We start from the raw sequence: 219,285 nt of genomic DNA on the forward strand, positions 1-219,285 counted from the left end.
GTAGGAAGTGACAGAACATCACTGCTGCAGAGTTCCAGAAACCAGCATTTACTGGCTTTAATGCTCATTCGCGTCTCCTATTAAAAGGATTACTAACGTATTACTGTGGATTGGGGTGGGGTGGTAGGTATGACGTCTCTGCTTCCTCATTAGAGCTGCCCTTTTATTAGTAGAGCAGCTACAGCAGATCCTCAGCTGGTACAAGATGCACATCGGCTTAAGAGGGCTGAAGAGCATGAGAGGATTTTCTCTCCTTTTGGGGTGGCAGAGGGTAGCTGCCAGGCAATGCAGCAGCTGCACTTGAGGGTGGGCCCTGGGCAGTGCTGGAAGCCAGCAACGAATGCTAGAGCTGGGGCTGATGGTTGCAAAGATTTTTAACAGTGAGTGCAGGACAGAAGTGCAACACAGCACAGTCATTTGGTGTATATGACCTGAACTGGGAACTTCAGAGCAGCTCAAGGTGGGATCAGCTAAAAGACACTGTAACCCATCCCTTCTCAGTGAGAGATTCTCCACTGCATTAAAAAAAACCCTCAAATGATCCAGCCTGCACCCTGCTCTTACCATAGATCCTTGTACGTGTGCTCCCAAATGCATCTTCAAACACCCAATCACTCTGGAGGAAAATATCAAAATCTTTATTAAAATACAAGCAAGCACTTACAGGGTGGTTTCGTCTTTCTGAGGGCCATACAAATACTCGTGAAAGCCTCACAACATCCCTGTGAGGTAGGTTTGTCTTATGTAATTATGTGACTGTTTCATAAATAAAAAGATGATGCTGTTTAATTAATCAATGCTTATTTGAAGATGGTGACTTTTGATTTCCCTGGTTATGCATAAAATGTGTTGGTTTTCACCATGTGCTTCCAGCTTATCCAAGAAGACAGAAGGGCATATAAAAGTAAAGGGAACAATCAGATGTAACTGAAAACCAGCAGAGAATCAGTTAAAGTGCAGTTCTAACCTGAACACTTGCAGCACAGAAAACAGCATCAGGGGCTTCTAAGGCTGTAAGACGTCAGAGGCCCCTGGTCAGATCCTACCCAACTGAAAAGTGACAAATGCTGTTTCAATGGTCAACTTCGCACATGAATGTGTGACAAACCAAGGGGTCCTCCTGGCTTCTGGGACTCTTAACACCACTGACCCACCCATCTCAGCAGTGCTTTTAAGAGGAGAAAGTGGAGACAATGAGGGATCTCGCAGCTTCTGGCTGTCTTCAGGCTTATCGGGAAGGACAGTATCCGAAAAGATACTGCACGAAGGCCAAAAAGTGGTCTGGGCTGCAGAGCAAGCAACTAGGCCAATGCAGAGACACAGAGGCCCCAGATCCCCTTCTACCATGAATCACAGAGCAGAAGCTGGAAGGAGAGCAGGGAAGTGCGGAGTTTGATTCTGTCTGAAGCAGAAGATATTTCTTTGTTCAGCGGGTTCCAGCCTGCTCCCATAGCATGCGAGGTCAGGACAGGTTTCTTTCAAAGGGTATGGCAGAAATATCTTTATACGCTGTATTTCAGCATGGGTCTATATTAAAGCAATGGTGACTTACATTTGCTTTCTTTTCACTGCTGTAGTTGCACAGGAACAAAAGCTTCCCTACAGAGCAGTGACATCAAGGGCTTATTCATGCTCTCTGAAAAGTACATGCTGCAAGTGGCAGAGGGGAATAAAATCAATGTCTCAAGTTTTTCTCTCAGAGTCTTCAGGAACTGCATCCCTCCCGTGTCAAAGCACATCGTGGCTCTATTTCATGCAAATGCCGCGACGTGTTTTCCATGGGCACATCTATCCATGCACAGGGAACTTCGTGTGAACCACTGAGACTCTGCATCAAAGAACACCATAGCTTACTGCAAATGCTGCCCAGGGTCAGAGCTGGGGGTCTCACTTCCTTGAAGAATTCCCAGCTAGCGAGGATGTCTTGGAGGAGGTCATGCTTGTGTGGCTCTTTTGGGAGCCTGCTGGCTGGCAGGGTGGTTTCTTTTTCATCACTGGAGTTTTGTTCTTGCTTTTAAATACCTTATTGGGGTCCAGCTTGTTCACAAAGGAATCAGCTTCTTCAGAGAGCAGAGCTGTGTTGATGGTTATGGGTTTATACATGTTAAACCATTGCTGAAAGGCAGGATGGTGGGGAAGGAAGAGGTTAAAATCAAACTGTGATTACATTTCCATCCTGTTCCTCCTCACCCCTGAGACCTGATTTTAATCATATACCACTTATCAGTTTTGTAGTTTACAGGACTTTGCAGAATACCTTGTGATAAGGATACGCAAGGCACAACTACAGCTACAGTCCTGGAACTGCCCCACATTCCAGACAGGGAAGAGGAGAACCAGACACAAACCTAACACCACCTTTCCTGCAGTGTAACCCCTATCAGGAGCAACTCCTAGTTTAAACCACAGGAGGAAAAGTAAAGGGAGGGGATAAAACTAAATCACATTTATTTAGATTCAGAGAAGCAGAAAAGATTAAAAAACCTTGGAATTTATAAGTGCTTATAAATTTGAACCAAACTAGTTGAACTTCTCAAAATGTAGCCTCCCTCCCTCTCTTCACACATACAATATGCACATTTTTTAACTCTTTACACAAAGAATTTTGTGTTTGTTTCTCTTTGGCCTGATTTTACATCTAGAAGTGACCACAACGATTTTTTTTTTTTGGTTCCCAGATGTCACCATAATATTATGCCCTGCAGTTCTCATCTTTCAGTGTTTTTCCTATCAGCTTTCCATTGACGAAGTCAGGAAGTAAAACTGTAGGGGTTATGGTATTACAAATCCCACTGAAACCATCAGCAAAGCATTGAACAAGATAGATAGACAAAAGATCGATACCAAAATGTAGATGGCAATCTATTCATGTACTGCTTAACAGAAAACAGATTCAATATACCACCCCTGAAGACCTTGAAAAATGATAATGGTTAACATACTAGGAGGATTTTAACTAACAGGGTCTGCAAATGATTAGGGAATACATGAATGATTTCACTAAGCTTTGTGAATATAGTGAACACAATAAAATATTCTAGCAGGAAAGTTACAGAAAGACAGAGCACAGGCATATGCTAGTGTACATGGTACACTAGCTGACAAAGTACAGTACAGTGTCACAGGGAAGACACCAGAAATACAAAGAGCCAAATTCTACAGCCATTGGCAGATGGGAAGTCAGCAGTGATCTTTGTGAGTAGTTCTGATGCACGTACAGGGCTGAGGCAGGACCAAGGAATGTCATGCTGGTAGGACAGCTGCCATGTCTGGGTGAAGGGCAGGACATTCACTGAGACCTGCCAGGCCTTGCCAACATGCACAGACATCACACAGGCTTATATGCTGTGTTTGGTACTATTGTCTGCTCCATTCCCTGACCTCTCACAATGTGGAAGCAGGGTTAGGGCTGAAGGCCCAGTCAAGCACCAAGGAATGTCAGGAGCCTCTAATAGCAGGGTTCTGGTAGAGCAGAATAGCAATTTTAATAATGATAAAGGGGCTGGAATGGTCATGAGGCTATACCTGCAGCTCTCCTATAACTACTTCTAGGACTGCTGCCATTTAAATTGTCCCTTTTTGGGCATCATTTTTATCAAGGCATCCCTTCATGACTGAGGAAGATGCAAAAGAAATAATATTCTTGGCAAGGTTCAAGCTCAAAGCCTTCCTCTGGGTTTCTGTCTAATCTGTAACTGGACTTTCCACCCTGAAAGCAGTAGGCTCTTGTTTGGTGCTATGCCTAGAAAACTGATCTAGACAAATCTTACATATCTGTAGTGATGAAAGGTTTTACATCTCCTCACTTGCCAGCAGTCATGGAAGTGGAGGTTTGCTTCAGAGCCAAGAAAGTAAAGGAATAATTAGGTTTCCACCACCTGCTATTAAAGGTCAAATGCACAGCCTAACTCGGGTGAGTAAAGCAGGGTTAACATGACGCTAGTGAATTCACTAACAGAAACAAATGACTGTTAACCTGCTACAGGGGGAAGACTCGCAGCCCCTTCCATGGCTCACTAGGGACGCCCACTTGAGCCTACAGACCACTTGTCAAAAGGTGGGAAGCTATGTTTTTCCAGTCTATACTTATGCAAAATACTGATAAGCTGGATCCTGCTGTCCTACCTTGGCCTGGGGGCTGACCCCATAGCTGGTGAAGGTGTATTGCCACTGTGGGAGACCGAGGTGGGTAATGAGCAGGCGGTAGTAGGCTGTGAAGGTTTTGGTAAGGAAATGCCAATACAGAGCTCTGTCCAGGAACCATATCTCTGTGTCTGGGGAGACAACTAGGACAAAACAAACACAAATTACACTGTCACTTTGCAATGATAAGATCAACCCCTGGACATTGCCAAGCGGGAGACACAATCAGAAAGGCTGCAGCTTCCAAAACGCAGCATCCCTGACTAACATAAATGATTATCCAGAGACAATGTAGTTTAATGGCTAGAGCACAGGGCCTGAAAAGGACTCTGTTCTGCTCCCAGCCTTACTAAAAACGCTTGTGCAATAGCCATTATAGTCACTTTCCCCACTGTAAATGGATGCAGTGCTATTCCTTCCCAAGCTGGGACTGATGCGCTACATGGAACATGCTTGGACATCAGCAACTTTGTAGTGTAAGTTCAAAGTACAAACATGGCAAACATTTATCTGCCCCACAAAGTAAAAAGCAACTAACTCAGTTGTCAGTCACCTCGATTAGTGAATAAAGTCCAGAGTCTGGAAGTCGTGGGAGTGTGTGCTGCCAACAAAAACCCATTTTGCAAAATCTTGCCACAGCAATCAAATATTTCTCTGGTGACAACAACCTTTGTAGCATAAAAAGAAATTATTTTACTTGGCAAATAGATGCTGGACATTGTTAACTAAACACACTGCCCTGTGTTGACACCCACACCTGTAAACAATGCTTCCTGCCCTTGCCCAGGGCTGCTTGTGCTGAAATCACTAACACTGGAAGGCAACAGGACAAGTAAGCAGTTCCTGCCTCAGGAGCTGTAGTCATATCCAATGGAAGACACAAGATAACAATGAAAGGGTTTTATTAAGATCAGGTATATCACAATTGCACACCCCCACACAGTAAACATACACGTATACACATACACCTAGCGACCTGTGCACTGTGTCAGATGACTACTTTACAGGTGACTCAGGCGTTTCACTACTCACTGACTGATAACAGTTTTCTGTGTATCTGTCACAAGAAACAGATCAGCTCACATCTTTCACTCTCCTGCCAAATTATGACCTAGTTAGCATCTGGAGGCTCTGCATCCATGCACAATAGGGAAAAACCAGTCAAAGTCTGTCTCAATCAGCCAAGGACCTGTCTTACCATCTACCATTTGCTTCTACAAAGAGTTACAGCCTTTCTCATCAAAACTGTTCTGAGACATGCAAGTAACCAGAGATATATTAGTGGCTGAGCTCTACCTCTCTGTATTATTCCAACATGATTGTCTGCAGGTCATATGTGAATGCTTTCTTGTTTCTACGCATGCAGAAATCACAAGTTCTAACTCAGACACCAACATTAAAAAGAGCAAAAATGTTAGCTCTAGTTAAGTCTCTGTAAGGTTTAGCCCGGGACTTCAGTGGAGACAGGACATCTCAGTAAATGTTCATCTACAAATTGCAAAGAAGATCATAAATGTTAAGACGATTCTACACGCATGGCCTCCAGATACAAGTCACAAGAAGAGATGGGTAACTTTGCTCTTTTCAGCCTTACCTGGCTTAGTGTGCTTATAAACAAGACAAACTTTCCCATTCCCGTTACATGGGTCTAATTCAAAGATAAGACTACGAGAATCAAAGTGTGGCTTCTCTGGTTTGTCTCCATTACCTGAAAACAGAAAAAAATCTTCATGAAACACGCTTGGAAAACTGACTGACTCAGCTCCACAGAGTCAATCTACTTGATAACTATTAACAAATCAGCTGAGGGAGAACTAAGTCAAACTACTATATCTATACTTCTTGGAAAGGACTAAGTTCTGTAGCCTTAAAAAAAAAAAAAAAAAAAGAAAAATTTTAATGTCCAGTAGGAAAACAAATTAGAGGCAAAACCAGACGGCTGAAAAGACATCAGGCTGTCCTGTAACCCTTCCCTGCCATAAAGCAAGGTCACCTTTACAGATGTCACTCCTTAGAGGTGTTTGTCTGATATTTGCTTAAAGTTCTCCAGCGCTGGAGATGCATAGTTTCCGGGCAGTCAACCCAAAGCCACTGTTATTACTTAGAAGTTTTCCTTGTGTGAAACCTGAACCTTCCTTGCTGCAACTGAAGCCCATCACTTCTGTTCCAACTGTCATCCCTTTTTTGCCATACTTTCTTTTTTTCAAAGGAGGACAGGAAGAACAGTTTATTCCTTTTCTCTTTGCAGAAGACTTTGATGAACTTGGAGACATATATGTTTCTTCACATATTCCACTGTGACATCAGTGTTCTTCTCAGCAGCCACACGGTCTGACTCATATTCAATGTGTGACCCACAACCATAACAGAGCATTTCTACAGGACCGTTTTGGGATCATGTAGCTGCAAGTTCTTGCAGAATATCATTTTGAATTCTAAAGCTGCTGGGGAAGAAGGGAGACATAAGAGCTGTACTCTTCAGAATAATTTTCCATGAAAGTCAGGACAAGAACTCTTGTGAGGATGTAACTTTTTCTCAGTCTACGTCATAGATGCATCAGTGAAGGTGTGAGTGGCTAAATGGAAGCAGATATTGGCCCATTTCATTACAGTGGCTAGCAGATCAGGACTGCAGCCAAGCTTGAATGTGCAAAAAGAAACTTTCAGCCATACTTAGAAGCTACAAGACCTATAGAGATTCATATGTAAGACTGAAATCAAATAGCAATTTTTTAAGGAATCAGCATAACACCTGGCTCTGTTCTGACCTTCTTAATTCTTTCAGTCTTGTTAGACTGTAAGAGCCCTCAGAAAAGGAGTAAACTCTTTTCCCTATTTTTCTCTCCAAACTGCAGGATGCCCAGCATTTTTAGGCGGTCTGGAAACACGTATTTTCCAGGGCCACCTCACACTTATTTATTTATGTATTTACCAGAGCTACTTTTCCAGTTCCAAAAAGCATATCCAGTTGTCCTTTCACTACCAAGACAAAAACTGTTATCTTCTGTTCATGTAACACCACAAGCATACAGAGTTTTTAGACACTGAATCACTGGAGGAAGCCTCAATTAAAAATTAAAATACAGAAAAGGCAGAACAAGAGGTCTGCCAGGCTGTTAAAAGAGGATGGAAGTAATACGAGCAACTGGCAGCATTAACAATCCCCAAGAGATTCACAGCATACAGATCTACCTGTCAAGGCTGTAGGGGACGAATGGTTCCAGCCCAGCAGACAGAAAAACCCCCTCTACTTGGAGTGACCTTTTCTGCTGTTATATCCACGTGCTATACCCCAACATTACCCTAAAAGAGCAAAAGAGATGAGACAGGGCACATTTTCTAGCCTGTTAACAGGACCTTACCTTCCTCGTCTGTGTCATCTTCCAGGTCAGCGAGAGTTGGTGCATTAGGCAGAGTGTACATAGAGGAACCCCCAAGCCGACATAGCTTCGAGACACTATTAATCACCATGGAGCCCAGGGGCATTGGGGTATCTGCAATAAGACTGATCATTAACCACGTCTGGTGCCAGGAAAGCATAGGAGGTATTTCTTGTCCTCCACACATCAGCTCAACCTCTTCTAAAACACACAGGAGGAAAAGAGATTGGTATACCCAGCAGGCCTGGACACTTAACCAAGTCAGCCTCCACAGGAGCTACAAAATGGCTTTTCCAAACACAAAATCACAGGTGATGTGACACCATCTCAGAGCTGTGCAGCTATGAGAATTACACTGCTGGCTAAGCCCACACTGCAGCTGTTAGCCCTGTTCTGTGAAACTGGCTATTAAAAATCCTGGCAGGCTACAGTCATATTCTCAAAACTCTTCCCTGCTGCTGTCTTTCCTACCAGAAACCACCCCACCCTTTCACAGCTTATTGGGCAGCTTGTCCCCTTCCACCTCATGTACCTCCTCAGAAGGCACCCTCTTGGTTCCCGCTCCAACATAGGATTTTATCAGTGTGTCAACATGTGAGTGTTCCTGAATGAACACCTGAGTCTCTCCTGCTGAGGACTAGTAATGTTACCAGACATCAAGTCAACGAGCACCCTGTTCAGCCATGCGCCAGTGTGAAGTGCCTCAGAAAGTACTACTGGGTGCTTGCTCAACCAAGAGAGTTTTGTGACCTGCCTTGGTCTCTGTGCACTTGTGCGCCCTGAAAACAAGACTCTTCAGAGGTCACAAAACACTAAATCCCACTTGAAACATGATGGGACTCAGTGCAGGTGCTAGAGCCCTGATGTCAACCATCTCTGAAATGAAATCCCACTTCCTGAGGAAAACCTTGTATTTGACACTCATCTCCAGAAGCGAGCAGTGTCCATAGCCCAATCTGACAACCTCACTTGAAGGCAATGAGAGCCAGGATAATAGTGGCAGGGCTCCACGGCAGAGTGAACGAACCGCCTGATTCCTGCCAAACAAAGATGGACAATAAAGCTTAATTCTGTTCTCACTTCCACCACTGACTCCAGACATAACTCCAGTGAATGGACTTTAGCTCCTGGAAAGCAGAATCAGGCTCTGGTACACACACATACTTCTTTTGAATAAGAAAGAGGCATTTTCAGAGAGTGACTCTTCCTGCTGCTTTATGATAGCATAATGGCTAGAGCTGCTTCTCAGTCTCTGAACTACAGAAGGAGTTGAGGTACGAGATTTAAAATACTTACCTAAATCTGAGTGTCAACAGATGGCCAGTGTATTACAGAACGGTATTTATGTCAGGAAGACTTGTTTGGTTTCTAGCCAGCGTTCAGTGCACATGTCTATTCTGTGGAAGTCCAGCACATGCAGGCAACAGGCTTTGCCCTGTTGCATCAGGATGGGGCCTCTGATGCATAGTCGTATTTTTTTTCCTCACCAGGACATAGAGTCTACAATCTCATGCAGAACTGCACTCACTTATTAATTCAGAGGTCAGTTTTCTGTAGCTGCTGATCAAGCTGCCTAGCAGAAACAAAGTACTCAATTTTTGTGTGAGTTAAGGAATGGTGTTAATTTTTCATTCAAAATGACTTGGTGCATGTGCTTTTGCTCAGACTAATGCCGGATGATGACAGATGTGTATTGACTGCGCCAAAAGTAAGTTTGAAATTAGAGATTCTGCAGAAGAAAGACTAGCTGCAATGAAATGAGGGTATTGGTGGAGAGAAGTACATGGACTCACCATCAGTCTTCACACTCCAGGTCATCTGGAAGCCATCGGTCATCAGATAGAAGTTCTTTAAATCCTCTGGCAATATGCAGGAGTTTTTCTGCAAATCACAATTGAAGAGTTATGGGAAAACGCAGAATGTGCCTCAAACCCAAAGAACTACTGAATATTAGTACAGAAATATTTGCTACTAAATGTTTTACTCAACTCCAAGATGACTCATATGAGCTCTAATATCTCATCCTAAAACCTTGAGAGAAAACTGCATATTTCTTGGGTCTGTGCTACTGTACTAACAAAGACGACTTGGGAAAATTTCACAATGAGCAGTCAGTCATCACAAGGTTATTATACAACTGTTCCCCAACTAAGATGACATATCCTTTGACACCAACAGCCACTCCAAGATCACATATATAAGAACAGATTTTTTCAAATATACAGCTTAAAAGAGTAGAGTTTTGTTTCAAGTGAAATCAGACTAAACCTACCTGTTCATTAAAGCATGTACACTATTAGCACAAGGACTCTGTTCTTCTGAGGCATTTCAGCTCCAAGTAGGTGGAAGAAGCATAGACTCAAGAGTTGCACGTAATCAAGCAGGTTTCACATTTCACTTAAACAGTATGTGTGCAAACACATACAGAGCCAGTCTCACAAACCTGCTGGTCTGGCTCCATCCCACCAAACTTCAGTGCTTGGCTGGAGCTCCTAAGCCTGCTTCCTTCTGAGCCAACAGCGAAAGAAGCAACTCCAGGGAACTGCTGAGGGTGCTTCTAAGAACCAGGACCCCTCTCCTATACCCATCTCAGTTATGGAAGGAGCCTTTCTTAACTTAAGACTCTTCAGCTAAGCAACAAATACGAGGAAGGAAGGATAAAAGCCTAATCCACAGAACATGAAGAAGCCCAAAGAACTATAGGCAATTGCAGGCAATGCTCCTGGTGACAGGACTGGCTGCAGACCACTGACCTACCGTTTCTGTTGATGTGTCATGAACACAAAACTAAACAGTACAGAAGCCTGTCAGTTTTAAGAAGACAAGCAACATGTATGACTAAAGGAGTTATCTGTTGTTTTGTTTGTAATTGTTTACAGAAAAAAAACAGATTGACAAAGATTGAAGTGAGTTAGCATTTAAAGTATCATCAAACTCAAGACACCATAAGAATCAGACTCCCAAACTCAGGATAGTCTCTGATGATGCAGGTTCCACAATCTCTGTGTTGGCTTGTCCAAGGGCTGCAACACCCTCCTTGTGAAACCGTTTCCTTAATTGCAGTCTGAACCTCCAAGCTGCAACTTGTGGTCCTTCTCCCTTTTCAGTCCCATGTACTTTTAAATCTGCTCAGGAACAAAAGCAAAAATAAGCCCCCTGAGGGTCAAGTTTTGTCACTAACTCAAGAGAACAGACAATTTTTTTAAAATGTTGATCTGAAATCTGTTTATAATCACAGGACTCCAGGAGCTACATTTTACAGGGAAAATGGACAAATAATGTGAGATTTGCAACTTAGCATGTCTGATAATTCAAGTATTTTTACAACAGGCTTTTCACCCTTTTCTACAAAAGGTGTATTTCTTTCATTCAGCCAGTTTCAAAAACATGCTGCTGGTTATGGGCTGCTCTGTGTGAAGTAAGATTGACACAAAGCAAGAAAAGATAGAATTATAAACTTTAAGAACATTTACAGGCCAGTAGTGCTGACCCTCATACAGGCTCACCCTGACACAGACCAAGATGTTGTTCAGGTAGGTATTCACAGCCTGGCCTCAGAGGCCTGGGTAGATTTTGGAGCGGTTACAGTATTGCTTTGGAGAAAGCAGAGGAGTCAGATGTTAATAGCTTTCCAACACTGTGCCTCTGCTGCGACTATTTCCCTACAGCTACTAGAAAATGTAACTGTCAAAATCTCATAAAATAACAGAAGAATATTCTGATAACTAGTAGCTAAGGAAAAGAAACATGCACATGTAGTTCTTGTAGCTCCACTTCACTTGGGGCATGAGTTTGTAACATCTCAAGAGATGCTGATCAGATTCTTCCCCATGTCTGTGAGTAGTGCACATCCAGTTACCTGCCCTGATACTGCCTCAATGCACCTATTCAGCAGGAGCTACCTGTCAGCTGTGCATACAGTTGTGATGGTGGCCTCTGGTCATTAATGACTGGCATAAACAAGGGGAGGCGCTGGCCTCCTCCTGTCCACACTCCCTCCCTCCCCTAGGATCAGGGCAGCCCTTCTGCCTTTTAAAGCCTTATTCACAATCATGTTGATTTGTTACAGTCCCTGACCCCTAAACTGTGATGTATATGCTGTGTCACCCACAACCTTCACTCCTGTGTGTTCACTTACTTTCTAAGCATGTCCATCCATGCTGACAGACTGCTGCTGAGTCCTAGATGCTAATGGCTCTGCAGTTTGCAATAGGCCAGGTCACTGTACTTGCCCTGTCAGCAGCCCCGTTGCCAGCATCGTGCTTTCCTAACCCAGGTAGGGAAAACCTTCAGAGGCAACAGGTATGAAAGCAGAGAATCTGATACTGTAGAAACTTTGTTTTGACAAGAATTTATTGTCCTTTGATAAGAGCCTGCTGATGGCTGAGGCCCTGGTCGTAAGTTTCAGGAGATTACTAAACCACATGGACATAGCTGAAGTTGTTCAAATGCCTTTAATAAACACACCTTCTTCTGTGGGTTCTTCTCAGTCCTAAATATTTATAATTTCATACTGCCCTTTCACCACTTCCAATTTCAAGCTGTAGCTGTAAGGACAGTGACTAGGTTTAAAACTATGAAGAAAGAAAATATGACAAGCTGCCACAACGCCTCAGAGGAGTACAAATGTTTACACAACACTTCCAGTCCATTTCAAACCCCTCAATTTTAACTAATCTACCCAGCAGTAAAAACACGTATGCGAACAGCTCTCTTGACTTCAGTGGGTGTTCTCCTTTAAGCAGGAGAAGCAGATTCATTGGAATGACAAAACCAAAGATTTTAAAACTTCCACCACAGTATCCAGTTAAATACTACTCCTCACAGTGCGCACCCCAAATTAACAAGCATAGTTGATTAAGACAAGGAAAAAAATCACATTCGGATAGGCCTTCTGCTCTGAACCCTCCGTTTCTGGATAGAAAGCTTAACATGTGCATGTTTCTCCAAACGGCTGCCCTCCTCACTTTATTTTAGGATTCTCCTAACCATGTCCCTTTGCATAACTTTCCACATGATGATGCAAAACACGTAAGTGCAAAATGCTGTACCAGAGCAAATCTGGGGTCTGCAAGAAAAAACCTCTACTCATAAAGCTTCACTAAAATCCATCTGTCCTATCTGATGGAAAGTATTGATTGATCTGTCATGTTATGCTCAGCCACACAACCCTATGACATCAAAACAGTGGTCTTCTAACAAGACAGTCAGAGAAACAAGCCACTACTATATATTAAAAATGGCTTCTCAAGCTCTGTACTACTCCTGCTCAATTGGTAGTTTCCAGGGTTGTGATCTCCAGCCCCATAAAATACGATATTCCTAATAATGGTGCCAGAAGTGGTTTAACCACAGCCCTGGCAAGCAGCTGTTTTCACTCCAGTCATCTGGTTACACTCATCAGCTCATAAAACAAAATATCCCAAGTGCCCAATATAGTGTGTGAGGTCTATTTCTTTTGTTTATTATCCATAATATCCCCAAATAGTCTCCCAAGAAAGCACAGTCTATTGAGAATAGAGAAGCATATTGGAACCAGGGTAGTTTTGCTGCCAAGTCCTGATCAGTGCTGGATCCAGAGCTAAAACACTGACATACGACAATTCACTTAATGCGCTGTTGAAACAATGCCTCCCAAGCAAATATCCTAAGGAAATGGACAGCAACCAAAACATATAGCTCTAGAGAGACTTCTCTAAAAAAACTGAGTAAGTTTTATCCAACTTCTGGGGAGAGAAGGAAGGGATTTATGTCACTTCTCAGGGCTTCCAAGTAGCAGAGCACATCAGCAGCCGCCTTCCTCTCTCCCTAATGTCATGCTGTTCCATGACTGGTCTGCTCCAGCTGCCAGTGAATGCAGATGTTAATTTATGTAACATCCTGAGACATTCTTGTTGCACCTTTTATATATCTGGGGGGTCGGGGGGGCCTTGCTTGGATTACCAGCCCTGAAAGGCATGGGGCTGGGGCAGACCCAATCCCCCACTGCTGAGAACAGGATTTGGCAATTCTCTTGCAGATGGTGTTGTGTAGTCAGTTTTTTACTCAGAATACCGTAAGGCCCTACAGGAGGGGAACACTACCTCCCAAAAGTCCTCCAGCCTCTCCCCCATTATGCACCTTGAAGAAACACACCTCTCCATGCACTGGTTCTGCTGGATCCACTTCCCCACCTCTCCCATGGTAGGGGCCACAAGGCAGGTTCAAGATGGGCTGATCCTGTGCTCCTGGGGACCAGGGACGGCAGGCTCGCCTAATGCTGAGGGAGGACATTACAAGGAGGATGGCAAGAAGGACCCTCGTGGATTTGCATGCCTGCACATATACTTTGGAGTCAAAAAGAGATATGGTAGAAGCAACGAAGAAGACTTCAAGAACCGCCACCACAGTTCCCACTGAGATTTACATGCAGAGAGTTTATAAATTATCTGGCAGCCTAACGTAGTCCACAACAGGAAAGCACCAGACCGCTTGAGGGCTTTGTTATGGTTTTATTACAGCAAAATAAATCTTTGTAGAGAAAGTGCATAAGGAGCAACAACAAATTTCCCATGCAGTTGTAGAATATCAAAGCTCCAGGAACGTGATGGGCAGTGATTGCTTACAGCCAGCCAGGGGCAGTTCAGACACTGTTAACAAGCCAATTAGAGGAACAGGCAAAACAACACCCTTCATTTTGTTTGGCCTGCGGTGGTGCCGAGGTCCAAGACCTCCAGATTCCCCTCACAGAATGCAATTTTCTATTTTTTGAAAACCAAAACCATGATGTGAGTGACTTACCACTTTTCTGAGGCAAGGCTGAGGCAAAAAGAAAATGTGGTTCAGCCTTTGTCACTGCAGATACTGGAGTGACTCCTAGCAATATTTTGATATAACACCTACTTTTAAAAACTGCAAGTGGAGAGGAGCAGGGCAGTTGCCAGCCTAATTTTAGAAGTGGAAACAGGTTCGAAGGATGATAAACGGTTATCAGCACTGGTGTTCCAGTTACGTGGTAACTCTCTCTCTACTCCCCCTTTTATTGCTTGTCTAACTTTCTTGAGGAAAAGATGATATCTTGGTAGGTCTAAATATCAAGAAAGGGGAAAAAATTATGTGTGATTATTAAAATATTATGAACCACTTGAAAGTTTTTGGGAAGTGATGCTACGCACGTAAAGACTTGACAATCATCTACGTTAAATATTTTTGCAAGTGTGCTGATTTCCAACAAAGTATTTGGGATTGATTTCATGTTTAATTTCCTGAAGTGTAAGACTCTACTGCTCTTTCTGCCTCTACTGGAAGCCTTGGAAAAAATCTCTTCTGCTCTCCTACTGTCTTACTGCACTGTCTCCTGTCATGAAGCCCACCTTCCCCTGCAAAGCCTCACAGCAGCTAATGGACATTCAACCAGCTAATCTAAGATTTTGAAACTTCCATTGTAGTATCCAGCGAAATACTAACACAAACCCAATTTAACAAACACAGCTCATGGAGACAAAAAAAAATTCATGCATCTTGCCAGCATTATTAGAATATAAATTTAATCATTCATAATTTAAAAAGGTTGATTTTCATAGAAATCATAGAATGGTTTGGGTTGGAAAGGACCTTAAAGATTGTCCAGTTCCAACTCCTTGATCCCTTCCACGAGACCAGGTTGCTCAAAGCCCCGTTCAACCTGGCCTCGAACACTTCCAGGGAGAGGGCAGCCACAGCTTCTCTGGGCAACCTGTTCCAGTGCCTCACCACCCTCAGACTAAAGAATTTCTTTCTTATATCTAGTCTGAATCTACCCTCTTTTAGTGTAAAGCTATTACCCTTTGTCCTGTTGCAACAGGCCCTGCTAAAAAGTCTGTCCTCTCTGTTTTTGTCAGCCTCCTTTAAGTACCAGAAGGCCACAATAACGTCTGCCCAGAGCCTTCTCTTCTCCAGGCTGAACAGCCCCAACTCTCTCAGCCTTTCCTCACAGCAGAGGGGTTCCAGCCTTCTAATCATTTTTGTGGCCTCCTCTGGCCCCGCTCCAACAGGTCCACGTCAGTCCTGTACTGAGGGCTTCAGGGCTGGATGCAGGACTCTTGGTGGGGTCTCACAAGAGCAGAGCAGAGGGGCAGAATCCCCTCTGCAGCCATGCTGCTGGGTATGCAGCCCAGGGTATGGCTGGCCTTCTGGGCTGCGAGCCCACACTGCCGGGTCAAGATGAGTTTCTTATCAACCAACACCCTCAAGTCCTTCTCCTCAGGGCTGCTGCTCTCAATGCATTCTCCACCCAGCCTGTATTTGTGTTTGAGGCTGCCCTGACCCACGTGCAGGACCTTGCACCTGGCCTTGGTAAACTTCATGCGGTTCACGCAGGCCCACCTCTCAAGCCTGTCAAGGTCCCTCTGGAGGGCATCCTTTCCCTCCAGCATGTCAACTACACCACACGGCTTGGTGTCGTCGGCAAACTTGCTGAGGGTGCACTCAATCCCACTGTCCATGTTGCCAACAAATATGTCAAACAGCGCCAGTCCCAGTACCAGCCCCTGAGGAATGCCACTCATTACTGGTCTCCACTTGGACATTGAGCCATTGACCACAACTCTTTAAGTGCAACCATCCAGCCAATTCCTTATCCCCCAACTGGTCCATCTGTGAAATCCATGTCTCTCAAGTTTAGAGAGAAGGATGTCATGCAGGACATTTTCTTTTAAGGGCTTCTGAATACCACAGAATTTCTCTCAGCGGAAATACCTTTCCATTGCAAAACTGAAATAGAAAAAAACACTTGAAATAGGAAATGAATATATACAATACATATTATATATATATAGAATGAATATATATGAACACATTTGAATATATAATATAGAATATAGAAAGAAATAGATTTTTTTCTTTTTTCTACAAAAAAATGCAAAAGAATATCTTAAAAATAGAGCTTCTGTTTAGTAAGTCTCAATGAAAATAGAGGTTTTTTTGGGGAAAAAAAAAGGGTAATTTTTGGAATAGTGTGACCAATTTTCCCTACATCACACAAAAAGCCCGCAAATACTTTCATAACCAAAGACATAGAGGGGAGTTAAAAATGTAGACTGTGACAAAATCTTGTTAAAATCTCAACTATGGAGAAATTATTCTATGCGCAAGTATTGCTTGCCACCTAGTGGCTACGAAAAAAAAACAACCAGTGATGAAAGCTAACATTGGGTACACATAAACTTGTATTCAAATTCAAGCAGGATGAGTTTGAGGAAAAGTGAGGTACAAGCTCACCCTGGAAGGGCCTTGTGAGGTGCTGAGTGCACTAAGTCACCACTGCAGGACATACTGCAAGTGTGTAGACTGTGTTAGATATCAGACCACCCCCCCAAATCTCAAGATAAAAAGGAAAAAGAAAATAATTATTTTTTAATTCAAAAAGAAGACTTAAGGGTTTATCCATGCAAGTAGAACCAAAAGCAAAGAAAAAGATAGCGAACTCCTTCACCATTAGCAGTCCAACTCAACAGTATCTACTTAATTTTCACCATTTACTTCCACAATTAACTTAGTCCATCGCTGGCAGGGGCAGGGTTGAGCTGAAGTTTTGTTTTGATATCTTTGGAATGAAGTGTTTTGGCTACAGCATTTCAAAGTCTGGCTTTACAAGAACAGCTCAATCTTGAAACAAACCCGATTTAGCTCGGAGGAGCAGCAGCACCTGAAATGAGAGCAATCCCACGTTCAGAATGAGAGAATGTCACTCTGCTGCTCCCAAGAACTGAGCTGGCTCACAGTCAGGGTGCCTCAGACTTTCCAGCCCAGCTAATCCAACAACTGAACAACAGCTAGAGGAAATGAGGAATCAGTACACACGAACCTGAAAAACCGGACATTTCTGCCTGACCACAGTTGCTAGCTATTGTATAAGTTTCAGTAAATAACACCAGTTTACATCACATACATTCCAACCTGGATTCATAAATTCTTGATAAATATCACTACCTGGGATCGGGTGTTACCAAAACTAGTGCAAGATTTTTCCTTACTGTTTAGGAAAAACTGTAAATGACAAGGCGTCATCAAAGGGGAAGATATTTTATGTAGTGGTAACATGTGCAGTCTCCAGGAGTATGGGTGTTAGGGAATAGCCAGGGTTAGAGCAGAGGGAAGATGATTCACTCTACTCCATCCTCTGCATGCTCCTGTCCAAAGGTTAGTGAGCTTCTACTGTCCCTTCCTGACATATGAGTGAAACCTAGAAAGTAGTTATTCCCCTGCGGTCATGGGATTGATAAAAACATGTATATTCAAAAAGGGGACCAAAAATGCCACCTCTGCCCACTGGAGCCACACATTTGTGTTCAGGAGCCCTCTGCTCATGCAGTCTGATGCAGTGAGGTCATCTAATGTCAAGGTAGCATGTGTCCTTCATAGTCATCCAGAACAGGCAGTGGGACATAACTTGGCCAAGAGATTGTGGAGGCAGAAGGAGGGGCTATGACAAATGGAAATGAATAGCTGAGACTGAAAAGAGAAATAGATAACTGGAAAGAACCAGGTGGCTCAGCGGTATTTTCCAGTTTGAGGCCTTTACCTATAATGGCCATAAATAATAAAGAGCTTCTTCATTTTGTTTGAAAGGGAGTTGGAAAATGGTTTCAGACCTAAGTCAGAGCAATATTCGTTCTCCACTGAGTCACCACTGTTGCTGCCTACTAGTCATGTGATTTCTTCTTAGAGTTGTCATTCTGAATGTACCCACACTGATGAAGTTTCTCTAACAGATCAGGTGCACTTGATAGCCTAAAAGACAGCATAATACCCAATTAAAAAAAAATCCTAAAGATCTGTTCAGGCTCCACTGTGCATCAAACTTGGTAACAGGCTGTCTCACAAACACACACAAGGTAGCCATCGCGTTTGAGATTCTTCGTGGGCTGCTGTGCTTTCAGACTGACCTCACAGCAGTATTATTACGAAAATACTCACTTGCTCCCATGAAATGATTGTGTGGCGTTCAGCTGGCTCCTTTTCCACAAATGACACCTCAGCAACTCCTGGAGAAGTTTCTAAAAGGAAAAGAGGAGCATGTTTGCAGCTGGCATGGGTGACACCAGCACTGTGAGCCAGACAATTTTGCAAGTTAACCTGACTGACAGCTGGGGAAAAGGCATTAATGACTGCAACCATTGTGCTGGTGACTGAGCTGTCGTTTTCTTTTGTCTGCAACTGTACTTAGCCTGTCTTGGCATGAGGATGCCTAGTGCTGCCCAAGATGCTATCCTTTGATGGTTTTTATAGATACATATACACACACATACACATTTTGTATTCAAGGTGTGATCTTTTGCAGAGGATTCATAGAAAAACCAGCCATGGGTTCCCAGGCAAGCTCTAAAAGAGAGATGAATCTTTCTTCACAAGCATGCCCCATGGTTTCAGTTGGGCAGGATATTCTCAGCTTGACACATGATGTTGTGCAGTGTTGCTGTGAATTGCTAACAACCATATTCCACAAAGACGGGCACACTTCAGTGCTGGATTCAGTGGCTTTGAGCAGATGCAGAATCTGATCCTACCAAAGGGATTTGTGCAAACAAACACCAGTTCTCTGGAATCCTAGCTGGACACATGCAAATTTGTTATAAGCACTGAGCTCACAATATACAAAAATCATCTGAACGTTTTATGGGAAAGAATGCTATATAAATGCAACATACTAATCTACATGGTGTTATCCTTGCAGGTGTGTGATGGCAGAACAGTCTCCCTGGCACTTTTTATTTTACAATGCTTTACTTCATCTACAGCCAACTGAAACAGTTCCCACTGACTTCATTCACTTTGGATCAGGTCCAGAAAGACTACTAACTTGTTGTTGTGGGAACTGAAAGCCCAGCACACAGGGCCATGGAGTAGAAGTGCTCACTATGCAGGGCTTTCAAGACCAGCTCTGCTGTGAAAGCACTGGCTCCCAAAGCAGTCACACACAGTATAATTGCTTTCTGGTAAAACATACACAGTCCACTAGACAGGAACGGAAGGCACTAGAGAGCTTTGGTCTGGTTTTTCTCGCCAGCGCTGGTCTTCGAAATCTAGTAGCGTTGTCCTTGTCTGCTCTGCTGGTGGAAGTGTAGCACTTAGTTTCACAAGTCTAAACTTCACCTGAACTGGAGGTATTGATTGGTACATCATTGGATAATTTAAAAGACAAAACGTAGCACCAGAAAAACAAACTCCAAGTTAAAGACAGAAAACAATAAAAAAATAAAATCATAGTAGGTCACCTAGGTAATCTGTCTGGCCAAGGGCTCGGGGGGAGACAACACACAGAAGACTGATGTTTCCCCAAGTTTCACTTCAAATAAGTAGGTGCAAGGCAGCGTGATCTGTCTCTTCTTCAAACATAAGCCGGTCATACATATTCTGCTTCTAAAGAAGTGTGTAGAATCAATGATATAACCAGTCTTTTTCCATCTAAGCTATGGAAACCTCATGACATGTTAATAGTTTATAATAACACAGTAATTGTTATTTCTGTGATCAAAGAAAACAGTAGGGATGTTTAATTCATCATGCACAATGGCTCGGCTGGGATGAGCGAAGATTAAATATCATATCAGTCACAGGAGATGTCTAAGAACGAGAGAACTGCAACTTCTAAAGAGGTCTGAACCAAAATCAAGACCAAAAGAAAGAGAAACTCCATCTTAAAAGACTGAATGTTACATTAAAAATATCCTGTGGTTAAACTGAAGACCACATTCAACAGAAGTGTGTAGGTATGGGCCGGAGCTTCCTTAAACATTAATGAAGAAGTCTGCCACGGGTTGCTTTTTCCTCCAGATGGAAGAAATAAAGAAGCCACCTAGGTTAGACAAAAGATACAGGACAAAGCCTAACTGGTTCAGGTGATGCCTTCCTATTAACCACTGTGAATCAAGATCACAATAAACACTGTGCTATTTTTAGGACTTTCCATCCAGAAGCTTTCAAAAATGCTTTGCAGTACTAGTCAGAAAGAGTCAATGTAATCGAGTGATACAAAGCTGAAGCAGGAAATCACAACATTCTCAGTCCTTATGGTACTGCCAGTACTGCCTATAAGTTGGATAAACTCTCAGCATTTTTTTGAAAATGTCTCAATAACTGCATTCTTATCTAATAATGCAAACAGTATGGTCCTGCTCTGGGCAGTCTGGAACAGCTAACATCTCCCATTCACATTTAGTTGTGAGCAATCAACCTTTCTGCAATTTGTTATTAGTCATAGAACTTCAGCAAAATGAATCAGACTGGCAATGGGAAATATGTCTCTCATTTTCCTCAAATTATAACCTCCATAATGCTTGTGAGAAGTCTCTCACCTTGCAGGAACTTCCACAAAGACTAAAAGTTAAAAAAACCCAAAACAACCCCCTCATCCCCAGCCTCATATATAGAATTTCTTTAAAGGAGGGTTTTTGAAATGGTGCCACGAACATTTGTTCACAAAGGTATCGGAAAATTGGGCCTCCAACTCCCATGTACTGTACGTGAAAAATTTTCTTGCTTAAAAGGAGTGTGTTGAGTTTCATTTCACGATCATTTCTATCTCCTGAAAAAAAATGTTTCACAAACTCAACAGAGTTAAAAGCCTATTACTGTTTTTTTTGTTATGGTAAGCAGAAAAGCATCTACCAGCTTCATGAGACTTCCCAAAACAAGATTTAAAATAAGTTAGTTTCTAGTGCTGCAAACTACTGAGTAAGGCATCTTTCTGAATGAGATACCCTTTGTTATTTGAAAGAAACAAACACTGAACAGATTGGTAATGTTTCCCAATTAGTTCAGCAATTCTAATTAATATAGTGGCACAACTTACATGCTTTGGACTACTTCACTTGGAAAATATGCAGAAAATTCCCAGGAGTGGAGAGACAGAGAAAAGAACCAGAGTGAAACATCACTGCAATAGACTGGGGTGCGCATTGCTACACTGCACAGTAGTAAATAATCAGAGATACAGACAGAAAAAAAACCCAAACACAAATCAGGTAACACCTTTCATGTGAAAAGGATGCTATGGGACTTTCAGAGCCAAACCTGCATTGCCATGTCTCGCTGATGTAAATAACACACACACTCAAAACAATTTAGATGGCAACATTGCTTTTGCACATAGTCATCCTACAGATCTCATACATCTGAGCCTGGGCAGTGAAAATGTGGGCAGGGCTACTAATTTTTTAAAAAGAGCTACTTCAAAGAAGCATTTGCCATGATAGCTGATCATCAGTAGTTCCACCTTTGTAATGCTCTCAGAGTAGAATGATAATGTTATCCTGACCTCACAGCTAGAAAACAAAAAAAACCCAAAAAACCCCACAGAAAGTCCAATAATAAGTCATTAAGAGAATGCTGAACAGAGCTGGGGGATGAAATCCTGTCCTCAATGAAGCCCACAGCAAGGATTTTGCCCTGATCTTTTAATCTTGTCTGTCTGAGCAGCTACCTGAAAACACGTGCGACTAGCGATACACTTAGTTTACCAGACGAAGCTCACCGTCCTGCAGTGCAGCGGCTGGGGGAGGTAATTACAGCAGACACTTCTGGCTTTAAAATTCATAGGATGAAGTTCTGGAACTGCAATTTGTAATATTGTACGCAAGGCTTGGGATAGATATATCGCCTTCCAGCCATACAAACGTGACAGTTCTGTACTCCAAGCTGCTGACAGATGAAAGGTCTGATGCTAAAACCCCTTACGCCTGCACATATTCTCACCAATTCTTACGATTCTACTGCCACGAGTAAAATTTTGTCTGAGAAGCCTTACTGTCAGATACTGGCTGCCTCGTACTTCTGCTGGACTTCAAAGAGAACTGCAGGGATGCAAGAAGGCTCAAGATCTGAGCAGAAAACACAGATAGCAAGCAGGGCATGTTGTGGAAAAAGCCCCACTGTATGGGAATAAACTGCAGGGTAACTATTTCTGGGGGGCTGATCCTGAGCAGATACACAGATTAGCCTTCTGCCAGACCAGCGCAGCACACTGGGCACGCTACCTGCTGACCCTACATAACAACAAAGACTAAAAATTACACACGATTTTGAACAAAACACCATTTTCTCTTTTCTTTGGCTTTTTTTTTCTCCGAAGTCGAGAGACTCAGGACTTCTGCCGCTGATTCAAACGTCAGAAACCGGGCTTTTGTGTCTGTCCGTGCGTATGATAAGCAGCGCAGCCATGCGACGCCGGGGCAGGGGCCTTACCAAGACCGGCAGACACAGTGCGACCGGGGCTCAGACAGCAGCACAGCGGCTCCCGGCGCGGCAGGGTCCCGGGCCTCGCACCCCAGGGCTGCCACGGCCCGGCCCGGCCCCAGCGGCGCCTGCAGGCGCCTCAGGGCGGAGGCCTCGGGGCCGGGGCCTGCAGGGCCGCCCCGGGACCCCCGCCCCGGGAGGTTTCCACGACAACCGAGTGACACCTCCCTTTCCCCCCCCCCACCCCAGGCCCGAGGGGCTCCCCCGCACAGCCGCTCACCCAATATCCGTGTGACCCCCAGGGTGAGCTTGTCCAGGTAGGGCTTGATGCTGGCGGAGGGCTTCTCCTCCATCCTCCCCAGGACCACGCCCGGCTCCCCTCACCGCAACGTCCCCGTCTAGAGGCGAAATAACCCCTTTTGTCCGCCCTCCCGCCCCGTAGCCGCAGCGGCGCCGCGGGGCTCGCTGGGAGCGGTAGTCCTCCTGCCGGCCCCCGGGCCGGCCTACCGGGCGAGGAGGACTACACCTCCCAGCATGCCCCTCAAATGCCAGGCCGCTGCGCCCCGCGGCGCCCAGCAGCAGCGGCGCGAGGCCGGCGCGGGCAGCCAATGGGCGGCGAGCTCCGGGGGGGTGGCGGGGGGCACTCTGGGAGTGGCGGTTGTTTCAAGATGGCGGAGGTGGCTGCCGGGCCGGGCGGAGGCGTTTACTGGAGCCGGGGCAGTATCCTTCCGCGGGGCGAGGGCCGCCGCCCCGGGGCTGTGGCGCGGCGAGGGGGGGAGCCGGGGCCCGGTGGGCGGTGTTGGGGGGGAGCAGGGCTGGAGGGCGCTGGCGTGGTAGGCTGTGAGCTGTGGGGAGGCGGCGCGGTGGGGAAGCTGGGGCGGGGGCTCGGCCTGTCAGGGCAGGCGACGGGGCGTCTGCGCTGGGGTTTTGGTGTGGAGAAGGGCTGAGCCGACGCGGGGCCGTGGGACGGGTGGGGTTTTGCGGCCGTGGGACAGGAGGTCTGGGGGCTCCGCTCGCGAGTGCGGGGCAGCTCGGCCTGGGGGGGAGGTTGGGCGTGTGACTGTGTGCACGGAGGACGAGAGAGTCTCCTGGCCTCTAAAAGCAAAGGTGGCCTGCAGGAGAAGCGAGGGTTGGGTGTCCACCTTCGGCGTCACCTGGCTGTGAAGTCCCAGGGGAGGTGAATACGTAGGAAGTGGGGGAATGGGATTCAGGTTATGGAAACTTGCAAGGGAATCAGCAGAGAGAAACTCAGGCTGGAAGTTCAGGCAGCAAGAAAAAGACGTGTCTTTTGTGGCTGGCGTCTAAGCTTGACTACACGCGTAACATTTAGGGTGAGCCTGTGGGTGACCTGGAGGCTGGAGGGCTTTATCTGTGAGGAACAAGTAGGAGACTGTGGTGGCTTTGTCTGCAGAAGACGTGCAAGCTCCAGTTGTGGGAGACTGTGTGGGGCTGGACGTGTAGATGGAGTAGGTGGTGGCTGTGACGTTGGGGGTTCAGTCTGTGGAAGCCTGGCTAGAGAGAGATGCGCTTGCATGGTTCAGAGAACCAGAAGGAGTTGGCAATGACGTTTGGGCTCACGTGGCTGAGTTAGAGGCTCAGCTACTTGAAGACGTTAGGGTGGAACTGGCAGTCCGGCATGGCGAAAACGTGTGAGCCAACAATTTAGCTGTAGGTATGAGGGACTTGAGGCATTGCTGTTGCTCACAATGAGAGTGGGATTCCGGCATCAGCTAGAAGTGATTGAAAAGAAGAGTGTATGTGTGTGCTCTTGTATTTGTGTTTGATTGCACACCCACTGGAAAACAGTACACAAATGAAATGGGGCAACCATCCAATGGACTGTTCAGGGAGCACATTGTTATGATTTCCCATTAAAAAAATTGCCTACAACTTTCTCTGTGATGTGATAGGGTGAAGGTTGGTAGTCACATCAGATTTGTTGCCACACTGTCACATCTCTTTTCAGTTGTGTTAATGTTGATGTGTTGATGCAGTTATAATGACAGTGTATTTTTATCAATTAACTACTGGGGTGATAGGTTGTTTCCCATGACTACATATGGTTTCTTGAGCCCAGCAGTGGACTCATGCAATGTGATATTCCAAGGAATGAGGGTGTTCCTGACCCGTGTCCGTTTTACATGGTTTTGCAAGTATGTAGTGTTGCCCCAGATCTTGGAAAGTTTAAATATGCCTAATGCATATGGCACAAGAGCAAGTTGTAGGAGATGCTTTCCAAAAAGGGGAGTGGGAAATTTGGGACATTTGGTAATGTTGGTTTAATAGCTTTGGAAAACAGAGCTTCTCTCTATAACTGTTGAATAGGTACGCTGTAACAAGGCAGGTGCACTGTTGCTTGCCGTAGGGGAGCTGTGCAGTATCATAAGATACTCAGTTTCTCTGATGCCTGTGATGACTGTCTCTGCTGTTGCCTTGAACATGAGCTGTGGAGGTACAAGGTTTGTATTTATAGTGTGTATGGTCACCTTATTGGGAGACTTTAGAGGTACGTGACAGTGGATTAATGTCAAATGATAAATTCTGGCACTGTCCCTAGTCTTCCGCTCTGAGACAAGGACATTGGACCTGTTCATGAATCAGCTCCTGAGTCACTGCAATTTTCAGTGCAGCTGATTAAGGGTAACCAGATCTGGCTTTGGTTTGTTCTAAGACTAGGCTGCGAGCCTTCACCAGAGAGTGGTCCAGGTAGCTGACGGGGAGTAACAGCAGACTAATTTTTTCATCCTGCACAGCAGTGCCAGTACTGCAGGCAAACTTCAAAAGCTGAAAGTTGTTCATACAAATCTGTTTTATTTGCTATAGCCATGTGATGATGCACAGATTAACCCTATGTCAGCTGAGAAAGCAATTGCATGTGCTGAAGCTTGTTGTTTCTGTAGTAGTATGAGTTGAGGATACTCTCCTCAGTGTCTTGCAGATTGATGTTGTAGTTGTGCTCACACAGCTCTTTGGGCTGGGCTGCGATCAAGACTTGGACTTTTGATCTACCTTGTTGCTTTGGGAGAGGGGGAACACAGTGCTTTACTTTCAGCGTTTATTCAGCTTCCTCACCTGGTTCATGACATGACCCCACAGTGTGTTGTGACAGCTAGAGATAGCAGGCTGCAGCTTACAGGTGAGAACAGAAGTGCTTCCAGCATTTGCAGAGAGAGGTGACTTTGACATTAGCACTAAGTGAACATATTCCCAAACTGGTGTGAGACTGAGGAGTGATAATTGTTTACAAGTGATAAAGTGGATCAACAAGATCACAAGTGAGCCTGTGATCAAGCCCTTCCAATGAGCCAAGTACCATTTGTGTGATGATAGTGGGTTTTGTTTGAATTTGAAGGTGCTAGCCCCAGGGGAAGCTTGTGGGCTGTTCCTAATTTTCTCCACCATGTGGTAATTTGTTAAATTAAGTTTTTGAGATGGTACTATCAAACTCAAATTTTAGTTAAGGTGAGAGTTTGTATAGGTTAATTGAAATATTTTCACAATTTGACTTTATTGTATGAAGACAACTGCAAAACCCTAAATGCATTTATCTATAAACAGTACAGAGATTAGGTGATGGAGTTAATTGGACAATCTTAGAAGGCTGAGGAAAATAAAGGTAGTGGAGAGAATTTATGAAAAAAAAGATAGTGGAGCAGAATTTTGTGCCCTGTGCTTTTGTTTTTCACTTTAGTATAATGTTAGTTACTTATGTGGGAATAAAAAATCTGTATGTTCAGCTAAATGAAACTGTCGCTTTAAGGAAAACACTATAGTTTACCTTAAAGCGACAGTTTTTTATAGTTTACCTTACACCCTTCCCTGAATTGTGCTAAGTCCTATTTTTAGTGACTTCTAGGAGGTGAGGATTCAAATTCAGTGACTGCTAACTTAGCACAAATACTATAATGCCTGGTACTTTGTCATTCTTAAGTGTTTTCTGCAGACACATAATTTAATAGTTAAAGCCCTGGGTTATTTTAAAGTTCTGGAAATACCTTTTTTTTTGAAACTACTTCAGAACAAATCTTGATCTTCTTTAAGAAAAACCAGTCCTCAGGCTTTCATCTGTTACTCATCATGTGATGATCAGATGAGAATGACCAACTTCCTTTGAAACCTTTTTCATTTATCCTCATTTACGTTTCTTAGAATATATTGTACAAAATGTATTTCATCGCACTATGAATATACACTATTTTGGAATTTGCCCTCCCTACATATCAAGGAGTTCTTTATGTAAAGATTACATGCTCCAATTTAAATAAATATTATTAATTCATGATCTTAGTAAGTGTACTTGAAACGGGGGCTGGTCGCTGGGATGTTTTGTGAAGGTGACCTGTAAGATAGTCTTTACAGTCTTGAAAGTTAATGCACAGTGAAGAAGGAGTACTGTTTTTTGTTTTAGCAACCTGTGCATTGTTTGGTTTTTTTAGTCAAGTTTTTCTTGCTTTTCCTGCTCCCCCGACATGTTCCCAGTCTGTTTTATTATGAGCAATCTTTTAAAATCAAGAGCCAAAATACTTATTTTTCTAGTTCTGTTTAAAGGGCCAAGCTTGTTCCCTTTTTGTTTATTGCCTTTAACAAAGCCACATGCAGTTTCTGATGAAGAACAGCCAGTGGTGTCTGTTTCAGGTATGACCTAGTAGCTGTAAACAAAGTTTTTTCCTGTGAATGCTAAGTTTTGCAATGTCTTTTCAGGTACGTGGTTTGTGTACTTAAGTATGTAAGGTACAGAGTCATTACAAGTATTAATGGGACATACAGGATTATAGCAGAGGATTTATGCTCTGCTGCTTAGATAAACACACAGCACAAGATGAGCAGTTTCAGGGGACTTGCTTCTATTGCAGGTACAGCATAGTTTTATCCAATCTGTAACGTAAGCTGCATTTTTAATGTGGTCTCCAAAGAATGTTGAAGCATTAGAGATGTTCAGGTCTTTTGTAAATCTTGAAGAGAACAATTAAAGTGAAGATTCATTGTGTAAAGAAAAATATGGGGTTTTTTTTCAAGTAGCTCTCTTGATCTTGATTTACTGAGTGCATGCTTGTGTATGTCCCTGGGGAAGAGATGGGTGTTCTTAGTGCCCGTTCAGAATTTGCTAACTGTTTTCAAGCACAACGTTTACAGTGACACCAGGTCCTGAAAATACATCTGGGGATGATTAGTAAAATTGTGTATATGTCCAGAGTATGTCCAGCATTTACACATTTTGAGGAATCCTACTCTTTAAGTTTGGAGTAGCATGGTCAGCCTTCAAAAATACTGGCCAAACAGCTCTAATAAAAATCTCAGCTTGTATTTTTTAGCTAGCACAGTTCAAGCCAGGTAATGTCAGGTCACTGTTCTCTGTGCCCTGGAAAGAAAGCAGTGATCCTAAACGATGGAAATGGATTCACTCTGGGAAATATTTTTCTACTTCCATGGAAGAGAATTTAGAAACATTGTTCTCCCTTCTGTACAAGCATGGAGAAATTACAGCTTAGAATTTAGTTCTTTCAGTTGAATTGATGGCACACTTCTGAAATTCATTACTCAAAAGTAATCTGTCTGCTAGTATAAACTCAGTATTTTTTCTTCAAAACTTTTTGCACTCCTGAACAGTCAAAACTCAAACCTTGAAGCAGTACCAAGAAGCTCTTGGCTTTCACCTGGCCCTGAGCAGTTTTAGTCTGAGTGTCAGTGTTGGCACTTTATAATTGCAACACCGGGATTTTCAGTGCTTTAATGCTGTTACTGTTGGTAGGGGTGAACTAATTCTAATTATGTCAGGAAGCTTTTTACAGATGTTCTGTGGCGTGTGCACTGTGGTGTTAGCTTACTTATATACCTGGTCCTGAAAGGAACAAACAGTTAGCGTGAGCAATCAGTAGGTTAGCTGTATAACAGAAAAAAGTAATTTTTTATTACATGAGTGATACTTTTAACAGTATTCCTGCTGCTTCGTTTCTCGGTGTATTTGAGTGTCAAAGCAGAAGCCCAATTTTATACTTTTGAATCTCAAACACAGGTTTTCGCATTGAACTAGTTAGAAGACAACATGTGCGTTTCAGAATTTACTTTGGTTTTTATTGTGGCTGGGTGCACTTCAGTACCAAGCACATCTTTTTCTGCTGATATGTTCATCTTAGTGAAATTTTGTATGGAGTGAGAGGTGGGGGGGAACTGCGAACATGTACCTGAAATGGCCATTCTTTTCAAAAAGAGCTGCTAAGGTAAGGATGCCGTTGTGCAAGTCCTGTTGTAGGAAGCAAGAGAAGGGTCCCTTTTGACTTTATAAAAGTGTGTGTTCTTCTTGTCTTTCATCTACAGGAGTGTCTACAAAAGGAAATGAAAGAACAAGGTATTTGCCAAAGTATCAAAAAAGTGAAGCTGAGCTGAAGGTGCCTGTAGCAGCTGCTTCTCTTTCCATGGATCCTGTTAGAAGCACAGGAGATCTAACAGGGCAGCAGGTCAGTAAAGGCAAATTTTTCTTGCTTTGAAGAGTGCACATAGTAGAAGAATGGCAGAAAATAGTTAGACTGAAAACTTTTTAACAGTTTTAGAGTATTATTGTTTTTGCAATCTCTTACGCTTTTTGCCCACTGACATGGTGTCTTGCTGGCAAAAATTACTCTTCCACTGAGATTGCTTGCCCACCTAAAGAGAACAAAGGCTGAATGTGCAAATTTATGTAAGTGGTATGTAACTCGTATGTAAAACAGATTATATATATCTCTATGCGTATATGTGTATAGAGACTGTGAGTGTAGCTTTGAGTAGCCCCTAATATGTGCGTTGCTAGCCAAATACAGAAGAAGTTATGTTTCGGCCTGTTCAGTTTCATAGCACTTAGAAGCAAGACTTGTGAAGTTCTTTTTAGAGAACTTTTTGTTGTGGCTGCTCATGTTACTAGGGTAAAATAACTTTCTAGTTTTGATAGTAAAAGTTAGTTAGTTAGTTAGTTTTGATAGTTAAAGCTGGCGGATGTCATTGCTGAGCCACTCTCCATCATCTTTGAGAGGTCCTGGAGGACAGGAGAGGTGCCCGAGGACTGGAGAAAGGCCAATGTCACTCCAATCTTCAAAAAGGGCAAGAAGGAGGACCCAGGGAACCACAGGTCAGTCAGCCTCACCTCCATCCCGGGAAAGGGGATGGAGCAGCTTATCCTGGAGGCCATCATGAAGCAAGTGGAAGAAAAGAAGGTTATCAGGAGTAGTCGGCATGGATTCACCAAGGGGAAATCATGCCTGACCAATCTGATAGCTTTCTGTGATGACATGACTGGCTGAGTAGACGAAGGGAGAGCCGTGGATGTTGTCCACTTTGACTTCAGCAAGGCTTTCGACAGTCCCATGATATCCTCGTAGGGAAGCTCAAGAAGTGTGGGCTGGATGAGTGGTCGGTGAAGTGGATAGAGAACTGGCTGAATGTCAGAACTCAGAGGGTTGTCATCAGTGGTGCTGAGTCTAGTTGGAGGCTGGTAACGTGGTGTCCCCCAGGGGTCAGTACTGGGCCCAGTCTTGTTTAACTTCTTCATCAACGACCTGGATGAAGAGTTAGAATGTACCCTCAGCAAGTTTGCTGATGACACCAAACTGGGAGGTGTGGTAGACACACCAGAAGGCTGTGCTGCCATTCAGCGTGATCTGGACAGGCTGGAAAGCTGGACAGAGAGGAACCTGATGAGGTTCAACAAAGGCAACTGCAGGGTCCTGCACCTGGGGAGGAACAACCCCATGCACCAGTACAGGCTTGGGGTGGACCTGCTGGAGAGCAGCTCTGCGGAGAGGGACCTGGGTGTCCTGGTGGACAACAGGTTAACCATGAGCCAGCAGTGTGCCCTGGCTGCCAAGAAAGCCAATGGGATCCTGGGGTGCATTAGAAGGAGTGTGGCCAGCAGGACGAGGGAGGTTCTCCTTCCCCTCTACACTGCCCTGGTGAGGCCTCATCTGGAGTACTGTGTCCAGTTCTGGGCTCCCCAGTTCAAGAAAGATGAGGAGCTACTGGAGAGAGTCCAGCTGAGGGCTACGAGGATGATGAGGGGACTGGAACATCTCCCCTACGGGGAGAGGCTGAGGGAGCTGGGCTTGTTCAGCCTGAAGAAGAGAAGGCTGCGAGGGGACCTAATAAATGCCTATAAATATCTGAAGGGTGGGTGTCAGGAGGATGGGGCCAAGCTCTTTTCAGTGGTGCCCAGCAACAGGAGAAGGGGCAATGAGCGCAAACTGAAGCATAGGAAGTTCCATCTGAACATGAGGAAGAACTTCTTCCCTCTGAGGGTGACGGAGCACTGGAACAGGCTGCCCAGGGAGGTTGTGGAGTCTCCTTCTCTGGAGATATTCAAGACCCGCCTGGACAAGGTCCTGTGCAGCCTGCTGTAGGTTATCCTGCTTTGGCGGGTGGGTTGGACTAGATGACCCACAGAGGTCCCTTCCAACCCCTACTATTCTGTGATTCTGTGATCTGAGTAGTGAGAGTAGCTTTGTCAGTTGACGTTATCGTTGACTATGCTTTGAATTGTCTGGTCTACTCCTGTGACAATAGATGACACTTTTCCTACAGTTTACTGCATTAGAAATTTTGAAGCAGTGGGGTTTCCTTTGGAAGGTTATTCTGTGTTCTGATAGGTATTTTGATACTCAGAAATCTGTTGAGAGATGCCGTGTTTCTGACGTGGTTCGTGTAGTACAGTGATGTGAAGTCATTTGAGTACAGTTAAGTCTCTTGCCTAGTAATTGTCTCAGGCAAGTCTGTAAGTCACTACAGTTTGGTATCCTCCCACTTACAGGCAAGATCTAAAACTTCTGACTGCTTCTGAATCACTGTTGTGTTATCACGCAGTTAAATCTTGTTGTTCATCTGGACTAAGATGTCCTTCTCATGTGTCTTCTGTGTGCTGAGTAAACGCTGTGTGCCTCACATGTACATTCAAAACACTGATGTGAAGACAAATCACTCAATTCTCATTGCTGTGACAGTTTTCATTGCCCTTCTAATCCCTCACCCTGACACTCAAATAACTGTTATTTTTTTTTTAGGGCCCCTTCTGGACTTCTCCCTTTCCTTTTCTCTGTGTATCAGTGCTTGCTTTTAGTAGGGTGGTACATACCTCCACTTCGCAAATGATGCTGCTAAGTGACATGCAGAGAAATTTCACAAAGAACCCCCATTATGCAGAAACTTTATGTAGAAGCATCTCCTCATAAGTATCTACAAGCTGGCTGCCTCCTAGATGCCTTCATATATCACATTAAAATCTGTTTTTTTTCTGTTGTATGTTGTTCGCATTACTTGTTGATCAGAGGATTTTTACTCCTTTTGCCCTGTGAGAATTGTTGGGGCAGAAACGCTCTTTGGTTTTTTTCATATAAAGCCTAATACGCAAAATTTTGATTTAAGACTCAAATGTGTTTTTAGAATATTGACAATAGAATGTATTCAAAGCTTTTTCTCTTTTGTCTTTTTTAACTTTCTGTTCTTCTCTTACCTTGCCAAATCCTCATGGAAACTTTGTATTCTAACTTTGAAGATAAGCTCTGAATTACTTGAAACAAGTAGAGCAAATACATTTTACTCGTTATTGAAGAGGAGGGTTTCACAAGGTTTTTTTGCAAGGACTTTTCATTACCAACACAACTCATTTTCTTCAAGGTGTTGCGTGTGTGTCTAGGGAGCGCTGTTCACTTTAACATGCTTTTCACACTGTTGTACTGGTAGATAGCTTGCCATTCTGATTCACTAGAATCCTCTTTTGGGTTGGAAGGGACATTATACATCATCTCGTTCCAGCCCCTCTGCCATGGGCAGGGACACCTTGCCCTAGACCAGGTTGCTCAAAGCCCCGTCCAACCTGACCTTGAAACTTCCATGGAGAATGGAAGTGTGTTGAAGATTAATGGATTGAGTTTTACTGGACTATGAATCTTGGCAGAACTGATTTACCTTTTCTACATTCAGATAGACTTGAGTACCTCAAAGGAGGATGAGAGTTTTGGAGAAGACTCCAAAAAGGTCTTGTTAGCTGTCAAGCTTTTTCTGGTACTTTTAACAAATCAATGGTTTGCTATATTGATTTTGACCAAAATCTCCCATCTTCCTACTTCCGGTTTGACAGAAGTTGTCTGCTTCCATCACGCCAATTGTCATTTCCCAAGACCTGATTTATAAAGTGAGTTGCTCTATATGTGAGGGAGCAACTGGAATGCATTGAGCTTGGCCTGGGGGCAAATGAGGAACGAGTTGAGAGCTTGTGGGTTAGAATTAAGGGACAGGCTCATAAGGGTTAGGGTGGGTGTGTACTATAGGCCACCTAACCAGGAGGAGGAAGTTGATGAGGCCTTCTGCACGCAGCTGCAAGCAGCCTCACAGCCACAGGCCCTGGTTCTCGTGGAGGACTTCACCCTGACATCAGCTGGGAAGACCGCACAGCCAGGCACATGCAATCCAGGAGGTTCCTACAGAGCACTGATGACAACTTTCTGATGCAAGTGGTGGAGGAACCAACAAGCAAAGGCGCTCTACTGAACCTTGTCTTAACAAACAAGGAGGGACTGGTTGAGGATGTGAAGGTCGGTGGTAGACTCGGCTGCAGTGACCATGAAATGGTCAAGTTCAGGATCCCGCGTGGAGGAAGCAGGGCGATAAGTAGGATCAAAACCTTGGACCTCAGGAGGGCTAACTTTGGCCTTTTCAGGGAGCTACTGGGAGGAATCCCGTGGGCCAGGGCTCTTGAAAGCAGGGGGGTCCAAGAGTGCTGGTTGCTGTTTAAACGTCCCTTCCTCCATGCTCAGGAGCAGTGCATGCCCCTGAGAAAGAAATTGAGCATAGGAGGCAGGAGACCTGCATGGTTGAACAAGGAGCTTCTAGCGGAGATCAGGTGGAAGAGAAGGGTCCATGGAATGTGGAAAGAGGGGCCGGCTACTTCGGAAGAATACAGGAATGTGGTCAGAGCGTGCAGGGATGTGACGAGGAAGGCCAAAGCCCACCTGGAATTAAATCTGGCAAGGGATGTCCAAGACAAGAAGAAGGGCTTCTTCAACTACATCAGCAGCAAAAGAAAGGCTAGGGATAATGTGGGGCCGCTGCTGAACGAGGAGAGTGTCCTGGTGACAGATGATGCAGAGAAGGCAGAGCTACTGAATGCCGCAACTGCTTCAGTCCTCAGTGCCAAGCCTGGCCCTCAGGAATCCCAGGCCCTGCAGCTGAGACAGGAAGCCTGCAGAAAGGAGCACTCTCCCTTGGTCGAGGAGGACTGCGTGAGGGAGCACTCAAGCAATCTGGATGCCTACAAATCCATGGCCCCGATGGAATGCACCCACCAGTGCTGAGAGTCGTTGCAGACGTCGTTGCTGAGCCACTCTTCATCATCTTTGGAAGGTGCTGGAGGACACGACAGGTGCTCGAGGACTGGAGAAAGGCCAATGTCACTCCAATCTTCAAAAAGGGCAAGAAGGAGGACCCAGGGAACTACAGGCCGGTCAGCCTTACCTCCATCCCGGGAAAGGTGATGGAGCAGCTCCTTCTGGATATCTTCATTAAGCGAGAGGAGGAAAAGAAGGTTATCAGGAGTAGTCGGCATGGATTCACCAAGGGGAAATCATGCCTGACCAATCTGATAGCTTTCTAAGACGGCATGACTGGCTGGGTAGATGCGGGAAGAGCTGTGGATGTTGTCTACCTCGACTTCAGCAAGGCTTTCGACACTGTCTCCCGTAACATCCTCGTATGTTGGGCTGGATGAGTGGTCAGTGAGGTGGATTGGGAACTGGCTGGATGGCCGAACTCAGAGGGTTGTCATCAGTGGCAGTGAGTCTAGTTGGAGGCCTGTAACTAGTGGTGTCCCCCAGGGGTCAGTACTGGGCCCAGTCTTGTTTAACTTCTTCATCAACGACCTGGATGAAGAGTTAGAATGTACCCTCAGCAAGTTTGCTGATGACACCAAACTGGGAGGTGTGGTAGATACACCGGAAGGCCATTCGGTGAGAGCTGGACAGGCTGGAAAGTTGGGCGCAGAGGAACCTGATGAGGTTCAACAAAGGCAAGTGCAGGGTCCTGCACCTGGGGAGGAACAACCCCATGCACCAGTACAGGCTTGGGGTGGACCTGCTGGAGAGCAGCTCTGCGGAGAGGGACCTGGGTGTCCTGGTGGACGACAGGTTGACCGTGAGCCAGCAGTGTGCCCTGGCTGCCAAGAAAGCCAATGGGATCCTGGGGTGCATTAGAAGGAGTGTGGCCAGCAGGTGGGGGGAGGTTCTCCTTCCCCTCTACACTGCCCTGGTGAGGCCTCATCTGGAGTACTCTGTTCAGTTCTGGGCTCCCCAGTTCAAGAAAGATGAGGAGCTACTGGAGAGAGTCCAGCGAAGGGCTACAAGGATGGTGAGGGGACTGGAACATCTCCCCTACGGGGAGAGGTTGAGGGAGCTGGGCTTGTTCAGCCTGAAGAAGAGAAGGCTGCGAGGGGACTTTCTAAATGCTTACAAATATCTGAAGGGTGGGTGTCAGGAGGATGGGGTCAAGCTCTTTTCAGTGGTGCCCAGTGACAGGAGAAGGGGCAACGGCCACAAATTGAAGCAGAGGAAGTTCTGTCTGCACCTGAGGAAGAACTTCTTCCCTCTGAGGGTGACGGAGCACTGGAACAGGCTGCCCAGGGAGGTGGTCGAGTCTCCTTCTCTGGAGATATTCAAGACCCGCCTGGACAAGGTCCTGTGCAGCCTGCTGTAGGTGATCCTGCTTCGGCAGGGGAGTTGGACTACATGACCCACAGAGGTCCCTTCCAACTCTGAACATTCTGTGATTAATATGCGATATATGTAGTACATTTCATCCAGAAAATACTGAGGTACGAAACTGTATTCTACCCTGAGGTGTGTAGAAAAGAAAGACAGATGGAAAAAGCAGAGTATAACAGTCTTGGTCTCTATTTTATTTGTCATCTTGTTTTGATGAGGGAGCTGTTGCTGTGCATAATTCCACAGCTTCATTTTGACATGTGTTATGGTACAAGCCTGCCTTTGAGAATTTTTTGTGCGCCATATATCCATACCTGTGGGTGATATAGAAAAGCACAGACTAACTTTTCAGATTTTCCTCTTTATCCTACATGTTTATCTGACAGTATGTGCAAAGGTTTGGGTAATAGTTTGAGGTACTTTCTGTTAAAATCTCCTTTATTAATGCAATCAAGGTTATGCCTCTTTGAGTGAAAAAGTCCTGTAATTTTAGTTTTTCTTAAAGAAATTGTATCATCTATGTGCTTAAAAAAGCACAATGATTTCCAGATGTTTTTAGCATGGGAAATGGAAATCCTTCAGCCATATGTTTAGTTGAAGTTAAATTCAGTGAAGCTGAAGAGATTGTCTCTTCATTTGTGTGACTGTAAATCGCATATGTTTGGTAAGGAAACCATGAAATCAAATGTCCCCTTGAACAGGGCTGAAGCCTGATTTGTCTTGTTAAACTCCATTCCTCCCCCGCCCCGTGAAATACATTGAGGTTGAGAGTGTACTGAGGGCCAGGTGGGTATGAGTCTGTATGAAATCATCACCTCTTCCAAAAGTGACATAGTCCTGTAATTGTTTCCAACTACCGTTGAAGAAGCAGTTAGCTAAGAGTGGAAGGAGGTTCTTTGTCAGTGGTGTGTGTAGGTCAGCTGCCGTTACTGCTGACGAGGGGAGAGGAGCCCAGCGTTTGTGTTGTCTGCTCAGAGGTCGTTCTGTGCTGTACGGTGTTAACATGGCCAAACGGCGAGGCATTTGGTAGTGTTCTTGTGTGTCATGTTAAGCATTGTATGTGCTTGGAGAGGTTTGTAAGATTTGTAGGCTTGTAAAAGCCTGAACTGAAAATAAGTAAGTCAGATTAAGTGGAAATTACTCGAAATGGACAAAATCTTGGACAGCACAGCATGGCTCTTATTGCTGCTTTTGTCTTGGGATTCTTATTTTGTGCTTATTGCTAGCGCTGGAGAACTGAGTCACCGATGACAGAAGTTTTCGACCAGTAAAACCAATTTAGAACTTAGAACTCTTTCCTGCTCGGAAACACCCCGAATCGGTAACGCCAGTAAGTCAGCTCAGCGACAGGAGGGACTGTTGCGAAGAGGGGCTGCGACATGCCCTCTGGTGGGCATTGCGACCAAATGCTGCCGTTCCCGGCGTGGTAATGCATTAAAGGACTGACAGAAGGAGTAGGGAGTACGAAGGCCGCAGATAAGTGATTAAAGACAAACGATAGTGACGTGTGAAAGGGTGTGTACTTTTCTGTGTATTAGAAAAATCCTCTGAAATAAGGACTTACCATCTACTAATGATAATGATTTTTGTATGCTTTGGTCATAAGCGCTAAGGAGGAATGTTTTCTTTCTTGCTCTTTGTTTTTAGGATCCTAGCATAACAAAGTTTGAGCTTGGATTTGCATATCGCTGTGCTAGGTTTCCATGTCATGAGAACCTACTGCCCTTTATCTAGTATGAACCAATGAATAGTGTATGTTTTAAAACTTTACCCAACATGTTTGGTATCGAAGCTAGCTGCTTGCGTTTGAGTTACAAGCCTTTTAAAAGAATTCTCCACAATTTGGTAATTTGTTTAACTGAACTGTACTTGCGTTTTAAAAAATACATATTTTATTTCCAGTTGGAATTTGTCTACTTTCAACATCTAATTATTAGGTCTTGAAATGCTTTAAATATCTTATGAAATATTTATTCTCCTTTAAAGACTGCTTTATAAAATGTTACTTTAAATTTTCAGGTCACTAATGAAGGAGGGATGAAGAGTGCTTCTTTAAAGGATTTGTGTCCTGAGGACAAGAGACGCATTGCAAACTTAATTAAAGAACTTGCCAGGTGAGAATAAGCATCACCTGAAAATGCATTATGTTTAAGGAGAGTCATTCCTCTAATTAACATCAAGTAATGTAGAACTGCGTTATGGAACTGAATATTTGCATAAGGTAATTTTTCTTGCTGGAAGAGGGGTGAACAGTGAAGCAGCCTGATCGGTTTTTCCTTGCTTCCTGACTCAAAATTCCTAAATGTATTGAAAATAAGAGCCAAAGTTTTGTGACCTGCAGTAGTTCATCCATATAAACCTACTCACAGGGCTAGGGTTTTGTTTGCTGCTTGTATCATGTGCTTTACATAAACACAGGTTGTCTTTTCAAAATGACAGACTTTGTTGATATGAAACTTTGTGGTGCTTGTTTATCAGAGGTAATCTTTTACATGGAATGCCACGTGAAAGGTGGATTGGTGATCTTGTGGCTGAAATATGTTCATCAGTATTTACCTGTTTTTGCACATGTAAAGCAATAAAAGAGTCCAGTGTAATTTTAACATATCTAGCCAAACTTTCTTTTGCTTTGATTAATTTCTTTAGGTTCTCCCTATTCTTTGAAAGGAAAGACAGAAATAGTGCAAGTTTCTCAGCTTTAGCAAAACGTTTTTTCTAAGTTTCATTCAAGTGCTAGTTGCATTCACGAAGATAAATGATCTGAAAAACAGGTTGAGTGTGAGTGAGATTTTTCTTTCCCTTCTATATCCCTAACGCTTCAGAATCTCTGGGAATCTGCTTCTTATACAGTGGCTGTAAAATTGAGAAGGACCACATGGGTCCTGGGCAGGCTTTTGCACAACACCAGAGGGGAAAGTCTTGTGAGATGATCTTGGATCCTTTGAGCTGAAAAGTTGGTGTCCACACTAAGAATTTATAAAGGCAAAGTTTTTCCAGAACAAAATGCAAGTTCTCAGGTATTAATGAAATGTTTTTTGCCATAGATGTCTGTGCAGTAGTTGGCAAGCATTACCGTCCTTTTTCTTTTATGTACGAAAATTTGGGTAGAGAAATGAAGTTACTTGCTCAAGGTCATGCAATAAGTCTCTGGTGCAGCTAGGAATATTTTCTCTCTGATTATCCTCATCCAGTGGACCATTTTGCCTGCTAATAATTTGTACCAATATAGGATTTCTTGCTATACAGTATTTTAGTAATTTCTGAGGTTCTTCATGCTTGCAACTCTATTTTATCTTACCTCATGTGTTAGAAAATGTCTAGTTAAGGCTGTCATAAAGAGTAGATTGCTGGGAAGCCTGGTTACAAATTGTAAGATGTTGGAGCTATTCGGACACTGTTGCCACTGTTGATATATAGAGGTATATTCTAATATTAAAAAAAGCCTTTTATTACATTGTTCTTCATAATACACTGCTCCCTAGTGAATAGTAGTACACTAACTCATTTGAGCATGGGATTCTTCTTAAATCTCAGATGCTGTGATTTTTCCCTGAGGACAGTTTGATATTTCTGCCTGACATTTCTTCGAAGAAAAATAGAAGGTGCAGCAACATTAATTTTGAAAAGTAAAATTAGTGGAACACTATTATTTTATACTTTGTTCTCTTTTATTTTTAAACCTAATCATATTTTTATTAGATGTAATTAAAAGTCCTTTGCAGAGTAATAGGGAAGTTGAACTTTAATTCCGCTCACCTTGTCACTTTTTTAAAACTCTCCATAATTTTCGTCTGTAGTTGTTCAATGATGGAAGGTTTTTACATGCAGTAGAACATTCTTTGCTATTTCAGAGAAGAAAAAGAACCAGCAGAATGCTGAAAGTTTTCCAGGAAGACTGTCCTGCCGTAAATACTTGGAATAATAAAGATCTCGTTTAACCCGAGCTATACTTCACTGTTCCTTATTTTGTTGCTACTTATAGATGAAAATGATGATAGCTGGGACTAATTCCTGTGCGTTTATTGCAGGATGGTGGACAGAAGTGGATTGGTCAATAACTGTCTGCTTCAAGGCAGTTGTAAAGTGGTATAATTCTGTCTGCGTGGAAACCAGTAGCAAAATATAATTAACTCCTGGGGCTTGAATTTCAACAAAGTCTTGCCTGAGCAGTTCAGGATATTGGCCTTTCCCCTGACTTCTGCAACTGCTGAAGGAGAGCTAGCGTATTTTTCTTTCTCTTCCTATTTTTCCTTCTCTTACTCCAACTCTCATTCCCAGTGAAGTTTTGAACACTGGGAAGGTGTGTTCCTGTGCTTTAGCTAATATGCTGCAGTATCAGACTTTGTCTTGGAGTGAGTAAATTCTAATGCTACCTGTATTATTATCCTTTCCTTTGAAAAAAGATCAGTTACTGGGCTGCAGTGCTCTGCTGCTGGGGATTCCAGTGGCTGACATTACGTTAGCTGTTAGGGACTTTATGAAATTGAATTTTGAGACAGGGTCGAAGGAAAGGACTTAGCTGTATCCTTTCTAATCTTCCTTTCTAGGCTAAATAATGTTAGTTTTTACTCTGTACTGACAACTGTAAATCTAACCATTATTTTGCCTTTCTTTGAACATATCCAGTCCTGTCTTCCCTCTTAAGGTGAAAAGAGAGACAAACTGGATCCAAAGTTTAAAGACTTGAAAGTTGTAAATTTGAACTTTTAAAATTTGTTTTCATTTTTAAAATTGTTTTAATTTTTAATCTTGTAGGGGAATTTCTGAGTAGAATGAGTCATGCCCATGAATGCCTAAGTGGTTTGTGAGTAAATGGGAAATTTTCAAGTGTGGTCAGCCATTATTTTCAAAAACAACTGGCAAGGCACCCTTGTGTTTTCAGCAAGGTGCTGCTGGCATGGTGGTGAAAGTGGATGCACTGTAAGAGTAAATATTAGCTCTCCCTACAAGCAGAGTCCTTTTAAGAGGCTAAAAAAGACTTTCTCTGAGCTTTGATTGTTGCAGGCTACTCCTGAAGCAGTCATCAGCTTGTGTAATGAAATGAGCAGTGACATAGTGAAGACACCGAAAGGTTCCTGCCCTCGTACTCAGTGCCAATGTCAGGACACGTTAGCCTCTTCCAAGGGGGAGCAGCGCAAGGTCCTCTGGGACCTAGTGAGTTGGCTGTGAGCATTAAGGACTTACTAGACACCTTACAGAGCATGGTTACAGAGTATTCTGGAGTGAAATATTTTAAGTGATATGCAAGATTTTGAGAGCTGCTTTCTGTCTTGGAATTTGGCTCAAGAGAGAGGGTCATAGGTTTCTTTGCCAGAGAGGGTGAGTCTGTGTGTGCTTGCAAGCATTCATCTCACTCACAACTGATACATAGCCATTGTACTGTGACTTTCTGGCTTCCACTGTGATGTGTATGTCATAGATACTTCATCACTGCCTGCACAGCTCATATGTGGGATTTACTTTTGAATGAACAAAGGCATTGACTAAGTGGCATAGAATGGTTCATGAAAGTTTAATTTTTGCTTTTAGTGGTAAGAACTGGTACCTTACTACTTTGTATTCTTTCTTTAGTCAGGTAAGATAAACATAGAGAGCTGGCTCCCTGTTGTCTTTGCAAACAAATCTTCAAAAGCAGTTTAGGTAGAAGGGGATCATAATGCCCTTATCTACCCAAGGGAAGAGGGTGATTGCCCTTTTCAAAGGAGATACAAAATGCTTTTTGCTATCAGATTAGTGTCTTTCTGGCAAAGACCAGTGGCATGCCCAGAAAGACTTGTACCTGGCGGCAAGCAAAACAGCCTTCAGACAGCCCTTTGCCCCTTATTTAGAAAATGCTTCCTCCTTCCCAAGACCTTGGATTCCTAAACTGTTTGCAGGGTGCTTACAGTCTGGGATGCTAGTCTTTTCCACTGGCATTGCTTTACGTAGACTTTTTATACTGGTATGAAGATGAAATTGACCAACTAAAATTGAGATTTTCCAACAAAAATTGAAAATGGGAATCAAAACAGAAGGTTAATTTGATTACAGAACTGGAACCCATTGCAAAGGAGGACAGTAAAACTATTGTAGCGTATAGCTGCTGTTTGTGTTTTTCTTTCAGCACTTAGGACCTTTGAAGGACAACTTGCCTGTGGAAGCCCACATTACATATCTGCAGTGATTGGCCACTTGGATTGCCTTCTCTCCTGGGTTACATGACCTCATGTTTAACCAAATTGTTACTTGGCTTTAACTTCAATGTCAAGATCTTTTCTTGTGGGTTTTTTTGTGTGCTACTCTAGGAGCGATATTGTGCTGCAGTCCTCTTAATTGGTCAGGCAGTGAGACTGTAAATGAGGTATCACTAAGCTTGTTTGGAAATTACTTCTTGTTGATAGGTAAAGCAAGCCTAGGATTATTGTGTCACCAATCACACTTTATGTGCTTAAAAAATCATTTGTAGCTATAAATTCATGCTGTGAGATCTACCTTTGTATTATTTTGCAGGTTGCATATCATAAAATTTATCCATTGTGCAGCAATTTCAATTATGTTTTGGGATCATTGGGGTTTTTGTTATATTTTTTAATTTGTACAAACTGCACATGATACTTGAGTAAAATGTATCTTTTATAAATATGGTAAGTGCCTTCGCCCAGGAAGAGATTTTTTTTTTGTCCCTAGTGTAGTGTTGATGTAAGTATTACAATGGCTTTTTCTTGTGCATGCCAGTTTTTCATTAGACAAATAAGACTTCAAGTGCTGTTGACCTGTTCAGTGCTTCAAAAATTTCACCTGGAGAGCATCAATCCTGCTTACTCAGTGGAATGAGTCAGTGTCATTATCGAACTTATTGATCAATTCCTTATTCAAATCAGGCAGTCAGAGCTACTGTTATCAGCGCTGGACTTGGGAGCACACCATAACTGGAATGCGTGAATTAGGAATTAATTTGAACCCTAAGGCTGATGTGCTAGGAGGGTTTTTGTCAATATGTCTGCATTATGAATTTTTCTTTTCCTGCAGAAGGTCCTGTAAAATAAAATTAAATTATTATTTAAATGCATCTAGAATTACATAAGCTTTGAAGTGTGGAGTTTAAAACAAATCTTGAACAAAATTGCTGTGTATCCTATGACACAAGATAGGTGAATGCAAATTGCACACAAGGAAATACTGCAGACACTGAACAGCAGGAATAGTTCTACTGATGTGTCATCCTTGCTGTCAGTCCTCTGTTTCTTCCTGGAAACAATGATAACAAAGCTGGACACCAGTGTGTTGCCCAACAGAGCACTTGTGCCCTTTGTAGCTGCAGTGCCTTTGTTCTTTCACTGCTTTTTTTCTGACCACGAGTGGATGAAAAGCAAGTCAAAATCCATTTGAGGAGCATTATAAGCCTTGTATTGTTTCTGTTTGGCATCAGTGAAGTCCTTACTAGTTCTGCTAAAAGTCACCCGTTCTTTACTGCCAGAAGGCAAAGAAATAAGTATATTAAAAAATCTCACTGAGCTATCTATAGGATGTGACATAAACCCAGCATAATGTGATGACATTCTTGTATCCTTTTCTCTAACTTTCTTTTGCCACCTCCTGTGAGTAACTGTCTTCTATATCTTGCCTGCCCTTTATGGGCTGTCTCCTCCTTTGTGATACATAAACTCATGCTGCCATGTTTCTTCTAAGATCGCTTACTGTTCTCAGTCATTTACTGCATAAGATATGTGGCACAATGTATTCGTGTGTCTGGGAGTATGACAGCTTGCTGTGATGTGTGTTAAATACAAACACAGCACGTGAATGTGATGCAGACTGACACAAGCACCAAATCACAGAATCCAGAGACGAGTAAAACCAGTTAGGTTTAGTCTAATTTCTGTAGTGCTCTGGTCTTTCTTACCTTATGTTATTTTCTTATACTGTTGTTTGATTTGAATATCTTAGGTGCCAGAATGGCCCAACGTTTCAGTTGTCCCAGACCTTTTTCTAATGCAGCATCACTGCTGCAGTTAGTAAGCAAGCTTTCTGCCTTATATAGTGCCCTGGAGATGATACTGTTCTCTCTCCATTCTGATCTTCCCCACACCTCCGTTCTTGTTTGCTTCCTATCTTTCATCTGCATGGTCATTGCTGTCTCCATTGTCTTTTTCTGTTTGATGGTTTTTATTGTCTATTCTCTACTTCTTTTTTTAACTCTAAGAAACAGGAAGCATTCTTTTACCTTTCACCAATTACATGAAGAAAGGTCATATATGCTGTAGTCACTTCTCTGATTGCTCTAGATACACAGAAAACAAACTAGTTGTGGTCAAATGCAAAAGTCTGGGTCTGCACCCTGTGGCGTTCGTACTGTAGTTGTAACTGCATCAGGGAGCAAGGATATATAGTAGATAATTTTCAAGAGTTTGTTGCCTGCTTACCTAAGGAGTACATAGGTGTTGGGATGGGTCCAGAGTTAATACAGATGGCTCTTTTTCCGTTGTTTACTTTCTGATGTGTGCATACCCCTTTTGACAGCCTTTCAATGGAGGGAAAGGGGCCTAGGAATGAGTTGACAAATGCTGCCAGGGACAGGATTGTAAATGAGACCATGGGCATATGAATAGTGGAAGGTTTTTGTGCTAAATCCAAGTCTTCTTCTGTGTCTTTAGAAACTTTCCAAGTAATAGTTTGTTCCAAGCTTTCAGACCACTCTAATTTACAGATTTGATTATATGCTATATGTTATTTTTCTCCCTCCAGGTCTGTAGAGAAAAGATGTGAGTTTCAGTATTATTAATTATTTCCGACTTCATGCAGTCTGCTCGAGCTGTTGTGGGAAGGGCTGTGGGTTGATCTTAGAGTTTGGGAATACTGCCTGTCTATATTTCACACCAGGGGGGTGACCCAGTTGTGGTACTTATGGCTTTTGCACTGGAATATCAAAACAAATCCGGGCCCTCTTAAGGGAAACATGATGCCAAATGGATGGCTCAGTCCCTGAATGGAATTCTCTGTTAAGAATGTCAGCAAGTCTCATGGGATGACTGGAAGGCTTAGTCCAATGTCTATAGATATATATGTATCTATAGGTATTGGATGTATATATCATTTTTCCCTCCACTCCTTTCCTCTTTCTGTAGGTTTGCTTCCCTTAAAGGAAGTTAAAATTGAAGTTTTCCAAATGTTGTACTGCTTTGGTCTCCTGTCATCCGTGTTGTGGCAGCTGTTTCATCATCATAAAAGACTGAACTTTAAAAGACTGAACTTTAAGAGCCTTCACCAACAGAAATTGCCTAAGTGCAGAGCAATAATACTTATTAGTCTAAGCTCATTACTTGAAACTTTTGTAGAGCTTTTTTAGAACCATGATTTCTAAGCCATGTTTTTAACATAGCTACAGGATCATCTGTGCATAATGGTCTTCTTGCCTACGTGATACCAGAATAATTGTTTTTACAGCCTGTTCTTGAGATGCAGAATAAATAATCATTGTAAACCTTTTTCACATTTTCATCTTTTAATCTTGATCCAATTATTTACAATGAGCAGCAAGATAAGGGGTGCCATGGCCTAGACAGAAAGGAAAATTTACTCCTGCGGCTTGATATTTTAAAATCCCCAGAAGAGGATAAACTGTTTTGTTTGGAGAAAACTAACAAGAAAAATTATTCCTTTCCTGGACTTATATTTGACCAGTAAATGTGAAAAAGGATTAGTTTATAGATGAAGAAACAGAAAAGTTTTTCAGTTCCCTTCCTGTCTCAAGCAGCTAAGCTCTCCCATTTGAGTTGTCTGTCTACATGCCCTAGGCTTGTAAGGATCCCAGTGTGTCTTCATTGTGGCTGCACTGTGGGAATCAGACTGCACAAATCTAATTGTGAGTTCAGGTCCTTACTTTGTTGTTCCATGCAGCCCATTAATGTGCATGTACTCTAGTGAGACCAGTGTCTTTGAAAAACGAATGTATTGCATCAAGTCATATGCATCTTTCAGTGTAATATAGTAAATATTATGAGGAGTTAACCCGTTTAAGGGTGGAGAGGGGGATAACCATTTACCTGGAAAGCGTAGGAGCTGGAAGTCAGGCAGTGTGGTTATGGGCATAAATTTTATTTCTCTCAAATACTTTCCAGGGTAAGTGAAGAAAAGGAGGTGACAGAAGAACGGCTGAAAGCTGAACAGGAGTCGTTTGAGAAGAAGATCAGACAGCTAGAGGAACAGAATGAACTTATCATCAAGGAAAGGGAAGATATCCTTTAAAAATATGTGCAGGGGCTCACTGTCTGAAATAAGAAGTGAACTATAGAGAAATAATTGTTCTAATTTATGACAGAGAATAAATCTGCATGTGCTGCCATTCAAAAGCAATCAGAGAGATGACTTGTCAGCATGTGATGCTGGCTCATTTGAGCTTAAAACTGCCATCCAGCTGTTCCTATGATGTTGTTTTGCTATGAAATAGATATTTGTCAACTAAAAATGACAATAAGGAATTTAAGTGCTAAAATACGGCCATAAATTTTTTTTTTTTACTTAATCCTTTTAGGTTGTTGTAATTGAGGTCTAAAACTTCCATTGTATTCCAGTGCTCTCCATGTCCAGAGAAAAACAACTTACACTGAAAGCATTTTAACTCTATAAAGATACTAGCAGGTTTAGCCAGTTCAGACTTGTTTTTGTTTGTTTGTTTTTTTATATAAAGGTTTCTGATTCTCTTGTCTTCCACGCTGTGACTTCGACTTTTGTTGAGCTGCATAGGCTTAGGCCCAATCCTGGAATACCACATGCAAAGTTGATGTTGCAGGAATTACAGTTTTCCTTCAGTATGGTACTTTACAAAATTCTCTTGTTCATTTCTCTTCTAAATCTTTGATATTGATGCTTTCTCGTTTGATTCCTCAGAAGGCTAATGGTTAACTACAGTGGGAGGTGGGAGAGACAGTGCTGCAATTACAGCAAAGGCAAATAGTATGTAATTCATCAGAAGCTGTATTTCAAGTAGGGAGGATACTAATGTTGTTTTAAAAAGCATTGATAAAATGTGGTATGCAATACTGTTTTCAGTCCCGAGTCATCCCTTGTTCAAGTAAAAAATGAAGCTGTTGACAAAAATGGTGGAGAAGGGCTACTTATGATGGGTGCCTGAAGAAGCAGTTTTCTGAAAGGAGACTAAAGTGTGTGTGCGTATGCTTATGAATAATGACACGCATTGCAGAATGAGGTTGAGATGGTGATAAGGTGAAAAGGGGGACATGCAATTCTGAGACAAAAAGGAACTCTTGAAGCTATAGGCTAGTGTTGGAAGAGAAATAAATGGAGGTAAATAGTCCACAAACTTTAAAGCGAATTTAGAGGGGGGTTCTTCAAAATTCGAGCAATCATACTTCACAGTTTAGCACTGGAGGGCTTAACAAAAAACATGCTTTTTTATGATGAAGTTTGGTTGGCTTAGAAAAGGATTCAGTGATATGTTGTCTCTGTCAGTAGGGAATTGCCCTTGATGACCCAGAAAATCCCTTGTAACATAGTGGCACTTGTATTGATAGAAAGAATTTGGTCTGTTTGTACTAAATAATATACACATCAACAAACTTAGCGGGGCATGGAACAGTTCTTGGAAAATACTAAATCTGATGTATTTAAGAGCCATTAGATACGACTACAACTCTTTTACATTGATTTCTCTCAAGTCAGTGTTTTGTTGTTTATTATGTCTTGTGTATTCAGTCGGCTCATGAATCTGGGTGGGATATATGTTCCTCACTAATATTTTTTCATTTTACGCATATGAAGCTTTCATTAGTTCATCTGAGGTTTATTTGGCTACTAGGAAGTAGGCATGCTTGCTTCGATTTTTTTTGTGTGTGTTTTCTTTTGTTTTTTTTGGGAGTTGTGTGGATTATTTTCCTTTCCTAAAAATAGATTGCTTTAATACTTTTTCAGAAGTCTGGTAGACATGGCAGAAGGTTAATGCATGCAATTTTACACTTCATAAAACTCTGTAAAACCTAGAAATATAAAACAAGGTTATAATTTAAAACAATATAATTTTAACTACTGCAGTACTTGCATATCATACATGAATGATTCAAGATCCTCAACATACCTCTGATCAGTTAATTTTTTATCTTAACGTTTGTTGCAGAGGCAAGAGATGGTAGAAAAGACTTGCCAAAGTTGAATACAGATTCTGGCTGTTTTGAAGTACAGCAGCTTGAAATTCTTTGAGTTCTTCTGAAATGTACAGAGCTCACTTGCAGATAAGATATCAGAGATATACTGCCATAAGAAAAAATGTTCAAGTCTGGTAAAATCAATTTTACTTACCTTTTTTTCCCCTTCCCCTAAAGCTAATTTATTCTCTGTAAAATACTTATCTAGCCCAATATTTAAAATTACCCTACAATAGTAAATTGGTGCTTCTGATATAACTGCAGCTATCCAGTGAGGTATAATTTCAACTTGGTAAAGGTTTAATGTGAATAGCACAGGGAATGTGGTTTTTTTTTCAGCAACGTGTGTTTTGTTGTTTTATTTTGTTCTTACTAAGACTCTTGCAGCAAAGATACGGTTTGTGTGCTTGAAATCCCGATGTTAAAGGCAGATTTTCCTCATTTTGTTGTGGTTAATTTTTAAATTTTTTTTTGAGAAGCTGTGTGGACCCATCTGTTTGCATTCATTGCTGATGAACTATGACAAAAGCTCTGTGGGGTAGGGGAGTAGGTGGTATGCAGTGATCACACTGCAAGACTACGAGTGACTTGCCAGTATTGAAAAAACAGTATCGTTCTGCAGCCGCAGCTTACATTTGCTTTGGAATTGGTCAGTGCTGTCTGCGTAGGGAACACCGACTAAAATTTCATATAAACTTAAAAGTCAATTCTATCCTCCATTGCAGATGAAACTTTGAAATTTTAGTACTTCTTACTAGGGCATCAGTTAATGGAGGACAACCCTAATGAGCACGCTGTGAATCATAAACAGGACAGCCTGTTCTCAGGGTTGCCAAATACTTATTATCACAGAATTAAGGAAAATTAGGGCTTCCAAGTAATCATCTGGTCTGCTCCTTTTCTGTAAAGCAGTATCATTAGACCTGTCATATTATCTTATAATTTGGTCAAAAGTAGATATTTTGGCTTAGTTTTTCGTAGGATGTTCCCACTTGAAACTGTCTTCTTTCAAAATAAACTTTACCTAAAATGTTTCAGCAGGCTCCAAAACCAAAAGAGGGTCAAACCTTTGTTTTGTCTATAATAAACTCTTGTAGCTTGTTTTCTGAAAAGTTGTAGTGCTGCTGTTCGTTGGAGATGTGAGGCTTAGTGGTGTAAGGTGTGTGTGCTGTGGTCACATCTTCGGCTGTTCCTTACTAAAAATCTGCCCAAATGGGCCAAACTGGAAAATACAGTGACAGGTGCTCTGCTTCTTTTGATGCCTTCCACAATGGAAGCATCTTATAGCTATGAGCATGGGAATGTGGCAGAAAAAACTAATCTTCTGAAAGGGAAGATTAAGCAGGAGGTAAAGGGGAAAATGAAGTGGAGGCTGTACTGGGGAAGTGAGAACTAGAACGTGGCTGGAAAGAAAGGCTTGGAAAAAGAGGCTGGGCTGGAGACAGCTGATATGAAGTAAGTAAGGCCTGTGACTGACAAGTTCAAAAGTGTTTGGGATAAGCAGTCAGGGTTAAGGAATAGCCAGGATGGAAGCAGGTGGCTTAGGATCAGTCAGATGACTGTGAGACTACTGATGAAAGTAGGGAAGTGCCTATTCGGCATATTTTGGCACTCTCCAGACTTTGAAACGGAGTTTGAGACTAAGTTTATGTGAGAAGGCTTACCATGTGTAACTTACCTCTGTGTCTTCCTCAGCATCTGCTCTTAGTATTTGTCTTCTTTTTCTTCTGTATTCCCAGATCATGATGGATACATAGTGACTGACTGAATAGTGTTTCTAGTGGCAGTCTAAATTCCGACATTGCCTTTGTAGTCTTTGACTTGCAAGTTAAATGTTCTTATTTTTGTTGTTTCATTTGCATTTTCAGAATAAGGAATAAGTACTGTGCACCATGTCATGCTGTTAGGCTACTTGCGCTGCCCCTTCTTCCACTTCTGCTAGGAGATGTTTAGAGAAAAGCTTCTGACTTTTTTTTTCCTGGCATATTTTCAAGCACTTATTATTATTTTAGGTCCCAAATATGATTTAATTTGAGAAACAGGAAAGTATTTTTTGTACGATGACCTAGTACTGTCATGATAGATGTTTTAGGAAAAAAATGATAGTAATGAGATCATTAAGAAACAAATACTACTGTTATTTCAAAGCCCAAAGAAATTATGTTATGGTCTTTAGCCTTTTCTTGTTATCACCATTAAAGATTCTTTTCATCTAAATTTAATGATGTTGCATAAATGAAGAAGCAAAAACAGCCTTAACGTTTTTGTGAAGATTTATCAACTGGGGAAGAGAAAACGTCTTTAAAAAAAAAAAAATTATTATTGAATTCTAACCTATGCTGAAATTATCATTATGGAGACAAAGAATAGGGAGGTAAATGGAAGAAAAGATTCTGCTTATTACAAAATTTTTTTTTTCTTTTTGTAAATTGAAAATTCATCAGCCCTACTAAACTGCTTTTTTGGTTTATATTTAGAATGTACCTGGATTACTTAAGCTTTTTGTTGGAATTATTTTCTGTCTGAACATACTCTGTTGATTTGAAGATCCAGCCAAGTTCATACAAGAAATCCCATATGATTTACTTGGCTAGTCTTAAAAATGATCACAGACTCTGTTTATATATGTCCTGAATATTGTAACTTAGGTCTACTTAATTACTTGATTTTGCATGCAGTTAACATGAATATTAATTTAACTAAAACAGTTCATTTGCTGATATTGTTAGTGAGACATAGAATATTAATTTTCTGGAAGAATAATGGGCTTCTTGTAAGCATTATCTAGAGTCTTTAATAAAATGCTTTTAGTTTTGCACTAGTACTGTTCATTACATTATTCTTGCATATACTGCTAAATTAGTTCTATTTGTGTATTTTCTCCTTTTCCTGTCTTTCTGTGTTAGTGTAGAATTAGTATCATTTTTTCGAAGAAAAATAGTTGCTGACTCACTTAATGCCAAAGAACAAAACAGTAGAAAAGCAGCTTTTGAAGTACAGAATTTACTTGTTTATTCTGTCATACTTAATTCTCTCTATAATATTGAATTTGCTTTTCTGAAATTGGGGAGAGAAATAGTCATTTCTATATATTTCCTTTCCTTTTTCATTCTGACCCACCAAGCTGTCATCACAGGTGAAGAAACGAAAGGTCTTGCACAGAAAGCCTTTGGCAATGTACTGCTTTGAGTATGTGGTTGTCCTGTCCCGCTTGACAGACAGATGCGTGTGTGTGCCTCCCCAGGGCTGCCGTTTGCAAAAGGACAGTTAGTCTGAACTCACAATGACAACACAGAGTGTGACAGAGAACCGGGGTATGGAAATCAGCAGTGTAGTTAAGCCTGTGTCTATGGAAGTTGGATCCCTGCCTTATTGGCCTCCCTCCTCCAAGAATAAAAGGCAAGAAGAAAATTAGAGAGAAAAATTTGCTGTTTGCAGGAAACTCATGCCTGGTACTTTTGGAAGTCAGGCTATTTATTTAAATCTCAGTAACATATTTAGAATTTACCTTTGGCTAAGTCTAAGGGTGATTTTTGCTTTTGTTATAATTTCTGTAGTACATTTCCTGATAGTATAGTTTCTGACAAGTTACAAACTGAGGGATTCGAATGACCATCATTGTTTTTTTTTATTTCTCAACTTGGCTCCCTCAACTATAATTTAAAACTATAAGTTTTAAATTTTTCCCTTACTATTTTTCATATGTGAATGCATACTATGTATCTTTTAGTGCATCATAACTTGTTTGAAGGCATGTGAGGAGAATGAAAAATTAGTATTTTGTTCCTTTCTTCCATTTTATCCAACTGCTTCACTCTCTGAAGGTGTTTCCCTTACTGTTATTGTAGGTTTCCTACTAGTAAATGGTTCTAAGCAACGATTATGGTCTATTGAATAAAAGCTGAACTTATTAAAAAGTCCCTGAATATTTATATGCTGTTCTGTAAAGGCAGTGTTGGCTAAATAATGTATGTATTTAAGAACTTCTTAAATGTAGAAGAATCAATCAAGGCCTATTGGGTAAATAAGATATTTTGAATTTTTCATGAACTTTTAAACTAAAACAAGGTGAAACATATTGTAATGTTGATTGTTCAAATGGATCAATGACTGGAGATTCGTTTAAAGCTTAGCTTGTGGTGTTTAATCCTAGCTAGTGCCTTAGAGCACAAGCTGGCTACATTGTCCATGTTATGAAATTATCCAGAATCAACAGGCAGCATCTAAACAGTCCACATCAGCCTTTGCAGAATATGAGTTAGACAGGCTTTTTGTCCTAAAACTTCACACTTGGTGGTGCAGGATTGTCTGTGAGATGGTGCTGTCAATGCAGAAGTAGAGCTGTGGGATAAGAGAAGCAAAGTTACTTTGTAATTTATACTGTAAAGTATGGAATGACATTATTCTGTGTGTGGCTGACTGCAGAGGAGAAGACTTTCCCAGCCAGCAGCTCTGGTGCAGAATTTTGGGGGGCCACTGAGGTAAGGGCTGAGGGCTGGTAGCATTCTCGCATCTCCTCTGTTCCATGACATTTTCGTACTGGGGTGATCGGTTCCTCATACTAGAGACTTGATGTTTATGAGCTGCAGTCTTCCCGGCTAAAGAGCCAGAGTTCTTCTCTGCCAGCTTCTTGATAGCCACTAGTAGGTATATGCTTCACAGACAATCTGTTTTATAGCTCTGGAGGATGAATGGTATCTTAAGCACAGATACGATACTATCTGTACTAACTAACTGATGTGGATGTCAGAATTGAGTATGATGATGAGCTGCCCGTGTTTGAACTTCATTGGAGAGACCTGTCCTTAGAAACGCAGCTTCAGCCATGGCAGTCTCATATATCAACATCAATTACCATAATGAAAAAACCTGAACTGGGTCAGGTGGAAGATGTTTCTCTGTAGAAGTCAGGCTGTGTCTCAGGTCAGGGGCAGATCTTGCTTTTTTTCAGGCACTTAAACCGACCAGGCTACTTACTTGACTGAATTTGGCCCCTGCTTTTGTGGCTATTGCTGAAACATTTGACTGTAGGCATGTGAGCTTTCAAAGCGATGTTTTTTTGAGTTAAATTTTCCTTTATGACATTTGGCTCATTCGGAAACAAAGACTGAGATCTCATAAAAGGAGGCACAAATGGGAAAATGAGATCATTAATTGTTGAAGCTGGTACTGTAACAAATTGACTAGAAATGTGGATTCAGGGAAATTGATGTACTTTACCCTTCCAAACTAAATGAATTCTCCATCTGCTTCAGCTTCTCAGCTATAATGAGGACGTTGGGCTGACTCTGCTATTGGTTTCTCTGTCTTCCTGAACTATTTTGGAAAGTTTAAACATTTCTTGCATGATTAAATACACTTTCAATAAATCAATCTCATAATAATTGTTGTTCAGGAGAGTTCATTATTCAGTTTAGTCTTTTAAATTACTGTTCTTCTTTAAAGGATTCTTCTGACGTAATGACTTCTGCTAAATCCATTTGCCATGCTCTAGCTTGTAATTACTTTAGATTTGAAGAATAAAATGAATGGCTTTATTATTAATCAGTAGCAAATTTGTCTTACTGTTTTTAACCTTTGAGTGGCCTTCTCTCATGAAATAGTTTTAATGGTCTAGATAGCAAAACACTTCATACCTCTCTTTCAACAGAGATTTAGTGAAAGCAATCAGATTGTTTCGTGTTTTTTCTTCCACGCAGCCCCTAGCAAATGTTTGTCACAATGACTGTCGTCACGTGGGTGTTTGCTGTTGTACGCTGTTAGCTGCTGGCCCTCTGCAAGGCTAGTTTTGCTGCCTGATTTTAGACTGCAATTTTTTCAGGCTGTGGTAGCCTTTGGTTTTGTCTTACGCTGTGGAGAGTACATTTCACTTAAACATAGCATTAATTTAATATTGGCTATTCTACTGGACATTTGCCTGTGTGGATGTTGTCACTCTACATGCATGATGAAAACTTAAACTATTTCTTTCCTTCTTTCTATTGTTACGGGGTTTTGTAGTTCTTATTGATGATTCTTTTGTAGTCTGATGAGTTGTGAGTCTGTGCTGGGAGTTCAAGTAGCAGAATGCCATCTTGGACTGAATTTTACAGCAGCTGAGGCTGGACAAATGACTGTCCTATATGAATCTTCTCCATTAGGCATCAGTTCTTTGTCCATAGTCTCTTGTAAGGTTGTTCAAACCCATCCTTAATTTTAGACTGCCAGTCAATTCAAATTAATGTAAAAGCATTTTCAGCCTTGCTAACCTAACTGTCTTAGGATCTAGCGATTGTTACGTTAATACCTCATTTTCAGAGACCGCTTAGAAAATGAAGGTGGGTTAGTTGTAGAGTTATAGACATTCAAAAAGTCTTGGCTTTTTAATTTCTGTAAGATTTTATTGCTATAACAGCACTGTATTGGTTTTGTTTCCTCTGTCAATTTTGATGTTTAACCAGAGGTAAGAATTTTTCGGGTAATGCTGAGGAATTGGAGAAAACATACAATGAGGAATGAATAGCACCCTCGAACTCTTAATTCCATGACTCTCCAGGAGGTCGTTAAAAGTGTAAGTGTAAAACTGAATGGAATTTGACCAGATACAAGAACTTCATAGAAAACTTCGATCTGTACCTTTTATCCTTAATTCTATTCGCATTACACCTCCTCGCTCTAGTTTCAGGAAATGTAGTTTTTCATTTCACATCTACATTTTTAGTTCACATACTCGTGTGTAGAAGTTTATTTAAATGCATTTTTAATTGTGAAAATGGAAGATTTTACTGATGGCAGTGTGGTCACTTTTGTGGCGCATATGTCAAGAGTTTTCCATAAAGGTTAGCTCCTTCTTGGGACAAAAAGTACCCCAGGGTTATAGCACAGCGACTACAGTTGTAGTAATAAAGATTATGTTGCTGATAAGTTCCCCTCAAGGCCCCATGATGGTAATACCCCTATATTTTGTCTTTAAAGAAAACTGCTGAGAGGCAATAATTTTTTTTGTATGTGTCCCATTTTCATTAATGCATGGTAATTGATGGAGTTGCAGTGACTTGTAACAGTAATGAGTTCTAAACATAAGAATGCACTCCTTTCTAATAAGTGAGCACTGCTGGGGTTTAAAAGCGTACTAAATCAGTTGCTTTAGTATGAATTTATTAGTTTTTTTCAGCATTAGCTTTAATAGTAGTTATTTACATAAGCGTACATCCCATTAACCGCCATCAGGGCTGGAAAACATGCTGAACTGTTCATATTTTCATATAATTATTGAACATAATGGTTTCATTTGCATTTCTAAACAGTGATGTTTCTGTCAGGCTTGGAAATAGTGTCTTTACGCAGTCCCTATTTCACATCCACTTATTTGACATCGTTAAATTTTATGCTAATGTGCTTCCCTAGAATATCATCAGTAGGACAGATGCTTGCGCTTTAATATACAAATCAGAGATGCTTTTCCCTCCCCCTCCCCTGAACTGCAAAAGAAATAAAAAAGCATATCTGCACTTTTTAGACATAGTTTGTTTCATTCTAAAGAATCTGTGAGAAATGAAACTTAGCTTTCACCCTTACTAGTCGCTTCCAAATGTTGTAACAGATACCTTCTTTATGAAGAATGGGACGCTATCCTCTGCATGAAGGAGGAAGAGTGTTCTAAAATTCAAGGTAATGATGTGTTAAAATAAAGATTGTAACCTTGAGATTGCCTCATGTGTAAGGCATGTGGAGCCTTACATAGCAAGTTGCCTATCTGGGCTGTCGTCCATGGACTGGCTTTCCTGGCAGCAGGCCATCGCTGTAGAGAAGGTTCAGGAATGGAGAAGTTTCAGCTGCTAGACTCGGTGCTTGTCAGCAGAAGTGCATTTGTAATTGTACGTTGCCATTTTTTTATTTTTACATTTAAAATAGACTTTTTTGTTTTGTAATTCGGCAAACAGGCAGAGGTATATGAATTCTCACTTAGTGGGGATGGTGGTTGTTGTATGATCAGTGTTGCTTTGATTCTTCATATGTGTGTAAGAGCTTTGATACCTGTACTGAAGTTAACAGTGGAGGCAGAGCATCAAAAACCTGATAGATTGTGCCAGTAATTGCAGTACTGAATGTGGAAATGATGGAATAAAAATAAATAAATAAAATCAGCACCACTACCAAACCCACACTGCTTTTCTTCCATTGAAAAATGAAATTAGTATGTCGCTAATACATAATATGTATGAAGTTTATCTTAGGGTGACTTGTTTACAGTTGTACGTAGAGTGCCAAAGGTAGAGCAGATGAGTGCAACCGGCAGTATGCAGTTGTAGTCACAGGAAAAAGTAAATATGAAGATGACCCATGTGAATAAGCACGGAAACCCAGCTCAGTTCTCTGCTTTTACTGGCTTAATGTATGTGGCACTGGGCAACTCTGCTGTCTTCTCTCCTACTTAGCTATTTAAAAATTTGGGGTACTGCTTGCTGGCCTTTGTGTGACATGAAAGGTTAAATGAAAAGTTAATTAAAAGTAAGCACATTGTTTACGTACGGCATTTCATGGACACCCTCAGCCTTGAGCAATACAAACACCGTATATCTTTGAAAATATTAAATAAAACCAAAAATGTTAGGGTCAAGCAAAAGACTGAGAGCAGTGTATCACACAGATTTGTCATTTTCATTGTGTTTTAGACACAAAAATAAATGTTAGAAATGCCTCTCTTCTTGGGCATGTCGTAGAAGAAGGTTTGAAGGAGGCACCCAAGTGGAAAAGGGTACTTGGACAGAAATGGAAAGGCGTATTTTATGCATAAATGGCCACATGAGCAAACTGGAGATATACTCTAATGGGTTCTGGGCTTATGGTGTCTTTAATTATAGATGATTAACAATTTGCTAGTTGCTTTGCAGACAAGTATAGAGACAGAAACCCTTGCTGGGAAGTGCTTGCAGTCTAAGACCTCATTCTGGTGGTGTGGATAGAACTATATTTTAAATCACGAGAAGTAGCAACATTAAAACAACAACAAAAAATTTGCTTTGATTATCTCAGAGGGAACCGTTGGCTTTTTGCAGTATTTCTACCCCAATTTTGAGTTTGTGGTAGTGCGTGCTACCAGTTTATGGGAAATTATTTGGAGCAAGGTGCTTTTTGGTAAACCTTTTACCCAGGAGTAAAACAGGGTGCAACAAAGTGGGGTAGCAACTAGTGAGATGTGCTAATGTCAGCTGTGAAGTAGTGGGAAAGAGAGCACGTATGGCACACAGAGCAGACTGCTGTACTGCAGAGATTCTGAGCTGACCTCTTGTCAACATCTCACTTGAATCCTGAGAAGAAGGCTCTAGGTAATTGGCAAGTATCCTTATTTTAATGTGCAGCCATAAAAAGGTAAAGTATGGTGATTTTTAACATCAGAAGATTAACATTTTACCTTTAAATAAAATATGATTAACTGGTACAGAATTAAAAGTAATAGAACTGAAATATTCAAACTATGACTCTGTGGTGTCAGATTATGCATCAAATGTGACAGTTTAAGTACTGAAGTGATTTAAAAATGATCTGGCTGAAGGATGTATATCCCAAGTATCCAGAATAAAATAGAATAAAACAATCGTGGCTGTCAAAACTTTCTCAGACCCTCCTGGCTGAAGGAACTGGGAAATCAAAAAGTAGCATTGTTTACAGTGACTGCGTCTTGCCTGGTTCCAGCGCAGGTGCAGCAAGGGAATAGTCGACATGCTGTAACGGCATCCTAAACTATGATTTTAAGCCTGCCAGATGATGATACTGTTTAAATTTAACTGCCAGGCCAAGACTATGGCTTCTGGATTCATCTACCTCCACCAAGCTTCAAATATGATTAATCTATAAATGCATCTTTTCTTCAGCAGTTTGCAGTCAGTCAGGCTTCTTATTATCCCTGCACAGTTTCATTTCTGGTAGATTGGCACATATTTTAATAAATGAAACCACATATTTACTATCTGAACTACTTAGTCTCACTGTCTGGCAATCTGAAAATGCCATTTTGAAGGTTTGTCATTTGACTTCTGCATATTTCAAGTCTTTGTTAGTAAAAATGATTTTTGTTTTCCCATCTAGTAGTTCTGTAAACTCAACTTGGAATTTGACAGTAAAATGGCACCTTGCTGTCTGCTGACGTCCTGTAAATGAAGTTTTTGAGTGCAATTTGGGCATTTAGTAATCATCTTGTAAATGTTGTTTTCGGCAAGTTTGTGCACATTAAGCTATGACACCTTGAAATTGTTTATGAAGCATCAAGAGGAGTGGAATATGGCTCATGTTCTGAAATGCAAAAATAAAAGAAGTGGTAAATAAAATGTACTGTGGTCACAATAACTGGCAGGTCTAATTTTGTTTACATCCAAGGAACAGGATACTGAAGTAAGAGGGTGTTGCTTTCATGAAGTTCCTTCAGAGAGTAGAACTTTAGTAATTATGTAAAAATGCGAGCAAAGCACTTAGCCTTCATTGTACATCAGCTCTTCCAGTTACACTGCTCAGATGCTTGTGTGGATTTCTTCATATTTCATTATCTTTAGAGAGAACTTTTTGGTTGCTAAAAATATGGTTAGCCACATTGATGAAAGATCCTTAGATGCTTTTAAAGAGGTTACTCATCATCTCTTAACAGTGCAAAAGACGACTCAAGTGAGCACAGCTCTTAACGTCCGGCTGTCACTTCAGGTAATGCGACAAGTCCTGTGAGGCCTAACTTGCTCTGTTTCAATGCAAATAACCATATTTAACTTCCAATGCTCTTTGCTTTAGCTTGCCAATAAATCTGCTGGATAAATTTGTCTTATGAATAGACAGAAAATAAAAATTAGAAATATGTTTCTAATTATCTGCAGAGAAGTTATGGGAGCAAGTAATATAAACTTATCTTCAGGGCAGAGTTTGATTATGGAAAGGAGTGCATGGTATGATCTCTGGTAGCGTGAGGTGAGATTTGGTGACCCTGAAAAGCCTCTTGGTTTCCCCAGAAAGCCATTTTGTTACACTGCCTTAGGTACATCTGCTATGATGTCTGGGGATCTCTGCACAGCCTGTGAATCCTAGTTGATTTTAATCAACTGTTTATATTGAACTTGTCTCATGTTGGCAAGGTTCACATTGTATATTACACTCCTCTTTCTGGAAACAGCCACAGGACAGTCCAAAGGATTTAACAACGATATAATTGGATTGTTCTGATGGAACAGTGACTGCATCGGATGTTCTCCTGGCTCATCTGCTGGGGCCAGATGACCATCGGGAACCCTCTGCCTGTATTGAACAATCCTTATAATATATTTCTGTTCATAAAGCTGTAAATATCTGCCTTGGTTCACTTGTTACTTGTATCTACTGTACCATTTTTTGAAGGACCAGTGTTTTAATAGATTCCCCTAATGTTTTTTTGACACCTTTTAATGTCCAAGCTAGACACAGGCACAGCTAGCTTAAACATGCTTGTTCTTGTGCCAGTCTTTTGCAGGCACATACATGCCAATAATAAAGTAGTCAGAAGTTCGGGATCTTGATCTGCAACAGATCTGTATTTCGTGTAATGCATCTAGTGAGTCGCATATTTACTTTTCACTTTGTGAGTTCTCTTCACTGTGCATGAGGAAATAAACATGTGACTGAAACTATTCTGAAATAAAATACAGGAAAATTGGCTATTGATTCAAAGTTGCTAAATGCTGTCCTAGGGTGTTTAGTTCGACTCAGTCTTTGTCTACATTTATCCCTCTTGGGCATGATTTGCAGCCCTTTTCCATTGGCATGTCTGCTTCTCTTTGCAGACGCTAAACAGATTCTTATCTAATACTTCATAAAAAAAAAAGAAAATTCTGCAATTTATATCTTATTGAAAGAGTCATTCTTTGCTGCTGCTTGAAAATAGATAAAGTATGGGTAACGCTTGCATTGCAGGAGCGTTGCTTTGTAGTTCACAGTTTTGACGTCAAATTATTATGGGCATGCTCAATCAGTGGTATTTTGTGTCCAGTAAATCTTTTAGCCTCAACAACAATCTAAAATGTGTTTGTGAGCTGTAATAAAGGGTAGTTCATTCCCTTCTCTTTTTAAAATACTGCATTTCTTAAGGTGTTCCTTTACTTTCTTTTTCTTTCATTGTCAAGAATTTTATTTTAATAGGACTTGTGAAGGCTGGAGACTTATGAAAGATTAGTAAATCTGCCAGAAGTTTATAACAGTCATGAAGAATATATGAGATTATACATAAAGTTAAACTCTTTGAATCTGCTTACTAGATGATGTGAAACTTCATTCCCTAGGAAAAGGGTTTTCTGTTCAGGAAGACAGAATGGTAGGCACATTCTCTGATTTTTCCTGGAAGGTAATTAGTCTAACTGTCTTTGAAATGTGTTGCCTAATGTGGATCTGTATTTCAGTGCTAGATGTTTGTTCGAAAGGGTTGTGTTGTGTATTTGCTGTGGGTTGATTCAGTAAGGCAAATGGTGTAAATCACTACATCACTTACCTATATTTTGTATGTTTTGGAATTTAACATCTGGTTTATCAAAGTTGGATGCTTGACTTTGGAGTGAAGATGGTTTTAGTCAGGAGAAGTAGGGGTGTAGGAGGGGCCAGGAAGTTTCAAGAAACTTTTCTGAAGCTGCGTAATGGCTTTTCTTGTCACCTTTTTTAGTGAAGCCTTCAGATAGAGTTCTGCGCAAGAATTCCTAGAGTTTCTTTGGCAACTGCATGGATGAAGATAAGCAGTCCTCTCCCTTGCATACTGTAGTTATGCTGTTGTGTCACATGAAGAGAACTAGCATGAAGTCCAACACTCTTGGAGTTTCTGCTCCAGACATTCTGTCAAAATCATGCCTCTGGATGTATGTCTTTGGGACTTTCTGATACCCCTGCTAAACAGTAAAGATAAGTCATGACCCGTTTACTATCTCTGCAGTCTAAGCTGTGCTGAATTAATTGGAGAAATGCATCGGAGCTTGACTTACTCATTCCTCCCCTTTGCCCTTGGTACTGTTTGCCTTGCCCACCTTGATCCCAGCCATGTCCGTGATCCAGCACTATGAATGGGCCTGCAGTCAATGTGTTTGGAGAATGCCTTTTGTGTCTGTAACGTAGAAGTGTCCAGAAGCAGTGTGGTAACAAGTCACAGCACAAATCATGAGTGCAGTACATGGAATCATTTTTCTCTACTTAGGAGATTCACCTATAGATTGATGTGAATACACACAGTATTTCTTTTCTCCTGCTCGTCTCCCACTTTTTGCCAATCATATAGCATTGAACATGCAAAGAATTGAGAAACTATAAGTTAGTACTAGTCTATTAGTATTAGATATTTTCCCCCTAGAATTTTGTTAACGTTTGTTATTCCCCTTTGGGATTTGGGTTCTTGGATCTCAATTTTATGTCAAGCAGAGTGGGGCTTCAAGAGTTTGTTTGGATTTGTGGGTAATGGACAGCAGTTCTTCCATGCTTGCAAACTTTCATAGAATCATAGAATGGTTTGAGTTGGAAGGAACCTTATAGATCATCTCATTCCAAACTCCCTGCCATGGGCAGGGACACCCGCCCCTATACCAGATTGCTCAAAGTCCCATCCAACCTGGCCTTGAGCACTGCTGGGGAGGGGGCAGCCACAGCTTCTCCGGGCAGCCTGTGCCAGGGCCTCACCACCCTCAGACTAAGGAATTTCTTTCTTACATCTAGTCTGAATCTACCCTCTTTTAGTTTCAAGCCATTACTGCTTGTCCTATCCCCACAGACCATTATCAAAAGTTCCACTCCAGCTTTCTTATAAGCCTGCTTCAGGTACTGGAAGGCCACAGTAAGGTCTCCCTGGAACCTTCTCTTCTCAAGGCTGAGCATTCCCAACTCTCTCAGCCTTTCCTCACAGCAGAGGGGTTCCAGCCCTCTGATCGTTTTTGTGGGCTCCTCTGGACCTGTTCCAACAGCTCCATGTCTCCTGTGCCAAGACCTCCAGAGCTGGTTGCAAGACTCCTGGTGGGGTGTTTCATATCAGAACTATTATAATCAAAACATGTTGTGTTTTTTTTTTTTTTTTTAAAGGGCTATGTGCATAGACGTTTCGTGTTTACAAAGCCAATTGGAGAATTAATTGTAATATCAAGCCTAGCGCTGAGATAAGTCTGGGAGAGTAATTCACTCTTGCATATGTTAAGCTGCACTAGATGTGCATTAATAAAACAGATCCGTAGAGGGGATGGTGTCACACTGGAAGATGTTTGTCTGGTTGTTTTCATTGGCCTGACAGAATTCCAGTAAGAAAGGTACAGAGTGTGGACAGACTCTGTAATGAACTTGCATCCTGAATCATCTGTCAGAACCCTAGTCAGCTGGGAAGAGGTTTGCTGACAGACATGAGACTCCTAGTATAACCATGTGGCGGTTTATCTTTTATTTAAAACTCGGTTGGCTCCTTGTTCTGTAAGTTTAATAGAGATGTAGTCTCCATTGCCACAATCTTAATTTTGCTATAGTTTTACCATGTGGAATGTTGAATGCTGTATGCTTTGCTCTGTGAAAAGGATGCATTAGGAGTCTTGGAAAACTCAGCAGTGCTAGAACACAAATTTTGATTGAGATTCATGTACAGAGTGAGTTCCCCACAGTTTTTATGGTCTTGAACCAACAACATTTTGGTGAAATAAACTGTTACATGCAAAAATTACAACAGAATTTATACTGGTTAGACACGTCTTGGTGCAGTGCTAGGATATTGTTGTTAACTGATCCTAACGTTGTATTATGATAGATCTTGAGTAGAATAGAAAGCAACTTCTAATATAGTATGGATTGTATTCTTTGATTTGCAGTTATTTCATAGATCAGGAATAGAAAACTGTTCTGTTAGCTTTTTTGCTTATGTAGTGTTACTTGTTGAGTAGTCAATGAAAATAAAATAAAAGCAAACAACTGTTTTTTCATTTAGAGCTGATCAAAATTTAAAATTTCTATTTTGCAGGGATTGTTAATACTTTGAAATTCAGTTTTGTTTCACTACAGTATATTTCAAACAAATTCAAAGACTCTTTGTGATGCCGTGTTTTGGTTTTGTGTTCTTTGATAATACAGGGAGACATGCGTGCTGTGATCTTGCTATCCTGATGATTGTGCTCTGACGTAATGGAAGTAATCTATTTATTTTTTTAAAAAAGTGTATTAGTCTTATTGCAACATACATGGTGTGTCAATACTGAACGTCAGTCATCCTTTTATACTTTCAGCTGCTGCCATATCATTATGACTTCTTTTATAATGAGCAAAATGTGACCATTTCTGTATGTGATGATATAAAATCTCAGCAAGTAACTGAACACCTGATGCAAAATGAAAATATCCTTCTCTTTGAAATACAGAGGATTTTCTTCAGTTTCAACACGCTTTTTTTTTTTTCTGGTGGAAAAGTGTTTTTTGACAAAGATTTTTTTTTTTTTCCTTTTTCTGGTGGAAAAATGGTTTTGATAAAAGGTCAGTGTTACGTTAGAAGCATACATTAGAAAAACAGACCTGAAGGAGATCTATTAGGCATCCTGTGCTTTCCAAACAGAGGATGAGTCACAGCCTGCCTTTCTCTCTGGCTTCTAGTTCTTTGTCCAGATAACCTGAATTTAAGGTTTAGATTTTCATTCCAATTTGGAGTCTTTGCCATAGCTGTAAGCCTTTCTCTCGGCTAGGAATTTGAATTGTTTCTCACTCAACAAATTAAGCCCTGCACTGTCCACTGCTGATAAGCCTTCCAAACTGTCACAGGATTCCTCTGTCCTCACCTGTGCTTTGTGAAAGGCATTGCAATTTGGGTACCTGTCTCACAGATTTCTGGCAGAGTTCTTAGAAATGGCAAAGTTGAACATATTTCAAAGAGCCATGAGTGTATTGTGGGGAAAGTGGTGGGTAGGCTGAGCAACATGACCTACAATGCCAGTAAACCTTTAACTTAGCTGGCAGTAATGCAGCCTGACTGAAATAGCATTTAGAGTTAATGAAACTAGTTTTAACAGTATCTGCAACGCTTTTTGTGTGTGAACGTGTGACATTTTACAAGTGCATTGCAAAGGCTAAATTTATTCTTAGAAGAATACATTTCTGTAGTCCAGACAAGACCTAATAGATCTTTTTCCTAGATAGCAGACTTAACTTTTTCTTAATTTTCTCTCTTGATTAAAATCCTGAATGGGGTGAGGTTTCTGCTAAATGTCTACTCAAAATAAGCTTAGAGAAAATGGAATGTCAGCCTTAAAAATGTCACTTTAATATGGTTTGACATGATAAGGTCCTAAAAGCCTCCTAACAATGTATGTGCAAGCATGGAGTATATATGCTTGCTGTATTTGGAATCAGTGTGTGCAGGAATGTATATTCACAAAATATTGATGACACCGTGCTGGGGAGAGTGCTTGGAATAAGGAGCACTGGCAAAGAAAAGGAGAACTGCCTGGCAAACACAAGATACAGAGGTAGATGAAAGGCAACTGAATATTCAGTAAAAAAAAAAATGTATCAGACTGCTGGGACAAAAGAGTATATCCCCTATTAAAGGAAGAAAAAACAGATTTCTCATAAACAACTTATTAATATTTAGATTTTGGAAGGGAAATAGTGCAATTTTAAAATATATTTATGTTTTTAGGTGTGAAATGGAAACAATTTCCTGTGTCTCTGTGTATATGCGTTAGCACTTATATTATTCTAACCTTTTTTCGTAGTGCTGACTATGTGTTTAGTACAGAAGATACTCTAGTTTTCTAAGTTGATTTTTGTCTATCCATAAAATTCTGCTGACTTCCCTTTTGTGTCTAAATACTTGACTGATTATTGAATTCTATGCATTTATGAGTACATCAGAAGTCTTATTTAACAATTAGTGTCTGGAAAATCAAGGAAAGGCACGTCATGCATGTGCCGCATATTTAAATCACACTTTAAAAAAGCCATCCGTTCAACACTTCATTTTTAGGGCATTCTTTATTTTACAGAGAAGTGTACCCATTAATAAGGAGAGTTCAAAACCAGCTTGTATACCTATTAGGCATGGTATTAATTTTATTTTGTATATATATGTGTCTGTGTATATATATATGTTGCCAGCTGCCTGCATTTTCAAAACATGAACAATTTAACATAAGCTCCTGGGGGTGACATTTTGCAGCTAGTAAGCAAGTTAGAGTCTGACAAAGGCAATAGAGCTTCACATTGAGCTGTGGACAGTAGCTACTCATAAAACTTAAAATTTTGATTTGTGATTGGTTTTCTGCTCTTATATAATTTGAAATTAGGTAACAGTTCTTTGGAATAACCTGTAACTTCTTATGTGTTTTAATACAAGTTTTTGCAATATTGTCTTACAGTTCTTAAATTTTTTTTTTTTCAGTTCATAGAAGGCACATTAAAGTATACTTTGCTTATCTGAAACAGTAATCTAAAACAAGATTATGGCAACCACTTATTCTGTGTTTAACGTTGGTGAGCAAATTCCCTAGACCATCTAAACTTGTTTAATATCCCCTTACAGTGTTTGGACAATGGACTGATGTTATTAGAAACTATCAATCAAAGTTAAATTGAGGGTATAAATCATATTTAAACCACAGAACAAAACCATGTTCATGTGAAAGTGCAAGTAAGTGAAGGAAACCATAGGATAAAATAGTTGCAGATTGTTGGTTAAAGTAGCTGCAGACTAGTTAAACCTTTCATGATGAGTGTGGGGCTTGCACAGATGATGCCTCCCATCTCTTTCCCCACACTTAAAGGTACCTCTTTTGTATGTGCACTGCATTGACATAGTGAAGCTTGGGCTTGGTGACTCCATTTGCTGAATGCATCTGGTTGGCAGCTTGACAGTTAGCTGAACCAGCGTGTAGGGTCCTCTGCTCTTGCTTCAGAGAGGTAGAGATATTGGGAATGGTCAAGGTACTCCTACCAGCAGCTGAACTCTCTAGATGTGATAGTGCTGTGGCCCCTTCTGCTAGTATATGATCGCTGGTGCTGTCTTTCCTACCAGAAGACACTTGAGAGGATGGCATGGGTAGATTTGTAATGCTTTGTAGGAGAAGCAGTTGCTTCTGTTTGTTAAATCAAGAGGCAAAGAGGTTTTAATAAAATTAAATTTATACTGCCCAGACTTTGGTGAATTTGGTCAGTAGAGTTTAGCTTAGAAGAACAGAAGTAATTCTTCCTCAAGGCTTAGAAATTTCCATATTTGCTTTCTTTCCAAGGTAGAGTAGATGATACAGAAGCATTTTTGAGTAAGCTGAAATTTTGCTGTTCCTGAAACATCCTTTTTGTGTTTCCTGCAGCTGTGTAATATTTTTGTTTTCTGGTGGCTGCTCATAAGTGATGTCTGAGTTCCTGCTCATACTAGACTTTGAGTCTTTATTTTTAGCGTCCCACTGCCTTGTTTGAGACAGTTTTTTGTAAGAGTTGGTTTGAGCCTAGGTAGACTTGAAAATGTGCATGTGTTTGAACACGTACCTGCGCATATTCAAGTACTTAGTTACCAGTCCCAGAGTAGCAGGACATAGGTATCTCTGCTTCCTCTTGGATATATCTGTCTCTGCATCCAATTATGGATGCCCAAAGTAGATGCATGTTGATGTAATGAGGATTTTTCTGAACAGCACAGGCCAGGTCCAGACTTACCAATTTGTTGTATCTGACTGCCACTAAACAGTGTGGGGAATGTTTAATGTAAAATCATGGGAGTCTGCCTGGTAAAATATTAAATCCAAGAAGTGCAAGGAAGAGCAATGAGAAATTTAAGATAAGGATACTAAGTGTAATTCAAAGCCACACATCTCTTAAAACAATAAAACTTTCCTCACACAATATATGTGTTATCAGATTTTGTGATTTCCGGTTGAACTCTTGATGTATGTATGCTGACCTCTGTGCAGAATCTTTTCAGTAATCCATATTGTTATCACTGCGTTGATTTAAAAATCTTAACTCTCTGCACACTCCGAGCAACTGGATGGTAAACAAGCCTTGTTACTTATCTTTACCTTAGACTTTACGTGCAAACTTTAATACCTTATTCATATAAGGTCTGACCTTTTCTACAGCTGCAAACAAGCCTCTAAATAAACCTTGAATTATTCAACTACCCTTTATGTGAATGTAATGCAGTTCTCATACTATTTTATATTTCTCTGGCTTCTATTTGTGTCTTACAGAAAGGCATCTAAATGGCAGATCTGTCCTTCACAAGCAAAGTTACATTATCTTTTCGTAATTAGGCAAAAAACTCCTGTGTCTAAAGCTTTTGTTTGAACAGACTTGAGATCTTATAATAAACATTAAGGTCACAGAAGAAACTTCAAATCTCTTGTTAACAGGCGTATAAAGATCTGATGCAGGTTGTATTACAGGACTACCACTATAATAAACATTGGGGATTGTCTTCTAAAATAGTAATATCAATCTTGTGACAGAAGCTCACGTTCTGGTAACTGTGCTGTTTCTGTTTAATTGTGTGCGTGTGTGAACCAAATATTGTCAGGATGCAGTGCAAGTGTGTTTTTATTTGCATTGTATTAGCAATTCATGATAGTAAGGTGAAACCAGCAGTCATGGGCTGATGATCTCTTATGCCAAGCATAACTTTATCTTTGAAGATATCTGTTCTCTGGGCTGGTAGTCAGCCTCATGAATTCCCAAGCTTGAATTGCTATGGATCACAAATGAGAGTTTGGGTTTTCCAGGGGGAAGGAGAGAAACTGTAGAGATCAGTAAGTGGGAGCGAATATGTAAGGATGGGCACACATATTCTGCTTTAAAAGCTAAACTTGCTGGAGTTCTTTCAAAAAACTTTGGGAAAAAAAGCGCCACATTTCAACTTGTCATTTTAAGTTTGCCTGTAAGTGCCAGCCTGAAGCATATTTGCAACTGTTTCTGTTGAATAGTGCAAAAGTTTGACTTGTGTCTTTTCCAATGGCTTTTGAAAGATTTCTGTGCTGTCTGAAAGCGTGCTGCATTCATTTATGGCAATGGCACATGTACATGGAGATGGCCTTGACTTATAATGCTTCACTGCATGCATCTCCTTGCATAAGTTGAGGTTCCCAGTTTGAGAATTCAGCCAAACCCCTGATTATAAAGGCCTACAGAGTGGCAGAAAAATTGTGGTTAATGTTTCCCAGGTTGCCATGACTTTTATTAGAGGCCATAGGAGTTGAGATGCTCAATTCCTTTTAAGAGAATGTGTAAAAGTTTGGGACAAGATACATGAAGTATGGAGATGTTAACTACAAGGTTAACTAACAAGGTTAACTAATTCACAGAAGTGAAACTGAGCATGAGTGGTTGGTTGTTTACCTTAATATGCAGTAACATGAACCAAAATGCCCCAAATGGAGGGGTTTGTTAGTGAAACCACTCTTGGAATTTTAGACCTGTTTAGAATGGAGGTTTTTTGCAGTGTTAATATGTTTATAGTGTATTTTTGACGTGCCTCCTTTTTCAGTTATACATTAATTTATTGTTTTTAGTGAACTGTATGTTGTAAAACATGCAGAATATATGGCATGATTGGAGTAATGTTTGTACTGAAATCTGAATTTGTGTGTGCTTTGCTGCTTGTTACTTTCCTATTGTGAACCTTAATGGTGGGTTAAATTTTTTTGCATTTATTTTGCCTTAGGTTTTGATGTATTTCAGTGAAGTTGACAACCCATACATTATTGCTGTAAGAGCCACAGAAGAAGTAGTCAATGTCTTGAAAGAGACCACTTTAGTATATCTCACTGAAATGCTTGAGAATATACAAGAATTTATATTCTAAAACTATAATTCTAGGCTTGTCATTATTGCTTATCTAGGCAATAATTCTAGGCTTGTCATCATAGAAAGGCACCTTCACACATCTTTAATTTCTGTAACTAGTTTTAATAATTTCCTTGGGACCATCCTGAAAATAGACCTTTTCTCAGTTATAACCTGGTTATGCAGGTGAAATTGATTTATTTTTTGCTATCACTTTTTTTGTGATCTGGATAAGCATACATAAACATGAAATTGTGGATATTAAACTGTACCTAGCATTTTATGTTCTTTCCCATGCAACTTATTCCTTTTTCAGAGGACAAACCATAAAAACAACCTGATGCATAACTTTACTTTCTGGACATAGCACTATGCAATTTAACTCACGAGTACAGAAACTTTGGTATTTCTAAGAACCGTTCCGCATGTGATAGTGTTGTATAAAACTCTACATGAACTGAGAAATTATTGTATGTGTCGTTAATTGTAAAATTACACTTAATTTTTTGAGGAGGAGGGGTAGTGTTGTTGAGGAGATGGGAAATCTCAGGGGTTTTTTTTAATTTAGGATTGAGGAAAAGGAAACAGTACAAAACTTTGATTTGTAAGCATCATAGTTTTTCCCTTCAGTGATTATAAAATTAGGATGGTGTTGTGTATATGTGTCTCTAAATAAATGTTTCATGATTTAGGAGAACATACAGGATTACTGAATTAAGATAATGTAGTTAAAACTTCATTGAGTGGTCAGCTTCTTTTGAAATGTAATTAGGAAATGTAGTAACTTGTATGTGCAAACAGAAAATGTGTATGGAGCCAGTGGGTATGTATCTATACTAATCTTCGTATACTGTCTTTACTCAACCTTATGACTGTATTTGAATCATCTCCTTCTAATTTCTACTTTCTTGTAACTAATTTACATAATGCTGCTGCTCACTTAAAATCCGCTCATTCTAAGGACTGATATAATGTGTTGTGCTAGTGTAGGTCCTTTCGTTGAAGGAGATCAGAGTGGTTTGCAAATGCTCACGATTCTGTCCTCATCCTGTGAGTTAAACTATATTGCTGCCATCTCATCTTCATAAAAAAAAGAAGAAAATGAAGTAGAAATGTAAGAATATGTTCAACATATTAAAGGAAAGCTGTAGCAGAACTATGTTTAAAACTCAAATATCTTTATTCTGGCACTTGTGTTTTCCTATGTTTTTTGTCTACTTTCTGAGCTTGCACATTAAGGACTCTGGGTGAAAGCTGCCTTCACTGAAGGCAAAAGGACTAGGGCTTCGTTTGAAAACATTGGAAGATGAGTTTTATTACTGATTAGGGCAACCTGCCGTAGTCTGTTAAAAAACAAAAAAAACCACCCCAAAAACAACAAACAACAAACCAAAAACTCCCCAGAAAACCCTTTTGCTTACAAAAAGAGTGAACTTCAGATTCCTCATTCTGTATTTTTTTTTCAAGTCCCTAAGTTCTAAAGATGCTTTGATTGTATTAAACTTGCTCTTGTCAAACCATATCTTTGAGCTGTTTGAAAGAACCTATCTGACAATGGTTCTTGCAAGTTATTGCTGCTTTTGTCTTCCTATATTTTTATTTCAGACTTGTCCTTAATCTGCTTCTGGAACATCTAGGCATATTCTGTTTGTCTGAATATGGACATTAATTTCTTAGACAGCTTTAGGATTTCTAAAAAATCAAATGGTGAAAACTGAAGCAGTGTCTTTTGCTGTTTCCGTGCTAAGTATCTGTTTGGATGTGTGGATGCTTTTATCTTTTTATCTGGTTAATCTTAATTTTGTCTTGAACAACTCTATATTGCAAACTTGATTTGTTATCTAGCAGATACTGTATAGATACTTACGTGTACATAAGTGCAATATGGTATCTGTGACCTTTGGCAACATGGCCTTTCTGAGTGGATATAGGAATTTACATCAGAGAAAATGTCTTGCTACCTGTATGTTGAAACTTTTCCTTACCCAGGACGGAAGTAATTTTAAAGCACAGAGGAAGCTGAGGGACGTCTTTTCTGGTTTCTGTCTGGTCCTTGGTGACTTCCTTTACATTAAGTTATTTCAGAGTGTCCAAGAGCATGTCTGCAAATGTCAGCCTTCTTTTTGTTTCAGTCATTACATTTTTGTTCCCTCTGTTAAGATATGTTTGTGTGTTTTTTATTGATGCAGTCTGCATTATGAAGCTGCATACAAGTTCTGTCCACAGACTTCCTTGGAGTGGTATAGATGTCCTTAAAATTTTGATCAATTAAGAAAAAAAATTAGTTTCTTCTTGTATGGGTTTTTTTTTTGTTGGTGTTGTGTTATTTAAGAAAGATGGTATTCCTAACTCTGTAGGAAAATTATCTATGTAAAATGGTTGGCTTGTTTCTAATGATTATGGCTGCTCCATTGAGTTGCCCTTCCATCTTCCAAATATTTAGGGTATGCTTTTGTAATTTTTCTTTGTATATAAAATTTTGTATTCTTGCAATGATTAAGCAGCATTGCTTCCTTCCCTTCTGCCAAGGGAAGGAAAGAAAAGACTTACATACCAGCAGGGAGGGGTTTATGACCCAGCCTGCTTGGTTGGTGGGAGGTGCACAGATTTCTGTTTGAGCTGTAATTATGTAGTGAGAGAACTGACTAAGTGGATAATGCTAGGGCACTTTTTCTTACTTACTTCTCAGAGGGAAGCTACCATTGGCAGGCAGATTTGGGTGAGATCCAGGCCTAACAGAAGATGTAAATTGTAGGGATCTGGTGGAGCACTTGTAAAATTCAGAAGTCCCCGTTTGGCAGATGAAGAGATGTAGTGGTTTTGGGGTAGGTAGACAGTGAAAGATATGAGAAGTTTGAATTCTCGTGTAAACTTGCAAGTAAATTCTCAGCAGGACTTCCTCACAATATCAAAACTTAAGAATGATTAAGTTGGCATGGCCCTCATGTAAGCAGGGAAACAGCTGTGGAGAAAGAGTGATCTGAACAGTACTCCTCTTTCCTTGACATCAGAAAAGGGCCTTCTTTTCTTCTGGTTGTTAAGAGTTGTCTGTATGGAGAATGCAAATTAATTCCTCTTTGTGTTTGCTTAATCCCATGAGGATGAAATTTCTGGCATGGAATTGGAGCTTTTGGGGATGTTTCAGAGTTCAAATTAAAATATGCCTGAATTCTTTTGTACGTCGTTCATCTGTGCGAATGCTGGAGACAATGACATCCAACAGACTCCTTTGAAGTAATGGCATCCCTCTGTGTTTTAATGCCAAAGCTGTATCTGGCTGCTGAAGACTCTGGAATTGCTAAAGTCGCAACCAATCTTGTTTTGAAAGGGGGAGTGACACCTGAATATCGATAGAGTGAAAATGGTGACAATGAAGGGGTATTTGCAGAACAGTGAGAAGTGCAGGAGCGTAGACAGTCTCTGTGCCCTCAGCCTTTCTGTGGAGGTTATTTGTCTACGAACTGTAAAGCACCAGAAGTGAAAGATTACTTGGGGTGAAAAATGCTTATGTTGGCCTGGTTAAAAGTAGAATTTTTCCCCAAAAGTATCATCTACACTGGTTGAATAAGAATGCTGTGTTGTATGCTAGAGGCAGGATGTTCTGTTCAAAGGAGCTGCCTTTTTTGGTTTTGTTTAAAGTAATCAGTTATGCTCAAATACTAGTTTTGGGGTTAATATGGGAAGATCTAAGCTATCTTGTGGTAGATATTGAGAATAAACGTCATCTGAGAAGTATCTTATCACTCTCAAAAAAGACATTCCATATTTTCCAACCTTGTCTTCCCTTTGCATATGACTGTTAAGAAAATAAGTGAATGTAGGATATTTAATGCTTGTTCCTCCTATAATTTTCAAGATAGTTCTTTACCAGAGGATGTTCTTTATCATTCTTTGTCTAATCATTAAAGTTCAAGATGACAGTTGTAGTTCAGGACCTTCTAGTAAACTCCAGCCTGTCATACTTTCATTTGCACCCATCCTTACTTTGAACCAAATGTCAATTATTTACTGCAGCCTAATTTCCCATATTGTGTGTCCTGATCTCTGAATGTGGCAGATGCTTTTCAGAATGAACAGCTTCAATGGTATTGCTTTAGATGATGATATCTTTGAGAAAAGCAACAAGAAAAAAAAAAAAGCCATTCTTCCTGCCCCAAAGTTGGGTCCTTTGTGTGATTCACTCAAAGATAACTGTCTTCGGAGTTTAGGTTTCTGTTGCAGTAGTCCCAATAAGGATGTGTAAGGCTTTCTTTCATGGGTGTCTTGTCAAGCACACTTAGTTAAGTTTATCCATGTCTTTGTACATGAAATAATACAAACATTACCTCCATGAAGCATTACCTTTATGAAACAGAGTTCCTCTTTTAAGAACCAGAAGAGTTGAAATAGATAATATGGTAGTATTAAATTTGGGAAAACCACAAACTAATACAGTTGAGCAAAATAATTCAAGTTGTATAGTAGGAATGTACTACTGGTATCAGAAGTGTTAGACACTTCAGACTGGTAATAACCCTGAAGGGATTATAATTTAAATAGATACTGGAGATGAAAACTGGGGGCTGAAATGTGGCAAAATACCCCAAACTGGGTAATGATGTTTATGATAGATCTTGTTAGTTCTGAGTCTGAATGAATACCTCTGGTGATGCTTATCTTCCTGGCTAAGTGAAATGTTGCAGGAGTCTTGGGGGAAATCTGTATTTTAGGAGTAACTTGAAATGGGATGACTGTGCTTTAAAAAAAAAAAAAAGTGGGATGTGCTTAACAGAATGTGTGAAGATACCAGTTGAAATGGAGTGCAACTTATAAAGAAGTAACACTGGAATTTGTGGGATACATTAGTCATTTATCCCGGTTACTGACTAAGCTGGTAATGTGCAATGTGTTATTGCAGGAAAGCAGTTTTATGGGACATCCAAGGAAGTACTCTGTGGAGTGAGAAGCTGGTTCTTTCTGTTGCTCTGTGGCAACATCTGGAAAAGGCTGTTCATTTTTATAGCCTGGAAGTTCACATTTGTGATGAACAAACAGATAAAATAAACAAGCGGAGAAAAAGGGTAGAGAGGAGATGGACTGACAAAAACAATAGGACAAGTAGGCATTTTTATCCTGTCAGAATAGCAATTACAGCTCTATGGGCTGTTGTTGGTCTGCAATTTACTGTATGCATTGAGGGAGAAGAGAATTTCTGATCTTTATAATTTAGAATCATGATGGTGATTAGCCACAGAAGAAATCAATACGTTTCATGTTCAAACTCAGTTTACCAACTTGATTATTACACCCCCTACTTGAGATGTATTTTGAAAGCCAATTGGAATATTCTGCTAGAGCACTGCTTGCTGCTTATTGTAGCAATGTGAGCTATATTGAGCATGGCACACTGGAGATCTCTGATCTACTGCCTTGTTTCATCCGAAATTTAATTCAAAGTACTGGCATTTTACTTCTACAGGCTTATGTTTTCTGGTTCAAATGTGACTTGCTTGGAACTGTATTTCTGCTCTTGTGTTAATCATGCATATTTACAGTGTTTTACAAGTACATTTACCATTCAAAGATCTTGCAAGTCAAGATAATTAAAAATGGCAACTTAATAGATGAGATTATAGAGTAACCATTAATGAAGAGGGCAAGATGATGATAATTCCTGTGCAGAATGTCTTTGAAAGCAGATGTACGTTCTCTTTGAAGTCCAAAGAGCAATGAGAGTAAAGGCTGTAAACAATGTGGGTAACAAGGTAAAGAAGCAAAGCACTGAAGTGATGGGAAGAGGTGGAGAAGCCAAGAAGTGACAGCTGAGACACAGACACAATCAAGATTGAGCGTTAGATCGAACTAAGATAATGGATTCCTTTAGATAACTTAATTCAGGATAGGGTTGGGGAATCTTGTTCAGGGAAGATACAAACTTCAGCGGTTGTTTTTATGATCATGATGAGGAGAGAAACAAGGTGGACAGTTTACTGCAAAGCTTACCTTCAAGTGTAAATTATTTGGAGCAATTATGATCATTTTGTGTCTGAATTTCTAAGGTGGTAGTTATTTAGGTGGAGTGATACAGGCAGTGAACAGTGGTAAAGGTTTACTTGAGTCTGGCGCTCTAGAATGGGTAGGCTGGTAGAAATCTGAGTTTAGTGATTGTGACCAAAAAAAAAAAGGTGGTGAAAACAGTTGCATCAAACTGGCAGACCCTATGGAGTAAAACACTCAATAATAAGACAATAGCGCTAGAGGGTCCCCAGGAGCTGCAGAAATGGGAGAACAATTGCTTGTCTTGTGGTTCCAATTAAAAACTTAGAAATTGAAGAGGACATTACAGATTTAAAACAATGGAAAACACAGCAAGCTGAATGTGCTATGGCGACCTGCTGAGGAAAAAGTGATTGGATTTTGATTGTCCTCCTGACTTGTGACATTTTTGGAAACAAAGGGATGCCAGAATGAGGATACAGGGACTGCGTGCTGTATTGAAGGATGCAGTGAGTTCGTAAGGAAATAGTGTTCTGTTTCACTTAAGCAAAGGAAGGATTTTAGTGAACAAGGTCAGCCTATTTTTTGAGAATTAGAAGAAGAAATAACTACATCTGCTTCAATGATACTTGCTAGTCATTAGAAACAGAAATCAGAATTAGAAAGGCCTGTATTGCACCAGTATGGCCTTTCATACCTGCAATATTTAAATTACTTAGAAAAATCTGCATGTGCTTTACAAAGTCCTTCCCTCCATACAGTTAAAGCCTGGCATAAGTCATCTTATTTGTATTTTTTGAGGCTGGAACTAAATCACAGGATCTCAATTTTTATTATATTTATTTATTTATTCAAAGTGCTTCAGGCTTGCCAGACCCTTTCACTTAAAATTGCATTACAGAATAGTTGAAACTTAAAAGTGTTAGTTGCTTGGAGCCAAGTTTCAAAGAGGGTTTGTGACTTCAAAGCTTTGTCATTCCTGACAATCTTTGTGGCACCACCATTGTAATACTGACTGCATCAGTAATTTTTTAAATTTGATACTTCAGCTATGGTATAGTTCTCACGACTTTCTTCTTCTGACTTTTGTTTTAAAGGATTTTTAAGCAACTATCTTAAAACTGTGGTGTATTTGACATGAAAAGGTGCTGTGCAGAAAGTTGGAAGTTGGATCTAAACATCACCTATGTAATAGCCCTGGGATGCTGCTTAGCCGTAACTAAGTCCTTATTTCATATCAAGCCTGCAGTACATTTTCCTAAAACCTTAACAAGCTTTGGGTTTTGTAGGCTTTTGTTTCTCTCTGCCATGAGCCGGAGGGATGTGGATGCTGTGAATCTGGGAGGGTTGCATGCTGGAGTTGTGGAATCGAGAGGAGTTCTCCAGCTTTTCAGACATGCCTCTGCGTGGGGAAGGGGGTCCTGCTGGTGCCTGGGGAGATGCAGTGCGGAGCAAGTATGTTATTCCAGTTAGGAAACAAGAGCATCTGGTGGGAAAGGACACTCATGTGACTAGTTAAATTCCTTTGGGAGGTTGATGAATTACAGGATAGTGTAACGTTAAGTGTGATGTGCCTAAATAATACCTCTGAACCTGCCCTTGAGCTAAGACTGTTCCAAGTAGAAGCTGGGCTATAGGGGTTACTAGCAGATAGAATGGCAGTGTAGGTTGAGAGTTTCTGTGCTTATACTTACAGATTAAAGGCTGGAACCTGGCTCCCTGCTCCTCTTTGGTCTGGTTTTGAAGTGGCACTCTGACGTACACAGCACTCTGTTCTTACTGTACAATTCTTGGTTCTCTCTGTCCCCAAAGAAGTATCTATTTCCCTTGCTTATTTTACTCAGAAAAATTTTTTAAGAGATGAAGCCCCTTCTGTTGATTCAGTTGGTTGTTTCATTTTGCTGAATTTCTTGTGGGTCTGTAGGTGAAGCTTGTGTGTTTGTGATATTACCTATGACTTTGAGGCATTTTTGTTAATTGATATTGAAGCAGGCTCAGTGGCTTTAGTTTGAATTAATTTTAAAATTGCTCTTTATCTGCTGCTTAAAAATCACACGTGCAGCATTTTGTTCTGTTGAATGTGGCTTGCTTTTGTTGTTTTGTTTTGTTTTTTTTTCTTAGTAGAAACAGTTTATTTAAAACACTCTGGTACACATATTTGTGAGGATTGTGGAAAACCATTAATATAAATTGAAAAGGAACGAGAAAGGTTTTGTTTTTTTCAAAATGGTGATCCAAGAGATACTAGTTGTGGAAGAGAACAGTCTGGATAATACTCCTGAAAATCGTTTTTTCAGTCAGAGCTGCATTGCCATTCTATGTAGACAGCAGATGGCAGCATTAGACAACGTGTGCTTTGTCCAGGTAGCCAGAAATCGAATGATTGCTCTTTGGGTTTCTTTTGTTCTACCCCTTTCCATTTTTTCTTTTATTTCTTTGTTATACAAAGTAACCAGGAGCTCCAAATTTGAACAAACTACAGGTTTCATCTTTCTCTGAAAAAATTAATTTGTGAAAGGATCTGTGTTTGTACATAGAGCAAAATGGAGTGAAAACGAAATTTCTTTGCAGGAGGGTGCAGAGTGAGGGGAGACACTGCTGTTTCAGTTGACTCAGGAGGTTCTGTCTCACCCCAAATCACATATATCTGTCCTTCCTCTACCTACTTACAGTACAAAATGTCATCTGGAAGAAAAGAAAAAATTAGTCATAGTGTAGAGGTAAAATTGTTGCCTGGAGAGTGTGCCTGCTGAGAGCCAGACGCAATTTGGAAACAGTAATAAGTTTCCCTTGATATGATTATTTTCACTCTGCTTTAAGGGGGAGAGAGGATGGAGAAGTGTTTGTTCCTAATGGGAATGCCCTTGAAAGAACAAGTAGGCACAATCAAGGGAAAAATATACATATTGTGCAGTTAAGATTGCAGTTCTTCTACAGACTAGAATAGATTCTAGTTAAATTAGAAAAGAGGTGGATTATGTGCCTAAATTCAGTGCAGCAGTACTAGCCCTGCAGCAAATGTCAGCATCTCAGCTGTGATGAGTGGTGTGTGGTGTTTGCAGCATGAGACTATTTTAGGGTGGTTAGTCAACGTCTTCATTAATGTAGTGGTAAATGCAAGACACTTGTACCAAATGTATACTATCCTTAGAATGCATTAAGCACCTTTTTTTTGATACTGCTTCTGATGACTAAGGCCGCGTCTTTTGTTTTGTTTTGTTTTTTTGGGGGAATAAAATGAAAAATGTACCTAAGTAACATTACCTACATTGGATGTTGAAAGTTGTCTTTTGGTTTTACTGTCTCCCCTGGCAGTACCCCATCCCTCCTGCCTTAAAGAAACTGAATAACATACTATTGTCCATTTGTGGTGGTCTATAAATAAGGTTGCTGCAAAATGTGAGAAAATTCTTTTGATGTCCTAAGTTGTGTAGTTATATATTTTTTTTTTAGCATGTAAAGAGTATTTGTGGTAGTTCCTTTAGGACTTTGGAAATGTATCAGGACCCAAGTGGTACAAAGTGGTAGGCTTTGAAAATGATTTAGAAGCTATGAAATACAATTTCTCCCTTCAAAGAAAGTCTGGGTAGATTTGAAGGGGGGTAAAACTGCAGGTGTGAATGGTCCTTCCCCAAGCCAGTGAAAGAAAACAAAAAAGTTCAGATAAATGCAGTGATTTTTAAGTCTTTATTACTTGTTCGCAATGTGAATTTCCAATGCTGTAGCTGTGACACTGTCAGTGTTGTACTGGGCCTGGTGGTAATGAATGTTGTAACATTTATCTTCGCTATTTTGTCACTTATTTTATACCTTTTTTATTTTAAATAATTCCTGATGAGAGAATCCTTGGTAAATCAGGGGTGTGTATTCCAAGTTGGCTATTGCGTTAGTACAAGTCTGATGTATTATTCAAGCAAATTGGTAATAAAAGATTTAAGCCTTTGTTTGTTAGCTGTAATGACTTCTAGCCACATTTCTAACTGTAGTTCACCCAATGATGTGCTGATCTGTCTTGTCCCATCCTCCAATATGTGGAAAGGTTTTCACATAAAAAAGAAGGAGGAGTATCTTCCCTGAGCTGCTAGGAAGGTGGCAGCAGTACAGCTGGAATCCGAAGGGCTTTGTACTGATTATTATAGTCCGAAAGAAAAGCAAGTTGTGGTTTTCAGATTTCTTTGAATTTGTGGCATGAGGCATTAGGTGGTTGTATACGATCCATTCTAGTCTTAATTAGCTGATGTAAGTAAATGTGCTTCTGCTTTGGATACCTGCTGCAAAAGTGCCAGCCTCCATACATCTTCTGTGGCGTGGTAGTGCGGAGTGCCCCATAACTTTCTTCCCACATGCCAGATCAGGACGTGGTGTCAACAGCTGATTCGGATCACACCATGTTTGGGACTGAAGTTGAGAAGTCTGTCCTGGAAAGCATTTATCTGTGTCTGCAGTGCATTTTATTTTAATTGTAGTTTGCCCAACTCTTGTTAGATGTGACTATATTTAGAGTTCTGTCATTGCCTGTATATGTTTCTGCAGGATTTTTGGCATTAGTACATTAAAAACCATGCGAGAACATATTATCAGTGTCAGTGTAATATCAGTGTAAGGCTGACCAAATTAGCACAGGTGCAACTGTGTATTGCCTCTGTATACTGGACTTTAAGAATATGATTTTTTGTTACATTTTCTTTCAATTTCAATACAGGCCACAAGAAACACAGAATAATTTTTAACAACTTTTTCAATGAAAGTAAATCCTTGGAAGTCAAGCTGTTCTTTTATGGGTTTTGTTCTGCATTTATGGCTTTACTGTTTGTGTATCTGTTATGTTGACTCTTACTAGGAAAGAAAAGATTACTGTTAGTCCTGTATTTGGGCTCAGACTCTTCAAAAAATGTGAGCATCTTTTTGCAAGAGTGGGGGATTTATGAAGAACTATGAGGAGAATTTCGTACTTCAGATAGCCAAAAAAATCTTTGTCATTTGAATGAGAATGTATAAATCTTCTGGGTTTGAGCATGATTTGATGAATTTGGCTTCTGGCTTGCGTGTTACATGAGAGAAGCTGCAAGGACTGACATACCATTGACATCAGAAAAGCTAGGCCAATTCATTTTAAAAAAAACCCTAAACCCCCAAATACTAATACTTTCCTGGTGCAGCAGTATACAGACTACCAGTGTCAATGAATATTGTTCTGCTAGTATATTTCTTATTTCATGCTTCATTTTCTCTTCTCCCAGAGCTAGAAGTGTCATAAAGTGTTTTGCATTATAAGTACTAGGGATATTGTGTAGAGACAGTATTTGCCATGTTCTAAGAAATAGAAGGTGCACAGTGAAATCTAAGAAATTGAATAGACAGTTCCACCTCTACCATTTCCCAAAAGAAATCGGCAAGAAGTAAATGTGTGGGTATTGGGAAGAAACTATATCTGTATGTTGATGCCGTTCCTCCCCCCACCCACCGCCCCCCCCTTTCATTTTCCCCATGCAACAAAACTGATAGATACACCTGCTCTAGATAGGTCCGTACATAGGCTTTGGATATTAGTGTTCACAGCAATTAATGATATTTAAGTTCAGCCTAGCTATCAAGAGTCAGGGAAAGGAAAAAATGCAGTGAGGTGGTGGCTCAGCTTCTCTCAAATGGGTTTTAATTGAGCTTTTTGTGATGAAAAGCTAATGCTATCTGTTTCCTAGAGATGACTAATTCTGTGTTCCAATTATAAACTGAGGAGATAGGACTATAGTCAGAGAAGCCTTACAAGAAAATATGGGAGCAGGCATTTTGTTGTTGACTAAATATTTTAAACACATTGAATTATGTTGGGGGGAGTAAACATGCTAACTATTTTTGTTACAGGTTATACACTTAAGGATAACAAATAGGAACACTATGGCTGTGCTAGACAAATATTTTTAACGGGGCTGTTTCCTGCTGTAGTTCTTGGAACAGGAAGTAAACATCTGTATCAGAGAGGATTTGCTATTACCACTGATAATTGCAATGATTCTTTTCTGTGAAAGCTACTTAACTTCAACAACATATTTAACTACATATTTTAACATATTTATATGGCATGCATACAAATAAGGTCTATTTTCAGTAGTATTCTATACATCTTTCCTGCATTGATCAGCTGTAATACATTCTGAGTACTTCTGTATATCATTGAAATGAAAGATTTTACTGCATCTTAAGAATGAATGTTTACGCTTCCAGCTTTTTTCAAGGTTTTTTTGATCTAGATATGGTGAGGTGGAGAAAAAGGATAGCCCCGGAGACCAACAATGTTCAAAATACCAGTGTCTGAAGATGTTGTCTCAGATTGGTAAGCTTATTCAAGCAGAACAAATGAGAACCAAAAATGCAGATTCCATCAATAAGTCTCCACTTCATGTCTCACTGAAGCAGGGAACATTAATAGATCTCATCATGTTACTCTCTCTGATTAGCTATATATGGAAAAAATGAGCCTTTCCTGCTGATGAGTTAGACGTATGTGCTTTAACAGTCACAAAGGAAATGTGAAGAAGTTGGGCAGGGTTTTCTAACCATTCCTATTGTTTATATTCTTATTTGACTACATTTAAGAAGGGTCATAATGTTTATTTGTGAATACCTCGTGCTTAGAGCTGGGGAATTTCTCTTCTCACAAGGGTTTCAGGGTAAGAAATGGTAATATTGGCAATAGTGTTCAATTTATTCTTATCCTCCAACCCGGAAATTTCTTACCTCCTAGAACACCACTTAAAAAGTGCGGGTTTTTTCCACCCTCCATTTTACAACCATGGAAACTGTGGCAAACAGACAGGCTTGAGATGGTCACACGAGAATGGATCTTGCTCAGCGTAGTGTAAATGGAAGCAACTCTGTTTGTGAAAAAGCAAAACACAAGAAAATCTTTGTATCACTTCCTACATGGCTGAGACTGTAGTGAGCTTCAAAGGTTTTGCATCTGAAGAAAGTGATGACATGAAGAAAATATTCAGTGTGGAAGATCATGTAGAGATGAAGAGAATTGGAAACGAAGTCAGCAAAGTAGTATTTCTAAAGAAAGCCTTGTATGAGAAACAAAATAGAAGATAAGTTGGAAACTATGTCTAGTATTAAAGGTTTTAGGAACAGAAGGCATGAAGGTGAGAGCTCAAGGGGGAACCAAAAGGAACTGTTAAGGCCATAAATATGTGATGATGGCTAGCAGGATATGAAGTAAAAGAGAAGCTGGATTTTGTAGGACTAGGGAGCACCTCAGGAATTTCTCCGTGAGGTACTGGGCATCACTGACAAGATGAGCCTATATCTAGCACTTGGGAAGTCAGAGGACATGTATTTATACTGGTGCCACTTCTGCTGTTACATTTAATATTTCTCTTAGGTGTGTGTACAAAGCCTTTTTGATTTGGTGCTGATTTCAGTAGAGGCTGCTTTGCTAAGTGAAACTCAGCATCATCAGTCTTGCTGTAAGAACCAAGCCTCACTAATAGATCTATTTCCAGCTCTTCTAGTTGTGAAGAAGGTAGTCCTTCCTCTCTCAATCAGTATGCTGCTGAGTTGCATGGCCTGTGGCTATGTAGACTGAAAAAATATTGAAGAAGTCTGAATTTCAGCATTCATCTTTGAGAGGTGACTAGGCTTCCTTGCTTCTGTCCATCCATTTCAACACCAGAACTTTCACTGAAAATAAAAACTTGTCTTAAACGTAATTCAGAGCCTAATAATAAAATATGTCATGTGGTTAACCTTTAATACAATGTAACATTTAAGGAATAGTTTGCATCTTTTGCTGGTAAATTACTACATAAATATTTAGATTAGGTGTGAATAGGAAAGTGGCATTATTTATGGATCCATATTTCTCTGGCATTTCAGATGCATGGTTGTTTTGCTCCTTAATAAATGCAGACATTAAAAGAACAAGCACACACAAAGTGCTAATTTTAAAGCTTTTCAGCTCAGGGGAGAAAAATCTCCATGTTTTCTTAGAACTGCTTGTCGTCTCCTGTTGCGCGATAGAGAGGAATCATTTAAAACACTTGCAGTTGCATTAAGCTCCTTTATTTCTGATACTTGTCATGGAGTGACATGTCTCCCCTGCTAGTGCAGATTGGTAGCAGAGCAGCCTGTCAGATCTGAAGATGTTTTGGCGCTGTCTGTTCCTTCTCACTTCAGAGGCAGATGTGTTATGGTACAGTTACTGCTTTAATTTTTGCCCCTATCTTTCTTCAGTTCTCTCTCACCTTAATCCTTGGAAGGGGAAGGCAAGAATGTATGAAACGTCTTGCTGGTGAAAACTGTCAAAAAAGGAATATGCGGGTTCCTTTTTCTTTTTTTTTTCTAGTTTAGCTAGAGATCAGACTGTTAGGGAGACTGACCACAAAGCTACTTTGCCAGTACAGGGCACAAGAGTTCAGAAAATGGTCCTGAAATAATAGCATTGAAGTTGTTGTGGACGTGATCTAAGACATGTGAATTCTCTTACTTGCCCTGCACAGACTTCTGTGAAGTTATGTAAATCACGTACCTTCTCTGTAGCTCCCCTTCCCCTTTATGAAATGTGAATTTCCTTGTAGAGTGAACGTACAAGGATGATGACAGCAAGTCCGTTGATACCTGTGAGCTATGAAGTGATGAAGGTTCCTCACTATTAGCACAGGAGTAAGTTTGCATTTGAGGTGGAAATGGTATGGGTGTTTCCTTGATCTGTTGAAATTAAGGAGAGATACTGAGGAGCTCTGCTGGAGTCTTGACTTCCAAGTTAATCCTGTACTTCGAAAGTTAATCATTTGGAGGCTATCACTCCTCCATGGTCTTCACAATGTTTAGCAATGAGAAGGCCTCACTGCATGTTCATGCTTTTGTGCCTGGGGCTTGGCAGAAGTATCACCAGACAGCTGTAGGGTCTTGTATTTCGGTTCACTGAACTGTTCGCTGAACAGTTTCCTGTCTTGTGTTTTGAACTTCTGTGAGGAAAGTAACTCTATTTATTTATTTATCTATTTATTTATTTTTACGATCTTCTTTTTGAAAGCCAGTCACTTGTAGTCTAGGGCCCTTGCAAAGTGTTCACATGAACTAATTTTCCTCTCCTACTTGTTGGCAAGAAACAGGCATTCCCATATAACTTGGTGTGCAGGTTACTTGATGACCTGATGGTCAGGAAAATACTCCTAATATCTCTGATTTTTATAGACCCCTGTTGTATAAAATCTTTTAATGTTGAATATTTTTCTCCATTTCCTTATCCTGTCTTTGGTTTGACAGCTCAGAAATATATTATAACCATGGGAATGTGTTTTACAAGAAGGCCTTTTCAGTACCTGACTTGACTAAGCTCTTCTAAGCATCCCTGGTGAGCCCTGCATAATCTGCAGACCCACTGGATCACAGATTTTTCTGGTTTTGTTTTTCTATGGAGAGTGACTGTATGCATGGAGGCATCTAACTGTGATTCTGACTGTATTGCATTAAGTAAAGAATTTGCCAAAGAACTATTTGCTTACTCAAATATTAATCCTGTGAGGGGAGGAGATCTGACGGTATAATTTTCTTGCTGCCAGTAACTGTCTTCATACAAACAATCTTTAGCTATTTTTTTTTTCTCATGAGCAGTTTTGAGTTTAGATTTTGGAATTCCTGTCTTCCGGAGTAATGGCCCTCCAGCATCGATATCGCCAAGGCTAACACCTACCAATGTTTCTCTAAGACCAATGGAGAATTATAGTGGGGAGAAAAAAGTCATCGCTATAGAGAAGAGGTTCTCTCTTTTCCCCACCAATACATTACACTTGCTTGGTTTCTACACATCCAGCTGGATATCTTGGCATGTTCCACACAAGAAGCAAAGAAGACCTCCGGAATTCCAGCTATTCTTCTGTAGTAATAAATGTGAGGATATAGGGATGAGATGAGTGTTTTTCTTGCAGGAGATAGCACTTCCAGAGCCTCATGAAACTTATTTTTACCTGAAGGCATGTAAAATTCCAAAAAGACAAAAGTAAATGTGAATGGGTCAGTGACACTCTGGGAATAGGCGTGTCCTGGCAAGACCCTTTTTCTGATGCAAAACTCATCAGCCAGAGTAAGCATCTTTGCCTCCAAGGACAGCAGAAAAATCCCAGGAGCTGTACATTTGGCTCCTGGAAGTTAAGTCTTTGCTATCGGTACTTCCCAGTAGAATCATTCCAGGTCATTTGTTTCCTTTCTCTTCAATAGATATTAACCATTTGATCTGGAAAGCTTTTTGTTGGCATAGGGTAGCTTCAGAAAGTCAAGTGTGAGGGAAGGGGAATTTTGTTAACATGCTTTCTAACAGTTTATGATTGGCAGCAATTCTCTTCAGTTGGTTGGAGAATAGATATCTTTGCTATACTTAGCAAGTTTTAATAAATTTAACTTGTCAGTTGTTGTATGATGAGAACGTAAAATGTCTGTACCGTGTCAAACAACAAAGTTGGCATTTTAATCCTGACACTGGCCACAAGCATGTGGCAAAATATAAGGATAGTATAAGCATGTATAGAATCGCAGAATGATAGGTTGTAAAACACCTCTAAGATCATCAGGTCCAACCGTCCGCCCAACACCACCACACCTGGTTACCATATCCCAAAGTGCCACATCTACACGGTTTTTTTAACACCTCCAGGGATGGTGACTCAACCATCTCCCTGGGCAGCCTGTTCCAATGCTTGATCTCTCTTTCAGTAAAGAAATTTTTCCTAATATACAATCTGAACCTCCCGTGACACAACTTCAGGCCATTGCCTCTTGTCCTATTGCTAGTTACTTGAGAGAGGAGACCAACACCCACCTCACTGCAGCCTCCTTTGAGGTAGTTGTAGAGAGTGATAAGATCTACCCTCAGCCTCCTCTTCCCCAGACTAAACAGCTCCAGCTCCCTCAGGAACTCCTCATAAGACTTGTTCTCCAGACCCCTCACCAGCCTCATTGCCCTTCTCTGGACACGCTCTGGCACCTCAGTGTCCTTCTTGTAGTGAGGGGCCCTAAACTGAAGACATTGCTGGAGGTGTGGCCTCACCAGTGCCGAGTACAGGGGCACGATCACCTCGCTGCTGCTGCTGGCCGCACTATTCCTGGTACAAACCAGAATGCTGTTGGCCTTCTTGGCCAGCTGGGCACACTGCTGGCTCATGTTCAGCCGCTGTCAACCAACACCCCAATACTTGCTCCCCAGATTCTCCCAATCAGGAACCTGATGAGGTTCAGCAAGGGCAAGTGCAGAGTCTTGCACCTGGGGAGGAACAGCCCCATGCATCAGTACAGGCTTGGGGCAGACCTGCTGGAAAGCAGCTCTGTGGAGAGGGACCTGGATGTCCTGGTGGATGACAGGTTGACCATGAGCCAGCAGTGTGCCCTGGCTGCCAAGAAAGCCAATGGGATCCTGGGGTGCATTAGGAGGAGTGTGGCCAGCAGGTCAAGGGAGGTTCTCCATCCCCTCTACACTGCCCTAGTGAGGCCCCATCTGGAGTACTGTGTCCAGTTCTGGGCTCCCCAGTTCAAGAAAGATGAGGAGCTACTGGACAGAATCCAGCGGAGGGCTACAAGGATGATGAGGGGACTGGAGCATCTCTGTTCGGAGGAAAGGCTGAGGGAGCTGGGCTTGTTCAGCCTGAAGAAGAGGAGGCTGAGAGGGGACCTAATAAATGCCTATAAATATCTGAAGGGTGGGTGTCAGGAGGATGGGGCCAGACTCTTTTCAGTAGTGCCCAGCAACAGGAGAAGGGGCAATGGGCACAAACTGAAGCACAGGAAGTTCTGCCTGAACATGAGGAAGAACTTCTTCCCTCTGAGGGTGACGGAGCCCTGGCACAGGCTGCCCAGGGAGGTTGTCGAGTCTCCTTCTCTGGAGATACTCAAACCCTGCCTGGAGAAGGTCCTGTGCAGCCTGCTGTAGGTGACCCTGCTTCGTCAGGGGGTTGGGCTAGATGATCCCCAGAGGTCCCTTCCAACCCCTACCATTCTGTGATTCTGTGAATCTCCAGAAAATTGTAATTAAAAAAACGCAGTCAGAATGTTTTTCTGTGTTTGATAGCATTGGGTGGATTTTTTTGTTGTTATGAATTTGTTTAGCTGAGTCCATGTAAACTTTACACTCTCCTGTGGAGAGGAGTTCTGCAGCTTAGGGGAACTCAGTGAAAAATCTCCTTTCTTTCTTTGTCTGGATCCTGGGGGGTAGGAATACAGAAGAGCTGGTAAAACACCTGAATCTGTTTGTTCAGTTGCTGGACAAATGCATATTCTCTGTCCTGAAATGCTTACAATAGAAACTTTCTGTCTTGCTGAATCCTGTATTTATGTGGCTCATAACAGTTCTCCTGTTTGTGCAAGAATAAGGGCCAACCTGGTCCCTTTGGTCTGCTGATAATGTAAAAATACATATTTTTCCCTATCTGTTTCCCTCCCCTTCGTATAATATTAAGGTACATTGTTCTGGTCTGTCCTGGTGTGTCTACAGACACAAATGTATTCAGTCTGGGAAAGTGTTGTACTGTTTGTACCATACAGCTTCCTTTTCTTCCCTGATGATCCAGATCTGAAGAATTTTAAAATACCTGATAATTTGAGGAGCTGTGATTCACTTTACCTGCTTCTAAATCTCAGATTGTCAGAAGAAATAATTTCATTATTCATTAGTTTGGGAAGGTAGATGTTTGCTATTTTACAATATGGGGATGTGTCACCTTTTGGTCTGGGTGTGAGGGAACCTAAGTCAAGAAATGAAATCCAGAGTGTTGGCAAAACAAATGATTTTTATTTTTAATTTCTCTCAGTTTTAAGAAGCCCTGTTTACTTTACATAGCCGTGTCTTCCATGTTGAGCTGTGAGGCTTCTTTTTGAGTACTGTTAATGCAAAAAGAGCCTACCAGCAGGAAGAGCAGCAGAACACACCCTGTTTCAGACAATACTATTTGAGACCGTAGTGCTGTAAATGATGTAGAAATGTGCATGTATTAATGAGGGGTATAATAGGTTTCAGTGAAAGTGGGAGATAAGTTGTGTTAATCTTGTATATTAAATAGTCCTACAATAATGAACCTTATAATGAGTCTGTTATTAAATCTATTCTTCACTGGCTTTAGTTCAGTGAAACCAGTGCTTTTCAGTTTGTCATGTTTAAGGCCAGTTTTTACAAGAAGGGACCAACTTTCTGAGGCCTTTGAAGTCATTCTGAAATATCTAACTAGAGATGTGTACAGTGTGTGATGGAAAAGATGATCGTTGTGGCACTCTGAGATGGAGTGATTTCTTTTATTGGATTTGGGGACACCTCCTTTAAAGTTAGTATTAGTACGCTTGTATGGAGTTGATTTGACCTCAGCTGCCCTTTAGGAAAACGAGCATTGCATTTCTCTCATCAGCAGCATGCAAACAGATTGTGTTCTAGCAAGGTTAGAACGACTGTCAAAATAGCAATAGTTTTAAAAGAAAAAAATGAATTATCTAGAATAATCTGTGATTTTTACATTCTGTGCTGTTCTAGCTATAACACTGAAGGCAGTTCCATAAGAAGGGCAAGATTTCCTGGCTCACTGGTATTTATTTTTTTGCTATTTTGGTCCAGCAACATTTACGGATTTTCATCTTGCCACTTGCACCATTTGCCGACAGTCAAATTAAAATCTACATGCTGCTGCCTAAGTATGTTCTAGTTTAAAAGCAGGGGGAAATAAAGTTGAAATAGCCAAGCCTGATGCTGTCTGTGCAAGATACAGAGAGGCAACCACGTGAGGAAGCAGCAAACAAAAGAATTCACCATCGCGGCCAGGTTTGCTTTCCAGTGTGGACCTGAACAAGGAATCTCATTCTGAGAGTGGTGGGAGCTTGGCTGAAGGAGAATCTGCTTTTCTCCATCAGCATTATTCCTGTTTGAGGGCTGTAAGGAGAAGGTTCAGTGAGAGACATCAAGTATATAAAATTAAGAGTGATGATTGATTGTTTCCTGTGAGGAAGCAACAAGACAGACACCACTGTGTATTCTCAGGTGATACCCATTCTGATCGTAATCGAGACCAAACCTGATTAGCTTCATTATAAAATGAGTTGATGTTTTGTGATCTTACATTCTCATTCCCTGCGAAGCAGACACCTTTTTGATTTACTATGCGTGTTCTTTAATTGAGATGGAGGTGCTGTAGCTCTGCTCTCAGTAAGTTCAGGTTTTGCATTCCATTTCTCTTTTGCCTCTTCATCCCCTTTCCTCCACGCATTTGACTCCGAGCTCACATTTATCCTGTTAAATAACTCCTCTTACTATGTCTAAACATTACAGGCTGAGCATCCTTTCTCAGATACTTCAGTTCCCATATAAGCTAAAAGCACCTTATCTCTCCTCGGGCTTCTGCCAGGAGCTCCGTTGTCAAATTAGAGTAGAGAACATGGCTGTTTTAATATCGAGTGGTACTGATATGACAAATGGCTTTGTGGAAACAGTAACGGTGGCTACTGTGAAAGATTTTTTAATTCTCACAAAGGCCCGCAACTGAAACAGCAAGTATTTCCAGTGATGGGTATTTTATGTAAAGCTGTGACTGCCTGCGTGGATGGAGGGGAGTGTAATGTGAGGAAGAAGGGTAGCAGGAGGATTGCACGGCGGATTTTCGTGTTTCAAAGTGATGTGTTGAATCCCTCTCTGTAACAAAATTAACCTCAAAATTCGACGAGCACTGTGTGCGAGTGTGGTTAGGAGCGCGGTAATATCCAGCAGGGTCACTAGGTGGAGCGACAGGTCCATTTTTCTTGTCGCAGGGGCTGACCAGTGCTTTTGTCGGCTTTGCAGATGCACATATGGTAGAATATTATCATTTTATGGTTACAATTATGAGCAATTTGATACAAAATGAAAGCTAAATTATGCAGTGTTCCTTTTATTTGTTTAATTTTGCACTCTAAATATGTAAAAGGAAAAAATAGCACTCTTTTTGTGTGGATGGTGATAGGTGCAATACCTTCTTTTGGCTTCATACTCTCACACAGCATAGGTTGAGATTATCTTCTGTCGTACACGATGAAATCTGTGATATTGTTCTCAGATGCTGGGACTTTTTTGCACAGAAATTGTATGTAGCTGAATCTCCAGGCTCTTTTTTCCACAGATAAGTATCATACATTTACCGACTGAGAGACAAATACACAAGTATCAAGTTCCTTAACAGTTTCCAATGGAAGAGGGCGGCTAGCTGTGCTGTCTAAGCAAATGCCAAAGGAAATCTTTAAATCCTGAAAGTTGCTATAGACGTTGGCAGAGCTCCGCTGAAAGGAGCAAGTATGTTCTGAACAAACTCTTTCTGCCAGTGCAGGAAAATCTCCTGTCGTTGCAGTTCTTAAGCCAAAACTAAAAAAAAATTTATAGCCCATGCCAGGACCAGTAGCTTGTTATGATGATCTGTGGGATCTGTATTTTGTGTATTCGGGTTCTTAGTTTTTCTGCCATTAAATTCCTTACGTTCATTGTGATGAAGAAGCCTGTTTTCACAGTGTATCTAGTAGCTTTTTGTGTGTTCTTCCCTCCTTTTCACTAGAAGTTGTTAGTGCAGCCAGGCTGCAGAATAAACCTTTGTTTTCTTTCGCCTTTGCTTATAAGTATTCTTTTGTTTGTATTAATGAAGATAAGGCTGGAAATGTGTTTTGTTCTTGGAATGGAAAGTGCAAGCTCTGTGATGGTGTTTGCATTTATTGATCCAGTCACATTTGCTGGCATGTGATGGCATGTGATATTTTTGTCCTTACCCACCTTTGAACCAGACAACATGGAAGATAAACTGTCCAGTTTGGTTGGCGTATCCTGTGGAAAGAATTTTCAGTACATAGGATCAAATGCAGTACCCTGAACAGCTTTTGCATTTTGAAGGTATGATAGAGACTTCTCTGAGTTCATGTGCTCTGTTGGGAATTAGTTTTAGGTTTAAATGCTTTCCCTGCTCTCTTTAAATCATAGTGGCTATCCTTTTGTCTAGCCAATTTTAGATGCACTGTATTTATATTGTGCATTTCAATATGTTTCAGTATCTTTAAAGTGAACTTGGGGAATGTCATCATCTGGGTAGATGATATAAAAGTAGGGCTGTCTATAAAAGAAATTAAAAAAAATTACAAGTACTAGGAATAGATCATACAGGCAAATTTAACCAGGGCAGGAAATCTTGTATCTTTTATTGCTTTTTTTTTTTTAGGATCAATGTTAACAGTTGCCCTACATGTGGTGTGAGTGGAGATGGAAAGATTATTTTTTGAAAACAACTCGGTCAACTGTTCAGGAAACTGCGTTTTTTATTTCTGTTCCCATCTGACATCAGTAAGTGCAGAGATTAGATTTGAATTTGATGTTTTACATATGCTTCCTGAAAGCTCCAAAGTACTGCCCTGGCTTTGTCCCTAACTTTTTTCTTAACTCTGTAGCTTTTCTTTGGGTAGGTAACCATAACTTAACTAATTCATATGCGCCATATGCAGTCGTGGCTCACTTCAAAGTGTAATCAAGTCATGAACTAATTAAAATACCATATTCCCAAAGAATGTAAATTTAATTTCCCTTCAAACAGAATGGGAATGTATTAAGTAATTCCTTTGTATGAGTGCTGTGGCATTCAACAACATAATGCTGATGCTTCAAATGGAAGTGAAGTTCTTAAATTTTGTGCACCTTGTGACCTTTTTCCCCTATGCATCTTCCCTTTTTATTCTTGCATCTTGAGTTAATTTACTGGCTGGATAACAACATTAAAATATTCAAGTGTAAATTAAAATGTAACTGTTGGGCTTCAGATTGGAGATCACTCTATCTTATTGTATGTGACTTGCTTCTTTATAGTGTTTTCAGAAATGTGCTTCCTGAGGATTTTGGATCAGAAAGAGATTGTGTTTTGAATTGAAGTCTCATAAGGCTCAGTCCTGCACTAGATGATTTCTTTAATACGTTGAAAAGTGGATGTGCAGAAAGTTCCCTACAGGTTCTTAGCATCACTGTGCCAAGGAGTCCACATAAACTCAGTTATATAAGAATGAGCGAAGTGAAGTTGTTCATAAAACATTTTATTACCTTCAGTCGTTGCAGCATGTTCAGAGTTTAGATAATAAACCTTCATAGAAGTTACTAGTCTTTACCCTTTCACAGAACAATGATTCACATAGGTTCAAGCCACTTATTTTATTTCTCTTAATTTTAAAGGGAGAAGAAACCTGTTAAGGTTAACTTTGATCTCTGCCTGGATAGTTTGATTTCCAAAATGAGGTCCTGTTGTTGCTTTTCTGAGATGAGATTGTCGAAGTGCAGGACTGTATATATATTAAACACAAGTTGTATTTTAAAATTAAATGTGGGTCAGCTTCCAGTGAAGTATGTAATTGTTTAATGCTAAAGGAAAGAGCTTAGAATATCTTAGTTTATATTTTAAAGTGTTCCTTTTAGATGTTAATTCATTAATACTAGCAGTTTATTTTTATTCATATGACTTTTCATATGTAAGTAGTTGAAGCTGCATTATTTTAATCCTTTCTTTGGTTAGGAAGAAGAGAGCCTGCAGGTGGAAATCAGAATGGCATACATATTACTTCTTTCCCAAAAGGCATGGTATCTTTCTCCTATTGATATGCAAAATATTGAGGTAGAAGATAAACCTTGTTGCCTCATGTCAAAATACTGAAAAATATATGCTTGGGTGACACATGGAAAAATATGGGCCCACTTCAAACTGAGCATGCTTGTAGTGGTTTGCCACGAGGCTGTTGTGGGCCTTTGGAGCTCTGCGGTCTCTGCAAATTCTGTTCCCTTGTATTATGAGCATTTAAAAGTAGCTTGAGCCTTAGTTGTAGATACAGATAGATATGTAGATGCTCTTCTTTGGAGACAAAGCAATGGTGGGTCTTAGCCTTTGCTTGAGTTTGGCGAAATGCCTTCTTACTCTTGCAGCAGCATTTTAAGGTATTTGTGGGCTGCTGAGTGTGCAGTGGGATGCCATAGCAGTATAAGGTGCCAAAGTTATAGATGCAGAGGTGTGTCTGTTAACCACTGTGAGCCTGCTTTGACATTGTTCAAGTTGCCAGACAGTCCAGCTGCATTCTGGAAATGGTGTAGTGTTGGTGTTGCAGCTAAGTGGAAGAAAACCCCACAAAGCCATCAAAGCCAGGTAAATTCGATCAGGCAGGAAATGGTGATGCTGTGTACTGTGGCTGTGCACGACTTCTTGAATAGCTCTGGTATACACACACCTAGTTGGAGGGCAGGAGGACAAGCTCAGGTCTGCCTTCAACTTATCTGAATAGATTTTTCTTTGAAGAATGAGGACCTCTCCTTCAGTGCCCAGCCTAGTGTCAGTGGTTCTTCCTCAGTGTCTCCTTCTCAGTCTATTTTTTTCACAGCTTTTGTCTTGAAAGGACCACCTGAGGCAGTGAAGAGAGGTCAGTCTTTGCTAAAACTGCCAATGTGATGATAACTAGTCAGCTTTTTGAATGCACGTCCTTAAGCAGGGATTAACAAAAGTGATTTAGAGCTAGTAGAACCTGGCTGAGTATGACAAAAAGCTTTCTTCATCATGTGCTGAAATCATATCCCTGAAGGTTTCTTGTATCTCTACCACAAAGTGTAAGTTATTGCTGTCTTATTTAAATTTAAATCTAATTTATATCTGTTGACTTTATCCTTCATTTGCTGGCTTTATTCATCTTTGCATATCTCTGTAATAGCTCTGAGCTGCTAGAGAATCTCCCACTGGATATAGACCCTGGTGGGACATTTAGCTTTTGTGTTCTCTTCTGGACGTGGATCAGAGTATGCAGCCTTGAATGAAAGGACAGTCCAAGTTGGAGCTACAGTCAGGGACTATAGGAATCAGTTATCCCTAGGCGTCTTGTTTGATGTTTGGGAACTCTATTAGGGCTTGCCTGCATGGGTGAAGGCAGGCTAAGATGCAATCTGAGCTCATCAGGTGCAGGTCTGTTAGTGCTGTGCCTGAGCTGTGCTGACTTACCCTACAGATGCAAGACTTGTGTCCTGGAGCTGGCTTGTGGAGTCTGGGGCTGCTTCTGTGTGCACAGGCATGCCTGAAGACTCCCTGTGCCATGGTCTTTCCAGGTGAAAAGGGAACACTAGAGCTTAATGCCTGTCCAAACAATGCTTGTGACAAGCCGTTGAGGGAAGAAGTCATGAGGTGAAGAGTTCTCACAAGCACTCTGAAAATATGGAATGGCTTTTGTTATTACGTTGATTGCCAAAAAAATGCTCATTAGTAGTGTTCCCTTCCCTTGCTATAAGCTTCTAAAAAACTTTTTTCCAGCCCCAGATTCCCGTGATTGGAGGCTGCTTCAATTTTTTTTTTTCTTTAAAATAAAATGAGGTAAAACTGAACGTTTCTTCTTGAATGGTATAGGCTAAAACCCCCTTCTTTCTAAAGAGAAGGCCCTCTACCTTTTTTTTTTTTCCTCTGACAAGAAGTGATTTAAGAAAGGCAGAACTTCAGCAAATAAGCCTCATGGAGTAACCTGGTGTTGGCTTCATTTGAAAACCTCGACTGTAGATGAAGAGACCAGTGGGTGTTTGAACTGCTGTAGCGTGAACACTGCTCACAGATAGATGTGGAGGCTGATGTGTAGAATTCAAAAGCTTTCTAGGAAAGTTTTTGAATGCTCGAAACCAAAACACTTCAGACTTCAAGTTAGGCTTCACTTACAGTCAAAGAGACAGTGGAAACGGTGTACTGGGAACAGTGCAGCAGGTCAGTAGGTATGCTAGAAATTGGCACTTTTTCTCCCACATCTTCTCCCCCCTTCCCCGCCCCCCCTCCTAGTTTCTAGGGAAGCAAGGAACTGTAGCTGTTTGTCCTACTTCAGCTTGTGAGAGGGCTTAAAAGTATTTCATCAATGAGTAAGCTGGGAGTAGCTGGTGTAGTCATAGAGTACACTTAAAGCCTGAGGTTTAAGAGTGGAACTGGAGAAGGAGTAGGGCTGAGACTTTGCAAGGTGGATGGACACCAGCAGACAGGTCGCTGCTGCTGGAAGAGGTCTTCCCCTCTGCCAGCTGCCTAGTCCCTCTGCTCACTCTGTGCTAGCTCTTGTGGTTCAATGACCCTTTGCCTCGCTGGGTCCATTTGCTGAGCCCTTGGAGTGAGTGAGAGGTTGGGGAGGGAGAGCTGCAGAGCTGGTGCGAATGGAGGGAGTGAGACTGAGGGCTGAGTGGGAGTGTGTCTCTGGCAGCAGTTGAGCTTAGTTTGGCTGTGCCTTCTCATAAAGCTTCACCCCTGGGAAAAGCTCTTTGTTCCCTGCCTAATGTCCCTCTCCCTGGAAATCTGTTCCTGGCTTCTGTAAGCGTGCCACTGCTGCATGCTCGCAGTCCCTCTTCTCAAGGCCAACTCTGTCTCCACTGAGGTTATTATCTCTTAAGAGCCATAAATGAACTCTTAATTCTGTGACTTACATTCAGTGATGAAATTAACCAATTTATTCAATGAAATATATCGTACTTGCAGTATGACATGTAAATGTGGCTGTTGAAATCTTAAACTTTGCATTTCTGATTTTGATGTTTTTTATGTCATTCCCCCTCCCCCCCATGTACAACCTTAATAATTTACTAACAAACTGCATAAAATGCATTGCTTGGATACATTCAAATGTCTATTTCTTGGACATAAAACTACCGTTCAGTGAAATGCCAAGTACCACTTCTCTCACGTAACTAACATCTTGTAAATGCAATATTTGTGCTCCTGAACACATGAAGAAGTATCTCATGTGAACATTTAGGCACATCACTTCTTCTGTGGAATGCAAATCTGTAGGACTTGTTGTCATATGGGTTTTATTCACCTTTGTACCTTTTTTTAAAGCAGATTATGAAAATATTTATCATTACCTATGTATTTGTCTAGAGACTGTATTGCCACAATGCATGTGTGCCCTTGTTATACCTGAATGACTTAAATATTTTTGTGGCACTGTTATGTATTGCCTGGCTAATTTGTAAGGGAAAAAAAGAGATAATCTTGCTGCTTTTAGCAAAAATTTAATCGAACAGAAGAGTAAGGTCTAATATTAAGGCTTTTTTTTCTTTAAGAACATATTCTGCAGTAAATGTACCAGCACGTTATGGAGAATTATCGTACTTAGAGCTGTTCTGCATGTGTCTTAAACAAATGAGCTTTTTTTTTTTTTCCTATTTGAAGCTTCATGTTTACTTAGTAAGCAAAGCAGGGCTTTGGACTGTTAGACTATGGAGGCTGTAACAATATATTACTAAATGTAGAGTGATTGTGTGAATGAACAAGGTTTTAATCTCGTGATACAGGAAGCTTTAACAGTTACAGTGCTGACCGAATCTTAGAAGAATTTCAGGGATATCTCGACTGCCATTCAAGCTCGTGTTAACTATTGCCCTTCCCACTTATGATCGCATAACTGACCCTTGGACAATCAGGATTTGCTGACATGCTTTCCTAATGTTAATTTTGCATTTTAAGCTCTATTGTAAAAAAATTTGTCAGCTGCAAGCAAGAAGTGGTGGCATCATGTGCACAACAAGGGCTGTGCAGTCTGTAAAACATAATCTGGGCATCTCTTTTTTGGTACCTTGCACCATGTATGTGCTAAGTTTGGGAGTGAGGGAAATCTTGCCTAGCTTTCCAGCAGGACTGATGTTAACACTGTGGTGAGAGTGAGGGTAGGTGCACAGCCATCAGTTGTGTGCCCCAAGGCCATTTAGTGTACTCATTCCTTGTGCCAGCAGTGTGCTAGCTGGAAGGAGAAGAGGGTAATATCTGTTTTGTGGGGAAGGGGTTGCTGGAAGCAAAGTAAATTAAGGGGGCTGTAAAAAATTGATAAAGATAGGACTGTCTGTTTTTATATTCTGCCACATAACATGGGTTTAAATGAATTTCCCTATAATTTGTCTTCAAATACCAACATTTAACTCTTAGGCTGTATAAATGAACTGGCTTTTTCTAGAGTAAAATTCATGCCCTGCGTCCAGGCTAATATGTTCACCTACTATAAACATTACTGCTATGGTTACAACCGGAATAAAAAATTCCTTTTATATACATCATAGCTGGCAGAGACTCCTGAGACCAACACAAATCACTTCAGCCTTTTGGTGCTCTCTGACGAAATGAACTGAAATGTAAAACAGCTCAGGCTTCGGGCAGGCTGGCTCTGGAAAGCAATTAGTTTGTTTAGACCATTGTTTGTACCCTCCCATAATTCCAGGTGCAGAGCAAAGGTGTTCTGGGAGCTCTCCTGGCTGATTTAAACATTGGGGTTTAATAACCTCTTGTTCCTTCCTAAAATGTTTTTCTTATTCTCTGTGTAGCCTTTTATTTAAAGCAAGGAACAACAAGCAAACACAAAACCCTGGCAAGCCCGTCCCCTTCCCCCCCCCCCCCCCAAGAAAAGAAGAAGAACAACTAAAAACCTCAGGGTCATAACAGGGAATAACAAAGCAGTGAGTTATTTATGCAGCCATGATTGGCAAAAATGATTGCAACATGAATTTGCCCAGAAGCAATGATTAGATCATAAAAATGTTAAGGAAATCTGTAACTCAACACCATTTTATAGATTGAAGAAGTTTTTGTTCCCTACCTTAATTGCGGTGACTTGTTATTAAAGTATTTATTCAGAGTAATCTCTTTGGACAGCGAGCCCTTATCCTATCTGCATGCATAATTAAAAGTGAGGGGGGAGAGAGGGAAGCATAAATGGTTTACCATGCTACATGAGCAAGGGAGGGAATTACACAATGACAGGTGAAGAGCAGATTTATCTCCTGTTGGAATTTCAATGCTGCCAGCAAGGCAGGGACACTGTTGCTTGCTAATATCCTTGCAACACCACAGTTGCTGCTTCTCCAGATTACTGTCCAAAAACCATTGCTGGTCTCTAAAAGGCCTGTAGCGCTGCATCTGTAGTTCTGGGCTTTGAAGCATTTGGTGCTTAAGGAAAAAGATTGGATTTGGGTATGTGGGCTTGTGAATCTGTGCCTGTGCTTAAAAATGGACTATTTACTTACTTGGCTGGCTATTTATTTATTTATAAATAAACATTGGTAGTGTCTGGCTTTGCTGAATACAAATCAGAGGGTTGTAATTGTTCCATCTGAAACAATGTCATCACCTGCCTCCTGCTGCTGTCCCTTTTCCAATGATAAAAGAATTTGGTGCAATTCTTTTTTCACTCTCTGAGTAGAAAGAAGGTTGTACTTGAACATTCATCTCTAGGCAGATTTGTCATCATTAGGCAGTACTCAAACACACAGTATCTGTTTTTAAACTGAACTGTTATGGATCTAAATCAGAATTACACAGAGTAAGTTGGTATATATTTGACTCTAACTATTTGCTAAAGAGTATTTTTCCCTTAACTTCTGATGTCTCACCTCTGCAGCAGCAGTACAGAGAATGTCAGGAACTTTTGAGCCTTTATCAGAAGTATCTAGCTGAGCAGCAGGAAAAACTATCTCTCTCCCTTTCTGAACTCAGTGCTGCCAAGGAAAAAGAGCAGAAGGTAAGGTCTTTTTTTCCCCGTCTCCTTTTTTAATGACATCTTCGAAACATTTTTTCTCTTTTACTAGAACTGTAACAATAAGTGTGTTGTCTTGCATTACATAGTGTCATACAGTTTTGTGATTGCCTTCTCATGAGTCCTTCCCTTAATATGTGGATTGCAGGAAAACAAGCCCCCCCCCCCCAAGTTTTGGGTTAATAAAATGGATGAAGTTAATTGACCTTGTTGTAATGGAGTAGAAATCATAAGAATCATAGGAATCATAATGTCTTTGCTAAGCAAAAAGTTAAGATGCTCTTCTGTTTTCTGTCCTGTTTCTTAAAGAGTAAAATAATTGCAGTCACTATAGATACAGCCTGTCAAATTTTCATTGTGGCTTTTGATGATTGAAAAGGACATTGCAGATGATCTATTTGGTCAATAAGAGCTTTCTCAAGTCTGTAAGGCAGCCCATCTAATTTGAGCTGTTTATAGAAGACCTATAATTACATACACAGTTTAAAAACAGAAAATGTTGACTAGAGATACGTGTTAAATTAAGTGGTAAAATGTTTGTCAGATGTATGTGCCCAAAGCCTTGAAAACATGTTTGCTTGAGATTTTTTTCTGATAGCTAGGTACTTGTTTTGCATCCCCACTGATAGCAGATTATACCTTGGAAATGAAGGCTACTTATACAAGTGCTCTGTCTGATGTTCTTACCTGCTGTTCTTTTTCAGTAGCTTCCGTCTGCAAATCTCTTGAGTCTATCCTGTGTAAGACTATGTCTTTTCTATAGGTTGGGCCCTTGATGCTTTCTTTGGCTGGAAGAGTGTGAAAGGCTTATAACAGGGCTAGAAGTAAAGTCATCAGCACAGAGTATCCAGAAGGTGGCCTGATTCTGGCCTCTCAGCGGTGCCCTACTATGAAATTACACAAACAGATCCTACTTCTCAGGAGCCTGTGAAGGAAGGATTCATTTTTAATTCTGTTCTGGAAGCAGGCAGCAGTACTCTGACTTCATCAGCATCAGAATTTTTCTTTTATCCAGATGATGGGGTTTATTTTGTAAAATATGTTGTTGGACATTGAGCTGTCTGTCAGACTTTTAGCCTTTATAAGCATTTTATTTCCATTCTTTTGTATTTTTATCTGCCATCCACTTTGTGATGGCATTGAGTTCAGAACAAGAACCTTTTTCTCTGAGAACAGGTGGTGCCAGTCTTCTTGCCCGTGATACGCAGCTTGCTGGGGATCTTTGTGGAGAACAGTGCAGAGGAGTGCATGTAGTCCAACAGCACTGTGGCAGCCATGTTTGGGATGCTGCCAATACCTCTCAGGATATGCCGTGTTTAACCTTTGACCTTTAGCCTTTCAACTTTCTGATGCAAGTGGTGGAGGAACCAACAAGCAAAGGCGTTCTGCTGGGCCTTGTACTAACACACAAGGAGGGACTGGTTGAGGATGTGAAGGTTGGTGGTAAACTCGACTGCAACGACCATGAAATGGTGGAGTTCAGGATCCTGCGTGGAGGAAGCAGGGCGATAAGTAGGATCAAAGCCTTGGGCTTCAACAGAGCTAACTTTGGCCTCTTCAAGGAGCCACTGGGAGGAATTCCATGGGCCAGGGCTCTTGAAGGCAGGGGGGTCCAAGAGTGCTGGTTGCTGTTCAAACATCACTTCCTCCATGCTCACGAGCGGTGCATGTCCCTGAGAAAGAAATTTAGCAAAGGAGGCAGGAGACCTGCATGGTTGAACAAGGAGCTTCTAGCGGAGATCAGGTGGAAGAGAAGGGTCCATGGAATGTGGAAAGAGGCGCACGCCACTTGGGAAGAGTACAGGAATGTGGTGAGAGCATGCAGGGATGCGACGAGGAAGGCCAAAGCCCACCTGGAATTGAATCTGGCAAGGGATGTCCAAGACAAGAAGAAGGGCTTCTTCAACTACATCAGCAGCAAACGGAAGACGAGGGATAACGTGGGGCCGCTGCTGAACGAGGAGGGTGTCCTGGTGACAGACGATGCAGAGAAGGCAGAGCTACTGAATGCCGCAACTGCTTCAGTCCTCAGTGCCAAGCCTGGCCCTCAGGAATCCCAGGCCCTGGAGGTAAGAGAAGAAGCCTACAGAGAGAATAACTCTCCCTTGGTCGACGAGGACTGCGTGAGGGAGCACTTAAGCAATCTGGACGCCCACAAATCCATGGGCCCCGATGGAATGGACCCACCAGTGCTGAGGGACCTGGCGGACATCGCTGCTGAGCCACTCTCCATCATCTTTGAGAGGTCCTGGAGGACAGGAGAGGTGCCCGAGGACTGGAGAAAGGCCAATGTCACTCCAGTCTTCAAGAAGGGCAAGAAAGAGGACCCAGGGAACTACAGGCCGGTCAGCCTTACCTCCATCCCGGGAAAGGTGATGGAGCAGCTTATTCTGGAGGCCATCATCAAGCAAGTGGAGGAAAAGAAGGTTATCAGGAGTAATCAGCATGGATTCACCAAGGGGAAATCATGCCTGACCAATCTGATAGCTTTCTACGATGACATGACTGGCTGGGTAGATGAGGGGAGAGCTGTGAATTTGTCTGCCTCGACTTCAGCAAGGCTTTCGACACTGTCTCCTGTAACATCCTCCTAGGGAAGCTCAGGAAGTGTGGGCTGGATGAGTGGTCAGTGAGGTGGGTTGAGAACTGGCTGAATGGCAGAACTCAGAGGGTTGTTGTCAGCGGTGCTGAGTCTAGTTGGAGGCCTGTAACAAGTGGTGTCCCCCAGGGGTCAGTACTGGGCCCAGTCTTGTTTAACTTCTTCATCAATGACCTGGATGAAGAGTTAGAATGTACCCTCAGCAAGTTTGCTGATGACACGAAACTGGGAGGTGTGGTAGACACACCAGAAGGCTGTGCTGCCATTCAGTGAGAGCTGGATAGGCTGGAAAGTTGGGCAGAGAGGAACCTGATGAGGTTCAACAAGGGCAAGTGCAGGGTCCTGCACCTGGGGAGGAACAACCCCATGCATCAGTACAGGCTTGGGGCGGACCTGCTGGAGAGCAGCTCTGCGGAGAGGGACCTGGACGTCCTGGTGGATGACAGGTTAACCATGAGCCAGCAGTGTGCCCTGGCTGCCAACAAGGCCAATGGGATCCTGGGGTGCATTAAGATGAGTGTGGCCAGCAGGTCGAGGGAGGTTCTTCTTCCCCTCTACTCTGCCCTAGTGAGGCCTCATCTGGAGTACTCTGTCCAGTTCTGGGCTCCCCAGTTCAAGAAAGACGAGAAGCTACTGGAGAGAGTCCAACGGAGGGCTACAAGGATGATGAGGGTACTGGAGCATCTCTCCTATGAGGGGAGGCTGAGGGAGCTGGACTTGTTCAGCCTGAAGAAGAGAAGGCTGTCAGGGGACCTCATAAATGCTTATAAATATCTTAAGGGTGGGTGTCAGGAGGATGGGGTCAAGCTCTTTTCAGTGGTGCCCAGTGACAGGACAAGGGGCAACGGCCACAAATTGAAGCAGAGGAAGTTCCGTCTGCACCTGAGGAAGAACTTCTTCCCTCTGAGGGTGACGGAGCACTGGAACAGGCTGCCCAGGGAGGTGGTCGAGTCTCCTTCTCTGGAGATACTCAAACCCTGCCTGGAGAAGGTCCTGTGCAGCCTGCTCTTGGTGACCCTGCTTCGGCAGGGGAGTTGGACTAGATGACCCACAGAGGTCCCTTCCAACCCCTACTATTCTGTGATTCTGTGATTCTGTGTAACTTTAAATACACATATCTTGTACTAGGTTAGCACCTAGTATAAAGGTATCTGGTGTAATCACATCTACAGGGCTAAAATGTGGAAACAGATAATAGGAAACCTTCAACCCATTAACTGTCAAATCAGCATCTGGTGATACAGCAGTCCACATCTTCTGTTTTCCTAATCTCTCTGTCTTTTTTTCTGATTTCACGTGCAAAGTTCCATGAAGCTTATCTTTAATCCCATTGTTTCTTTTCTCTACACTTACTTTTTTCCACAAGTGCAATTTGAGATATTATACTGAGGATTGCCTTGACATTGCACTTAGGGTTACCTAGTCTGCAGTGCCGGCCTCGCAGGTATGGAGTTACCCTAGCCCTCTTGCCCTGTGCAAAGCTTTGTAGGCATAGATAAAAACCTGTCAAAGCATGTTTCAACTGTTTTTTCTTACAGGTTGCGAAATACTTCTCATGTGTCTAGCCTTCCTTTTCAATTTTCTCTTTCTATGCACTCATTGTAGGCATAGAGCTGTTTATATCTTGAATGCATTCGGCTTTATAAATTGCTGCATTTTTTTCCAAATAAGCACTTCATGCTATGTTTCTCCTCACAGCTGAGAAACTGTGGAGAGATTTGTAGGACTACCTCATTGCATCGGTCCTTTCTGTAACACACCTTCATGTGATAGCCATCAAAAGCGAAGAAAAGACACTGGGCTGCTTCTGGTTGGACTACTGCGTTATTTTCACACACCTTTTTTCTTGCTTTTTTTTTTTCTCTTAATACTTGAGCTCTTAGGGTCGTGATCGGTCTTTTTTTTTGTTGTTTGGGTGTCGTCTTAGCACAGTAACAGTAGCTCAGGCAGGCATAGGGCTTGCCTTCTGGTATCTGCCTCGACGGGGAATGCCACAGGGGAACAGCAGGGAGGGATGTTTGGAGGTAAGGAATGGGGTGGGGACCCAGAAAACTTTCCTGCTGCTCCGAGTGCTACCTGTACTGAAGCTTTTATACACTCCATCTATTTGTTTTAAGCTGGATTTTGAAAAAAGACACCACGTTTAAATATTAAGCTAATAGAATTCTGCCTGAGTTTTGTATGAATTCTGATCCATTGGGAATCTTTTCCTCATTCGTTGTTTTGGACTGGGCTAAGGAAATCCTGGATATCTTTGGCTTTAAATCAGTAGATACTAACTTGCTACCTAGTTTTCTCTTCTTTGGAATGTCTAGGAGAGGTGGTCAGTGTTTCGTATTTCAAGTGATTGCTGATGTTACCAGGACATCTGTGCTTCCATGTAATATGTCGTTCTGATTTTCCTGTGTCTTGCAGAAACGTGGGACTGCATAGGTATACTCTGTACTGAAGCACTTCTTTGTTCTGCCTCCTATGAGCTGTTCTTTGTTTTTTCTGTTCATTTCCCCTCTTTTTCCTGTTTGTTTGTTTTGATTATTTTCTAATGCTACACCTATATCTTAACATCACCTGCTTTTTGCCTGTCTGGCTCCCTCGTTCTTACTGTACAGTAATGCTGACGACCGTGAGCTGTCAATTCCCTTGAGCTCCGACAGGTATGGAAAGCATCTCCTCCCACTGTTTAAATGCTGAGCTTTGTATTGCAGTGAAACAATTAAGAGGTCAAGAGAACTGCAGTTACCAAACATCTATGGCATTGTTGCAAAAAGAAGTGGAGTTATATGGGAGACTGCAGTACCTGTGTGTGTGTGACTGAAATGCAGCTCTGTTTTGTAGCTGTATTGAACTAATGCAGATACTTTGGTGTTAACTTTTATTTTTGTCTGTTTTAACATCACCTAACGGTAGCAATAATTCTGAAACCACGTTTTCCTCTTACCTAATATTACTTCTTTATAATGAAAGTCAGCCCTCAGAATTTAAAGGAGCATTTTGGTAGGAGTGAAATAAAATTGCTGTGAAGATGGTGGTGAGATGATTTAAGACAGAACTCTCGTGGAGTCAATAATCAGTAGCTGGAACATGGAGCTTACTTTTTTTGTGAGATAAAGTTAATTCCATTTGAAAAGATACTTAAGGTGACATGAATTGAATTATTCAAACTGGCCTTCTCAGCATTAACTCTAGGTTAATATCTCATGATGCTTCTGGTTTCATTATAGGAGTTTTAAGTACATAACTTTTTATAATAAATTCAATACCTAGAAGCTGAGCTGAAATTGGTTTACCTTCTACCAACCCATAAAAAGAAGCATTAATTGTCAAGCGAATATTAAAGTGGTCGCTAAAGTTGACTCAGACAGATTCAAAGAGATAGTTCTTGTGTAAAGGAAGTGAAGAGTTCTACTGAACAATAGGCTTCTGCCCTGATGTTAATAGAAAATACTATCCATATTAAAATGTAGTTAAACTTCTTCTACCAAAAATGATTTTTGGATGTCCTCTGTGCAGCTGCCAAATGTTCAGTCTTTGCTGTTTTCAGAAGCTTTACACAAAGATGCAAAGAAAATTGCCCTTGTTCTAGGTAATCAGATGTGACCTATTTATATAGTCGCTACTTCACTGCCATCTCAAACAGTGGCAAGAATCCCATTTACTTTGGCAAGTCTCTGGCTGATGAATCTGTAGATGTTCTGTGGTGTAGGGTAGGACATGAGCCACAGGTGACGGAGTTTCTGCAGGACTGGGATTCTTGAACTACTTCACCTAAAAGAAGGATAATATCTGTAGTCTCAGTATTGCCTATTAATGTTAATCTTTGAATTTAGAAGTGCAGCTGGCAGCTTTTGTTTCTTATTTGTGGAAGATTAGCAATACATCTGCTGATTCCCTTGATTTACATAGATTCTTGTTGTGTATGTGTTTTAAGCTTTGTTCTTCTCCCCTGTGTAGAAATGGTACAAATGTGGGGTGGCATTGTAGACAGAAAAGAATACCAAGAATTTATTTTCAGTGGGATATCTGCTCTCCTCTTTTCTTGTGTATTACGTCACCTGCCTCCTGTTTGGTGTTTGTATTTTGGTACTGCCAAAGGCCCTCATCAGGAGTGAGGTGCTGTTGTGTACTAAGCACTGTCACTGTGCAAGTACACTGAAAGACATGGTCTGCTTTGGGAAGACTGTAAAATCTTAAGATTATCTTAAGATTGTCTTTTTTTTTTTTTTTTACTTTTTTATGTTACTATTTGTCTTCAATCACTTGTTCGTCTTAAAAATTGTTAAGACCGTTGTGGTATCATTTCACCATGAAGTCCAAAGGAAGCCTTTTTATGCAGGGACTAGAAAACTTAGAAAGCCTTGCTTTCTTTTCATGTTGGTGACTAAAATTCTTGTCCATATTATTGTCATTTTTTTTGCCTTAATAAGGGTGATTATATACTAAAGCTTCAGACATTGGTTATTTGATTTATTATATTTTTTTCCTTTGAAAAGGATATTGAAACAAGTCCATCTTCAGAAAGCTTTCCTTTCTGATTGTCCCCAAACTTTCCCATTCCTCTTTTTTACAACACAGGTCACCTTTAAACACGTTCTTAGCTTGCTTAAAGAAAAAAAAAAATAGACATATGAAAATTGTTTTGAATGCTATAAGGTAAACCTGCATGATAGAATTGACTTTGTCTGTTTACCCAGCTGTACGGGAACAATGGATGAGCCCATCTGAAAGATACTTGAGAACTGAGATAATAAATAAAGAACTAATTTGAATGGGGACCCAAGGGTATTGGAATAATTTCACAAGGCCAGATAGAGACAGAGTTTTAGCATGAGAAAATACAGGGAACAGCCTTGCCTTACCTGTGTTACTTTCAGCAAATCATCTGATCTCTCTCTGTGCCTTTCTTATCTGTAAAAGGGAGGTAATGTTTTTGTCGTCATTCTGTCTGTTTTCTGCTGAGAATGTCAAGTTTTGGGTGCTTCTTTATGTGTGTTCAAACTGATTAGCAATGGTATTTCGAACTTAGAGTGGTGTAGAATAGACTGCCTTGTAACAAGATGAAGAAAAATAATGTTTTTTCCTTTTACCTCTAAGTTATTAAATCATAGTTAATTTACCTGTCTTTTCTGAAAAATGCTAACACAAACTGGCAATGCAGATGAACATAAATATTTGAATGAAAAGGAAACATCAGTATTGACATATCTGCGTATTGCTAGCATTCACAACAGAACTCCACCTGCACTCAGTCCTCTGGAAATGTGTGCTGCAGTAAAACCGTTTGGCTTGCATAAAAGCCCTGTCTACTTGCATGCTGTGAATGATGCTGTGTTCATGGTGATAAGAACTTCACTCTCAGCTCACTGCTAAGTGAGATCTGAGCAGTTCACTGGTTTACTGAGATCTGTGCCAGTTCTCCATCTCTGTGTTCTGTTGTCTTTAATCGGTCTTGTGTCTAGTCTCTTTAAGGTTTTCTGATTTTCTTTTCTTTGAAGATGCCTCTTTCAGTTTCGTCCACTTGGCTTTAAAAACTGTCCCTCCCGTGGAAATATTTTCCTTAGGTGGACACTCATCACTGGTATGTATTTTTCTGTTGGGGGATAAATCTGAGGAAAAGACAGTGTATTCCTTTCCAGCAAAACCTTCTCTTGGCCTTGTAGACTTCTGATGATATTGTTACTATTGTGAAATGATATCTCCAGATTTTTATAAGAATTTAAGAAAATTGTAGTGGGACTGCTTGTCCTTGAGAAGCTCTTTACAAACTCTTAGATCATATATTGCAATTTCTTCAGTGTAACCCTCGCAGTGGCTCTGGAAAGCCACTCACCAGCATCCACTCAACCTCCCTTTGAAGTGAGAGTAAGGCTTCTTCATTGAATGCAAGGCTTTGTAAGACTGCCCTTGCAGTCAAAGATTTTGTATCACGCTACAGGCCTTCAGGAAGGAAACTTTTGTTCTGCCCTTCAATTTGTGGAGCTATCTGTTTGTCTGACAGCCGTTACAAGGGCAAACATCCCAGCTGGCTACCCATGTGCTGGCACTTCTGGTTCTGTAGTCTGACCTATGCATATGCCCTTTGCTTCTGTTGTCTTTGGCCTTTTTCTGAACTTGAAACTCTTGAAAGTAGTTTCTCATGTGCTTCTGACCTCCTTGATTCACCAGTTCCTGGTAACAGACTTCTCAGATTCCTCTAAGTGTGCCAGATCCTGCATGTTGTGATCAAAATTACGTTCCTGAAGTTCCTGAGTTGTTGAAAACCAGTGCTGGAGACTTTCAAAGCCTAACTGAACAAGCAACCTGATGTAACTTTGAATGTGGCCTTGTTTTGGTGAGGTTTGGACCAGGTAAGTAACAGAGTTCTCTCCCAACCTGAATATTTCTGTGACTCTATTCAGTATTCTCTCTTCATCAGCACTTACAGAAAGGGATCATCCTGTGAGAAGCTGTTTTGGTAAAAAGTGAAAATGCTTCTCGGCCAACAGCAGCAGTCCAACAACTGGATCCCTTATTTCTTAAAGTGGAAAGAATTAGAGCTGCTATTTCTTGTTAGCGAAATGGATAGAGGCTGTAGACTAATCTAGGACTTCATAACCTAAATACCTTTAGTCATCAATTTAAATTCCAGGTACCATGATACTAGTGATTACTGTATTGAAAGATAAATTGCTTACCATCTCTTACCTGCAAAGCACACGTTTTTGTGTGTTGATGAGGTTGTTTAATTAGAAGTGTCTTTATTTAATGAAAACCAGGTGATTATCAGTTCAGGGCACTATATGTTGGTCTTTGTATGGCAGTAAGATTTTTCATGAGAGCTAGGGCTGTAATTTTCTTTCAGCTAAGAAGGTGGGAATTCGTTATCTGTCTGTACCAGGATGATTGCCTGCAGAAATATCTCTTTGAGTTAGTTCTGAATACCCGAAGATTTAGCTTGAGTTTTTCATTTTGAACTGCAAAGAGTTCAAACTTAAAGTTTTTCTGATGCACAGTTTGCCATTTGAAGTTTATAAGGACTCTCTTTGTGGGATTTTTTCTGCCATAGGACAAATTCCTAAAGCTCTTGAGACAGCTGGACTCATTTCCCTATATAAGCAGAATATATCTGATGAGGTGGCATCAGCACAGACTTCACCTACAGCATTTATTGCAAGACTGCATACATGTTGTGTGTAATTGTGGTTTAGAACAGCCTGGTTACCTGTCTCTGATCTAGTGAATGCATTAAATATTATTGCATAACGTTTTTTGGTTGCCGTCTATTCATGACAGATGCCAGTAAATGTCTGAAATGTTCCACATTCAGATGTGTAATACACATTTATCTTCATTTTGCAAATTCACTCGTATGATATCAGAGCTTGAGACATGGGTAGAAACAGACCATGCAGGCATTCAGGACCATCATGCACCAATGAGGTTTCATAGTACCATCAGCATGAACAGGGATGCACGAGTTTCTCTTGTCTGTGCAAGAAAACTGTCTGAAACCCAACTAGTCAAAGCTAACCACACTGATATGTGGTTTCTCGGGCTGGCTGAGCTACTTCCGTCTTTCCCCATCTGTTCTCTTCTCCATAAGCAACAGCAATACTGTTGACTGGAACAAGCCAAACAAATTTTCAGGATATCTTCTGTTTTCTGGTGTGTAACTTCAAAAACTCCTCTTAAGTCTCTGGATTTGGGTGACGAACATCAGCACCTTATTTGAAGACTGTCACTTTACAGTGCATCTGAAGAATGTCTCTGCTCTAAAACTTTGAACAGAGGACTTTTCACAAAGAAGTAAGGACCTTGTTCTCTTCTGTGGCTAGGTGAAGGACCCACTCTTGCAGGCTAATGTCACTTTTAAATCTCAGCAGAAAAGCTTTTACTCACAGTCATGTCAAGAATGTAGTTTGTGTGAGGAACCATTTGTGTTCATGGTTACAGACCGAAAATTTTAATAGAGAGGTTGTTTCATTAATAGAGCTTGTGAGACTGCAAAGGTAGAACAGCCTGTGAGCAACTGAGGTCGCTCTTCTGAATTTCAGGTGACAGCTGTGGAAATCACTGCTTTTCCTGGGATCTAGACATTCATCACATAAAGCACGACACTCCACTGTTAATGCAGCTTCTTGGCACAACTCTTCCTTTTGGATACTTATCCTTTATTGCTCGTGCACTTAGACACTCTGGGACTCCTGGTGATTTGTGGTTTTGGAATATTTGATAGTGTCTATAGTAATGAGTGTGTACATTTAGGCATGGGACTGAAGGAGATGGAACAGTTATTTTGATCTGTAACTTGTGCACTAAGTGTGGGTACACTGCCTTGGAGTCCTTAGAGATTTTGAGGCTGAGAGGAACAGAGGACCTGGGATGCGTGGTATTGTTCAGGAAGCAGCATGCATGTCCGTAGAAGTGGGAAGGACTTGCTTCTGAACCGACACTGCTCATGCAAAAATCCTCCTGTTTTGTGTGCCTGGGTGCGTGTGCAACCATCATGTCAATGTATAGACAGACTGACTTGTAAGGTACCTCTTGTGTTGCAAACCAGTGTGTAGCACCTGGTGAAGACATAAACCTATGGCTGAAACACCAGCACAAGTTCAGCATTTGCACTTGAACTGATACACCTGTAAGCAAGCTTTGAATATAATACTGTCTCTGATTGTGAAACTGTATTATTTTCTAATTTTTCTAAATCTTAACACAGAAATAAGTGCCAGTTTGATTTTTTTTTAAAATTTATTTATTTTTAGCTTGAATGTTCTGGCTAATCAACAGATGTTAGCCTTTTTAAACGTTATCCTAGGTCCTTTTGTGTTGATTCTGAAGCTTCAGGTAAAATCAGAGCCAGTAGTATGTCTGCAGGAAGCCTTTACTTGAGGAAATGAGAGTTCAGACACACGTGTAGAAAGGCCTTTAAATATTTAGGCCTTTGTTTTTCATTTATCCATGGGAATGTCATTAAAGAGACATGAGAAGTTTTGATTAATATTTTTCATTACTTGTGCTGACCACAAGAATTCTGCATACAAGTGTGCTACTGGGACTGCTGCTGTGGTCTGCCAGGTAGATGAGGGCTGGCAAGCAAATGAATTGGGATCTAATTCTGTTCTGTTACTGTCTTACCATCAAGTTATTTAATTGCTTTCTGGCTTAGTTTCATTCTCTTTAAATAGAGATGATGCCCACTGTTTGTTAGAGCATGTGAGCTCAGTGATTTTAAAATGCTGTTTAAATGCAAAGATGAATTGTTGGTCTGGTTATGAGTATAAGGTACTGTAAGGAGAGCTCAGTTGTTCTGGGACTTCTTCATACAGAAGTTAATTGTTGTAAAAAGGTAGTCTTTTTTTCCTGCACTGGGTTAGAAAGGTCAAATGCTCAACATGGGGAAAACCCTCTGATGCTGTATGACACAAGGCAGATACACATATTATATGATTCATTTTGCTGGCATGTTTATTCATCAGAGGTGAAAAGGATCACATCGTCTGAAATGTAGAGTCTGTGCTTCTGTAAGCAAAACATGAAATGAAAACACTGGATTCCTCTATTAGGTAAACACACGCCTAGGCATTCTTATTATCTGTTCCTTTAAATGTTAATTCTGTTATAATCATTTATCCAAAGTACTGTATTGTTTTCATGGCATCAGTATCAACATGCTTATTTTAAAATAAGTAAATGTAGAGGAGTACAGATTTTCTTTAAAAAAGCGTTTCAAAACTTGTAGGTGGTTTTTTTTTTAGTGCTTTGTCAGTCAGGTTAAGTAACTCAGTGAACACTAGCATATTAGAAAGCTGCTCCCCGATTCCTTTTTCCTAACAATGTGTGTGATAGGAGCCTCAGTCACTCTTGAGTCTCTCTGTAGAAAGCAAGAGTGAAAGCACGAGGAACCTCCAGAAGGTGACTCTAATCCAGCTGATGATTCAGTTTAGAAGAATCTGAGCATTTTTTTTCTGAAATCTTCATTATTTTATCAAAAATTAAGATACTCCTTTTCCATGAATGATTAGATGATGTCATCACTAAGATGACCAACACTGAACACAAAGTGTACAATCCTAAGTAATAAATATAAGACTCTGTTTTTCTTGGTGTGGCTTGTTGATTAATAAGTACTAAATATAAGACCATGTTTTTCTTGGTGTGGCTTGTTGATTTCCAGACATATCATTAGTGCTGTTTACATCCTGAACTAATCCCTTATGTTAAAATTAGTAAATATTATAAGTATTCCTTTTAATTTATCTTCAACTTTTTGGAGCCCTGAGTCTAAACTTCTGTGTGGGAGCATATTCGAGGTGGCAGGCTGCCAAACAGACCTGGCAAAACCGAGCATGTTCATTTTAAATTATTTTCCTAATAGGAGAAAGTTAATAGATGGATATAAGAGACAAATACTACTGTTATAATAATCTAGTAAGAAAGAGTTGAAGGAAATTATGGAAATGTTTCAAAATGTCAGAAACACTGTAAAGTGAGGGGGCTGTTAATTTTTTTAAACAAACAAAAGCCCAGGAGAAATCTCTCCTTATCCAGTGAGGGTGCTAGAGAAATCACCAAATTTGTTTCCTCTGTATTAGTGAAGGATTTTTTCTGTATTGTGGTTTGACAGATGGGATGACTTGAGACACTTGAGTGAGAGCTAAATTGGGACTTTCCAGCCACGATGGTAGATGACCTGTTTCACAGTGGTAGGGGGAGGAAAACAGTGCATTCTTCTGTCTTCTGGGAGCAAATCAGGATCAGTTATCTGGGTGGCAGATGCTGCCTAAAGTAGGCAACATCTCGCTATCTGTGCTAGCAAAGGTGAGCCAATGTAAGACCAGAAAGTTGCTGGTGCCTGTGACAGCCCCTCTGGGGCCAGAGGCCACTGTCCTCTTGGTACCTGCATGAAGCCTGACACAGAGCTGGGAGCTGCTGCCGCCAACACAACCATCACTGCCGTGGGATGAGACAATTTCCTTTCTGTGATGGTCATATTCAAGTAATGAAGATTTAGACAACCCTAACAGAAAGCTGTTCCTCCCAGAAATGGGTCCTCACAGTTACGGTTTTCAGAGGTATTTATCTCTTTTCACAAAGGAGCAATTAAACTCCCATAAGTCTGCCAAATTTATTACATTCTGTCTACCTAAATATTTCCTGTCATTTCAGTTGAATGTGGCATTTTCCGGTTCTTTTTATCTTGCAGCTCCTTAACTGTCACATGTTCTTTCTGAGCAGGCTAAATGTCAAGGGTGGAATAAATTATTACTCACATACTGTTATTTGTACAACTGTAGTATTTGGTTTGGGGACCAGTATCTTCCTGCACTAGGTGGACGTCTACATCTAAATCTGAATGATGGTCACTGTTCCAAAGATGTCACGATATCGATGTGTGGAAGCATCTTTTTAAAATCAGTTGGAGATGAAAGCTGCTTTAAAGACAAATGTAGGATGATTATATTGAGTATTACTTACTGATATATATTTCTTGCATAAATTTGATTTTCTATTTACATTGCTTCCTGAAAATGCCATTGTTAATAGAGTTCTGACATCTTATTTCCCTTATTGCTGTCTCAGTAGCATTTTATTTCTGATGCTTTAATAATTCCATGTAGACTGAAAGGATAAAACTGAGAGAATTGACTGAACTAATTAGACCCTGATTTGTCTGGCTGTCCAGCGCCTGACAAACATGTCTTTGACATAAACAGAATAAAACATTTTTGCCATTAGCCACTTACAAATAGCTATTTTGGCAGAGCTTTGAAACTATTCAATTCTCAGGGCATATTGTGCTGGGTAAGGCATGAATTCAGGATTTTTCTTTTGCTGTTGTGACTCCTCCTTCCTGTCTGTGTTGAAGCAGAGTCATATTTAGTAGCTTCACAAAAACTCAAAAGCAGTTAGTGCAGTTATCACCCTAACAAACTGAGTATTTCTGAGAAAGTGGAAATGTTCCCATTTCAATTTCTGGTTAATGACACACTTGAGTATGGGATCTGAAATGTCAGTCTTTGTGTTTTCAAACCTGTAGAAACTTGAATAAAGCTTATACATAAGAGCAATCAACTCTGATAGCAGTAGGCTAAATATCGGTTTCTGAAAATAAATTTTATAGGAATCTGTTCTCCAGACAATTTGACTTTTAAATGTTTGAAAATGTGACATCTTTATACAAGTGAATACGGATTGAGGCAGAAGCTATAAAAACTTGAAGTTTCCATGCATCACCTACTTTTCGCTATCACCTGTTAAACAGCACAACTAGATACAATGCAGGCTTTACTACTTTCCATTGCAATAATTTACTGCCCTTCTGACCTATAAACAGATAACCGTTAGCATGACTTGATACTGTTAGATGTTTGGGTACATTCTCGAAGGTAATTCACAGTTTTAAATATTGTATGTGTGAAAGGTTTTATAACCCAGCATTTGGAAAACGGCAGCATTACATTTCCTTGAGCAGTGTTCTGGGAGTAATGATTTGCCACTGCAGCCCAGTCACAGGGCTTCTTGAGCAAGCGTCCTCTCCTCTCACCTCCTACTGGAATTCTCTGTCCTTATGTAAGGATCACTGAAAAATTCATTAAGCACCTTCCTTTTTGCCAGTGCTTTCCTAGAGGGTGACTTCACTACAGTCTGCATGCGGAAAGTTTTCAGTGACCTCAGTTATTGATTTACACTTAAACCTTCATTGCAGTAAGGGGGGCAAGGTCCCTGAGAGAATTTGGGAGTGAATGTAAATGGGTTCTTGTCCCGCATCCACAACTGACTCACTCTGTGACCTTTGGATATTTACTTCAGCTTTCTGTATGTAAGGTCACTACTTGAAGAGTGAGATCAACAGTGCTTCCCACCAGTGCTTGTAAAGCTTTACAAGTTCTGTGCATGAAAACCACGAGTGCAAAGCATTATCATGATTCGTAATGGTGTTACTCCTTTGCACCAAAGCCCTCTATTGAAATAAGCACAGTTGTGCTGGAGTAAGAGTGGTGAATCAAGTCTGTTAATTTTTTTCTAGTTATGAGATATAAAATAGCTATAAGAAGCGCTCATGCAAAATAGCAAAACATTTAAATGTTGGTCTCCTCAGATTGCTGCTTTTAAACGCTGCTTTTCCTTTTGATCAGAAGTAAGCCCAAGAATCTCAGGTGAGAACCTGAGTTTTCACATCGCGGCAAACTGACTGTGCATAACCTGCCTGAATTGCGCCTGTTCGTGGAAATCAAAGTATGAGCACCTGGTAGTGGTGCTGGCTAGGTAGTGAGCTCATGACCAGTGAGTGCTTGGTAATGTCCACTCCATCATTGTTCCAGTCAGTTGTTCAGAGGGGGTTGGAGCAGGGGAAGTAATCCTGAAGCATGTTGGCTGAAAGGAGTGTCCCCCTTAAAGAAGAGTGCACACAGTAATCTTAAGTGACTTGCTAAAGACTCCATACGTTAGTGAGACCTGAGGTGCTTAATCCTCATTTCTTTTATTAACTTAATTTTTAAAGTTTGTTTTAGGACAGAAGTGGGATGTAGGCTAATAGTAGTTGGCAAATAATTTACTCAGTAAGCCAATATAGATAGAGAATGAGTGAAGATAAGCAGAAGACCTCTGTCATTTACATTATGTTTACTTAGAGCACTTGTAACTGGTTTGTTGCAGAAATCGTTATCTGGAGTTTAATAGTAAATGGGGGAAATGGGAATATAAGCCTAGAATGAGAAAAAGACAAAGGATAGAAACAGGGAGATGGGTTCAAGCAGAGGAATGGGGAGATGACGTGGCCATGCTCTGTTGATGATTTTTATGGACTATGATAATGCTACCTCAGTAGATACTTACAGGAGAAGAAGAATTCATCCAGGTTATTGTTTCTTGAGAGGGTAATCTTCTCTGATTATCATTGTGAAGATTATCTGTAAATGTATGTAATGTTGGTAAGAGGGCTTTGTGGAGATCCAGAGTTGCTATTTCTCTCAAACCTAGAAGAAACTCTGACATTTACTTTGTAAGTAAGGGTAAATATATGCCTTTACTACACAGTGGTGTCATGAGTTTGCCAAATTCAGCTGCCCATCGAAGATGAGAGCATTTAATCAAAAAAGGCTTTTATGCTTTTGTGGTAGGCTTTAGAGGGGATGTGGGCAGGGAGTAAAATGGCTGGAAACAGTAGAAAGTGTGCAGCACAGGTCAATGAGAGGTCGTCCATAATGACAATAATTGTTATGAACATTTTAAAATGCACTTAATCAGTACTGAGATTATAAAGATTTAATATCTGACAGGTAGAGATTTCTGCGTAGCTGTAATTAGAGAGCTTGTTGAGGCAGTGCTTAAATCTCAGTTAAGGTAGTGAAGGTTGGGTCAGAGTTTCACCATGTACCAGTTTTCTGTCTTCAAGATTTTGGAGGCATGTTGGGATTTGAGGATGTAGTTATGCTGGATTACTGAGCTGAAATGAGTTTTTCCTACATCAGAGCAAGTACAACACACTCATAGTTTTACTGAAATATTTATAAAAAGAAGTCCTTTCATTCCTCAAATAGTCTTAAAATGCTCTTTCTAACAAGATAATAACTGTAACCTAACACTTTTACATGCATAACCTTTTGTAGGCCATGCAGCATGTGCAAGCACAAATGGTAGGTTGTAAAAAATTATTGTAGTTGTTTGTATTGTGATAGTGCTTAGAAGCTTGAGCTCCATGCTTTCAGGTGTAGCATGAATACTAAAGGAAGATAGAGACTTCTGGCCCACGCTGTAATTTTGCGGAAGCACAGCTTGATGCTTGCGCCAGCGTGCAGGCTCTGTACTCGGCAATTAGGCAGTGACATCTAGCACTTTGGCAAAGGAGCCGGTGGTGTTCTGCTGCCGCCGTTCTGGGCGACGGGGTCCTGAGCCTGGAAATATGTACAGACTACCAAGAGACCTGCCAGGGTTTGTGAACTGCTGTGATAAACTAGAAACAGAATTCAGAGATTTTCTAGTTTATTTGTGTCACTGCAGAGGTGCTGGTAAAGGAAGGGACTGCAATCGTCAATCTTGGAATCATTTAGGCAGAATGCTGCACATGTAAATAAAACACAGTTCCTGTCCTCTAAAGCTTACAGTTTGTGGTATGGGCAACAGAGAAAGGAAATAAAATGTGTAGTGATGATAGCAGAGATGGAAAGGCAGAGTGACCACAGAGGCATATTGCCGTATGTGCTTACTGAGCGCACAGCAGTGCTCTGTGCCTGCCTCGCTGTTATCTTCTAGCAGTAGTAACCGGCAGTTGTTGTTAGCCCTAGCAGGGCTTGCTATTCTGATTACAATCTTGCTTTTTTCCCTCAGCTTGGATTCCCATGTAATTTTAGCAGTATTCTTATGGAGAACTGTTAGAGCAAGATAGGAAGCGCATGTTTTATGGCAGCTGAAATCCGTACTGTAAAATGGCTTAAAGCATTCTCTTTTAACCTGAGCACTTAGTACGATGTTTGTGGCAATCAAAAATGCAGGAAATGAGGATGCTTTGTTGCAGAGTTAATGAAAAAGATTTCAGTGTGTTCAAACCCTGGGTTGCAGTTACGCTAGCGATCAGAAGGTGCTTAGTTTTCTGTCTTTCAATAAGTCCTTCCCCACTCATGCACTCTTGCAAGAGCGTTTTCTGTATGTGACAGATGAGGCAAGGAGGAGGGGGCCTGTGGGAGATCACATGCTGGGTCACTGCTGAAGAAACAGAGTCTTTCTTTTTTGTTTGGTATCAGAAATGAATTACTTAAGGGCATGCTTATGCCCTGCTTTGGTGCGGTACCTGAGCTTGCTCCAAATGGTCCGATATGTTGTACCGCATAGTGGTATTAGCTCGGGTCCCAGAAGCAGTAGAGCTGCATCAGTAATTAGTTCTTCTCAGCAAGCTTAATTAGCAGGCTCAAGCAGATACTGCACTGACATGGATACTTAGCTCCTGGTTCCCGAGCCAGCTTAAGTATGCGTGCAAGAGCCAAGCGCTGTGCAATGTGGACTTAAAGTTTGCCATCGGTGCTTTATTTCGTTTACAAAACAGAGCTTGAATCTCTTCTTAAACTTCTTTCTTCAAACTGTTGCTACAACCAGTGCCTTTAGAGGTCCTGTGTACCTGTGAGAATAAGCACTGCTTTAAAGAAGGCCCAGACATGTCTGGTGAGAGAATACTCTTTTTGATTAAAATCCATTGGTTAATTTTTCAAACGAGTTTTCAATGTTTTTATTACTTTTTTAAAAAATCAAATCCTATTTCAGTCATCTTTTTAGGCAGGACGTGATTTATAGAAAATGATCTTAGTGTTTATTTGAACACCCAAATGCAATAAATCTGCTCAGTATTTCGATAGCATGCTTATTAATAGAACACATTATTCTGTTCAATATTGCGTTGTCTTTAAAATTTAGCAGAGCATTAGTAGTAATGAAACTAGTTTAAATCAATATATCCCTGTTATGAAACCATCTATGTGAGGAAGAAGATTCAAAAATTTGCCTGTAGCACAATAGCTGGATGATAATTGCATAAAAAGATATAAAAAGAAGACTTTCAGGGAAGTTTTAGTTTCTAATTCAGGATGTGTGTGGATCACAATGTATTAACATTAATTGCAATAGAAATATTTTCAGAAATAAAAAATTACCAGAAAGTACTTTGGTTGCTGAGAGTGAAATTTTGGTCTTGCTGGCAATAATGAAAAGCTCCAATTCATTCGAGTAGGCTTTATAACTACACAAAATGCAATGACTAAAATGAGTATTGTGAATATGATCCAGAAAATATCACAGATATTTTTCTATTCAGTTGCAGAAATTATGTGAAAAAACAAGTATGCAAAGAAAAACTAAAATTAGATTTAACATTCTCAGCTTGGCAATTGCGTGCTTCCATTAAATGTATGGGTCAGAATTTTTATACTTAGATGTCTAAAATTAGACCCTGAATAAAAGACCTGATTGTAGAAAGTGCTTAAGCACAGTGTTTGTAGAGAGACGCACGTCCTAGTTCTGATAGTTTAATTTTAGTTTTCTTGGTGGGTTACTGTCAGTTTGTTTGACTAGGTGTTGCCCCAAAATGTCTAATTCTCTTAAGTACTTTGAGGACTACTGAAACGAGTGCAGGAACTTGCCCTGTACGATGTGCCTTTGCAGCAGAGCCAGTGAGATAGGTGGGACTCCACGGTATGTGTGTGAACCTTTGTATCACTGCTGAGTATTTATGGGTAAGGAAGCAGAGAGAAGACCATTTTAAAGGTAGACTGCTAGTACCATCTAAACAGCTCTTAAAAAGTGAAGTAACCTGATGTTGCTGTGAAAGGCTGTGGGGAGAGTTAGCTGGTTTCCACTTTTGAGAACCAGGGTATGCTTCTACTGAACTTGGCTGTCCAGTTTCAGAAAGGCAGCTCCAGCCTGCATCTCGGTAGCGTGGCTGCAGAAAATGCTGTCCTATTGGAGACCCAGTGGCTTTTTAGTGTGTTTTTTACAGTGTATTGACTGCAATTTTCTGCACTGGTTTCAGCTTGCTTAAAACCTGCAAAAATACCCACTCCCCCTAAAAAAAAAAATGAAACAAAAAAACCCCACACCAAAAACCCTAACCCCAAACAAACCCTCCAAAAACTCTCTCCTGAATCCTCATAGATTCTGTGAAGTAGAAGAAGTGATTTGCTCCTCTGTTCTCTGTCATCCTCCACACATGGAGCTGAAGCTCTTCACAAAATGTCTCTCAGTGCTTTCATGAGATGGGCGAATAGTGAACTGTTGCAAATGGATATCCTGAGCCATATAGATGGGTTGAGTGATTTACTATTGAGGTATCAGTGGAAGAGACAGATGAGTGACAGCATTTCTGCTCATCAACTCACTAGCTCTTTCCCCTTCTTAAGATGTTGAAATGTAATGAAACTTAAACATTTTTAAACAACTTCCAGATTAAATTTTAATAGGAATGAAAAATGAACAATATTCTTACAAGTAAGAAATTGTCTTCATTATTTTTTAAAGTCTGTATCATAAGGAACAGCACCATTAATAAGAGCTCTGAGTTTTTTTATATTATGTACACTGTTCAGATAGAAATTTAACAGGGAATTTTAATGAAATGATGGCAGAAATCACATTTTTATTACATCCCTTTGCAGAATATTTCCTGTGAGACCAAGATAGAGAGAGGCCAAAATTAATGGCTTTTCATAGGAACAGAGTGATAAGTTATGGAAAGCTTATAGAGATAATAATTTTAGGCTGCTGTTTGGATAGCTAAACAGCCTTATGGAGAATTGCTGCTTAATAGACATATCATGGGAATTAAAGACATTTGGATGTTAATTTGTATACATATTTTTGGTATAGGACCATAAAGAGAAATTAATTTTACAGATACTTTGTTTGCTGCTCTGTGGAGGGAGGGAAAGAATTCACTTACTGGATGGTTCCTGTCATTCGACCACTTAAGAGAACATGGAGAGTTATCAGGGGGCTGCCTCTCTTTTCCTTTTTCTCCCCTCTTGTGGTTTTTAATCTGAGCATAAGAGAGCATGATAAGATCGTACCATGGTTTTGTTCTCATTAAAAATTAAAGAAATTGTTATTTTGGGAAATGAGAGTTATGTTTAGGGAAAATAAGCACCAAAAATATTTATGAAAATCTAAGCAATCTAGCATATTATGTTGACTTAGAGTCGAGCTCGTATTGCCCACTTGGCAAATATATTTTACCATATTGCCGTACAACTATAATAATAAATGAACATATACTAAAGCCCCCTATCTACTATGGCAACTGACATTTTAAAAGCACTTCACGTGCTTGGTTTCCTGTATTTTAAATGCAGATGTTCATCCAACTTTTAATACCAATGGGAGGCCCTGTTCAAAACCTGCATTAGAGTGAAGCACAAGGTGGCAATAAACTTAATTCGGGCTTTTATCTTTCTTGGTTCCACCTCAAAGCTTTTAAATATTGCAGTTCTGAAGTGCGAATTTCTTTTGTGTTAGTCATTTCTGTGAACACCTGTGAGCGGCTAGGTTTAATTGGCCTACAGCTGGTGCTGATTGTGTGTGCAGGGGCTGGGGGAGGCACTGCCTGATCGGCTGCCTTCGCGGCAGGCATCATTATCTCCTCTCCTTCCTTTTCAGCTCCTTTTTTTTGTTGTATGCGGGTTAGAAAGGTTTAGGGATTAGGGACTGAAAATAGAAGGGTCTCCGGTGAGATTTGATGCCTCTTGGATGAAGTCATTTCGGCAAATATATCTGCATGCATCAACACCTTATTGAACAAGTCAAGCGCGGATTTGCTAATCTTGTTAGTCAATTGCAATACTTCTGTAGCTTTCCTAGAGGTGACTGTGCCAAGAGCCAGGGAGGCAGAAGTGCACAGCAGTGACAGCAGCACGGAAGAAGTCAGTAGATATTTTAAAGTCTCCTCTCCATATCAACTGTTAGCAGTTTAATGGAAGGCATCACCCTATGTATGGTCAAAACGAAACTAGCACAGGTTTGTGTACATTGTTGACGGGATGACTTTGCTTTAGTCATTCATGGTCTCATTTGCATCCAGACTTGCTCAATCTCAATAATTTAGTTTAACAGTCCTTGTTGCTTTGGGTGTCTTGTGCACATCCTTCTGCTTTGGAATAACTGTTGCTCTGATTTTTTTTTTTTTTAAAGTTAATTTCAGAGTTATGTGCTGGCATTACAGATGCTCCTATTTCCTACAAGAAAGTACTGTAGACCACTTCTTTAGAAAGTATGCATTTAAGAGGAAATAAGTAGTCCTTTACCTGTTACTGCTTTGTAATAGATCGGTACACTGTTTTCTACCTGTAGGCTTCCCAAGGCTTTGCAGGTGAAGAGGTGGGGAGTTGCAACTAGATGATCTGTAAGGTCACTTCCAGCCCAAACCATTCTATGATTATATGAATTAATAACCTTCAATTGCAAAGGGACAAGGGAAGGGAGAAATGCAGCTACATCACTTGAACTAAGCCACAGTATCCTAAAGGTCATGCTTCCCAGTGCTGTGGAGAAGAAAATACTCTCTCTATAGAATATTTTATTCACAACAGGAGTGAAATTGAAACTTTCTAAATCTAAATTGAAAGTTGTGAACAGCTGCAAGCTTATAAATATGCCTTTTGGATTATGATAAGCCTCGTAGTCTTTGTGTGTCCCTTACAAATGGATTGTAATTTGGAGAATCGTGTAATATGTGACTCCAGTGAGTTAGTTGCATCCTCTGTTGCCGGGTGTATTTCCACTAGGTATTCACTCTGTGTGGCCTGTAGCAGCCCTTCAAGCCACTGCATTGTGAATCCTCTGTGCTTGGGCCTTAATGGTCTTCTGCTGGGTGAGACTTACTCCAAAACAAAAACACCACTTAAGAGGACATGAAAAGTAAGGAAAAGTAAGGAAATGCCTTTTCACTTTCATGTCAAAGCAGCACAGGTCTGATTCTAGCTCAATTTTTCCTTTTACATGGGCCACAATCTTGTTGATGGTTGACTTTCTGCCAGCAAGAAGCATGCAAGTTTTTGTTTTTTGTTTTTTTTGAACAAGTGGAATTTCAAAAAATAAATGCTGGGTGCAGAGTGAATACTGGAGAAGTAAGGTAATGTAATAACCTCTCCCAACTTTGTCTTTTTTTTTCTTGCTGCTATTTATCTGGGATCTCCCTTCTGCTCTTTGTGTCAAGCTTGTGGCTTCCCTTTGAAATGCTGTTCTGTGCAGCTTTAGTAAAGTATTGTGCTACAGAGAGCAGCATTACTAAACAGAGAAAGGACGTACACTGCAAGAAAGAAATGGCAACTGGTTTGGGACTGAGTCTGTACTGGGTGCTCTCTTCAGATACATGGACAATATTGGTTACAGAACTTCGTCTGGGGAGAGCTTAGAACACGGATTTTCAGTCTGATTTCTGTACAGTGTCTTACACCCTTCAAGTTTTCTGTTAAACACAGCTGATGTGAATGACTGCGTGCCCAAGAAAGTGTAGCAGCAGCCCCCTAAGTTCAGTGCAACTTGTTCAAGTTTCTTATTTGTTACCCAATTTTATTTAATTGGACTACATTAATATAGCAGACACCTTTCCTTCCTCTAACCAGATTTAGGGCTCAGAATGAGTGGAAAGGTCTTATCTTAATGAAAATAAATTTTCTTCTGTCTGAACAATAATGCAATAAAATGATCAACCTTCTTTTTTTAAGCTGTTAGTTGTCTGCGTGTGTAATGCTACCTAGCAACATTTCTAGCAGTGCTGTGCGAGAGCCCTGCTGTTGGTCAGAGATTTTTGGAGAGTGCTGAAACATAACATTGTTAGTAACAATTCAGACGAATGTTTCTTTTGTGGCTTGAAGAAGGCTCATTTAGCAAAACCTCTCCAAGGCAAGGCATTGAGCATTTACATTGTTTTATTTATTTTTCAGGAAAGTGAATTGTTTGAGGGAGGGGAGGAACTACAGTGTGCGTTAGACCCTGCATAGCAGCAGTCAGAGGCATTCTAGTAATGGTACCAGTGCAGGCTTGAGCGACGAGTGGTGGGATGTGGATTTCAAATACAGTAAGGGGTGAGAAGCAGCTACCTCAAATATTCTTCTTAGAGTAAGTGGAAGCTTTAGTTCCTGAATTAATTAATCAACGGCCCTAGACTGCAATGTCATTATGAATAGTCAGAACATTTTCAGCTTGGTGCTTGGCTCATCAGCCTGGCAGGCACTGAACTCTGTCAATCCCTATTGAAGTTGTGCCAATCTTCTTGGATGAAGCTGATTGATGTGAGCCCTTTCCTCACCATTCATTTGGACAGCCAGACTGTGTGTGACTAAATTTTTGGCCATTGCAGACGTTCACATGAATTCATTTTGATTAGTTCTAGTTGAGACTTTGGGGAAACATGAAAACTGAATTGCCATTCTTTTTCTCCCTTCCCCCGTGTTGTTCTCAAGCTCTTCCCTTGTCCATCCACAACCACTATGCTTATGCGTGCGTGCATGTGAAGATGCATGCAGACATTTCTGTTGCTAGGCAGTAATCCATGGGTCCAGGCAGAGTTCAAGAGCTTTTTTATACTGATTGTCTCCTACCAAACTATTTCTTTTCTCTGTACAACACTATACTGGAAAATGGTGCTGTTTTCTCAGTCGCAGCATTTTAATGCTTGCTGTCTTCAGTGAGCTGCTTTGCTTTATTCTGCTATCTGATACAAATTTAGTGTAAATTAAATGACCAGTTCATTTTTTGCGCTCCATAGGCTGCAGCAAGTAATAAACAGCTTATGTAATCTCCTAATCATGAACTCAGCCAAAAAATGTCATAAAACTCTGCAGTATACAGCACCTCGCAATGATTTCTGTAGCTTGCAGAAAATGTATATTATGAATATTCTTTGCTATGTTTTTTCGTTTGAATTGTCGTCATCCTCCATTTGCAGGAAAGAGAAAGACTTTCTTTTTTCATTAGACGTTCCACTTTGAATCCATATTTATTGCCTCTGTGTGTGGTTGTTAATTCTACTAGGAGATGATTGCTTTCTTTCATCGAATTGGAGAAATGATAGAAAAATCAGAAACGTTAGAGACACAGAACTTCTTTACCCTTTTCCTTCTCTGCCCATCCTCCCAATTTTCTGTGCTTCTCCCAAATTTTCAATTTTACTTTTGCTAATTCATCTAATCCTTTCATTCTCAGTCTGTGTGTGACCAAACTTTTCGTCTTCCCCCTCCTTGCTCCCACTGCAGGATTTTTCTCCTTCCAGATCTTTTTTTAAACATTTCTGTCCAGCCTAAATAGCGTGAAAGTTCACTTCCATTGCTTCCCATGGAAGACTTCTTTTGTGATTTGCTATCAGAAAGCATTTTTATAGCCCTTATTTCTTGTTTCATCATATTACACCCTTTTTTAGTATCCTGTATAGCTGTTGGACTTTATTTAGTGTTAACCTGTTAGTGCATGCAATGATGTTTTGCTTCTCAAGTGTTTGTCTTTTAACTGTTTCAATGATATTGTAAATTACTGTCTATCATTAATACATCTTAATTTTTTTTTTACTGGTAGTGCTTGGCAAGAGCAGGATAGAACAGCTCTGTTCAGGCTCAGTGATAGAAATAAAGTGTTGAGCATTTTCTGCTCAGACCCTTTTAGAGGTAATTTTTCAGTTTTCATGGTGCTGTCATTGATACCAGCCGTATCTCAGCCAGTCTTCCTTAGTGCAATGCATTGAAGAGAATTGATTTGAACAGAATTATAGATGTAGTCTAAAAGTTACTTTGGGGAAACTTCTTAGGGTGATCTTGCAGTATCAGAAGGGTTAGAAACAGGTTTGTGTGCCTTCATGTGGAAGGGAATACTGGCTTGGGATTCTTCTGAAGGACTTCTTGGTTAGCACTTGGAAGGATAATTTGCTATTCCCTTGTGCGTGATCCTTTGCCTTGGGAAACTGGCCCTCTTAATTCTGTTCTATGCACGTTGCTATTTTTGGTTATATTTGTAGCTTACTTTATCTGAGTATGTATTTAAACATGTAAAGTGATTTGACATAGCCTTGAACTAATACTGCTGATGCTGAGCATTCTTGACTCTGATATTGGTGAAAGCTGAGAGCACTCAGCTCCTCAGCACCTTTCAAAAGTACTAAGATGCTTTAATGTCAGACATGCCTTTTATACAGCCAGCAGAAACTGTCTCTTGGTGAACCTTCTTCATTCTTTATAATTTGAGCTAACCAATTGCTTTGTGCCATTGATCAAATTATAGTGAATGGTGATATTTTTAAGTGGCAACTGTATTTTCAGGCATAACCATTTCATGAATGGAAACAAGCTTTTAAAATGAGCTGACAGGAGTCTGAGATGCAGTACCAACATAGCTGGGGTTCATCCAAGAGAAGTAATGCAGCGTGCATTGAGGAAGAAGTGTAATGGGAGTAGTTTCTGAAAAGGAATAGCAAATTCCTGTCTAGTGAAAGGAGAGAGGAAAGAATCCTGGTCTGTCTTCTTGTGGTGCTGTAGATGCTAGCAGAGAATTCCATGTACTATTTTCTGGATCATCATCTCCTATGGCGCTCTTGCTAAGTACCTCAATAGAACAGTTTTTGTGAAAGGATACAATTTTAAATGCTTTGGTCATCTAGAGAGAAAGATTGAAAAGGGAGGAAACATGGGTGTTCTAACTACCTACAGTTTTGGCACCCTATCTGCTTGTTTAATTACTGTAACACATTTGATACAGTTGAAAACTTTTGAGTTAAAATCTTTGTGTGTATTTTATATGGAATGCTGTCTTTCATATTTTCTCGTCGGAATTGATCAGTCATTTCTATTTAGGCTTGATTGCTATGATACAGCTGTTGGTTATTTTTCTTTTAAATGCTTAGCCCTTGTCCAGAGTGCTTTAAGGGGAGGAGGAATAGAACAGAATAATAATTTTTTCTTATCTTAACATTAAGATATGAGTTTTTTAATGACTCAAGCCAATTTGTTGCAGGGTAGATTCGTTGTGGATACACTCAAAATCTATCGGAATGATTGATGATGCTTTTCTATTGACACGTCTGTTCCAAAAGAGGATATGGGATAAAATGTTGAAGATTTGATGAATACCATTTTATTTAGAGATAATCATATTTTGGTGCGTTTAGTATATTTGTAACACAGGAAAGACTTTGAAAGTTACCTTCAAAAAGGCGACTGTAGGAAGGCTTCCATAGCTGAGATCAAGCCTCGTGGGAACAGAGGGGCTTGGCACTGCTCCAGTTCCAGGGAGACTCCACTGCTGGAAAAAGACAAGCAATATACCTCTCTGTGGGTTTCATAGTCTGAAGGTTTAAAACGAAAAAATCCCCACCTAAACACAAAACTTTAATTTGAACTTGGCTTGTATATAAGTTGTATGTGCTCCTTTCATACATCACTGGATTACAGTTTTCTTTCTAAAAATGTTTCTAATTTTTTAGATCTCTCTTTTATAAGCAGGCAGCCTGGCTCACTCATTGGCCTTATGAAGTGGAAGGTGATACTTATTTTCAAATTCTTCCCATTTATGTAATTATTTTTGTAGCTTTTGTGAAAGAAGACATTTTAAAACTAGTGGAATTCCCTGAAATCGCATGGTATGATTGCTAAAAATGCATGTGAACTCCTAAAATTCACAGGAAAATAAGCTAATAGATTCCCCTCACCACTGGCATACTGAACCACTTCTGTTTCTACTTGGGAGGCAAAAACTGTTGCATTAGGTAGCATGTTGGAAGTTCTTTTTGATCTTTTTCACATTAGTTTTACTTTCTAAGGCAGAGTGTCCCCAAGTTTAAATCTGGATTTGGAGCAGAGGCATATTCCGAGTGCAGCAAGTATGGTACAGAAGAAGGAAAAGCTTAATTTCCAATTCTACCTCTCTTATGATTACTTTACAGCAAAAATTGAAGGCATCTTCCCACATTAGGTCTGTTTTAGAGATACTTATTTCAGGTGGTTTTTGAGAAAGCGTACTGATTCTCAGGATAAGGCCTTTCTGTCCTTGAGCCTTCAGTGGCGTGGCCTGGCATCCCATCTAGCTAGTTTAAAGTAGCTCTAGGCTCTTGCTTTTGTGTTGTAAGGGCCTGCACGTGATGCCTGAGGGAATCGGAGAGGAGCAGGAACCAACAGATCCATCAAAGCTCTTTCCTTGGCCATCTGGTAGGCCACTTTCACTGTAGCCTTAATTTTAAGGTGTCCCTAAGTTATAGTTTACTGCAGCATTCAACCCTTGGTAACTGGTCAGCTTGGGGTGGGAAAGAGAAAGCTACGGAATCCGTGAGATTGTTAGTAAGTAGAGAGCAAAACTCGTGCCCTATTTCTTATGCACCTTCAATAAGCATACAGTAATAACCATAGTTTTGTCTAAAGAAATTATTTCACCAGATGAGATAAAATGAATTGCATAAGATCCCATGTGCAGTCTGTCATCTGGGCAGGAGATATAGCTAGTTCTCCAGAGTCCCCAGCCCCGTGGAGTTTGGGGTTTTATATCTTCTCTCCTCTTCAGTTGTATGGAACAGATGATATTTGCAAGGTCCGCTGGTTCATCCCAGCAGCACTTTCTGGGGTGGCTGGCACACCACATGGGAACTGTGGGCAGTCCCCTGGGTGGTGGCACCTCTGCACCAAGAGCAGCTCCTCCTTATCATAGTTTGGGCTGCCAAGAGGCACAGGGCTAGAGATGAGCTACTCAGCTGGACTGATGCTTGCTCTGACTGATACAGCAGTTTTATATTCCTGAAAAAACTGTTGAGCTTGTCCAAAGGTTCAGGTCACAAATGGCTAAGGATCTGCAGCCATTTTGAAGGGAATGGTTGTAGGTGTGGACCTAAGTGATGTTAGATATAGCAACTGCAGAGAAACATGCATTTAAACAGGGAGAATAATGTTGAGTAATACTAGGTGATGCTGAAAGACAAAAGAAAAAAGGTTTTTTGTTCAGTGAAGTCGGGCAGGATTAATTGTGAAATATAAACCAAGTGCCTGCAACAAATGTCACTTGAGAGATGGAATAGCTCCAGACAACAGCAGGAATCCATGTGTAAAGATTAGGGAATCAATAGATGTGCATGTGTATCTCTGTAGGTAGCCAGATAGTAAATATGTAGCACAGTCTATCAGAACATACGCTGGATAAAAGCCAAGGCGAGTAAATGGTAAAATCTAGCTGCTAAACAGGCCCTGTGGCTGAAGCTTAGACAAAACTTGCCCATCTTATACTATTTTGCTGCTTGTCACAAATGGGGTAAAAGTAGCCATAAGGATGATTCTGGTAGCAAACTGAGGCAAGGCAGCAGCAGTCAAGAGGCCTGAAAGGTAAACTTTGGAGGAAAAGCTGACTTCCAATTACCTATCCGAGTTCGTTCTTCATGTGGCCTAAGCAAATCCTGCATACCTCCTTAGTCTTCTGCTGCTTTGAGCAGGCAGTGCCAGGAGAGAAGTGTTTGCATTCCATGTATGTGGGAGAATGGAGATTTCAGGGTGGAATGGAGCTCTCCAAAAGAAAGCAGCTTAAAAGCATTATTTGGGCCTTATGCACCCCTTCTGCTTATTATCATAACCTCAGTTATTTTCTGTCCAACTCTGATATGGGTACTGTAGTTTTCTGTGCTAAAAGAAATTACAGCTATTACTTTGATTTTTCTACTTGGGTACTGCCATGAGTACAGTGCATGCAGGTGCCAGGTTTTTTCAGCTGGAGAATTGAATTCAGAGGTTGATATTGATGCAGTTGAACACATACAAATTTCAGTACGAAATATGAGACTCCTAGAGTTCTAGTTAGTTGCTTTTGATGAATTGAAATAAATTCATATTCTCTTATTAAAAGCCTAGATAAGAAACTGAAATGCAACTCTGTATGCATGATTCTTTTTTAAAATGAAGGCTAAGAAAATCCCAATTGATACATGCAAGACATAGCTTTTTAATTTATTGCTCAAGCAAATGCAAAAAAGGCATTAATTTTCAGTAATATAAAATTCTTGATGTGTAGTGCCTGGAGCTATGGTTTTGAACCTAAATTGCATGTTTTTACTACTCCATATAGCTCTGCAACCTGTAAAATGGAAGTGTATTTCGAACGTGTGCAGGGATTGCCATTACTAAAACCAGTTGTAATTTATAAGTGAGAAAAATAAAGCTTCAGGTGGCAGATGAAGAGACACCTTTATTGACTCCATATGCTTGACTGCATGAGGTGCGTTCCTGAAAATGGGAAGCAAGTGCCATATTTTAAGGAATTTCAGAAGTCAAGCATCAAGGGGTAATAGAGTTGACCTCTAATTTCAGAAATAGCAGGCTAACATTTGAGAGCATTTCGCTTCCAAACTTTATTTAAAGCTCTGCTTAGCAATCAGTTTTATAATAGTAAGGATTTTTGGCTGGGAGGCACATCGGTTATACTGTTACCTAGCAGACTTTTTCCGTTTAACAGCAGACACCAGTGGCCTCTAGGAATGAAATGCTGATACTTCAGACTACATACAGATGTGGTTGGATTGGCTTTCTGTCCTTGCTTTCACAAGTGTGGTTTTGCATCCTCTGTTCTATTTACCTTGAGCAAAGTACAATCTAGTTGGTCGCTTAGGTTTCTAACGGGACATTTTTTCATTCTTATAGGTTTACTGTCTCCTTGGTGTTGAAATATTTTAACTGGCATTTTTCTGTCAGCCTCTTCCTAGAGTATCCATTATCCATTGCTGCAGTATGTTATCTAGAGGCTGTGTCTGGGAATTCTCAGTGGGTAATTCTCAGCACGGGTGCTGCTGACCTTACAAAGGTGTTAAGGAAATAGAGGTTTTGGATATATATTTAGTGTAGAATTGATTCCACCCTATGTTCCCTCCACCTAAAAGTGAAGGTTCAATATGAATACAACATTGCTTTTTTCCAAAATTATAGAACTTTTGCTTTCAGTACAGATTTGTAAATTCTTAGAAAAGTGAAAGTTAAGAGTATCGGCGTTTTCCCATTAGGTGAGAAGTTTCAGCACAAGTGAGATAAAACTATGACTTCCACACTGCTTGTTACTTGCTCTTAACTTGACCATGTTCTTGTATGTCTGTTGCTTTTGGTATGAATATAGAAAGTTTTGTGAGCGTGGTAACTGCCACCAATAAGACACATGAACACACAAACGTCACTTTGCATGTTCAGAGTGGTTGCGAGTGTAACAAACTGCCTGTCAACCTTTATAAAAAATGGAGGGAGGAAATCACATCTATTTTCTGTAAAGCAGTTTTCTTTAGGTTATTCATAAATATCCATACCTGCTTTCTGAATATAGAATTTCAGCCTTATTGATACGTAATACATAAATTTGTACAAGAGCAAAGCATGCTTTTAGCAGCTGGACTCTGAAAGCGACAGGTTTAAAGAAGATGCTGAGAATCACATCATGGATGAATAAGGCTTCTATTTCAAAAAATACAGCAAAAGTCTAAAAGCCAGTGCAGGATGAGATTTCTAGGTAGAGATAGTATCTTTTATTAAACTGGACTGGTATGCTTGAGAAATTTAATAAGGTTCTGGGCAGCTAAACCTTCTTTGAGGTCTGAAATGGAAACAGCAGATTTCAAAGCTAAATACAACTTGAGAGCAATTACAGTTTGGTTAATATCTAGTTAGGATGTTTAGGTGTTTGTCTATCAAGTGTAAAATCCTAGGTTAGCCTCAAGTTATCCAGCAACTTGTTTACCTGAAGTCATGAATAAATGTCATACATAGTACTTAAGTGTAATTGTGTTGTATAGATATCCAGACTGTTAAGTGTTGTTAGCAGTCTGGTGTCATGCCTGTTAGTGTTTAAAAGCTAGAATGCTGTTTATAACTGTGCTTGTGTTTGTTTCAGACTTGGAGGAAAAGAGGGGTTGCTATCACAATACAAGGTGATTATTGGCAAAGCCAAGAAGTTTTTTCTGCTGAATGAATTCCTTTGTCAAATGGCACGTTTATTTACAGGGAGGCTATCTGGACAATTCAAATGAACTTGAAATAGTCCTGATACTTCAGCACTGTAAATCAGAGGAGGGAAAATAAGAGGACAGAAGGCACAATTTTTATGCCAAGGTTGCTCCTCTACTTCACTACTGAGGAAATGAGCTGCCACATCTGCTGTGCTGTGACAAGTTCTGGACAGGATATGTCCAGAAGACTGTATGGGAACTAGAATACAGGCAGATGATGGAATTGTTTGAGCTGTAGGCTATCTATGCTGTCACATTTAATGGCATACGTTCAGCATCATCACAGGCAATACTGAGGCAGAACACAAGTACGTGAAGCACTGTTTTGTTTCCAAAAATGAATTTCTTATATTTATTAATTAGACTGATGCAGAGACACCAATTTTGCTGATACGGGTATAGCAGCGATGCTAAGAACATGGCGATTTAACCAATTTACAATTTAGCACTGCTTACCTGAAACTGAATAAAAGAAGAGACTAGAAATGGAACCAGAAGAATTTCTGGTAATTTTTTTTTTGCAGCATCATTATAGTGTGACAATATCAGTGTAGCTGATTGGATTTCTGTTTGCATGGAAAGATTCTGTTGTTTTGGATCTGGATTGCAGTTTTGACTTTTTTTTTTTCAGTGACTGCATATTGGCATTCAGATTGATAGCTAGAATCAATTTCAGACAGATTATATTATGAGTGATTTTTTTAAATATGAAAATTGTTCACAATTCTCTTCACTCTTTGAAACTGCTAACCCAGAGTAGCCTGTCTGTAACAGCCTCCTGTAGTACAGTAACTGGAGCTATGGGTTTTCTCTTCCTCCAGCATTTGGACCACTGTAGCTTTGACTTTTTTAATATCTACGTCATGTGCAATGTGATTGTGACTAAGATTCGGGGAAGTTTCGTGTATTCCTTGACCTCAGTGTCTTCATCTGTAGAACAAGGATAACAGTGCTTAGTTACTGCCAGGAATATTCAGGCATAATGTATATAAATACCTCTAAAGGTTACAAGTTCTCTCAAAGTGCCTAGTATTTTCTGCTGATTTCACGTGAAGTAGAAAACTGTGTGTGCTGGGGGTGGGGGGGGGAGGGGAGGTGTTCAATTGTCAGATGTCAACTTTTGTTTTATTTTTGTGATGATTTATGCGGTTGTTAATCAGCAGCTGACTCCTCGGGGGAAACTTCAGGGAGATCATGTATTTAGAAACAATCCAGCTTCTAGTATTTTCTCTCCATTGTATTTTTCTTCCTTTGTTCTTTTGTTCTCTATTATGAAGGACATTTGCATGAAAACAAGATTTTTGTTTCTTAAGAGTTCGTCTGCTCCTGCTGCTTATTCCCCACCTGGCCATAATCCTCCGTTTGTGACATCTCAATTGGTGGCTGTGCAAATGATTATGATGTCAAAGACAGGATTATGACTTCAGGTGAGAAACAAACAGCGGGAACTGGTGAACTCAGGAGAAATACACATCTAGATTTTTCTCTAACCATTTTTACACTAAAAGCACAGTGCAGACAATGGATTATGTACGCATATATAAAATAACTGATGTATAAGCAAATTGTATCGTACTAGTGAGTAATGTGTATTCCTTAAATTGTCTTCTGCTGTTCTTATTCTCTAGTTTCATCTGCAGAAAATTACAGTAGTAGGATAATATCCAGTGGCAGTGTGATTAGGACATAGTTGTTTGGTTTTTACCATGTTACAACTCTTGTAAGAGGCTTGTTCTGTATCACTCTGTTGTAACATCATGTCCTTAGTTTGGTGATAATAAGGTTTAATTAAAAACATAGAGTCAGACCCAAACTGTGGACTGTCAATGAGTTAACTGGGTACTGTGGTGATAGTGTGGTTTTTGACCAGGTCAAGCTACCTCGTGATACAATGGGAGGTTGTTGAAATTGCTGAGTTTTCCTGCTTGGGTTTTTTTCCTCCTATTAGATGTTGCACTTGCTTTTCGTTCCTGAGGAACCCCACCTGCCAGTGCCCCTGAAAACTGCTTCCCTAAAGATTTTTTGCACTATATCTCCTTTTGAAATTTCTTGTCTGCACTTTAAGTCCTATGACAATAAATAACTTGTATGGCAATACAGTCATTTGCTACTCTGCATTGAATAGTGGGAGAAAGATAAAGCTTTACAGGTATGAGAAATATAATGCGAGGAGGGGGTTTGTGTGTTATAGCACTAGCTGATGCAACCAACACCTGAGATTATCTCTTCAGTAAGTTAGTGGTGGGTTCTGAAGAGACTGCTCAAAAGAAACCTCATCCAGGGAATCGGCTTGTAAGGCTTCTGCTATTGAAATTGTTACACTTCTGCTGGCTAATCCGAAGGTCGTTACATTGAAAGTTTTGGGTTAGAAAATAATTTTTCCCCTTGTGCATTATGTCAAGAAAGCCCACTTACAGATGCATTATGAATTTCTTTTGAGGTATGTGGCATTTTTTTGGTGTAGTTTGTGAAATTAAATGGAAGAAATTGTGTTATCCTGTATATGTATAATCCTGTCCTGTGTCACGATGACTAGGTGAAAATAGAAGGGAAGAGAGGAGTTAATAATCACAGAATTAAAGACGTTGAAAGTCATCCAATCCACAGGTTTGATATTTGAAGTACTCCCAGCTTCAGAGAAACCATGGGGAGTGGGTTTTTTAAACAGAATTGAAGTAGTTATCTTCAGGAACCCAGTAATTAAAATTAGAAAGTTGGTAACATTTTTATTGCAGGCAATTCTAGTGGTGAGATTGACATTAGATAATCTTATCATAAAATAACCAGGCACCCTATGATGATCTGACACATGAGAGGCTGCACAGAGCTTCTGGTTCCCCAAGGGCTGTGATTGTTTTGTAGTTTTATCTTATGATAACTGTGCTTTGGTTTTGCCCTTTTCTAAGAGTTTCATACAGTACACATTCCTCCCCACCCCCCTGTAAATTTGTAATTTAATGCCACTCTGGGAAATGGCAAATCAGCATGAAACTATTAATCTTATCTCGTATCATGAAACAGACACTGATCCAAGAGATCCGATTACTTTGCTTCTGGTCATTATCCAGACTGAAAGCTGGGCTTGGGCATTTGTATCATCAACAGTTCTGTCATCAGAAAGCGAAAGATTTCAAAAACAAAGTGAAATTCTACAATCAATCCCATTTGACATTTCATGCCAAAAATACCGTGTGGCACCAAATTCCTTTTACTGGTCACTTAGCGATCAGCTGCGGTATTTAAACCCGTCATTTCTGCCCTATGCCTACAGCTTCTTTCCTGGACATTTAAAGCAGAATAAAGGACCTGAATGTCAGGCATGAGGGCTTTAAATAATCTGTAGTGATTTTAATGAGTTCAGTCACAATTGCCATAGGTTTGTCTTGCTACTTAAGTGTTTCTGAGATGGAGCTTGCAATCAGACTCTGTGCTGCCAAGTTGCTTTTCGGTCTTTTGAGAAGGATGGAAACTGGCTTCTGTTCAGTCCTGCAGAACTGAGTCTTTTAGCTTGAACTGCTCTAGAAATAATCAGCTGCATCCCCTCCCTTCCAATGAATATATTGTGAACAAGAAATTCAGTTTTAATTTCTACTACAGTTCAGTTAATTAAGAAAACCTATTTTAAATACCTGACTGAACCAATGAGATTTCAATTTCTTCTTTTCTTTATTTTTGGCCTTTTTTTTTTTTTCACTCAGCTCTCCTGAATACTTGCAACTTCATATCTTCTGTCCCATCAAGCTTGTGGCATGTGAAAAGATACACTCATTTAATATGTAACTATAAGGGAGGCTCAAACTCTTTTTTGCCTCTCCGGTAGGATAGAGCTTTCTGCTCTACAACAATATATGGAGATAATATTTTAATTTTATTTTTACTATTTAAAAGTCTGAAGGGGCTTACAGTTATGGAAACACGTGGTGAGAATTTGTTCTGCACTCACCTGGATGGTTCAGCTGTCTTCCTGAAGAGAGTGAATTCCGCTGTTGACCTAATTCTGCTCCTGTTAAAGTCGGCATTGAGTGGTTTTAGAGATTTTCAGCCTCAGTGTATTACTGTTCTTTGTGGAATCTAGACTTTAAGAAGGAGAGCTGAAGTGCAGCTCTTTCAGATGGAGTAAGGAAGGCTTAAGCCTGGTACTCAGAATACATTCAACTAACTTTATCCAAATAAGTGGCTTGGGAACCCAGATAGAAGAACCTTCCACTCTGCATTAGAATTTTGTCAGAACTTCCAAAATTCATACCTTTTGTTATCATGGGTGGTTTCTGTTTCTGCGTTTTGCGTTTGTGTGGACTTACCGTACAGACTGAGCTCACAAACTGGGGAATAATAAACCAGAGCAAAGGTGAAATACAAAAATTGAAACTTCTACATTTTTTCCTGGGAAAGAAACTTCACTTCAAAAATTGGTTCCCTGCTTGAGAATAATTAATGTAAAATTTTGAATGTCATAGATCTGCTCAAGTAACTGTTATCAGATGGGGAGCAGATTTTATTGGAAATGGACAGCTGTTAGGTCACTGGTCAGAAAGAGGGCAAAAGACGTACATAAAGTCTGCTCATAGCTCTGTAGCCAGCGCTCTTAGATTGGCACCAGACAATTAAGTGATGTTTCTACATTGAAAGGAAGTGTTGTGGTTTAAGCCATCAGCCAGCAGCTGGGGCCCAACAGCCGCTGGCTCACAGCTCCCTGCCCCGCCCAGCGTGATGGGGAGGGGAAATGGACGAAAGGGGAAACTTGTGGGTTGAGACAGAGACAGTTTAATAAGCCAACAAAGGAAATAACAATACTACTGCTACTACCAATGATAATAACAATGGTAATAACAAATATGCCAAACAAACTATATACAATACAGCTTTTCTCACCACCCGACAACTGATTTACAGCCTGAACAAAAAGTTGGAACTCCTGGCCGAAAGCAGATTTGAAACTTCCTGAAAAACCGCAAAGCTGTTAGCCTCCTGGCCCCCGGCCAACCCCCATTCCTAAACTGAACATGATGTCCACGGTGTGGAATATTTCCACTGGGCAGCTTGGTGATCTGCCTGGCTGTGCTCCCTCCCAGCTCCTGCACACCTGCTCGCGAGCTGAATATGGGAAACTGGGAAAAGTCCTTGATTTCATAGCAACACCTGAAAACATCAGTGTTATCAATGTTCTTCTCATACTAAATCCAAACCACAGCAGCTACTGGCAGGAAAATTAACTCTATCCCAGCTGAAACCAGGACAGGAAGATAGACATATCCATCCTAACTTGGAAAGACTGTACTGTAGGGGTTCCAGGTTGGAAGCTGTCCCTCCCTGTCCCCTGTCCTGCAGCTTGTAAGAAAGGCGTAATGTTTTGCTAACTATTAATGTAAGACTATAAACACATGTTTAATTTTTTGATACTTTTGTGTGCTTATGACAAAGGCCTTGCTTTGTGCAAGGATTTCCTTTCAGGTTATTGTAAATGCTGATACTTGTGAGCTTTTCTAAACTAAAATCCCTTTATTAAGCTTGTGGGTGGGCTTTGCTTGGTCTATGTGTCCAAACTACAGTGTCTCAGAGTGAAGGCGATTGCCTCACAAGGTCACTACCGCCCTGGAGTAGTATAGGGCCTTTCAATTTATGCTTGGTCATGCCCTTTTAACTTAATGTTCTCCTTCACACAAGCTGGTAGTGATGGATGTCCATTCAGACAACCTAATGGCCTATGGTAACTATAGAATAGCCTTTATATCAATATTCTGCAGCTGAGACCCATCAGGATGGACTGTCAAACTGCTCTACACCATATCCAAGACCATTTTATGCAAATAATAGTTGTGATACTGTTGCTATATTTTATGGTATCAAGCAGGACTATAAAAGATCATTTCCATAGGTCAAGAGGAAGTTGATCTTTGCAGCTTGGTGTATCAGAGGTCATTTGCCTGTGTCAGCTCTTGCTGCCTTTAACAATACTAAACCCACTGCAGAATGACCTCGGCTGTTAAGGAATCTCAGCTGTAGACGGAAGGTCTGCTGGGACATTCTCAGTGGCATTTCAAGTGTGGTGAGAGTATTCGGAAGTCAGCATCTTCGTGGTGAGCTTCAAAGGGTAACTGCTGGCTTACACCTAGGGAGTGGGAGACTGCTATTTGCTCCATGCCTGCTTCCTATTACTTGATTCAACTTTTCCTGCAATCTTCCATTAGTTAATGTACGTACCTCTTTGAGATACTGCAAGTCTGCCAAGTATAAAACATTTGATTTCTCACTGAAATCACAGCCTGTATGCCAAGAGGACCTTGAATTTTTATGTTCAGGGAGCCAAGCCTTCCACACTCAAGTGAGATAGTTTGCCTCTGTTGCTCAGAGGTCTCAGAGGACACCTGTCCAGTGCAGAGACAGCCAGATTAGGTAACAGGTTAGGAGGTATCATGCTGTGAATCTACTTAGGTGGAACTTCTCCAGAGATTGTTGTATTTTCTACAAAACTTCCAGCTGCATGTGTTCTTAGTAAAAAATGTTTGCGGAATGCCATTTGTACTTCTGTGGACTTTCTATGTAACTGGAAACTAAGATGTTAACTTCTGTTAAGAAGCGGTGTTCTTGCTGATGCAAGAGAATCTGACAAAAGTCTCATTAAACAGGTGTATGAACTGTGGAAAGACCGAAGCAGGACATGGAAGCATAATTTAAATGTAATATCTGCCAATGATGGAGTTCTGACACCATTCAGAGAAGACTCAGCCTTGCAAGCGTCTTGGTAGCAACTCCAATGCTACCTATTTACAAGTTCATCCATTTATGTGTCGCATTGTACCCTTCAGTGCTTTGAGAGTAGACATGTTTTTACAGTATTACTGTAAAATAGGAATAGTCTGTGCTCCCATTTCTATGTACTCTAGCAGGTTAATTTGTAGTTTCCTCACTCCCTTATTTAAAGAAGTTGATCCTGGTAATTTAGTCACCTTGGCAAGACAGCAAGTTTCGGCATGTCAACTGCTCTGGACTGACCGTTTTATCTCTTAGGTTCATTCCTAGTGACAGAGACATAAGCTACCCCATACATGCTATCCTGTGTTTACTGTGGGGTAAAAGCATGCAAGCTGTGATCTCAAAGTTAATGAGACCGTGAGCGGTCAGTGTCTAAGCCTTTAGAAATGCTTTCTAATAAATGGTGTATATACTTTTTTGGAATGTGGAGAGGTGAAGTACCACAGTTCTGATTTGATTCTTCTAGAGGATTTTCTTGATTTTCTGCTACGAGGACTATTTAACACATAATCACAGGGCTAGCTGTTGTTCTGTCTTGCACTGGCATTTGGCCAGTTAATGTCAAGCTATGTACCAGTCAGATGTTGATGCACTGGTCTTGTTCCAGTCTTTGTTCTGAAGAACGGCATCATTGTGAAATAAGAGAGTCCTTCTAAAAAGCTTTTATTTCTTATGTGAAACTTCTTCTTTGACAAGATGAAGTGAGTCAGCCTGTCTTTAATGGGATTGCATTGAAATGTCTGCTTACGCAACTCTTGTTGTCATTCCCTGGCATGATCGTTACTTGAGGGGCAGATCAGAGGTCAATCAGCCAGTGCCACGGGCCGCCCACAGCTAGCCTCAGGATACTCCCTACAAATGTAAGATCAAAAGGGCAGCCACATGAAAATTACTGTTTACTTTTTATGAATTATTTCCCAGAGATGGGATCATTAGCAGAATCTAAATGCCGGCTGGCAAGGACACTCCTAAGAGAATGCTCTCACTTGGGCATGCCTTTCTGCTCTTTTAAAGTCAAAAGATCCTCTGGTTTTGCTTTTGTGGGATTTCTGTATTATTTAAAGAACTTGCTTATTGTATGTTTGCCCCCAAAACACTGTCCCTGCTTCTGCACATGGTTTTAATTCTGAAATGTCACCTGTTTTTTTTTTTTCCTTTGCTTGTGCTGCAAAGGTATTTCAAAGCCTATGTCCATCCCCCAGGGATTCTGCTGGAGACACCTTCTGAAGGAAATAAAACATTCTAGTAATCTTTCTGAGTGAACAGTGGCCGTTACTTAAAATTCATCACTGACCAATGGGTACCACAGTTATCCCTACTGTAAATACAGGGGAAAGGTGATATTGGCTGTCATGGTGAGGTGCATGTTGGCAAATGCTGATCCAATGTCTACTCCTCCGATAATCTTAACACATCAAACTCTACACGTTCTTATCCACATAAGTATCTGGCTTCTGTTTGATCACAGTAATCAGGGCTATTTAGAAGGGTCACGGTATATTTGCCCTTTTGTCTTGTGTCTGGAGCTGTGAAAGCATGACTTTGGAGCAAATGTTGATTGAATTCTAAAGACACTGGTAGTAGCTGGGAACATGTGTAGTCCCTGATATGCTAAATTTGGGATTACAAGTAGAGAACTGTTTGCTTTTTAAAATAACTTTGAAAAAGTTACCTTGAAGGACCAAATACATGGTGGATATTACTCTCTAATGAAAAACCAATATGAAGTTGTCTCTTATCATCTAACGTGTTACTACCCTTAATGTGAAATAATCAAATGCTAACCAGTGTAGGAATAAAATGAAATCTGGCTGGTGAGCAAAATAAAATCCCTTACAGCTATTTTTGTATGTTCTTAAAATGTGTGCTGTGAGATTAGGCAGTCGTCTTTTTTCCTCCCTCTCTGCTATTTTTCTTAAAAAAGTAAAAAAAAAAAAAACAAAACAAAAAACTCTCTTGCAGCCACCTCCTATGATAAGATTAGGGGCCAGAAAATCTACTGTTGTATTCTGTTATACAAATCCTTCAGTCTTCCTAATCTAGCTAGACATTTTGGATAGGTGTGTTTTTACTCATTTGACATGATGTTTTCTCAACAGCATTGTTTTTTTGGCATCCATCTTGACAGCAGTAGCTAGAGAACTTCTTGCTAGTTTTTAAAAGGATAAACAAAACATTTCTGTTTCCATCTTCTTCTCTTGCTGTTGGACAGAGCTCAGGAAATTTCTGAATCCTTTCAAAGCAGTGAGAGTGCAAAGGAAAAGTGTGTGCAGATCAGTGGGGTGGTTGTGTCCTCCAGAACAGAGTCTGCAAGCCACCATCTGTGGGAGTTGGTCTGGGGTTTAGTACAGCGGTGCTCAGAAAGGCACAGATATTAGAATAAGTCAGTTGGTTCTAGGCACAGTTAAGGCTCGTATTGAGCTCCACCCAGTCTCAAAAAGTTTCTTACCATACGTCTTGGACTTCTTAGGCTAGATCAGCAGAAGATAGGGTATCTGTACACCTCCCTCCAGTTGTAAAGCCATGCTCACAGGTTGATGAGATGTTTGAGGGCAGTTGACTTGGAGCCAGGATGTGGCCTGCTGGCTGTGCATTTCTTGCAGACTTTACACTGAAGCAGAATCAGGCATCTAATTGTGCTGTTCATCTCAGTTACCTTTGGTGTTGATACCTTCTTGTCCTTCTTGTAGTCATCATGGAAAACAATGGTTTTAAGATGTCTTTTATTGCGTTTGTGCTTTGGAGGCTGTTAAATTCCCGCTCTTTTGTTTTATAATGTGCCACAAAGATTCTTAAATCTCTTCTCTGAACTGGTACATTTTGAAGCTGATACCCAAATCCAAATGGGTTTCTAAAGCACTGGTCTCCCCAGTGCTGTTAGGATAGAAGAATTGTGTAGGTCCCTTCTCCACCCAACTGCTAAGGAATGTGAGGTACACCTGTCAACTGGTAGCTTTTAAATTAACATTTCCATTTCCCTGTGTGTAGTCTTATCTTTACAGACAGGTGTATATGTATTGGGAGAGGGCCTATTTTTGGCTATACTGTAGGAGAGCCTGAAGGTAATGAGTTGTGCGTGGTAAGTCTTCCTTACTCCATAATTTCCACTACATTTCAAATTAAGGGCCTAAATTAGGGTTAGTGTCAGACTTGCTCTTTTGCTATGTCCTAATTTTGTTTAAAAGCACATAGCTAAGGACTTTAATATGTTTTAGATTCAGTGCTTGTAAGTTATACTAAAATCCCTAAGGGAGCCAAAATAACTTATTAAAACCTTGCAAATGTTTTTGACTGCTGCATTCTATTATTTTCTATTCCAGTGGTAGCATACAGCCTCTGCTGCTGATGGGCGGAGGAACGCAAACCTCCAGGGCCCATTAGACTTAACTTGTTTACTGCATTGATATCTATATGTTAAATGACAAGAGAGTTCAGGTTATTGAATAATTTAAAATTCAGCTCTAATTGGTGTCATATGACCTGGAAAAGGCCATGGATGACGCCAGGAGCATGCTGTGAAATTCTTATAAATAATTCATAAATTAGATCATTCATTTGCCTGGATGTCTTGTTAAATGCAGAAGTTTGTAAGTAATAACTGATGATACAACACCTGTAAGTATTTAGTTCATATGCTGGAAGGTAATCTACCTTGATGATCTTCTAGCAAAACCTGCCAGAGTACGAGAGTTAATTGCACTAGGGAGAATGCACTACGTTTATTTGGGATGGGCTTTGGCAAGGCGTACCGTGCAGATGTTGCATTACGCATTCTCTGTCAGCTAGACAACTATTCTGTGTATGGCCATGTTAAAAATGCAGCTCATCACTCTTCTGCCCTTATTTCACATGAACTCCAAATGCACTGGGAAATGGTAGTGACCTGCTCTGCTCACAAATAGTATAGTTTTTGAAATATTTATCTAGGTCTTGAACTACTGATTCTTCAGTAAAATAAAGGGCAGAAGTAAAAAATTGAAGTCAGAAGATTGTGATTTTTCGTTTCTATAACGTTGGCAGCACATTGAATGTTAATAGTTAGACCTGGTGCTGTTAAGATTAGTATAGTGGCATTTTCTGTAGTGCAAACAGGTCCAATATGGTTCTGTTTCTGAAAGCAAACATGTTTGCTTAATTTTAGTGGTCAAGGCACTGCATTGCCATATGTAGGTACTGTTTGGGCTTAATGGGCATTCTGCTCACAGAGACTTCCAAGACTCAATGTACAGGCGCCTCACTTTTGTTTTCTTGGAGCACTGTATTATTAATGACTGCCTTATCAGCCAGCGTAAAACCAGTTTGCTGATCTGAAATGGAAGCATTTGTTAGAGATTATCTACAATATTTGTGTAGCTGGAGAAGAAAGGTGGCATGTTTATGAATGCAAAATGTACACTTAAAGCTGAGTGCCAGCAAATGCTCGCATGCCACTTTGAATGCAGGTTTTTCGTGCACCTGGCATCCCAGCTCGAACCCTCTTAACAAAGAGGAGAAAAAAAAAACGAAGGCAGCACAAACATCGGAGGTGTTCCTCTGCTGTCAGCTAGCAGCTATAGATTCACTTTTTTGGTGATACGATGCTATTTTATAATTTTTATTTTTTTTGCTACACCTGTTCAGTATATTGTGTTCAGTAGATTTTTTTAGATGAAAAATACAGGCTTGTGACTGTCATTCATGTAGTTTCTTTGATTTGAGACCACTTTTTTTTTCAGTGGAGTATGGCAGACATAGCTATACATAATTACTACAGAAAATGGTGCTTTATTTCTTGCTTGAAAAATAGTCAACTTTCCTTCCGAGTTATCTACTGTATTTATTTTAGGTACTGACAGAGACAGTCGCTGAACTACTGTGTGAGCACTTTGTAATGACTGATATTAGGTTACTTATGGTAGAGATTTTGATAAAGGATTATATGATTTAAAGAAAAAAATTTGATAAACTTCAGTAGATCCTACTAATTTAGTTTAAAATCTTTACCTTTTTACATTCTCCTTGATAAATTCTTACAGACTCTTGGAAAGAATAGCTCCTTAATCACTAGTAATGCACTTCAAATAGTCCTATGATTTGAAATAATTATTCTTAAAATGGCATTGCTGTGGCCCCAATATCCTACCGGAGCTTAGTTGTAATATATTCACGTCATTCCAGTGACAAGAGCAAGCACTTATACTGTTGATAGACCTGCAAACCCAAAGCCAAGCTTTATTCAGATGAGAGCCGTATGTCAACAATGCATAGTGGTGACCGAATTCCAGGTTTAGGGTGTATACCTTAGTGAGCGCATCAGCTGGGTCACTAATACATGTCCTTGGTGCTCTTTAAGGTGTCCCTGTGTATGACAGCTTCTCGTTTGACCCTTTAGAAATTTTTGCTTAATCTCTAAGTATCTTTAAATCTCTGTATTTCTCTTCTGTTTGCTACTTCTGTTCATTCTTCTTGGCTTCCTCCAGGGTCGCTGCTCAGATCAGCGCAATGGCCTAGTTCTGAACCTGCATGTTCCTCATTCTGTTTCTGCCCCACCGAAGGACATCCCAGAGCTGGAAATCCAGGTTGGAGAAATGTCCTCAACATACAGTTGAGAACAAGTTTAGTTCATTGTCTCTTTTTCTATATTCAAATATATTCCAGCTACAAACTACCAACCCAGATGCTATGGGTTAAAATCCAATGCTGTTAACATCTGTAGGAATTTTGCTGTTTGCTGTAACAGCACTATATTTTTCTAGGACCCTACCTTTTGTCGTCAGAGTGCGAGACTTCTCAAGATGATGATTCTGGGATCTTTCTTGAATGCGTTTTGGACATGCAGAGCTACCAGTGAAATCTGTCAAGACCTTGCCTGCATTGAGATTTGAGCAGTTGCTAGTTCATGCCTTGCAATACGAAGCCCTGTGTGTTGGAGTCAGTCTGTAAATGCCTTTCCTCTGCCAGTGCTGTGAATTAACACTGCAGAGCACACAAGTTTCATTTAAGCAGAATTTGCAGAGAACATAATGCTGTCTGCATAAAACTGGGGTGCTGTTTGTCTGTTTGTAGGAAGTTTTAAGGACTGAATGTTTATTTAAGCTCTGCTCTGAATCCCTGAGCAAAAATTACTGGGATTACAGTAAAGACTTCATAGAGCTCCCCATGTCTTCCTCTTTAAACCTTTCTAAAGATTATTTGAACTATTTCTTAATATCTCCTTGTTTCCATGCATGAGTTTCACAACTGATCAGGTCGTATTAACTCCATATGTTGCAAGGAGCAGTCTGAGTTTGTTTGTTTGTTTAAGCTTCAGTTAAAGGAAGTTGTATCTTTAAATACCGTACAGCAAGCCTGGAAGAGCTCCACAGAGGGGAAAGCACAGCTGTTCCATCATGGTCCGTCATGGTTTGCATGTGTCCCATAGGCAACATCCTTCTTAAACTCATCTTGTAAAATTATTATTCCTTATGCTGTGCGTCTTTAGACTCATGGTAGTAGGTGGTTCTTTGGAATTTTTTTTTTTTTTTTGCTTTTCCCCTTCACCTGGCCAGCATCTTGCAGATCTGTCACGGCATGCTCTGGTCTCATCTGATCCCTCATAAGTGTAAATGTCCATCCGTTTTCCTTGCAGTCTCTACCATCGCCCTGTAGTTTTCAATTAAAGCATTAGCAGAAAAACACAAATTGCTAAAAAATTTGTTGACTAGCTTCTGACTCCCGGTAGTCATTTTTCCTTTGGGGTTAGACCCTGCAAAGTACTGAGCAGCTGTCAAAGGCATGTTGGAACTCAGTCTTCTGCCTAACACAGCCTCCTTCTTCTAAAGGAATAAAAAAGCCCCACTTGCATTCAATGACATTAATGAGAATTTTCCCCCCTGCAAACATATTGTAGCTGTGAAATAACATTAAAGTTTCTCTGCCTTGTTATGAAGTCTTTAAATGTCAATGCCATTTCTGAGACCATCAGGGCAGATTTAATGGTGGCCAAGGTCAACAAATGCTAACTGGTACCTCTCTTTTAGGGCCTTCAGGGACTCTTAATAGAGTCTCAGCCATGAAGTTAATTTGCAATGTGGGCCTTTATTCTTAAACCTGCTCCTGATGATTATTTTGTGCCATCTTCATCCATGTGCTTAGATTTCTTAACATTCTCTTGTCTCTTCAGTCAATAAAACAAACTGCTAAAATAAAGAAATTCGAAGTTATTTTATCTTTTGACTCTTCTTTTTTTGTTCCTTTTTGCTTCTGTTTATGGGCTGGAAAAGAGTAGGTGTATGCTTTCTGTAGACCATGCTAAACTGCCAGCTCTGATAGGATCCTCTAAGAATACCTTCAGGTCTTCCACCTTCTGCTGTCCTAGGGGGCTGGGAAACTGGCCACCCTGAAAGCCTGCTTCTGTTGGTGCCCTACGTGTTTTATTCGCAGAAGCAGGTGAAGTGGGAAACGAGAGACAGAGTGTAACCACAGCATTCTCTTACTTTCCCTTTTCTGTAATATTTCTTCCTGTTGCTGGTCATGCCTTTATGTGTTGTCTAATTTAGACTAAAAGGGCTTTGTAGCCTTTATTTGTCTAGAAAATATTGCAGAGGAGGATGGCGCACTACAAATAATAAATAACAAAACTTTGGGCTTTTTGGCAGCATGTTGCATTTCTGCGCAGTTGCCCTGCCAGCCCCTCTGACTTTAAAATATTTTAATGTCCTGCACTTTTCACCCAGTCCAAGCACCAGACTTTCCTCAGACATTTAGCACTGACATTAATGCAAATGCCTCCAACTCACTGGGCCCTTTGGGGCAAAATATGACATCCTTGGCTTTCAGTCACATGGTAGAGAGGATATATTTGTATCCACAAAACTGGAAATAATAAAGTATCAGTATTCAGGTGCTAATCCACGTTAATTTACATTCTGTCAAGTCTACAAGAAACTTGTAATTGGTTGTCTTGAAGGGCAGCAGAGTATATTTGGTATTTTGTTTATTTATAAAAAAGAATTTAAATTATACATATAAACACTGCATAGATTTGGTTTATATCTCTATTCTAATCATCTCTGTATGCTTGCTTGCATTCCTGAGTTCTAGTGTTTCAGGGCTTGCTGACTGTCTCCCACTCTACGTGGACAAAAACATTGCCAGAGTGCAAATAATACTTTTCTTTCCATCAGTGGGTACCCAATTTCCCTGCGAATCCACTTTCACTGCAGTAGTTTTATCTTTAACAAACCTGGCTTCTCTAATTAAAAAAATTAGATCTTTGTGAAAGGTCCTGAAGGCTGGAGGTGTTTAAATTCAGTATGTTATTGAAATTAATGCACAGGTCTAGCAAAAGAAATTCACTGCTGTTCTGATGTGCGTTAAATCTCAAATGCTTAACTGCCTAGATGAACCGTAGTGCAAAGATACTCCAGGATGTAAGTAGGATTTTGATGACTGTTACATAATATCCACGAGCATAACAAAACCACTAGAATTTGCTTGCACTGTTTGACAAATGTGAATTACAGTTGCTTTCTTTCTTCAGAGTTTTATCAGAGTATAATCACTTGCCCAGCTTAATTGAAAAATCACTTACGTTTATAGCTGAATTTAAACATGTTTTGTATTTAAATGACAGCTTCTGATGTACAACCATTTTTTACAGAAAGTAGTTGGTTTTTATCTGTGTTTCTGTAAAGATATTTCAAAAACTCTCATCAAATTTCCAGCGGTAAGTAATATCCCATTCAGTGCAAGGTGAAATGTTTTACATCAAATCTCCTGCTGTGTAATGGCCAATCAAAGAGTATTTATAGTGGCTGAATGGATTTTTTGGCTCGGTATTCAAAATTAAACATTTTCAAACATTAACATTTAGTGGTTTTTGCCACTCTTCAAGTTGATTTTATGTAACCCTAGATGCTCACAACTACTTGATACTCTCAAGTGACTCATTTTATGCCGAGGATCCTGCAGGCAGTAGTTTTACATTTATTATACTTGTGTAGATGAAATGTAGATTTGATAGCAGATTCATGTCTGTCTTCTGATAAACATTTTCTTGGGTTTGGCTGTATGTCCATCAGCATGATGCAGCAATTCTATTTCTGAGAGAACACATTTACCAAATGAAATTAATGAACAAAGATAAACTTTGATAATTTACAGGAATTTGTTTCTCTTATTGCAGGTATCCAGCAAGAAGAGCTCAGGCCAACATCCATCTTTGGAGCTAGATGGTTCCTACTTGGGTATTGGAGGACCTCAAACTTTTTATAAGAACAGTAGAGCATCAAAGGCTGGAAGTCCAGCCTGTGTTGCATTGTCTCAGCCTTGCAGGAATAATCACAATTATGGGGCTGCAATCCATTACAACCATCAGGAGTGTCTGAAGGAATATCCAGTAGAAAATGGCTTGCACAGAAAGTGTAACAATATGGTTTCCCCAGCCAAGCAACAGAGCCCTGACCATGTAAAACCAGCTCAGGAGATGGACCAGAAAGCAAATGAATTTCAGAGCACATGCCCTCAGCAAGGGTGTCATGGTTGTGCCTGCAGGCATGTAGGGAGCTCAGGGAGTGTGCAAGAGAGCCACCGTGTCAGCCAGGTACTTGGAACACACTCTGGGCGAGTTCTCAAAACCTGTGATAATTCTAGGCACTCTCGTGTTTCTGGGCTGAATGACAGTGCGAACTCAGGGCCTAAAGAAACAGAGCAGGCTAAAAGATTGTATGAAGAAAGAAAGCAGAAGCTGCTTCTGCAGAAAATGGAGCTGGAAATTGAAAAGGAACGACTTCAACATCTGTTGGCTAAGCAAGAAGCAAAACTGCTCCTAAAACAACAGCAACTACACCAATCCCGTGTGGATTATAACAGGTGATTTTGAGATTTATAATTTAAAAAAAAAAATCTAAAATTTCTAATGAACATATGGGCAATAGTTAATTAAAGTGGGAGAATGGAACTGATAAAATAAGATAGGCAAGAACTGTGGCAGAAATTCCAACGGTGATTTAGAGGAGAGGAGACTTTTTAGTAGATTAGCATATACTGTTGGGAAAACAGCATGACAGCTGTGGAAAGCAGCAGAGGAAAACAGTATGTGGTAGAAAGAAAGGCACAAGAAAAGCAATGCTAAAAGACTAGGCAGGAAAAGAGGAGCAGTAGAAGAAAATGAGAGGTTGACCTTAGTACAGGCACTTGAAGGAATGCAGACATTTGGCAAGAGAGCAGTGTGAGTGTGGATGACATAGATGCAGCATTCCCCCTTCTTTCCTTGAAGAGGTGAGTTTTGAATTATTACAACTTCCTAAATAAGGACTGGAAGAAGTGTGTTTTACAGAAAAGATGGAGATCGTTGTATGTGTGTATATGTATATATATAAAAGGAGTATGTAATTTTTTTTCACGTGTATCTATATAAAAGGAAGGGTGCTCTGTGCAGCAAGGACATTTTCTTTCCAGTGGTGTTTGTGGAAGGGACAGTGCCAAGTCTGAGGCACAAGACATGCTATAAGAGGGGAAAGGCAATAGGCAATAACCATAGAAATACAGGATATGGCTTGAAAGGCCTATGAGCTTATTGCAGAAGGTGAGATAATACCTTCCTGGCAATGTACATGGGGACTGGGAAAGAGGAAGACACTGGTTTGTTGGTATCACATTACTAGAGTGAAGAGGAACAGTGAAAGCAAGGAGGTTAAAGGAAGCTGAATTACAGAATCACAGAATCACAGAATGATAGGGGTTGGAAGGGACCTCTGTGGGTCATCTAGTCCAACCCTCCTGCTGAAGCAGGGTCACCTACAGCAGGCTGCACAGGAACTTGTCCAGGCGGGGCTTCAATATCTCCAGAGAAGGAGACTCCACAACCTCCGTGGGCAGCCTGTTCCAGTGCTCTGTCACCCTCAGAGGGAAGAAGTTCTTCCTCATGTTCAGACAGAACTTCCTCTGCTTCAGTTTGTGCCCATTGCCCCTTGTCCTGTTGCTGGGCACTACTGAAAAGAGCCTGGCCCCATCCTCCTGGCACTCACCCTTCAGATATTTTTAGGCATTTCTAAGGTCCCCTCACAGCCTCCTCTTCTTCAGGCTGAACAAGGCCAGCTCCCTCAGCCTCTCCTCGTAGGAGAGATGCTCCAGTCACCTCACCATCCTCATAGCCCTCCGCTGGACTCTGTCCAGTAGCTCTTCATCCTTCTTGAACTGGGGAGCCCAGAACTGGACAGAGTACTCCAGATGAGGCCTCACCAGGGCAGTGTAGAGGGGGAGGAGAACCTCCCTCGTCCTGCTGGCCACACTCTTCTTGATGCACGCCAGGATCCCATTGGCTTTCTTGGCAGCCAGGGCACACTGCTGGCTCATGGTTAACCTGTTGTCCACCAGGACACCCAGGTCCCTCTCCGCAGAGCTGCTCTCCAGCAGGTCCACCCCAAGCCTGTAGTGATGCATGGGGTTGTTCCTCCCCAGGTGCAGGACCCTGCATTTGCCTTTGTTGAACCTCATCAGGTTCCTCTGTCCAACTTTCCAGCCTGTCCAGGTCATGCTGAATGGCAGCACAGCCTTCTGGTGTGTCTACCACACCTCCCAGTTTGGTGTCATCAGCAAATTTGCTGAGGGTACATTCTAACTCTTCATCTAGGTCATTGATGAAGAACTAGCCAGTGTAACTCAGTCGAGTACTAGCATTTCAGCCTTAGGAAGGGAAAGCAACAGGGAAAAATCTATCAGTCTTTTAGAAGAAGCAATAGCAGGGTTTCAGAAGGATGCTTATTTTGATACTGTTTTAATATGGCAGCTGCTGACAGCATCCCGTGAGAGTCTGCATTACATGAGCCACTTCCTACATTCACATATTATAACCACCATAGAGGAATATATCACTTTCTCTTCTTAATCCCAGCCCCCTTGTTACTTTTCAAACTCTAAAAGAGAACACTGTAATTTGGGTTGTCTTTTGTTTGTTGTCTTGGATTGTGGTTTACATGGAAAATAATGTGTTTATATGGCTTTAAAAATACCTGTCTTAAAGGCAATCACAGTTGTGTGTGTTGAAAATGACTGAGGTCACAAACAAAGGATTATGACTTCAGGTGAGAATTAAGTAGGAACAGATGGATTCTTAATCATCAAATACCTTAATTCTATGCATGCATCCCCCTAATGAAAAACAAGTAGAATATGAAGGACATACAGATGGAGTTTTTTGGTGGTTTTGTTTCTAACAGATATTTTTCAGCATTTGAGGCATCATAAGCCCAGAAAAAAATGGACCATAAATATATCTGTAAGATGTGCTTGTTAATGCCATTATGCCTATTTTAGTCTAGTTATAAGAGCTCTAGTTAGCTAAAATAGTTCTATGAAAGCAAATCATATATGATCAGTCAGAGGACTCAGCATTTTTGTGATCTCTTTTCAGAAGCTCAGGTGAAATCACACTTGCCATATTCTCTCTAAGAAAAGCAACAAGAATGTAGTGTGCTTGCTCTTAAAAATATTCAGTCTATTTGGAACTGAATGTTTTATATTTACAGGTAGATCTCTTCGGCATCACAGTTCTGTTTCAGTTCTAGATATATATAATTCACTTTTGCACTTGATAACAGGGAAATTTTACGTAATACAAACTTGAAAAATTTGTTTAGCTGAGCTCAAATACGCTTTCCTTCATTGTCAGGAGGCTTTAACCTAGTTCATCTCTTAACATCATGACAGCTTAATAAAACAATACAGGAAAAATCCATTTCCAGATAGCGTTTATTTTTGTCTGTCCTTCTGCATGGGTGGCGTGCCTGTTAAGGTCCGTTCTGAGCTGCTGAAAGTGTTGTCATTGAATGACAAGTAAAAGGTCTGACCATTTGTAATTATTGGCTATTAACTCTGCTGCTCTTTTAGTGGAAGTATGAACTGATCCTTTTTTTGGCCATGCTGCATCCTAACTGCACTTTAATTTCCCACATTTCCCTATGTAGCCTCAAGTGAGCATAGTACTTTCAGTTTGCAGTTTCTCTCTACGTGAACTAGCTGCTCGGCTGTCAAAAATGGTGTGTGTGCAGGGAAAGGGACAGTTCAGTGACTCCTCCTGATGCCAGCCACACCACAGCAGACAAATATGGGTAAATCCTGGAAGCAGGAATTTTATTCAAATAAAAAGGGAGAAGTACCTCTATTGTTGACTTTCTATCTTCAATGGAGAGAAAGAAAAAGGTGGGTTAATCTATTAAAAATGGAGCATCATCTGTGGACCCATAGTTTCAGGAGACACTACCATCTAAAACAAAGTCTGCATTATATGCCATTTACAAGTGATGCCTTTGATATCTAGTGCTGCTGAAGCTGTAATTTGAGCCCATCAGGGATGTTAGTTGTTGGATACTGTGACCATTTTCTTAAGGGAGCTGATCCTTGGAAATCAGTAAATGAAATTTTTCTAATCTTTTTCCCAATGGAAACCCTTAGAAGCAAAGGCACTGGACATAGGTCAGCCTTCCAATATACAAGTGTGTTTGAAACTGTGAAAACAGTTGTGAAAGCTTCTGCATTTAGTGTGTTTAAGTGCCCTGTTTGTAGACACACAACTCGCCTTTCTATGGCGAGTTCCTGGTGTGATGATTTGATCAGCTGCAAAATCAGCTAACTCTGCTTTTTCAGGTTTAGAGGCCAGCTACCTGGTTCAGGAGATGTGCCCGTTGATGAAGCACCTGGAGAACTTGCTCTGATGATGAACGGCAGCAGCACAGGGCTAAGGTAATTTCTCTCTTCACTTCTAAGTACTTCACAGTGTCGGTATATCTTCTTGACAGTGTGCTGTTGGCTGGCAGGTGTATTTGTTCATGTGTTTGTTTCAGATTAAGAGCTTTTTTTCTGCAGGAAAGGTAAAATTCATTGGGTGTTGAATTTTATGAGTCAACTAGGTAGTTATACTGGCCTGTTATTACTCAAGGTTTAGGGGTTGACTTCCCGTAGAGGTCTCAGGTTTCGTGTGTCATCTCTTAAGGACTCTAACCTAGCCCAGTGCAAATTGGAGTTTTCACAAAACCTTACCTTTTGTTCTTTTTTCTAGGTACTACTTGTTATTTTTTGAACTAAGATCAGGACATCTCTTCAGTCTTGATTTGGACCTGATGTAAAAAATACATTATCCTTTAACTCCCAGATAGAAATGATCTTTTACAATTGGTAACAGATGCTGCTTTTTTAAACAGTGCTGTTGTGCACCTCTGCTTTAGTGCGATCAGAGCAAACCAGCACTGAAATAACTGGAAGTAGACTTAAGCCAATATTTAGCTCTTTATCTCAATTCTGCATGCTATTTAAAACTTTAATCAATACGTTATTGTGTTTTCTTTCTGTGCTACCCTGTCGCATTTCCTGTTAACACTGGAAGAAGATTCCGGCTTACTAGAAAAGCAACAAACAAAAACTGTGGATTTGACAGGGTTTTTCTCCCTTTCTCAGAAAATAACAGCTGCTTGTTCTGTGTTTTAACTATAGATGTTCCTTTTACCCAAGTATCCGCTGTTTGGTGGACAAGAAGAGCAGCTGTCTTTTGAATGGCCCCTTCTTTAGTGACAAGGAAAGACTTTAAAATAATAAGCTTTACTCTTCACTATGAGAATACAGGAAGAACTGTTAATTTAATTATAAACAAAGAGTCCAATACTTTTTCTTTTCATGTTTCTTTAATGTCAGGTGATACTGCTTTTGGTTGTTGTTTTTTTTTGAGATCCCTCTTCACTGAAAAGGGATAAGACTTCTTTCTCCAGAACAATGGGAATTGTTAGTTTCCTTGGAACACTTCACTGCTTAACCAGGTGTTTGGCTGCTGTGAGTTACTGGCATATCCTTGTTGTATTCTGATGCTTTCTTGTTTAATTTTCACACAGACTGAAATGATCAGAGTGTGATCACTGTAACAAAAGAGATGGAGAGTCATGATATGTTTAAGATGCAGTAGCATTAAGCCCCTTGGAGGAAAAATGTAACCTAGAACATCTGGAGGTCTTCTTGGCAACAGTTTACTGAAAACCTGCAAAAATCTACATAGCCTAGCAGGGAAAATGAGGAAAACCTGTGCCATTAACAAAATGAGAGTTCCAGATTTCAAAAGGTTCCCCACCCTCTCTTCATTCCGCTGGTTTAATTTACGGTAATTTTTCAAAGTTAGTATGTGTTCGTGCAGTCTCAAGTTGCCATGCCAGCTGTTTCCAAAGTTTGGCAGCAAAACACTTGGAAGTTTTTCTTCCTATATATATGCCATCTTCAGGTTCGCAAAGGTTACCAGATGAATGTTCCCTAAATAATTTACTCTAATGTAAGGCTGAAAGAGGCTACAGAAGACAAGTCGATTTGTCTCTTTTATGCATTTGAATATGTAAGTGATGTTTTCTACAGTATCAAGAGAGAGTATGCAAGTGTGCGGCTAGAGCTTAGAAAGGAGGAAGAGCTGGTAGGAATACATCCGTTTTTTTAACAGTTTATTTTCTGAGGTTTTTTGTTTGTTTTGTAGGGGGGGTGGTGGTTGTTTTTTGTTGTTGTTGTTGTTACTAACTTTTTAATTGACCTGCCAAACAGTTCTTGTTACAGCGAATGCTATCAGAACCCTAATGGAAAATCAGTCCTCTCTGACTTCCAGTTCATACATGAGAGCTGCTATAGCAAACCTCATGGCATGAAACTTGATTTCAGTCTTCAAATAAGAAAAACTTAGCTTAAAAACATCCTGCTATTTTAAAGGAAACAGTGAAAGTACTTTAAAATACTGAACCTGCTGAAGTGAGATATTGGGAGTTTAGAAGTAAAATAAATAATATAATCAAGAACTGAAAAACATAGAGTTTTTTATAATTAACAGCTCATTTTGAGTTAATTATCTACAATTACGAAAATCTAATTGCAATTTATTCTCTGCTATCTGTGGGAAGAATTGTAGGCAAGGGAATGTGCATCACTGCCAGGCATAAATGCTGTAGGATGGGTACAAATAGTAGAGGAGCCCTTAATGAAAAACAAAAAGCAAATAGGAGCGTGCAGCTGTGCCAGTCTATTGAAAGGTAATTGTAGTCAGAAATGAGATATGTACTTTAAAAGGCATCTTGTCATCTCCTGTAGGGATTAATTTTTTCCCTCCTAGAAAGAGGAAAAAAAAAATTCCATGAGCAAATACGGTATAGAGTTTGATTTCTGATACAGATTTTGGTCACAGTCTGTCAGTGAAAAAGAAAACTTTTATCTTCAGGACTACTACAAACTATAGCTGATTTTTCTAATAGGATGCCTGTTTCATTTTCTTTTCTAAATGTACCATTATGGTTTTTCATTATCAAAGTCAGCAAGCGTTGTCCATCTTAGCCTCTTTGGATGGTCCCGGTTTGAATTTGCCATGTTGGATTTGTTAGTTCCCTGCTGGGTATGCTGAGGAGGTGTTGGGAAGAAATGTGTCTGTCGCTCTGCCTGCATGCAGCTGGGCGGGCCCATGGGACCTGAAGCGTCTTCAGATGCAGGATCTCCAGTTCTTTGAGGTGCAGCAGTCAGAGCAGATTTTATTGAGGCTGGTTTTCAGTATCTTGAAGAGCTCCTGAGTGAGCCCACAGCAAATTTTCAGCTATGGAGATAGTAACTTCTACAGTTAATGGCAAGTTGTCTAGTTGTCTGTATAATTTCTTTTGAAGTCTGCCCCAGTGTGTAAGATGCTTTAAGATATTCAAAATAAAAACATAACCTGATGCATTTGTTTAGCACAAAACAGCCTTTTACACAGTGCTTTCCATCTCCCAGACGCAGATGCTTGGTACGTGCTCAAGTACCCACTCCATGTGTATTCAGTAGGATCAATACACCCAGCACCTGCTTTTGTGTGTGCTCCTGACATCTGCATCTGGGAGAGGAATTTTAAAACAATCAGGCCACTTGGGAGGAATACAGGAATGTTGTCAGAGCATGCAGGGATGAAACGAGGAAGGCTAAGGTCCACCTGGAGCTAAATCTGGCAAGGGATGTGAAAGACAACAAGACGGGCTTCTTCAAGTACATCAGCAGCAAATAGAAGACTAGGGAAAATGTGGGGCTGCTGCTGAACGAGGTGGATGCCCTGATGATGGAGGATACAGAGAAGACGAGGTTACTGAATGCCTTCTTTGCTTCAGTCTTCATTGCTAAGGCTGGCCCTCAGGAATCCCAGGCAGAGAGGAAGCCTGCAGAAAGGATGATCTTCCTCAAGGACGATTGTGTGAGAGATCATTTAAGCAATCTGAACACCCACAAATCCATGGGCCCCGATGGAATGCATGCGGGAGTGCTGAGGGAGCTGGCAGATGTCATTGCTGAGCCGCTCTCCATCATCTTTGAAAGGTCCTTGAGGACAGGAGAGGTGGTCAAGGAGTGGAGGAAAGCCAGTGTCACTCCAGTCTTCACAAAGGGCAAGAAGGAGGACCCAGGGAGCTGCAGGCCGCTGAGCCTCACCTCCATCTCTGCAAAGTTGATGGAGCAGCTCCTTCTGGATGTCGTCATTAAGCGAGTGGAGGAAAAGAAGATTATCGGGAGGAGTTAACATGGATTCACCAAGGGGAAATCATGCTTGACCAATCTGATGGCTTTCTGTGATGGCACGAGCGTCTGGGTAGCTGAGTGGAGAGCAGTGGATGTTGTCTACCTTGAGTTCAGCAAGGGTTTTGAGACTGTCTCCTGTAATATTGTCATAGGGAAGCTCAGGAGGGTGAGGTGGACTGAGAGCTGGGTGAACGGCAGAGCCCGGAGGGCTGTGATCAGCAGCGCAGAGTCTGGTTGGAGGCCAGTAACTAGTGGTGATTGCCAGGGGTCAGTAGTGGGCCCAGTCTTTTTCAACTTCTTCACCAATGAGCTGGATAAAGGGACGTAGTGTACCCTCAGCAAGTGTGCTGATGACATGAAACTAGGAGGAGTGGTGGCTAGACCAGGAGGCTGTGCTGGCATTCAGGGAGAGCTGGAGAGGCTGTAAAGTTGGACAGAGAGGAACCTGATGAAGTTCAACAAGGGCAAGTGCAGGGTCCTGCACCTGGGGAGAAACAACCCCATGCATCACTACAGGCTTGGGGTGGACCTGCTGGAGAGCAGCTCTGTGGACAGGGACCTGGGTGTCCTGGTGGACAACAGGTTAACCATGAGTCAGCAGTGTGCCCTGGCTGCCAAGAAAGCCAATGGCATCCTGGGGTGCATTAAGAGAAGTGTGGCCAGCAGGACAAGGGAGGTTCTCCTTCCCCTCTACACTTGCCCTGGTGAGGCCCCGTCTGGAGTACTGTGTCCAGTTCTGGGCTCCCCACTTCAAGAAAGATGAGGAGCTACTGGACAGAATCCAGCAAAGGCTGATGAAGATGCTGAGGGCACTGGAGCATGTCTCGTATGAGGAGAGGCTGAGGGAGCTGGACTTGTTCAGCCTGAAGAAGAGGAGGCTGTGAGGGGACCTTATAAATGCTTATAAATATCTGAAGGGTGGGTGCCAGGAGAATGGGGCCAGGCTCTTTTCAGTGGTGCCCAGCGACAGGACAAGGGGCAACGGCGACAAACTGAAGCAGAGGAAGTTCTGTCTGAACATGAGGAAGAACTTTTTCCCTCTGAGGGTGACGGAGCCCTGGAACAGGCTGCCCAGGGAGGCTGTGGAGTCTCCTTCTCTGGAGATATTCAAGACCTGCCTGGACAAGTTCCTGTGCAGCCTGCTGTAGGTGACCCTGCTTCGGCAGGAGGGTTGGACTAGATGATCCACTGAGGTCCCTTCCAACCCCTTCTATTCTGTGATTCTGTGATTCTATAATCCATTCTTCTCTCCTTTATTTAGTCTTAACTTCAAATCTGAATGTCATGGAAATAAGACCTATTTAATAGCACCAACTAGAGAAGATACGATTTGCTGCTTCTGTAAGCACTCCTCCCCAGAGTTGTGCTGTGTGCCTAGATCTTTACATATGAGGTGTACCCTGCTGTCCCGATTCTTAGGTTTGGTATACGGCTCTGCCGGTACAGCTTTCTATTGCTTTCTCTCTAAAGTGAATCTTTCCCCCAGATTTCACATAATACTGCCACTGCACCTCTACACTGACCTGTGCAAAATGTTATAAATAGGAATTGTTGGATACAGCAGCTATCGGATGGGTTTACAGTTATCTGCAGGCACTCTTTCAATGTATGCTGCCTGGTTAAACGATTTCTTTCCTGGAGCATTAAAGATTTGCAGGTAGAATTTGCCACCTTTAATTTCTTTGAAGGCTTTTTATGTTTGTGTGCTTCATTCTTTATCACCCGTGTGTATTTTTTCCGTTTTGTATTTTTAGTTAGTTGAAAATATCAAACACAGAATTCAGCATTACTTTCCACCTATTTGAATGCTTATTGCTATGGTGATAGTTCCAGGAGGGAATGCTGTCAGGGGTCTTTTAAAAGATTTTTATGTTTATGGTGTAACTATTTTTATTGTCTTGTGAGAGAAGGTGACAATTATCTCTTGCTCCTTGTTTAATGCTTTGTTATGAACTCGATTTTTTTTGTGGCTTGTTAGACATGCAGGCATCTTTCTATGGTGATGTGCAAGCATACTTCAGTGTTTTTGTCCAAATATTCAGCCCAATTAAACAGACGTGCAGAGGAACGCAGACTCGCAGCTCCCCCTGCTGTCCCAGGCATATCCAGGTTTGTTCACACAATCGCCCCCCCCCCCCCCCCCCCAATTTAAAAATAAAATAAAAATCACACACGATCACATGGCTCTGCCAACTCTCACCTGACTTGTGCTGGCCCGATTACTCCTGATTTTGAAGGGAACTGATATTTAAAAAGTGGTGGCAATGGTAGCTCCCATTTTATTTTCGATTTGGAATTTCCTTGTCAGTTCTTCTTCATGCCGCTGTGCATCACCTCCTGTTACCCTTGTCCTGAGCCACTGGAGGAGAAACCATCACCAGTGCCGCAAATGGCTTGTTCTTCAAGACCCCAGGCTTCCATTCATCTGTGAGTTGTTCCTTGTCTCTTGAGGGGCCTCTGTATAGTACTTGGCCAACTTTTAGGAATGTATTGAATACAGTTTGTTGGGATTTTTTTTTTCATCTATTTGCTATTTTGGCAGACTAGCACATTAAATCGAGCTGAAATCAACTGTGCTTGCAAATGGTCCATAAAATCTGTGTATCTGGAAGCCGCTTACCCACTTGGTAGTGCTCCTTTTAACACCCAAGTTACTTGCTTGTTCCAGATTATTTTACATTGAAGTTTGTATCATTTTTAGATAGGATATTTGTGTTCAAACGAGTGAACACTTGTTTGACCGGTAAAAAAAGTCCTTGCAGATCTGCCAATAGTGCAAATGCTGAATTAGGTGTAGACAGAAGTTTTTCTTTCTCTCATGGCATTGTCTGGTTGTATATAGGCACAGCATCCCTTCAGCAGATGGCTGCTGGAGTCTGTTGTGGGGTAACAGGAGGGTATAGTTGGAGTCAGAGCTGCATTTTTGCTACATTAGTGCTACATGCAGACTCCAAAGGTAGCAGGTTTTCTTGCGCAGGTTGATGGCTTTTGTTCTGACGTGGTTACTAAAAGCTTATTGCTGAATGGGGCTGTGTGGCATTTTTCTTCCATGTATCTATGCATGCCTTTTTTTTTTTAAGGTAGGCAGTGATCGTTATCAGAGTGGGGTGTGAGGAGATCATTTCCACTGGCTTGACTGCTTCACTAACCTCATTTTCAGGTTTACTCTCAACTGCAACAGAGTTTTGAAGCTGCCTGCCTTACGTTTACCTGAATTATGCTGGTTCTGTTCTCACCATCTTGTATGCTGCACACAGCAGTATTGCATCGTTTCCATTACAGTCCAAAGTAACCTTGAGCAGGAAGCCTACTGATAGGCTTGAGGTGTAAGATGTAAGTAGCAGATACTGTAAGTAGTTTCTATAGGCAGACGGAGCCAACCTGTGGGTGAGGTCTTCAGAAAGCACAGGAGATCTGGTGTTAGGAACACTGCTAAGCACAGGATGGCAATCAGTGAAAACAGGCTTGCTAAAACCCGAGTGCTTTGGTATTTTCACAAAGCTTGGATATGCTGCCAGTGTTCTGCATGGGTATGGTTCTGTAATATCACATATCAGAACTGAAAATACTTGGAGATTTTTTTTTCTTTGGGTTGAAATATTTAAAATTCATGCATCTCCTGGAGGAGTTTGTTCCTTGCCAACACTTGCAGACAGTGAGAGACATTTTTGCAAGTCATTTGCAGATGCCTCCTTTACAGGAAAATGTAGACAGTGTTAGTTTACTGCCTGAATTGAATTTTGAAAACTTGAATTCTATTTTTATAAATTGGAGTGGATTACTTTTTCAGACATACCATTTTGTTACTTTTATTTTTGTATGTAATCTTGGATGAAGAGAAAATGATGTTTAATCTAGATATTCATATGTCCCATAAATTTGTGAGTTGGAAAAGTTAAGAAAAATTTTACACAACAAAATGTTCTGGAAGGTAGTTTTAAATTAGGAGATTTTAAACCTAACCGCACAACTTTCACGCCATTTAAAAGCTTATATCAGAACTGATGGGGTAGGACTAAGAACAAAAGCTATTGGTATTATGAAGTTAAGCAAGAAATCCTCTGTACCCTGCTGTTCTGGTCATGATCACAGCTACACTAAGCTAAAATCCACTCCCCCACCCCTCTGGTGACCTTGGCTGCACTTCAGCACACAGAGAATGGAAGCAAAAGGCAAACTCTAGTAAATATTAGATTCTGCCACTTGCAGATATACAGACTACATATAAAGATAACGGCTTGTGTGCTCTGGCTCGCTCTCCAGCTCTCACTTTCTCTGAAGTGGACTTAGTGTATTTGCCACTGAATTATTCTGACATAAAACTTTCCAGACCGTACTGGTGTGGTGAGCTGAACTCTGTGGCTTTGCATGGGTACTGAGGCTTTACAGAACTACCTATTACATTTATAACAGTGCTAATTTTTGAGAGCCATGCAGAGAAAATTTTAGATTCAGCCCAGCTGATTTGTTCTTCACACTGCTCCTGCGGTGAAGAGGATTGATTTTTGTGTTTCTTTTGATATTTGGCTTCCTTTCCTCTGGTACTCAATGCTTCAGGCCTTAATCCTTTAACCTTGAATCTGATCATCAAGGCTTCAAGGAGGGATCAGGCCTTTTGATGGAGAGAGAACGTGTTTTGTTGTACCAAATGGTTGGGAGTGGTATAAGGCAAGACAGCTTTCCAGACAGAGTGTATTTCCCTGTTGTGTTAAGAGACTATAAGCAGAGGGTGGGTTTAGTGGGGATTATAAATAATCTAGAGGAAGGTGGGGTGTTAGAGGCAGTGGAAAAGAGTTAATGACTTTTTCTTTAACATTTCACCAATAACCAGTCTATTGTGACAGATGTGTACTGGGTTGCCAAATGCTATAGTCTGATTTGGGTAACGGTTCAAAGCTCAGCCTGTCATGGAAATGGCAGTGTGGTCCCTGATGGAGCAGGGGGAAAAAAGCTTTTCAGCTTCTCAAAGGGCAGTATTTGTGGAAGCAGATGCTTGCTTGCCCTACCCAGCATAAAGAACAGTTCTGCGGGCAGCCGGGAGAGTTCGTGCTGCTGGATTTTTATAGGATCATTAATTATATGTTATAAGGCAGCTAAGCATGGCATTCCTAACTCGATGAATTCCATTATGAATGGCCTTTTCATATTCTTCATCTCATTATATTAAATGCATGTGACCTGAAGTTTAGCTAAAGTTATTGTTCGGGTTAACTTTCATTTAGTGGTTGCCCTAATTTTAGAAACAGTATGATCTTTAGGTTTTATGGAGAGACAGGTCTTTTTATGCATGTTTTTGCAGCACTATTTTAGATAATTTCTTTTGGAACTAGGTAGGAACCTCTGTGAGGTGGCAGGGAAGGGATTTAGTCACTCCTTGATTTGCCTGGAGATTTCTGTCCCCATGTCCCTGGATGACAACATCCAGTTACACGGATTTGGCTATCATCTCTCTGCCAATAACTCTTAAACGCTCTGCTCTGTTCTGTCTAGTCTTGCGTATCTGACTGCCTCCCTGACACATAATCCTGGTTGTTTTGCCTTTAGATCATTCCTAATCTGGCCAAAACAGAACTCCTTACTTTTTCTTCTGAATCTCTCTTCACTTCTGATTTTGATAACGCCACATCCTCCCTGTCACTCAGACTCGTAACCTCTGGGTCACTCTCCTTCTCCATACACATCTGGGCTGCTGACAGCTATTGCAGCTTCCTTCTCCTTTGCAGCAAAAACATGCTTTCAGTGTGTCGACAGTTAAAACACCACCCATTGCTCTAGTCCTTCGTCTTGCGCCTTGACTACTGTAAAGGCTTCTTTGACTGCTCAATATTCACTCCCCTCCTTCAAAATAATTTTTCCAAATGGGTATCTTGGCTGTTTATTCAGATCCTGTCACCGTTGCTTCTCTGAAACCCTGATTTGAAGCCAGATGTCTACAGTATCAGTCTGTAGGGCTCTGCAGAAAGTCACAAAGCTGTTTCTTATTTTATTTGCTCTGTCACCTTTACTCTTCTTTACCCTTTCAGTTACATGGGATTCAGTGTTTTGTTGGGTGTTGCATGAACTTTTGGCCATGTGCTTCTACCACATTCCCCAATTCTTTCTGGCTTTTGGAACCACTGAGTTATGTCATGGTCACTTCTGCCTTTGTCTGTCTATTCTGACTGTGCCTTTCCAGTTTCACATCTTACCTCTTTGAACACTTTTTATTCAGAGTTTTTTCAGTATTTGAGTTCTTTTTTTTCCTTCCCACCTTCAATCCTAATTTGATGAGTTTCAAAGTAATGCATGTCTTACGACTGACCACAAGGATGGTCTCTGCTTGGTAAGTCCAGCTAAAATCTAAATCACACTCAAAAGATATCACCAGTGACCTAGGGAGAGAAGTATTATAACTCAACTGCAGTGACAAATCATCAGCTTTTCTGTGTATAAAAGTTTACATATGACTTCCAGCACATGCAAGAGTTTGAAACAAAGCAATATGCAAGTATCTTCAGCCTTCTGTCAGTAGTGTCAAGCTTCACCTCTTTGTGTAACTACATGCCCTTCTATTTGATCGATGTGTAGTTAATCCTTTTTTTCTTCTTAACTTTGTGCTTCCTTAATCTCCATCTACATCTTGCATCCTCTGATAGATGAGCTAAATTTATATACTGGCTGTAGACTCAGTATTGCTGAGGTGGTTCAGCAACACAAATAATGCAAGTTTATAAAGCCAAGTCACAGTGTCAGAGCTGTGGACAGACACTTCCAAACAGATTATAAAAACTTGTGCAAAGGGAGGCTTCCAAGACCTAAGATCAATAGCGGTAGCTGTAAGATGGCAAGAATCGCTCATATCTGGGCTAACAAAAGTACACAGTGGTTTTGTCACCTTCAGTTTCTATGGTGAGGGAACCAGCAGCCCACAGCCTGGGCAGAGCCCACAGCTTCCCTGCATGCAATCTTGTGCCAGAATCTGTTCCCTTTGTTCCTTCCCTTGATACTGGACATCAGAGCGTGCCAGTATGTATCTCACTGAGATGTGCATCTTAACAAGGCAATGTTTTCTGTATGGTTTCAATTCTGTTATGTCTCTTTACTTCCTGGGTGTAAGAGTACAAAACCAAGTTACATCTGTTCTGTAAACATCCTGAATGACTCAATATTCGGTGGTGCTGTCACATTCACATAAAATCCATGCACTGGAAGGAAATCTTTAGTGTGTTGTTTTTTTGTGGGGCCCAGGCAGTGGTTTTTAGAGTTGTGTGCCATTGGTTAGGTGTCTAAGTCTGTATTACACTTGCAATAAATACCTGATTTTTCAGTCACTAGCCATCAAACATGCTCTATGAAATATGTAACTTCAGTGGATTGAAGGCAATTGAAGTCTCCAGAAGTGGTATTTTAAACCTTTACCAGGAGCTACCTTGTCAAATCTGCATCTGTTGGGCATGATAATCTACTGATGAGAGTAAAGTCCAAAGTATTTTTACTTGTTTTTGGGCTGTTAGGTTTTTTTTAAAGCAGATCAATAAACTATCTCAGTGTTTTCATTTTACTGAACAATATAATATAGATGAGTATTAGTGTAGTGGTAAATCATTAATGTACTCCTTAATCATAGGGTGATCATGTCCCACAGATTTAATCATGGAAAACAGGCGGATGAAGTGTAAAGATGCATCAGGAGGGGTGTTTCTAAGAGAAATGGGGTAGTATATGAGACCATTTTAAAAGATTCTAGTATGAGAGCATTTCGGATGCCATGTACGTTTATAGTTGCAGACTTGGCTGTATTCTAACATGCCATTGTTTTTGATCACTGTAAAATAAGAAGAACCATGTCAGGTTTGTATATGGCTAGGGAGCCAGTGTGGTGTGAGGAGACATGTTGGGATAGTGTTAGAGCTGTGCCTTGTACCTGGACTGAGCCTGTGCCAACATATTGAGCCTTGGGTGGCTTTTTGAAATAAGAAGAGCGTTATGGAGTCCAGATTAACTAGTCCCAAGATTTGTAGGACTTCAACACTAACAGACCTATATAACCCCCCAAAAAACAATCTGTGCGTAACATTCTTGATTCAATCATCATGTGATACAGATAAAGATGATTAGAATAAGAGGACAGAATTTTCATGGACGAAGATGGGTCCTGTAAGGGTGTTCCCATGACAATTTCAATGGTAATCGTTCCGAATCTTTAGAGAAATCAGATTGAAAGACAGCAGCCTCAGAAGCACATGAAAGATAAAAATTCCAATTGTCTTTATTATGGAATTTGATGCATTTGTCTTTTTTTTATTATTATTAGCATTATTTATTGCTTTCCCTGCAATGTGTTCCCTGATATCAGAGGAGCTGTCAGTGACCCAGAAGGTCACCTAAGCATCCTTAGGGGTACGTGTATTTGCCCACTTTAGCGGTTATTAATTTTCATCACTATCAGTGGGAGAAATTTGTAGCTTCATGTTCCTTCATTTGCTTACTTAGAAACCAGGGATGATAATTTGTCATGCGAATATCCTGAATATTGAAAGTTCGCATCTATCAGGTGCAACTTTGTCAATGAACAGAAGCAGCTGCAGATGTTATGTCTTGTATAACTCTTCTGTCTGCATATAGGCACTATAGGATCCTCCAGAACTCTTATTTTCTGTGCATATGCTACCCTTCATAATACCTGCATGCAAGAATGCAATCTTAAATATCTGTTGCACTAATTAGGTATCTGTTGAAAATGTCTTGTTAGGAGGGCACACTGGAAACCCTCTGAGTACTTACTTTCCATCTCTTACTGTGTCCCTCCTTTGCTATATTGTCACTTATCCATAGCAAATGATTGCTCCATGATGTGACCCATGATCAGAAAAAGGGCTTTTGCAATTGCTGCCATTTACTGAAAGCTCCTGTTATCAACACCCATTAGCCTGCCTGGAAACTCCTATGGAGGAGAGAGTGCGTATGTACCGGTTGTCTTAGTGAAGGAAGACATAAGGACTCTTGCACCAAGCAGGTGGTTACCTGCGCACTCAGACCTATCTCTGCAGCAACAGCTCAGCGACAGCCTGTTTTGCAGTGCACCCCACCTACTGTAAAGCCTTTTGTTTTGGGTGAGCCAAGTTGAGAAGGGATGATGCATTGTTCTTCTATTCCTTTACCATAACAAAATTCCATTCTAGTTTGGGGAATGTTTGTTCAGGAGATAGCTTGCATATGGCATTTCGATGGGCACCTTGTGAATGGGGCTGGCTCTCAGCCAAACAGCAGTGATTCTACATAGGGCACTAAGGCATTCACTTTGCTGAAGAGCATGTGATTCTCCTTCTGACGCGTCTTGATCTACTGGAGAAGTTTGAATTTACTTCGAAAACTTTGTTTGTCCTAAGCAGGCTTTTGCAGCATTTCTTATGGTACTTTCACTGGTGAACACTTAGGCAGGCTTTTCAGATATACAGACGCTGTTTTGAAGGATTGTTTTTATACCTATGACTTGACATTTACATGACTTTCTTTTGTGAAGGCTGACAGCACTGCTTGCTGGAACGACAGCTGCTCTGCTCTGCTGTATAAGAAAGGCCAAACACACAGTCACAGCATTTTGTTCTGCTAAAGCTTTGCCAACCTGTTTTTTGTGGCCATTTCTCTATGACTGTCTAAAAACCTTTATGCTAGAATTTTCTTTGGATTTGAAAGAGAAGAGAGAAAAGTAATCAGAGCTCATTTTTCTGTTTATTAGGAAAACTAGGATAGGTGGGAAAGGTGCTGGTAGGGAGTTGAAATATAGCGAACTTCAAGCAGAATGAGCTTCAAAGAGAAGGCATGAGTATAATTTTAGGTGGAATTTAGCTTAGTAATTGCTACAAATGGACCTCTAACTGTGTGTATTAAGTGAAGTCTTGACTTCATTGAAGATAAAGGCAGTATTCTGATTGATTCAATGAGGCCAGGGTTTCACCTATGGCTGGTATGATCTAATAGGTCATTGCTAATTAAGAGCATATGTGGCCTCAATTCTTGCTGGTGGAATTTAATATCTGAGCACCAGTCGCTAAGGGAATGGGGAATGAACTGGTCTCTGAAAGAGTGGTCTGGAGAAGCTGTGCTGTGGATTACTGTACGCTGGTACAGCTTGATAAATGGAAAAGTTTTAAGCATAGTGGCCAGTGTAACTCCTCAAAGATGAGAGAAAAGTAAACCAAATGCAGTAGGTCCAGGAGAGATAGCTCAACAGGGAAAAGCCAACAGAGGAACCTGATAACAGCCACAGGCATTACTGGATTCGGGGGTGCGGAGCCTGAAGAGGACTGTAAGAGACGAAAGCTCTGCATCACTCCTTAGCAATATACTGTCTGCATAATAACATGTAGATTGTAGGCAATCACTGTCTATTCTGTGTGATGAAAAATCCTTTAACTGCAAGCAGATTTGATAATATTTATGTTTCAGTTCCAGAACCCTTACTGGCTGCTGAGGTGTTCCCCTACTTGTCCCTGCCCTCCTGTCTTCTGCCTTAGAAAAATATGTGAGAAAGGGGATGGCCTTGGTTCCGAAGATCATGTACCTGTTGAAGCGGCTCCAGAGGAGGGCAACAAAAATGATCAGAGGGCTGGAACACCTCTCCTGTGAGGAAAGGCTGAGAGAGTTGAGGCTGTTCAGCCTGGAGAAGAGAAGGCTCTGGGGAGCCTTATTATGGCCTTTCAATACTTAAAGGGAGCTTATAAGAAAGATGGGGACAGACTTCTAATAGGGCCTGAAGCAATTAGACAAGGAGTCATGGTTTTAAACTAAAAGAGGGGAGATTCAGACTAGATACAAGGAAAAAATTTTTTAGGATAAGGGTGAAGTACTGGCACAGGTTGCCCAGAGAGGTGGTCAATGCCCCATCCCTGGAAACATTCAAGGTCACATTGGACAGAGTCCTGAGCAAACTAGTCGAGTTGAAGATGGCCCTGCTCATTGCTGGGGGCTTGGACCAGATGACCTTGGAAGGTCCCTTCCAACCCAAACCATTCAATGATTCTGTGGTCTCAGAAGTGTAAAAGTATGTGGACTCTAGAAAGGAAAGCAGCTGTTTCTTATTAACATGCACTGGATCCCAGCAGTGTCATTAACATGCTGATGCATCTAACATAAGCCTCAAAATGCCAGGTTGCATAATTGGGCAAAGAAATCTCACTCTAGGCTGGAATAAGGCCTTTGAGGTCCGTATTAGAATAGGATGTTTTTCCTGATTTTTAAAGGAGAGGAGAAATGTTTAGATTTTTTTCAAGCTTCAGTATGATAGGCTTTAGATTTTAACAGTGTCTTTTTAAGGTTGTTGATCTGCTGACGTGAGCAGCTTGGTTTTGTGGCAAGGAACACAAGGGTGATGGCGTTCAGGGGTGAGAGGTTGCCCTGAAGTTCATGCTGTGCTTCTCCTCATCGCCTGCAACACTCTTGCCTCCCTTCCAGCTCTACTTAGCCATCCTGTGGTGTTGCACACCCTACACGAAGGAGGAGCGAATGCTCCAATCTGCGTCCTCTTTTCCGTGTGCTGCTCTGCCAGCTTGGACATCCTGTCATGTTTCTGCCCAGCTCCCCTGGAAAGAAGGGGCAGGCTGTGTCCCCTCAGAAGAGGGCTCCAGTTTGGAGATGGAGACTCACTAAGGAGGGGCCATAAACTCTACTTCTGTTGTCAGGGTTTTCTTCATGATTAGCTCTAAGCAGACACACATGGAGTATGCACTATTTTCAGGTGTCTCCTTTGCTCCGTGGGTCGAATGTGTGGGAGTCGGTTCCAGTTCTCTTCCACCTCTGCTGGCCTTCTTGCTGTCCACGGGCCCAGCTTCTGTACTGTATCAGTTTCTTATCTTTTTTGTCTTGGGGATTAGAGTAATCAGACTGCCCTACCTGACACATTGTTGGGAAAAAACACGTGAATAATCTGAGGCATGTGGTAGTTCTGGAAGTAGAGGCTTACAAAGAGTAATGCAATACACTTAGAATGTTTCCAGGGATGGGGCCTCCACTACCCCTCACTTGAGAGGACTGAAAACGTTGTGGTTGTTCAGGAGACCAGTCTTGTTCCTGCTTAGATCCACTCATCCAAAGTCTACAGTCCTTTTCTCCCCACAGATATTTTTTTATTTGCCATGGAGACAACCAGCTTCCCAAACAGTACCCCTTTGGAACTGATGGTTTTCAGAGGTGTGGTTTGATAACTTGATTTAAATGGACTTAAATTCATACCACTGCTGAAAAGAAGGTCCCATGATCTAGTGACACCTTCAGCTTTGTCCCAGCACTTGTGATACTGCTGCTTTATGCTGAGCTGAATCTGGAAGCTGATGTGGCTGAAAACTCTCCCAGCCCAAGTGTGGGAGAGCGGGGAAGCAATTTTCAGCCTGTTTGTCAAACTGCATCTGAAATGGCAATACAGATTCCAGCTACAAAAACGTATTGCTTGGGTTGTCTACTTATCATCAGTTTTGCATCATTAAGTGTTATGCATTCTTGGCATGATATAATTGCAGCAGATTGCATTCATGAACTGTTAATTATTTTATTTTTAAAACAGAAATTGTGGAACAGGAAAATAACATTCCAGTGTGTTTGCTTTTGGAGCTAACCTACCACAGCAATCTGTTAATTTGATAATGGTTAAACTCGCAAGCCCTTGCCTAAACAGGGTGCAGTAGGGTACCATTAAGACAGCCATCTGCTGAACATATATACTGGAGGCATGAATTGCATCACATTTTGGTTTTCTGGCTAGCTATAATGTAGTTGTGTTCTCTGGATGTGCTGAAAAATGCATGGAAAGATCAGAGTTCAGTGAAAGGTGAGCATCCAAATTTGGGACTGATGACTGGGAACCTGTCAGATGAATGCTAGGTATGGAGCAGGGAGGAGGTGAAGCCTCATGGGTGTACAGGTGCTGACAGTAAATGCTACTCTGTGGCAAGAGCTGTAGCTGCTGGAGTTACTTAGTGATTCAATAGATCTGTAAAACTCCATTTGCAGACCAACGCCACCATTATGTTGGATTGATTCATCAGGATAAGCAGCTAAAACAAGTTAAATTCTATCAGAGTTTTCCTGCATTAATTTAAAAATGAATGTAGTTGGCTCTAAATGGACATTTGTTTTAGTATCTTGAAGAACTGACTTTCCTCTATTAAAGCAGAATAATGTATCTATATGGTGCCCTAACTTGAACAGTACATAAAGATTAGTAAATAAGACCCCATTAAAAATACTTATAATGTAAGTAACATGGGTCCCAATAGCCTTTCTAATGTCCATTAATGCTTATTCTGAGGATCAGAGCTCATTTTACTGAGCCATTTAGTCAAACCGTGTGATTATTTAGAAAGTTAATTCATGCATACTAAAATCTAGCTTAAGTAATGCAGAGGGTAGGAGGTAAAACTCTATGGAGACGATAGTCCTTTTTGTTATTTAATGATCAGCCATAATTAACTTGCAAATTTGAAATAATTAGAACAAATTAAAGGTATTTAACTTTGCCTCCCTAAAGAAAAATTCAAATTGCACCAAATGCAGCTTTAAATTATTCAAGTCTCAGAGGTCTGTGCTGGGTTTTTTTACAATGCCTTTTCTATGATGAGAATACCAATCTGCTTTTTGTCAGAAAGCATCCTATCAAGTAATTGTTCTTTGTGTCTAATAAATGACAGCTATTCTTCTTTGTAAAAGTATTTCAGTCTCTGAAGACTACATCAGCATTTCCATGGCATTTTAATTCAATAAAACAAAAGGTTAATGTTTTTCTACTTTTTAAGGAATGCAAATACTAGCAATATTCAATGGGTCCTGAATGACATTTAAAATTTGTCATTCATGCTCAGCAGGGATATCGCGATATGAGGCACAGACAAAATGGAAAAACCTTCAGGTTGTGTTTTTCTTTGTTGGTGATGTACTTCGATATTCATAAGGAGGCAGCAGTGCTGAGACTCACCTCTTTTCTGGCAGTGCTACTCTACAACTCCTGCCTTAGTATGTAGGTTAGGTAGGTTAATAAGGTCTTTGTTTGGACAGTCGTCTTTGTTGTGTGGTTTCAGGGGATAGCATGGAAATTCATCGAGTATTGTGGTGCCCTACAGGAAGTCCTACTAAGCATGCTGCACTTGAGTGATATGATGGACTGCTGGATTTGAGAATAGGGAAGGGCCTGTTTTGTTGCTTAATCTCTCTTCTGGTCCCTTTGGACCACATGTTAGTTTGAAATTTTCCAGGCTGCAATATGCACATAATTCATTTTACTAATTATTCCATAGGTGAATGACTAACTATCTTCTGAAATAGATTATTTTTTCCTTATGTTTTGTTTAATTTTTGTACATTGTTAATTATTGAATTTTTGTATCTCTCTGTATTATCCCTTTCCTTCCTTGGTCTGCACATCTCTCAGATTAAGTGTTTGTCATTTTAATATTTGACTGTCTATCCTTACTCGAGCAAAACTTTAGCATGAGCTTACTTTTGTTAAATAACAAAGAACAAGGCTCTAATTAATTGTTTAGTGAGCTATAAATGCAAATATGCTTGCTTTTGTGATTTCCTCATAAATTAGATTCTGTAACTTCTTCTTGATGTCTGTTTCTGTTTGAATTGCCACTGCCATGGTCCTACTCAAACCAGAACTCGGTATTCTAGAGGTAACTGCACCGTGTAAAAAGTATTGCAGTGAACCAGTGGAGTAATTGCCTCCTCATCTACAAGCCAAAGGTCACTGTCTTCACAGTAGATCTGTAGGTTGTAATTAAATGTACTTCACAAATTCAAAAATCATCCAAATAACGACAGCCTCAGTGTTTTTAAGTGCTGTTAATCATCCAAGGACAAGCAAATGGAATATCAGGTCCTGTATTATCAGAGAAATCTGGTCAAGTATTACACCTTCAAGCCTCTTTAAACAGTTACTAGGGTCCAAACCCACCTCTTGCTGTACTCTGGGTTGCAGGAATTAGTAGGTTAATAATTTCATCTAATTTAAATAAGACACTAATTTAGTCCACCATGAATTTTAATAACACTTTGCAATATTAGTCGTGGCCACACAGTTTGAAACCTTAAAGTAAATGGAGGTTATTCAGAGAAGTTTTATACAACGGTTCAGCCAGTTATTACAGGTCATAAGCCATTATATAATGTTCAGCATTAATAATACAGGAGTAATACTAATTGTCCAACAGGCGCAGTGGGCCCTATTAAACAATGGCTTCTACAGCACATTGATTTGAAACTTTTAATGTAGCTATCATTTTCTGATGGGAACATCAAGTATCTGAGTTTTTCTCAGATGCACAGTAACTTCAGTAGTGTAAGCTTTTAGGTAAAAGATTCTTGTGAATTGACCTCCATAAAGCTGTATCCCAAATAATACAAACTCGGTGGCAGTCTTTGGGTTGCCGTGTAAAATCAGTGCTTTAACAAGAAAAGGATTTGTTTAATATTCTGTTAACTTAGGAAAGCTGTATGTCACTCCCATGATTGCAAGTAGAATAGTATAAGCTTGTGGTGAATTGTATTCCTTCATGTGGATAATCCAAAGATTTTTTTTATATTTTTAAATGCTTTTATAATGGTGACGGGGCTAATGACATACACATCTCGGGAATCCTCATTTAAAGCGGTAGTTGTTTCCCAGAGAGAGGAGTTTAAAAGCAGTAGGTTGTCTTCACTGAGAGAAAGATGGTTCTCTGTAGCCTCCTGTCTTCCCAAAATGTTTTGTGATTGCCTGTGTCTGCCAAGACTGAAGTCATGCTTGCCTCCACATCACCACATTTGCCTCCTGGCTCTATCTGTGCAGTGTTTACGATCTTGTGCTAAAGTTCTTGAACCATCATGGTTCTGTTTAGCTTTCTCTTTTCTTACTCTACTCAAACTGCTGCACTTGCTGCACCAGCTACTCTCCCACCAATTTGCTCATATGTTCTCTATCTTGCTTACACGTACCTCTTCATTCACCTCTTTTTATCTCATCTTCTCTCTTCCCTTTTCTTCTTGAATGATTGTATCATCTGCTACCCTTTTGCAAACCACAAATCCAGTTTTCACATAATCGTCTCTGTGTCCCCTTTATCCTAGCAAAGTAAGCATTTTTTTAGTTACTCTTTCTTCCAGTCGTGCTCCACTGTGCTGGACAAAGTACTATCTGTATCTTCATCCCACTTGTCCTATCATAAGCACTCAGGAAATCTAGGACCTAATGCTTGAGGGAATGTGCCAAGTGCCACAAAACTCCAAATATAAATGTCAGAGTGCTGCCAGCTGCAGGTAACCAAAGAGTACTGATAAAGTAGGTTGGTAACTCTTCGATCCTTAGGCATCCTGCTTTTCAGGTATTGTAAATGAATTCAACAAGAGCTCAACCAGCAGCATGACCATTACGCTTCTGGAGAATGAAAATGGGGAAAAGGGGTGGGTGCAGTTTAAAAGGGCTGAAAGCACCATGTAATAGCATGATCTTTCTTTCCTTCCAGTGTACCAGTGTTGAAACATGAATATCGTTTTCCAATGACACCTCCAGTGAGCAAAACCTCCAGAACACCAGCGAGCAGTGGTGGGAGCAGTTCAGCGAAGAAAATGGTTGGTTTTGGTGCAGACATCGAAGATGGGCAAACCCTGATGCAAACCAAGAGGGAAGGCACCAAGTCAAGGAGAGGTAAGGGGAAGCATACTGTATTCCAGGGCCATGAGTGTGCTGATGGCATTTAGAAGTTGTATATATATGTTTAAGAGCGTATCAGTAAAATGCACGATTAGAGGGAGAGAATTGCAAGTTGCTTAAAACAACCCAAAAGAAGGTAGCTACATTTAAAGTAATAAAAAGCATAGAAAGTCTTGTAAATAATAACTGAACTTCTTGGCTGGTGTTACTCGTGGAAGGGAAAAAATAGCCCTTTAACCTCAAAAAGCTACTTCAACAACTCTTTTTCCTTTCCCAGCAAGCAGAGAATAAGTGCAGTGGGGCTTGCTCTTGAAGCGTAATCTTCTTCACACTTTTTTCCTCCCCAAGTAATGGCTTCACCACCACAACCTGATATTTTGCCACACAGGGGTATCTATATGGCTGGAATCTATCCTGCTCTTAGCTTAGTACCTCCACTTAAGGAGCAGAGAAACAGTCTTTCTTAGGAAGAGAAAGGTATGGGAACAAAGGCAGCTTGGATGTTTCACTGCTGAGCCCTGAACATAATCCTTGGTTCAATTATGAGCTAGCTTTTTTATTATTTTAACTTGTCAGCCAGTTTGCCGTATATGTCAGCATAAAAATAAAGAAAATGGCAAAATGAGAAGAAATGTGGTGCAGTTCTCAAAGGAACAAATAACTTGTATTATTGGTTAAGACCGTACCAACATTAAAAAGCAGTCCCTGTGAAGAAACTTTCAAAAGGGTATCATCAGCCTGGACCTAAACAGTGGCTGAGGTTAATCTCTTCCAAGGCACAGCTACAAAAGTTGGAAGCCTGTAAAGGGCTGGTGTCCAAAAAAATCAATTTCTAATTTGAAACAAAATCATTTTTGACTAACAGGGGTTCAGGACCCATTACTTTTGCTGTATAGTCTGCTGACATTTCACACTTTCTGTTGTGCACAATGAATCCTAATAGTCATTTTATAACATTGCTACACCAATCAATTTAAGCAAGAGAAAGCCGTTACAATTCTGCAAAGTTTCAGGGGCAATTTTCACTGATGGTTTTCTTTTATGTTTTTTTCAGCTATCATTATTTTTTTCTTCTCTTTTCCTCTTCCTTCTCCCCCCTCCTTCTCAATACTGTAGTGATGAAATTGAGATTTTTCACAGTTGGATGATGGGTTTTGTTCCTTGGATAGGGATAGTCGCCAAAAAGTAATTTATTTTCCATAGATTCAGGGAAAAAAATCCAACCTGGCCTCTCCATTCATTCATTTCATTTTGTAGTACTTAGGAGAACTTACAAGCTGCACCTGGCTATTGCACATAGCAACTGAGCTGCACCTATGCTGATTTAGTGGTCGCAGTGGTCAGCGTAATGTCTGAAGATGGTGGGTATCTTTTGCAAACACTTAGGGGGATTGCTAGCTTTGAAGATGTAGACCTGCATTGCGAAATTTAACTTATAAACACTGGCACTTGCTGTGATACCAGATAAAGTTCATCAAGCTGTGGAACAACCTCAGGTCTATTACTGATTTGAATGGCTTGTTTATCACAAGGCAAATTACCTAGCACTAATCACTGAAGTTGAAGTCTTCTGTATTTAGTACCTTTTTAATTGGCTTCCCTCTGTTAGATGTTTGGACTCCTTTAACAAGCATACACATATACTTGTAAAGTGTTTTTTCCATCTTTGGGGATCACCAGGGCACAATGTCGAGTTTCTTAATTCTAGTTACTCTGGGCTTAGCTGACTCTGTCCTTGCTTCTGCTCATTCTTCCCATCTGTTGCTGATATGGGATTTCTGCTTCAGAATTTGTTTTTTTTTTTTGTTTGGAAGCAATAATGTAGCATCTCGCAAAAATAAAATGAAGGATTGTTTTCTGTCGTGAAATTTATAGAAAGCATGGTATTTGCCTTACTGCATCCGAGTGCTGAGCCAGCAAGCCTGGGGGTCTGTCTCGGACAGTGTTCAGTACCTGGTGTGTCAATATGAAGTGATGCTTCTACTGCAGTGCGTTCACCTGAGCTCTGGCTGAGCCATGCGATATGGGAATCGGGCATGAAGTCAACAAATTGACAACATGAGGCATGAAACTTGATGTTATTTAGCCCGATATCTTAAGGTGGCCTTTTGGTCAGAAAATAACAGTGCTGGATACTATGTACAGAAACACATCCACTGAAAACTTCTTGACAGTCAGATGTTAACCTATTGCTACAGAGATTTATTTCTCTTATGTCTTGATCTATTTAAATTACATATTCTTCAGGATGGGGAGTCTCTCCAAGCACACCTTAGTGCATGCAGTGCCAGTGCTGGTGTGTGCCTTTGAGCTCACTCTATAATCTCCCCATACCGCTGGGAAGAGTGGGTGTGTCTGGGGGACCATGAACTCAGGATGGTGTCCCTCCATAGCAACACAGTCAGTTCTACCAGATTTTCTCGTGCAACTACCTGTGTAGTCTGTGATTTTTTTTTTTTTTTGGAAATGGTAAAATGATTAATCAGGAAACCATTTCCATGCTGGAATGGTGGAAGGCTTTCTGCCCACAGGACTGCTCACCTACGGTGAGTGCAGTGAGTTTGGAAAGGGTGAATTCCTAATTAACCCACTTTTCTGTTCTCCCTGCAGATGTTTAGTAATGGGAAGAAGAGCGTTATTAACCTGGTCCGGTCACCTTGTGGAGTGAAAGGAAAGGCTCTCTTTTCAGGGTAGAAGCTTACAGGATCAGCTTAGGCAATCATCTTTTATTCTCTCACTGTTGCTTTTTGTCTCCTATTTCTGTTTGCTCCTTAATTTTTATTCCTGTACTTTAGCAGGTGTTTGTGTCTTGTAGCCAAACTTTTTTAGTTTTACCAGCAAAACTTTAAGCAGACAAAGCAATCCTCAAGTCTTAGATCTTTTCAGCAGTAAATTGTTTTTATTGGTGTCACCAGCAGCTATGTCAATTTGTACTAAAATCTAACAACTTGTCTAGTTAAAAAGCACTGGAGTACAGAAATGTGTGTTTCCCTTTCTGCCCTGGAAAATTTTGCTTTTGGGCTGGGAAACTAAACTAGATTTTATCTATTGCAGCCTGCAATTTTGGACACTTTATTTCTGTACATTTCTGTATAAAGTCTTCCTCTTCACACCCTTCCTGAAATATCTCTGCAATGAAACAGGGAAAGAACTATTTTTCCCTTTGTATCTTTTCGGGGGACATAGCATCTGCATGATATTGTATACCATGCATAGCTTTCCTTTCCATACGTGAAAGAAAAAGCCAGAGAAGGAAAATAATTTTAGCTCGTAGAATCTGTACATTTCCAGGGGCTGATTTTTCTGTATCGTGTTTGTTTTTCAGTAGGTTTTCCAATGTAATTTCTTAGGGATTCAGAACCTGGAACTTCTTCCCTTGAGGGAAGACTCTTCCCTACAATTGAGTAGAGCAATTAGTTAACATTAGTGAAGCGCTTTGAAGATGTGAAGTACTATATAAATGTTAAGTATTATGAGTATTAGTATTATTCAATTCATAAAGATTTCTCTCATGATTATCAACCCAGATTTCCCTTTGCTTACTTTCATCCCATTGCTGCTTGAACCAGCCTCAACTGTATTTCTTCATTCTTAGTGTTTACAGTTTCAAAATGTAGACTACTGTATTTCCCTGCTTTCTTCAGGTTTAGTTTCCTGTTTCTCAAGCAGAAATATACAGGTATTTGAATTTTCTCAAATGAGTCCTTGATCTACTTTAAATCATTCTTATGTCAAGTTAACTGAATTGATAATAGTATTCTTAACATTATCATTTAGGAGATATCTGTAATTGCTTTGGTGGTAGCTTGCCTTGCAAGCTTACATCTAGCTTGTTTTTTGCTATTCTTTGCTACTCCAAGTTCTCTCCATTTGTGTCAGGATTTAGATCATCACACCATGTTGGAGCTTTTTTTTTTTTCCAAGGCTGAATATGTCTATTCTTTTTCCACATTTCTTGCTTCTCTAGATCATCTGCAAGGTCTCCAGTCTCATACTGTCTTCCAACACCTGCAAATCTAATTAATTTGCTGTCATTTGTATCACCCAGTTCTCTGTGACTTTTCATAAATAATTACCAGTCACTTCATAAATTCATTAACTAATTCCCTTTAGCCCTGAAATATGTATCCTTCAGACTAAAGAATTTGTATATTCCCCGCCCCCCAATAATTTATTTTCAGCAGCTTCATAGAGGCAGGTATTGTACATCAACATGGTCTTCATTATCTCCTACTTGCTAATATTCCTTTTTTAAATTTTTTCTCATAGTTTAAAATTATTAGTAAGTTGGCCATTTTAGGATCATCATTGATTTAATTTCTTCGTATATTCATAGAATTGCTTGCTCTTTGGTGTTTCTTTTTTCGCAATCATCTTGCATGCCTTTTGCAAGATGTATTTTTAAACATGTTTTTGTTTAGATATGCACTTATTCAGGATTTCTTGCTACCCCTGTTTTATGTCTGTGCAGCGTAACACCTCAGTATATTCCTGCTTATTTCCTTTTCTTGTTTTCCATTTCTAGCCGTGGTAATATTTTCAAGCTTGGGTCTTTGAACAGTCCCCTAGAGGCTGTGTTGGCCACTTCCGAGTCCATGTATTTTCTTTTTTGGAGAAATACATCTACTTTTCTATGAATGTAGAATGTTGACAGCATGCCAGCCTTTTCTCATGTTAGGAATTGAATATATTCTCCCATGCTCACCAGGTTTTTATTACTCCAGTATTAGTGTCTTAAAATCAAGTTGCCTCCTTCCACTGTCACGTGAAATGACTTCTAAATATCTCATCTTCGATCATAAAGCCAAAAGTCTAAGCAAGAGGCTTCCAGTCTTTATATGCATATCCACTCTTCTCATCATGGATTGGCACACTATCAAGTTGCCACGGACACCCAATAAACATATATGCCTATGATATTTCTAAGGGTTGCTTCGCTGATAATTAACTCTCTGTTAGGCGAGAGTTTTTAACTGTGTCGTACTGGAGCACAGTGCATTATATCATGGCAACAAGAACCAATTTTTTTTATCCTCCTTAGAATACACCTTAAAATATGGGGTTTTTTTACTTATTTTACTATATTTTATATATTTGCGTACATCTTAAATCAATGCAGTATTTTAAATAATCTTAGTCCCTTGGATATCTGTAAATTTTGTGCTGAAGCTGGAATTACAACCTTGTTGTGTTGCTCCATGTTTCAGCATGGATGGTAGATAATGTTGCTGTTCACAGAGCTGAGAAATATTTAGACATGACAGAGCTGCTTATGCTTCTAAACACTGGTTTGACTTTAATTTTTGCTGAGACTTGTAGTTTTCCCTATACTGACTGTTTAGTTAAGTGATGTTGGTTGGACAGAGCTAATTATGCTAGATTAAAAAAGCCCAAACCCGCAGGCTTTTGTGTAGTAGATCGTATTACTCCTAATTTGCCTATTCTGCTTACCTCTGAGAGTCTGTATGCAAGTTTTCTAACTAAATCCTGTCTATAAAACCCAGTTCTATGGTGCGTGGGTGAAAGGTGGTAGACGGGTGGAAAATTGGCTGGACCGCCAGCCTCAAAGAGTTGTCATCAGTCCAGCTGACAGCCAGTTGCTAGTGTTTAACTGCTTAACATTAACAACCTGGAGAGTGGGACATGATGCACCTTCAGCAAGTTTGCAGATAATACCACCTGGGGAAGCGGTCAATATGCTGAAGGGTAGGGCGCAGGATTCAAGGGACCTTAACAGGCTGGGAAAATGGTTTGACAGAAACCTGTTTAGGTTCAACAAAGGGAAATGCCAATTCCTTCAGCTGGGTTGAACTAATCTCATGTAACAAGATCAGCTGGGTGCAGACAACCTAGAAAGCAGTTTTGCCAGAAAAGAACTGCATGTCCTGCTGAACAGCAATTTGAACATGAGTCAGCATTGTGCCTGTGTGATGGAGTAACCTAACCTCATACTGGACCATAATAGCAAAATTGTGGACATCAGGTTGATGAAGTGGCACTTCCCCTCTGGTCAGCTCTGGTGAGACTGCATCTGTAGAGTACTGTGTCCACTTTGGAGCTCCACATGGCAAGGAGAACAGTGACAAACTGTAGAAAGTCTAGCAGAGGCAACCAGGACAGTCAGGGGGCTGGAGCATATAACCTACTGGGAGAGGCTGAGAAAGCTGGGCACCTTCAGCCTTGAGAAGAGACGATTGAGCGCAGATCTTCCTGCTTTCTGCAGCTGCCTAAGGAGAGGGTGTAGACAAGAAGGAATGAGATTGTTCTTGCAAGTCATCAGCAACAGAGCAAGAGACAACAGGAAGAAGTTACAACTTGGAAAATTCTGATTAGCTATACAGAAAACATTTTTCTCTGTGAGCGTGATCAAACACTGGAACCAGAGAAGTTGCCCAGAGAGGTTGGTTCACCAGCAGTGGAGACATTAAAAACCTAACTGGACAAGTACCTTAAACCTGATCTTCTTCACCCTGCTTTGAAGGATTGGACTACATGACCTCCAGATTCACTATCGATGTAGTTATTTTGTAATTCAAGGGTTATTGTGAGGGGTGACGAAGAAATGGACTAACAGTTCTATTTTGTTGAAAGAAAAATACTCTTATAGTGATACTTACACTTGGAAAACTAACATCTTATAGCATGTCATGAGAACTGCATCTGTGAAACAAGCTGAATCTGTGGACCACTATAAGAAATTATAACAGGGGAAGTCTGGCAAACCTTGGGCATTAAGATAGAAGCTGTAGAGTAGTGCTTATTCTGCAGATTTGATTCCATGTGATCCTGAAATGCATGCTATGCACAGTACTGTCAAGCAGCGAGTTCTTTGGTTGCCATTTCACTGTGTATATGGCACTCCAAAAATGTTGCAACTTTTAGTCCCGGTGTTCTGTAATCATGCAGAATCATGAAACTTCTGTCCAAAACTTACTAGCCTCTGATGTCTGGCTTGTATTCACTTCTTTCCACAGGGACAATTTCAGGACCTAGGAAGGATGCAGCCATACCTCCTGTGTTGACAGGCAGCAGCAAAGAGCTTGCAACCACAGCCACATCACCAATCCAGCATGACACTTCATGGTAAGACGCTGGGTAATCTCTGGTTAAAGATTCTGCAAACACAACCATCACATTCTCCTAGATGCAGTGAAGTGGCTGAATTTCTATGATATTTCATGTTAGCATGAGCTGGATAATATAAACTAAAACCTGCCATATCCTTTTGACATTTATAGTAAGCGTTAAATTGCTTGTTAGAATAAGAAAAGCAGGAATATGCCAAGTTCTAACATTATAATTTTGCTTAGATTTTGAACAGAAAGTATTTTATGTTCCAAGCCCTGACACATTAAATACGTTTGTAAATAATTTGAATGGATGGTGTTAACCCGTTAGGTTTTAAATCCACTTGAAGATTTTAATCCCCCTATATTCACACTCCTTCCCCCCCCCCAGTTTTGTCAAATGTCATTTCTTTTAAAATGTTTTGTACCAGAGTTATTTTATGTTTAATGACAAGCAACAAAATCACATTAAGTCAGCATTTACTGATTATGCTGTATATCTGCACTAAATGCACTGGAAAAGCAGCATTATTGCTTATGCTCCAATGAAGAAACAGAAAGCAACATTGTTGTTAGACTTACGAGTCTAAAAACAACTTGGTTTCTTCAGGCGGGATTACAATTCTATGGGTAAGTGCCTAGAAAAACAGCATACAGCCCTTGCTTTTCCTTATCATATCCCACATTTTCTCATAATAAAATCTTTACTTAAGCAACAAAGTAAATGCAGATTGAAGTATGAATTTGCTGTATTTTACACCACAAGTTAGATGACTTTGTGCAGTGGCATGATGAGAATGTGTGACCATTCATAAGAAGAGTTAAATGTTTCTTGGAGAATGAGAGGGCTTGAGTCAGATTTAATCTTCTCCTGACCCAGTGGACTAGGAAAATGTATGCCTGATATCATCCCTGTGTTCTTGGCAGCAGCTGGCAGTTTATTTCTGTCTTCTGAGAGAACTTGCAATATATAATAGGTGAAAAACCACTATCAATATTGACAGATTTGTACTTACTTGCTACAGAAACACTTTTTTTTTTACTTCTGAAGGAAGGGATGATAATTCTGGGAGGATTTAAGAACTGAGACAGATTGGGCTCTGTTTCCCACAAGTAACTATGTTTAAACAAACAGAAACCAGAAGATTGCCTAAGCATTTCTCTTAGAAGCACAGGTTACCTTTGGAAGCCAGTAACATCAGATGAAGAGCAGTAAAGTAAAGATGCTGCGTGATACTGTCTAATAGTGATAAGTTGAGATTCCATTCAAGCACTGAGGAGTAGATATAATTATTCACATCATACAACAAAGGCTCAGAAAAAGGAATTCTATTCAAGAGGATTGATGGTCCATTCTTTTCCACAGAGGGGAGTAAACTAAGTGTTGAAATACGCTGTTAGAAACCATATCAGACAAAGTGATCAGCAAAGGGAGTCTGATTAGCTGTCATCCTTAAAGGTTTACTTTACCAACTGATGACAAATTTTGAAAAATCCTTAATTTTTGGCATGCTCTCTCCCATGCTTCCCTGCTTTCTTTTTCTCTGTTCATGCTGTAAATATAATTGACCAGTTTAAGCAGCCATGTTGTGCTTTCCCTTACTCATGGCCTTTGCTAATTGAAAATGGTAAATGGACAAGTATTTCTGTGGAGACCTAGAGCTGATCCTATCCTTCATCAAAAAACCTGCTTGGGCAGCAGGTCAGTCTCGATTTATCACTGAATGGTTATAAGCTTAGACTGCAGGTTTAACTAACTAAATTAATCAATATTGAGAATTATTGCTTCTTTTGAACCACTAACGTTAGTGTTTGTCAGCATGTTCATTATAATCCGTGACTGGGGGGGTTAACAGCTTAACCACAACAGTTGGCACGGGCCTGAAACTTGCAGCACAAAGCCCTAGCCTAAGAGCAAATTTATTTATTCGGTAGTACGTGTAAACCTAATTACTTTTGACTATTTAAATTTATAGGACTAGGTTCAACTCATGTTTGTGCCAGCTTTAACTAGCACAAACCCTGGCACCCGGCAGTAGCAGCAATGGAAAGCCTGCCAGGGAGAAGGTGTTGGAAAGCGACAGAAGCTCCCTGCCAGCGCGAGGCATCGGGGTGCTAGTGCAGCTTCTGGGGAGGGCTGGCTGGATAAGCAGGCATGGCAGGTAGAAGATGCATTGGCTTGATAGCCTGTCTTGGCAGGGCTCAGCTGGAGGCTGCAGTGTGTCGCAGCTACCTCCTGCTTGAGGAAGAATGGCTGCAGTGCTTTCTTCTCTCTCTGAATGAATCAAGTCTGGGACAAGAAATAAGTGTCCCTGGAAGGTAAAGGTATGTGCTATGAGAGCCCTAGTTCTAGACCTGTAGAATGAGCAGGCTTGCAGAATGAATGTGCACAAGGTGTCATCAGTGATATCGCTGAAAGAAAAATTTATTCGTCTGGCATGTTGATCTGGGCTAATAACAGATTTGTTTGCCCATCATGCTTCTGTGCAAGCCTGTTGCTGCTTTTCGTAATACAGCCAAGCATTGCGTGTTTGGTTCTCCAGTGTTCTTAAGCCAAGTGTCTACACCTGCGTGGGCCCCTTGAAATTATGTTCACAGCAGGTCTGGAAAGCTTTTCTGCTCAGTATGCCTATTCATCTAGACCAAAGCTGATACATTTGGGAAAAAGAATCATAGGCAAGGTTGGGGCTGGGCAGATTTGGAAGATTAAGTTTGTTCCCTACCCCTAAAGCATGTTTCCTCTGAATGTCTTAAACATTACCTTTCTGGTGACTGAGGACATCTTTTTGGTAGCTGTTGTTTGCCTAGAAGAAAGACTCTGGGTTTTGGCTGTGGGCTGGAGGGGAGCTAGAAAAGGGAGGTAGTGGCATTTGTCTGCTTTCATTTAGTAATGAAGTTTTTACGTAAACTAGGTCTTACGTTAGGTATAATCAGGTTACTGATTTCAGCAAAATAAATGTTGTGTTGCAAAACAGAAATGAAAGTGCTCTAAATCAAAGTATTAAGCTATTCTTTTTTTAAAAAAAAAAGTGTTGTAAATTGTGCCTTGTGGAAGACCATTTAGTTTGTTTACAGCCCTGGTGCAGTTGTCAGGCTCTCCCCACGCAGAAACAGTTGTAGTGTCGAGTTTGGCACAGTAAGTCCTATAACACTGCAGATAATCAAGCACTTAAAAAGACACAGGCAAAGGTTGTTCTGCTCACCATGGAAACAGATAATTCTCCTGTAACAGTTTTCACTTTGGGCATCTAAGAAGTGAATTTAAGAACAGTTAGGTAAATTAAGGGATTGAGTGATAGTCTGGGATTTCAGCATTAAGCCTATGTTTTCTTGTTGCAGTTTTAAATCAGAGGTTTAATGCTAGCTGAATGCATTGTCTTCGAGTGAAGTTTCTTGTAGCCATTAAAATAAGTGATTTAGAAGTTCCTGCAATATGAATGCTGTATTCGAGCTGTATTATTATCTGTTAGACTACAGTGGCCTGTTGGTCTTTTTATAAACAGATTGTACTGTGTAAATTTGTGTTCAGGGACATTTTAAAAACAAAACTATTTACCCAATTGCCCAGCACATCTCAGGTGAATGTGTATTCAGAGACTTTTAAGCAAATTAATATCTGATGTAAAATATAATATGCAGAGTTGTATACTTAATAATGCACACTGGAATAGTCTAGATTAGATCTGTTATGCTGAGTGGTAGGAAATACGACAGTGATGAGGTTTAAGCTTTTGCCTTACTTATGTGCGGTAGTTGCCCTTCAGATCTGTGCATGTTGGATGCTTAAATATGGTTGTGCTCTTAAGACAATACTGTGAAGTTCCTTCTACTCCAAAGTCTAAACAAACACTGCCAAAGAAACAGAATTCCCTCCCCCCCGCCCTTTAGGATCACACACCATTCAAGATTCAAAAGTGGGACAAGGAGGAGAGAACTTTCATTCCAGATCTAATTTAGGAACACTTGAAGGGATTAAAAGTGCGTTTGGAGTGGGGTGGTGAGTTAGGTGTTGGATGTAGTAGAAGGTGCAAGTTTTGCCTACTTGCTGGGAAAGCCAGCAGCACAAAAAGTCCAGTGTAGTTCCTTATGCAAGTGATAAAATGAGACATTGGCAAATTAATCTCTCTTATTCACAGTGTAGGTTGTTAATTGTTCTCTCTGCTGGCTGTCGATATAATGTGAAATTTTCATTCCCCATTCAAGATGGAAAAAGTTGTGGCTGAAAATGTTAACATTTGCATTTTTATTTGTTGATTTATTTAAAGGACAGCCTCTCTTACAGCAATCCATCACTCAGTGACACCCCAAATATGAATAATGTATTGTAGACTTGCGGTTACAATGTGTAATAAGTGCCAGAGACAGTAGAAGAATGTTAACTATGTTGCAAATGTAATATTTATCGACTCATAGTTTATTGCTTTGGAGGTTCAATAGTACTGACCATAGGACATTAATATCACTTATCTTGATTTTAGTTGGGCACCTCTGTATGTAGAAGTAACCCATCTATCTCACACTTACAAAATAAATGTGAATTTTACAGCGCTTTGTGAGAAGTGCATTATAGGTTTCCTTGCTTAGTGCTCACAATTCTCCTTTTCTGTCTTCTCGTTTACTTATATCTGACATTGATCCTGCTCTAACTGCCTGACCCAGATGGTGAGCATCTCAGCGCTCTTCTAGAGGCTTTATTTACTTGCTGCATTATGATCTTGCGCCTCTGATGGTGTTTGGACCAGGTCTCTCTTCCTGTTAAAGATCAGTGTCAAAAGAGACTTTTAGATAGTTTTCTAATGCTTTTGTCTAAAAAGACGATGTCTGAGAGGCTAAAACAGAGATAACTTCTCTTTTGGAAAGACATGCATAGCAAATCTAAAACATTTCTCTTTTAGAAGATTGTGGCTATCAGAACTAGAAAAGTTTAATTAGGTCAACAGTTGTTATTATAGACAAGGCATCTGTGTTACAGAGAATTTTGTAATCAATGAATAGAAATACATTAGAGCAATTTTGGAAGACTGGTATTTAAAACTCCAATGTTTTTGAGAACCGAAATTTTCTTGATACTCTATGTAAGAAAAAAATTTGCAATCAGGCTATGCTATGGCAGCAAATCAATCAGTAGTAATCATTCCTATCTTCAGTACTTGCTCCAGGGTCTTGCTTCAGAAACTGATACAGACTGGTCAAACGCTACTCCTTATCTATGCTGTTCGGTTTCAACCACTAAAAGCTCTGAAGTCTCAGGGGTGAAATGCAGATGTGAACCCAGGACTGGGATCAAAACCAAATTTAACAATGGGAGATTTCAAGCTTGTGTTGAAATCAGATTTCACCTGTGAAGCCTGGCTCTTGGGAAACTTGGAAATGGATTCAGCCATGAAAATAATAAGACTTGATTGTATTTCATGTTGTAGACATCAAGTAAATTTTGAAATGACATGCTGTATTTACATTTGAGGTTATAAAATTTAACACATCATCAGCTTCTTTTTCTTTACTGTGTGTAGCAGGAACACCTATTTGTGTCAAAGCCACCTACCTAATAGCTGCTTTGCGATAACAGTTTTGGCGTGTCCGTTGCTGACAATGAAAATCATATTGGGAAATTCTGACTTGCAGTGCAAAAGGATTAATGTTAATTAGCAACTGTTGGCTGTAATTGTCACCCTCATTAAAATGCAGAATTATGTATTTCTTAGTTATAAATAACCTTTCTAATTGTACTTGATGTATGCCAGTTTAATCAAAAAGTACACTTGCAAACAGGCAGATATTTGCATTAATCTAGCGCTGGATCTTTGAGTCTTTTTTGATCGTCTTTTATTCCAAAGTTGACTAGTTGGGGGAGGTCTATTACAGCTACATATCCTTTACACATTTTTTTTTAATTCAGCTCTGTGGATCTGACAGGATTTTGTATTAAAATGAGGGAAATGTCTTCTGGGAATGTTCAGTGCAACAGAAAATGTGTCAGTTTTGAAGTAGTTGGCAAAGTTTCCATCATTCAGTGGTATGACAAAAACTTGATTGTAGTTTGAAAGTAATAATAAGCAAAGGAAAATAGAGTACAAATCTTATTATGAAGCTGACTTAACTCTTTAAGTCTGCTTCCTACAATCATTTTCACTGTTATCTTAATTACTTTTTTACTTTTTTTTCCTCCTGTGCTTTTGCAGGTTCTCGAATACCATGTTAAATCTTAAGTGAATGTTTTTTCGTTGGATGTGTTTCCTGTTTGCACTTGTAATCACAGCAATGAAAACTTGGTCTCAAAATACTTTTGAAAAAAATATTTTCAGGTTCCTTCTGTGCTGTGCTTTGTCCCTTTGTCAAAAAAACTGATTTGACTATCTTTTCTTACTTCACTGATACTCGAGTGCTCTGTGTTGTAGCTTTTAAACATTTTCTTGGAATTACAGTGATAGCAGTTTCTACAGAGCTTGGCAAATTAAGACCAGTCTTGATTCCTGTCTTCACGGTTCTTTAAGGAACTGTTCTACATGATTCTCCTCCTAGCACTGTAGTCCTTTTCTGCTCCTTCTTCTGCAGAGGAGTCTCCTCTTGCTTTTTTGGTTTGTTTTGGTTTGGTTTTTTTTTAGAGATGGGAGGAATGGAGTGAGAATATGACAGAATAATTGCATCTTGCTTTAAGAAGCCATTCTCCCAAAAGATGGCTCTGTCATACTTCTACCACATTGCTTATGTGTTAATGTATTCCCCCTTCTCTCTCTCCTTCACCTGCCTGGACCTTTCAGCTGTAAACTCTTCAGGGCAGGATCCTGGCACAGTGCATCTCCGTGCTTGATTGGCCTGTGTAATAGTGATGATTAACTTTGATGCGAGTAGAGTTAGGGTGGAATTCACCTTGCTTATCTTGAGACAACTGAGCTAGTTACCCTAAGCTGCTTTGATGGTCAGTGACTTACTTTAGGATCAGTTAAATCATCTTTTGGTGGTACCTGTCTTCCTGTGGACTGTAAAATAAGCCTAGAGTAATGTGCACTGACCCCTTATCCCTCTCGTAGCTGAATATATGGAACTAAAAAGAAGTTGTTTGTCATTCATATTTTCATTATGGATTGGAGGCAAATGCAGTGTTAACCTTTGTGTTGCATGGTCAATGCCTTGATTATTAACACAGTTTTAGTGCTTGCATTATAAATCAAAGGGGCAGGTACCAAATATGCTGGGAGAGGGAGTGGATATATATGATTGTGAACATCATACATATCCACTCCAGGGGATATGTATCTATATCCATATGCAGTGGCATGTAAGCTTGTGGTGTGGTAACATGTTTATGGCGATGGAAAGCTGGGAAGGATGGAAGTTGTCACTGCTTTGGAGAATCCTTTTTAGAAGTGACATGAAGTGGTGGTGCCCTGTAACTGAAACAGAGGTGACCAGGATACTGCAGTGTTTCTGAGGTCTCAAGAGGGCCTTGCACCAGCCATTTCTCACCTCTGCTGGTCAAACATAGTGTGCGTCAGGAGGTGGTTTCAGCAGACAGATACAGCTCTGTCTTCTCAATTATTTCCAGCTGATGAATTGCCTACTTACAATAGAAATTCTCGCCTCTCTGTCACTTACGGACATTAACCAGTGCTTTACACTATTTGATTTGCCCCATTTCCAGTTATATATGTACTGTTTTTTTCCTTCATGATATTCTAATTGTCTGCCTCAACGAAGACATCCAGCTTTTGTTTTTACTACCGTGAATAGCACTGTATCGGCAGTAAATGTCATCTCATTATTTGTCCTTTTTGTAGGCCACTTATGAATGCGTTAAAGAGTTCAGGCCCTAGCAGATTTCTATGAGACTCCACTGGTGACCTCCCTGCCCACTTTATAGCAGACCAATTTTAATGTTTTCTGTTTATTTTCTGTCTTTTAACCAGTTACCTATCCATTAATGGATTTTTCTCTTGGTTTATGCAACTTTTAAGTCTTTGGGGATAGATTTGCTGGAAAGCTTTTGGAACTCCAGATAGACTATATAAGCTGCATTTTGCTTTTTCAGATGCATAATAATTCCACAAATCTAGTAGAGGTCCCCAGTGAATTACTAGTTAATTTAAAGACTCTTCACCAATATGTTAAGTTTATCGATTCTTTGCTATAATTTCTATCAGTCTCCTTGTTCTAAACATCAGATCTCTTCATTTGTAGATCTTTACATCACTCCAGATCCCTTCAAAAAAACCTTACATTTGCCAACTTTCAGTGCCGCAGTTTTAGGCAATTAGTTGTGCACTAGAGTTAATAGTTCAGCTATTTCATACTTCAGCTCCTTCAGAAGTTTAAGCAAGTATCAGCTGATCCCAGCAATTTTTTATTGTCCATTCTGTTGATTTGTTCTGCAATGCATTTATATGACACTTCAACTTGGGACAGGTCTTCAAGTGTGTCCTCGGTGGCTTCAGAAGCTTCTTAAGTTTCTGCATAGTGAAGATGTGTCAGCACATCGAGCTTTTCTGCTATGACCTTATCAAACTTAGGTGCTCTTTTTTAACTTTATCTCCTCTTGGCTTTCACAGATACTCAAACTTCCTATTTTTGATACATTTAAAGTGTTCTTTTTTATTAGACTGTATGCTTTTAGCAAGATTACCCTTAAGTTGTGGCTGTGCTTTGTTGTGGGGTTTGGTTTTGTTTGGTTTTTTTTGTTGGGTTTTTTTCTTGTGTAGCATATCAGGTTGTTTTCTGTTTTCTTTATTTGGACCTGACTGGACATAACTGTCTCCTTTACTGTTCCACTTAACCAGTGTGATTCTGATCTTTCTGAAGTCTTTCTTCGTAGGTTATCTGTCCTTTTGTTTGGGCCTTAGTATAAATGTTAGACATATGTGTGCCATTTGCAAATATTTTTACCCTTTTAACTGCCCCTTTTAATTTCTTTCTAACAAACTTTCTCATTTTTATATTGTTTCCATTTCTGAAGTGAAAGACTGCTGTAGTGAATAATGCATGCTGTTACCCTTGGGTCATCACATCTGAGCGGTGCAATAGACTGCTCTCAGGTATAAGGGAGATTTTATGGAACAAAACCACAATGGGCCTGGACTCTTCAGCTTGGAAAAGATGTGGCTAAGTTTAGGATACTATTAAAATTTTGTAAAATCAAAAGTGACATACAGAAAATGAGTAAGGAACATTTCTTTGTTGTCCTGTCTACTGGAGAAACTGGTGGCCACCAGGCAGAATTGTGAGACGGCACATTCAGAGTGTACAACATTTACATAGAGACCAGAGGCCATTAGCTCATATCCAAGGTTGTGGTTTTCTCTAACTAGTACAGCTTTTTAGATAGTCACCCATAATATATGGATTATAATAATGATTTTCCAATAACTACATGTTCATCTACTAACATCCTTGTTAAGACATTTCTGATGTGGAAAAAACCCCATATCTGGGTTTCAGTCTCAATCTCGTAATATTACATATCTGGAATTAGTTCGATAGGACATAATAACAGAAGATTCAGGCCCTGATTTTTCCTGGGTAGGGTAGTGAAATAACCAAGGCATCTTCCACGTTTGGGTAGGGAAAGTCATGCCAGTGTTTCAGTGTAAAGGCTGTTGAACATGTTTTTGGTTTTTACATTTTCCAGCATTCCTTTTGGGAACCTTGAATCATGTAACATACCTTCTAGTTTTCTGATACAGATCTGAAGGAAACAAAGACTTAATGGTGTAGTCCCTGGTTATAGATCTTTGCTCAAGCTGAGTGCACCAATTTTTACTCTAGGAGTGACTTGTTACCTCTTCCTGGACCAGACTTCCTGTCCAGAAACAGAGGCTATTGAACATTGTTAAGTTTGGCTTTGTGATGGGCAGTGACTACAGCACTAAAATTGTCTCCTCAACATTTAGATAATGTTAGAGGGTTTTTTTCACCATCTATGTCATTGTAGATACAGATTATATTTAGCATTTATATTTCTCAGTGCAATCTGCTTCTAGCTCCCAGGCAATTTGAGGTCACTTATGGTGATTTTGATCTGGTTTGTGTTGTTTGTTAGGTGGCACCTAATTTATGGCCCTCTTTGGGGGGGGGGGGGGGAAGTGAGTAAGTTAAGTTGTTTCTTTTAGTCTGAGTGTGTTGGGAGGGAAATAATTTGAAAACATAATGCAAAATTAAGCCTTTTATTGAAAATAATGTTGTGTCTTTGGTTTTTGCCCCGTACAAGGTTAGCTCTGTCTGTTTTAGTAATGGTGCCTTAAGTGTTGATTTTCTCCTTTGGTTCTTCCCATCCATCAGTTTTAAAGGATTTTGTTTTGATACAGCTGGAGAACAGAGAGTACTTTGCTTTTAAAGTACTTTTTTCTGTAAAAAATAAACAAAGACATTCCAGACTACTAATATATAATTTATGTATTTAAAAATCCTTTAAAGGAGATTCTCAAAGCTTCCAATGCCATTGTACTTTTAACTTTCATTTTTGCTTCATCTGCATTGAATCATCTTTTACTACTTAAAACAGAAATTGGGTTTATTGAAACATTTCAGTTCTGATTATTTTTTAATAAAGATGAAGAAGTCTAACCTAATGAAATCACTGGAATGAAATGAGAAAAATTTAAAAAAATTAATAAGCTGAGAAGTTGAAGATTTTATTAAGTCACATTTGGCTGTATGTTTCTCTGTGTGTGCTGTCTTGGATCATAAGGGTGAGAAACATGCCTTGTCAGGAACGACCTTTGCACTGCTAGACTGACTTTTACTGTTAGATTTCCAGAAGGGTGACTGGAAACAGGTTTCCAATAGTACTTATGTGTGTAACTTCTGTGCCTGGGATCACAAAATTGTGGTTTGAGATGAGCAGTGGCACTGAATTCAGATTTTTTTTCTTCCCTGCTATAGTTTAGACTATAAATATGTTTTGTAGGATGCGTGCATGTCTGTCAGGTATCTGTGAAACACTGTAATGTACAAGCAGCTTTATAATTTATGAATTTGCAGACTTTTCCATACTCTTAGAAAGAAAATGCTTCCTGCTCCATGCAGATTGTCTGATAATTCAGTGTTGCACTGTGTGGGTGTATTTGTAGTATAAAGGGCACTGTTTGTAACTTTGCAAGTCTCGAGTCTGACATGGCAGGTTCTTGTAATTGTGTCTGTGTCCCTCCCTGTATGTGGGTCTGCCAGAATTTTTCAAGCTCCACTTTTGTTTCAATGACCTTGTCCTTGCTGAGGAGCCTGTATTTTTCCAGCACTGCCTTCCCTTTTAACTGTAACAGGTGAAGCAATTCCTACAAGGACTTCAGCAGTGCTCCAGCTGCTGCTCATCCCAGCTTCTGCTTGACTCTGTTAATTGCTCTGTGCATCCCCGTTCTTATCCGTATGCTTGGAATTTGGAACTTGCATATCCACCTTGTTCGTAGGCAACAAACCGACCGAGTAAGAGATGTCCTCTGCCTCCCCCTTATTTGCTGAGTTCAAATCTCTTTCAGTCTTCTTTTTCCTATCTCCTAATGACATCTCGCCTCCTGGATTTCTAGGCGTGAAAGAAAAGTGTGCTTTCTTAGCTCAGCCTGCAGTGACAGCTAGATACTACTGTGATGAGCATCTTAAGGAACGTCTAGATCACTAGAATGTATAGGCCTATTGTAATTATCAGTACAATTTTCTTGCTTTCACTTCTTCTGTTTTTTTATGAACTTTTTAGCAGCAGACTGTTTCTACCAGTGCACAAACCGTAACATCACATGGCATTGACTTTACTCAAACCAGAAGATTTTTGTGCCAAGGTTGTAACATTGTATCATTACTTCATTGTATCTGTGTGAAAATTTTAATTTCACGCCCTGCGAACTTCACTGTCTTTGTGCTCTCTGCTCATGTTGTTGCATAGAAGGGTAAGTCCCTGGGTCACATTCATTTTGTAGTGTGGTTTGGGTTTTTTTTAAAGTAAGAGTTCTGTTTCCTTTGAGAGGTCTTGCTGTAAAGTTAGCTGGGGATTTCTGCCAGAAAAATATTTGCAAGCTTAAAGTGATGATACTAAAAATATTTTTACTAAGTTTCTTAAAGTGTGGATATGACCTTCTTATTCAAAAAGAAAAAATGTGGACAGGGTTGTGTACTCCACTATGATGTAATTGTACATGAACAGATGCAAGTGATTTGGTAAAGTATGTGGGGAAGGGAGGGAAAACCTTACTTTAAATACGTCGTCAGGTTTCCCATACGTCCAGTCTGGTTTTAATGAGTTGCAAACCTTTCTGGGCAGAAGCCCTTGGTTAATGTTCGCATTGATTTATGGGGCTTCCTGGTTTGCAGGCAAGGACATTTTAAGCTTCACTGGTTGCACCATACCTGTACTGTATGGGTAAATCAGAGTCCGGTCCTTGCTAGTCAGTCCTTGCCTTTTTGTCATCTACTGTCTGTGAGGTTTAATGTGTTTATGAAAAGAAATACCCCACTATGAAGTCACAGAATAGCTGAGGTTGGAAGGCACCTCTGGAGATCATCATCTCAGGCTACTCAAGATGCTGTCTGTCAGATTTAGAATATCTCCATGGGTGGAGACTCCACAGCCTCTCTGGGTGACCTGTTTCAAACTGTGCCCGTTACCTCTTCTCCTTTCACTGGGCACCACTGAGAGGAGCCTGGCTCCATCTTCTTTCCTCCCTTCTTCAAGTGTTTATACACATTGATAAGATCACCCCGAGCTGCCTTTGCTCCAGGCCTAACAGTCCCAGCTGTCTCAGATTTTCCTGTGGTGTCAGATACTTCAACTCCGCAATCATCTTTGTTGCCCTTCACTGGACTTGCTTGAGTGTGTCCATGTCTCTGTTGTACTGGAGAGTCCAGCACTGAGCACAGCACTACAGCTGCTTCCCACCAGTGCCGAGTCAAGAGGAAGGATCATCTCCCTTGACCTGCTGGCAGTGCTGGCCTCTGGTGGCTTATGTTCAGTTTTTTGTCTACCAGGACAGCGAGTATCCTAGTCTTTCTTTGCAAAGCTGCTTTACAGCCAGTCACAGCCGGCATGTGCTGGTACCTGGTATTCCTCCCCAAGTGCAGGACTTCGTGTTTCTCATTGTTGAATGTTGTGAAATTCTTGTGGGCCCATTTCTCTTGCCTGTTGAAGTCCCTCTTTGTACACCTTGTGGCCCCTCTAAGCCTAGAATATATCCAGAAGAATATGGGAATGACAGACTTAGCATCAGTCGCTTGAGCTGTTAAATGCCCTGCCTGTCTGGTAGTATCAGTGACCTTATGTAGTTTCTGACAGAAACGTGGACTATCCACAGGTGTATGGTTATCGAAAAGTAATCCTGCAGAGCCCGAGATCATCTTTGCTAGTTACTGCTGGGAATGAACAAACTAAAATTTCACTTCCCTGCCCATCTGTTCAGCAACTGAAAGTAGATAATTTATCTCAGTGGGACACCTACCACCTGTGTAAAGTGTTTGAAAGAGATTGTTAGCGTGCGGTGACTACAGCCAAGGGACACCAGGCCTGAGCACCTTGTACTCCGTGCTTTACTGCTGTTTTTTTCTGTAGGATGCCTTCCAACTTGGTACTTGCACAGTGTCAAGCCTATTCAGTGCCTGTGTCCCTGTGAAGCTTACAAGTCTACCTGCTTTGCCACACGGCGTGCTCCTGTGCCGACTGCGTGCAACTTCTCGCCAGCAGTTGCCCCTCTTTAACATGCTAAACCAGGCACCACCAGAAAGCTGCATTTTTTACAGCTACTGTTTTATCTCAGTGGCTTCTCTTGAATTATGTATCCTCATCTTTGATGTATGAAATCTCAGCTGATTTAAAGATTACCCCAGAGAGTTCAGCACACCTGGAAATGAATGGAGTGGCAGATAGTCCCAAGGTTTCCACACCGCGTGCGGAGTAGGAAGTTTTACAGCAGTTGGGTACTGGAATACAATTTTTATGAGAGTGTTGTTTCTTCGTGTATGGTCTGTGCCCAAGCAATCCATTTGTTGGGATGCCAGGTATTTGAGCTCAGCTGCAATGTTTGTTCTCAGGCAGACTCACTGGAGTGAATGAGTTCAAAAAAAGAGGGAGATTGTGGGCTGTGCTGTTAGGGCTGGGCACCAATGGTTTCACAAGATAAGGTACCCAAAATTGTGTGTGCCCCGCTGGAAGGTGAGTAGAACAGAGCAAGTGAATGCAAACCTGGCTGAAAAGCAGTTGCTATCCTATGTGAGGCTTGTGAGTACATTATGGAGGAAAAAGAGGCAACTAAGCATAAACTACCTATATAATGTCAGCAAAATACAGAATCATAAGGTGTGTAAAGCTTAAGTGCTCTAGCCTGTGAAGCATACTTCAGTTTCTTCAGTGGGTGTTGTGGTCACTCTGCTCCCTGCAGAAATTAGACTTTAGATGAACTGCAAGATCCTATTCACCTCTCTTATGCTAGCATCGCTGGCATAAAAGATGATGCCAGTTACTATGTCATTAGCATTAATGAAATGATACCAATTAAAAGCTGAGAGCAACAAGCAGAGCTCAAGTTTGTAGTGCAGTCTGGACAGAAAAATGGACTTTCTGCAAGGCATAGTATGTCCATTGTCTGCATTTTGGCTGTTACTATACCTTAAATTTAAATTTCTATGGATTTCTCGGCAGTTTCAACCTATTAGCTCCCCATCACACCATCCTGCAAAGTGCCTTTTCTCTCCTAACTCTCCTGCTACACACCCAGCTCATGAACAGAGAAGAGCAAGACTTTGTTTTTTTCATAATATGTATTCTTTTTAAAGTCAAGCATCTGACTGAACACTTTCTTCTCACTGCTTGGTTGCTTTTTGCCTTTCTCTTTTTCTCCCTGTTCCCTACCATGGGACTGCTAGCACAGACAACAGGTGCTGTCATCATGGCCTTGCTGTTCCAGGAATTGGGAGCTGGGAGATGTTTGCATTTACCTCTGTAGTGTAATTCTGACTGATGGGTTCTTATCAGGTTTGCCAAGTCCATCCATCCAATTGTCTATATCTGTTGTGAAGACCAAGCGACCATAAAGTTGAAAACTGTGTTGTATTTTTGGAATCTGAAATTTCAGACAATGCATTTATGAATTATTTATGGGGAATGTGTTTTCAGTAATGTGCAGCATAAAATGGAATGAATGCGTATCCATACTTGCCCTGAACTCTCCAAAGTGCATGCTAATAAACAGAATGATAACCTACCATCACTTCTGCCCTGTAAGATTTACAATGCAAGCACTTTTCTATGTGGTTTAATTCAAGTCAGTTTGTCAACTTAAAGCTCTAGTGTTTTGTTTTAAAGGACAACTTGGTGAGTGATTTTCTATTACTTAAAGAAATCTAACTGCTTTTTCGCCCCTATTTCAACCAGAGCTGGTGTCTGTAAATTTTTCTAGTCATGCTGGCATAGAGTCATGCTAAATTATGCTTTAATTCACAATTAGAAGGAAGTGGCAACTGTGCAGAGCCACAAACCTTTCATTTAAAATGGCCATTATACAAGATCATGATTCTACAGGATGATTAAGATATTGAAGAATAATTAAGATATCTTTAGATTTTTGGCCATTTAGAAGTGCTGGGCTTATTTAATTTTTTTAAACCTCCCTGAAACAGCTTTTTCTGTAATGACAGTAATACAGGACTCTGTATTATCACAACTTGGTGTTTACTGGTATCTGAATTGCCTAACGGTGACTTGTTTTCACTGGTATAGCTGACAGGGCAGAGATAATTAAGAAACAGAAGAATTTGCTGCTACATTTTGCTACTAAACACTCCATGCCACAGCAGAAGAAATTAAACTGACAAGCAGGAGAGGAAGGACAGTGCAGATCCACGGAAAGAGCTGGTGTTTAGGTACAGTTATTGACAGTATGTAAAATATTTCACCAAGATAGGAAAAAAGAAAAGAAAAAGGCAAAATAAAAATTTTCCAAGCATTCACTGAGGTGTCTCATTTCCAGGGTGTCAAACAGAGAGCTTGCAATACTTATTCACACCGACACAACAAATGGCAATAGTCAGGGAAGAAACCCAGCCCCAGTGAACCAGTGGCAGAACTTCCATTGGCTTCCATAGGGTCACGATTCCACCCCAATATATGCACTTAAAACTACCACAGTCCGATTTTGTGCCTCTGCTCAATGAGGTTTTAAATCTTGCACAGCTGCAAGCAATTCTTGCCACAATGGTTACAAAGTCAATGAAAGCTCACAGTTCAGTAACTAAATGACAAGGTAAGAAACTTTGGAATCATAAAACGGTTATAAGTGCTTGACCTAAAACTATGCAGATCTCCCAGTGACTGTACAATTGAAGCAAAAAGTTGATTTATTGTCTGGCAGGCTGGGAATTTGGACTGAGCTTGTGAAAAAAGACAGATTGCTAATCCATATAAATGGTGATGGACTTTGCAAGCTGTGTGTAGTAGGTTTTTTTGCCCCTAAGCTGTGCCCCTTAGAATTGGTTTGCACTTATTTAGTACCCACAACGTTGTAGACAGTGTACAGGGTGTAAGGTAGTCCCAGCTTTGCTGAAAGGACACTAGGAAAAAGAGATGAAATGTGGAAAAGAAATCAAAACTAAGGGACAGCACTGAGACTGGCAGAGAGGAGGTGCAGAACTGTACTGTGACTTACATATGCAACCCTTTGTTATAGGCTTTAGTACATTATAAAAGAAAAGGCACAATTTTGAAGATGATTCATTGAATTAGAGTTTGCTTTGAGGGGAAAGCTGCTTGGGGACAAACTTGTAAAAGCAAAAAATTGAGAAGAAAGACTGTTAAGGCAGAAGAGGTAGGGGGGTGAGGTATGGCAGGAAAGATGATGACAGCTTAGTTTTGGCCCGGAACAATAAAAGGTGAAGATCTTGCTGCAGATATGCTATGATGACAGAGTGCTTAAAGGGAATAAAAGCTAAGCATGCTCTGAAGTGCAAAGTTATTATGTAATATCGCAGCAGAATCAGGGCCCCAGGTGCTGTGCATACACTGAGGTTCATTTTCTGATCTAAAGAGCTTTCAGGCTTGATGAGCCAGAAACGTGTGTGTGGGAGGGGAGAGAAGGACAATACAAACAGACTGATTGCAGAGGTGGTTGTTAAACTCCATGGTAGTTCCGTGGTTCTGTAATTTCTTTCTTTTATACTAAAACTTCATTCTAAATTATTCTTCTGTAACTGGCAGATCTGATTTAAAAGGTTTCTTTACTTCCCAGCACTCATGTCTTTGTTCACCCTCCGCCTTCCAGACTTATTACAACCTCAGTTATGCCAAATCAGCTGCCTGCAGCCGTACCTTAGAAGAAATGATCTGGGAGTTTTTGTTGTTTTTTAGCTACTGAAAGCACACAGAGACAAAAACAATGGAGAAGCCCTTTCAGTTGTATTTGACAGGTTGGTAACATGGCAGCAGGGTCTGAGCAAAAGTCCAATAAGGAAACAACAGAAAAGGCTGAGTTACCAGGAGCAAAGAGGTAGGATAACTGAGGATTGGGAGCATTGAGAAGGGAGTGCGGAAAGGTGAGGAAAGCAGCTGTTGGCCTCTGACTACAGAGCAAGTGAAAATGGCCTGTTTGTGTAGCAAGGAGGAATGAGACCAGCAGTAACTCTTATTTCAGTAATGACAGCCGGTTGGCTGCTATCGTAGGTGAAGCCAGGGTGAAAACTGAGGAAGAAAAATCTCTTATCAGCCCTGCCTTAGGGCACAAGTTTTCTGAGATGCTGTTGCTGGATCCGGCATCCTTTAGTACGCTGGCTCTGCTTGGTATGCAACAGGCCAGGGGCAAACCAGCAGTGCTCAGCCCCTTTCAAGACCAAGTCTGCTTTAGCTCTTTGCTGCTGTTTATCACGCTGGGGAGGGAGGGTTGTCTGATAACACTGCCAAGCATGGCTCATTTTTGTTAGAAAGGTGTGATGTTTTTACTCAGTTCTGCTACTTCGCTCCAAATTCTCCTGTGCAAAGGCTGTAATCTCTGATGCCATTTTCCACAAGATTTAGTGATAATTGTTAGTAACCCCAGAAAACTAGGCGTTGAGTTCATTGGTCTTGTAGGTCTTGCAGCATACAGCGATGTGTTGCAGTGCAGTGTATCAATACAGGCATGTGAGAGAGCGACCTGCAGAGCCATGAAGTGGCAGCAAAAAGGCTGTTGTCATCTGAGTCGGCGCAGACAAGCGTTGCGTGAGTGCTGGAGGGAGCTGAGCTCCTCTCTGTTTCTGATCACTTACTGGAAAGATACTGTCAAAGATCAGAGGAGAGTGGCAAAATCTGTTGCTATGCTAGAGGTATTGATTTATGAGAGAAGATTATAATATCCGCAGCTCAGATAAATGTTGACTGAGACTGGAGCAGATGGAAGAAATGTAATATTGTTCAAATACTTAAGGAGTATTGCACCAAAAAAGAGGATGAATTTCTCAGTACCATGCCATGTCTTTAGCTATAACTAGGCATGTAGAAGGGAGGAAGAAAATCCTCTTTGTTTATCTCTAGCTGACCATCAGAAACATGTTCTTGTTCGTGACACATACCTTTACCTCCTACCAAACTGAAGCAAAAATTCATGGAAGATTTGTGACACTTTCCATGCTACTCTGTTCCCCTTAATTGTATGTTGTATGTTTCCCACTGGACTTTGACTTACCTATTTAGACTGTGTGCTCTTTTGGAGAGAGGATTGCTCTTGCAAGTGGTAGTACAGTTGGTCCCCATGATCCTGATCATGGCCTTTAGGTTACACCGTAGCCTATAAATAAGTAATAATGATAATGATAGTGTCTGATATATTTGGCTGTGGAATGGCTTCCCAAGGAGAATAGCAAGAGGCTGATTGTTAGCAACAAATGTGAGGAAGCAGGCTGTAGGGAATGGCTCTCCATCAGCAGGGAGATGTCTGGATGATCTAATAAGTCTTTTCCTTCTCTAGGTTATGATTCTGTGAATACTGCCTCGGAGAGTTCTCTAAAAGTCTCTGATAATGTAAGCTCTCTATTATGTGGGTGTGGGTTTTACAGCACTCCAGGAGTCTCTTGCTGAAGACACTGTGTAAATATATTCTGTTCTACATTGTGTGATGTATTTTAAATAAAAGGCTCAGATCTTTTTTTAATTGCTTTGAAATAGTCTGCAGTTTGATCTTTTTCTCTAAGAATTAAGAAACTTTGAGATGCCTTTGGAAAATACAGACCTGTTACAGGCAAGAAAGACGTCCCAGCCTGGAGCTGATTTAAATACATATATAGCACTGTTGAATTTGCCACCTCCTGTATCCCACAGTGAAGTGTGTGCTCTGAGTCCCAGCCTGCGTGAAAGTAAAACGGGAATCTCAGGCTAACTGGTACAGTCCCTTTGTCTCTGATTCTCAATTTAATCTTGTTCATTCTCTTCATGTTCCAGCCTCAAGAACTGCTTTTCTCTCTGTTCATTTTTTTGATTTCGGCATCTTGAGAGTCAGTACATGGGAATATCCCCCAAAGGTGTGTTTTGGTCACTGAAGATGCAGTCTACACATGAAAGGCAAGGTTCGCTGTCCTGACTTGTGGCCTTTCAGGGAATGACTGCAAAGTCAGCTTATCTTTCTCAGCTTTCATTTCCTATCCAACCAGTTTCTAATGTTCATTGGCGTGTTCATCTCGGGCTTGCTGGGCTAAATAGCTTACTGGTTAATACCTGGATTATAGTCATGCTGCCAGAATGGAGAGAAGAAAGAATCTGAGACGTCATCTCAGGCCTGTGGATCCTGAGAAGAGAAATCCGGTGACACAAAGAGGATCCAGTTGACATAATACATTTGGATTTTCAAAAGGCCTTTGCCAAGGTTCCACACCAAAGGTTTTAAAAGAAATCAAATTTCTGCAGGTTTGGAGGAAAAGTCCTTCTATAGATATACTTCTGATTAGATGATAGCAGGCAAAGGGACTTAATGTTCATTTTTCACGATGCAGAAGAGTCAGCAGTTGGGGGTCCCACAGGAACCCATTGGCCTGGTTCTTCATCAGTGACCTGAGGCAAGAAGTAAACAGCAAAACCTCCTGGGTGACCTGATAAGTTTGTGGGTGATACTATGTTCTTTCAGACAGTCAAATGCCATGTGAATAGCAAGAAACTCCAAAAAGTCATCAAAACTGAGTGAACAAAAATTTAATTTACTTAGGGAAGAGTCATCAATACCATGCCCACATGATAGTGAACTCAGAGCAGGGGATTAGGATTTGTGAAGTTCAAAGCTTCCTAGAACTTCACAAAAGCTTGTGGATACACAAGTTTTGGTGTACCTGCATTTTGATTCTGATGTGTACTTTTGCTCTTTGCCTCTCAAGAAAGACATAGTGGAAGCTGGAAAAGGTGCACAGGACAGTTGATTTAATCAAGAGGATGAAGCAACTGCCATATAAGGACAGACCAAAAAGCTATGATGTTGGATAGGAAAAGAATGAATGAGAAAATGATCAGGGTTTGCAAAATTGTGAAGGTGTGGATAAATTGAATGTGAAACTGTTTTTCACCAGATCCCACCACGTGAGAGTGACTAGCTGCAGTCTGTCTTTAAAATGCACTGGATGGCACTGGCAGGATATATAATTAAAACAGAAAAGAAAAATTTGTCTTTCAATAGCAATGAACTTCTGAGCTTGCTGTCACAGGACATTGTGGAAGCCACAGATTGAAAAAGGAATTAGGCAAATTTTATGAACAAGAAGTTGGTGCATGGATGATGAAAGGACAAGCCACAGAGATACCTTTAGCATCCCTAATGCAACAATTGTGGATGCAGGAATAAAGATCACAGAAAGTGGCTAGTACTCGTTAGTTTAGGTAGAGTTCTGCCCTTTGCCTGTAAAGCCTGGTTTAACTTGGGGTGGGGTGATCAGTCATCACAGCTGTTTTTTCCAGATTATCTCAGGCTGTATCATTAGTGTGGTGTCTTCAGGTTTGGGGTAATTGTATTGCTAAGGCCACTTCTTATCTGTGTCTGTTTTTTTCTCTGCTGTTGTTTGCCCTGTTTGTTCCAGTCAAATAGGGATTTGATATTTGTTTTATAGTAAGAGTGAGCTCAGTTTCATTTTCTGTAAAATGGGTCTGTTCCCTACCCCTGGAATGTCTTTTTAGCTGTGTTTAGCATTTGTAAAGTGCTTGGAGTCAGGCAGAGTTTTATGAATACAAAATAGTGTTAGGGTTTGTACTTAGGCACAATACTGTACCGTAATTCAAAGGCAATTCATGTAACATTAGTAAATCACTTTGAACTTTATGTTGAAAATATAAGCAGTAGTATAAAAATAAACCTTTTTATTTCCTCAGGTATATACAGTTAAATAAAGTAAGCCTATACAGCTACTAATCTCCAAAACCGTATTGCCAGTATGCTTTGTTGAAATGCCATCACCTTGCAGAAGAGACATTCTGTGTGTTTTGTACACATTTATGGTTGAAGAATAAATTTTCAGAGACTGTAAATGGAAAGATGTCTCTGAACATAGTGATCAAATAATATCTGACACTGCTTGTTCAAATAAATATACATATATCTCACTGCCAGAGTATTTATGACTCTAATAAGTTCAGTTATTTTGCCTCATGGGGAAATTCCTGCTCCTCCAAATATCGAACTTGTTTGGGGTTGTGCTGTTTTTTCAGGAAGGAACAGATGATATTATTAGTTAAATGGGACTGTGCAATATGAAAATACAATAGCGCAGTTTAAAAATTGAACAGTGTGCAAGAAATATATTTTACCAGCAATGGGAAACAGACAAACATTGAAAATTCAATTACATATCCCAAATGTCTAAATAAATAAATAAACATCACTATTCAGCCAATTGATGCAAGGATGCTCTGTGGTTACCTTCAAGAGCACTGTTCTCTCTAATATGCTGTGCAGTAACAAGTTTTGTGTATCACTTTTGCATAATCTGACCATTTTTTAGGTACTGTACATTGTGGGACTGTCTGAACGTTGATTGCCCAGCAGGTTTTATTAGAAAGAATACCAGCTAGTTTCAGGTGATTTCTCAGCAACCATCCCGGGAATAAGTGGTTTTATGGTTCCCAGAGCAACAGCCACATTTGTGTGTTTGTCATAAAAATGCGAGAGCCTTCCTTGCCTTTCAATTTGGAAACACAGTGCAAAGTAAGATGCACCTGTAGATGTTCAGTTGTATTCATGCTGCCCAAGCAGTGAAACAGAAATACTGTGGAAGAAGGATTTGGCTTTGTGCCAACTTGTGTTTATTTTTGTACTGGTTTTCTCTTTAAAAGGTGAATGTTTCATGAGCTGTTCTGAATTGTGATGCTTTATGATGTTTCCTGTTACCTTAGTGATGGACTACAAAACTGTTTATAGAGTTTATAAACTCTGCTAGATACTTATTTAATTAGGAACCAGTGCTGAAAGATTCTAACAAAATTTCCAAAAGCACTTTAGTGGCTGAGAAGCCAGATTTCCAGCAACTCATGTTAATAGTACAGAGGAGATTAAGGGAGTCATAGAATCATTAAGATTGGAAAACACGTCTAAGATCAGAATGTCCAACCGTCAAACCAACACCACCATAGCTGCTAAACCGTGTCCTGAAGTGCCACATCTACACATTTTTTTTAACACCTCCAAGGATGGTGACTCAACCACTTCCCTGGGCAGCCTGTTCCAATGCTTGATCTCTCTTTCAGTAAAGAAATTTTTACTAATATACAGTCTGAACCTCCTGTGACACAGTTTCAGGCCGTTGCCTCTTGTTCTAGCGTTAGTTACTTGGGAGAGGAGACCAACACCCACCTCACTGCAACCTCCTTTGAGGTAGTTGTAGAGAGTGATAAGGTCTCCCCTCAGCCTCCTCTTCTCCACACTAAATAACCCCAGCTCCCTCAGCTGCTCCTCGTAAGACTTGTTCTCCAGACCCCTCACCAGCCTCGTTGCCCTTCTCTGGACACGCTCCAGCACCTCAGTGTCCTTCTTGTAGTGAGGGGCCCTAAACTGAACACAGTACTGGAGGTGCGGCCTCACCAGTGCTGAGTACAGGGGTGCGATCACCTCCCTGCTGCTGCTGGCCACACTGTTCCTGGTACAAGCCAGGATGCTGTTGGCCTTCTTGACCAGCTGGGCACACTGCTGGCTCATCTTCAGCCGGCTGTCGACCAGCACCGCAAGACCATTTTCTGCTGGGCAGCTTTCCAGCCACCCTTCCCCAAGCCTGTAGCGTTGCATGGGGTAGTTGTGACCAAAGTGCAGGACCTGGCCCTTGGCCTTTTTGAACCTCGTACAATTGGCCTTGGTGCATGGATCCAGTCTGTCACATACTGTCACAGTGTTGTGCAATGCCTGACCAGGATGGATGTAGCCACCAAGGTCACAGGTCTGCATCTACTGTACTGGCTTGATCCTGGTGGTGCCTACCTCTCAGATAGTTTGGGCGTCTGCATGCTGCTCTCTGAGCCATATTTGGAGTTTACATTAAAAGCAAAGGTCAAGTTTCATTAGTGAAAGAAGGGCTTCAAAGCCTACCTTGGTCTGTTCGTTCTACTCCCGTCTCTGTCCTTTTGCACATGGTGCTGTCTTCCTCATACTTTGTGCAAGAATTCTTTCTGTTCCATCACCTGATGGAATTTTTGGGGACTTAATGATAAGATTACTTTCACTAAAGTTTAGCTGTCTAAATAGTTAGACTTCTAATCCAAACTTGTAGGCTTTACGTATTTTCTTCTCCTATGATGAAACATACAGACTTTCAAGCTCGTGAAAGTCAGATGAAGAAATATACATGGGTGTATATTTCTAACCAGGGTTAGAAAAGAGATTGTTTTCCAGTCTGTTGCAGAGGTGCGTGTTGACTTTCCAGCACACTGGCAAATATACCGAAAAGGTGAAGACAGACAGAATTATCACCATCCTTAAAGAGACAGTTGCCCACCTCATTTTCCTTCTTTTGAGAGGGCAAATCCCATCAAAGAAATTGTGTGTAAGCATCTAGCACTGATAGGACATTTGGTTGCTTGGTTGAACATCTATACGTGAGGAATTTCTGTATGTAGTTTAATGTACAGTGCTGTTACTTCCGCACAACATTTGGGAATTTTTTCTCCTTGGGAAGTATGAACAGTACAAGGGCACCCTTGGCTGTTAATTTGCATGAAAAGAGCATTCAGTATTCAAAAGCCAAGTTTGCCAGATCAGTTTACCTGTTTGAAATGTGCTGACTCTTGGGTGCCTGATCCCACAGCTTTGACTTTATTGAAGCCATGAAGTATTGTAATAATAACAATAATGATAATAATAATGAGGCCTTTTTTTACTTATGCATTTATTCGGATCGTGAAAGGGATACATATCCTGGTTTTAAAGAAAGTTTTGTTTCAGGATTTGAGCATTCTGACTGTGTCTCTTTAAATATTTGAGTACAAATAAATGGTGAGAAAATTGTCTGCAAGCTTCAAACCTTTCTAGGTCTACTCTGTTGCCTGCAGCCAGATGCTGTCTGATGTTGCCTAGGCAAACCAGGGCAAACCATTATCACGGGATTAAACACTAAATACCTGCAAGGAGCATTCTTTTTATCAGATAGCACTCTGTTAGCAGAGTTCATTCACTTTATTGCATATATAACTGTGGTGTCAAATAGACTGATTTACAACACCTGGTCTTTTACATAATCTTTGCTATTTGCTGTGCTTGTAATCTGCCAAATCATTTAGCCTTCCTGATAGCAGAAATGCTGTAAAACTTAGATAAACTTGCAGAAGAAATGAACTCGAAGGTACTGCTGAAATCTAGGGCCTGCACGTTTGCTATAAATGCACTGACTGGTTTGGTTTCCCCCTGCTTAATCTGTGATTGAATGTGGCTGCTGGAGAAATTGAAATTTTATGATAGCACTACAGTCAGGGGAGATAAGCATTTGTATGCTAGACTAGATTAATCTAAAAAGAAGTTTGAGGTGTGGCTAATGAAACCAGTGTATGTGTTAACTGGGTTTCTTTGGGGTTCAAAGCATCTGTGTATATCTATATAGAGTCTAGTTCAAAACTTTCTCTATGTGAAAAGTCTAATATAGCTATGTGCTAGTTCTCACTATCAGTGAGGCTTATTCCATCTTATATTGGAGATATCTTTAAGGAGCCTCAGTTTTTAGAGAGTACTTTCTGAATGCTGATGCAAACAGCAGACCCCTCTAAAATGGTCTTGCTCAGCTACCCAAAACAACCGTGTCCTTCTGAAATTTTTGATTAGGGTAACTGTAAGGCATCACACTTCAGTAGGGTTAGCCACTTACATGGTCCAATTGAAACAAAACTAAAGCTGCATTTTTTTGTTTGGAGTCACTCATTTTTGGCTATTCGAGATGACATAAACAGACAGATAATAGAAAGGCACATAGACAAGCTTAAAATGTGGAAAAGAAATTTGAAAAATGGGTTTCTGATTGGGTGAAATGCAAGCTAGTACATTGAAAGAAAAATGAAACAATCTATAGATAGTCAAATAGAGGAGAGAGCCCTGTGAGGCAGTAATGTCAAGTCGGCTGTGTTAGAAATGATGGCATTTCCTCCATTAGGTTGGAAGGAACAATAAAAATTGAAGGAAGTGAAAGAGATTACTTTTCCAAACAATCATAGCACAACTCCAGTGGTTGCCATTGACATCAGTACCACAGTTCACCCCTTCGAGCTGAGGAAGTGTTTCTGTGTGTCAGACACAGCTACGAGTTGCCTTGTCATGGCCAGTTTTCTGATGATGGTTGGATCGTAACCCTCACCGCTGGAGCTAGTGAAGGATATTTTGCATAGTGTTGCTAGTTGAAGGAATGAAGTCTTTTCACCTGATGCTGCTGCCTGATGCTGTTGGACAGCACAAGTGGTAGCCTGACTCTGGGAGATACATTGGCTGCTGCGAATCTTTCACATCAACAAACTGTTGTGTATATTTGTACTTAAGAATTTTTCATCCCATCTGAGTTGAGGAACCTACCCTAGCTGTCTGACCTACTTACTTAGTCTTCCTAGGCTCCCGCTGTCCCGAAAGGAAAACGGGTTTTTGCTCGAAGCAGGAAACAGCTTGAGGGGTTTCCTCACGTTATGGATGAACTCTTTCTGCTTACAAGAGAGGGACCCTATGGAAACCAACCAGCTACACTGATACCTTAGGTTGGGTGCTGTGAATAATGTTCTGTGCATGTAAGTGATTGAATGTGTGAATTATTTCAGCATTGGGAATGTCAGGCAGGTTGGTGCTAACAACATGACGGAACAAAAGGGACTTTTGGGTAAAATCTTGAGTGATATCTCTGAGACTGGAGAACATCTTCCCTGGGGAAGCAGTGGAAATGGTATTGTTTAAGACATTTAAAATTGGACAGGAGAAAATATATTGTAATGATCAATCCTGTGCTGGTATTTAGATCAGGTCTTGTCTTATGTGAATATTAATAGGAAGTCTCTGTCTGAAGTAACTGCCATTATTCAGTGTGTGTTACCAGCTAACATTGGCTTGCAACCTTCCCCTACATCTGTACTCACACTTAAAGGACAGCCTGAGTAATGTTTAGCACCTTTGCCTTTTCTCTTGGTACCTCAAGCGCTGATTTTGTATTGTCTTGCTTAGATTATATTCCTTCAGTGCTTCCACCAGACAGACTCCATATAGCGCACAGAGATTTACAGGAAGCACGTGTAGTTTGTGGCAATAATAATAAAGTCTCCTGCTGTTTTCAAATCCCTGGGAAAGTAAATCAAGTGTAGAGGTCTATTCAAAAAAGTGCAGCATGTGTATAAGTCACTTTACCATTGCATCTGTGGGTCTGCCTTGTACCTGTTTGGTGTATCTGGCTGTCATATCTCTGAAGTCTGACCTCAGTCTCTGGAGTGCGACTAAGACGTTACACACCTCAAATGGAAAAGCTGATGAAACTGCTTGAAATAACCTGAGCATCCATGCTTTGCTGGCCTCTTTTTCACTACCTGTGTGTTGGTATTCCTCATAGGAACCCATACAGCAAAATTAGTTCTGTGCTGGTGGCCCCCGTCAGACAAATCTAGGTCTAGTCTGAATTACGAAGTCAGGAAGACTGGATTCAATTCCTGCATGATGCTGTAACGCTTAATGGAGCTCCATTTTCTTGGTGTGTTTCTGTAGGCACGAAACCTGTCTGCTTGACCTGGTTGAAGCTATGAGTCGAGTATCTGCCCCAGGACACCTCCGCAGAGAATCTTATGACAGGAGCAAAATGCAGATGCCTCATCGTGTGAGCCACAGGCCGTCTTCTTGGTACCAGACCCCTCGCAGTTCCAGAAGCAGAGCAGATGAGCTAGAGGAGAGCCGACTCCTTGAGGAGATTTTCTTCATTTGACACACCTCATTGGTCTACAGCCCTTCTGTGGAATTTTTAGGACCTTTGTATTCCTGATTTGTTTGTTTTGAAGTACCATTTTTAAATTATTTCAGTGACAACTGCTTGTCTTCCCTCATCTAAAACATAGCTAATTAGCATCCAGTTTCATTTTGGTTTAGTCATCACAGTGGAAGAACATTGTTGGGGTAGACCAATCAGAAAGCATTAACTTTTTCTAAGCCTTTCACGTGCCACGTAATCATTCTAAAATAGAATTTTTTTTTAAGCTACAGCATTTTCTAATAGATTGAAGTCATAGTTTTGCCAGCCTCATATCGGAAGTATATTTCATTATCGATTTCTAGCTCTAAAGCAGTTTGCAAGAACTGCCTAGCATTCAAGAACTGCCACATTCAAGGTGGATTATTTTCTAATTAAACAAGTATGTTTAAAACCTGGCATATTATAAAGATACAAGCACTTTAGTACTTTGTGCAGTGATGATATGATTTACCTTTTCCTTCAACATTCTGATATTTAACACGCTGGGTTTTTAGGCAGTATATCGTAAGCTCAACTATACAGTGTCTGATAACATTAATAGACAATGTTGCAAGTTGATGTACTAGACATCCATTTGAAATACATTCCTCTTTAAATCAGTGCTATTTCGCAGAGTTTATGTGCTGGGTAACCGAACTGTGAAAGAGCAGAACAGGGTCAGACATTGTAGTGGTCCAAAACCTATTTGATGTACTTTTCAAGATTAAATATGTAGTAGTGGTAGTATAGGAACAGTCTTAAGACATTTTCACTAACTTGCACTATTTTGATCCTGTATCCAGGCTCCATTGTAAATAAGACAAATCAGTAATTATTTCCACTAGTGGCTTGCAATGCACATTTCCCTGCCGGCTTTAATTATTCATGCTGTATCTATTTCAGTTTATTTAAATGCACTTCCATCTACTGCATGTACTTGGTTATTTAAAGAAATGTGCCGAATTGGTGAGAGTGACTGCAGATTATAGGATTAATGGTCATTTTCTCCACAATGCAGTGTTCATATTTTATTGTAACAGTAGCCACCGGCGTGTATTCCTAGAAATATGAGGCTAAAATACCCATTTTGCACAGTAAAATTGCAGCGAGGGGAAGGTAGAATTGAGCCAGTACAGGCAAGTTCTAGACCATTTGCTCCCAAACATTGCTTCGTGGGCCAGTACAGCTTTTCTGACAGTCTCTTTAGCAAAACCCTGCTTATCTTAATGGCAGCGAGTTGCGGTACTGATCCTTGGGTATGGCTGCTGCCTGCCTCCCGCATGCTCGCTTCTGTGCGATGTTTGGTGCTCTGCAAGGAGCTAGCAAGGCTCGGCAGTGGGCCCTGCCGAGCATCTCCGCAGAGAGCGTCAGTGCAGGGTATCTAGCACGTGTCCCTGGCAGCACCGTGCTTTTATGGGGATGAAACCAAAGGAGAATAAAGGGGAAGATGAATCTCAAGTTACTCTGAGCTGCTTCATTCAGGCCCAGTCTTAATCACAGATGAGGTGATACTCTTTTTGTAGATCCCAGCTGAATTTTAAAAGCTGCTTGGAGGATTTTAAAGGAGGGCAGCAGCATTACAGGACCAGAAAATGACTACTGTGGAAAGGCCCTGGTTGGTCTGTCCTGCTGTCAGTGAAGTATTATAGTTCTTTTGAATATGTCCATCTGCTGTTGAATGTCCCTCTTGTTCTACTCCCTGAGCCTGCGAAGGCACAGGTTTCTGATTAAAGCCCCAAAGATGTATTCAGTGCCCTGACCCAAGTATAGCAGGTGGGGAGACAGGTTTTCTCCTTCTGCTGGCTGAGTGGTCTGCTTCTTTGAAAGGGCAGAGGAAGGGAGGGGAAAGAAGAGGAAAATGTACAAAAAGCAGCAGGAAAACTGTGGGAAACCGTGAAGTGATCACCACACAGATCTTAGAGTTTGGGGTTGTTTTGTGGTGGTTTTTAGTTTTGTTGGGGTTTTTCTTTTGTTAAGGTTTGGCATTTATAAAGAAACAGTTCTCTGATTTCAGTCCGATTTCTTTTCTTTTCCAGTTTGACTGAAACTTTAATTGCTTTTTCTAATAAGTGCTAACTGACCTTCTGAAACAGCAAAAAATACATGTATATCTCTTGAAAGGTGCCTTTATGTACCCAGTTGAGAACACTGTGTGGGAGCATTCTGTTCTTTGGTTCTTTGTGGGTGCCAATATTTCACTGCTTTAGGATTCCTTATGATCCATTTTGTCCATTAACAATTCTAATTCTGAAGGTGACTTTTGACTTGAATCTCTATTTTGGTAGCAGCTCTTTTTAAAAGGACATTGCTAGGGTTGTGGGCACTATGCTCAAGGTGCTGTCCATCAGTCAGAGCTACACAGGAGGCATACCCTTATGAAGCAGAGATGTCTGGAATTAAGATGGTTGAAATGTCTGATGGGTGAAGACCTGCATGTTTTAACTGTCTGTGAGATGTGGATGAAGAAGCAAAAGCTATTAATTCGGTAGACCCTATGAATAATCATTTTTTATAACGCTGGCTCTTGTTCTAGTTATAAGCAGTACATTAGGAATAGTGTTTAGCAGTCAGTGCAAGCAAATATATTTTGCTATGAGGCACTACAAAGTTGAAGTTATTAAAACATTTATAGCCTTAGAAAAAAAAAATCAATGATTGTCAAATAGGAAAGGACAAAATCAGTAGCTGGGACTGGGAGGGGAATTGTTTTCCATCTGCTAAAACAGTAGAGGAAATGCAAAAATTAAACTAGCAAAAGCAATCACTTGACAGTGTCCTTTTGAGTCGAAGCTGCCTCTGGGAACTTAGTCCAGCCATAGACTGCTTGTCCAGAGTGTTCCCAGTTAATGTACTTCAGCCACACATCGATCTGTGTTTTACATGAGACTTTGTGGAGTAACATGACTTCTGCTGAGGCTCCCACCCACGCCTTCACTTCGTGTTCTTCCCAAGTGGCTCATGCACACACACTAGCTGAGTGTTTGTGTAGTCATTGCTTCTGTGCAGCTTGCACGTCGTGGACCAGTAGCAGTCACACCCTTTCCACTTCTAGCCTCTCCAGTATCACTGTTGAATCCCATCTTGAGCATATATTTATATACGTGTGTGAGGTCTTAATCTAATAAATTATCTGGGGATTTCATTTATTCTTCCAGACTTTTATTTGAGTTATCTTCTCATTTGGTTTGTCCAGCTTAGATGTCAATTCTGCTATTGACAATATGTTCCACTTTCCACATCGTCGTGTCATATATGTTGTGAATCTCCAGTTTGCTAAGATAGACAAGGAGCTTGTTTTAAGCCTACTCTTCCTCTCCAGGACATGGGTTTTTCTGTGACAAGGAGCAAGACCTCTTTTGGAGCGTGAGGTGGGGGAGAGGTCTCAGAATACGAAAGAGAAGTGGAAAGCCAGCGCCATGCTTTGGGACAAAAAGGTGGAATTAAAGAGTGGGGAAGAAAGGATGGAGATAAAGGTAAGAAAGAACAAGGACGCAAGACAGAGAACTGTGCCAAAGGATGACAGAAAGTAAAGGTTGAGTGGAGCTGAGCCAGACAGTAGAGACAAGTTGTTAAAATACAGTAAGTTGGTGAAGGAGAATTTTGTGCTTATATCCTGGAGTGAGAAAAGTCTTTATGTCCCAATTCCCATAAGAGGTTTATGACCACCTACTGTTTTTCCAGATGGTTTTCATGCATTTGGGGAGCTACAGTCCAAAGGATACCTGGCAAATGAGGGAAAGAAGGAAACAACCTCACTTCAGCTGCTCCCCTTTGCAGTAGTTAGACAGGCAAGCCAGAACACAGAGAGGGTAACAGGGAGGAACCCAGGTATAACTCAGGCATAGACTGAATTTAATTGCTAGCGAGGGATGGTGGTGTGGACTTAGATAAAAGAAGAATGTAAGACTGGATATGGCAAGAATCTGAATAAGGGAGAAACAAGCAAAACAAAATTTGCAATGATCCAATGAGCTGTGGAGGTTTGGTGTTAAGGAAGGGGAAGAAAGGGCTTAACTATGCTTGGGAGAGATTGCGCCTGAGATACCTGAAGGCTATCCCTTGAAAGCGCACATGAGCCCAGGGTTAACTCTAGAAGTTGCAGCAGAGATTTTCTGAAATAAGACCCCCAGGCAGTGTTTGAATTTGTACTGTCTGAGGGGGAGAGAGCACAGCCTGGTTAGTTAGAAACCTCTTTTTTCACTGTTACTAAATTTATGAAATTGTGTGCTAATTGGTGTATGATTTATAAATTTACATAACTGCATGCTACATAAGACAACACAGAATATAGAGTGAGGTGATTTAAACCAGCAGAAGCAGAGAAGTCTATTCTGACTGGGTGGCTCTCCTCTGGAGAATGCCTCTCCCGATCCATAGCTGCTCCCTGCGTCTCTTGAAGGCTGATCTGCTCACAATGGCCATACATGTTTTACAGTATTGTGGCTCCATGTAGCTGTGAGAGAACAGGCTACCTTGAGTATGTGTGGCATGGTTACAGCAGAGCTTTCACCGTGGTGCACGGGGAAGGTATTTGGAAGCAGAAGTCAGCTAAAAGCGATCAAGAAGCCCGACTTGGTCTGGTCAGTGTTGGTGCTTGACATGTCCTGCAGTTGTTCGTAGGGGATGCCACTGCACACCAACAGGATCCCTGCAAGAGGATGAGAACGTAGGGGAGCCGCATTGTCTTGCGTCGCTGCACGCTTCGGACTCTGCTGGTGAAGCGTGTTTACTGCCACGTCTCAGAGGGGCTGTGACTTATGTTGATGCCCACAGCAGAAGGCGCTGAGTTTATCCACCAGCAATGAATGCCTAGTACATCAACATGCAGCTGTAAGCTGTTGGAGCTGCTGGAGCAGAAGCATGTCGGCTAGTCACTCCCATCTAACAGCTTTCAGACTTTCATATATTTTGAGGCTTGAAGGGGTCATTTCAGGCATTGGGGGACTAAGCTGGAGAAACTCAGATGTCACTGACGGGTGAGACCCTGACATACATGAGGTGAGAGATGCCCAGAAGGTCCCAGCAGACAAACTCATCCACAAGCTGCAGTAAGAGCCATAAACTCCTAGTTTCCTTAATTCAGGAGTCATTCTGAGCATGTGAGAAAACCACTTCATTCAATCATAGCATTCAGTAACAAGCCTTACAATGTAAGCTCATTCTTTCTGGTCTGCTGTCTGCAGGCGGGAGGAAAGTGAAAAATCGGAAAAAGTTATCCTTCCTGGTTGCTTAGTGGCAGCTACCTTAAAACCTTGAAGTGTGGATTTGATTAAAGCTGCTGTCCAAACACAGAGTGTGGAGTGCTGTGAGCATTAAGGACAATGTGGGAACTCCTCTCCTCTGCTAGACCTGGTAAGGAAGCAAAGGACAAGATGAATTCACAGACACAAAAGCTGGTTCTTTCTCAAGCTAGAGTTGACCACAAGGAATTTGCATTGAAATTTTAAAAGAACCTTTTCAAAATCTTCCAGGGTTGAATTATCCTTGCCGCTATGAAACTACCTTGTTTTGAGGTTGAGTTTGTCTAATTTCCACCTGGTGGACTTGGTTGTGCCTTCAGGAGCAAGATTGCAAAGTTCCCCTGTAGTCAAGACAGTGAATACCTGCCACGCGGTGATCAACTTCTGGTTTAGTCTTCTGTGCTAGGAGGTCAGGTCCTTTATGCCTTGTGTCCTCATGTCTATTCTCCAGCCCCTGTATGATCTGAGGGGCCTGTTTTTGAGCTATGGCCAGCATTTATGCGTCTTGAAGGGTTTACACTAGAGCAAGTGCTGCTGCTGTGAATGATGACAGGGGGGCCTCATCTGCACAAGATTTCCCTTTTGACACTTTCAGGAGCCTTGGTTGGAGGTGTTGGCCTGGGTACCTTGTCTCACTGTGCTTCAGATCGTGGCTCTGTTTCTTGGGAGCAGAAAGTCTGTGAGTGAAACCAGGAGACCCTGCTTAATTTAGAAGAGTTGAGGAGGAAGAAATAATGTGAAGCAGAAACACTAAGCAGAAGAAAAAAGATTGCAGGATTCTGTTTGGGAGGGAGAATGAACCTGGGGGTGCAGCATCTGTGAACTCAGCCGCCTTGAAAATAATCTGAAAGACACATGCATGATGGGATGGGGGAGATGCAGACAGCAGAAACCCTCAGAGGGGGAAGAGTGAACAAAGCGTGAGGCGATGATATCTGATAGCAACAAAAACAGACGAGAAGACTTTTGAGCTGCGGGTGAGGAGGCGATGACATCTCCAAATTGCAGAGGAAATGGCTGCTTGTCAGTGGTCTGGCGCCCCTCTATTTGCACTAGTGCCTTCAGCACAGGGATCTCATTACCAGAGAGTTTACTGGCAGATTGGACGGATTTCAGTGAGGAGTAATAAAAATGATCAGGGACTGCTAGAATTGACATAATGAGGAAACAAGATGAGAAGAGGCACATATTTATAGCTCGGGTGAGAGAGACAATTAAAAGGTGGGGTGGGAGATGGACTGGGTGACCTGAAAGCCTTGTCTGTATCTAATAACTTCTCGTTGTCTGCTGTACAGAGGACCCGAATCTAGCAAGGCTGTCAGTCTGACTCTTAACAGCCCTAGCTTGCCATGTTGAAAAGCTCAGGTGGGTGTACTCTGGCTGTACTGACACTGTCAGAATGTCACCGGCACTGTACTTTGTTTAAAAAAAGTCATCAGCCATATTGTGGAAAAAAATTGACACATTGACAGCAAAGGAAAAAAAAAATTAGACCTTCATAAAATAAAAAGCCATTGAAGACCTTGCTGAGAGCAGGGCTGAATGGGAAGGGCTCCCAGATTGCTCATCCGGCGATGATGAGCCCTTCTTGCTGCCTGCACGGTGGCCTGTCAGGTGGCAAGCTCCGTGCGGAGGGAGGAAGCGTGAGCCTTTTTCTGTGCCAGGTGGGAGCTGGTGGCACCCAGCCGTGCACGCTGCGGACTGCTTCCTAGTCCGCGCAGATGTGCGCAGGCTGTTGTCCCCGAGAGCAGCTGAGCTCCACGGGCGGCTCTTGGGGCAAGCTCTGTGCCCGCCAAATCCCTGCCGGTCCCACCGATGGCTGCGGCCACGTGTGGGGTTTCCCTTCCCTCCCTGCTGCCCCTACGCAGCGGGACCTGGCCCTGGGGACAGGCAGGCGCTCCCCTTGGCGTGGCACGGCTCGCCCATGAGGGTCCCCGCGCCCCGCTGTGGGTGCGTGTTTGTGTGTGCGGGCTTGTTGTGCCGGTGGTTCCTCTAGAGTTTTGCACAAACCCACGAAATACGTGTTTTTACACATACCCGACCGAACACGAGCAGCCTTTGCTGTTTTTTCAGAGCTGGAGACCCCTGAGAAGAGGGGAGGTGGCATGCTGGCCCGTCTGAACAATTACACGGCAGCCTTACGGTGAGGGTTATTTAAAACCTTGGCTGAGATCACAACTGTGTCGCACGCTTCCCAGCGCCGTGGAGCAGAGAGCCCTGGGTTTGCTCCGGACTTGAGAGACCGCAGCGGAGTTGGAGGCGGTCAAGCTGGAGACATCTCGGTTCCTGGGTCTGCAGTCAAATTAAAACGCCGCTACCAAAAGCAACCGGGCTGTGCGTGTTAGAGGCACTTTGGGGAAATATCAGCGCGGCGATTGTGGAGTCTGATGGTGGAGTAGCCGCTCTTTTTTAATGATACCTGTGTGCAAAGGCCACAGCTGCTTTCATCCATTTCACATTAGTCTGACTTTCATAGAACAGACATAGCCTAGGGTGGTGGAAGGGAGAGAAAGGTGACCAAAAAAAAAAAAAGTCATCCATTTTTTACTGCTTTTTCCATCCTTCTGAGCTGCGATACCAGCATCTGGCTGAGCAACAGTAATCTTATCCAGCATACTGTTGATTTAAGCCTCTTGGATTTATATAACTTTGGAAATGGTAAACTATATTAATTTGCTGTGTTTTCAAGGGAAAGTTATTTATCGAGAGACATTTTTAACTCAAGTGCCAGGAGCCTTAAATCATTATAATAAATTCATGCTATTCAGGGTTTCTTACATTGTAATAAATTTGTTTTAAACATGAATGAGGAGATCCATGATTTCTTTAATATACTGTTATGTATTTCCTTTCACAATGACACAGCTCACTATATCAAGTGGGAGAATAATAGTGAGAGATTTACAGTACTTAAGAATAACACAGCCTGGGAATGTGACATGTGAACCAACAGCGGGCAGGGGCTGGCACGTGCAGGGAGCCCACCGTGGCTCCCGCTGCCACGGCCGAGAGTTAAACAGGTGACAGAGGGTCAAGATCAGCGAGCGAAACTGATAGCTTGGCAGAAAGCCCCTTGCAGGGTGGGAGTCAACGCAGCCTTGTATTCGCCTCCGTTTTATTGTGCAGCGTGCAATGGAAACACCTGAGAGATGACACGGGCTGTCTGCCGTGACCCGGGAGGGCAGCTGCCCAACTGCCACCTCGCTGGAGTGAGACCTGAGCTGGGGCTTTGCTCCCAGCCCCGGGTCACCCTCCCCTACCCGACCTCGGGCAGCTGCCACAGCCCTTTCCCAGGGACCTCGTCCTCCCTGGCTGTGATGATGCATGGGGAGCAGACACCTCAGCTGCCACCAGCGCCCTGGAAGTGCAGCGAGGAGGCACCAGGTGAGCACTTAGATAAATTTTGGTCTCTGTTGTTACTCCTTGACCCCTCATTACACTTCTGTAGGCCCTGCCGCTCGCCGTTGCGCACGTGGACTGCAGTGAATGCAAGATGACAAAACAGCTGGCTCTGCGTCACGTTCTCCTGTCTTCACAGGGGCCCTTATAGGAGGGTGGAGGAGGAGCTGGGCTCATAGACAGCCTTGGCGACGCCAGCGTCCAAGGTCTGAGACAAATCCGCTTTGGCAGCACGGTTGTGGCTTTCTTGGAAAGCAGAGCCCCTCAGTACTGTGAAAACATCTGCTGAGCTCTTGTGTCCCAGCGTGTTTCATCTCTCACAGAGGGCTGCTGGAACAGGGTTTCATGTTGGTGGTGATCTTGGGATCGGGTCTGAGTGTGGCAAAGCATCACAGTGCCCAAAATGGTCAAGACCAGTTGGTTCCCTAGTATCTATTAGTGATTACCCCTGAGATACCTGAAAGCCTTCCAGCTCCCCAGTGCACAGCCGTGCTGTAGAGAAGTGAGGAGCTGAGCCAGAGCCACCCTGCCATGATGTGAAAATCTGCCCCAGGAAGCCCGTGCTTGGAGACTAGAGCATTTCCCTGACTCTGAAGACTTAACGGGTCTTTGGTGGATGTGGTGGCAACAGAGGGTAATTAAATACTACTGTTTCTCTGGGGGATGGGGGTGGCCCTATTGCTGCCACTCACCTGGCTGCGGGTGAGATGTAGGACACCAGAGGACTTCAGCTGCCCGGGGCTGGGGCTGGCGGTGCGTGGAGCGTGGCATTGGGCTGCCAGCACCATGGGGGTGGAAGGCTCAGGAGAGGGGAGGAGGGGACGGGAGAGGGCCTCACGTGCTCACAGAAGTGATGGCAGGACCTCATCTGTCAGCACAGAAAAATGTCTGGCCAATAAACTTGCCAAACGTCCCTAATAAAGGGCTGGATGTGTTATCATGTAGAATGGTTTTATAGCGGACGGCCATAAAACGTGTACATTGCCCTTTAAAATGCCAGGATGAGGATTGATTCCGGCGGGGCGGAGGGAGAGGAGGAGGGGGAAGGAGGCTAATTGGAGAAAGGGGGATAAATCCAGGGGCTCGTTTCTCTGCCGTGGGTCCCCAGGGTGTCAGGGAGCAGCAACAAAGCAGGAGTCACTGCTGGGCTAACCAGGGCTTATGAGCTGTGCCTGGATCTGGGCTTCTCTGCTGTGTCCCCTCCACCCTATGCAATGCTGAGTGCCCTTTCTGGCGTCTCTTTCTGCTACTGGCTCAGTCCTGCTCTTGTTTCTGATACTCAGCCCAGGGAAAGCTGTGGAGATACCTCCATCAGCCTCTCCATTAGTTCCTCCTCATTTGTGCTTTTCCTTTTAATCTCAGGGTTGTAATACCCATTGCCTTCTCCTTGCCAGCTCCTGTAGATGTGTCCTCCCTGCCCAGTGGTCCCATCACCAGCTCATCTTTCCCTCTCCTGCCTTGTAACTCCTTGATCTGTGGAAGTCCATCACTGCTGAGAGGTGAACCACAGAGGTTTGGGCAGCAGTTTTGGGTCCCCTGCTCCATAGACAGGGGATAACCTATATTGGGGGTACAGGTGACACCGTGCACTCTGGGCTCTGCTTGAATAAACAGGAGAGGGGGAGCTGGAGGAAGGTCCAGGTGTGTTTAGTAGTGATCAGTAAATATATTGTACCCTAGCTCACTTTTAAAGCTGCAGAAAATAGGCAGTGATTTCACTTAATAAATGTAGACAGTCTTGCAGAGCTACAAGACCATCTATTCTGCTAGGCAATTTCTACACAACAGGACTGCACGTGACCCAGTGCCTGGTGTTATCTACAGCTGAGGCTCACCAGCTGCCATGGACAAAGTGGTTTGCCTCTGATTTTTCGTTTCCTTGTTTTAATTTCCCTCAACAGAGGTACTGGGCAGCCAAACCCCCATGAGATCATGAGATCTGGTAGAGGGAGAAATTAAAAAAAAAAAAAAAGGAAATAAGACTCTTCTCCTTAAAATCACTGGAAATGTAGTGGATTTGGCCAGTGGGTGGGAGGTGGACAGGTACTGGAGAAATAGAAAAAGAAAGTACCAGGAAAACCAGATTTTTGTTGGCAAGGACAGGTTCAAAAATGTTTGTCTGTGTGCATTTGTGGTATGTTCCAGATCGCATTTGTCTGCCTACTCTGTGCATGTGATGTTGCTGAATTTCAAATTTGCAGTGGCCTTGGCAATCCCCCTTGGAGCTGGTGGTGGCACCTGTGGGAGGGAGGGGTGGTGCAGGCAGTGTGCCTGGGTTTGCAGTGGGTCCCTCAGCTCTGAAAATGCTCTTTGGCCACCTTTGGTGACTAAACACAGGCAAGGCTGGGATGCCTGTTTGCTTTCACCAGGCATACAAAAAAGTAACACTTTTCCCATCAAAGTTAGAGGTGAGTCCATATATGCAGCAGCTCCATATATGGAGCCGTGTCAACCGACATGACTAATTGGTGAGGTGTATCGTGAATTTGAGTGAGAGAATAGTTTTTGCTGTTTAAATGATTCTTTTGGAAAGCAGAGAGATGATGTGAAATGCAGCCAAAGCTGATGAGTCTCATCTGACTTTCTCATACTATGGTCCCACTTCAGGCAAAAGCGAGTTAGGTTTATTCAACCAAGGAGCTTCAGGACTGGCAGAGATTTTGAGCTCTTCAAACTGAGCTGTGCTCAGGTGCAGGTTTTTCAGTCTGGTTACACAGTTGTGAAGTTTAGAGCAACGTCCAGGCTCCTAAGTTCTGGATTTGCCCCTTTGCTACCTTTTGGCTCAGGCCTATCTCTACTGTACCCACCATAATGAAATTTTCATTGAATGCAGTTTTAGTTCAGGATTTGTAATTAAATGTAAGGGCTGGTAAATTTTGCTGTGAACATTTTCCTGGCTCCCTTCCTAAGCATTTGGTCTATTCAACGAGTACTTAGTGTTTTGCAGATGCTATTGTATGTTATATTGCCAACCACAAATATGAAAAAAATGTGTGATTTAGAAAAATACTAATACATTGAAGGTCTTGGTTTTGGTTTTATAATCACACTTCAAAGATTTTTCAGTGTTTGTTAGAACTGTAAACTTACAGGGCAGCTGAGAATATCATCCTACCACTGTGACCTTTCCACTTCATCATCAAGCTTAAGATCAAACCAGAAGCATGACAGTATAGCCCATAATTGCTTTTTGAATTAAAACATTTCCTCCAACATCCAGCAATAGGGAAAATGAAATCTTCAGATAGGGTTTAGTAGCTCACCTTGAAAGAATTTCATCTCATGCTAAACATTAAGCCATGTAGTGACGTCTGGGCACTTGTCTACTTTGAGACCCCTGGGAGAATTAACTCAAATTCGCTTTTAAAGGGGATTAATTAAACTGCATCAGGACCCTGTTTCAACACTCAGAATTAAGTTGAAGTAAGATCCCTTGAATTAACTGAAAGAGATGAGAGACCTCTTTGACATCAAATGAAGCTGTCTGAGGAGCTGCTGGTGTGGTTTGACTAATCCATTTTACGTTATACATTATTTAACTCAGACTGAAGGACCTAGTGTAGACAAGCCCAGAGGTTTGAGACTGGGTGCGATTGTACTGGGAATATCTCACTTCCCAGCTGTTATGTGAGGGGATAGAAGGTGTATAAGAAGCATGATGCTCTAAAAAATGGGACAATTAATCTTGGTCTATACAGAGCCACAGTAGATGCTGTGGAGCTTTCACAGGTTGAGCAAATGCCCACACGTACTCTTAAAAGATCAAAACTGCAGGTCTTTCATCAAAGATGGGAAATGTCAATAGAGTGGATAAACTGGAGACAATAGCCCCAAAATGTTTGCCATGCTGACCAAGTTTTGTCCCATATCACTTTGACTGGGGTTGCTTGTTTGTTAATTCTTTTTTTTTTTTTTTTTTTTTAGTTTAATAAGCTTTTTTGAACATTGAGAAAAGTTTACTTTTGAGTGAAGACTCAGACTCATTTAGCTAATTAGAAATAAAGGTGGTGGGTGCACTATATACACTTCTGACAATTTCTTACTCTTGTGTCTGCCATCAGTTACTTGGCTGTGAAGTCTGATGTCTGAAACCTCACCAAGATTTCTGAATGGAGTTGGTGGTGTAGGATTTCTCTACCTTTTGGTTCCGATTTCAAGATACAAGAAGTTTTCTGTTCACTTTTATATTTTCCTTTCCCCCTTTCTGTTTTGTTCAGGCTGGGGATCTGACATGATTGAGTCTCAACATCTTGGATACAATCTGTAAAGTGTCCATGGACACTTATTTTTAAGAGGAGAACTAGCCAACTCACTTTTCTGGGACAGAGTGGTTCAGAGCGTAGTGAGGGCAGGAGAAGCTCATGTTACTTCCAGCCTCGTACCAATGCATATTCATGTAGGATTTTCCTAATCTCCAAACAGGGCTGTTAAGTTCATGAGTTCAAGTACATGTGAGGAATCTGAGGAACATCCTGCGGCTTGGAGCTCAAGCTTCACCTATGTAATGAATCTGCCTGTGGGCCTTTGGGATCTCCATGTAAAGTCCAGCCGGGGAAGGACAGATTACACAAAGCACTATACCCCTTCAAAACCCACTTGCATGACTGCTGGTCAATAGTCCAGAAGCCGGTGTAAGACACCAGATGGGGCGCATTGCAGAAGAGCTGCCCAAGCCCTTTGTGGAGCCCCCAGAAAATGCCAAGAGCAGGTCTGGGCCTTTGTGGTCATTTGGAGAGCTAGGGCAACGGAGGTGGGGTGCATCAAGGCGACTGGAGAGCCATGTGGGTTGTGGGGGCTGGCAGGCTCTCTGAAAGCCCTGAGCAGTGTGTTGCATTGACAAGTTCTGTGAGGGGCTAGGGTGGCTAAGGACGGATGTCATCGAGAGTTATGTGATGTGTTGAAGGTTGTTTAGCAGGTTGTGCAGGAACTAGGACAAATCCCGCTGGTCATTGCCGATTTCCCCTGTTACCAGATCATGTGGCCTCTCAGTTGTTTCTGTTGCTACCGGTACAATGTTCTCCTAGCACAAGACTGAGCCGTGTTTGAAGGACACTTGGAGATGTTCTATGGGGCAGACAAGCTGCAGGAGGAAAACTCCCAGGAACAGCCTCGGAACTGGTGTTTTTGCTGGTCCTGGGCAGGGAGAACGGGAACCGTTCCTATCCCTTCATTAAAGGAGCAGCACAGAGTTTTCTGAGCTGGAAAATTAAACTCTTTACATCAGGCAAATCCAAAGCCAGGAATTAATTTTGGAAGAAGGGTTCCCCATTTTACAAAGTCCAACTGCATCCAAACAGGTTCAATGTAGCTTTGCTAAATGCTTTACTGAGCCCTGACAATCTTTGGAAGGGAACCCAGTCCTCCCCGCCAGCTCCCCAAGAAGGTGAGGATCAGAGTGGGATGTGATTTCTACAACTTCTGCACAAAGCAGCTTAGCAATAGGCTCACTGGCT

At 40.9% G+C, this 219,285-nt stretch overlaps 2 protein-coding genes across 4 annotated transcripts; one reads left to right on the forward strand and one right to left on the reverse strand.

The window, feature by feature from the left end:
• Positions 1 to 622: 622 nt before the first annotated feature.
• TPGS2 (tubulin polyglutamylase complex subunit 2) lies at positions 623 to 23,145 on the reverse strand. 3 transcript variants are annotated; one of them, XM_075411484.1, is made up of 7 exons: positions 22,996 to 23,140; positions 18,459 to 18,538; positions 9,317 to 9,404; positions 7,506 to 7,637; positions 5,738 to 5,851; positions 4,126 to 4,286; positions 623 to 2,115 (listed from the first exon to the last, which is right to left on the reverse strand). In XM_075411484.1, exons 1-7 carry the CDS (start codon positions 23,066 to 23,068, stop codon positions 1,888 to 1,890), a joined length of 876 nt encoding a protein of 291 aa, XP_075267599.1. In that variant the 5' UTR covers positions 23,069 to 23,140; the 3' UTR covers positions 623 to 1,887. The 3 variants fall into 3 exon arrangements, with proteins under 3 accessions (XP_075267599.1, XP_075267601.1, XP_075267600.1); XM_075411486.1 differs by lacking the exons at positions 623 to 2,115; positions 4,126 to 4,286 and adding an exon at positions 4,702 to 4,811 and having other exon boundaries at positions 22,996 to 23,145; XM_075411485.1 differs by lacking the exons at positions 623 to 2,115; positions 4,126 to 4,286 and adding an exon at positions 5,066 to 5,631 and having other exon boundaries at positions 22,996 to 23,145.
• Positions 23,146 to 23,376: 231 nt separating this feature from the next.
• KIAA1328 (KIAA1328 ortholog) lies at positions 23,377 to 208,320 on the forward strand. The gene is made up of 11 exons (XM_075411536.1): positions 23,377 to 23,435; positions 27,315 to 27,350; positions 29,031 to 29,170; positions 37,448 to 37,542; positions 45,526 to 45,641; positions 97,679 to 97,806; positions 145,771 to 146,456; positions 150,231 to 150,326; positions 170,600 to 170,781; positions 177,762 to 177,870; positions 204,956 to 208,320. Exons 1-11 carry the CDS (start codon positions 23,384 to 23,386, stop codon positions 205,167 to 205,169), a joined length of 1,854 nt encoding a protein of 617 aa, XP_075267651.1. The 5' UTR covers positions 23,377 to 23,383; the 3' UTR covers positions 205,170 to 208,320.
• Positions 208,321 to 219,285: the final 10,965 nt, after the last annotated feature.

This window comes from Opisthocomus hoazin, chromosome Z (assembly GCF_030867145.1).
Source record: "Opisthocomus hoazin isolate bOpiHoa1 chromosome Z, bOpiHoa1.hap1, whole genome shotgun sequence".
NCBI classification, from domain to species: domain Eukaryota; kingdom Metazoa; phylum Chordata; class Aves; order Opisthocomiformes; family Opisthocomidae; genus Opisthocomus; species Opisthocomus hoazin.

Excerpts from the sequence above, each read along its gene's own strand:
- TPGS2 (XM_075411484.1), bottom strand. The coding sequence starts at position 23,068 with ATGGAGGAGAAGCCCTCCGCCAGCATCAAGCCCTACCTGGACAAGCTC. Across the intron at positions 18,539-22,995 it reads GGGGGTCACACGGATATTGG|AAACTTCTCCAGGAGTTGCT; the intron begins GTGAGCGGCTGT and ends TTTTCCTTTTAG. Across the intron at positions 4,287-5,737 it reads TTATAAGCACACTAAGCCAG|TTGTCTCCCCAGACACAGAG; the intron begins GTAAGGCTGAAA and ends GTTTTGTCCTAG.
- KIAA1328 (XM_075411536.1), top strand. The coding sequence starts at position 23,384 with ATGGCGGAGGTGGCTGCCGGGCCGGGCGGAGGCGTTTACTGGAGCCGG. Across the intron at positions 45,642-97,678 it reads TATCATCAAGGAAAGGGAAG|CTCTGCAGCAGCAGTACAGA; the intron begins ATATCCTTTAAA and ends CTGATGTCTCAC. Across the intron at positions 177,871-204,955 it reads ATCCAGCATGACACTTCATG|GCACGAAACCTGTCTGCTTG; the intron begins GTAAGACGCTGG and ends GTGTTTCTGTAG.